This window comes from Delphinus delphis, chromosome 2, assembly GCF_949987515.2.
Source record: "Delphinus delphis chromosome 2, mDelDel1.2, whole genome shotgun sequence".
Taxonomy (NCBI): domain Eukaryota; kingdom Metazoa; phylum Chordata; class Mammalia; order Artiodactyla; family Delphinidae; genus Delphinus; species Delphinus delphis.
The window spans coordinates 122,543,485-122,831,842 of NC_082684.1; the positions used below are offsets into that span (position 1 = coordinate 122,543,485).

A 288,358-nucleotide genomic window follows, 5' to 3' on the forward strand; every position below is an offset into this window, starting at 1 on the left:
ATTAGAAATGAAAAAGGAGAAGTTACAACAGACACTGCAGAAATACAAAGCATCCTAAGAGACTACTACAAACAACTCTATGCCAATAAAATGGACAGCTTGGAAGAAATGGACAAATTCTTAGAAAGGTATAACCTTCAAAGACTGAACCAGGAAGAAATAGAAACTATGAACAGACCAATCACAAGTAATGAAATGGAAACTGTGATTAAAAATCTTACAACAAACAAAAGTCCAGGACCAGATGGCTTCACAGTTGAATTCTATCAAACATTTAGAGAAGAGATAATACCCATCCTTCTCAAACTCTTCCAAAAAATTGCGGAGGAAGGAACACTCCCAAACTCATTCTATGAGGCCACCATCACCCTGATACCAAAACCAGACAAAAATACTACAAAAATAGAAAATTACAGACCAATACCACTGATGAATATAAATGCAAAAGTCCTCAAAAAAATACTAGCAAACAGACTCCAACAACACATTAAAAGGATCAAACACCATGATCAAGTGAGATTTATCCTAGGGATACAAGGATTCTTCAATATATGCAAATCAATCAGTGTGATACACCATATTAACAAATTGAAGAATAAAAGCCATATGATCATCTCAATAGATGCAGAAAAAACTTTTGACAAAATTCAACACCCATTTATGATAAAAATTCTCCAGAAAGTGGGCATAAAGGGAACCTACCTTAATATAATAAAAGCCATATACGATAAACCCACAGCAAACATCATTCTCAGTGGTAAAAAACTGAAAGCATTTCCTCTAAGATCAGGAACAAGACAAGGATGTCTACTCTCACCACTATTATTCAACATAGTTTTGTAAGTCCTAGCTACAGTAATCAGAGAAGAAAAGAAATAAAAGGAATACAAATCAGAAAAGAAGAAGTAAAACTGTCACTGTTTGCAGATGACATGATACTATACATAGAGAATCCTAAAGATGCCACCAGAAAACTACTAGAGCTAATCAATGAATTTGGTAAAATTCAATGAATTTGGCAGGATACAAAATTAATGCACAGAAATCTCTGGCATTCCTGTACACTAATGATGAAAAATCTGAAAGAGAAATTAAGGAAACACTCCCATTTACCATTGCAACAAAAAGAATAAAATACCTAGGAATAAACCTACCTAGGGAGACAAAAGACTTGTATGCAGAAAACTATAAGACACTGGTGAAAGAAATTAAAGATGACATAAACAGATGGAGAAATATACCATGTTCTTGGATTGGCAGAATCAACATTGTGAAAATGACTCTACTACCCAAAGCAATCTATAGATTCAATGCAATCCCTATCAAATTACCAATGGCATTTTTTACGGAACTAGAACAAAAAAATCTTAAAATTTGTATGGAGACACAAAAGACCCCGAATAGCCAAAGCAGTGTTGAGGGGAAAAAACGGAGCTGGAGGAATCAGGATCCCTGACTTCAGACTATACTACAAAGCTACAGTACTCAAGGCAATATGGTACTGGCACAAAAACAGAAACATAGATCAATGGAACAAGATAGAAAGCTCAGAGATAAACCCACACACCTAAGGTCAACTAATCTATGACAACAGAGGCAAGGATATACATTGGAAAAAAGAAAGTCTCTTCAATAAGTGGTGCTGGGAAAACTGGAGAGCCACATGTAAAAGAATGAAATTAGAACACTCTCTAACACCATACACAAAAATAAACTCAAAATGGTTTAAATAAACTCAAAGTGGATTAGAGACCCAAATGTAAGACTGGACACTATAAAACTCTTAGAGGAAAACATAGGAAGAACACTCTTTGACATAAATCACAGCAAGATCTTTTTTGATCCATCTCCTAGAGTAATGGAAATAAACATAAAAATAAACAAATGGGACCTAGTGAAACTTCAAAGCTTTTGCACAGCAAAGGAAACCATAAACAAGAGGAAAAGACAACCGTTAGAATGGGAGAAAATTTTGCAAACAAATCAATGGACAAAGGATTAATCCTCAAAATATATAAACAGCTCATGCAGCTCAATATTAAAAATACAAACAACCCAATCCAAAAATGGGCAGAAGACCTAAATAGACATTTCTCCAAAGAAGACATACAGATGGCCAATAAGCACATGAAAAGCTGCTCAACGTCACCAATTATTAGAGAAATTGAAATCAAAACTACAATGAGGTATCACCTCACACCAGTTAGAATGGGCATCATCAGAAAATCTACAAACAACAAATGCTGGAGAGGGTGTGGAGAAAAGGGAACCCTCCTACACTGTTGGTGGGGATGTAAATTGATACAGCCACTATGGAGAACAGTGTGAAGGTTCCTTAAAAAGCTAACAAATGAATTACCATATGATCCAGCAATCCCACTACTGGGCATATACCCAGAGAAAATCATAATTCAAAAAGGCACATGAGCCCCAATGTTCATTGCAGCACTATTTACAATAGCCAGGTCATGGAAGCAACCTAAATGCCCATCACCAGACGAATGGGTAAAGAAGAAGTGGTACATATATACAATGGAATATTACTCAGCCATAAAAAGGAATGAAATTGGGTCATTTGTTGAGACGTGGATGGGTGTAGAGACTGTCATACAGAGTGAAGTAAGTCAGAAAGAGAAAAAAAATATCGTATATTAACACATATATGTGGAGCCTAGAAAAATGATACAGATGAACTGGTTTGAAGGGCAGAAATTGAGACAGATGTAGAGAACAAACTTATGGACACCAAGATGGGAAGAGGCGGGGGGCATGTGGGGTGGGTGGTGTATTGAATTGGGTGATTGGGATTGACATGTATACACTGATGTGTATAAAATTTATGAGTAATAAGGACCTGCTGTAAAATAAATAAATAAAATTAAATTTAAAAATTAAAAAAAAAACACAAAAAACAAACAAAGCACAAGGAAATGGTGAAGATAATGGCAATGCTGCTGGGCTATTAAAGGAGTTTAATCTTTCTTCTGATTTGAGAAAATGTCTCTATGAAAAGTGGTATCAGCCCTTTTGTGCCTGAAAAAAGGTTAAGTGTCACCACCCTAATTACAATGATGTTCCACTCAGCAGAAAGCAAAAGCTATTGTTCGTCAGGTGATATGCTAGGTTATTAGTTTTCTAAATAAACAGGATTTTATTCAAGTAAAGTAAAAAAAAATATATTGACATAGAGATATTCAGATTTCCTATTCCTCTTGAAGTTAATCACTTCATCTAATCTGTTGACTATATTGGCATAAAGTTATTTGCAATGTTTCTTCATTACTCTTTTAATACCTGGAGGTTGTAGTGATAATGTAATTCCATTTAACTTCTCCTTTTTGTGCTATTTTTGTCATATATTTTAAATTCAGTTGTTATAAAGCTCACAATAAATTGGTATAATGTTTGCTTAAACAATCATTTGCGTTTTAAAAAATATTAACAAATTAAGAATATTATTTGGAAATAGAGTCATTGTAGTGTAATTAACTAAGATGAGGTCATACTGGAGAGGGTGGCCCAAATCCAATATGACTGGTGTCTTTATAAAAAGGGGAAGTTTGGAGACAAACGTGCCCACAAGGGGAACACCATGTAAAGATGAAGGCAGAGATCTACAAGCCAAGAAATGCCAAAGATGGCCAGCAAACCAGCAGCAGCTGGGAGAGAAGCCAGGACTAGATTCTCCCTCACGGCCCTCAGATGGAGCCAACCCTGCTGACCCCTTGATGATGGGCTTTCAGGCTCCAGACTGTGAGATAATACATATCTCATTATGTGAGATAATACATTTCTGCCAGACTGTGAGATAATACATTTCTGTACCCCAGTTTGGCATACTTTTTTACAGCAGCCCCAGCAAACTCATACAGGGATATATTGCTCTACATTTTGTTCACATCCAATAAATGAGATATAACACATATCATTACTACACATATTCTTTTCCAACTTCCCTCTTTCACGCATTAATGTATAGATATCCTTCACCAGCGCATTCAATTCTACCTCATTTTTTAAAAATGGCTACCTAGTATGCATAGTATGAACATACCTTTTCTCTCTTGAAATGTTATTTACCTTTTATATGTTATATGTTAGGCTTTTATAGTACAGAAGTATTCACTTATATAGTTGATCTTGTTCTTTATGGCTTCTGGGTTTTGTTGTTTAGGAAGTTCTTTCCACTCCAACATCTTAAAGATAGTATATATTTCTATGATATTTTTCCTTTATAAAGTTTAAATAGTTAATCCAACTAGAATTTATTTTAATTTATGGTGTGAGATTAGACTTTTTTTCCCTAGTCAAATTTTCCAATATAATATATCGAATAGTTCTTCCTTTCCTCAATTGATTTAAAACTCTACATATATCATAGACTAAATTTCCATAAAAACAGAAATTTGTTACTGGGCTCTATTTTTATACCAGTTATACATTAATTCATGAAAACCAGAAATTATAGCTTTAATTGATGTAAAGTATGATATATCCCTTTTTTTACATTTCAATTTACAGTGTTTGTGTGTCCCACCTTTTAAATATATCATTTGATATATAAATTTTATGTTAGATATGTTTGTTACAAAGTATAATGATATACTTAAATAGTAGTTATCTATTACTGTGAAACAAATTACCCCAAAACTTAGTGGCTTAAAACAACAGCCATCATTTATTATATCCCAGTTTCTGTGGATCAGGAATTCAGGAGAGGTTAGCTGGTGGTTCTGGTATGGGGTCTTTCATGGCCCTGGAGACCTCAGCTCCTCACTGTGTGGATCTCCCATCGGGCGGTGTGAGTGCCCTCCAGCTTAGCAGCTGGCTTCCTCCAGAACAAGTGATCCAAGAGAATGGAGGCAGAAACGGCAATATCTTCTGACCAAGCCTAGAATAACACATTGTCATGTCCTCAGTATCCTCGAACACCAGGAGATGGGGCTCACTGGGGCCCCTGGATACAGCACAGGAAACAGTCCACTCCTAATAACTTACATCTACTAGTGTGTCCTGTCCTCATCACAGCCCCCTGCCTCCCTTTGATATTTATCATTTCACCCTGTTTTTTTTTTAATGTCTGCATTTTCAAAAAGTTTTATTTTGAGATAATTGTAGATTCATATGCAATTGTAAGAAATAATACACGGAGCTCCGCTACACCCTTCACTGAATGTTCTTCAGTGTTAACATCTTGTATAATTATGGTACAATATCACAACCAGAAAATTAACATGAATAAAATTTATTAACTTTATTCAAATTTCACCATGCACTCATGTTTTGCGTGCACTCATGTGTGGGTATGTATGTACACGTGTTTAGTTCTATGCAATTTTGTTTCATGTGTAGATTCATCTTATCACTGCTACTGTCAAGATGCAGAACAGGTCCATCACAAGGACCCCTAGGGATACCCTTTTATAGCCACAGCCACTTCCCTTCTTTTCTCCTCCTAAACCACTGGCAACCACACTGGCTCTCCATCTCTAGTATTTCATCATCTCAAAAATGGAATGGAATCACACAGTATGTAACCCTTTTTTTTGTTGTTGTTTGTTTGGGTTTTTGTTTGTTTGTTTGTTTAGCAGAGAAAGGTTTATTGCAAGGCTCAGCAAGGAGAACGGGGAGATCCTACTCAAAATGCCCAAACTCTAGTATGTAACCTTTTGAGGTTGGCCCTTTTTTTCACTAAGCATAATTCTCTTGAGATCCATCCAAGCTGTTGTGTGCATCAATAGCTCATTCATTTTTTTGCTCAGTGGTTAATTCCATGAAATGGATGTACCATCATTTGTTTATCCGTTTACCTGTTACAGGCATTTGGTTTGTTTCTAATTTCTAGATTTTATGCATAAAGTTGTTGCTGTGAACATTTGTGTACAGGTTTTGTGTGAATGTAAGTTTTAATTTATTGGGGATAAATGCCTAAGAGGGCAATTGCTGAATTGCATGGTAAGCACTAGTTTCGTTTTCTAAGAAATTGGTTTATCACATATAAAATGTGCTGAATAATATTTAGCTCAGTATTACTCATATTTGTGCTGTGTAAGAACAGTGTTGTTCTGTATGTAATCTTCTAGGACTTACTATTTCACTGAACATTAGGCTTCCAAGATTTCTCCACTTTGTTGCATGTACCTGCAGTTTATTCATTTTCATAGCCCCACACATTTTTTACTTTGTGACTGTATTACTGTCCACAGGCAGTGGTGGAACAAGTCACTCCAATTGTGAACAAACACACCATTTACAATGGAAGTGTTCACGGGCAACGTTTCTTTGGGCTGATTCTTAGAGATGGGGGTGCTAAGATTTAAGGACTTTGAATGTTCAACTTTCAGATGAAACACCAAAACACTAACTGAAGTGGGTATACCAATTCATACTTCCACTGGTGAAGTTTAAAAGTTTCTTCTAGAGAGGGTGTGGAGAAAAGGGAACTCTCCTACACTGTTGGTGGGAATGTAAATTGGTGCAGCCACTATGGAGAACAGTGTGGAGGTTCCTTAAAAAACTAAAAATAGAACTACCATATGATCTAGCAACCCCACTCCTGGGCATATAACCAGAGAAAACCATAATTCAAAAAGATACATGCGCCCCAATGTTCATTGCAGCACTATTTACAATAGCCAGTACATGGAAGCAACCTAAATGTCCATCGACAGATGAATGGATAAAGGAGATGTGGTCATATATACAATGGAATATTAGTCATAAAAAGGAATGAAATAATGCTATTTATAGCAACATGGATGGACCTAGAGATTATAATACTAAGTAAAGTAAGTCAGATAGAGACAGACAAATACCATATGATATCACTTACATGTGGTATCTAAAAGAAGATACAAATGAACTTATTTACAAAACAGAAAGACTCACAGAGGAAACAAACTTATGGTTACTAAAGGGAATAGTTGGAGAGGAGAGGAGATAAATTAGAAGTTTGGTATTAGCAGATGCAAACTATTACCTATAAAATGGATAAAAAACAAGGACCTACTATATAGCACAGAGAACTATGTTCAATATCTTGTAATAACTATAAATGGAAAAAAATCTGAAAAAGAATATGTATATACATATATATAACTAAATCACTTTGCTGTACACTTGAAACTAACACAACATTGTAAATTAACTATACTTAAATTTTAAAAATTACTGAGTAAAAAAAAAAAGTTCCATCTAGTCCACATTCTCAAAAGCCTTAAGTATTGTTTGGCTTCTTAATTTTTGTCAATGCAGTATGTTATTAATTTCTTATCTCCAAAATTTTTTTCATATTTATCTCCATTTATTCTTCAGTTACTTATATTCAATTTGTCAAGTTGAAAAAAAATCCAGTTGCAATTAGTTTGGAAAATGCACAAAATCAACAGGTTAATTTGAGAGGTGCACCCAGGGACACGGCATACTTCTATCTTTATTTAGATCTTCCTTTATCACCTCAGTAAAATGTCATCTTCACCAGCCACGTGTTCACATGTTCCTCATCTCTAATATTGGGATAAAAATCCTTCTGCCTCAGGGCAGGATGATGGAGATAAAGGCTATAAAGTGATCAGCACACACCGATCAGGTATTACCTGCTCCCCAAAGGTTAGACATTACTGCTGCTATTGTCGGGGGTTGTTATGCTTATTTGCAAACAGCCCAAACAGATTTTTAATTGCTTTTCATTAGGTATTTTATATTTATTCTAAAAATGAGGCCCGTTGGTTGATTCATTACATTTTCCAATTGGCTTTTGGTTGTATATGAGAAACCTACTGATTGTATGTCTCTATCTTGCCATTGGTGATATTACTAACCATATTACTAACCACTTTCTTGGATACAAGCCATGATGTTGCAAAGAGTGATAACTGTGCCTTTTTCTTTTCCAATATTTATACCTATACATATTACTATAGGGTAAGAAACTATAAATAAACTATAAACGGTTCCTTCACAATTACACGTTCTGATTTTAATGGGGGTTTTGCTAGCCTTGTAGAACAAATTGAGAGGGTCTCAATATCTTTCTATACTATATTATGAATACAATTTAAAACTAAACTATTTGAAGTTTCAGCAGAATTTGTCAAATGTTCTACATTGGGTGCTTTTGGAGGATGGATTTCTGAGGACACTTTCAAGATCTTCCGGGGCTGGTTAATCTATTCAAAATGTTTTCTTAGCAAACCATGCAACCGACAAGAGATTAATTTCCAAAATATACAAACAGCTCATACAGCTCAATATCAAAAAACAAACAAAAGAACCCAATAAAAAATTAGGCAGGGCTTCCCTGTTGGCGCAGTGGTTGAGAGTCCGCCTGCCGATGCAGGGGACACGGGTTTGTGCCCTGGTCCGGGAAGATCCCACATGCCGCGGAGCGGCTAGGCCCGTGAGCCATGGCCGCTGAGCCTGCGCGTCTGGAGCCTGTGCTCCGCAACGGGAGAGGCCACAACAGTGAGAGGCCCGCGTACCACAAAAAAAAAAAAAAAAAAAAAAAAAAATTAGGCAGAAGATCTAGAAAGACATTTCTCCAAAGAAGACATACGGATGGCCAACAGGCACATGAAAAGATGTTCAACATTGCTAGCTATTAGAGAAATGCCAATCAAAACTACAATGAGGTATCACCTCACACCAGTCAGAATACCATCATTAAAAAATCTACAAATAATAAGTGTTGTAGAGAGTGTGGAGAAAAAGGAACCCTCTGGGCTTCCCTGGTGGCGCAGTGGTTAAGAATCTGCCTGCCAATGCAGGGGACACGGGTTCGAGCCCTGGTCGAGGAAGATCCCACATGCCCTGGAGCAACTAAGCCCATGTGCCATGACTACTAAGCCTGCACTCTAGAGTCCGTGAGCCACAACTACTGAGCCTGCGAGCCACAACTACTGAAGCCCACACACCTAGAGCCTGTGCTCCACAGCAAGAGAAGCCACTGCAATGAGAAGCCTGCACACTGCAACGAAGAGTACCCCCTGCTCGGCGTAACTGGAGAAAGCCTGCACGCAACAACAAAGACCCAACACAGCCAAAAATAAATAAATAAATTTTTTTAAAAAAAGGAACCCTCTTACACTGTTGGTGGGAATGTAAATTGATGCAGCCACTATGGAGAGCAGTATGGAGGTTCCTTAAAAAACTAAAAATAAGAGTTACCATATGATCCAGGAATTCCATTTCTGGGCATATATTCGGAGAAAACTCTAATTTGAAAAGATACGTGCATCCCAATGTTCATAGCAGCACTATTTACAATAGTCAAGACATGGAAACAACCTAAATGTCCATAGACAGATGAATGGATAAACAAGATATGGTGTGTGTGTATGTGTATATATATATATATATATATATATACACACACACACACACACACACACACACACACAATGGAATATTACTCAGCCATAAAAAAGAATGAAATAATGCCATTTGTAGCAACAAGTATGAACCTAGAGACTATCATACTAAGTGAAATAAGCCAGACAGAGAAAGACAAATATTATATGTGTGGAATGAAGAAAAATGATACAGATGAACTTATTTACAAAACTCACAGACATAAGAAACAAACTCATGGTTACCAAAGTGGAAGGGGGGAGGGATAAATTAGGAATCCAGGATTAACATATGCACACTACTATATATAAAATAGGTAACCAACAAGGATCTACTGTATACAGGGAACCATACACAACATTTTGTAATAACCTATAAGGGAAAATAATCTGAAACTAATACAACATTGTAAATCAACTATACTTCCATAAAAATAGAAGTTTTCTTATTCTCGAGTCACTTATTCTAGTTTATATTTTCTAATTGTAGAAAGTAGAAAAATAACACTAATATATAAAGGCAGATTATGTTCATTTCATAGATATATTACCACAAATAGTAAGCTACATTTTTTTTTTTGTTCAGAAAACACGCATGAATGGCTGCCTCTCTGAACTTTTGAATGTCTGGCAATGCATTTAATTGCCAGGACAGTTGAATATCAATTTGACTAATGTAGAAATCTGTATTCAAAATCTGCCTCCCGTGGAAGAGTGTTGCAGTTTTTCTATCACGTGAGGAAGGTAAATGTTTATCTGCTGAGTATGTTCCAGAGGCAGCCCTGTGAGGCACTCTCCTGGTACCAGGACGCATGGCAGCAGTGACCAAGCAGCCCCCAAGCCCGGCCTGGTGGAGCTCAGGTCTTGAGCTGCAGAAGAGCGCCCACAAACAGCACATCAGGCGTGAGTCACAGCAGGGAGGGGACAAGCCAGGCTGCTAGGGAGAGGGGCCTGCAGAGTCCTGTCCCAGACTCTGGACTCTGCTCTCTGATGTCTTCCTCCTTCTGGGTCCTGGCCTCATTACCTTTGCTTTTTGTTCACTCTCTGATGCTTCCAAACAGATTTTCTATTAATGTTTTGTCCATTTTTTCTAGATGTCCTCTGAAGTGTTGGTCCAATTTACCTTGTCAACCATTAGCACAGGCATCTGGGAGGGAATTTTCTGGATCCATCCTCCACATTTCTAGCCTCTTCTCTGCTGTTTTCATTTCTTCATCTTTATGCCCTGCATTCTAAAAGATTTCCTTAGTTTACCATCCAGATTACTAATTTTTCCCCTCTATTATTTTTTTAAATTATGATAAAATATACATAAATATAACATTTACCATCTTAGCCATTTATGGTGTACAGTTCAGTGACAGCAAGTACATTCACATTGTGTATTATGTTTTTAAAAACTATGTAACCAGCCCTGCCTTTGCTCCAAAGCTTTTACTATTTTTAATTTATTGTTTCTCATTTGCTTCTTTCTCATGGCAATTCTATACATGGGCTGGACTTTGGGATCTTTTTTAAGGATAATAATGATTTTTAATGTTATTCTGTGTTCTGTGTTGGCTCTGTATTCTCTCAGAGAGGACAAACTTGTGTGGAGTTGTTTTCTTTCTCTCATGTTACTAGTTCTGCTCAAGGATCCGGTGACTCTTGACTGTTTAATAAGTTCATACTTAACAACTGCAGATGTAGACCAGAGTCTAAACCCACCTGCATGTAGAATCACCCACACATAACTGGTCTGGAGCGAGACTTGGGTGTTGGTGTGATCTTGAAGCTCTGCAGGGGTCCCTCATGTGCATCAGGCAGTGAGGGCAACTAGTAGAAATAATGGGCCTGGGGTCTAGAGCAGCACCCTGGTCCTTATAATGCAGGGATGATGGATCTCCTTTCCTCCCCAGATGCCCCAGCACGGCTCGTGCTCCCAGACCTTTTCATATTTGGGACCTTTCCAGGGGGAATATTTGGAAAACACTTTTTAAAAAGCTTCCTTGCCTACTTGACTATATAATGCATTCCCTTATATTCATTAGACTTCTTCACCAACCCACTTTCACCTGCTTTGTATCTCCAGGCATCCCTTTCTATCTTCTGAAGATACCTTCCCCAGTTTCCCAGCACAACTATACAGTTAAATGTATCATCTGTCTTTCACAAGAAATTTAGTTTGGAGAAAAGGAGAACAAATTGTGCACAGGCAAGCATTCTAAAATAGAATGTTTACTTGAGTCTCGGTGAATTTGGCATTTCTGGGATTTGGGACATTATCATGGATCATTAACCAATTAATCTAACCTAATATTCCACAGCTCTATACTTTGATAATTTTTAAATAAATGTTAATTAATTAACATTTATTTAAAATCATATTATTAATGCCAGCATCTGTGCCTTGTTAATAAATGGCCAGCATCTGTGCCTGCTTTTATACATTCCACATTTCAAACTTTCTTATGTCTTTTTTTTTTAAAAATTAGGGGCAGTCACAGAGTAAATATTAAACAAATGTTGTTAGTTTAAAACGTTGAGAATGTGATTGTCACTTAGTCCAGAAGTATTAATTAAGCAAGCATCACACCATCAAAGGGGCTGATTCTTGGTACATGAAAGCTGGACACAGTTTTCAGGACTGCCTCGTCCAATTCTCTACGTTGTTCAGTGAGAACGTCACACCAGGGTCTCTTCTATACACTCTATTTACGCTCTGTCTGTAGGTGCCAGCTTCTCATCACATAGCTCTAAATTACAGGTCTGTTTTGATGTTGCCCAGATCTGTATCTCTGGTGCTGGCCTCTCCTGTGATGTTGAGACCTCACTATCTCACTGCCTACTTGGCATCTGTTTGAGGTCCAACAGGCACCTCACACTTAGCATGGGGTATGCTACCTTTGTGTTTTCTTCCCCAAACTTGTTCTTCCCTTTAAGGGTGGAAAAACTTTTCCTTCTTTCCTCCTAGGTTCTGTGGCTGGTCTGATAGTTAAACTGACATAAGATAAATTAATAGGAGAAAAACACATGTAATTTTTGTACATAAAAAAAGAGACTCAAAGAAGCGACCAAAGCAGGCAGCTTTCAGACCTTTTAGGCAAAGAAACAATGCATTTGTGAAGAATTGATGAGACAAAGGGGTTTGGGCTCAGGGAGTAAACGGTGAAGAAGTAAAAAGGTTTGTGTATATAGCCTTCTCAGTCCTAAAATTCCTTATTTCTTTCTTTCTTTCTTTTTTTTGGCAGCACTGCGCGGCTTGTAGGATCTCAGTTCCCCAACCGTGGATTGAACCCAATCCATGGCTGTGAAAGCCCGGAATCCTAACCACTAGACCACTAGGGAACTCCCCGAAATTCCCTATTTCTGGTGATAAGTATGCTTTCTACCCTCCTGTTACAGGGAGGGTATCTTCACATGGGATATTTATTTCCTGATTTCAGGGGGACAAAGGAGGGTCAAAGTGTCCTTCTTGCACTGGCTGTTTCTCAAGTAACTTTAATTCAAAATAATCAATGTGCCAAAGTGGCATATTTTAGGGTGGCATACTCTGCTCCCCTTCATCCCCAAGTTATTAACTAAACTCTTAAGTGTTACTGTTGATTCACCTCATTTCCTCATTCAAACATCCAACCTGTTGGCCAATCAATTAACTCTACAGTAAGTCCCCTACAAACAAACGTGTTCCACTCCAAGAGCATGTTCGTAAGTCCAATTTGTTCGTTAAGTCCAACAAAGTTAGCCTAGGTACCCAGCTAACACAATCGGCTATATAGTACTGTACTGTAATAGGTTTATAATACTTTTCACACAAATAATACATAAAAAACAAACAAACACAAAAAATAAAGAAAACATTTTTAATCTTACAGTATAGTACCTTGAAAAGTACAGTAGTGCAGTATAACAGCTGGCATACAGGGGCTGGCATCGAGTGAACAGGCAAGAAGAGTTACTTACTGGAGGAGGGAGAGGAGGTGGGAGATGGTAGAGCTGAAGGATCGTCAGCAACAGGAGACGGAGGGCAAGTTGCAATTTCACTCACACCTGAGGCTGATGGCACAGGTTCTGGTTGCTTGCTGTATTCAATTCTATCTACCCTCTTGAAAAAGTGATGTCTGGGTAGTAGCTCTTTTTTTCTCATCATAGATTACATGGTAGCACTGGATTGCATTCTGAACAGCTGCTGCAACCTTCGTGTACTGTTCTACATTCGGGTCCTGTGCCTCAAAAACTAGCAGTGCCTCCTCAAATAAGGAAAATTCCCTCGCCATTTTCTGTGTCACAAATCTCTTCGGTTCTTCAGTTGCTTCTTCTTCCTCTTGTTTCTCTGTGTCCTTTCTCTGGGCCCCCAATTCCATCAGGCCTTCATTAGTAAGCTCCTCATGTTGCACAGCAAGGAGTTCAATGAAGTCGTCCTCTTGCAGACCTAGCTCCAGCTTCTCACTGAGGTTTACTAAGTTGATGAAGACCTCTTTGGACTCCTCATCCACTTTCCCAAATCCATGAAAATCATGAACAAATTGCAGGCAAAGTTCTTCCAAACCCCATTCATGGTGACGGCCATAACCTCACGCCAAGCAAAGTCAATGTTTTTTACGGCCTTGTAGACAGTATAGTCCTTCCAAAATTGTCACAAGGTTGTTCCTGATTCGTCACTCACCTTTACTGCCTGATGAAAAGTGTGACATAAATAATATTTCTTGAAAGTTGCTGTAAGTCGCTGGTGCATAGGTTGGATCAGTGACACAGTATTTGATGACAGATGCACTACTTTGACATTGGGATGAAAGTCGTCCATGAATGGGGGGTGGCCCAGAGCGTTGTCAAGCAGCAAAAGAATGTTGAATGGGACATCCTTCTCCAAGTAATATTTCTCTACCTCCAGCATAAAGTGGTGGAAAAACCAATGTACGCCAGACAGAACTAACTTACATGATTGGACCCGTGAACACATGTTCGCACCTTTGAAAGTTTGCAACTGAAGGTCTGTATGTAAGGGAGATACTGTACCTGGAAGACATACTTCCAATTTTTCTACTGTCTATCCATTGCCTGGGTCTAAGCCACCTCCTATTTAATCCACTGCCTTGCTTGCTCCCACTGGGCTCCAAGTCCATCTTCCATCTTTTAAAAGGGAAAATCAGATTCTTTCATCTCATGCCTTTGCTTGGGGCAGTCCGTGGCTTCCTGTTGCCCTTGGAACGAATCTAGAGAGGCCTGTCCCTTCCAAAAGCAGGTGAAGCCCTGCACACTGGCCTCTGTGCCCCAATCCCACTCCCAGCCACGCTGTCCTCCACCCACATCCTGCTCTTTGACCCCAGACTGACATCTCTGGCTGGGCCTCCCTGCTGAGCTGGGATGTGTGCACCTGTGCACCCCTGCCTCCTGCACCTCAGCTCTTGGGCCCGGTGCCCACCTGCAGCACCCTTCCCCCCACCCCCCTCACTGCCCTCCTGCCTCAGCAACTCAAGTTTTTAGCTAGACATCCTCAACTCCCTTCTTTCTTTCAGACACCACGCCCAGGCCACCAGCAGATTCTGCTTGCTTGAGTAGCCGCTTTCCAGCCTCCACCATGGCCACCCCCGCCTGAACTACCGTCCCCTGTCCAGGGTCACTGCAATGGCTTCTGACGGCCTCTCTCTGCTGCTCTCACTCCTCTGCATTCTATTCACACAACAGCCAATGATCTGTTTCTTTTTATATAAATTTATTTTTATTTATTTATTATTTTTGGCTGTGTTGGGTCTTTGTTGCTGCGCGTGGGCTTTCTCCATCCACTTGCGGTGAGCAGGGGCTACTCTTCATTGCGGTGTGTGGGCTTCTTATTGCGGTGGCTTCTCTTGTTGCGGAGCAGGGGCTCTAGAGAGTATGGGCTTCAGTAGTCGTGGCGCGTGGGCTCAGTAGTTGTGGCTCGCAGGCTCTAGAGCACAGGCTCAGTAGTTGTGGCGCACGGGCTTAGTTACTCCGTGGCATGTGGGATCTTCCCAGATCGGGGATGGAACCCCTGTCCCCTGCATTGGCAGATGGATTTTTTTTTTTTTTTTTGCAGTACACGGGCCTCTCACTGCTGTGGCCTCTCCCGTTGCGGAGCACAGGCTCCGGACGCGCAGGCTCAGTGGCCATGGCTTACGTGCCCAGCCGCTCTGCGGCATGTGGGATTCTCCCGGACCGGGGCACGAACCCGTGTCCCCTGCATCGGCAGGCAGATTCTCAACCACTGCACCACCAGGGAAGCCCCAGCCAATGATCTTTGAAAACTTGAGTCCAGTCACATGAGTCCTCCACCCAAACCCTTCCTAGCCTCCCTTCTCACTCAGCTAAAAGCCAAAATGATCACCGTGATCCTCCAGGCCCTCCAAGAGCCCACCCTGGGGCCCTAGTCACCTAGCCCATCTTCTGGGCCTGGAACCCCACCCTCTCCTGCACTTGGCGTTTCTTCTCCCAGACATCTGTGTAGCTTGTTTCCTTAGCCTCTGCTCAGGGCTGCCTAGGAGAGGCCCACTCCAACAGCCCTAGCTACAGTAAGCCAAGCACACCCCTCCCCGCCGGGTTGCCCGTGCCCCTCCATTTCCTGTGCCCGCCTTGTTGGTATTCCCACAGGAGAACACAGTGTTCCAGAGAGCAGGGACTTAGTGGTGTTCCCAGAGTGTCCTGTTTAGTGGCTGCCTTTGTTATGGGACACTGATTCCAATATGTATGTGTGTGTGAATTCACCAGCTGGTGTCCTACAGTTCATCTCAATTATGACACCATCTACCTGACGAGAGCGTCTGATCCCACAGGGTAACGGCTCAGTCTCACAAGACTGCTCCCACTTCAGGAGACAATCACAGGTTCAGGTTTGTCAGCTGTGTTTCTGGCAATAGATCAACTATAGATTCTGGCTATAGATTGGAGGTTCCCAGAGACCCCCTTTCCTTGAGTTTGACTGATTTGCTAGAGTGGTTCACAGAACTCAGGAAAACATTTTACTTACTAGATTACCAGTTTATCATAATAGGATATAACTCAGGAACACGCAGATGGAAGAGGTGCACAGGGCAAGGTGTGGGGAAAGCACAGAGTATCCATGCCCTTTGTGAGCCCTCAACACTCCCAGAATCTCCACATGATCACCACCCTAGAAGTTCTCCAAACACAGTCCTTTGGGTTTTTATGGAGGCTTCATTACATAAAAGTGATTAAAACCTTTGATTAATGGTAATTGATTCAACCCCCATGATCCCTCCCCTCCCCAAAGGTCAGAGGGTGGAAAATTCCAAACTTCTAATCACTTAGATGGTTCCCTGGCAATCTGCCTCTATCCTTAGGGGTTTTCTAAAAGTCACTTCATTAACATAAACCCAGGTTGGTTGGGGTTGAAAGGGGTTTGTTATGAATATCAAGGCACCTTTATAGCTCTTATCACTTAGGAAATTCCAAGGGATTAGGAGCTCTGTGCCAGAAACCAGAAATGGAGACAAAGACCAAATATATATTTCTTATTATTATAGATCACAATATCACACTGCCTCTTCTACTAGAATGTTAGATCCGTGAGACAACTCTCCCCTGCGGCCCCAGTGCCTATGAATGACGCCAGGCACATGCAGGTGATGAATAAGTATTTGCTGAGTGAGGACAATGAAAAATATTTGCCTGGGGGTCAGCAGCAGGGCCTCCTTAGAACTCAGGGGTCCAGAGGGCCAGCCTGGGAGTCCATCCAAGCCTGGTCCTGGCCCAGGAAGCTAAGAGTCTGAGAGTTTGGCTGACAGAAGACATCCAAACCCAAAACCCCTGCAGAACAGTCTAAGAGAGGCTTACATACCACTACATATATGTCAGAATACAAGTAATTCCATGAGGTTCATGGAGCATGCAGTGTGGAAACCTTCAAGGGCAGATGAACTAGGCCTTAGTGGAAATACTTAATTTGGATTGGTGAAGAGCAGGTGGGGAGAGAGTCCAGGCTTAGGGAGCAGTGTGACTCACAGAACCTTGGAACCTTAGAGCGGAACACAGATGGGAAAGAACAAGGCCTGTTCTGAGAAGGGTAAGGAGACCTCTCCCTTGGGGCTGGTGGGGAGGAGGGCAGGGCAGAGTTAAATTAGCAAGTTGGTGCCTGTTCCCTGAGGGTCTCAAGGGACCTCTGCCTGAGGAGCCAGCCTTTGACTTTGTAAGCAGCAGGGGACTCCTGTAAGCTCCCGGGTAAGAAAATGAATTGAAGTAGTCAAGGAAGTCAAGTAACCCGCTTTGGCCACCTGGGGACTGGCTGTAGCTGGGAGACTGGAAGGCAGGGAGACTCACCAGAGGCCCTGGGGCAACCCTGGGGATACTGTAGGGATGGGAAATGGAGGGAACCAGCAGGCCCTGGGACCTCGCTGGGTTGGGGGATGGAGGAAAATGTGGATCCATGAGTTAGTCCCTGGACACCAGGGAAATTGTGGTCCTTCATGGGCTGTTAACACTCAATTTGGGATGCCACTGGTCCACTGTGAGATCTTATTTCTTTCCCTGAAAATGCAGGCACTTCAGTCAAAATTTTCTCTGACTTGGGCCTTTGATGTATGATGATGTACCATACATCAATATGGTACCCCCAGGAATGGTGGAAGGAAAGAGGCTTGATCAATGACATGGATCATTTTCTTAGTACCTGTCACTCTACCCTCCTCAAGCTGGATTCTAGTAAATATTGTGGTCCATGGCAAGGTTCCCTGTAGAGATGGAGCCCCTGTCCTGGCTGGATGGGGTGTAAGCCAGGGTACGGGAGGTGAGGACCATCCTGAGAGAGTGTCATGGGGAAGAGGTAAGTGATTTGAGCAAAGCCAGGGAAGTGACTTGTCAGCAGGCACACGAGGGAGGAACTCAGGCCAGCAGAGGCTGCTGAGGTGGTCTCTTGGGAGATGATAGTGTCCCAATGCAGTAAGAGAAATGAGGGGCTGGCCTGAAGGAGGAGGAGGAGGTCAACAGCTCCCCAAATCCAGATAGGCAGCACCCAAAAGTGCTCCTCTCACCCAAATTCCCAGCCGTGGTCTCCTGGGCAAGAAATCCCTGCTTCTCGCATCTGTACTTCTAAAGTGGCCAAACTGTCACCGCTGGCTGTAGTACATCTGGGGGCGAGTATTACTGTCCCCACTTGGGACTCCCCATACCTTCTGCCATGCCCAGCCTCTGCCCACCCTTCACACACTGCTCTCTCTGATTCCCTATGAATACTGAGGGGAGCCCTTTGCACCAATAGACACGTCTGCCACACCCTTCTGGGTCCCCCCCTTCCCCTTCCAACAACCATCTTCAATACCCCGTCACCGTTTGGGTCATAGAAGCCACTTCAGAACCAGAGCATACAAGGTATATTTTGGCCCTCAGGGTTTACTAGAGAGGAAAAGAGATAGAAATAAAGCAAACCAAAGCCTGCCTTTGCTTAGCGAAATATTCCTCCCTTCAATTAAGGGGAAAAAAAGAAAAAAGAATCCTATTTAGGGAAGTAAGGAAAGGCAGTGATGATCATAAAAGTTCAAAGTCTAGTTCACCCAAGAAGTGAATCTGAAAGGGCAGGGTAAGGAAGAGTGTAGAGACAATGAAGAATCCTCTCGGGGTCCCAGGAGCAGATGTCCTTGGTAAATAAGACATAAAAATCGTAGCATTGGTTTGGTATGCCCTGATTCATTTGAACTTTGATTCTAGTTTACTCCAGGAGGCTCCCAGCCTCCTGCACGGACTCGGGAAGAGCCCGCCAGCCTAGCGGGGCTGCGGTCCTTTTCTCCCACACTCTGCCGCCTCCTCTCTCCTCCGGTGGTGGACCAAACTGATGCTTCTGGGAAACGAAACTAAGCTGCTCTAAAGTTTCCAGCTCGGCTTTTTGTTTCCCGCTCTCCGCGGTGTCCCACTCTGGGCGCGGCGCGGGGCGGGGCCGGGAGCCGCCAGGGCGGAAAGGGCCGGGAGGGTGCGAGGACAAGGGGTCTCTGTGCGGCGCCCGGCCCCGACGGCGGGCGGGCTGGCTGGCTGGGCTGGGCTGGGCTGGGCGGGGCGGCAGCTAACCGCGTCTCCGTGCGTCCCGCAGGCGGGGAACCCGCGCCGCCGCGCCGGGCCGCCGGCGATGATCACCTAGGACGCTGGCGCGGGCGGGCGCAAGCGGCGGAGGAGCCGGGCGCGGCGATACGCGGCCATGGAGTGGGAGCTGGCGGCGGCTGAGGAGCCCGGGACCCCGGGACGGCGGCGGCGGCGGCGGCGGCGACGGCGGCGGCGCCGGGAGGTCAGGACGCGCACGGTGCGCTCCAATCTGCTGCCGCCCCCGGGCGCCGAAGACCCTTTGGCGAGCGCGGCCAAGGGCGCGCGGCGGCGGCGGCGGTGCGGGGGCGCCCAGCACCTGGCCGACAACCGGCTCAAGACCACCAAGTACACTCTGCTGTCCTTCCTGCCCAAGAACCTGTTCGAGCAGTTCCATCGCCTGGCCAACGTGTACTTCGTCTTCATCGCGCTGCTCAACTTCGTGCCGGCGGTGAACGCCTTTCAGCCCGGCCTGGCACTGGCGCCCGTGCTCTTCATCCTGGCGGTCACGGCCTTCAAGGACCTGTGGGAGGACTACAGCCGTCACCGCTCCGACCAAGAGATCAACCACCTGGGCTGCCTCGTCTTCAGCAGGTGAGCGGAGTGGGCGGGGCGGCGCTGGGTCCGCGCACGGCCGGGGCGCTCCCGGAAACTTGGCGTTGGGCGCGGCGTGAGTGGCACGGGGTGGGGAGCCCCGGAGAGAGCGACTCAACTCTGGGCGGAGGGCCGGGCCTCGAGGGGCCGGGGGCCGAGCCGGGACTCTGCGACTCTGGTCGCGGAGAGCAAGAAACCATAGATGTCGGGGCGCGGGGGTACCCTGTCCTTGATTGTCACTCGGACGCCGCTTCTGAGCCTAGGGATCCCAGGGCTGGAATCCAGAGGCAGCTGGGCGTCCTCATTCCCAGCCGCTCCTGCCTTATAAGTAAAAAGGAGGGAAACCTATTCCCGGGCGCCGCAGCCTGAAGTCCCAGCCTCTATCTTCAGCCAGGCTCCAAGCGCCAGGATGTTGAACGACTTTAACAACCTACACAGGAATGAATGTAAAGCTCGGTCTTAGATAACATTTCGTCTTGGGGCAACAGAGTGAAACTGCCGCCAAGTGCCGACACGCCAGTTAAAAGGGCAGGGGTAGTAACAGCGGCGTTCATCCATTGACGTGAGCTGTGAGCAGGCCACCCAGCTGAGTGCCATCCCATAGTTGACTGTTTAGTTTTTAAAAAATTAACCCCAGTTTCCAGATGGAAAGACTGAGGCTTTGAGGGGTTTTTCAAGCCCTGTCCACAGTTAGTACCAAGGAATGTACTTCTTCTGGGCTCCTCCTGTACCTCCCTAAAGTTTTGGATCCTCAGGCGGGACCTGTCTGGGATGCTTCTGTCTCTTCTCTCTTTACACTCCCCACCCCAAGAGAGGCACTTGGCTGCATACCCATCTTGGAGCTGTGTCTAGTAGTGGAGTCCACCTTAAGGCCGCATCCCTCAGGAAGGCAGATGGTCTTGGCCTCCATCCAGAGCTCAGCCCATCTTTCCCTCCTGTTGTCTTTGCTTGCGTCTCGGTGTAGGGGCTGATATGGGCCTCTGAGGTGAAGGACATTAGCCTTGTTCAGCCACCATTACATGTGAGCGGACTCCAGGAAGCCCCTTGTAACTCTCAGTGGGCCATGGTTATTCCTGCCTCTTAGGATAGTTTAGACGAAGACCATGAATGCGTTTGAGTATCTCTAACCCTCCCAGCAGCACTGATTGTGCCTTATACTTATTTTACAAATGAATAAACAGAAGTTCAGAGAGGTTAAGTAACTTGGCCAAAGCCACACAGCTGCTATGTAGTAGTATTAGAATTTGACCCAGGTCTTCCTGACTTCACAGCTTTTACGATATTCTGGTGCTTGTGCTTCTTAAATTTATGTAAGAATCAGCCTGAGGAGCTTATTAAAAATAACAGTTTAACAACTTGAATCCCAGGCTCATCTGGGATTGGGCCCAGGAATCTGTGTATTTAATTAGCACAGAGGTGATGCTTATATCATGACCCACTTTTGAGTAATGCTGCCTGCTTGCTGTCAAGGGGTACCCATTGTCCAGTCAGCAAGTATGACATCGATAGAAAGGGCTGTGGGGTTTCCTGGCTTCTGTTCCCCAGGCTTCTGAAGCCAAGAAGGGAGGGGGCACCCTTACGCAGATGTCCTCAGGGTCCCCCGTTTCAGCACTCCAATCTGTTCTGCTCACCATGACCCCAGTGGGGCTCCAGGTTTTAGTCTTTACACATGTATCACTTCCTGTTATTACTCAGCTGGTAGCTCCTGTAGCCTCCTTTTTAGGAATACTTAGGCCTCAAGAAACAGTTTATTTTCAGCTGACAAAGTGCTTTCCACCCGTGAAGTCAATTAACCCTTAAAACAACCGTCACCCACAACATGCCCATGAGAAAACTCAGAGTGGAACCCCAAAGCAATCTCTGGACTCCATGACCTCGGAATGCTTCATGGGATTCTGAAACCTTCATCTTGCTCGTGGACCCACCCATCCCCGTTCGCTTCCCCTTCTACCCTGACCTGACCTGGGTTCTCAAAAGCTGGGTACAGTCCTTGGGGGCGAGGCCTCGGGGATAATGGTGCTTTCAGGAGGAGTTCCCCAGAACCTCCCAGTTCCCAAGTCAAATTCCTTGAATGCTTTCCTGGGGAGAGAATTGGCCTTCTTCCTAAGGAGGCTCCGTGGGTGTGAGATGGTGGCAGCTGTGTGTGGAGAGGAGGCCTGTCTGGAGGAGAGCCATCCCTTTTCAGAAGCCAGGTCAAACTTCTCTGGGCCCAGAAAGTCTGGGATGGGTGTTTTCCGGCCTAGGCTTTGAGTCCTGTGGATGTCCGAGCCCTCCCCGTCCTCCGATTGCATTCCACGCTGCATGTGGCTGCCTTGCTGCTGTTGCCCATCGGCTCAAACCAATACCCTGAGCTCTTCCTCACTGAGCCAGACCCAGGCCAGGCTCTGGAGAAGGGAGAGTCTGGGTCTCACCTGGAGCTTACCGTGGGGACTGATTGCACCGTGGGGCATGTCCGTGGGGGTCCTGGGGGGGGCTGCTAGCCCAGAGAGGCAGCTCAGGAGACTCCCTGCAGAGGACACGAGTCCGAGGACCAGGGAGCGTGGCGCACGTGACAGAGTCAGGGCCCCCTGAGACTGCAACCAGGTCTTAACCTGTGCGCAGGGACGTGTACGGCCTTGAAGTCAGGATCTCAGAGAGCTGGCACTGAGGCTGGCCAGAGAAGCCTGGGAAATGACATTTTATGTCAGGCCAGAGTTCGTTCAAGGCCTTTGGTGACTACAGAGGCAGTGGCCCCACAGTGGTGCACAGTCAGGGTCTGTCCTGTGTCATGTCATTGCTCTGGTGGCTGTGAAATGGGGCTTCAGTCAAGTGAATGTAAATGCAGAGTGAGAGCAGACTTTAGTTGTGGAAGCCTGACCTGTTGACAGTGTCTCTGGAGGGTTGCTTCTCTGTGTTCTGACTGGAGCGTGCAGTGCATCAACGATTTGTACCGTTATTTATGTGGTGTGTCCCCATAACGGAGTCCTTGGGTCCCCTCTCTGTGAGAATCCCCCATCAGGCTTGCTGGAAGTGCAGGTTCCCAGGTTCTCCTCCCCCTACCCCTGGGCTGCTGAGCCTCTGGAGGTGGGAGGCTGGTGTCCACATCACGGCTTGGTTTGCATGAACAAACCTGAGCGGAGGTCCTATTTCCACGGCCTGAGCCCACGGTATCATCTCCTGGATTTCAGGCTGTGTTTAGGAAAACCCTCCTGAGCCAGCAGGATAGGAGCGCAGTGGGTGATCCTGGGGGTTCAGGTCCTGCCTGTGGCCCCCATCCTGGGGGAAGGTCAGTCTGAGCATCACTCGGCTGTGGGCTAGTGCGATGGGGGAGGCATGGAAGCCCTTTCTGGTCACGTAGACCTCCCTGGTGTTGGTGACAGTTGGCTGGAGAAGCCACCTCCTTCTGGGCACAGGTGGAAAGAAAGGGGGTGACTGAGTTCTGTCCCCCTTCCCTCCCAATGTGACCTCAGGTTCCTGTTGCTGGGGGGCTTGGAGTTCACTTTAGCTGGCAGGCATCCACCTCCAGTACCAAGCGAGCGTCCAGCTGGGACAGGACCGGTGCCTCCAGAGGCTGGGATGAAGGGGGCAGCGAATGACCACAGGTCCCAAGGCAGGTAGGACTGACAGAGGAGAGGGGACAGGAGTGCAGAGCCAGCCCAGAGAGTGGCGGTTCTGGTGGTGGGAAAGCAGAGCATGGTTATCAGAGGAGGAGCTGGGGGGAAATTTAAGAAGAAACATTCCTGGAAGGGGTTTGCCCAAGAGAGGTGAAGGGCGGAAGCAGGGGTCCAAGCACTCATCCACCTCTTCAACCACAGGGCGGGGGGGTAACACGTTAAAACCAGAAACCTCGCCCCTGCTGCCAGAAATGGAATGAGCCTCAGAGTGGCGCAGCCTGAGGTGGGGGTCCTGCCTGGCTGAGACTCTGCACAAGCCCCCCTGCCTCACTTGCACTCCATTTCCTAACTAGTCAAGTGGGGTACTGGCCCCAGGTCCACGTGCCCCTTCTGGCCCTGATCCTGTGGCCCTGGGAGAGTTTGGCACCCTTGTGCTATGGGCTGCCCGCCCTCTGCCCAAACCCTGCCTGGGTTCTTGTGTAATGTTTTCCCTTTAGCTTCCATACGCTTTGAGATAACTCAAACACAGGCACCTTTCAGTGTCTGACTCTAGGATGATGGAAACAGCAGCGTTTCTGCATGAATTAACCCAAGGTGACTTTTCCCTGAATCTTTTGGGCTTTGGGGGCTCTGTTCTTGGATATGAGTATGGAATCTTGGTGTCTTTCCATCATCTTTTGGGAAAACAGGTAGTCAGGGCGTGCTCTAATGCTTATCTTGGAATTATTCTGATTTTTGTCTCTTCCCTTTCCTTTGATCCTTGCTTTGTTCCCCCCAGCTCATCAGGGTTATCTGTCCAATTTGCTTACCCCGGGCTTCATGATTTGTTTTTTCAGAAGAGCCTGAAATGGGACCTGACAAAGTTCTCCTTTTGTTTCTGTCCATTTATCTTGTCTTGGTCCTCCTTTCCTCCCTTTCCTGGAGAGCCCAGTCTCTTCCTCACCACCAGCAGAAACATTTTGCCCCTGGGAAGCACAGCATCTTTGTCTTATTTGGAGTAATAAAAGATTTGAAGAAGCAGAGGTACCAGCGCAAGACCCAGGGGACAGGGACATATCAGGACAATGCAAGTGTTCTTTAAGCAGGGACATCCCTCTGGTGTGCTAGGTTGGGGGATACTTGAGGAATAATATTTGGACATTGCCATTCACATGGTTTTTGGAAATAATTTTTCTTTTGATACCTTTCATGAGTCATAAATAGGGTCCAGTTATAGAAAAAGAACCTATCTTTCCCTAAAAACTTGCTTGCCTTCAGGAGATAGTCTTGTTCATGGGAAGGTTCTTCTTATACTTGTTAATATGAGCCAAGTGTTTTAGTGCACAGTTCCATCTTAACATCCTGATGGTCCTATTTTCATATCCCCATTTCACAGATGAGGAAACTGAGCTTCAGGGCTTGATAGCTGCCTTAGGGTTCCCTATTAGATGACAGTGCCATGGCTTGAACCCAGAGTCATCCTGCTCCGACTCCATGTTTGTAGTTTGCTTGTACTTGTCATCTCCATCTCCTAGAGCAGTATGCTTCATTTAAAAAAACCCAAAAAACAAAACCTTCAAAATTTTATTTATCTCAGAGTATTTTCTAATTTCCCTGGTGATTTCTTCTTTGACCCATTTTATTTAGGAATGTTTTAATTTCCATATATTGCTGACTTCCCCAAATTTCATTATCGATTTCCAGTTGCATTCTATTTACACAGATAAAGAGCAGTGCACAGATAGGGAACCTCTGTGTCTCCATCACCTAGTTTAACAGTTAGCACCTCATGGCAACATTGTTTATCCATATTGCCCTCACTCCCTCCCCCACTTTTTATTTGGAAGCACATCCCAGACATCAGGACATTTCTTCTGTAATGTTTCAGCATTTATCTTTAGAAAATCAACAACTTTTTAAAAACCTAAACTACAATACCATTATTATAAAGAATTAATATTAATTCCTTAATATTATTAAATACCCAATCAATGTTCAAATTTCCACTTGTCTCATACATGCCATATTTTTTTTTCAATTTGTGTGTTTGAATCAGATCCAGATAAGGTTGCCTCATTGCAGTTGGCTGATCTGTCTTTTAGAGCTCCCATACTCTTGATTTCCTCCTCTAAAATTCCCTTTCTCCCTCTCTCTCTCTCTCTCTTTTTACCCCTTGCAATTTGTTTTATTTATTTTTCCCCTTGCAAAATATATTTGAAGAAACTGAGTTATTTGTCCTGGAGGGTTTTGCATAGCTTGAATATTGCTGATTCCTTTCCTGTGGATCATGTAACATATTTCTTTCTACTGTAATTCCTGTGAAGTGGCAGGTGAGTCTCGATGCTTTATCAGAGTTTCATCAGGTTCAGGTTTGATTTTTTTTTTTTTTTTGATCAAAACCACAAGCGTAGGTGGTGCACTTCCATCGTGAGGAACATAAGCTCCTTGGTCCATCTTTTTATGATGTTAGCAGCCATGATGATCATTGCCTGCATCCATTTATTTGCTAGTGGTTGTGAAATGATGGTGGTCTAATTCTTTCATTTATTATTGGGAATACTTTCATAAAAAAATTCTTCCCCTCATCTACTGCCTGGTTTCCCAGCGGTACAACTCATATAGGAAAGAGAGAGATGCTTGATTTGGATCACTAGCATCTTCCAATTGGAAATAATTGGTTTTCTAAAATGTTTAAACTTTTTATTTTGAAATAATTTTAGACTTTATAGAAAAGTTGCAAAAATAGTATACCCCTAACCAACCTTCCTCTAATTTTAACATTTTACTTAGCTGTACTACAGTTGTCAAAATGAAGAAATTAACATTAGCACAGCACAAACCTATTAAATTAAACTACAGTTTTATTCAGATTGAAATGGTTTTTCCATTAATGCAGTAACAAGTATTGGTCAGTCCTTCGGGTATTGATCCTGTATCCTGCCCCCTTGCTAACTCATTTATTAGACCTAATACTTGTTTTGTGGATTCCTTAGGATTTTCTATATATGATCATGTCTTGCTCCTGATCTAAGGGTGAAAACATTCAGTCTTTGACCATTAAGTGTGATGCTAGCTGTGGCTCTCTTATGGATGCCATTATCAGAGAAAGTTCCTTTCTATTCTTTGTTGATTTTGTTGAGGTTTTTTTTAAATAATTTATTTATATGTTTATTTACTTATTTTTGGCTGTGTTGGGTCTTCGCTGCTGCGCGCAGGCTTTCACTAGTTGTGGCGAGCAGGGGCTATGCTTTATTGCAGTGCACGGGCTTCTCATTGCAGTGGTTTCTCTTTGTTGCGGAGCACGGGCCCTAGAGTGCGCGGGCTTCAGTAGTTGTGGCACATGGACTCAGTAGTTGTGGCTTGCGGGCTCTAGAGCGCAGGCTCAGTAGTTGTGGCACACGAGCTTAGCTGTTCCGCAGCATGTGGGATCTTCCTGGACCAGGGCTTGAACCTGTGTCCCCTGCATTGGCAGGCAGATTCTTAACCACTGCACCACCATGGAAGTCCGAGTTTTTTTTATTTTATTTTATTTTTTAAAATCCAGAAAGAGTATTGGATTTTGTTAAATGCTTTTTCTTCATCTATTGACATGATCATGTGGCTTTTGTCCTTTATTAAATTAATATAATGTGTTACATTGATTTTTCTTTTTTAAAAAAATAAATTTATTTATTTATTTTTTATTTGGGGCTGTGTTGGGTCTTCGTTGATGCATGCAGGCTTTCTCTAGTTGTGGTGAGCAGGGGCTACTCTTCATGGTGGTGCATGGGCTTCTCATTGCAGAGGCTTCTCTTGTTGTGGAGCATGGGCTTTAGGTGCACGGACTTCAGTAGTTGTGGCGTGTGGGCTCAGTAGTTGTGGCTTGCAGGCTCCAGAGCACAGGCTCAGTAGTTGTGGCACACAGGCTTAGTTGCTCCATGGCATGTGGGATCTTCCCGGACCAGGGCTCGAACCCGTGTCCCCTGCATTGGCAGGCAGATTCTTAACCACTGTGCCACCAAGGAAGTCCTGATTTTTCATGTTAAACCAATCTTGCCTTCTTGAGATAAATCCCAAGATTTGTCATGGTGTATAATCCTTTTTATAATTTGCTGGATTCAATTTACTAGAATTTGTTGAAGATTTTTGTATCTGTATTCGTATGGGATATTGGGGTGTGTGTGTGTGTGTGTGTGTGTGTGTGTGTGTGTGTTTGGTTTTGCTGTAAGGAAAATACTATACTGGCCTCGTAGAATGAGATGGGGAGTATTCCTACGATTTTTCTTGGAAGAGTTTGTGAAGAATTGGTATGTATTCTAAACTAGATGTTTGAAAGAATTCACAATTGAAGATATCTTCAGTGTGGGGTTGGGCTTTTCTTTGTGGGGAGTTTAAAAATTACTAGTTCAATCTCTTTACTTGTAGGTTTCCATTAAGATTTTCTATTTCTTTTTGAGTCAGCTGTGGTAGATTTGTATCTTTCTAGGAAATTGTCCGTTTCATCTAAGTTATCTTGTTTGTTGGCGTAGAGTTGTTCATAATATTCCCTTATAATCCTTTACATTTCTGTAAGGTTGGTGGTGATGTATCCTCTTTTATTACTAATTTTAATGATATACGCTTTCTCTCTGTTTTACTTGGTCATTCTAGCTAAAGGTTTTCCAATTTTGTTGATCTTTTCAAAGAACCAACTTTTTTTGTATTGTTTTTTCTCTATTGTTTTTCTATTTTCTACTTCATTAATTTTGCTCTCATCTTTATTATTTCCTTCCTTCTGTTTGAGTTGGGTTAGTTTGCTCTTCTTTTTATAGTTACAGAATTGTCTTTTTTTAAAAATATTTATTTATTTGGTTGCACCAGATCTTAGTTGCGGCAGGTGGGCTCCTTAGTTGTGGCACACAGGCTCCTTAGTTGTGGCAGGCATGTGGGATCTAGTTCCCTGACCAGGGATCCAACCCGGGCCCCCTGCATTGGGAGCATGGAGTCTTAACCACTGCTCCGTGGGGAAGTCCTCAGAATTGTCTTTTAAATATGGATAGGAGAAGAAAACAGTTACTCAAAAATACACTTGTCTTGTTTTCCCCAACTGGTATAGCAGCCTCAGGCAGCTGTGATGTTGAACAATTGCTGCTGATTGTTTTCAATGCCTGTTCTATTTTATAGGGCTTTTCCCACAGAGCGAGGTCCAGATCAGCTCCCATAACAACACTGTTCTGGGGTTGGGACTTTTTGAGGAACTCCAAACTCAGTCTACCTCTTCTGGTGGCATCTAGTCAGCTGGTTTTCACAGGTACTGTGGAGCTAGGGAGAGGGGAATGGGAGTAAGTCAAGTTAAAACACCACCAATCCTACTGTTCTTACTGAGGTTTATCAGGTTTTTTTGTTTGTTTTTTTTAAATAGACTCTCCTCAGACTATGGCAAGCCTTTGTTAATATACAGCACTCTGAAAAAGTTGACTTGGAAATTTTTGCCAGTGTAGAGTTTTTATGCAGGATCAAATTTACAGAGTTCCTTGCTTCACCATTCTGGCAGTCCCACCTCCTGATCAGTTACTTTGTGAAATTTTTCCCTCAGTTAGTGTTGGTCTGTTGTTCCTCATTAAATTGAGATTTTTGGTTTTTGGTGGGAATCCTACTGAAGTGATGCCTTTCTCTGCATGATATCAGGGGGTATACAATGCCAATATATATTACTACTGATGAGGCTAACTTTGATCACATGGTTAGGATGGTGTCTGCTAGTTTCTGCACTATAAACTTATGATTTTTCCTTTGGTAAAAAGCATCTTGGAATCGATACTTTGAGACTGTAGGTATCTTATTTCTCCTTAAATTTTGCCCTCCAACATTAGCATCCATTGACAGGTCTTGTCTGCAGTAATTATTGCAGGAGTGTTCTAATGGTGATCTTCTTTATCCCTCACTTCTGCGTTTATGAGCTAGAATTCTTGGAAGAGCCAGTTTTTCCTTCCTTGTTGATTTATTTACTCAATTATTTATATCAGTTCAGATTATTGCATATTTATTCCAGGGGTTATAGTCAAATACTACTGTAATTTATCTGGTTGCTCACATTGTTCCAGCTTTGGTGATTGGGAGTTCTCTCAGGCTGGATCAGTGTCCCTTTGATGTGCCCCCAGCTTTCCTTTTATAAAATTTTTTAAAAAAATTTCATTTTATTGGAGGATAGTTGATTTGCATTGTTGTGTTAGTTTCAGGTGTATAGCACCCCCAGCCTTTCTTGAGCTGTGCTTATTTTCTGGCTCTGTAAGGTGCTCCAGGCTTATCTTCTGTTTTCCTTTCCCTGGTTCTGGAATCAACCACTTCTCCTAAGGGTATTTAGCGTTTAAAAAATTATTATTATGGCTTTTATAGGTTTATTTACTGTGGAATTCATAGATTTAAATATAATTCATTGGTTTTAGTTAGTTGTAGTTATTATAATTGATGTTCTTTGGTCAGGTTGAGTCCTTTTGACAGAACTGCCCATCATTTCTTTCGGTCCATATGACAAGCTCAGTCTTAGACGTTTTCTACTGTACTTCTCCAACCAAAGATGATTTGTTATTTTTTTCATTTTATTGAGATATAATTAAAATACAGCACTGTGGGACTTCCCTGGTGGCGCAGTGGTTAAGAATCCGCCTGCCAGTGCTGGGGACACGGCTTCGATCCTTGGTCCGGGAAGATCCCACATGCCGTGGAGCAACTGAGCCTCTGCGCCACAACTACTGAGCCTGTGCTCTAGAGCCCGTGAGCCATAACTCCTGAGCCCACATGCTGCAACTATTGAAGCCCATGCGCCTAGAGCCCATGCTCTGCAACAAGAGAAGCCACCGCAATGAGAAGCCGCACACTGCAATGAAGAGTAGCCCCCGCTCACCGCAACTAGAGAAACCCATGTGCAGCCCAAATAAATAGCACTGTGTAAGTTTAAGGTGTACAGCGTAATAACTTGATTTACATATATTGTGAAATGATTACCACATTAAGTTTAGTTAGTATCCATCATCTCATATAGATGCAAAAAAAAAGCAAAAGAAAAAAATATTTTTTCCCTGTGTTAAGAACTTTTAGAATTTACTCTCTTAGCAACTTTCAAATATACCTTACAGCAGTGTTAACTATCGTCGTCATGTTAACACTATATCCACAGTACTTACGTATAACTGGAAGCTTTCACCTTTTGACCACCTTCATCCGTTCCTCCCACCCCCACCTCTGGTAACCACAAGCCTGATCTCTTTTACTGTGAGATTTTTTTTTTTTCAGATTCCACATGTAAGTGAGATCATATAGTATTTGTTTTTCTCTGACTTCTTTCACTTAGCATAATAACCTCAACGTATATTCATGTTGTTGCAAATGGCAGGATTTCATTTTTTATGGCTGAGTAGTATTCCATTGTGTATATGTACCACTTGTTTAGCCATTCATTGGTCAGTGGACACTTAGGTTGTTTCCATTATCTTGGCTATTGTAAATAATGCTGCTGTGAATATAGGGGTGCAGATGTCTCTTTGATATAGTGTTTTCATTTCCTTTCGAGATAGTCCCAAAAGTGGAATTGTTGGATCAAATGGTAGTTCTATTTTTAATTTTTTGAGGAATTAAAAACTTTTAATTTTTTAAATTTTTAATTAAAAAAATTTTTTTTACATACTGTTTTCCACAGTGGCTGTACCAATTTACATTCCAGCTAACAGTGTATAAAGGTTCCTTTTTCTCCACATCCTCACCAACATTTGTTATCACTCTCTCTCTTTTTTTGATAGTAGCCATTCTAACAGGTGTGAGGTGATAAATTTGTGTCTCCCTAATGGTTAGTGATGTTGAGCACCTTTTTGTGTACCTGTTGGCTATTTGTATATCTTCTTTGGGAAAATGTCTATTCAGGTTTTTTGTCCATTTTAGTCGATTAGAGGCCTTATTATTATTATTTTTTGCGGTACACGGGCCTCTCACTGTTGTGGCCTCTCCCGTTGTGGAGCACAGGCTCCGGACGCTCAGGCTCAGCGGCCATGGCTCATGGGCCCAGCGGCTCCACGGCATGTGGGATCTTCCCAGACCGGGGCACGAACCCGTGTCCTCTGCATCGGCAGGCGGACTCTCAACCACTGCGCCACCAGGGAAGCCCTGGCCTTATTATTTTTGACACAATTCTTTGATAGCTTTCAGTGGCCTGAGAAGCCCAATATGTCTGTTCTGTTCTGTTCTGCCATGCTATGGTCTGGCTGGACCTTCATCTGATGGTCATTCATTATGGTGATCAGCTACTCTGTAGGTTTCATCTTTTCTGGAAGGAGTCAGGTGTCTCATCTGTGGGGGCAGTACTGCCTTTAGGTGTGTTTGCAAATATTCAGTTATCACAGTGACTGCCAGCCTTCCTAGGACTTGGTGCTCCTGGACCAGGGTGCTGAATGGTATGTGATGCTCTTGCCTAGTTCTGGTTAGTCCCACCCCATTAAGAACCCCCCTGTCCCCAAGACCAGTCAAGCCCTCATTGAAAAGGACTTTTGGAAGACATTTTAAAGACAAAGCTTATCCACATTTCTGGATTCCTTGACTTGGGAAGATTGAGAGAGGGCTGTGTGTCTGCTAGGGTTCTGCCCTTTACAGTGGGTGGTCCAGCTTCTTGTTGAATTCCCTTAACAAGGCAGCCCATTGTACTCATTTGTACAAGACTTACCTTGCTATATATAACGCACTGAAAGAATTCACAGGAAAAATGGAGAAGCTATTTTGATCTTTGCTTTTTTAGAATACACTTAGCTTGGCTTTCTATGTTTACTTGTTTTGCATTTTCCCAGAGTACAGTTTGTATGCATTGCCTCCGACATACAAGTTGAAGTAGATATACTTTAGCCAAAACAAAGACCTTTGTCTTTTTAAAAATATTTATTTATTTATTTTGACTGCACTGAGCTTAGCTGCAGCATGCGGACTCCTTAGTTGCAGCATGTGAACTCTTAGTTGCTGCATGCATGTGAGATCCAGTTCCCCTGACCAGGGATCGAACCCGGGACCCCTGCATTGGGAGCTCAGAGTCTTACCCACTGGACCACCAGGGAAGTCCCATCAGTGCTTTTCTGATGGAAATTTCTGCTCCTAAAGGACTCTAGTATCTGAGGGGTTAACTGAATGGGAGGAAGCCCAAGCTGTCACCAGGCGCTTTTCACTCCTCTTCTGTCCCGCCCTGTGTTTCTGTGTGCTTCCATGACAGCTAAAGATAAGCAAGTTCAGGAGAGTTCAGTTTTGGTTCCAAGTTCTCTCCTTTGTCAGATGTGACCTTGGGGCTCTTGGCGGCATCTGCCCCATGGGTCAGCTGCAGATGGGGACACGGGCGTGGCGCATGCAGGTGGATCCCACCTGAACTGCCCTGGCTTCGTGTCCCACCAGCCTCCTTCGGGTGGTGCCCAGATGCAGGGTCTTCTCCTGACGGTGAGTGGGCGGAGGAGGGTGCCCCGGGATTACTCAGGGTGTGGCCACCTCCCAGTCTAGTGCTGTTCTCTCCAGCACCCGGGTGGACACACAGATGGGGCCTCTCCCCTTGCCCTTGGCCAAGTTGGAAATCATTTTCATTTCAGTTACAAAATCCATCCATTTTCTCTATCCTGGTCATCTTCAGGACCAGTGGCTCAGGAAATCTGTTGACTCGGAAAGCTCAGAGCGATCTGAGGAAAAAGACACGGCAGGAAGAGAGTGGGTTGTTGGGAGGGAGGCAGCGGTCCTCTTGGGATGCTCTCAGCTTTTGTATCTGAACAAACAAGCCATCTTTAAATGTGTGCAAACGATTTGTTTCATTTAACAGCCTCAGGATACACACAGCATGTATTTATTTTCTAAGAGTACTTGTGTTAAACGGCACGATAGTTTAGTAGATGTGTCTTGTTTCTCATGACTAATTGGTAGCAGCCTAGGCCCTAACATTCCATATTGCAGTTATCACCCTCATTCTTTTATTTTCTTTATTTATTTTGCCGTGACAGACTTTAGTCAAATCAGATGTGTGCAACTGTTCCTGGCATATTGAGACTGGCATTGTAACGTTTTCCACTTACAGTGGTTTTTTGTTTTTTTGTTTTTGGAAAGAAAAAACATTGCTTTTAAGCGGGGTGGAAAGTTTGATTCATTACGTTGAGGTCTGGTTGCTGTGTTGCCTCTTTAACAGGCTTGACGCTAGGCCAGGGCGCCAGGCCCGGGACTCCTTCACATCAGCTGAGCATCAGTGTGGGGCTGAGTCCCAGGGCTGTGGCTGCCCTATGGCAGGGGCGTCTTCCTGGTTCTGTGGGTACTCCCTACTGATCGCCGTAACCACCCTGCTTCTGGCCTTACTTTCTTTTCACCCTCTTTTCTGTCTCATTGATCTTCTGTGACTTAATGGGAATTCCTTCACAGTGCTGCGGGGCTGGAGGAGGGGTGGCTACTGTCTGTTACTCTTGGCTTTGATCCCAATCACTGCATACAGTGACATCTTAAGTCAGTCCCTGCTTCTTCAGGCCCTTGTTTTTTAATTGTGTGTGTTCAGAGGCTTTGACATCAGGGCTTTGCCACCTATGGATGGATGGCTTCTCCCAGGACCAGCCAGTTCCTAGAGGGAGCTGGCCAGTGAGTGTGCCTTTCATATGCAAACCAACCAATCCAGAGCCCACACCCTATACACCCTTTTATCAGGCTGTCACACTCAGGGCCCCTAAACCCTCAGGGCCAGGTAGCAGACAGCTGAGGACAGCCCCTATGTCCCAGAGCCTACTGATACTATTCCAGAGCCTGGTTACCCTGCCTCACCCTGTCCTTCCCACGGAAACCACAGTGAAGTCTCTTGCCCACGTTTTCCCCTCACTCCTCTGCCTCCTGACTGCCGTGGTGCTTCCCACGTGGCCTCTCCTCCTGGGAACTGTGAGAAACAAACTGTCTTTTCACTGGCAGTGTCTCCTGATCTGTTGGCTTCCCCACACCTGAGTAACAGTAACCCTACTGTTAGGGTTAAGATGTGTCTCCACACAGCTACTACCCCAGGCCCTCTTTTTTTTTTTTTTACATCTTTATTGGAGTATAATTGCTTTACAATGGTGTGTTAGTTTCTGCTTCATAACAAAGTGAATCAGTTATACATATACATATGTTCCCATATGTCTTCCCTCTTGCGTCTCCCTCCCTCCCTCCCACCCTCCCACCCTCCCTATCCCACCCCTCCAGGCGGTCACAAAGCAGATCTCCCTGTGCTATGCGGCTGCTTCCCACTAGCTATCTATTTTATGTTTGGTAGTGTATATATGTCCATGCCTCTCTCTCACTTTGTCACAGCTTACCCTTCCCCCTCTCCATATCCTCAAGTCCATTCTCTAGTAGGTCTGTGTCTTTATTCCTGTCTTACCCCTAGGTTCTTCATGACATTTTTTTTTTCTTAAATTCCATATGTATGTGTTAGCATACGGTATTTGTCTTTCTCTTTCCGACTTACTTTGACAGACTCCAGGCTTTCTTTAACTTCCTTGTGTGTCTGACTTCACCTCCTAACTTAGCTACTCCTGCTTCTTCTGCATCTCTCCTGTGGTCTCCCCTCCTCATTGCCACCAGAGCTGTCTTTTTCGGATTATAAATGTTACATCTTTTTCTTTGACTCTTGGAACCTCTTGGTTAATCCCGATGTCATCTGCACCCTGCATGCTGAGCTGCAGCCCTGGACCTCTGTGCACAAGGTCCCGGGCCACCTGCTCTCCGCTGTACTGCACACACCTGTAGCCCCTCCGCCCCAGCACCCTCTCCTCATCCCCAGCCCTTTTCTCCAAGGCCTGGTAACCGCTCCCTCCTGCTGCCATTCATACCTGGAGCAGGAGTCCCTCCTCTGTATCCTGGGCATCTGTGCCCTTCCTCTGCTCCATATGCTCTGTCCTGTCCTGCTCTCTGGGACCAGCCAGTCCTCACTGCCCCTGCTGTGATGCTGTGACAGGGCCTCAGCATCTCTGATCTAATGAGTGAACTAATCCTTGTGATACCTGAATCGTGACACAATGAACGCCTGTTGGTAGAATAACAGCCCCCTAGAGATGCCCACATCCTAATCCCCAGAATCTGTGATTCTGTTAGGCTACATGGTACATGGCAATTAAGGTTGGTTACAGATGTAATTAAGGTTGCTAATCAGCTGGCCTTGAGATGGGGAGATTATTTTGGATTGTTCTGGTGAGCCCTTAGTCTCATCACCAGTCCTTAAAGGTAGAGGATGAGAGGGTAGGGAGATGCAACGTTTGAAGGACTCAACTGGCTGTTGTTGGCTGTGAAGATGGAGGGAGGGTTCCCAACCTGTGGAGTGTGGGTGGCCTCTGGGAGCTGGAAAAGGCAAAGAAACCCTGTCTCCTACACCCTCCAGAAGGAGCACAGCCCTGCTGAGACTTCGGTTTTGTACCCGCGAGACCCGTATCAGACTCCTGACCTCTAGAACTGTAAGATAACACTTTTGTGTTGTTTCAGGCCACTGAGTTGTGATGATTTGTTACAGAAGCCACAGGAAATGAACACATCCCTGTTGATGGGAGGATCTGACAAACAAATACCAAGTTCTTGAACCATAGCCTTTTGTGCGTTCCTATCGATTTATCGAGTTTCAGTTGAAAACATCTGTAGCTGTTTGAAATCAGCTGATGATACCTGAGAATTCTATGTTTGCTGAATGGGGCATGAGGACATGGTAGAGTGGAAAAGAGGTGTTTACTTGTTTTTTCAGTTGAAATATTTAGTGATAAGACATCATACATGTCTCTAGCACTGTATACTTTTCAGAGTTTTTATGAATTTGTGTTGGAAGTTCACAGCCAGCCCTGGAGGTACTGATAAATTCTTCATTGAGCCTCTCAGGAAATGGTGGCCCAGAGAGGGAGGTCCCGGCTCAGAGTGGGTGCACCTGGGGAGTGGGACAGATGGCTCTGGGCTCTGGGATCCCAGGTGACGCTACCCAGGGCCACCAGCCACATGCTGGCCGTGTGCTACCCTACGTGAGTATCCAGGGCCATTTCATCTTGTGTATGGGGCAGATAAGGCTCCAGCTGTTTAATTATTTCAGGCTTTTGAGAAAGTGTCTGAAACCAGATAGTTATCCTGACACATGCCAGGATCCAGAATTTACCAAGGGTTAATGCCCAAGAGCATGTATGCTTTTTAGAAAAGTTTAAATGTTGTAATGGACATTCTTTTTGGTGTAGCTGGTTCATTTGAGCAGTAATCTCCAAACTTTTTTGATCTCACACCCTTCTAAGTCACAAGCACTTGTGTGTGTGCACTCAAGATGGACTTATTTATGTATAAATCATAGACATGTAATGCAATGCATGAATATATAAGTGAATTTAAAAGTAAGGTAAATAGCAATTACAAATAAAAGTGGTGATGTTTTTCTGCACCTCAGTGATGGTGTGATTTTGTGTGTGAGCATTGCCCTGGAGCATCCTCAGTTGGCCTTCTGTTTATCTTCGTTCACTGGAGAGCGTTGCGTGTGTTCAGATGCACAGTCCAGTTCATTCTCCGGATTTCTTTTATTTATCCAGGGCCACTTAGGAACCTTTAAAGAACCTCAGGCACCGCTAATGCCCACTGTTCACAGAGGGATGGTCCTTCCCTGTGTGCCATGAAGTCCGTCTGGTGGTCGTGGCCTGTGAGTTGCTGGATGTCTGGCTATGTCCACTTTCTGGGCACAGATGGCTTGTCAGTTCACACTGGGCAGCCTGAGCCATGCTGCATGGGCACACCGGCCACCTGCCCTCCAGTGTGCTCTTTCCTGTGCTTTACTTTTAAAACCTTTTTATTGTGGTAAAATACACATAACATTTACCAGTTTAACCATTTGTAAGTGTACAGTTCAGTGGCATTAATTACATGCACATTGTTGTGCAACCATCAACATTACCTGCAGAATTTTTTCATCTTCCCAAACTGAAATTATCCCCATTAAACAACAACTCATTCCCGCCTCCTCCAGCCCTGGGCACCCACCAGTCTACTCTCTGTCTCTTTGACCTCACATGAGTGAAATCATACAAATTTGTCCTTTTTTGTCTGACTTATTTCACTTAGCATAATGTCCTCAAGGTTAATCCGTATTGTAGCATGTGTCAGAACTTCCTTCCTTTTTGAGGCTGAATGATATTCAGGGAGTATGTGTAGACCCCATTGTGTTCATTCATTCAGCTGGTGATGGACATTGTTGGGTTGCTTCCATCTTTTGGCTGTTGTGAGTAATGCTGCTGTGAACATGGGTGTACAAGTATTTGCTTGAGTATCTTGTGCTTGACCTTTATGGGGATGTTTTGCATGGGTTTCATTTGGATGCCCTGGTTTCCAGGGGCTGTATCTATGTATCCAGGATGGCACAGTCAGGGTGCATCTAGGCAGCATGAACTACGGGGTCTTTCCCCACCGTTAGCTTTTGTGTGGCTCCCATGAACTAAGGAGGTTGCTTCAGCCCCTTACCTTCATGTGGTGCTGCCAACAGACAGGTCTCCAGGAGCCCGGCTGGTGTATCCGTAACCACATCTGTCCCCCCAGCTACACAGCTGCGGGCTTGGGGGCACTGCTGTCAACTTAGCCTGGGTCAGGTGCTCCCTCATGGTCCTGTTGCCTGGATATCATCCCACCCTTTATCTTTGAGCTTGAGATTCCTTTGGGTCCAGAGACAGCCCTGTTTACTGGCCGCCCAGGCACAGCTGTGGGCTCACTGCAGTGCACGCAGGTGGAGGCACCAGGTGTCACTGTTGCCACATCACTGGGATGACCTCTGATGCCCACACGTGCAGGAGAAAGGGCCCGCTGACTTTGCGGTTCTGCAGGTGTGACTTGATCTTCGCCGCCTTTGGCACCTTTCTCACCTCTGTCATCCTTACTGGTGTTCAGAGTCTCCATCCTTGTTCACGCTTTGATTCCTCACAGTCAGAGCCCAGGGTGTCTTACAGCTCCTGAGAATCTCTGGCCAAGGTCTTGCTTGGTGAGTTCCACCTCATCAGATGGAGGTGCCACCATCTCCCTGCATTTGGGGCTTTCTCCTGGGTCACTTCCACCCTTTTGATGGGGCCCTTGTTCTGGGCTGTGTCCCTTTTGGTCAAATCAGAGGCATGTGGTGACTGGTGATTGGAGGAAGATGGGGAGGGCCCAGTGGACCTAAAATCTGTCACTGAAGACAGGGAGGGGTTGAGATCGTTCTGTGTCCCTGAGGCTGTCACACCATCCATGCCCGAATAGCCTCACCCCTTTTCCACATCTCATTTTACAGTTGGGGCTAGGCCTGTCCCCAGAGGGTGAATCTGCAGGTCTGCAGTGCTGGTGGCTTTGCTGCGGGAGCAGGGCCAATGTGCCTGCCCCATTGCTTGCCTGCAGCCCTGTGGGATGGGCAAGGTGTGGACAGGGAGGGCCCCCTGTTCCCCCCCCTTTCCCGTCAATCAGAGTGCGTGGTGTGTGTGGGGGCATGGTGAGGGGACAGGTGGGGCTGTGCCCATCACTCTCACTGCATGATCGTGAAACCCTTTCTGAAAGAGGCTGGTTTTCAATCTTCTTTTACTAATAAGTGAGTTCTCACTCTACCTACATTTTGAAAGCTTTCAGGAACACAGAAATTGTTTTTAAAGGAAAACTACTTTACTTATTTCCCTTTTGATTACCTGAGAAATTAAAATATCCCTTTAAAAATAGGACATCATAAAAACGAATGTATTAGGAAAGTGGATGTGTAGAAAAATATTTCTTAAGCTTCATTGCACTTGTTCAGGCCCATAAAAGTTCCTTTGATTTGCGTCGTAATTTAACTTGAGGTTGGAGTTTATTAATCCTCCTGTTTGTAGAGGGTCCAGCTGGCCAGAGGTGGGATGTACAGAGAAACTCCAAGATTTGTTATCTCAAGGTCATTTCCACTGAATGGCAAATTCTCTCCCGTTTTGAAAGCATTCAAATTGTAATGTTATGACATACAACCAATGAGAAATAATAAACATGCTATCAAAGTGTATGACAAAGGCATTTTTAATCCCTGTGTGCTTTGTGGCCTGTGTCATTTGTTTCTCACATTTTGGCTCCTTCATATTATTTGGAGTGATAGTAAAGTAAGGTGTCATCTCCACTTGATTTATCTTGAGCAAAAGTTCCTAGTGTGGTGGGCTTTGTCATAGTTTTGGCAGAGGGTGATATTGTTGTTTTAGACAAATACTTCAAAACTATGCTTTAAGGCCATGGGAAAGAGGAGAAAAGTGAAAAGGAGACTCCAGCCCTTTCTGACAGTGTCTGTTGAGTGTTTGTGAATTTAGAGTTTCTGGTATCAACCAGAAACAGCATCCAGAAATTGCTTCTGGAATTAATGGGGTCTGTGGCAGGAGCTGTGGGCTTGGCGTGATTGACTGTGAGAGTTCAAACACTGGGAGTGTCGTGTGGGTGACCCAGCATCTGTCTTTATTTGGGGGATGAGTTCTTCTTGAACATCCTCAAAGGGCTGGGGTGAAATCTGAGTAGATGGAAATCTGCGGGGTCAGGGCTTAGGGAAAGATGTTGAAAGAAGCTGTCTTCATTCATATGTGCCTAAAAGAGCTGATGGTGCACACACGTGTGTGTCTGTGTGCACGTGCACATTTGCTGTCATAAGGGATGCAAGTGTCAACCCGCCACGCGCCCCCCTCCCCCCGCCCCAGAAAGGAGCATGTCTTTTCTGTACCAAATCTAGGCAATGAGTTGGGAACATCAGCTATTCAGTCTATGCAGAGGCAAACTTCAGTCAGTTTCTTAGAGAAGGTATTCTACTCCCTGCCGTTTAATCGCATCTCTGTCTCCTCACGTGGAAGAGTTGCCTTCTGTCTCCAGCTTTCTGTTTTGAAGTTTGACATCCCCAGAGGTGTGGCCCCCTGGAACCCTCTGCACACACTGATGTGGGTTTGAGTGGTGAGGAACGACTTGAGATGCCCCAGCCACACCTCAGGCCGATGAGGGGTGGAGGATGAGCCTTTGCTCCTTGGGTTCACACCTGCTGTCTGGCACCGGGGGTGGGGGAGTGGGGGAGTGGGGAGGTGTATGGAGTGACCCGGGTAGACAGGAGTTTGCACGGTTTTATTTTGTACCTCTGCTCCAACTTTAAATTGTTGGCACCTCCTGTAGCTGTTTAGAACACTAGGTTTTGAAATTCTGGATGGTGGAGGAAGGCAATTTTAATAGTTAAATAAAACTACTTGATAATAGAGTCAGACTTTTAGCTGTAAAAGACACCTTATAAAATCAGAGATGACATTTGTGTTTGAGACCTTAAAGACAGCTGACATTAATCATATATATATATAGATTATGTAAATTCTATTTATCACAATATGAAAAAGATGCATTTCTTATAGAAATATCTCAAAATTACAAGTAAACTGATGTTTTAGTTTCTCGCAGTTTATTGAAACATGGTAGAAAAATTGAAAAACAGAGACTTCTGGTTCCAGAACAAGATGGTGTAGATTCACTTTTCCTAACTCCTCCCCTACAACCAAATCCTGGAAATAATTCAACAGATAACAGTCAAAGAACACTGGAAGTTGAGAGAAGAAGGCAGACTGGCTGGGGACCTGAGAACTTGAAGTATGATAGCACGGTGAATTCTCTGGGTCTCCATTCTACCTCCCATGTACATCCAGCCTGGGCATGGATAGTCCTGTAACCAGAACTGCCAACAAGTATAGACAAAAACAAAAAAGTCTCTGTGGCCAAAGGGGAAGCTCAACAGAGACCTAGGGGAGGCCCATCTCACACAGGGCACCAGCAGGCACTGATGCTCCTGTAGGAGCAGTGTTGGCACAGCTCTGGGTGCCCTGCTCTCCACCCAGTAGCATAAGGAGACCCAGGCCCAGGGGTGTCTGCCCACCCACCCACACCACAGTGGAAGGCAACCCGGGGAGGTGCCTTCCACTCCCTTATCGCATGTACAAAAATCCCAGAGTTAACATCATACTAATGGTGAAAGACTGATGCCTCCCCTCCTAAGAATGAGAAAAGACAAGAATGTTAGCTTCATCACTCTTACTTGATACAGTACTAGAAGTTTTCGCCACTGCGATAAGATACGAAAAAGAAACAAAATGCATACAAGTTGGAAAGAAAAAATAAAACTTAATTTGCAGGAAACATGATTACCTATGAAGAAAATACTAAGGAATCTACCACCAAAACCAAACCAAACCCAAACAGAAACAAAAAAAACTAGTAATCCTAGAGCTAATAAATGAGCTCATTAAGATTATGGCATACAAGATCAACATACATAAATCAATTGCATTTCTATACACTGACCATGGACAAGTGGAAACTGAAAGCATAAACACAATACCATTTATAATTACTCCAAAGAAAATAAAATACTTAGATATAAATTTAATAAAGCTCATACAATATCTGCATGAGGAAAATTACAAAGTGCTGATGAAAGAAATGAAAAGAGATCAGGGTAAATGTGGAGACATACCATGTTCATGGGTTGGAGGAAGCATTGTAACGCATATGTCAGTTATCCCTAAAATTATCTTTAGGTTTAACACAATTCCTATCAAAATCTCAGCGAAGTTTTCATAGACATGGGCAGGCTTATTCTGATATTTATGTGGAAAAGCACAGGTCATAGAATAGCCAAGACAGTTACGAAAAGGAATAAAATGGGAAGAATCACTCTTCCCAATATTAATGCTTGCTGTAGAGCTACAGAATTCCAGATAGTGTGGTATTGGCGAAAGCATAGTCACATATATCAAAGGAACAGAATAGAGAACTCAGAAATAAACCTGCACAAATATGTCCAATTAATTTTTGACAAAGAACCAAAAACAATTCAGTGAAGGAAGGTATAGCCTTTTAAGAAATTGTGTAGGAGCAATTGAATATCTAGAGGCCAAAAAAGAAAAAAAAAAGAAAGAAAGAAAGGAAAAAACCCTAAACCTTACACCTCATACAAAAATTTACTCCAAAAAGATCATAGATTTAAATGTAAAACTACAAAACTTCTAGAAGAAAACATTTCAAAATGTTTTTTCAGGACCTAGGACAAGGCACAGAGTTCTTAGACTTGATACCAAAAGAATCATCTATAAAAGGAGAAGTTGATAAATTGGACCTCATCAAAATTAAAAACATTTGCTGTGGGAAAGACCCTGTTAAAAAGAGAAGACAGATTACAGACTGGGAGAGAATATTTGCAAATCACAAACAAAGTGCTTGTATTCAGAATATATAAAGAACTCTAAAAATTGAACATTAAAAAAACCTAATTTGAAAATGGGCAAGAAATGAGGAGACATTTCACTGGAGAAGATATGCAGGTGGCAGTAAGCACATGGAAAACGTTCAGCATCCTTAGATAATAGAGAAATGCAAATTCAAACCACCAGGAGATATCACTGTACATCTACTAGAATGGCAAGAACAAAAATGGTGATAACACCAAATGTTTCCACAGATGCAGAGAAACTGGATGTCTCAAGTATTGCTTGTGGGATTGTAAAATACACCCACTTTGGGAAATAATCCTTTTAAAACCATAAATAGAATTTCTGTATGAACCCAACTGTACTCTTGGGCATTTACCCCAGAGAAATGAGGATTTATTTTCACACAGAAATCTGTACACGAGTGTACACAGCAGCTTTATTCATAGCAGCCCAAAGCTGGAAACAACCCAGGTGTTCAACTGGTGAATGGTTAAACAAACTGTGGTCCATTCACACCTTGGAATGCTACTCAGCAATAAAATGGAATGAACTGTTGTTACATAACCACTTGGATGGGCCTCAAGGACATTTTACTGAGTGCAAAAAGCTGATTTCACAAGGAAACATGCTGCATGATCCCATTTACGTAGCATTTGTGAAATAACGTAATTATGGAACAGATTAGTGGTTGTCGGGTTAGGGATGGGGAGGGTGGGTGTGGCTACAAAGAGGTAGCATTGAGGGGGTCTTGTATCTTGATGTGGTGTTTATAAGAGGTTACACATGGAAAATCACATAGAAGTGCACATATACATACACAAGTGCACTTAAAGCTGGTGAAATCTGCATAAACTCTGTAGGTTATACCCTTGTCAGTTTCCTTGTTTCAATATCATACTCTGGTTATGCAGAAACGCAGGATGTTAACATGGGGGAGGCTGGCTGAAGGGTGCACGAGCCCTCTACATTTCTTTGCAACTTCCTGTGACTCTATTATTATTTTAAAACAAAAAGTTTAAAAATGATCATTTTGTTATTAAGTACTATAATTATTAAATATGAAAAGGAGACACAGAAATCAATGTTTCTAGGACCCAGACAGTGGGAACGTGAGGCTGCCAGGACCATGGCCTCTGAAGGGGTGCCTGTTCCCTCATGTTGCTCTACCATTGCAGCAAGATGGGGAGAGATGTGCTGCCACTCTTCCCAGGGAGTGGTAGTGTCAGACATTACACGTCCCAGCAGAGATGAAGCGCTTGGGTACCAACATCTCTTATGGGTGCGGGTATAAGCATATATACCTTGTGAATAATTGTAATTAAGGGCAAATAGAAGAATCTGGCTGTTATTCCATACCTGACTTTGAGGTGACTTGGTTCTCTGGTTATAAGGAAAATATAAAACACTCGGGAATATTAGCTTAAATTAATGCCTGGAAATATCCCATATAATTTTATCTTAATAATGTCCTTTTTTAAAAAAATACATTTATTTATTTTTGGCTGCATTGGGTCTTTGCTACTGCACACGGGCTTTCTCTAGTTGTGGCAAGCAGGGACTACTTTTCATTGTGGTGCGTGGGCTTCTCATTGCGGTGGCTTCTCTTGTTGTGGAGCACAGGCTCTATGTGCACGGGTTTCAGTAGTTGTGGCATGTGGGCTCAGTAGTTGTGGCACACAGGCTTAGTTGCTCCATGGCATGTGGGGTCTTCCCGGACCAGGGATCGAACCTGTGTCCCCGGCATTGGCAGGCGGATTCTTAACCACTGCGCTCCCAGGGAAGCCCCCTTAATGTCCTTTTATCTTATTGTTATGAGTAATTCAGATAATGATGTTGGAAGGGATGCACTAATGCACACACCCTGGAGTTACTTATTAACCCTGTCTCAGTCCTGGGAATATCCCAGCCCTTTACCTTTGAGATCAGGATTGTAACTGGATGCTGAGGAATAGCCAGTGTCTTCTAGAAAGAATTGGTCTTGGATGAAAGCATATTGCTATGTCACAGTTGACACCTATGTAAATACACATTTTTAACATATTTACAAGAGATGGATACTGCGTAGAAACACTACACTGCATGGGATGTTCCTAAAATAAACAAGCTTTCAGCCAGAGACATTCACTCCCAGGAAATAAGAACAGGGGCAGGTGTCTTGCAGTCCTGTGGAAAGGTGAGGAAGTTCTCAATAGGAAATGCCTCCGAAAGGACCTTGATTTCTAACTGTAGAGAAAGGCTACTTCTAGAACAACATCTTGGAGACATGCCCGCCCTTTCCCAGTTTGCTCAGGGGAAATAATTTAAAGGAAGTACCACACACAATATCATTAATCAAGAGTCTTAACTCTCAGCGGGACACTTCCCTGAAGAGGCTACAAGGGACTCCATCGCGTTTAAAGCTGCAGAAAATCAAAACCTGATCAGCGTTTGAGTAACAATCTCTGTTGTTGGATTAATAAAATTATTTGGGGGGAAGGGATGGATTAGCAGTTTGGGATTAGCAGATGCAAACTATTATATATAGAATGGATAAACAACAAGGTCCTATTGTATAGCACAGGGAACTATATTCAATATCCTGTGATAAACCATAATGGAAAAGAATATGAAAAATAATGTATATATACATATAACTGAGTCACTTTGCTGTACAGCAGAAATTAACACAACATTGTTAACCAATCATACTTCAATAAAATAAAAAAAAATGTTTGTGCTAGAACGGAGATTGAAGGGGTGGCCTTGAGCACAGAGGCGAGCCCTGAGGCTGTTGTTGGGATGCTCTAAAATCTGGTTCAAGCCAGGGCCGCCTTGGGCTTTCACACTGAGGCTTGGGAAGTTGTCACCCAACCCAGCTGTGGCTCTGCTGGGGATGTGAATTTGTCACAGGCCGTTTGGAATCTCCAGGTCCAGGACCTTTGCTCTGGCTCCTGAAGGAAGCTGAGGCTTGTGCAGGAGCTGAGCTTGCTTGCAGGCATGTGACCTGATGTGAGATGAAGAGTACATTCCGAAGTGTTCGCTAGGCCTCTGAGATTCTTACTGTTGAGTGGTAAGCACTTTGAGTATGTTCGTTTCACATTGAAAAATCAGAGTATCCGAGTTTCTGTTATGTCTGAATCAGGCCAAATGAGAACCTGCCAAACCTCAAGAAAACTGGACCCAGATGGAGTACACACTTCCCGAAAGGGCCTTCACATGGGACCAGCTACATGGGACCAGGATGTAGCGCAAAGATGACCTATATGCTTCTCTGACATGTGCCCACCAGAGTTAAATGCCTGGGCCATTTAGCCTTAGCTATCCGCAGCTTTCTTCTTATTATGTTAATTGGTTATCCACCCCCCAACCCCCACCCAGTAGCATCTTAGTAGTTTTACATATTTTCTTACTCTCAATTACTTAAGGGTAACCATGTGACAAAATAATTCCTATCTAAACCACCATTTCTCTGAAAGTTGAAGGCCATTTCATGTCTAATGAGATTTACTAAAGTTACAAATCTCAGTATGGGACTTCCCTGATGGCGCAGTGGATAAAAATCTGCCTGCCAGTGCAGGGGACACGGGTTCAAGCCCTGGTCCAGGAAGATCCCACATGCCGCGGAGCAACTAAGCCCGTTCACCATAACTACGAGCCTGCGCTCTAGAGCCCGCAAGCCACAACTACTGAAGCCCACGTGCCACGACTACTAAAGCCTGCGTGCCTAGAGCCTGTGCTCCGCAAGAAGAGAAGCCACCTCAGTGAGAAGCCCATGCTCTGCAACGAAGAGTAGCCCCCGCTCGCTGCAACTAGAGAAAGACCGCGTGCAGCAACGAAGACCCAATGCAGCCAAAAATCAATAAATCTATAAATAAATTTATTTTAAAAATCTCAGTATGTCTGACTTTTTAATAAAACAATGAGTCTTACTGCCGTATACATTAATCCATTCAAACTAGCTTTCTTAGCTGTATAGGTGGGGGGTGGGGTGGGGGAAGCCCTCCTGGGGAGACCATATCAGAATCAGCTGGAGAGGTGCTTTTTCCGAGTGTATTTGCTTCCCTAGGTGAATATTTCCTCTTCTCCACTTCCCCTTTACTGCCTTGGTTTGCAGCCATCGCAGGAAAACAAACTTGCTTCCCGCTGGTTTATTCTTTTGCAGGCAGAGTAGAATGAGGTCTCTTAAGGAAGGCTAGTGGCAACTGGAAGGTACCTCTTTTCTGGAAAGCAGCTGGACCTATACTGTTTGAACTCAGAGACCAAAGCAGACCCAGTTTTAACTTGACTAAATGTGGGGTATAACGACAGACACCAGTGTGGTATGTCATAGAAACACTGGAACAACTTCTGCTAAAGTTATGGCTAGAAATCCCTAGCGCAGTGGTTTTCAAAGTGTGGTCCCTGGACCAGCATCATCAGCATCACCTTGGAACTTGTTAGAGGTTCACATTGTAATGCCCTGTCCCCCACCTACTGAATCAGACTCTGGGGTGGGTGCTGTCTTCTGTGTTTGGTACTGCCGCTTGCTGAAGTTGGAGCACAGGCCTGAGAACACTGGTGCCATCAGCTTTCTCCCTCCTCTTGACCTCCACACTGCCCAAGGGCAGTGCCCCCAGCCAGCCTCTTTCTTCTAAGAGCATCATCACCTAGTTTAGCCCTCCCCTGCCCATCTTCCCTCCTGCCGGCTCCCCTTTTAGCCAGGTCTGCTGTGTGTTCCCCCTTCAGTTTGCCCAAAGCCTGCCCCCTATCCTCAGCTGTTTCCTAGGACCCCCCTGCTGAATGGGAGCAGACAGGTAACTTCTACCCAAGTGACTGTGAGTGTGCACAGTTTCTGGTCCTGTACCCATTGGTGCCCATCTGTTTTAGATAATAAGATCTTAGAGCTTAAAGAGCATTGCAGTTTATACCTTTCCTTTTTGTTCCTCAAGTCAGCATCATCATCTACGCGTATGAAGCCCAGTTGCAGATGTTCTGTGGACACAAAGGTGAAACATTGGCCTTTGTCTTTAAGGGGCTTACAGCCGAGTCAGAGGGACAGGTGCTCACAGAGATGGCCTTTCTAGAAGTGTGGTTCTTTGCAAGTGACTTCTGCCCTCACTCTCCTCCTCTGTGAATCAAGGGTGATGATGGTACCCATTTCCTAGGGTTGCTATGGAGACCAGCTCACGTGAGCCAGTACTACAATATATGTAGGACAGTTCCTGGCACATAGTTGGCACTAATTAATTACATAGCTGTCTGAGAGGATAGGGGGGATGGTCAGCCCTGGCTGCACTGCCCAAGATGGCTTCCTGGAGGAAGTGGGGTTTGCGAGGGCCTTGAGGATGTCTTAGTGTTTGAATAGGTAGGCAGGAGTTTAATAAAATGTGTCTGCACTTGGTTGCCTTGTGTTAGTGACGTCTGCAGTAATTCAGCCCACGCCATGAGCCTTAAACGCTTCTTTCTTTGATGTTGGCACTGCCACCTCTGTGGTCAGGGCGTGTTTCTTTTGCCACCACACTTATGGGGTAGTTGGTTCAGACAGCCCTCTGGAAGGAAGTTAGAAAGGGAATAGAATTAGCGAAGAGAAAAGGGTGCAGAAAGAGAGGAAGAAATGAAGGGATCCACTGGGAAATGTGGAGCAGGAATAACATAAGGAGCTGCGGGGGAAGAAAAAGTGGGAAGGGATTGGGAGGGAGGGAGGGCGGGATGCCCAAGACTCCGGGATTGTGTTCCTGCCTTAAAGGCTGCACTGACTCCTGCAGCCCCGGAAGCAGCTGCTGATGTTGGTGACTGAGTACCCATGTCCCTGCCCTGACACAGAGGGGAGCCACTTCTGGGGGTGTTGCCCCTGTGGGGGTTAGGGGGGCCACAGAGCAGGGATTCCTTTTATATTTTTTCTTTTTAAATTTTGACTCCAAAGTGAAAAGAAATGTTTGGTAGCAGTACTCTACTGGCAAGTGACTCTTCAGAAAATAAAATTGAGGATCCTACAGGCAAGTCAGCCTGAACTGGCCTCTAACCGGTCCACCTTGGCTGCTGTGGAAGCAGGTTTCCATTCTCTAGAGACAGGGGTATTCCATTCCGTGAGGTCTTTGGGGAGCGTGGCCAGCATGCACGTGTGCGTTGTGCTCTTTTAATTTCCTCTCTAGGCAGAAGGCTGGTGGTTGCCCGTTTTTGTTTTACTTTTCTGCTTTACATGTAGTACATGAAAGGAGAGTGACTCGGATGCAAAGGATAAGCGCTTGGAAAAAACCTAGAATCCATCTGAAATAGTTCCCATGATCGTAAAACAAAAAATGGAATCTGCCCATCAGCAACCTGGGATGTAAAGATGCCAGTGTGGAATCCCTGTGACGGACCCAGAGTGTCTCCTGTTTTTGTGACGTCTGTGCCCTGCTGAAACAGGGTCTCTGTCAGCATAGGAAGTGGAGCTCAACTCTCCACTGTGGCTTTGGTAGTTTGGACACAAACCGGGTGGCTTAAAACAATGGAAATTTATTCTCTCACAGTTCTGGGGGCCAGAAGCGTGAAATGGAGCTGTTGGCAGGGCCGTGCTCACCCTGAAGGCTCGAGGGAGCCTTGCTTCATGTAGCTCCTGGTGGCTGCTGGCCATCCGTGGTTTTCCTTGGCTTGTAGCTGCATGGCTTCAGCTTTTATCTTCTTCTTACCAGGGCTGTCTTCCCTCTGTGTGAGTCTCTGTTTTCTTTACAAAGGACAGCAGTCCGTGGATTAGCACCCATCCTTTTCCAGTGTGGCCTCATGTTAACTTACAAAGACCCTATTTCCAAATAAGGTTGTGCTCTGAGGTTCTGGGTGGACATGGCTTTTGAGGACACACTGTTCATCACAGTGTAATTGATGTAGTCACTTACTGACACTTGTCTCTGTTGGCAAGGTTTGTTGGTTTTCTGTTTGTAAAGGATTCCATTTAGGTGGTAAATAATGAGTTGTTAAGAGCCGAGGGTGGTGTGGCTCTTTGGAGATCTCTGGCTGTGCTTGTCTTCTGTGTCTTCACCTGATCAGGCAGTGAGGTGGTGCTTTCAGTGCAGGGAGAGTCTGGCTCATGGTCCCTGGCTCCCCATGCCTGGCACAGCGCCTGGCACGTCATATGGCTCAGTTAAGAGATTGTAGATAAATAGAAACTCAGAAAACGCGGTGCATTAATCCATATGGTATTTGGAAAAAATCCTTGAAGACACTCTGATTGCCAAGTATTTTGAGGATGTTGCTGGGTCAGCTTTGCTTTCACATCTCTACACACTGACGTGTGTTTTTAGAGAACTCCCGAAAGTGGTTCCCTCCCGTATTAGGAATTGCCCGCCCATAGCATTCCCCTGGAAAATATTATCAAGGAGATTAACTGTGTCCATGAATAAATGTGACGTTTTTTGGAGGGAGCATAAATACACAGAACACACTGCAGTTACGGTCATGGCCCAACGGCGTGTAATTGCATTGAGTACCTTGTATGGGTGGGTCCCCGCAGCCCAAGCCACACGCAGCTTTGGAATGAGCTGGGCTTCCAGAGGAGGGAGTGGGTGTGGGCAGTGCTTCCAGACGTCCAGACACAGTGGAGGGTGCTGGGTCGGGCCCAGGGTGCAGCCTGTCTGTCGGGGGAGTGGTGGGTGGGTAGGAAGTCTGGCTGCATTTCACTGTGGATTCGTCATGCACCCTAATTACAGTTCTAGCTTCTAGTGATGCGGATGGGCTGTCGGATGCAGGGAGCCTGGCACATGGCGAAGCCATGAAGCTGGAGGAGGGTGGATGCTCCTCTGAGAGCACTGTCAGCTCGGCCAACTGTTTTCTGGTATCTTTTGTGCATCTGAGGAAATGGATTCCTTAGATTTGAAAGTTGACTCCCATAAGCTCTTAGATACTGAAGGTTTCATCAGGTGACAAGCTTCCTAAAGGTAATATTTTAAAAGGGTCTAATAATGAAAACAAAAAGAGGTAATCTTGTAGTGTCATGTTTTCTTGGATGTGGGAAAATTATAGACTTAGAGTTCTGGACCAAGGACCCTCAACCCACAGTGAGAGAAGGGGAGGGGTTCCACAGAACGATGCCCATTAGTAGAACAGAGGTGTGGCATCTGGGGACATATGCTGAGTGAAGTGACAGGGAGGATGGGGCACGGTGCCAGGCGCTGCCTGTGGGCACTGCCTCTCCTGCAGTTAAGCCTCTGATGTGCTTGTGCTGTGGAGGGGGCGGGGCTGTCCTCACTCCCCTTCACTTCATAGATGGATCCTAGCTCCAGATGGTTTTCCCTCCCTGCGTCCCTTACTTGTCACCCCTCCACCTCCACTGACCCAGCTGGCCTCTGCTTCTGCCCCTGCCCCCAGCACGCACCACATACCCTCTACCCAGCAGTGATGCCTTACAACCTAAAGCAGATCTCACAGGCTTCCGCTCAGAAGCCTCCCTGCCTCCCCTCCCACCCGGAGGAAGACCCAAAGCCCTCTCCTGGCCACAGGGGCTCTTTACCAAGCTGGCTGCTGCCTGTCTCCCTCCCTCCTGTCCTCGCCCCCACCACACATCCCACCACCCACCCCACATTGGTCTCCAGGCTGTGCCCACTTCAGGGCCCTGGGCAGCTGCCCTTTCTGGAACCTTCCCCACGCTCCCTGGCTTGTCCCACACAGTGTCATCCACATCTGGGTTCCAGTGTTGTGTCCTCAGGGAGCCCTTCCCTGCATCCTGCTCTGTTTATTCTGGCACCGCTCACCACAGTCCACTGTTGGTTGTTTTGCAGCAACCCCCCCGCCCCCCATTAGAGTGTGAACTCCACAGGAGCAAGAGCTTGGCTGCACACCTGGCCCCTCGAGGGGAGCACACCTGCCTCCTAAACATGCTCAAGGCATACGTACATGAGGTATATTTTAAAGAACAAATAATGTCACAATGCTCATTAACCATTGCCTCACCTATTTAAGACTTTACTGGGGGCCTCGTTTTTACTAATCTTTAAAATGGAGCTGACACTTCCTCCTCAGCATAACGTTAGGTTAAAAGGATGCAAAGTCCTGGTAGCATTGCTCCTTGGATGCTTTCAGGGGTTGCCCTCCTCCTTGGTGACATCACTACCTGCCATGAAGGTACCTGAACTGACACCTTCCCCTCCTTCCAGACAAGGTGTGGCCAAGCTTTGTAAAAATTCCGTTATAAAAAAAGCACTCTGGCTGAGTATTACTCAGCCATAAAAAGAAACGAAATTGAGCTATTTGTAATGAGGTGGATAGACCTAGAGTCTGTCATACAGAGTGAAGTAAGTCAGAAAGAAAAAGACAAATACCGTATGCTAACACATATATATGGAATTTAAGAAAAAAATGTCATGAAGAACCTAGGGGTAAAGCAGGAATAAAGACGCAGACCTCTTAGAGAACGGACTTGAGGTTATGGGGAGGGGGAAGGGTGAGCTGTGACAGGGCGAGAGAGAGTCATGGGCATATACATAGTAACAAACGCAGTAAGGTAGATAGCTAGTGGGAAGCAGCCGCATGGCACAGGGATATTGGCTTGGTGCTTTGTGACAGCCTGGAGGGGTGGGATGGGGAGGGTGGGAGGGAGGGAGACGCAACAGGGAAGACATATGGGAACATATGTTTATGTATGACTGATTCACTTTGTTATAAAGCAGAAACTAACACACCATTGTAAAGCAATTATACCCCAATAAAGATGTTAAAAAAAAAAAAAAAAAAAAAAGCACTCTGGGACTTCTCTCGTGGCACAGTGGTTAAGAATCCACCTGCCAATGCAGGGGACATGGGTTCGAGCCCTCGTCCAGGAAGATCCCACGTGCCCTGGAGCAACTAAGCCCGTGCGCCACAACTACTGAGCCTGTGCTCTAGAGCCTGTGAGCCACAACTACTGAGCCAGCATGCCACAACTACTGAAGCCCGCACGCCTAGAGCCCGTGCTCCGCAACAAGAGAAGCCACCGCCATGAGAAGCCTGTGCACAGCAATGAAGAGTAGCTCCCGCTTGCCACAACTAGAGAAAGCCTGCATGCAGCAGTGAAGACCCAATGCAGCCAAAATATAAATAATGATTTTTTTTTAAAAAAAGCACTCTTTGGACATACTTGTGTTATTGCAAGAAAAATGGGAAAGAAAGGATTACAACTGTCCTCCTCTCCCCTGCTCCCCGTATTGGTTCTCACGAGCACAGTGGAATCACAACATCTGCCACTGTTCCTTCTCCCACACATTTCCAGCATGTGTAAGATGCTGGACATGGCTTCATACACAATGAACAGAAGATTGCTAGGTATCGCCAGCCATAGAAATACCTACCTTTTGAGTGACTGTTCCATTTCTATAAATCTATCCTGAGAAAATAATCTTTAATGCAGTCACAGATTAAAGTGTCCAAAGATAGTTTGTACAACAGCAAAAATAGAACACAACTTAAATGCTGCTAAATTAGCATAATGGTTAGATATTATAGTACATTCATTTCTTGGAATATTAATGTATTTATTAAAGTATATTTAAAAATACTTTTATTGATAATTCCATGGGAGTACTTATAATTGAAAAAAACCAGTACAAATGATACTTAATATAGCATGTTAAATTCCCCTCTGTTTTAGGCCTCTTTTAGCCACATTCTGTAAGCTTTGGTGTGTTGCGTTTTTGTTTGCATTAATCTCAAAGTACTTTCTTTTTAAAAATTGTTTATTTATTTATTTAATGGCTGCGTTGGGTCTTCGTTGCTGCCATGTGGGCTTTCTCTACTTGTGGCAAGGAGGGGCTATTCTTTGTTGCGGTGCATGGGCTTCTCATTGCAGTGGCTTCTCTTGTTGCAGAGCATGGGCTCTAGGTGTGCAGACTTCAGTAGTTGTGGCTCACAGGCTCTAGAGTGCAGGCTTAGTAGTTGTGGCTCACGAGCTTAGCTGCTCCACGGCATGTGGGATCTTCCCGGACCAGGGATCTAACCTGTGTCCCCTGCATTGGCAGGCAGATTCTTAACCACTGCGCCACCAGGGAAGCCCTCAAAGTATTTTCTAATATCCTTTGTGATTTTCCTCTTTGATCCATTGATTATTCAAGAGTCTGTTGTCTAATGTCCACATATGTATGTGTTTTCATGATTAAAAACTCTCACCAAAGTGGATATAGAGGGAGCAGATCTCAATATAATTAAAGCTATTTCTGACAAACCCACAGCTAGCATAATACTCAACAATGAAAAGCTGGAAGCCTTCCTGCTAAAATCTGTAACAATGATGCCCACTCTCACTACTTCTGTTCAGCATAGTATTGGAAGTTCTAGCCACAGTAATCAGCCAAGAAAAAGAAATAAAATGTATCCAAATTGGAAGAGTCATTACATGCAAATGACCTGATACTATATACAGAAAACCCTAAAGACTCCACACAAAAACTGTTAGACTGATAAACAAATTCAGCAAGGTAGCAGGATACAAGATTAACAAACAGAAATCTGTTGTATTTCTTTACACTAATGAAATATCAGAAAGAGGAAGAAAAAAAATCCCTTTTAAAATTATGTCAAACAAAAAATATCTGTGAATAAATCTCATCAAGGAGGTGGAAGACTTATATGCTGAGAACTATAAGATATTGATAAAGGAAAATGAAGATGGTTCAAAGAAATGGAAAGATAGCCCATGCTCTTGGGTTGGAAGAATTAATATTGTTAAAATGGCCATACTAACCAAAGCAATCTACAGATTTAACGCAATCCCTATCAAATTACCCATGACATTTTTCGCAGAACTAGAACAAATAATCCTAAAATTCACATGAAACCACAAAAGACCCAGAATCGCCAAAGCAGTCCCGAGGAAAAAACAAAGCTGGAGGCTTAACCCTCCCAGACTTCAGACAATACTACACTACAAAGCTATGGTAATCAAAACAACATGGTATTGGCACAAAAACAGACATATGGATCAAGGGAACAGAATAGAGAGCCCAGAAATAAACCTACACACCTATGGTCAATTAATCTTCCACAAAGGAGGCAATAATACACAACGGAGAAAAGAACATCAGTCTCTTCATGTAAATCAGTGGAATTAGAACACTCCCTCACTTCTTACACAAAAATAAACTCAAAATGGCTTAAAGACTTAAATATAAGACATGGCACCATAAAACTCCTAGAAGAGAATATAGACCAAACATTTTCTGACATACCAATGTTGTCTGAGGTCTGTCTCCCAAAGCAAAAGAAATAAAAGCAAAAATAAACAAATGGGACCTAGTCAAACTTATAAGCTTTTGCACAGCAAAGGAAGCCATAAACAAAACGAAAAGACAACCGACTGAATGGGAGAAAATATTTTCAAACAATGCGACCAACTGACATGAGCTTAATTTACAAGATATACAAACAACTCATACAACACAATATCAAATAAACAAACAACCCAATCAAAGAATGAGCAGAAGGCCTGAATACACATTTCTCCAAAGAAGACATACAAATGGCCAATGGGCACATGAAAAGTTGCTCAACATCACTAATTATTAGGGAAATGCAACTCAGAACTACAATGCAGTATCACCTCACACCAGTCAGAATGGCCATCATCAAAAAGTCTATAAATAATAAATATTGGAGAGAATGTGGAAAAAAGGGAACCCCCTCCTACATTGTTGGTGGGAATGTAAATTGGTACAGCCAATTTGGAGAACAGTATGGAGGTTCCTTAAAAGAATAAAAATAGATTTACCATATGATTCAGCAATCCCACTCCTGGGCCTATATCCAGAGAAAACTCTAATTTTAAAAGATACATGCACCCCCATGTTTGTAGCAGCACTGTTTACAATAACCAAGATATGGAAACAACCTAAATGTCCATTGACAGATGAATGGATAAAGCAGATGTGGTATATACAATGGAATATTACTCAGCCATAACAAGAATGAAATATGCCACCTGCAGCAACATGAATGGACCTAGAGATTATCATACTAGGCAAGTCAGAGAAAGACAAATATCATATGATATCACTTATATGTGGAATCTAAAATATAATACAAATGAACAGAAACAGACAAAAATACAAAACAGAAACAGATTCACAGACATAGAAAATAAATTTATGGTTACCAAAGGGGAAAGGAGGGGGAAGGATAAATTAGGAGTTTGGGATTAACACATACATACTACTATATATAAAATAGATAAACAACAAGGGCCTACTGTATAGCATAGGGAACTATATTCAATATCTTATAATGACTATAATGGAAAAGAATCTGAAAAAGAATATATGTACATATAAAACTGAATCACTTTTGCTGTATAACTGAAACTAACCCAACATTGTAAATCAATGATACTTCAGTTGAAAAAAGATGAGTGTATTGTTTAATGTCTACATGTGTTTGTGTTCTCCAAGTTTGCATCTGTTATTGATTTCTAAGTTCATTCCATTGTGGTTAGAAAACATAGTTGGTATGATATCCATCCTTTAAACATATAGAGTCTTGTTGTATGACCTGTTCTATGGTCAGTGCTGCAGAGCATCCCATGTGCACTTGGGAAGATGTGTATTCTGTTGTTGGGTGGCATGTTCTGTAGTTGTTTCTTAGGTCTAGTTCATTTATACTATTGTCAAGTCTTCTATTTCTTTACTGATTTTCTGCTAGTTCTATTCATTATTGAAAGTAAGGTATTGGAGTCTCCAACTCTTACTGTTTAATTGTCTGTTTCATCCTTCAGGTCTGTCAGTTTTTCTTCATAAGTTTTGGACCCTGTTGTTAGGTGCATTTATGTTTATAATTATACGACTTCCTGACAGATTAACCCTTTTATCATTATAAAATATCCTTTATCTTTAGTACCAGCTTTTGTTCTAAGTCTATTTTGTCTAATATTAATATAGCTAACCTAACTCCATTTTGAGTACCATTTGTGTGTTACATATTATCTGTGGCTGCTTTGTGCTCCTGTGGCAGAGTTAAGTTAATAGGAAAGAGATCTTATGGCCTGCAAAGCCTAACAAATTTAGTCAGGCCCCCTGAAGAAAAAGTTTGCCAACCTCTGGAATATAATGAAGTAGCTATATTAAATGAATTATTTTTGATAAAGAATTGAAGTTGGAATTGGGAAAGATGTTAGCTTAAAGTTTGCTTATTACCACATGGTTATTTTCAAAGCTCTATTGTCAAGAATAAATTCATCGGAATGTTTGGATTGTGAGCTATGTTATGCCGTGGCAATTTTTTTTTGCTTACCTTATAGAAATTAAGGATAAGTGATAGTTGAATTAATTCAAGCAATGTTTTTTGTGCTCTGAATAAATTTGTGTAGTAACTTCCTTGGAAAAATCTTGTACTTGGAACAGTTGGTCTAGTCACTTTAGTTTAAGCATTTGAAATACAATATTATGAATTTCTGAGTTTAAGAAGTAAGAATGCCTGTGTAAAGGCACTGACCCCACAGGAGGACACCTGGTGGAATTCCTCAAGCTTTCAGGTGACTTTGCCTTTCTGGCCTCTATTCAATGGGTACAATATAACTCTTCTGACAATGCTGTGTGATAATGAGGTTATGTGTGTGAAAATTCCTCATAAACTGTAAGAGTAAACAGTTGTCTGTTACTATTATTATTACTAATATTGTTACTAGTATATAATAGAGATGCAGAAGAGTTTTTTTTTCTGTTGCTAATGCATACCATTAAAGCTAGGTTTTTTAAAAAACTGTTAAGCTCTCCATTCATTTAAAAATATTATAGGCTTTTCCAAACTCAAACCTCAACTTCTTCACTCTTTCTTAAAAAAATTATTTATTTATTTATTTAATTTATTTTTAATTATTTATTTTTGGCTGTGTTGGGTCTTTTTTTTTTTTTTTTTTTTTTTTTTACAGTACGCGGGCCTCTCACTGTTGTGGTCTCTCCCGTTGCAGAGCACAGGTTCCAGATGCGCAGACCCAGCAGCCATGGCTCATGGGCCTATACACTCCGCGGCATGTGGGATCTTCCCAGACCGGGGCACGAACCCATGTCCCCTGCATCGGCAGGTGGACTCTCAACCACTGCGCCACCAGGGAAGCCCTGCATTGGGTCTTTGTTGCTGCGTGTGGTCTTTCTCTAGTTGCGGCGAGCGGGGGCTCCTCTTCATTGCAGTGCGCGGGCTTCTAATTGTGGTGGCTTCTCTTGTTGTAGAGCATGGGCTCTAGGTGCGTGGGCTTCAGTAGTTGTGGCACGGGACTCATTAGTTGTGGCCTGCAGGCTCTAGAGTGCAGGCTCAGTAGTTGTGGCGCACGGGTTTAGTTGCTCCATGGCATGTGAGATCTTCCCGGACCAGGGCTCGAACCTGTGTCCCTTGCATTGGCAGGCAGATTCTTAACCACTGCACCACAAGGGAAATCCCTATTTTATTTATTTATTTTTGGCTGTGTTGGGTCTTCGTTGCTGCGTGTGGCCTTTCTCTAGTTGTGGCGAGCAGGGGCTACTCTTTGTTGCTGTGCGTGGGCTTCAGTAGTTGTGGTCCGTGGGCTTCAGTAGTTGTGATGTACAGGTTGAGTTGCTCCGCAGCATGTGGGATCTTCCCGGACCAGGGCCTGAACCCGTGTCCCCTGCATTGGCAGGCCGATTCTTAACCACTGCGACACCAGTGAAGCCCCTCTTTCACTCTTGAGGTTTGTAAACTTTAAAGTCTACTAGAATATGTAAAAAATGAGTTTCTTTAAATATTTGGTTAACTTCTGAAAGTTTGCACATTGTAGAGGCATCAAGATTTCTTATTTAGGTTAAATGGTTCATAACTTAATGAAGGTGGATTTGCAACTTTAGATAGAAAATCTAGTGTAAGAAAGACCTTGTGTAGGAATCTAGATTTGTTTTTATGTTAGGTTGGAATTAGCAATTCAGTTTACCCGAACAGTTTAACTGTTTACCTGGTAAACAGTTTAACTGTTTACCACAGTTAAACATTCAAACATTGATTCAGCTATGAATTGGCAATACACTGCTTTGTATAGGTATAAAAGGTGACGGGAAATTGTTATATGTAAGATATATGTAAGATATACATATATCTTATATGTAAGATAATTTTCCCTATTGACATTATTTTCTAAGCTGTAGGTTCTGAGAGAGAGAGAACAAGTCTTAATATGCTTATGGAGTTAGACAGACCTGTGTTTTGGCTCCAGCTGTGCTTAGATGCTAGTTATGTGAATTTGGGCATGATGCTTGAAGCCTGTATTTCTCTGTAAAATGGGAGTATTACCTAACTCCTAGCCTTGTTGTGAGATGCATAAAGGCACATTGGGTCCTTGTGATGTTCCTGGTCAGCAGGGGTAGGAGGACAAAGCGTGGGTCAGATGATAAAGTCCAAAAGTTACATAGCCAGGCTAAATTTGCATGTAATACTGAAACAAACATAGATTATGACATAGCATTAATTTTATCATTAATCATTAGTATTTTTAGAAGCTTAGCACCACACAATATATGTTATTTACAAATATGTACATACTTAAATAAATAGCAAATGAATACATAAATACATAATAATACATATTTAATGCATATATACATAAATATTATGTTTCTAAAATGTATACATGTTTACTATAGATCATTTGGAACATGTAGTAATTCAGAAAGAAGTAAATACCAATCATGTGCAACCTTTCCTGTCACTCATAGACTTTTACCGTCCTCATTTACTTATAGTTTTGTATTCCGTGTTTGTTGCCTTGTTATTATGTTTTATGTATCATGAAATATTCTGCAAAAATATGATTTTTAAAGACTACAAAGCTTCTGCTCTAATTATTGTTACCATTTACTTCATTGTTCATGAATTTTTTAACGGGTTATGCATTCCTATACGATTCTTGTGCAATCTTGTTGTTTTTGCTGGACGTATTCCTACAGGGCTCCTGAAATCTGAAAGAAAAAGCCTTTCCAATATATATGCCCCAATTGTCAGTGTCAAAAATAAGCTGGGTGCCAGTTTCAGAGGTCCCCCACCTCACTGACATTGGCCCCCAGCTTATTTTTGGTCTTTGCCTAAAGGCAGACAAAAATGGCATCTTCTTATTTTCAATTTGTGTCTCTTTGATGGTAAGGTTGAACATTATTTCCTTAGTGTTACTAGCTATATGTTTCCTTTTGAATCACCTGTTTTTCCCCAGTTTAAAAAAAATAATTGTTTACTTTTCATTAAATTTATAAGATATATAGACATATACCATCATGTATATTAATTTTTATCTAGCATATATGTTGCAGGTATTTTTCCCACTGAATCATTACTTTCAGTTTTGTTGAGTGTTTTTGACACATAAAAGTTGAAAACTCATATAGTCATATCAATCAATCTTTAGTTTTTTATATGTTTTAACTTATAAAGTTCTTCCAAACCCTGAAATATCAAATAGTCACTTATATTCATTTTTGTTTTCCTTATGATTTTGTTTTAATTTCTCTCAAACATTTTACAGTGTATTTTGTGAGGGTAGAAAGTATGTTTTTCCCTTCATATAATAAATTTTCCAAGAAGAATTTGTTGCATTTTTTTTCCTCACCAATTTAAAATCCTACTTTCATTGTATTCATTTTTTTCGTTTTTTTACTCCAGACCACCAGTCTTACCCTGCATATTCCTTTGCACATTTATAAACATTTTAACATGTGGTGGTGAAAAATCACTCCACTATTTTCTTAGGTATTTTCACCCATTTATTTTTCCATGTAAATATTAGAAATATTTTCAAGCCAATATAAATGGGTTGAAAAAATGTCACCAAAAATGTCCCTGTGGAGTTTTGGTTGGGCTTACTCTGATAGAAGGAGAATCAACATCAATATGGTGTAGCGTGTTTCCATTTAGGGCCATGGTTGTCCTCGTATTAGCCAGGTTTTCCTTTTAAGCTGTTCAGAAAGCACTGCCATTTCCTTCATAAAGATTCTGCACAGTAATTTTTAAATTTATTTCTTTACATTTGTAATTTTTGTGCTATTGTGAATGGTCTGCCTTCCTTGGACAAGCTCCCTCCCCCAGATTTTTGAGCTAGTGATTACAGATGTAGAAGTATGCTGTTCAACTGCATGTGGCTCTTTCATTGAAGTTTTTGATTATGATCATATCATGATAGTTCTATCATACTTATATTCATCTATATGTGAATATATTTATATTTACCACTATATTTACCACTTACACTTACCACTATAGTATGATCTATTCCTTTAGTGTCTTTTGTTTAAAAATATTTGTTTAATATTAATTTACTGTCTTAAAAATTATTTATTAATAAAAAATTATTAATAAATATATTAATGTTTGTCCTATATTTTCCCACATTAAAATTTCATTTGGTTTCAGTTTGCTTTAAATGTATCCCATAATGAACAAACACTTTTATTTTTATATATTGTTTGCATAAAAATAAATTAGCAATGTAAAATTATCCCTAAGGTTCATTTTAATGGAACCTAAGATCAAATAAATAATGGTATAGGTTAATTATGCTTTTTTAGGTGGCTTTTGTGTTTGTAAATTAATCTTCCAATTGTTTCAAGCAAATTCAATGAAAAATCAGTTTACTAGAATATTAAAACTAATTTATAGTGAAAAACAAAAATGAATACATTAGATATTCCATCTAAAGGAATGTACAAGTAGAACTTTATCATCATCGTAGCATTCTACATTTAATTACGAAAAATAACCTTTCAAATTCTTTAGCACCCTTCTTCTAAAGAGCCGTATTTGGTCTTGTTCCCATTTTAGAGATAAGAACTCTGACCCTGGGAAGGTCAAATAATGTGCACCCGCCTGGATTTCCATCTATGAAGAGATGAACTGATAGTTGAACCATGGAGGTGACCAGTGTCCTCCCGGCTATGATCTGGGTGGACTAGAGAGTTTGGAGAAAAGAAAGAGCTGGTAGTGTGTGTGCATTTGGGCAGTTGTTGTTCTTATGAAGTAAATGATTTTATACATCATTTTTAGACACTTTTGTAAGATTAAGTATGTTATGTGAACTTTCATTTCCCAAAATGAATAGTATTTTCATAGTCTTCATGCAATCAAAGTTGGAAATTGATCTATTAAACTGATCTATTTAAATAAGGGTTTACCTTCTAGTGGGTTATGGACTGCATTGTTTGTTAAAAGAGGGAGGGAGAGGGCTTCCCTGGTGGTGCAGTGGTTGAGAGTCCGCCCGCCGATGCAGGGGACACGGGTTCGTGTCCCGGTCCGGGAAGATCCCACATGCCGCGGAGCTGCTAGGCCCGGGAGCCATGGCCGCTGAGCCTGTGCGTCCGGAGCCTGTGCTCTGCAACGGGAGCGGCCACAACAGTGAGAGGCCCGTGTACTGCAATTAAAAAAAAAAAAAAAAAAAAAAAGAGAGAGGGAGAATTGCATTATAAATAGATTACATAGACTAGTAGATTGTAAAATTCGAGCAGAATGTTTTTCCTACAGATGATCAAATTCTAGGGTGGGACCCACACCTTTTGTAGCCCAGAGTAAGCTATAACAGAAATTCTCACACCCATTCTTTTTTTTTTTTTTTTTTTTTTTTTTTTTTGCAGTACGCGGGCCTCTCACTGTTGTGGCTTCTCCCGTTGCGGAGCGCAGGCTCAGCGGCCATGGCTCACGGGCCCAGCCGTTCCGCAGCATGTGGAATCTTCCCAGACCAGGGCACGAACCCGTGTCCCCTGCATCAGCAGATGGACTCTCAACCACTGCACCACAAGGGAAGCCCTCACACCCATTCTTATAGTAGGCTTTTCTACTCTTAATGAGAATAATACTCTAAATGTGGAGATCTTAGATCTTTTTACTTTGCAGATAGGTCACACATCAAAAATTCATACAGATAAGACAAAAAAATCAGTTTTTCTCACTTAAAATTTTTTCGTAATGTCATATTATCTCAGAACTGTGTAGCATAGTATTTGACGTAGCAGGTTAGGGAGAGAAGTAACCAAATCTGTGGCATGGTTGACAGTTACCTTTTAAAGAGATATTAAAAGCATAGCAATATTTTTGAAAATATCAAACCAATGTATACTCTAAAAAAACATATTTTTTAAGAAAATTCTGTAATTCATTTATTTTTACTGTGCCCATCATTAACAGAAATCTGGAATTTTGCCTTACATAAAACCAATTATATTCTTTAGGAACAGAAAGGAGAAATTTTGAGTTCATTTGGTTTTTCATATTTTCCCACTTTTGATTTAAAAGCAAAACCAGAAAAGCAACATAAGATCAGTCATTTTATTCATCATAAGTTTTATTGCCCTGCAAGTTCTGTTCACTAACTTCAAACATTTTAAATTATAAATGTTAACTATTATTGATAATAAAGGAACAGGTATATCTCACTTTTAGAAATATTTTAAGTCTTCCATCATAAGATCCCCTATGATGGAAATTTCTAGTTTAAAAAAGATTTACGTAGTTTTCCTTCTTATCTTAAAATTCCTTCCATAAGACACAATTGTCAGAGTAACCCTCAGATTATCAGCCTAGAATTGGAAAGGCAAAATTTCCTTTCATTTGCAAGAGTTGGAACTGAACTGACCCATCAATTTAAAACACAAGGTAATAATAGCCTGTGTAAAGCAAAATGTATCATCCTAAGAGGGGAAGCTAGTTCCTTGGTAAAGTTAACATTTCCTCAAAAATGGCTAATAAATAAAACCAGTCTTTTGTTTTTAACATTTCCAACGTAATATCATTTTCTTGGAAAAAGCCACGTTTCACATGTGTGGAATCTAATCATTACAATAAGCTTAATAAAGGATGTTTGCAGAATTTATTCCTGAGTTTGGTTTTAGCCCGTGTCCTGTAATAACCAGGAGAGGTGACCTGGTGTGTCGGGTGAGAGTTGGAAGAGGTGAGCTCTAAGCTTCTTTGCTGTCTGCAATGTTAAGACCATCTGCTAATAGATAACAAAGTTGGTGCATTTAAGTTTTCATCTTCTTCCTGCCTGGCCACTCCTGGGAGTGAGAGGAGCTGTTGGGAGGGGCTGAGGGGAGCGTCTGGGAGAAGGGTGTGTCCCCCCGAGGTGTCAGGCTGTGCAGGCACCAAGACCCCATGATGGACGATACTATGCTGCAGAGGCCAGCCTGGCCCCAAGACGTGCCCCTTGTTCCTGTGCAGTTGCAGTGCTGACTGAGTTTCACAACAAAGAAGACATCAAGATTTTTATAAATGTCTTTTTATAAGTCTCTTTTTCTGAACTCTGAAGGCAGAGGTTATTGTGGACCACTGGTTTGAGACCTTGACACTCCCATGGAACAGGCCCGCCATTGACTCTGTAGATACTATTTAACAAGTGTCCAAAGTAGAACCTTGAGATGGTTGCAGAGCCACAATCCTTCCTTTATGCAACGAGAAATCAATGCTGTTATGAAATGAGAAAACAGGCCTAAATGTGCAAGTAGCCGATCTGTGGCTGCAGCTTTCTGGTTCTCCTGTCACCTCCCCTGGGTCCCCTCCCTAGAATGCCACACAGATTTCTCCTGGTTTAGAATATGAGGTTACGTTAATCATTTTGAGTATTGATAATCTCAACTGATCAATAACCTCAACTAATTGGGTTAAGTGAATAGCTATTTGTGTCAATTTTTGTTTTTGTTTTGATGGAGCACAGCTGCTTGTGTTTTATGGAATTTAACTTCTGAGTGCTCAGTGGTTTGATGTCAACTTGGTAGAGGGTGAGGGGGTGGAGAGAGTTCAATTTAATCAAATTGATTTTAGCAAACAGCAAAACATTTAACTGTAATATCTTTTTTTCTTGAAAGGATGTTCTAGCTTCTTGAGAGAACCTTCTTACATACATATTCTTCACAAGCCAAATGGATATTTTGTGTTTGGGAGGTATACACCTTACACAAATAGTGCAGATATTTGTGCATTTTCCTATTAATTTTTGAACATTGGTCCCAGACTCTGACAAACTTCACAATACCAGGTTAATATGGCTGGCTCTGCCTTTATCTTCTGTCTGTCCCCAAAAATGGAAATGCAAAAGAATTTCCTCTTTTTTGTACACAAAATAAGTTCCCAAACCAGAAATAGTTTTAAGGGAAATCCAAAGTGGCCTAATTGAAATTTAAGAAGGCTTATTCATTTATATTTCGAAGTAACAGACTCCCTTCTGCCCAGCTTGAAGATGTGGAAACCTCCGGGATCACAAGGAAACATGTATTTTCCAGAGCAACTTAAAAAAATCGCAGGAAAATGAGGCCCGGGTTGGCATGGGTGGTCCTGAGGAAAAGGGCAAGTGAGGATTTGGACTGCAGACCCAAAGGCGTTGATCTGCAGACGTCATTACTGACACCAGGTGATGGGCATCGTTTCTGGTGCCTGTCATCACTTCTGTGCAAGCAGATTTCCACCTGCTGTGACGTTCCTTCTGCCCGAAGGGTTTCCATTTCCTTTCCCAGAGTACAGGTCTACCCGGGATGAATTCTTTCCATTTTTCTAGGTCTGAAGAAGTCTTTATTTCTTCTTTGTTTTCAAAATATGTTTTCACTGGGTGTAGAATTATAGGTGGACAGTTTTTTCTTTCAATACTTTGAAGGTGTTGCTTCACTGTCTTTTTTGCTTTGGTGTTTCCAATGACAAGTTTATCATTCTTGTCTTTGCTTCTCTGTACGTAATGTATTTTTCCTCTATTTTTATGATTCTCTGTCATTGATTTTTAAGCAGTTTGAATATGATTTGCCTGGGGTGTCGTTTTCTTCTTGTTCTTGTACTTGGGATTTATTGAGTGTTTTGAATCTGTGATTTATAGTTTTCATCAAATTTGGAAAATTTTTGGTCATTATTTCTTCATCCATTTTTCTCTGCTCCCCCACCCACCCCCCGACTCTATTTCAGATGTATTAGCCTACTAGAAGTTGTCCCAGAGCTTACGGATGTTCTTTTTATACCCTCCCATCTTTTTTTTAAATCTATTTTTCATATTGGATAGTTTCTATTTCTGTGTCTTCAAGTTCATTAAATTTTTTCTTTTAAGATGTCTAGTCTGCCGTTAATCTCATCCAGTGGGTTTTTCATCTCAGACTTTGTAGTTTTCAACTCTAGAAGTTTGATTTGGGTCTTTATTTTTTAAATCTCTTCCATATGTCTACTTAACAATTTCATCTTTCCTCTAGTTTCTTGAACACACAGATTACAGTTGTCACAACTATGTTAGTGCCCTACTCATTCTGTCATCTGTTTCATTTCTGCATCTGTTTGTATTGCTTGATTTTTATTTTCTTGATTACCTTTCTTCTTCTTTGCATGCCTGTGGTTTTTTATCACCAGGCCAAGTGTTATGAATTTTACTTTATAAGCTGTTGGACACTTCTGTACACTTTGAACTAAGAAACTTACTACTCTAGCTGGTGACAGCAAACACTATTCCTGGACCACTGGGAAATTCAGAGATCTTTCCTTTGCTTTTTTTCAGGTGGGTCTTTCCCTGGCCTTGGGTTGTTTGCTCAGGGGCCCCTTGGTTGGTCTCCAGAGCAGCTGGCCTCTTTGGGCAGCTCTCCCTTTTTGGCACCCTGCCCCGCAAACTGCAGCGGCCTTGGTCTCCCTGGACCCTCAGCTCTCTCCTCCACCGGCTTGGGGAGACTGAGGGCTCTGCCTGGTTCCCCATCCTGTCTGCAGCCTGAGACCCTTCAGACAATAAAGCAGGGCAAGTGTGGGGCTCACCTCAATTGCTCCACTCTCACAGCTTCCTGCTGTCCAGTGTCTGAAAACCATTTTTTAAAAAATTTATTTACTTATTTATTTTTGGCTGCATTGGGTCTTTGTTGCTGTGCATAGGCTTTCTCTAGTTGTGGTGAGCGGGGGCTACTCTTCGTTGCAGTGGCGGGCTCCTCATTGTTGTGGCTTCTCTTGTTGCGAAGCACGGGCTCTAGGCACGTGGACTTAAGTAGTTGTGGCGCACGGGCTTAGTTGCTCCGTGGCATGTGGGATCTTCCCAGACCAGGGCTTGAACCCGTGTCTCCTGCATTGGCAGATGGATTCTTAACCACTGCACCACCAGGGAAGTCCTGAAAACCATTTTTTAAAATGTATTTTGTCCCAGCTTCTTACTTGTTTCAAAGTGGAGAGTAAATCCTGTATATTCCACTTGGTCAGAAGTGGAAGTTGGCGATCAGTTTTGAAAATGGAATTATACTTTGTCTTTTTTAAAACTCCAACTCAGAGATTAATAGTGTATTTTGCTGCCCTTCCACAGCCAGGTCTCAGAGTAGCGTATTCCCCTGTGTTCAAAGAAAAATAAAGACAGCCTAGTACCCAAAAAATAGCTTGTTTTAATTTAAAGTGGAACAGAATGAGTATTTTTTCCTCACTGTTTAAGTGTGATTGATCGTAGATAAATTAAAGGACTTTGATATCATCAGCAAAACATTCTTGCCAGCCCAGGGACAAATACAAGTGTTCTTGGAAAAGGTTTGTGGGTGTGCTTAGGGCGTCCTTGTTATTTTCCCTCGCTTTGAATGAAAAAAGAAACTTATTTATTTTTATAGTAATGTTTCCTCAAAGTGATTGTGTAGCAGTGGTAGAACATAACACTCTACATTACAAAGCAGAAACAAATCGAGCTTTGTACTCAGCACAGGGCATGATATCCAAAGTACAGAAGTGTTCTTTAACACGGTAAGAATCTGAGTGAGGTTCCTGTTTCCTGACTTATTTTTAAAGTGTGATTGACACTGTGCTTTTTATCAGAGGATAGTCAGAAACTAAGGAAACTGTTTAAAAGACAAACAAACAAAAAAACAACTAACTCCTAGGCGTCAGTTTCTTAGCGGGCCAGGCAGGCACTACAGCTGTCATCTTTGCTCCTGTAAATGTTCGCTATGTCTCCTGATAAATTGTTTCCACTTCAGAGGAGCTGGGTGTGGAGAAACATGGACCAGGCACTGAGCAAGCATCACCATCGCTCCAGGTCCTGCATGATGCCGTGCACTCTGCCGGCTGGCATCTTCCAGCCCGTGCCTCAGTTTCCCCGGCCTCACAGAGTGGAGAGCAGTGGGGCTGCGCCTGGGGAGACACAGTGACTGGCGGAGTGAGCTGTGGTACAGCTGGATTAGGTGTGATGTCGGTCCCCGTGTGTCCGATGACCCGTGTACACTGTCCCTGTGTCCCTGACACTTGTGATGTTTCTGGGTCCCTGAAGCTTTTCCTCCCCACAATCTCACTAGTGCTTTTTAATTTTTTTCTTGTAAATTTTTTTTCTTGTAAACGACCAGGCCCTGCCCTGATCGTTTTGTCTTTCTCCTCTCTCTTCCCTCTCTGTCTTCATCTCCTGTTTCTCTTAGTTTTTTCCTCTCCTTTCTTTTCCCAGCTCTGCTGTATGTCTTGGTGGGATGCTTCCCTCTCTCTGTGGCCAGGAACTGGCCAGTCAGCAAAGTTTGCCTCTGGCCTTCTTCCTCTTAATCACCCAGCTCTGTATCTGTAGAGAGCCTGCAAGAGCCCGAGTGATCCACGTCTGCCTGGGACATCCCGGCAGCTCCCTTCTGGGCTCCTGCAGTGTCCCTGATGCTGGCCTTCCCCGCCTCCTGTGTTCCACCCACACTGACCCCTCTGGGACCTATGCTCACTGGACCCCATTGTCTGGTGGATTAAGGCTGTTAATGGGTTGTAATTAGTGAAGTGAAAAGAAATTTCTGCTAAGGTGGTGTCAGGTCACCTGTGACCCCTGCTGGATGACACATGTCCTCCACCTCATTTAAACACACACTGTTGTCATGGCTAGGAGACTTGTTCTGACTCCAGATCAGGGCAGTTAGTTCTCTGCTTCTGTCAGGCTGTATAGTTAAAGGGAAGGCTGTGCTACACTTGGCTTCTAGGCATAATTATGGTGTGTCTTTGCATACCTCACCTCCCTGGCTTTGCAGATGAATTTCTGGCCACCCAGTGGTCACCCCCTGGATCCCAGTAGTGGTACTTTCTGTGGAAGCCTTTTCCATCAGACCTGGGAGACCTCGTCTCGTAAGTCCTGGCCAGGACTGTTTGCTCTGTTTTCAGACTGTGGTACAAACATTGCTTGTTGTAGGCAGGTAGGAGGTAAAGCCCTATGGACATAGAATCATAGTTTCATCGTATATATTTAAGTTGCAAAACAGTCTGTGTGCCCAGAGCTCTGTGGGCATTGTTACACTTTGAAAAAAAACAAGTATAGATGGGTATTTCCCAGAACATCTTCAGATTTAAAGGAACCCTAAAATATGCAGGTGAGAGGATTGGCTTGCTCTTGAACTGCCTACCAGCAGCTTTGAATTCTAAGCAGTGCAGACACATCAGGCTCAAATCGTCCATTTGGTAATTCATCCACGCCTTCATCCCTGCACCCTGTCTCCTGGCAACCCCGCTGCTGTACTGTCAGGTAACCGCAGACAGGAAAGTTAAGGAAACTTGAACCAGGCCCTTGGGCTTTCGGCAGCAGGTCTTATTAGAAGGTTTGCAGGAGATGAGGAGTTTGGGGATAGTTTTCCTGCTTTGGCCTCCTCATTTCTCAGCCCCCACTCTGTAACACTTACATGGATCACAGGGAGTTCGCATTAAGTGATGGGGAAACTGCCATCAAGCCTTCATCTCTAGTTGAAGACCCTGACTTTGAAAACTAGATTCTACAATGCACATTGTCATTTTTGGAAAAAAAATTCTTGTAATTAATTTCTTATGTCAGGTGGTTTACCATACACGTCCTAGATCTACCTGAAGTGCATATAGTCTGCAGCGTGGGTGACCCCAAGGCAGACCACTTCTGTATCGGCCGCCAGATGGGATCTACCACCCAGTTCTGCGACAGCAGAACTGAGAATACAGGCCATGGGAAAGAGGGCAAAGTATCTTCCATCCCCTTCTTGTTTCTACTTCAGGATTTTTAGCAACAAGTCCTCATGCTTAAATTACCGTGTGCTGTGCTCGCTTCAGCAGCACATATACTAAAATTGGAACGATACAGAGAAGATTAGCATGGCCACTGTGCTAGGATGACACGCAAATTCGTGAAGCGTTCCATACTTTTTGTATAACTGATTCACTTTGTTATAAAGCAGAAACTAACACACCATTGTAAAGCAATTATACTCCAATAAAGATGTTAAAAAAAAAATTACTGTGTGCTGCTAGACCAAAGATGAACGGTGGTCATGGAGACATCTTCCCGCCTCTCGGCGTATCCAGGGTGATGAGCACTGTTCTCAGGCACATGGTGCATCTATGTAACTATGAGTGAGTTTGAGGTTTTCCCAAGAAGGAAAGGAAAATGAGCACAAATAAAAATTTCTGAAAGCAAAAATTTAATTACATGTTACCTTGAAGATAGACTTTACCAAAAAAAAAAAAAAACAGCCATCTTTATATAAATGTGCCCTTTGTTAGCTCACAGCAAATTTGTGGTGAAGTGGATGGAGTTCTTAAGGTTGGTTGCTCATTTGATTTTTCTCGTCTTTAGTTTTAAAAGAAACACCATAATTTTGAGAAAGTCAAAGTGAAATGTGTGTCCTCCATCACTCTGCCATCAGTAATTGTCCCTGGTGCCCTTAGTTCATGGCTCGTCACTCCCACCCTGCTCCCACTAGACTCTTTGTGGGAGGTATGGGCCTTACAGGCTCCCTCCTGTATCCCATCTCTTGGGGATTCCTCCACTGTGACATGTGGCCCCCACCATCCCACACTCAGCTGGGTTCTTTTGGGGGGTGGTCCCACCTCCCTGCCTCCCACCCTCCCATCTGGGGCCTCCCAGGGTGCTCTTACTTAGAGTGCAGACTGTCTCAGTGCTGGAAGCTTCTGCAGGGCTCGGGCTTCAGAGAACACAAGCAGGAATCCTCCCGTGCAGCCATCATGTCTCCCCTCCCCACCATGTGGGCCATCTCCTGTAAGGACCTTATTGCCCACTTGTGGCCTCTCTGCATACCCCCGTCTCACGGCCAGTCAGTGAGCACATCACATCCTCCCAACTGTGACCATCTTCCTGAAACCCAGGAAAGCCTGTGCTGATGTTAGTGCGTGTGGATCCCCCCAGCCTTTAATCCTAAAGCCAAACTCCACCTTCTCCAAGAAACTTCTTCTAAGTTCCCCCAAAGAATAGACAGCATTTGGCATAAAAGTATTATAGATCCAGGCTGGTCACCTGATGGGGGAAAATACTGGCATAAAAATACATGAGTTGTGAATCACTAGTTCCTTATACAAACCGCTTTCTCACCTGGGAAACAGGAGACAAACGGGAGAGTGTTTTGATGAGAGTTGATCGATAAATTGTGCTGAAGTATAGGTATCCCCCACTTTTCGAAAGTTCAGTTTATGCCACTTTGTTTTTACTTTTATTTATTTATTTTTTTGCGTTCACTTTTGCTAACCAAAAGAAATCCAAAGAGGATTTTTGCTTTTATGAAAAAAGGCAAAAAGCAAAAATAGCGTTTGTTTTGCAGCGAGCGGCAATAGAGTCAATGCACACCTCAAAGAGTGACACCACCAAGCTCTTTCTCTGGGAACCACACTCAGCATCTCTGTATCAAGTAGCTTTGAACTGTGTGAGCATCTGTGCTTTATCTAGATTTATTTTTGTGCATCCCTTGCCAGATGTGTTGTAAGGTAATTGCTTCTTCATTTATGCCATTTCAGGTCAGGAAAAGTTTCATAGAAACACTCTGCTTTTGGATAGTGGGGGAAACCTGTCATCCGTTTTTGCTCATTTAACCATTAATTTATGCCTAGCTGCTTCATCCAATATTCCCCTAGCACAGTAAGGCCATAGTGAGACCTTGAAGAAAGCAAATGCAACAGTGAGAACAAACCCTAGAACTGGGAAATAACTTTGCTACCCAGTGGTGACTCATGGTGGTGTTATTTTCATACTGTGAAATGAAGGGCCTTGTTGTGTAGTACAGCATGGGAACCAACAGTTAAATCGGGGGCTGTGTGCTTTCAGCCTGCTGATATATTTGGCACTTGTGAAAGTAAATAGGACACATTTAACTTTCAATATTACTTAAATGGTGATTACTTACTGCCTTTTTTCTTACTGGTATGTTCTACTGTGATCTTCCTCAAAGAAATCATTCAGTCAAATTTTTTTTTTTTTGCAGTATGCGGACCTCTCACAGTTGTGTCCTCTCCCGTTGCGGAGCACAGGCTCCGGACACGCAGGCTCAGCGGCCATGGCTCACGGGCCTAGCCGCTCCGCGGCATGTGGGATCTTCCAGGACTGGGGCACAGACCCATGTCCCCTGCATCGGCAGGCGGACTCTCAACCACTGCACCACCAGGGAAGCCCCAGTCGAACTTTTTACCTTCACTTCCACTATAGTTAGAAAATTTGTGAGGACATCATTTCAGAGTCCCAACTGGCACCAACGAAAGTGTTTTTCTCTTTAAAATATTTGGTTAATTAGGACTTCATTTAAAACCATCACCCTACAAGGAATGTTTGACCATCGCCAGAATCTCAAAGCATTCATCCATTCAGCCAGCAAAGCCAGCTTGACCTGTGGGAGGCCGGGCCACGGGCAGGGTGAGGGGATGGGCGGCCTGAAGGCCAGTGTGCACCCTGTGCGTGTGGCCTGGTGGAGTGGGTGAGGAGGCCTGCGGGCAGGCTGCCTGCCCACCCTCCCTGGTGAAGGTGCTCAGAGCCTGGGCATCTGGTCCCCTTGAGCGTTCAGAGGCGCTCAGCGGAGGAGAGAAGATGGCATTCGGGCTGATTCTTGAAATATGTGAAGATTCCACTGCATGAAGAAATGAGTGAAGGGTGTCTTCCTGATCTCACACCCAAGGTGGCCGTTCTTTGAAAGTCCTGAGCACTTCTCCTTTGCCCGTCTTTTGTTGCTCCTGAAAAGCTGAGCTCCCAGCTGAGGTGGAGGCAGTCTGTGTGATGGAGACATGGGTGCCTTGAAGGGTAGGCTGTGGTCAGAACTGGGCCATTTAGATGCACTGGAGAAAACACATGCCTGCCCTTAATTTCTCCTGCTTTGGGGTCAGGGAGCATTCATGGTGGAGGGAGAGCAGAAGGTGTGTCAGGGCGGCTGTTTCTTCTGTATTAATTACAAGACAATTACGTTTAGCAGTTTGCAGTTGCTTCTTCTCAAAGCAATATAAGGGGCTTTTCTAAGAATTAAGATAAATGTCTTGGGAAGACTATTCGAAATAACTAGCAGATGTGCTTTTCATCTTTGATTCTGAAATACCTTTTCCTCCAGACTCTGGGAATTATGGGAATTTCACGTTTTCTTTTTAGTAAAGGTAGAAACTTGTTTTCATGAAGCAAATTATGAAATGTTTGCCAATTCCTAGAACTAGGTGAGTTTTGGGAAGGAAAATAGTCCAGCCTTCCTTTTTGAACCCATGGATTTAGAATTTCCTTGTGTTCTGCCCCTAGAAGGGACACATAAGCCTCCAACCTGTGGGCCCAGGTGGTGCTAGAGTGGACACAACCCACGGGTGTTGAGCTACAAGACTTCAACTTTTATCTGGAACTTTCTTACATGTTCATGCATTATTTTCCCAGTCAAAATCTGTAAATAGCCAGCTGTTCGAACTCAAACATAGCACAAAAATATGTATTAAGTGTGATGCAGGGGGTGGGCCCACTTTTTGGTGAATGCTACTATTGAAACATTGATTATGATAAAAGACTTTCTGTTTCTTAATGAGGCAGCCTCTCTTTTCCTGGATCTGGACCCTTGTACAGCAGGAGGAACTCAAGGTGGTGAAGCAGGGGTCCTGAGGCCAGTGTGTGCTGGGCCTGGTGGATTCCATCTGCCCTGTGGGTCCTAGGGACTCAACCAGTCATTCTAAACTAGCTGGAGAGGCATCGCTGAGCGGGTATCCAGCAGGGTCCTGTGGGCCTGTGTGTAGATGTGGAGGTTGGTTCTCTCAGAACCTTCTCCCGCATCACCATTAGCTTGCCACACCTGCTGCGTGTGCCTTATAAGATTTCAAAAGAGGGTTTTAACTTTTCCTCCATTCCCACCTTTCTGTTTTCCAAACCCAGGATGTATTACAATTTGAGCAAATCTAAAAAGCCAATACTTAAAATTCCTGATATTTTTATAATATTTTATACTTCTAAAGGAAATACCACATAATATTATTCATTCAGCTGTTTAACAAACATTTATTTGACTCTATATATTTAATATTCAAAGGTGCATGCTGGATAAAATTGGTTTGATTCCCAGGACAGTTCTGAGAGGTGACTCGCCTGTGTCATTAGCCACGTTTTCCAGACAAGATGACTTACGTTCATGTTCCTAGTAGTTAGGTGGCTTATCCAGGCACACTAAGTGGATGCCGGAGGCTGATTGAACATGTCTATCTTTTTAGATCTCAGGCTCTTTCTACTTGACCTCCACGTGTGTCAGTTGTCCTTGATGTGTATATCTGTGTGTACCCATCCATGTGTACGTGTGTGCACCCCCCCACACCTACAGACATACCACACACACTCATGTGCATACACCACACACACACGCCTCCCACTCGCACACATCTTGTGGCAGGGCAGTGTGCAGACAGAGCAGCAGTGTGGGTGGTACTGAGGCGTACTCAAGCCCACGTCTGGCAGATCTGTGGCTCCCAGTCTACGCTCGCAGAAGCCAAGGCCTCTGGAGGTTTGGGAATTGCCCAGCTTGGTCCAGACTGAGTGAGGTTCATTCTTGGGCTTTCTGAATTCACTGTTGGGTTTAGCAGGTGCTGCTGGTGTGTCCACTGTGGGCTATCTTGGCCTTACAAGCAGGATGGCAGCACTTCGGAACCTGAGGGTCACATCCTTATGGAACAGGTGCTAGTGACAAGGGCCCTTGGGAATGGGGACTGGACTTTGCCCGCCAGGGGTTAGAACGTCAGTGGCCAAACCCTGGTTCCCACGGACTAACTAAGGCAGAGCAGCTCGGGCTGCTTGTGTAGGTTCCATCACTCTCTTTAAAGAACTCTCCATGGTGGGTGAGTTGCTCTAGTGATGCAGTCCTTGTGTCTGAGAAGCAGAGAGGAAACTTTCAGATGCCCAGAGGGCATGAGGGCATCACAGGTCCCCTTGCTCCCTGTCGTGTCTCGTCCCTTAGCATGTAGCCCAGCAGAACCAACAGACACTGGATGAATGAATGAGTGAGTGAATGAAAGGAAGAAGGTGCCCAGCAGGTCACGAGTAATCCAGGGGTCCTAGGGGACTGTATGGCAGATGTGCCTGAGGGATGGTAAGTGGGGACCCAGCACAGGCCACAGAGTCACAACCTGACCACCTTCCCACGAACCATTGTCTCCCCTCAGACCCTAGGCTGCAGGGTCAGAGGGGGATGTGTCCCTGTGGCCGGGTCTTGCCTTGTTTCAGGAATCGTCCCCCCTCACTAGGGTCCCTTGGCCATGAGAGCACCAGGTGGGAGCTGACTTCAGGACACATCCCACTGAATATTGGCCACACCCTCCTCACACATAAAATGCACTTTTACCTGATTTCTGCTCATGATTTGTTTTAGGCAGCATAATGGTCCTCCAAAGACGTCCACCTCCTAATCCTCAGAACCTGTGAGTATTTTCATGGAAAAGCACAGTTAAGGTGGCTCATCAGATGACCTTAAGATAAAGAGATTATCTTGGCTTTTCTAGGTGGGCCCATTATAATCCCAGGGATCCTAAGGTGGAAGAAAAAAAATCAGGAGAGAGCCAGACAGATGGAGCTCAGTGAGAGAGGCCTGACGCCACGCTGGCCTTGAAGGTGGAGGAGGGGGCTGGCCTTAGAAACTGGAAAAGGCAGGGAGACGGGTTTGCCCCTGGAGCCCCCAGAAAGGGATGCGGCCCTGCTGACACCTCGATTTTAGCTCAGTGAGGCCAATGTTGGGATTCTGACCCCCAGGACTATAACATGATAAATTTGTGTGGCTTTAAGCTTCGCTCATGGTAATCTGTTACTGCTGCCAGAGGGAGCTGGTCCATAGTCCCAGACTCTGACTCAGTGCATCCACGTGGCCCCAGCTTCAGTGAGGGAGGCCTGTGGGTCTGAGAGAAGCTGCCTCCATATTTCCCAGCCTAGTGGTTTCAGTTTTCAAGGAGGAAAGCCCAGCTCCGCGTTGCGACGTTAAAACAACACGGTCTGTACTGCAGAGACAGGCATATGCAACGTCTCCATGGTGCACTTTGCCCAATTTCTGTTCTGTTCTCAGAAGACAAGCATCCAGTTGGAGAGTTCCCAAGTAAGTCTTGGCCCAAAAGCAACATTTTACTGACTTGAAACAGGAAAATAATTTTTAAAGTCTCCCTGGTGAACAAAGATGGCTTTGTGTGTGGTACTAGCCTGAGTCGGCCACGTGCCCTCCCGTCATGTGGAGCACGTGTTCCCTGTGTTGGTATAAAAATGTGCATGAGATCCTTCCCTTTGGAACACAGGGAGATTCTCAGCCTTTGGCCCAAGGCAAGTGGTACTGCTCGCCAGTAACGGAGATATACTGCCACGTGGCCTCTGTGTTCTGTCAGGCATGTTGGGTTCAGAGATTAGCAAGGAGGGGTCCCCATGGGGGCCCGAGGTGCCCCTCCCACCTGGTGGTGCAAAAGGACAGTAGCCTGGTGAGCAGTAGGTGCAGAAGGGGCAGGGGCAAGGTGCTTTATAGAGCGGAAAGGTGTGATTTCCTTAAAAGCAAGCTGTTCCACGCCAGGTTGAACCATTTTCAAAATGAGCACATTGAGGCCTGATGATTGGGGAACTAAGGGTGAGAGGTGTTGGCTGTCTGGGAGGTGAGTACGAGTCAGCATTCCAAAGCTCCGTGGTGGCACCTTCCCCCAGAGACTCTCACCCAAGACCCCGTCACAGCAGCCCTGAGTACACAGCCAAGCTCATCTCTGCACCCATTCCCTACCCCCACGGTACAAGCATTGTCACTGTTATCCCCACTCTGCAGATGGGGACACAGGCTCAGACACACGCCTGGCAGCCCAGCTTGGAAGTGCTGACCCTGGGGTTGAACCCGGGGCCTGGGGAGCTGCTGTTCTGACTTGAAACAGGAAAATGATTTTTTATTTTCCTCACATCCCAATGTGTAGGACAGTGTGAGGGCAGTACGTGTGGCTGGTTCCCCAAAGCATCTCTGTCCCCCTGGGGTCATGGCACACACTGGACTGCCTTCCCCAGCTGAGGAGAGACTGTCACTCCAAAGAGTTTTCTTTTGTTCAAGTTAGTTACCTAAGAGGAGATACATTTTCCTTTCACCCAGAATGACGCCCCAAACTCTCCTCTGTAAGGGGGACAGCATGAGGATAGTGCTGTCACTAAAGTTATTCAAATACTGGTGTTAGATTAAATGTGTGGACTTTATTTCTATATAAGCACATAGGCTCTGCTGTTGTTGAAATACTAGGAATAAAATAAAACTAAAAAATAAGGTGAGAAATAGATGTTAAAAAAATTAGCCATGTATTGGTATTTGAAATAAAGTGAATTTTATTAGGATGGGTAGGAAGCCTCCCGAATGTTCCAGAGTAGGCTGCCTGACACACTTTCTACGCTACCCTAGATCAGTTTGCATTGTTGGGGGGTCCAGATGAAAGCCCTTTATGGGCGTGTCCAGTGCGGGTGGCAGCCAGAGCAGCCGAATCGGCTTTTGTCACCATGATCTGAGGACTGTTCTCTTGTTGGGTGTTTGTCATCCAGCCCTGGTGGCCCAGGAGACCTGGAAGCTGTCTCACCAGACTGGGATCACATATTGCAGGAAGTAAAAAAGCCTTTTTTCTCCTGCTGATTGGAATCTTCTCGCTGTTCTGTGCTGCCCTCCTTGTACCCTTGGCCTTGCTGCGGGTTGTCCACAGATGCGGGCGGCAGGTCGGCCCCTCTTCATGCCAGTGACCTGCTCAGAGGTGTGTCCTGGGCCTGGGGTGCCTGTCCCAGCTTTCCTGGCAGCAGGGGGATTCCTTGTGCCACTGAGGAGCCTAATATACACAGGTGTGTGTTTTGTGAATTCTTTTCTGAAAGATAACCTTTCCAAGTTACTAAAGTTTCAAGAGCCACTGAAAGAGTGAGAGGCCTTTTCAAGGCGAGTTTGAATTACTGCTGCTGCCATTTCCACCCAGGGGGCATTGTCCTGAGGCCCAGTTGGCCCATCCCAGGGGGCAGCAGGCAAGTTCCAGGCAGAGGACACCTGTCCAGGTCACTTGTGGTTGCAGCCATGCCCAGGATGCCTGCCTGACCACAGGGGCACATCCCCAGTGGAAAGAACCGGAGCGGTCCGAAGAAGGGAGAGTGCTCTCTGATGTCGGCCAGACTCAGCTTGTGCAGGAACAAAGGCTCCCTGGCCAGCTCCCTGCTATGGGAACCCCCGTGTGCTGGCCCTGGCTGTGTGTGCACACAGGGTCATGAGAGAGCTGTGGGTGAAAGTGACTGTGACACTCAGCACCTGTGCTTTGGCTGTGAAACAAACCCTTTTCACAGGTCAAATTTTTCCCAGCGGATTTCATGACACACTACATCAGTTAAGGAATAAAATGTCTCAAGAAATATTTCCAGGCAGTAATTTTAGTGCTGGTACCTACCTGGCAGTCTTTGGGAAAATAAGTATTACTGTTAATAGTGGTAAAGATAATAACATATTGCTAAAACCAAAATCAGGAATCGAATTCAACGGTATTTAGATTGTTAGAGGCATACGCAGAAACCCAAAAACATTAAAAAAATTTTTGTTCCTATTTACAAGCACTTTCAACCCCAAATCACTGAAGTGGATTGAGGGAAGAGTCTGTCTCTCCCTCATCTCAAGAAACTACGTTGAAATCCCAAAGTCGTCATTGTTACGGGTTTAGAATTGGGCCAGGGGTGACCAGTCGGCAGGCCTTCCCGCAGTGGGGCCTGTGTGACAGTCACGTCTATGGCACCCAGGCCTCATGAGGTGGGCTCCGCAGTATGACGGCGATTTGGTGCTGGGATGGTGGGAACCCCTGGCTGATTCAGTTCCTCCGAAGCGGTGTGCTTCTTAACTTTGCACATTTGTGTAGCGACAAAAGATTCTTTGAATGTAACTTACTGTAACCTGCTTGATTCCCCCAAGAAGAAAAAGAAATTTTTTTTTCTAAATAAAGATAGGCGAAAACATCTATAATTTAGCCATTCCCATTTCTTAGCATTTTTGCCCCCAATAATCTAAAATTGGAAAGCATGGGTTACATTCGTAGACGTAGAAGGCCTTCCTTCTATGCGTGTTTTTGGAGCAGCTCTCCTCTCTTCCAGCCGTGAGTCAGGGCATAGGTTTAACCCCCTCTGGTCCTCAGCATCTTCATCCTTAAAGTGGGAGTGGCACGGCACTCCCTCACAGGGCACTGCAAACATGACTGGTGACAGTGACTCTGCGGTGGCCTGTGGGGTCTGGCAGCTGTGGCACAAGGAGAAGGGGACCATCAACAGCATGGCCGAACTCACCATGTCTTTACCCAAGAAGGGGGTTAAGTCAGTTCTGAATTCCAGCATTGTTGACCGTTCTCAGAAAATTATTGGGTGAAATCAGTTTCCTGAGGTTACTGTTGCCGTTACTGCTTTACTGGAGAAAATTGGAATTGGACTCCCAAGCTGTGAATTCCAGAGGTGTCTTACGTCCCCACACAAACTGCTTCAAAAGAAATCATGTCGCCAGAGCATAGTTTGATCCATATTTTAACATCCCTTCCGTTCCAGGGGCTGAATCTTCTGAAGGACAGGGCTTGTTTGACGTCGTTCACCGTGCTTGTCATGACTGAGGGACATTTGCAATAAATCAGTTATGGAGAAATGTTATTGCGGTGAATTTTTTAGAGAACTTTATAGAGAGAATAGGTTGCTTGCGTGATTCCTCATTCTGCTTGGCCAGGAGGAACCCAGCGTGGTATTAGTCAGAGAGTGACCCAAAGGTCAGTGCTTTTCAGTGAGCCTCGGGAAGACTCCTGGTAGTGCAGTGGGAGCAGACCATCACCCCCACCGAGTGGGAAAATCCGTCTACTTCTCTGGCCCTTAGTCCCCTCAGAATGTCAAATGAGAGGAAGGGACCTTGTCATCAATGAAGCCTTCTCACTTTCAAAATTCAGATTCAGAGGAAGCAGGGGGCTCTGGGGAAATGGGGGCCTGAACCTTTCTCCTCTCCAACCTGCATGCTGGAGCAGTGGCCACAGGTCTCTGTACATCTGGACTGACCTTGGTCCATCTGGGTCCGTACAGAGCACTGGCTCAGGCTCCTGCATAGGCCACAGGCACTCGGAGAACAGCACTGGGGTGGGTGCCACAAAGGAGAGTGTCTTGGTGAAAGCCTGGGCCTGCAGAGGGCTGTGGGCCTTCAGTGGGGAAGGTGGCCGTTGGTGCATGCAAGGGTGACCTGACGCTCTGGCCTCCGGGGTGCTTTTCATTTGCCCCTGAGGCTGGGAGAGGCTGCCAGTGGGAGCCCAGATGAACTTCATGCTCACTGCTCTCTTGGGGGCCGCTTCACTTTCCGTAAGGCGGGCACCTGCCATCATTTTAGAAAGCAGAGCTAACCAAACGTGCTAACCAAGAATAGTAACCATTCCTTCAAAGGGGCCTGGCCACCAGGGAAATGAAAATGGTTTAAGCAGAGGGAACTCATGCCCAGAGAAACAGCTGCTGAGGAAGGCTTGGGACCATAAAGAATGACTCACAGTAACTCAGGGAGCAGTGAGCACCCAGAAGGGAAATGGGGAGGATAGTGCTGAAAACAGGAACAAATACTATAAAATACCTAGGAGTGAATTGAACAAGAAGGGCTCAAAACCTGCATGAAGAAAACTGCAGTATCTCTTTGAAGGATGTAAGCCAGCAGGAGGCTTCCTGTGGCTGTGGGTGGGAGAGTGAGTTCTCCAAGAAGAGGGTGCATGTGTTTCTGTGGTTCTGCCTGCAAGGTTCTCTTGGAATTGAATAAAATGGCCTTAGAGTTTATAATGCCCCAGTATAGCCAAGACATTTTTGAAAAGATCAAACAGGAGGGACTTTTCGTACAGTTAGTGGAACCAGGGCTGCAGCATGAAGTTGACTGTGACTCGCAGGGGTGCAGAGGTGGCAGCAGGAAGCACCCCGTGTCACCCAGAGTGCCAGCCGGGGCCCTGCTAGGGGGCTGCCTCCACCCGGGGTTGGGGGCTCCCAGTGATGGGGCTGATCCAGCACACTGTGCAGTGGATCTCAGAGTGTGGACATGGAGAAAGACATGATAAACCCCAAATGCATGATATTATATATGAGAATTTTAGAGTGGGTACTTAAGTTCCGTGGGAAAAGGATTATTTAATAAACAGTGTTTATACAATTGGCTGTCTGGAGGAAACAGCCTTGGACCCTCAGGTTGTACTATATAAAAATGAATATCAGTTCATTTGAATACTAAAAAAGAAAAGAATGCTGCACTCCCCAACAAAAAACAAAGAAGTAAACATCCAGTCTAGGGGCACAGGGGACTTTCTTAGCCAGGCCTAGAAAACTCACACATATTTAACTATAGAAAAATTTAAAACTGTTATATGACAAAAATATACTATAAGCAAACATTAAAAAACATAATTCTTTAGAGAAAAATATTTTCAAGGTAAAATAAATAGGATTAATATTTTTAATATAAAAGCTCTCACAAATTAAGTTGTCCAGAAGGAAGTAAACAATACGATAGGAAAAACAGTGGGAAAATAGGCAGTTTATTCCCAGAAGAACAGGTTAAATGGCCTGGGAGTCAGGCAGGAGCAATAAAAAGGTAAGGTGTCCTGTCTGCCTATCAGGTGGCAAGGAGAGAAAAGAAAGAAGCACTTACTGTTTGCAGAAACAGGGCGGGCAGGTACTCTTAGGTACCAAAGGAGAAGTATGTATTGTTGCAGCCACTTAGGAAAAATTGTTAAAAACACAAGACCTCTCCCAGCTTTAAGGCATTGCCTGAAATGTGAGTCATCCTGCCTGTTTCATGAGAATGTCATACCAACCACTGAATGTAGAAGAAATTAACTTGAAAACTCTAAAAGTGCCCCCAAAGTGTTTTACATGCTTTACAAATGGGCAGTACTATTATTGGGATAAAGAGTCTGATCCCCGCATCCTGATGTCTGGTGAGCTATTTTGAGACGGTCCCATGAAACTCAGAAAAGACTGCTGTAGAAATGATTTGTCCAAAAACAAAAGTTTTATAACTCACCAAGAAGTTTCTAATTGGTCATGTTCCTTTAGGTGTCATTTTGCTGTCACAAGCTAGTACAGCTCCTGGGGAAAATTCCTTTCTTCTGGGTATGCAGTGTGGCCTTGCAGTGAATAATTGTGTGGTCCCAGCATAGTCCAGTGTGGGCTGGCAAAGTCAGCATCCAATCTTCATTCTAAAGAAGACAGAGGCCCTGTAATCCGGGGCGAGTACCGCCAGCATGCTCTGATGTTTAGTATGAGATTCCGAATCCATTAGCGTGTCTCACCGAAGGAGCAGCTGTTTCAGTTTAGGGTGGAAAGGAGACACATTCTGGACGTTATGCAACAGATTTGGGTCTGGTGCCTGCTGCAGATTTTGCCATTTCTGTTTCAGTGCTGAGTTCTCACCCACATAATTTTTAAAATATGTTGTTTCTGTAAAGGTTACTTAATAACCCATGTTCCTGAATGTCCATCCTGGGTGCTCTGAAGTGGTGGTCCTCCACCTGGAGCGACTTTGCCCCCAGAAGGAACTTGGCTGGTAGGATTTGTGGGGAGGGGCTACTGCCCCTCTTGGGTGGGGGCTTGGTGCTGCCCAAGTCCCACAGTGCAGATAGCCCTCTGCAAAAAAAAAACGATCTGGCCCCAACGTTGCTGAGGCTGAGAAACCCTGCTTTAAAGCCATTATCTCTCTCATTCTGGGCTTTTCCCTTCTTTGCCTGTTGTGTAATTGCTAGGGACCAGGGTTCTTGGCCTCCTTAATCAATATAGAAATTGATCATAGAAATTGATCAGAGGCCAGACAAGAAATTCAGGCAAGGCTTTATTGGGACTCCTGCTGCAGCAGGAGGGAGCTAAAACAAGTAACAGATTCCCTTGTTTGCTCCCTGAGGGGAGGGTTGAGCTGATTCCTTATATGGGGTGAGGGTGGAGGTGTGTCCAGGGGTCGGGCCGGAGGGGTGGCTTAGGTGATCTGCCCACCCCCTTGGTGGTGGTGTGTGCAGGGGGCATGCGCAGCACCCTGCTGTTGCTCCTGACCCCCTGTTTTTGTTCCCGGCTCTTCAGAAGTGGCAGTTGGGTTTTTTTGTCTCTTTGTATCTTGTTGTCCAGAATTTGCCCCAACTGTACATACATGCAGTTATTTTTAGTTCATTATAGTTTTGTATTTTGTAGCTAGAGGAGAGGTTTGTCCAGGTGCAGGCATCGCAACGCTGCAGCAAAGGGTCCCAGGTCCCAGGCCTGTCTCATAATGAGTGTATATTAAATTTGGGGTAGTTTCAGAGTCTCTATGGGTCTTTTTAAAATGTTGTGAAAATTGTCCATCTCTGTCTCTCACTCTCTTCATCCCCACATACTCCTTCATTTGTCCACCATCTGAATAATGAATCCATGAAGGGTTTTCTCATCCCTAAGGCATCAGGCCTTGCCACAATGATTATTCCACGAGATTCTTGGATCTCTTGCTGCCACATTCCCATTTAGGGCTTGCCTCTCACTGCATCCTGTTTTCTCATTTGTGCTGTTTGCTTAAAAAAGCTTAAAAAAGTGTTGAGCAGCTCTCCCCTTGCAGGGCCAAAGGAGTACTTCACTCGGGCCATGCTTGGGAGGCCTGAGTCTAGTCGGTTTGCGTGTTTCGTGAGTTCTCTGGGCTTCTCTTTTTCTTAAAAATGTGTTTTGTGGATCTTTCTAGATACTTTATGTTTGACCCTACCTCGATCTTGAACCATTTGGGGGAAAGAACATGAATTCAACTGCATGCATCCCGATATTTCTGGCCAACTTTTTTTCTGTTTAGTAAATGAAGCACTTTACTTGGAGCTTGCCTTTCTTATCCAGGATCCGGATGTTTTACCAACAGGGGATGTGATAAACTGACAGGTAGACCTGAAGCAATTTTATGTTTGGAAAGAGCTTTCTCTTTATAGGGAAAATTGTTCCATGTCAGAGACGTTGTATGGAATGTTGCTAACCATGCGGTCTTATTTTCTCTATGATTCTACACAGCGCTGCCCATACAGGTACCCCATTCACTTAACTGTTCTGAACAATCACACCATCTTTCTAAGTTAAGAAAACAAAATCTCAGCTCTTGCTTTAATTACAAACCACAAATTAAATGTAAAATGTATAATACTTTCAAAACCAGACCTCCCCCAGGGCTTCATGGGCCCCGGAGTCAGACAGATTTGGTCCTCGCTGTGCCCCTTTCTGGGTGTGACTTTGGACAGGTCAGTCTGTCCATCCGTAAGTGAGAATGTAGTGTGAGGACTGTGTGTAAGCACTCTGCATGCTGCCTGCTCCATATGAGGGCTGCACTTAGTGGGGGGACGTACCTACTGTTCTGTTGCTCTGATTATTAAGATGATACTGATGTGTGGGCGCTGACGGGGATTTGGTGTCAGCCTCCAGCTGGCGTGGGCTGAAAGCCTTGTCCCAAGCCGTTAAGCATTCGTGAACCTTGTGCAGGTGGCCCACTCCTGGAAAACATTTCCCCGTCTTTCAAGAGACTGAACTCTCCCTTAGTCAGGCAGGAAATGTGCTAGAGTGGAAAACAGGTCTGGAGGGGGAGGAAGAGGGGCTAGGAGTGTTTGGAAAAGTGACCATTGATCTTAACAGGTGTGCCGTATTCAGGTTTGTGCCACTGAAGTTTGAGGCCCCACAAAAGGAAATAAAAATACAGTGACTGTGAGCTCACATTCCATGACTGTTTGTCCAGATGTGATCACTTGGCAGTGGAAAGTGTGGCCCCTGGACTCCTGCCTGTGGTGGTGAGCGGGCACCACGAGGCCTTGGGCACATCTTCATCCTGGGCTCCCAGCCTCCACTCTCTGCCCCGCCTGCCTGCCCAGCCGCCCCCACCGACTTCCCCTCCTCCGCATTCCCTCCCTCGTTGCCTCTGCCCGAGCTCACGCTGTTTCCGTCTAGCTAGCTCTCTCCCTGGTAATCACCATGACAGTGCCCATGGTCAGCATCCTGTCACCTCCGTGTGTGAACCCTGAGTGCCTATCTTTATCTCTCTTGGTCTTGGAAGCATCTCCCACCCCATACGCCCACCAGCACCTTGGACTCAGAATTGCTCACAACTGGACTCTGTTCCGTCCCACAGCACACCCACTTCTGGGTGAGGTCAGTGGCTCCCACATTCCAGCCACCAGGGCTGGAGACCTGGGCACCCCGTGCCTGACTCATCTAATCATTCATGGAGTCCAGTCACATCGATTGTACAGTCAAACTCCCATGCCTGGTCTTTCTTTTCTGTTTCTGTGTCTGAGTCTCCTGATCTCTTTTGCTGTGTCCTGCCTAAGCTCTGGTTTGGGCACTGCCCTTTTAGCCTCTCCCTAAATTCCACTCTTTAGTATAAGTAGTCTCCTTGGGGTGGGTGGGGTATGGGTTAGGCTAAGATTTTTTTCATCCTTCAAGAGCTAAAGTCAGATGCCCCCTCTTCCAGGAGGCACTCCCTGACTGCCTAATCAAAACAAGTGTTCTTCTCAGCCTTGAATTGTACTTAAAACATAAGTGAGGGAATTGTACTTTCATCTTTAATGCCATGTTTTCAAGTGGATTTGCTCAAACCTTAAAAACCCTCCATCTCTTCTTTCTCTTTCTCATTCTTTCCTGCCCATCCAAACCCAAGACACACTCCTTTGTTGGTCTTGTTGGGGGAGAGACAAGTTTAAGGGAGGGAAAAATCAAGGGAGGTGAGTGAGATGTGCCCTGTTTACCCCTGCACACACGTTGCCAGCACCTGAGCAGGGTGTGGGCATGGTGAATGGTGGGAGGGCTTTGGGGAGTTCCTGTGTGTGGTTGTGAAACTTATATGCAATTGAATTAAAGGGAGCATTTTTGGAACATGAGAAAGTAGATGGTAAAATGTGGCCACGTAAAGTTGTTAGATAATGTAAGGGCCAGAAAATCAAATATGTATCCAAGTTATAAGCATTTCAATCTCTCATTCATTTCCTAAATTACTGAGAAATGGAAGAGGCAAGCATCTCCAACAGCAAGATGCCCTGGGACACTGGTTCCATGCATGTGACATGGGCATTTCATGGATACATTTAGAACTGTGGGCAGCCTGCCTCCTGGTCACTAAACTGGAATGGTCGTGTCACATTACAAGGGAGGAGTCACCTGCTGTGGGTGGAGTCAAAAATGGGTGTGCATCTTCCTCTCCCTCCTTCCTTCTGGCAGGAGGACTCTTACGTTCATGACTCCATAAATCAGGTTGGAGATCAGGGATAGTGACAGCCCAATTATTGTTGGGACTGTCCTTGTACAAGGAGGGGCAGTGGGTCACCAGGGATGTTAAATGGTTTCTCAAATTTGGAATCTGTTGTCACCTTAAAAAATTTTTCTTTTGTTGTTTGGGAAAAAGGTAATCCAAGAACCTAAATGAAAATTTATTTGATAACAACGCACTGAAGATGAAAGTAAAATTCACTCAATTCTGCAATGCCTTTTTTTTTTTTTTAAAAAAAACTTTATCTGTTTGTTTGGTTTTATACCTTGGCCACATCGTGTTACTGAGTCCAAGCTCATAATGCTTGCTGCACGACAGGACAGGCCAGTAAATTGAGAGATGAGTTGCTGGAGCAAGGAGTAGTGACGTTATTTGGAAAGCCAGCAGATCATGAAGGTGATGGACTCCTGCCCCAAAGAACCATCTTGCCTGAGTTAAAATTCAGACTTCTTTTATACTAAAAGGGGAAGTAAAGTCAAACATTTCCTGGTTCTGGTCAGCCTCCAGAGGGGATGTGTTAATTTCTCCTCCCTGTAGTCATTCACAGGTGGGCCTGGTCAGGATGTTTCCTGTGAGCTAAACAAAGGTATTTTAGCTTAAGGCTCATTACCTGGGAGGCACGGTTCCCAGAGATGGGCCATTATGTATAATTTATGCTTAAAGGCAATGTCCCTTTAGTGATTAACTTAAAGCAAAAGCAATAGAATACAGAAGTTAAAGAAACAGATCCAGTATGGAATCAGATTTGTTTTTCCCCCCAGTACAATTGGAGAGATTTATAAATACATTGTTGAAAACCCTTAGCCATTGCAGAGACAGTTTCAACACTGGAGAGGGATCATGAGTGAGGCTGAACTGGTGGGAATTCTGATGCATTTCAAAAAATAAATCATTAACAGAACAGTTCTGAGCAGGAGCCCTTGAACCATTCATGAAGAGCTACATGAAAGTAACATAGTGATCTTCAGGAAGAACCTGCTTTCAACTGCTTAAAATAATTCCTGTAAATTCCATAAGCCAGCTTACCTCCTCTTATTGGAATTGTTTACTTAGTAACTTTAAAAACATAACTAGTGGGCTTCCCTGGTGGCACAGTGGTTGAGAGTCCGCCTGCCGATGCAGGGGACACGGCTTCGTGCCCGGGTCCGGGAAGATCCCACATGCCGCGGAGCGGCTGGGCCCGTGAGCCATGGCCGCTGAGCCTGTGCTCTGCAACAGGAGAAGCCACAACAGTGAGAGGCCCGCGTACGGCAAAAAAAAAACAACCAAAAAACATAACTAGTACAAATAAATAGTTTGTCAGCCTAAACAACTGACCAAAAATGATGAATTAAGGGATCTTAAAATTCTGTTTACTGCTTGTCTTTAAATAAAATTTGTCACTAGTCACTCTAATATTTCCTTATTCCTTCACCCCCCACATTGTGCTGTTTTGCACAAAAAAGGCTCAGATAAGAACTTCAAAGCTCAGCAGGACTAATTATAAATGGTGTTAATTGATTTTCCCAGAAGAGGAAAGCTAATCATTAGAAGCCTCTTTTGGCCTAAGAACAGATCTTGGAAATTATATATTTAACACTCTGGCTTTACAGTTGAGCAAACAACAGACCAAGAGGTGAGGGGTTTGGCGCAGAAAAACTGGTGGCAGTGCTTCCCTAGAAAAGACATGTTTTTGCCTGTGGCCTCCTAAGGGTTCTTCTGAACAGAAGGCGTTTTTATCAGGACCCCTTTCAGCTTGGACCCCTCCCCCACCCCCGCCCCCATCTCAGAAGAATCACACTTTTTTCCACCAATGACCCTTGACCTCTTGGATCAACACTCTGGGGCAGACCTCTCAGGACACCTGAGCAGGGTACTCGGTGATGGCTGATTGCAAGGGCGGTTGTCATTCTCTTGGAGGGTCCATGCTCCATGCTTGTAATATGTATGATGTGGCCCATATTTCAAGACTACACATTTTCAGGTTTCCCCACATTTTAATATGTTATGCATACCTTCTGTTGGGCTCCCACTTTGTGAGGAGAGGGAAGTGTGTTTGGATTTTAACCAGTCTTGCTCTGCATTCTTTTCTATGAGGTAGTCTTTTCTCGGTATGCATATTCTAAAGCTGAGTGGGAGTTTTCCAGTTGCTGTGCCCTGAGAGGACTGAGCTGCCTCTGACTCCTGCTTCTGTGCAGAAGAAGGGAATTGTGCATATTAGTTTTCTACTGCTGTGTGATGAGTTAATATAAACTCAGCAGCTGGAGACAACTCAGATGTGTGCTGTCACAGCTTCAGGGAGCAGGCATGCAGGTGCAGGTTGGCTGGGTGCTCTGCCCTGGGTGTCACCCGCTGCAGTCCAGGCATTGGCCTGGCTGTGGTCTCGTCCTCTTCCAGGCTCATTTAGGTTCTTGGTGGAGTTCAGCTCCGGTGCTGGTAGGCCTGGGGCCCCGTGCTCTTGCTGGCTGATGGCCAGGGCCACTCTCAGCTCCTGGCCCTGTTCATAAGGCCCTTCCATTGCTCTCTACACTTTAGTGTCTGACTTACTGTCTCTGGTTTAGGCCCAGTTTACAGGGCTCCTGTGGCTCTATCAGGCCCACCTGATGATTAGCTCGTAGCCCACTGACTGGTCACCTTCATTACACCTGCAGGAGTGACTCCTCCCACATTCACAGCCCCCACTTTACTTGGGGGCCGGGGGTGGGGCGCTGGCAGGGACTTGCACACCAGGGCTGGGGATCTAGGGGATGTCTCAGAATCCTGCCACCACATGGGGCAGCACCTGTGCTTAGAAGGAATATCTCAGGGGCAAACTACACAGTGCCACTTCCTAAAATTGCTGGAAACAAATGCATAGTGTTGAGGACTGGGTGACTTTAAACCTTGCATCTCAGGTGGATCCCCTGGTCCCTGGAGGAGTACAGGCACCTGCCTGGTGCAAGTTAGAATTCTGGAGTTTGCAGGGAGGCCACAGGTGGCATACACTCCTGAGACTTTTCCTATGGAGAGGAGGGGTCATGTGTCCTGTCCACCCTAGCCTGCATCCACTGTGACCTGAGGAAATAGAAGCCAGTCCTAAATTGTTTACCTGCTGCTTCTAAAATCAGTGTTCTTAGGAGGCCAGTGTTGCCGTATGGTGTTAGTGGGACTTACGTGTTTTCTCTGCGGTGCTTTTCCTGTGCACAGACACGGGGGCATGTGGTACACAAGCCTGTGGAAGTGTCTCCTGGTGTGATGCCCTCTGTCACCTGGTCCTCTGCTGCTCCCCCCCTTCCCATCCCTGCAGGCTGGGAGCCGCCCCTTCCAGCTGGAGTCATGGGAATTGAAGTTATGGGGTGCTAGTCTGCTCTGGCTGCTGTGACAGCACCACAGACTGGGCGGCTTAAACAACAGAAGTTTATTGTCTCACAGTCTGGAGGCAGGATGTCCAAGATCAAGGCATTGACAGGACTGGTGTCTCTGGGGGCCTCTCTCCTTGGCTTGCTGATAGCCGTCTTCTCCCTGTGTCCTCACATGGTCTTCCTCTGTGCACACACATCCCTGGTGTCTCTCCCTCTCCTTATAAGGATCAGGGCCCCACCCTATGACCTCATTTTGACTCAGTCACCTCTTTAAAGACCTTATGTCCAAATACAGTTGCTGAGAAAAGGAGGACAACTTATATCTAATATGTATGTTATATGTAATGTATCTGTTATATATGTATAGACATACACATGTGAAATGTAATATATTATATATAAGTTATATAGTATATGTTACTATATAATGTATATGGTATACATATAATAAAAATAAGAGTAACGCAGGCCAGGCAGGGGTGTTGCCGGGTCAGTGTAGGGTCCACACTCAGTGCTGGAGCTCCCGCTGGAACAGTCAACCGGACTGTGGGGCTTCAATGAGGAATTTTTGTCTGTCTGTCGAGGTGATGAAGGGGTTCTGTGATGCTGTTCTTCCACAAGTGACTCCTGAGTCTGGGTTTTAAGGGTCCTGCTGCTTTAGGAGTTCCTGTGAGCTGCAGGGCCTTTCTCTTTCAGGCATCCTGGAGCTGCTCTGCTGCAGCTCCCTTTGCTTTCCATGGCTGGGACGGGTCTTCCTGCCAGGACGGTCGGTCACCGAGGTCTCCTCATCCATTGCTCTGTGTTTACAGGGGCCTGTGCGGGGGTCTCCTTCGGGCTCAAATGCCTCCATCAAAGTTAACTGTTTTCAATACGTGCTCTGCTGGAGTGGGCAAGCTAATGTTCTAAGATTTCAAGGCAGATGGAAACTGACTTTATTTTTGATGAGTTCTGTAAATGGAATGTAGTCAAGATAAACAACCCAGACAGTGTCACGCCCTGCCTCCTCTGGCCCGGTCATCCCCGCCTCCTGCCTGTCCCCAGGGCCAGTGTAGGACCACCGGTCTCCTGGCAGCTGCTGTCACACTGGGGCCTGTCCAGCTCACTGTCAGCGTGCACTGCCCACCTCAGTGACCGCACAGCAAATTAACTTTTGGAAACTTTCTTCTGGAAAGGACAGGGCCTTTCAAATTCCTCTGTACTTTCTGTGAGAAGCCAACAAAGTGTCCTGATAAGGAAGAAAGACTAAAGAGCTAATGTTGCAATGATAGAAAGTCAAGGTTTGATCTTCAGAAGAGGAAATAGGAACATAGTTAAGTGATGTTTCATTTGTCACTCATCAAGGCTGTCTGTCCACTGGGAAGAAGTCAGACTGTGACAGTGAGCGGGCAGCGCCCTTGGGCCGGAGCCGGGGGACTTGTCACAGCTGGAAAAGGATGCCTCACCTGAACAGCACCCTGGCCTTGCAGGGAGGGTTGGGTCCAGAAGAATACCTTTGTGCTCACATTGGGGGCTTGATTCTATAGCCCCCAGGGGGTGCTATCTAGTGCTTTGGTCTCGCCTTGAATTTATTTTTGAGGACAAAATTGTATCTAATTTATCTTTGTTGGCCCTATAGCGACCAAACTACGGTGTGTCTTGAAACAGAGGAATGCAAGTAAATAGAGGCTTATAGTGGAAGGGGCTACTTCTCTTTTCAGCACCTGGGGCAACTGATGCTAGGAGCCCCTGGAAGTCTGCCGTGGGTTCCCTCAGATCCACAGTGTGGAATAAAATAGAGGTCTGACACTCAGGACTCATCACCCAGCGCTCAGGAGTCAGGTGAGACTCAGACTCGCTGCTGAATTGTTCTCCGGGAGCTCAGGCGAGGAAGTGTGGGGGGCCAGTGAGAAGGTGATGGTGAAAGTGAAGTGTGTTTTAGGGCTTTTTATTTTCCTAACAACATAACCCAGAGGATTTTTTCATGTAGTTTTCTCATGTAGAATGTCATGTTGAGATAAAGTCTTGTTCCTCTGCTTATTTATAAAACTGGACAAAACTGCCTCCAAGGAGCTCTTAAAAATGCCATTTGTAGGATTAATGAGCCCATTTTTCCAGAGTAAAAAAAAAAAAAAATCTAGGGCTTCCCTGGTGGCGCAGTGGTTGAGAGTCTGCCTGCCGATGCAGGGGACACGGGTTTGTGCCCCGGTCCAGGAGGATCCCACATGCTGCGGAGTGGCTAGGCCCGTGAGCCGTGGCCGCTGAGCCTGCACGTCTGGAGCCTGTGCTCCACAACGGGAGAGGCCACAACAGTGAGAGGCCCATGTACCACAAAAAAAAAAAAAAAAAAAAAACAAATCTAAAGCAGAAATCTACCTGTGTTTTCATCCTACTACCTATTAATCAATAGTAACTATCAGGGGTTGAAAGCTGACTGTGGCAGGCACTGTTTTGAGTGATTATCTACTTCATCTTGAGCGTCGTGGAGAGGATACATCTGCTGTGATCTCCATCCTGCAGAAGGTACAGAGGTTCTGCTAGCTGTCTCTATGAATTTGTCTATTGTAGGGACCTCATAAGAGTGAAATCGTACAGTGTTTGTCCTGTTGTGACTGGCTTATTTCACTTAGCATAATGTCCTCTGAGTCCATGTTGTAACATGTGTCAGAATTTCCTTCCTTTTCATGGCTGAATCATATTCCACTGTATGAATATACGACACTTTGCTTATCCAACTATTGTTGGGCATTTGGGTTGTTTCCACTTTTGGGCTATTGGGAGTAATGCTGTTATGAACATGGGTAGGCAAATATACATTAGAGTCCCTGCTTTTAATTCTTTGGGGTATATACCTAGGAGTGGAAAGCATAGCCATTTTAAAGGGGACAATTCAGTGGCATTTAGTGTAACCATCACCACTACCTAGTTCCAGAACATTTTAATCACCCCAAATGGAAACCTGTGCCCAGGAAACAATTTCTCCCCATCCCATCTCCCCTCCCCTCAGGCTCTGGCAGCCACGAATTCACCTTCTATTGCCATGGATTTGCCTGTTCTAGATATTTCATATTACTGGAGTTTCACTATATGTGGCCTTTAGGAATCTTCTTTTAAATGCTTGTTATTATGGAAAATTTCAGCATACCAGAAAGTGGCATGATGTGTTCAATGAGCTGCATGTGCCCATCACCCAGATTTGGCCTCCATCGATCTCCTCCAGACTTGTTAATGGCTGTCTCTTTACCAGGGAAGAAAAGCAGTACGTGAACCGATTCTGGAAAGAAATCCGCGTGGGAGACTTTGTGCGTCTTCGCTGCAACGAGATCATCCCTGCAGACATCCTGCTGCTCTGTTCGAGTGACCCCGACGGGCTGTGCCACATCGAGACGGCCAACCTGGATGGAGAGACCAACCTGAAACGGCGCCAGGTGGTCCGAGGCTTCTCCGAGCTCGTAAGTGACCTGGTGTGTCCAGGGTTCCAGGTACCATGTCCTGTGGTGCTTCCCATGCCGGCCCTCCAGGCCTTCGAGCACCTGCATCCCCTCCATCAGGCCAGGCTGATGGATGGATGGGGGACTGAGGGTCTGAGAGGACCCCAGTCCCCCTAAGCACATAACCGGCCTGTGGCTATGGGAAACAGGACCCAGTTTTATGACTCTGATTTCCACGGCACAATTTGTAGATTTGGAGTCCCTTTAAAGTCACTAGGAACACTTGGGACTGGCTGACTGTCAGCATTTACCCAGCTGTTGCTCTCATTCTAACACAGCAGCAGTAATGACCTGACCCCAGCATGTGGCTCAGGAATTTCTCTCCTCAGGGGTGTTTCTGAGTTCAGTGTCAGGTCTTCTGTGACTGAATTCTGCCTTGGAGGACCATCGACCACAGCTCAGAAATGCTGGCCCTGTGGGGAGCGAGAAGTAGGAAGGGGAGCAGGGTCCCACCACCTATACCCACCGATAGCCTTGTGGCCGGAAAGTTCAGACCCTGTCAGGGGTTTCCAACCTCTGTCCCCCTCCGGGTCTGTGCAGAGGATGCAGGGGTGCCAACGCCAGGGGACAGAAAGGAGCATGAGCCCTCGGGGATCAGGAGGTGTCTGGCAGGGCAGTGGGCTAGCCCACACCTTGTTCTCCTGACACTGAGCTGCCTGTCTCTGTCACTCAGGCGCCTTGCCATCAAGGAAGGAAGGTTTAAGAAGTGCCCGAGGCAGTGAGCTCCTGAGTTTCAGGAAGGCAGCCACTGGGGGGGGGTCTCTTCCTCTGTCACATAATGGGTGTCAGTGTCACACACACTGGGGATTTTCTTCCTCTGTCGTTGGCGCCCTCTCAGTGAGCTTTTACAGGAGAACCAGGACTTAGAATCAGGACTGGGATGGGTCTGGAGCAGTTGGCTTGTTTTATAGCCTGGGGGTGTCCCTGGGGCACTGTCGGCATTTGACATAGGGCATTAGTTGTGCAGGATTGTCGGGGGAGGGGGGCATCCCCGCATCCCTCTATGAGTGTCCATGCCGTTTACCCTTGGTCACTGTGACAGCCGAAGGCACCTCCTACACGCTTGCAAAGGGCCAGATGGCATCCCACACCCTGGGGCTACTGCTGGCCTTGGTGGCAGGACTTTCTGAGCCTGACACTCACCCACCTTCTGCAGAAGGCCCGGACTTCCTCAACAATGTCTGGATTGTTCTGCCCTCGCTTCTGTCCACCACCATGATTTCCTCATTTTCATCTCCTTTTGCGCCAAGAATGTTTTTGTGAGCTGCCTCAAATCTTTCTTGGAACGAGGCAAAGCATACATAAACATTAAAAGTAGTATTTTTTTTAAATGGGATGCTCTTCTCCCGGATCAGGAGAGTTGGTGACAGTGCTTGTTGGGGACCCCTGAGGCCCAGCACTGGCACATTCAGTGAGTTCCAACTTCTGCACTGATTGTGCTCCAGGGTTTGGTAATAAATGTGGGCCAACATTCCCCTGCCGTTTCCCCCCCGGCCACATGTGCATGTGTCCTGAGGTCGCCTCACCCCAAGGCTTCTCCCCCAGAACCCACTGTTCCCAAGCCCTCTCCAGGGCACAGGCGTGGGGACGAGCCCTGAGGTCAGCAGGGATGGGCTTGGATTGGAGGGAGGTGGTGATCGCACAGGCTCCAGCTCCATCCAGGTGGAGCAGCCAGTGTGCGCAGAGGGTGCCTGTAACATAAACGGATGCATCTGTGTATCTAATGGGCGAAACTTCAGACACTGTGGAAAACCTGGCGAAACTGCAGAACCTGCGAGCAGAGTGGATCTGTTTGTGTGGCGGGTGGGGCAAAGCCACGGGGGTGCATCTCCTTGGTCAGCTTTCGGGAAAAACTTCCTTGTTTCCTGTCTTCTAATTTGTTCAGCTGCTGAACCCAGTAATATCTAAAAGCCTCCTCCACCCACTTTTCTCACTGGTGCTTTGTATAAACGCACTGTTCGTAAGATGGATGTTGAAATTCCAGGATCGCTACAGACAGACACATCCTACATCCTGCTGCGTAGTGCCCGTGCATGCCTGAGGAGGTCAATGGAGCTGAGCCGTAACTTAGTCAAAATGGCCAAAATTAAGAACCAAAACCATTTTGATTAAAAAAAAGTTTCTTTATCAGCACCCAAATTCTTCAATATGTATGCACACTTTAGTCCCTATTATTGGTATATTTTTTCACTTTCTGTTTTTTTCTCCCTCTTTCCCTAACGTCCAAAGGCATTTTTCTGGTACCTGAATTCTTGTTCATACATTATTATTCTGAAATGTATGAACTGCCCCATGGAAAATAAAGATAGGAAGTCTCTGGCTTTTAAAAACCTGACAATTGGAAAACCAAGGTTTGGCTGTAACATTACAATGCCAGGAACATTTGAGTTCTATATATTGAAGTGGGGTTTTCACGGGTGGAGTCAGCTGGTGTCTCAGGCAGGTGAAGAGCGGATTCCTGTCCAATGCACATTAACAGTGCCGCGTTGACGAGGGCTCAGTTGGAAGTGCAGGCCCCTAGGAAAACTTAAATTAGAGGTGATTTGCAAAACTAAGGTGAAGAATATGAGAGGACCTTGACATTCATGCAGGGGCTGGGTGTATCTGTCAGGGTCCAGTGAGGAGGCAGAAACCGCAGCTGATTTGGCCAGGGCAAGTTTGATGTAAAGAACTCCTCATGGGGGATTGCACAGTAAAAGTGAAGGGACTCCCCAGAATGTAGAAGAGCTGATAGAGGGAACAGCCAGTGGTCCTGGTGGTAAGATAGTGCCCAGGAAAGAGGCCCCCAAGCCTGAGTCTTGTTCTCATGGCCGAGGGCATGGCTGTCCTTCATGGGATGGCAGAAAAGTTACTGAGGGGCGGGCTGTACCAGTGGGTCAGCCCTCACAGGTGCAGGGGAGCCATACACTGGGAGGTGCTGGGCCTGGGAGCTTGCGAGATGCTGGGACAGGTGCTGCTGGAGCCGGGTGCTGGGGATGCCACCCTCTGTGTGGGGCTCCCACCGCTGCCGTGGATGAAGGCCAGGTGGCGGCTCTCTGGACAGCAGCCCCACGGATCCCAGGCCTGTATATGCGAGGTGTTCAGAGGGCATGCAGAGAGCAGCAGCCTGGGCTGGGTTCCGAGGCTGATCCTCAGGGATCTGGTTTCCCTGAGCTGAGAGCTGGGGAGAGCTTGTGCAGCCTGGGTCCTGGAGAACAAATCCACTGACCCTCCACCTGAAGGCCAGCTCCTCCCTCTAGCACCCTTGGCTGACAAGGCAAGAATGTGGCTCCTCTTCCCACCCTCTCCAGTTTCCAAAGTCATTTATGAAGTGCGTGTTGTTTGCTTGGGGAAGGACGCTAAGAAAGAGGGAAGTGGTCCACACGCTGTAGGGTCTGGTCATTTAAGGCAGTGGGACCAACACCTAGAGGACCCAGGCCTGCTCACCAGCAGACACTTGATACTGAGCAACAAGAAGAATCCCATTAGGGGATTGGGCTTGGAAAGTGGCCTTCCGAGAGGCCTAGGGAGGCTCCCAGAAAGAGGGCTTCAATCGTATTCTGAAGGCTAGGATGGGAGGGTTTGGGTGCCGGGTAGGTGTTTTAGGCAATGATACAGGTCAGATGATGTCTCAGAGGTGGAAACAGGATTGTATGTAAAGAAAAGAGTTAGACAAATTGTACAGAATTGAGGGGCTGGAAACACAGCGAGGTGGGGATGCATGGCTTGCCCAGACTCCTGAGTCCAAGGGGACAAGGCCCCCAGACACCTTCAGCCACCCAGCCATCTTGCCTCTGGAGAAGGAAACATAGATATTGGCACCTCAAAATAAACATTTGATTTAAAAGTTGGGGTCATGGGAGTTCCCTGGCGGTCCAGTGGTTAGGAGTCCGTGCTCTCACTGCCAGGAGCCTGGGTCCAGTCCCTGGTTGGGGAACTGAGATCCCACAAGGCACACAGTGTGACCAAAAAAAAAAAAAAGTTGGGGTGAAATTGGCATTATCCAAGAAATAAGAGGGACGGCAAGGCTGAACACGAGCTGTCACAATAACAACTCACATTTGTTCCGGCGTCCTGGGGGCCAGGCGTTATTATGCCTCTCCCGTTCATAGTGGTTCAAACATTTTAAAATCATATTTTAAAATATAAATTGTGAGGTAATGATGATCATACCCTTTTATAGATGACAAACAGGGAAGTCAGGAGATTCTGCCATGGCCCCCCTCCCCCACCCGTCGAATCAGCGGAGAGCTCGAAGCTTCCAGGTCTGGCAGCTCCTGGGTTGGCAGGATGGGGGTTCTCCAGCTCCCTGTCTTTCCTGTTCATTGGGCATCTGTGTTGCTTCATCCCACGCGTTCATTCAGACCTGCAGCCCTACCCATGCAGCTGCATGTGTTCAGCCTCTATACAGGGAGAAGTTTCTAGCTCATCTGTAACATTCGCACAGTCATTTCTGCAGAATGAGGAGGTCCTTAGGCTGATAATTTTACATAAAGATCTTTTTTTTTTTTACAGAGTCTCACTTTTGTGATTTTTCATTCTTTTAACAAATATTTATTGAGCACCTACGATGCTTTAAATGCCATTCTAGGCACCCATCAAAACAGGTAAACGTCTTTCCCCTCATGGTGTTGTGTGACGTGTGAATAGGTAAATCGGGCAGAGGTGGACTAGGGATACTGCTGAGGATAAAGCAGAAGCAGGGGCCCTAAGCCTCAGGTGGTGTTGGAGTTTCAGAGGGGGTGGGGCCGTCTAGGAGGGGACTTATGTGTGGGTTAATTTCCTGGGAAAAAATGTTCCTCCAGTTTGTCTCTTGGATGGACTTGTGGGATTGTTGCCCACACCCCGGCTACACCCACAGGGCCATCTGCTTCCCACAGTTTGGAGCGGTGATTGTGGGAGCTGCAGGAAGAGCTGAACCCACAAGCCTGCCGAAGCTCGCTCTTCCCAGGCGTGTGTGGGTGTGTGCACACGTGTGTGCATGTGTGCCTGGCGCGTGCTCCCGATGACATTAGTGTGGAAATTTCCTAGGCTGGAAAAAGTCTGAGAAGCACTACTTTAAAAAGAGGTACTTAAGGGCTTCCCTGGTGGCACAGTGGTTGAGAGTCCGCGGGCCAACGCAGGGGACGCGGGTTCGTGCCCCGGTCCGGGAGTATCTCACATGCCGCAGAGAGGCTGGGCCCGTGAGCCATGGCCGCTGAGCCTGCGTGTCCGGAGCCTGTGCTCCACAATCGGAGAGGCCACAACAGTGAGAGGCCCGCGTACCGCAAAAACAAAAAAAAAGATGTACCTAATGTCTAGATTGGCACGGATCCTAAGACAGTGACCTGGCTTTTCTTCCACTTTGCACGTAGATTTTACTAAATTACCACCAGCATTGGGTGCCAGACTCTCTCAGGCAGTGACAAAGCTCAGAGTTTCCTTTATGAGGGAGAGTCAGTCCTCCCCCAAGTTACTTGACAGAATTCAGGGAGTTTAGAAGAATGACTAAAATTCCAAATATGTAGGAGACACAATTAATATTTTTTTGTTTCTACCTACACATGCTCCCAAAATTATCTCTACCACAGGAAAACTAGGGGTGAAAAGTTGGTTTGTAAGATAGTTCTTACACCAAAGTTTCTTTTTCCTTAAGCTGTTGGAGTATTCAAATTAGCTATATTCTCTGCTGTGGGATTGAAGAAGGAAACCATCTGTCATCTAAGTGGAAAACAAAGACAGCTGGCTGGGTGTGTTAATTGGATTGGTCAATATCAAGCCTTGGCAAAAAGATTCATGGTTTTCTTTTACATAATGAAATATAGTCACTAAGCTCATAATTTATACTGTGAGACATTTTTATTCTCATATTTAACAATCATATACTTTTGTTGAAGGATATTAAATAGGTAACAGGAAAGAATATGAGAAAGAAAATTATTTTGAGAATACAATAACTATATTTGGACAAAAAATTTAATTCTAGCCAGTGTGGATATTCAAAGCAATTCAGTTAGGTAGGTAATATAATTATCTGAGACATACCATGTTTTATAATATCAACTGCATTTACTTCGTGGGGAATGTCAATTTGGTTGTATAATAAGATGTTTTGGTTTCCAATCCAGGTGACTTTGCCATGGATTCTTTGCCTTGAACCTGTGGTCTAGGAAAGCAGTGCTTGCAGAGAGTAAAGTACTGTAATCTTAAAGAAAACAACTAAATGCCAGGAAGTTGATAATATTAGGCTCCCCTGAAGTATTAATCCTAAAAGATCTTATTACAATATATAGAAACTTCAACATTTTTTTGTGTGCATTTAACTTCGTGTTTTTTTGTTTGGTTGGAAGTGGTTATTTTCTATTCTAGGAAAAAGACAACTAAAGCAATAAGGTTTTTGTTCTATTCATGGTGGTATACAATGTGAAGTTTTATTTTTATTTTCATTGGAAAAAAAGGAATTTAATCAAATTCCAACTTTTCTAAATGTAGTTAAATTGCATCAGCAACTGCAGAGTTTGAGGCTCTGTGTGTGTGTGTGTGTGTGTGTGTGTGTGTGTGTGTGTGTGTGTGTGTGTTTCTGGAGCAGGCATTTCTCACCAGTAGAAGGAGCTGGCAATGTGAGATCTGTCCAGTTGGCAGTAAGGTCCTCCTCACAAGTGGGTATGGGTGTGTATGTAGACGTGTGGTTGTGTGCATGTGTGTTTGCCCACGTGTGAGTGTATTTGTGTGTGGGTATGCGCATAGGTATGTGTATGTGTGTGAGAGTGTGTGTGTGCAAGTGTATGTCCCAAAGAATAAAGCAAAATGAGCTAAGCGTGCCCAAGTTACCACTTTTGACTATCTTTGAGGAGAGGATAAAGATTCTTTCCTGGGCTAAGACATACTGTTCTAGCAGTATATTGATGTGCAGGAGCTCATTCCTGGGGGACCTGGAATTTTCAGTCTGGTTGTTGAACATCTCCTGTTCACTGCTCACATTAGGCGATGGTGCCCAGGCAGTCCCGTCTCTGCGCAGTGGACTCTGGGGCAGATTGTTCCTTGATGGGGTGTCGTGCCTGGGGCTGTGTCCCTTCCCCTTGTTTTCTGAGCAGAGCCCCCGATGAGAGGAAGGTCCCTGTTCCCACAATATGAGACCAGTCGCCACAGCATTTGAATTTTTTGAGTTATCCTCCTTTTGTTTCTGAATGTTGAGTCTAGTTCCCCATTTTACCAAGAATTACTGGGGAAGTTATATAAAGCTTTCAGCCTGCATGTACTCCTCGAGTGGAAGCCAGTGCTAGGTTCTTGTACTGGTGCGAGTGCTTCTGAGAGTCTGGCCTCCCCACACAACAGAACAAAGCAGGGATCCTTATCCACATCTGCACAGTCATCATGATGTCCTGTGAACCAGTCCTTGTGTTACCTACCAGGGTTCTTGGCCTTCCCCAAGCAATAGAAATTGATCAGAGGCCAGACAAGAAATTCAGGCAAGGCTTTACTGGGGCTCCTGCTGCAGCAGGGAGGAGTGAGAACAAGTAACAGTTTCCCTTGCACACTCCCTGGCGGGAGTGGCGAGCTGGTTCCTTGTATGGGGTGAGGGTGGGGGTGCGTCCAGGGGTCGGACTGGAGGGGTGGCTTAGGAGGTTTGCCCACCCGTTAGGTGGTGCTCTATGCGGGGTGCATGCCCAGTACCCTGCTTTTGCTCCCGACCCCCTGCTTTTGCTCCCGGCTCTTCAACAGTGGCAGTTGGGTGTGTTTTTTGGTCTTTTTGAATCTTGTCCATAATGTGCCCCAACTGTGCATGCACGCAGTTATTTTTAGTCCCTTATAGTTTCTTTGTATTTCGTAGCTCCAGGAGACATTTGTCTAGGTGCAGGCACTGCAGCAAAGAGTCGCAGGTCCCAGGTCCCAGTCTGTCTCACCTGTAAGGGGAAGGGAGCTGTGCTACAGAGCACACTGTTACCTGATGGGTGTGGATGAAACTGTGCTCCTGACATCTGAATTGCGTTTAAACCATATTGAGATACATTCGGGGCTTTTCCAGCAGTGCTGACGAATAATCCATACTGGGGAAGGCACCGGGATTCGACCTAGCAGCCCCGATTGGCATTGTCACCCAGCCGAGGTCAGGCAGAAGTTTGTTGGTTGCCAGTGGAGCCTCTTGCAGTAACAGATGTGTCAGGGCACCTTCCCCTCCAGTGACCAGAGCCAGTGTGTCATAGCCAGTGACCAGAAATCTTCCCCTCCGATCCAGAGAGCAGACACTGAGGTACATCTGCATGGGTTTTTGTAAGTTTAGAATTAGGCCAAAGCTTCAGAATTGTTCTTTGTTGCACACACATACACCTAACCCTAACCCTAACCCTAACAGAAATATCCATGTGTGAGTCTTGTGTCTTTGAGAAAAAAGGAAAAAAATAGTCTCACATACTTGTGACGAGTGACTTTTCAGCACATCTTCCTGCTGTTGGTTAGAAGTGAGCCCTTTCGTTTGGGTGGTAAAGAAGGCTGGCTTCAAAGGACTGCAGATCTAGGTTTGTTTTGGAAGGAACATCAAATGGCTGGTTTGGTCATCCGGCCTTTATCAAGCATTTTAGAGCCTTGACCATCAGGCAGGAAATCTTGTGAGGACAGACTTTGTGAGGTTGACATGAGGACAGACTGAGAGGGGGCGTGTCTCTCTCAGCCCTGGAGACCCTCCTCCAGGGTCGTGAGTGTTGAAACCCTGCTTGGATATTCTGAGTGTTGGTGTGTCAAGGCTAAGGACGGGCAGGGAAGATGTGCCAGGAGGGTCGGGCTCTATAGCCCAGGTGGGACTGTTTGTCCCAAGCACCAGAGATCAGAGGCTCAAGAGCACTTGGATTCAACAAGGTGGGGCCATCTGCCTGTTCTAAGCCATCCTGCACCTCGTGCCCCTTGGGGAGATGGGCATCTTTGTGACAGCTGCCTGCCAACCCCCTGTTGACCCTGTTGACAGGAGACCCTAGGGCTGGCACTGTGCAGAACCCAGAACTGGGGGGGCTCTGTGTTAGTGTTCAGAGAGCTTGTGACCCTTCTGGTGAGAATGAGACTGTCTGCGCCAACCACTCCCCCCTCCGCCCCCGCCTTGGGTAGTGGAACCAGCTGAGACTCACCCAGCACTCACTGTGTGCCAGGCCTCTCTGAGCCTCCCAGGTCACTGCTTCCTCTGATTCTCTTGAGGGAGGTGCTGGGACACCCATGTCATCCAGGTCCCGTGTGACAGATGAGCCCTGACACACAGAGGGACTCAGCCCCTTGGCCTGTCATGGGGCAGAGGGACGGTTGGGACTCAGGGCCACCTCCAGAGATCCCTAGACCATTGCTGTTGAATATACAGGATGAGGAGGGCCGGGCCGGGCTCATCCACAGCCATGGGGGCGGGGGCAGAGCGTGGCCGTCCTTGGGGTGGACAGGGTGAGTCTGGGGTCCCGTGGTCACACTGCCACACCTGGTCTGGCTGGCTTCCTGCCCAGCTTGGAGTATGTGCTTCTGATTCCACCCCTGTGGCTTGAGAGGCATGGGAAATGTTTGCTTTATTCTAAGCAGAAGAAGCCATCTGTTCCACTGATTGCACCTTTCACCAAAAATGTCCACAATTAAAGGCGTTGAGCTGCTGTGGTAGGAGCAGGTGGCCAGGACACCCCTTCCTTCTACTACCCACCCCACAGCTCAGGAGACCCCTCTGACCCTCCCCTCCCCTTGGTCATGGTCACTCCTCCCCAGTGGCTGTCACGGTTCAGTCATTTCCCAGCCACCCCAGCCCAGCACTTGGAGTTACCGCTCCCCCGACCCTCCCTGAGTGCAGAGAGCTGGTCCCAGTCCTGTAGCTTCTGCAGTGCCAGGCCTGGGACCCCGACTGGGAGGCAGCCCCTCATGAGGTGTCACCTCAGCTGGGGACACCCAAGGCCCTTGTCCCGAATACGTGACTCTGAAAGGTCCCTTCATGGAGAGCAATTCCCCTCCCCGCCACAGAGCTCTTCAGAACTGTGAAAGCTGCTGGCAACTAGCCTGGGGCAGTGGTCTCCACAGCTGACATTTGCTGGCACTTAACCACTTAACAGTGCTTTCTAGTATGGTTGACCTAAACCTGCCCTGGGGGGGTACATGGGACCCTCCGGGCTGGGCCCCCCAGCGCTCTGCCTACCTTGGTGTGGGGTGGGCAGGCACTGGGCTGTTCCGAGCTCCCCAGGGTTTCCCCAGGGCTGAGGACAACTGCCTTGAGATAAAAACAGTTGCCTTCCTGTTTTACAAGTAAGGTGGCCCAGGTCCAGAGAGATAAGCGGGCTCGCCCCAGTCCTGCAGCTACAAAGCAGGCATCCTGGCTGCACTGCCCATACCTGCAGCGCCCCTCCAGCTCCTGCGCTCACCCTGCAGAGGTGCGTGAGTCCATCCTTCCTAGGACAGCACCTGACTTGGTTCCTCCTTGCACCTTCCCAGTGTGTCCACGCAGCGTCTTCCCCCCGCAGTTGGCCCTGAGCACTGCTGCAGTGGCTGCTAGAGTCATGTCCAAATGGCAGCTCTCACCTTGGCACTGTGGCTCAGAAGCCTGCAGTGAAGACAGGCACTTTAAAGCATTGTGGTAAAGTTAAGGGACAAGTCCCTAGGCCAGAAAGGGCAGAAAAGAAATTGATGACTGTCCAAATATCTGACTACAGTGCACTGTGTAGCAGAACAGCCCAGTCTAAAGAAACTTCTGATGCCAAGAAGCCAGGGGCAGAATGCATGATACGTGTTTGTCTATATATGTCTCTCTCTATATATATACACACATAGATGTAGTCGATAGGGATGTACATGTACACATGTATCTGTGGGTTCCACTTAAGAGTTGATTAGTGGTTTGAAGTGTTGGCAAAACCCTGGCTAGGTTGTTTCTGGGGCCTTTGGGCTGTGCTTCTCACCGAGCTGTGGTCCTCGTCCCTGGCTTCACTCCAGGAGGCCTGGATGAGCACAGGGTTCTGGGGCTGGAGAGAAGGCTCTGTCTCTGATGGGGGTTGGGGTGCCCCAGCTGATTAGCTGGGGTGATGAGGGACCCTCGGACTGTGGGCAGACGAGATGACCACCTGGACCTCTGGCACGTCCCCGTGAAGGCTGCTGCTCTCAGACAGCAGGGACAGGAAGCAGTTGCCCATGGGCAGTGTGGCCCTGTGAGCACCTGGGTCACTTCTCACAGCAGTGCTGCACTTGGGCTTTTAAATGAGCATGACAGCTGTCACCGTTAGGGGTCTGGCCAAGATGTGGAGGGAAAACTGAGCCCTTGCCGTCTTTGCTCTCTGCCCTCCTTGAGATGGGCAGCCCGGGGTGGGGGGTGGGGGGTACTGCCCCCTCCCCGCCTCACAGGGTGGTGGGATCCAGGTGCTGATGAGGAAACGGGAGGACAGGGAGGCTCGGAAAGGCTCCTTCATTGTTCACAAACTTAGCACTTTGTGTGCTGGGCACTGTGATTAAAACAGAAAACGTCCCTTCCTTTAAGGAACTGCAGGTTAAGTGATCTGAGCTGTTGACTGCAGCAGAGCCGGATGCAAACTGAAGCCTGCCTGAAGCAGCATGGGGGGGCTCGGCCAGCCTCCTGGCTCCCCGGCCACCGCCCAACCCTGCCCTCACTCCCGAAGGGTGGGTGATGCCTGGGCGTGTGGTTGCTCTGTGTGTGTTAGCCCTGCCTGCCCCGTTCCCTCCAAGACTTTCTAAGAAAAACCCAATTATAGTAGAGGCTGGCAGAGCTGGGGAGGCTGACTTGAGGCTGCAGCCCCTCAGTCCACACTGAGTAGAAATAAAGCTGACCTTCCATGGCCTGTGAAGTGGCATGTGGCTTCCTTCCTTCCCAGCTTCCCGACCCACCTCGGTAGTGGCTGGCTCTTCTCACCCCTTCTTCCTGACTCAGAGGAAACCCCTGTTTTAGGAGGGACCACAGTCCCTGACGGGCCTGGGAGGAAGTTGCTGGTAGACAGTTTGGGGTCTGAGAAAGAGACCCCGGGCAGGCTTGGTCACAGTGAACAAGATGGGGGCCACGGAGAGCACTGTGGAGAGCAGATTCTGGGTTCTGCACCTGCTGGCTTGCGACACGAGAGGGTCATATCACCTCTCAGCCTTCAGTTTCAACATCTGCAAGATGGGAGCATTGTCAGAGGTCCTCCTCTCCTGGCAGACCAGAGCTCAGCATGGGTGCCTCTGCCCCTGCCCCTGCCCCCATGACTGTCCTCAAAGGAAAGGTGGGAGCGGCCCCTGTGGGCCTCTCTGTGCAGAAGAGCCTGATAATAAACACAGCAGTGGGAGGCATTGCCCTGAGCTCAGTGAGTCCAGAGTGCCTGGAGAGAGCTGGAGAGTTGGGTGCTAGTGGGGAATTGTGCGGGGTTCTGGGGAGGAGGAGGCTGCAGCATGGAGTACTGGCCTGTGGGTGTGGGACTCTGGGTCTGCAGCTTTAACCTGCCTCCCTGTTGCAAGAACATGGGAGCAGGTAGGACACAACCAGCGCTCTGGGGAGCTGCTCCTTGACCCACTCGCAGGGCAGGGCTACATGCTTCTAAGGGAAAGTCCTGGTTTTTAGAGGGAATCCTTTTGTCACATATTGCAACTGTTGGCACGTATTCCACAGAGGAAGGGAGGATGCTGGCTTGATGTGCCGGGGACTGTTAGATCTCTACTCATAGCCCAGGAGCTCAGCAGACAGGAAGCCCCACCGTGCAGGGCCGACATCATTACCAGTGTCCATGGACCTGCCGGGGCTCTCTGGAGGTGCTTCACCTCAAACCGTAGGATGGTTGTAAAGGCCAGCCTTGCAAAGGGAAAATAATTGAGAAGGAAGCCTTCATTTATGTCCATAAGGCTCCTCACAAGCGTTCACCAGATACACTGCAGAGTTATCCTCTGCAGTTGGCAGGCTGGAGCCGGGAGCTCTTGGCACCCTTGAATTCAAGGGCAGGGTCCATATGATTTCTGGTATCACAGATGGGGCGTCCTTGGTGATGACCCTTGTGTCTCAGCTACCGGAAGTTAAGGATGGCTGAGATAACCAGTTGGGGCATCCTTGGTCCTGGAAGCCCACACTGAACCATGGGTCTTAGACTGAAAAACTATTTTCACGTAATTGCTTGTGTTCTTGTGTTCTTGTCCGGAGGTTGGTGGGTAGAGCAGCAGCATTGCCCTCACCTGGGGCTGGTGATAAATGCTGAGTCCCAGGCCTGCACAGCCCCACAGAGGCAGGATCTCATTTTGATAAGATTATTGTGGGATTCATGTCTGAGAAGTCAAGCGGTGCTGATTTATACCTGGACATACTTAGTTTTCTGTATTTCCTCTGTTTTCCAGACACAAGTAGGATAATAATCAGTTTCTATGTTCTTCTTCTTCTTCTTTTTTTTTTTTTTTTTGCCATACACGGGCCTCACGGGCCCAGCTGCTCCACGGCATGTGGGATCTTCCCGGACCGGGGCACGAGCCCGTGTCCCCTGCATCAGCAGGCGGACTCTCAACCACTGCGCCACCAGGGAAGCCCTATGTTCTTCTTCTTGATGGAGGCAGATATTTCAGTAATTCACTAATTAAGACACTTCTTTTTTTTTTTTTTAAAGTCACAAATATAGATCACCTTCTACAAAAGATGTGCCTTTGAACACCTCTGGATAAAACAAAATTGAATGATATTCTCCCCTAGAAGTAATTTCAGGGATGCTTTGTTTGCACCGCTAGGTTATTCCGTGGGGCAGGAGCAGTGCTTCCTGGGGTGAGTACTGGTACAGCAGGTTCTGGGCCCTGGACTTCATGGACCTGGCAGCCTCTTCCTTCGGTGTTTCCAAGCTAGGGCCACTGTCACCTGGTGTCCTAGGGAAGCCGCTCTGCCCAGCTGAGTGCCACTGCGCGTTAGGGCTACTCCGATTCCCACGCTGGCTCTCCTGTACGCCTGCCCTCCTCCCTTTTGCAGGACTCCTTCTGCCACCACTTCCGAGGGGACACTCTTTCTAACACACCAATGCTTTGGAATGCTGTCCCCAGTGTGCCCCAGGCCTCCTTGCTTGGTGTCCTGGGTCCTCCCCTAGGTGTGCCTACAGCCTCGGGGGCTTCCTCTGCTCCTGGAGTCTGGTTTACTTTCAGATTCTGCCCGTGGGTGAAGTTTCAAATATCACATCCGTCCTCTGAGGCCTCCAGAAGTATTGCAACACAAGACTAAGATATACAACAAGCATTCTTGGCTTTTAAAGTTTAAAATGTAAGGACAAACCACAGGCACATGGCACACCTCTGTGACCGACATGAGTGCACACGTGTCTGTGTATGTGCGTACGTGCACACAGATAGATACACAGAGACCTGCAGTCTTCCCATTATGGGGTGCCTGCCCTGAGAATCGGGATTTTTACCAGCTAGGTCAGCTGAATCTGAAAGGAGCAACCTTTGGCAGAGATCCCCAAGGGTGGAACTGCTTACAGAAACTGTGTTCTTCCCAGCCCCTGCCTGTTTCATACTTACTGCTCTCAGGGCCATGAGACTGGGGAAAATGCCTTACTTAGGTCTCTGGGAGTCCTCAGAAAGGGTAACAGACCCTAAAATGTTGTGGTGCATTGTATTGGGGTTCTCCAGAGAAACAGAACCAATGGGAGAGATGAAGATAGATAGATAGATAGATAGATAGATAGATAGAAGGATATAGTCTCTCTGTATATCTCTTTATATGTCTGTGTATCTATGTCTGTATCTCTATATTTGAGTCAATAGCTATATAAGTCTCTCTCTTTATATATATGTACATATATATGTGTGTGTATATAATGTTTCTTTAGAGGAATATAGAGATATATAGATATTTCTATATATGGGAATCTATGTACATATAGAGAGATTTATTATGGAAACTGGCTTACAGGATTATAGAGACAGAAGTCCCATGATCTGCCATCTGCAAACTGACAGGAAGGACCAGGGAAGCTGATGTGTAGTTCAGTCTGAATCTGAAGGCTTGAGAACCCGGGGAACCTATGGTATGAATCCCAGTCCAAGGGCAGGAGAAAGTGAGGTGAGCTGTCCCAGCTCAACAGTGAGGCAGGAAAAAGGGCGAATTCCTCCTTCCTCCACCTGTTGTTCTGTTCAGGCCCTCAGTGGATTGGAGGATGCCTACCCACTTTGGGGAGGGCATCTGCTTTACCAGGTCCACTGATGCAAATGCTCATCTTGTCCAGAAACACACAGACACACCCAGAAACAATGTCTGATCTGGGCACCTCATGGTCAGTCAAATCGGCACATAAAATTAACCACCACCTGTGTTTACTTGGTATCTTGTGGGGTTTTCCTTGGAGAGAGGATGAACAGTAAAAAGGCAGAGGGAGGCAGTTCTGGAACTTCTGCTTTGGCCGTGACCACCCTTTGAGCGTGGACTCTTCTGCTTCTGACCTTGACTTATGGCTTGAGTGGGAGGACACCATCCCAGGGTCTCGCAAGAGAGCAGAAGTGGGAGGGGATAGAGTTGTGGTGAACAGGTTCAGGAGTCAGTGAGGCTGGGCAAGGGTTGGGGCGGGGAGGAGGCCGCCATAACATGGCCTCGGGACCTTGACCAAGTCACTTCTCTCCCAGACCATCTAGAAATGGGCAGCATTGGACCATGAGGTCTCTGAGGCCCCTCTTGTCCCTGCTCTGTGATTGCCTTTCATGAAAAAGGGCAAGGACACTGCAGTGGTGTGGATGGAGAGATGGCAGGGATTAGTAGGCAGCTATGCCCCGGTCGTGACACATCCAACTCCAGTGCCCGCCAGTGCATTTCCTGTGTGCCAGGCCCCCGAGGTGGCCTCTCAAGTGATCCTCAGTGACCCGAGGGGTTTGTGTATATCACTTCTTCCATTTTACAAAGGCAACAGCTGAGACAAGGAACATGAGGTCTGCTGCTCGGAATGAGATGCATGGTGTGACGTGCTGGACCCTGGCCTTTGGCCGAGGGAGGCTCTCATCTGCCTCAGAATGCTGCATTCAGAGGCCCAGTTTTGTCAAGAATAGAACAGAGGAAAGTAGACTTGGTCAGGGAAGATTTAAGTTAGACGTGGGGCTAGACTCTCCTGCATGAATAAGACAATAGTGTGTTCTACCCTAGTGTGGGGAGTTGGGGGCAGAAGTCCCTGCAGCAGGAGGTCCTGAGCTGCTCAGGAAGCTCTGGGCTCTGTTGCAGTGCTGTCAGCAGCAGCTGTGAGATGAGGGACATGCTCATTGCAGAGGAGGGACGTGGAAGACATTTAACGCAAGGGCCCTGTTGGCTCAGAAGGGTTTGTGCCCAGAGAATGACTGGACATCATGAACTTGGGTACCGTGGATGTGTCAGGAGCCTCCCTCAGGAAGGAGAGCCTCTCTAGGGCTTCCTCTGGGTCCCCGCAGCTCCACTCACCATCTCCTGCTCTGTCTCCTCGGGGAGCTCTGCCTTGGCTGGACCCTCCCCAAGGGGCCTCTTCTTCATTGCCTTGCTTTACCAGTGTAACCATTCACATCTGCTGCCCTGTTAATTCTCACCCCATGAGACAGCATTGCCGTTGCCTCCACTTTACATGAAGGAATTGGAATCCTGGATAGATGCTGTGATTTGCTGGCAGGCACTCAGCTAGTGCAGGAGAGACCTGGGATTCCCATTTGGATTCGTAGACTCTGCCTACGCCTTTTGTCCTCCCAGTGAGATCACCGGTTCCCAAACTAGTTCACGCACCCTAACTGGTAACCAGTGCCTGAGCACTGCAATGTATGCTTGTCAGTTTCCTTCTCAGTTAGATTCTATGTATTGGGTTGAACCATTGCTGTTGTGTGGGTCAAATAATGACTATACTAATACTTTAGGGACCTCATAAAATATAGAGGACAAACATTTCAGGATGAGATTTAAAAGGAGTATCCAAAGCAGTCTGTTCCTCGCTTGCTGCTGTGTGGTGGATCTCATCTGAGGCCAGTGCTAGTGGAGAGCGTGTGCGGGCATTGGTGTCTTCGTCACGGGTGGATCACACACATCTGTGACAAGGGGAGTGATCAGAAGCCTGTGATCGTCTCCCTGGAAAAGAGGGACATGTGTCTGAGTGCCAGGCACCCCCCTCTGCTCCTTCTATTCTGTATTTCTCCTCTGCTTTGATCTAGGTGTACCAGGTTAACTGCCTGAGACTGTATGTGAGTGAACCTGGCAGGGATTAAGTACACTGCACCACTGACTGACTGCCCAGCAGGAGCTGAGAGTTTCCCTCCCTATGCCCTGGAGGACAGACCCACAAGTGCCCCTGCTGCCCCCAGGCGCAGGTGTGCTGAGAGGTGGGGAGGGAGCAGGGAGGAGAATTGCTGTCTGACTTCAGATCGTTGGATAACAAAGGGGATTCTTTCATTTGCTCAGGATTTTCATCCTGACGACGATTAAGGTCAGGAGGAGAACGAGTGTTGCTAGCTAGTTAAGTGTGTAAATCAGTGTGTGTATTAAGTGTGTAAATTAAGTGTGTAAATCAGAGTAAGCAACAGAGGTCACTGCTGTTGACTTGCTTGGCAGAGCAAGTGGGCAGCTGCTGACACCTGTGTTGCCAGGGGCAGAGGAGCGAAGGAGGCGTGCATGAGAGTAGCACACATGGCACAGCTGTTCTCCGTCACCTGGAGCCCCCTTTCTCCACCCCTTCAAGCTGGACACTGACCTTGGGGGCAAGAAGGAGTACATGGAAGGGGATTCTGCCAGGGCCAGCTACATGCCTTCTGGGTGTCCTAGTTTCTTTTTGTTTTTGTTTTGTTTTTGCGGTTCGCGGGCCTCTCACTGCTGTGGCCTCTCCGATTGTGGAGCACAGGCCCCGGACGCGCAGGCTCAGCGGCCATGGCTCATGGGCCCAGCCGCTCTGCGGCATGTGGGATCTTCCTGGACCGGGGCACGAACCCGTGTCCCCTGCATCGGCAGGCGGACTCTCAACCACTGCGCCACCAGGGAAGCCCTATTTTTCATCTCAAACACTGTCATTTTCATCTCTAGATGTTCAGTTTGGGTCTTTTTTTAAATGCCTTTCCTGTCTCTACTTAAATTTTTAATCATAGGAAATCCAGTCATAATTACTATTTCAATGCCCTTTCCTATTAATTCTAACAACTGTCTGTTTTCTGGATCAGTTTCAAAGGATTTATTTATTCTCCTCATTATGGATCTTATTTTCCTGCTGTGTATTTGGATTTTACATTATTGCGTGCTGCCTATTTTCATGTTCCTTTAAATATTCTCGAGCTTTGCTTTGGACTGCAGTTAAGTAACTGAGAACAGTTTGATTTGTTAGGTGTGTCCAAAGCAGTACTCATTTCAAGTTAATTATTCTCCATACCTGAATACCCTACCTGTGCCCATGGATTATGCATTTTCCCATTCTGGCTGATAGGAACAGTTACTGTTCTAGGACCTGTTTGAGCCCAGAGCCCCTCTAACCCTTTTTGAGTGTTTCTCTCCCTGCCACATACAATTCCCTCACAGGTATGCATCTGTCATCCTTGCTGGATACTCACGGGGGAACCTCTACAGATATCTGAGGTTCTCTGTGTACTTTTCTCCTCTCTGGTACTCTGTCCTGCAAACTAACTCCCCTAGTCTTCTTGGACTCCCAGGTCCAGCTTGTCAACTGAGGAAATCAGCCAGTTGGGTTCCCCTCCACAGTCATGGCCTGTAAAGTCTTTCAGTCTGGGCAGTAATCTGGGGCATCTGTAGGACTCAGTTTCTTTGTTTTCCATCTTTCAGGTGTTGTTGTCCGAATGTTCCATGTCTTTGATTTATATATTTTGTATGTTGTTTTCGACTGTAGATTAAGTCCTGTCTCTGTTACTAAATCTTGACCAGTAGCAGAAGTCCTGAACTTTAAATTTAAAAATCTGCCTTTCTCATAGGTATCGTACCTGTCTTTCAGTTCACTCAATGACACATTCCCAGCCTCTTCTCCTGGGCACTTAGTTCTACAAGGGGATTGCCCCTGAGGAGGATGGCTCCGTTACCTGTCTTTTTGTAATTATTTTCGAAGAATTCTTTGTATATTCTTTTATAAAAGCCCTATGCAGATATTTTCTCCCATTTTGTGGCTTGCCTCTTTACCTTTTCTGTGATGTCTTTTGATGAAGGGAAGTTACTAATATTTCTAGAAGACAATGTATTCATCTTTTCCTTTGTGACTAATCTCTCTAGTTTGCTATTTAATAAATCTTTCTTTACCCTGGTATCATGAAGATATTTTCCTGTAACTTTATAAAAGCTTTATTGCTTTACCTTTCACATTTAGGGCCACAGTCCGACTGGAATTGATTTTTGTAGATGACTCCCTTTTCCCATGTGGATGCCCAGTTATCCCAAAATCATTTATTGAAAAGACACCCTTTACCCAGAGCAGCACCACCGTATCGTAGATCAGATGACCATCATGCACAGCTCTGTTTGCAGGCCTCCATGCTCTTCTATCCATTTGTCTGTCCTTAGTTTGTCCTTATACCAGCGTGGTACTGTTTTAATTACGTTGCTTTCTGATAAGTCTTAGTACGTGTTAGAAGTCTTCCTCCCACTTTGCTCTGCTTTTCAAGAGTGTCATTACTATTCCTGGCTATTTGCATTTCCATTTCCATTCTTTTACAGTAAACTTGTTCCCGAACGAATTCCCAAAGAGGTTGGAATTTTGATTGTGATTACATTGAATATATAGATAAATTTGGAGAGATGAGAATCAATATGGTAACAATTTTGAATTCTCTAATTCATAAATACTATATATTTCTTCATTAATTGTGTCTTAATAACACTTTCTAGTTTTCAACATAGAGTCTTTGTACATTCTTGTTAGATTTAATCCTAGCAAAATGATTTGGTTAGCTTGTTATAATGTGTATATAAATGCGATGTGTGTGCATTTACAAAGTAGTAAATGCACTATACATGCATATGTATATATGTATATGTATACAGTCTGTAGAAATACAGTGGTGGATCTGCTATCCAGAAACGTTGCTAATTAATAAGTGGATTTACCTTATTAATTCTAACAAGTTTTCTGAAGATTATTTTAGATTTTTTACACATATAATCATTTCATTTGTTAATGATGATAGCATTTCTACCTTTCCAATTATCATAGTCTTAGTTCCTATTTTTGCCCATTTGCAAAGGCAAGGACCTCCAATACAGTCTTCAATAAAAGTGATGATATCAGACATTCTTTCTCTGATATGAACCTTAAAGGGAAAAATTAGAACATTTCACTATTATATATATTTCAGTATGATATTGCTGAATACCATTTACAGATTAAGGATATTCCCTCTTATTTTTATTCTGTTAAGAAACGTTATCATGAATGGATGTCGAATTGTATAAAATGCATTTTCTGCTTCAAGTGAGCTGATTGTATGATTTTTCTCCTTTTGTGCTAATGTGGCTAATTACACTGATTTTTTCTTCTTTTTGAATTTTATTTTATTTATTTTTTTATACAGCAGGTTCTTAGTTATCCATTTTATACATATTAGTGTATATATGTCAATCCCAATCTCCCAATTCATCACACACACACAACCCCCTGCCACTTTCTCCCCTTGGTGTCTATATGTTTGTTCTCTGCATATGTCTCAATTTCTGCCCTGCAAACCGGTTCATCTGTACCATTTTTCTAGATTATACATATATGCGTTAATATACGATATTTGTTTTTCTCTTTCTGACTTACTTCACTCTGTATGACAGTCTCTAGATCCATCCACATCTCTACAAATGACCCTATTTCATTCCTTTTTATGGCTAAATAATATTCCATTGTATATATGTACCATATCTTCTCTATCCATTATCTGTTGATGGGCATTTAGGTTGCTTCCATGACCTGGATATTGTAAATAGTGCTGCAATGAACATTGGGGTCCATGTATCTTTTTGAATTATGTTTTTTTCTGGGTATATACCCAGTAGTGGATTTGCTGGGCATATGGTAATTCTATTTTTAGTATTTTAAGGAACCTCCATACTGTTCTCCATAGTGGGTGTATCAATTTACATTCCCACCAACAGTGCAAAAGGATTCCCTTTTCTCCATACCCTCTCCAGCATTTCTTGTTTGTAGATTTTCTGAAGATGCCCATTCTGACTGGTGTGAGGTGATACCTCATTGTAGTTTTGATTTGCATTTCTCTAATAATTAGCGATGTTGAGCAGCTTTTCATGTGCTTCTTGGCCATCTGTATGTCTTCTTTGGAGAAATGTCTATTTAGGTCTTCTGCGCATTTTGGGATTGGGTTGTTTGTTTTTTTTAATATTGAGCTGCATGAGCTGTTTATATATTTTGGAGATTAATCCTTTGTCTGTTGATTCGTTTGCAAATATTTTCTCCTGTTCTGAGGGTTGTCTTTCCGTCTTTTTTGTAGTTTCCTTTGCTGTGCAAAAACTTTTAAGTTTCATTAGGTACCATTTGTTTATTTTTGTTTTTATTTCCATTACTCTAAGAGGTAGATCAAAAAAGATCTTGCTGTGATTTATATCCAAGAGTGTTCTTCCTATGTTTTCCTCTAAGAGTTTTATAGTGTCCAGTCTTAGATTTAGGTCTCTAATCCATTTTGAGTGTATTTTTGTTTATGGTGTTAGGAAGTGTTCTAATTTCATTTTTTACATGTAGCTATCCAGTTATCCCAGCAGCACTTATTGAAGAGACTGTCTTTTCTCCATTATATATCCTTGCCTCCTTTGTTATAGATAGTTGACCACAAGTGTATGGGTTTATCTCTGGGCTTTCTATCCTGTTCCATTGATCTATATTTCTGTTTTTGTGCCAGTACCATATTGTCTTGATTACTGTAGCTTTGTAATATAGTCTGAAGTCCAGGAGCCTGATTCCTCCAGCTCTGTTTTTTTCCCTCAAGACCGTTTTGGCTATTTGGGGTCTTTTGTGTCTCCATACAAATTTTAAGCTTTTTGTTCTAGTTCTGTAAAAAATGCCATTGGTAATTTGATAGGGATTACATTGAATCTGTAGATTGCTTTGGGTAGTATAGTCATTTTCACAGTATTGATTCTTCTAATACAAGAACATGGTATATCTCTCCATCTGTTTGTATCATTTTTAAGTTCTTTCATCAGCATCTTATAGTTTTCTGCATATAGGTGTTTTGTCTCCCTAGATAGATTTATTCCTAGGTATTTTATTCTTTTTGTTGTAATGGTAAATAGTGTTTCCTAAATTTCTCTTTCAGATTTTTCATCATTAGTGTATAGGACTGCAAGAGATTTCTGTGCATTAATTTTGTATCCTGCAACTTTACCAAATTCATTGATTAGCTCTAGTAGTTTTCAGGTGGCATCTTTAGGATTCTCTATGTATAGTATAATGTCATCTGCAAACAGTGACAGTTTTACTTCTTCTTTTCCAATTTGTATTCCTTTTATTTCTTTTTCTTCTCTGATTGTCGTGGCTAGGACTTACAAAGCTATGTTGAATAATAGTGGTGAGAGTGGACATCCTTGTCTTTTTCCTGATCTTAGAGGAAATGCTTTCAGTTTTTCACCACTGAGAATGATGTTTGCTGTGGGTTTTTCATATATGGCCTTTATTATGTTGAGGTAGGTTCCCTCTATGCATACTTTCTGGAGAGTTTTTATCATAAATGGGTGTTGAATTTTGTCAAAAGCTTTTTCTGCATCTATTGAGATGATCATATGGTTTTTATTCTTCAACTTGTTAATATGGTGTATCACATTGATTTATTTGCATATATTGAAGAATCCTTGCATCTCTGGGATAAATCCCACTTGACCATGGTTTATGATCCTTTTAATATGTTGTTGGTTTCTGTTTGCTAGTATTTTGTTACGATTTTTACATCTATATTCATCAGTGATATTGGTCTGTAATTTTCTTTTTTTGTAGTATCTTTGTCTGGTTTTGGTATCAGGGTGATGGTGGCCTCATAGAATGAGTTTGGCTGTGTTCCTTCCTCTGCAATTTTTTGAAAGAGTTTGAGAAGGATGGGTGTTAGCTCTTCTCTAAATGTTTGATAGAATTTTCCTGTGAAGTCATTGGGCCCTGGGCTTTTGTTTGTTGGAAGATTTTTAATCACAGTTTCAGTTTCATTACTTGTGATTGGTCTGTTCATATTTTCTATTTCTTCCTGGTTCAATCGTGGAAGGTTATACCTTTCTAATGATTTGTCTATCCCTTCCAGGTTGTCCATTTTATTGGCATAGAGTTGCATGTAGTAGTCTCTTAGGATGCTTTATATTTCTGCAGTGTCTGTTGTAACTTCTTTTTTATTATTATTATTTTTAAACAGGATATTTTTATTTTTTAAATTTATTTATTTTAGTTTTGGCTGTGTTGGATCTTCATTGCTGTTCGCAGATTTTCTATTGTTGTGGCGAGCGAGGGCTACTCTTTGTTGGAGTTCACAGGCTTCTCATTATGGTGGCCTCTCCCGTTGTGGAGCTTGGGCTCTAGGCATGAAGTATGTGTGGCGCACATGCTCAGTAGTTGTGGCGTACAGCCTTAGTTGCTCCACTGCATGTGGGATCTTCCCGGACCAGGGCTTGAACCCACGTCCCCTGCATTGACAGGCAGATTCCCAACCACTGTGCCACCAGGGACACCCTGTAACTTCTTTTTCATTTCTAATTTTAATGATCTGAGTCCTCTCGCTCTTTTTCTTGATGAGTCTGGCTAGTGGTTTATCAATTTTGTTTATCTTCTCAAAGAACCGGCTTTTAGTTTTATTGATCTTTGCTATTGTTTTCTTTGTTTCTATTTCATTTATTTCTGCTCTGATCTTTCTGACTTCTTTCCTTCTACTAACTTTGTGTTTTGTTTGTTCTTTCTCCAGTTCTTTTAGGTGTAAGGTTAGATTGTTTATTTGAGATGTTTGTTGTTTTTGAGGTAGGATTGTATTGCTATTAAATTCCCTCTTAGAACTGCTTTTGCTGCATCCCTTGGGTTTTGGGTCATCATGTTTTCATTGTTATTTGTCTTTAGGTATTTTTTGATTTCCTCTTTGATTTCTTCAGTGATCTCTTGGTTATTTAATAATGTATTGTTTAGCCTCCATGTTTTTGTGTTTTTTATGTTTTTTTTCCCTGTAATTCATTTCTAAGCAGAAAAGATGCTTAATATGCATCTAATCTAAAGCAGAAAAGATGCTTAATATGATTTCAATTTTCTTAAATTTAATAAAGCTTAATTTATGACCCAAAATGTGATCTATCCTGGAGACTGTTCCATGAGCACTTGAGAAGAAAGTGTAATCTGCTGGTTTTGGATGGAATGTCCTGTAAATATCAATTAAATCTATCTGGTCTATTGTGTCACTTAAAGCTTGTGTTTCCTTATTAATTTTCTGTTTGGATGATCTGTCCATTGGTGTAAGTGAGGTGTTAAAGTTCCCCACTATTATTGTGTTACTGTCGATTTCCTCTTTTATAGCTGTTAGCAGTTGTGTTATGTATTGAGGTGCTTCTGTGTTGGGTGTATATATATTTATAATTGTTATATCTTCTTGGATTGATCCTTTGATTATTTTGTAGTGTCCTGCCTTGTCTCTTGTAACATTCTGTATTTTAAAGTCTACTTTATCTGATATGAGTATTGCTACTCCAGCTTTCTTTTTTTTTTTTTTTTTGCAGTACGTGGGCCTCTCCCATTGCGGAGCACAGGCTCTGGACGTGCAGGCTCATCGGCCATGGCTCATGGGCCTAGCTGCTCTGCGGCATGTGGGATCTTCCCAGACCGGGGCATGAACCCGCGTCCCCTGCATCGACAGGCAGACTCTCAACCACTGCGCCACCAGGGAAGCCCCCAGCTTTCTTTTGATTTCCATTTGCATGGAATATCTTTTTCCATCCCCTCACTTTCAGTCCGTATGTGTCCGTATGTCTGAAGTGGGTCTTTGTAGACAGCATATATATGGATCTTGTTTTCGTATCCATTAAGCCAGCCTGTGTCTTTTGGTTGGAGCATTTAATCCATTCATGTTTAAGGTAATTATTGATATGTATGTTCCTATTATTATTTTCTTAATTGTGTTTGGTTTGTTTTTGTAAATCCTTTTCTTCTCTTGTGTTTCCCACTTAGAGAAGTTCCTTTAGCGTTTTTTGTAGAGCTGGTTTGGTGGTGCTGAATTCTCTTAGCTTTTGCTTGTCTGTAAACCTTTTGATTTCTCCATTGAATCTGAATGAGATGCTTGCTGGGTAGAGTGATCTTGGTTGTAGGTTCTTCCCTTTCATCACTTTAAGTATATCATGCCACTCCCTTCTGGCTTGTAGAGTTGCTTCTGAGAAATCAGCTGTTAGCCTTCTGGGAGTTCCCTTTATGTTATTTGTCGTTTTTCCCTTGCTGCTTTCAATAATTTTTCTATGTCTTTAATTTTTGCCAATTTGAATACTGTGTATTTCGGCATGTTTCTCCTTGGGTTTATCCTGTATGGGACTCTGCACTTCCTGGACTTGGGTGGCTATTTCATTTCCCATATTAGGGAAGTTTTCAACTATAATCTCTTCAAATATTTTCTTGGATCCTTTCTCTCTCTCTTCTCCTTATGGTACCCCTATAATGCAAATGTTGTTGCATTTAATGTTGTCTCAGAGGTCTCTTAGGCTGTCTTCATTTCTTTTCATTTTTTTTTTCTTTATTCTGTCCCGCAGCAGTGAATTCCACCATTCTGTCTTCCAGGTCACTTATCTGTTCTTCTGCCTCAGTTATTCTGCTGTTGATTCCTTCCAGTGTGTTTTCATTTTTCATTTCAGTTATTGTGTATTTATCTCTGTTTGTTTGTTCTTTAATTCTTCTAGATCTTTTTTAAACATTTCTTGCATCATCTCGATCTTTGCCTCCATTCTTTTTCCAAGGTTCTGGATCATATTCACTATCATTATTCTGAATTCTTTTTGTGAAAGGTTGCCTATCTCCACTTCATTTAGTTCTTTTTGTGGGGTTTTTTCTTGTTCCTTCATGTGTTACATTAGCCCTCTGCCTTTTCATCTTGTCTGTCTTTCTGTGAATGTGGTTTTTGTTCCACAGGCTGCAGGATTGTAGTTCTTCGTGCTTCTGCTGTCTGCCCTCTGGTGGATTAGTTTATCTAAAAGGCTTGTGTAAGTTTCCTGATGGGAGGGACTGGTGGTGGGTAGAGCTGGCTGTTGCTCTAGTGGGCAGAGCTCAGTAAAACTATAATCTGCTTGTCTGCTGATGGGTGGCACTGGGTTTCCTTCCTGTTGGTTGTTTGGCCTGAGGCAGCCCAACACTGAAGCCTTCCTGGGCTCTTTGGTGGGGCTAATGGTGGACTCTGGGAGCGCTCACGCCAAGGAGTACTTCCCAGAACTTCTGCTGCCAGTGTCCTTGTCCTCACGGTGAGACAGAGCCACCCCCCGCCTCTGGAGGCGACCCTCCAATAATAGCAGGTAGGTCTGGTTCAGTCTCCTGTGTGGTCACTCGACCTTCCCCTGGGTCCCACTGTACACATCACTTTGTGTGTGCCCTCCAAGAGTGGAGCCTCTGTTTCCCCCAGTCCTGTCAAAGTACTGTAATGAAATCCCACTATCCTTCAAAGTCTGATTCTCTAGAAATTCCTCCTCCCGTTGCCGGACCCCCAGGTTGGGAAGCCTGACGTGGGGCTCAGAACCTTCACTCCAGTGGGTGGACTTCTGTGGTATAAGTGTTCTCCAATGTGTGAGTCACCCACCCAGCAGTTATGGGGTTTGGTTTTCTTGTGATTGCACCCCTCCTACCATCTCATTGTGGCTTCTCCTTTGTCTTTGGACGTGTTTTATCTTTTTTGGTGAGTTCCAGTGTCTTCCTGTTGATGATTGTTCAGCAGTTAGTTGTGATTCCGATGCTCTTGCAAGAGGGAGTGAGAGCATGTCCTTCTACTCTGCCATCATGAACCAATCTCTGATTTTTTTCTAATACCATACCAACCTTGAATGTTTGGACTACAACCACTTTCCTAATGTATTATCTTTTAATATATACTGTTGGGCTTAGTTTGCTAATGTTTTATTAAGAATATTTGCATAGTAAGATAGGCTTGTAATTTTCTGTTTTCATAATGTGTTTGTTGGGTTTCAGTATCAAGTTGATGTTGGCTTCAGAAAATAAGTTGGAAAGTGTCCTTATCGCTGAACAGTTTTCATCAGTGAGTGTTATTACTTCCTCAGATTTTGCTAAAATTCACTAGTGAAATCATCTGAATCTGAAGTTTTCTTTGTGGAAGATTTAAATATCTTTCAATTCATTAATGTGTAAATAACTAGAATGTTTATTTTTCTACTATAAATTTTAGTATTTTGTATTTCTCTAATAATCTGTTCTTTTCATTTAAGTTTCAAACTTATTGGCATACAGTTATTCATATAATACCTTTAAACTTTTTGATGCCTGTAGGATCTATAGTGAAAACCTCTTTTTTATTCCTGTTATTTGTAATTTATACTCATTCTTTTCAAGCTTAGTCTTTCTGGGGTGGGTTAGTTATGATATTTGTACTTTTATTTTTTTCTATTATGTTTAATATAGCCTTCATTTAACTTTCTTTAGATTTCATTTACTGTTTTCTAATTTTTGAGGTGGATGCTTATCTTGTTATTTCAGCTTTTAATACTTTTAATATATGCGAATAGGCTCTTAATTTCCCTGAAAGGAAGCCATATCCCACAAGTTTTGATACATAGTGCATTTAATAATATTTAGGTAAATACATGTCTTAATTTCTCTTGTGACTTTTTTCTTTGACCAATTGATTATTTAGAATTATATTCCATAATTTCAAAGCAAGAAGTCTTTTAAAAAATCTTTTTATTATGTATTCTGGTTTATTTGAATTCTATGTTCACTTTTTTGAGATTTGTTACTTGCTTTATGGCTCAGAAAGTGGTTAATGTTTGTGAATTTTGTGTCTGCACTTGAAAAGGATGTATTCTACAGTTGTTGAGTGCAGTGTTTTATATTTATTTATTTATTTATTGGCTGTGTTGGGTCTTCATTATGGTGTTCAGACTTCTCTTGTTGCAGAGCATGGGCTCTAGGTGCGAGGGCTTCAGTAGTTGTGGCACGTGGGCTTAGTTGCTCCATGGCATGTGGGATCTTCCTGGACCAGGGATCGAACCCATGTCCCCTGCATTGGCAGGCAGATTCTTAACCACTGAGCCACCAGGAAAGTCTGAGTGCAGTGTTTTATATATATACATATATACCTATTCAGTTAAGTTTGTTAATAGTGCTGTTCAAATTTTCTGTACCTTCTGGGTTTTTGACTGTCCTGTCAAATACTGAGAAAGGATTGTTAAAATCCCTCTATTAGGATTGTGGCTTTGTTTTGAAGTTATGTTATTTAGAGTTATTTTTATTTTCTTATGGATTGAACTTTTTATCATCTTGAGTTAACCCTTTTTATATGTAGATATGCTTTTTGATTCAAAATCACCTAGTCTAAGATTAATACAGGTACACTAGCTTTCTTTTTGTTACTCTTTGTCAGATATATTTTTCATCCTTTCACATTGTTTTCCGGTATCTGTATTTTTCTTACAAATACCATATTGTTGAGTATTTAATAAAATTCATTCTGACAATCTTTATGTTTTCCCTAAAAGATTTTACATGATTCACTTTTTTTTTGAATCAGCTATACATATACATATATCCCCATATATGATTCACTTTTAATGTTACTGTTGGGAAGTATATTTGAGTGTGAAGATTCCATCTTTTATTTGTTCTGCCTGGACCATTTTCCCTTTTTCCTCCATTTTCACCTGCTTTTAGATTAATTGAGAGGTTTGTTTATTTATTTATTTATTTATTTTTGCCATGCCACATGGCTTGCAGAATCTTAGTTCTCTGACCAGGGATCGAACCTGGGCCCTTGACAGTGAAAGCTCTGAGTCCTAACCACTGGACAGACAGGGAATTCCCAACTGAGCATTTTATTTTTCTTTCTCCAGCTGGGTTGGAAGTTATACATTCCTTTACTCTTATATTAGTGGTTGTATTAGAGATTACAGCATGCATCTTTGACTTAACAGTATTTAATAAATATGAATTGATTTTTATCCTTTCCCTGGACAATGCAAGGACTTTTTCTTTTAACATCTTTTTATTCTCTCTTAACTTACATGCTCTTATAGGTATGTGTTATAATTATAACTGTTTATAAATCCCCTGAGACATCATTATTATTGTTTAATACAGTCACCATGTATTCACATTTGCCCTCACATTTACCTTTTTGCTGCTCTTCATTCTTTCCTGCATCTGAACCAGGACCATTTTTCCTTCTCTTTGAAGAGCACTATTTAGATTTTCTTTAGTTCTAGTCTGCCAGTGACACTCTCAGTTTCCTTTTAAGATTTTATCTTCTTTGGTCTTTAGCATTTTAGTGTCGTGTGCCTAGGTATAATCTTCCTTTACCTATTTAAGGTTTATGGATCTGTGGTTTGGTGCTTTTAATCGGATTTACTAAATTCTCAGCTATTATTTCTTCAAATATTCCTCCTGCATAATTCATTCCCTCCTTCCCAATGACAAATATGTCAGCCTTTCCCCCTCTCTCCTCTGTGTCTCTTACCCTGTCTTCTGTTAGCTTTCAACTTCTAGTCTCCCAATGCCTTATTCTATTTTTTTCTAACTTTTCTTCTAGTGTAATAATTTTCTCTTCAGCTTTACCAAATCTTCCATTGAACCAGTAATCAAGCTTGTAATTTTTTTTTTCAGGTCTAGTTCGTTTTTTGTTTGTTTAACTTTTATTGAAATATAGTTGATTTACAATGTTGAGTTAGTTTCAGGTATACAGCAAAGAGATTCAGTTATACATACATATATATATATACATATATATATATATATATATACACACACATATATTCTTTTTAGATTCTTTTCCATTATAGGTTATTACATGATATTGAGTATAGTTCCCTGTCCCTGTCCTTGTTGGTTATCTATTTTATATATAGTAGTGTGTATATTTTAATCCCAAACTCCTAATTTGTCCCCCCGTTTCCCCTTTGGTAACCATAAGTTTGTTTTCTTTGTCTGTGAGTCTCTTTCTGTTTTGTAAACAAGTTCATTTGTATCATTTTTTTAGATTCCACTTATAAGTGGTATCATGTAGTATTTGTCCTTCTGTCTGACTTACTTCACTTAGTATGATAATCTCCAGGTCCCTCCACGTTGCTGCAAATGGCATTATTTCATTCTTTGTAATATTCCATTGTATGTATATACCACATCTGCTTTATCCATTCATCTGTTGATGGACACTTAGGTTGCTTCCATGTCTTGGCTATTGTAAATAGAGTTGCTGTGAACATTGGGGCGCATGTATCTTTTTGAATTATGGCTTTCTCCAGATATATACCCAGGAGTGGGATTGCTGGATCATCTGGTAACTATTTTTAGTCTTTTAAGGAACCTCCAAACTGTTTTCCATAGTAGCTCCACCAATTTACATTCCCACCCACAGTGTAGGAGGGTTCCCTTTTCTCCACATCCTCTCCAGCATTTATTATTTGTAGGCTTTTGATGATGGCCATTCTGGCTGGTATGAGGTGTTCATTTGTTTAAATCTGTTAGGTCATTTTTTATAGTTTCTAGCTCTTCTAAGTGTCAGTCTGGTCAATCTTATCTTTAGCTTCAGGATCATCGCAAGCATGGTAATTTAAAGTCCCTATAAGCCTGATCCTATTCTTATTTTTGTTGGTTCTTATTGTATGATACCTTATCTTGTGTTGTGCTTGGTTATCTCTGAGTATGTGTCTGACATTGTACTTGGAAATTTATTTCTTATAAATAATTTGAGGACTAGGATTATATGTTTTTTTTTTTAATTAAGTGAGGACTTTGTTTTGTTCATTATCTGGGAGTTCCCGCAATCTGGAATGACCTTAATCCAGTGCCAGTTCGTGATATTTTCTGGGCCACCCAGTTGACCCTAAGCTGAGGAGCAGTTTGCACAAAGGCTCACTCTTACTTCTGGTTCACTGCCAGGCCCCAGTGAGTTCTATGGTAGCAGAATAATAGCCCCTCACTTTCGCCCATGTCTTAATCCCCTGGACCGGGGAATATGTTGTGTTACATGACGAGGGGAAATTAAAGTTGAAAATGGAATTAAGGTGGTTAATCAGCTGTCCCTGAGGTGGGGATAATATCACTAATTATCCTGAACTATTGAGGCAGTCTCCTAGTAATTACAGGGGCCCTGAGAAGTGAAAGAGGAGGCAGGATAGTGAATGTCAGATGCAGTGCGAGAAAGACTCCATCTCCAGGTGCTGACTTTGAAAATGGAAGGAAGCTGTGAGTGAAGGAATGGGAAGGGCCTCGAGAAGCTGGAAGAGGCAAAGCAGTGGATTTTCTCCTAGAGCCTTCAGAAGGAACACAGCAACATAGCCCTCTAGATACCTTGGTTGCTCAGTGAGGCCCCTTTCCAACTTTTTACCTCCAGACCTGGAAGATAGCACATGTGTTACAGCAGAGGGAGGAAACTGGCTCAGGTCCTGCACTCACCACTGGTCTCATTAGCTCCACTCGTTTCTCTACTATCTCTTTTAGAGACCAGAGACTCCCTGAAGGAAAAAGAGGCCCCAAAGATCAGTCCCAACTCTCCAGATTTTTGTCTTTTCTAGATTTGATTCTACTTCACCTTCTTGTTAAATCTCTGATACCTTTGGGCAGTCGTTTTTAATATTTTGTCCAGTGTTTCTATTTGCCCCCAGCTGGACGTTTGGTCCAAATTGCCTATCTTTCAAGCTGGGCATTTTTTTTCTCTCTCTTGAATTCCAATGAGTGAACTAGTCTGGTTGCGCTTTAGAATTCTACTTTCCTGCTGCCCTTTTGGTCATTTCCCAGGTTAGTGAAGGGCTCCTTAGCTGACCTCTTTTTGTATCCTCCATCCTGATTTTCTTCTAACACCAGCAGTATGACTCTCTCCTACATGGTTACCCTTGGGAGCTGCCCTCAGAATCCACTTGGTTATAAATGCACCCAGGTTTCAGTTCCCTTCAAGCCACCTTGTGAGAGGTGGGTGCCTTTTTTTCCAGTTGGGCTGTCTGCTCAGTGATCTCCAAAACGGGACAGGTTCACACCCGCTGCCCGGTCTGTGCCTACACATCACACATCACCTTTGGTGATGAAAGAGGGACTGGAGGCCTGTGGTTGGTGTGAATGAAAAATATCACCTGCTATATCAGTAAAAAAAAAGGATGTTGCAGCCATCAAGCCATCACCTTAGGGACAGTGAGCCCTGAGGGAACTCAGGATGGAAACACTGTTTGCCTTTAAGCCGCTCTCACCCTCACCCCAACAGCCTGCCTGAAGAAACTCAGGATGAGAAAGCACAGGCTACTTGGCCCCAGATAGCTGAGATGCATGTCAAAGGAATGCTTTCAGTGAGCCCAGACTCTTGCATCTTTCCCATACAGAGAAAAGCATCAAATTCCTTAACTTGATATATCTGGTTTTCTTTAATCAACAGTAATCTTTTGATGTTCCGACTACCTGGTCTTTTGTTGCAAAAACTACTATATATCTTGGCCACCCCACCCCACCTCTTCAGAATGGTTCTTCAGTGTTATCTGAGATGCTGTGTCCTGGTCGTGAGGTCCTCAGAATGTACGCGGAATAAAACACAATTCTGAACTTTTAGGTTGTGCATTTTTTTTCAGTTGACATTGGGAAGCAGACAGGCTGGCCTGTCACCTGGCAGAGCAGAGCAGATCAGCAGCGCCGATCCAGACGTGTTTTATGCAGTGGCACCGTGTTGGATTAAGTACAGATTCTTTAAGAGGTCTATTTTAAAGAATGGCCCTCATTTAGGTTTCGAAGTTGGTTTTCTGTAAAAACAACTCTATTGCTTAACTGTCTGAAAGCATAGCCAGCCCTTAGATACTCTTTACACTTTTGATTTTTTTTAAAAAAAGGCACCTCTGCTGGCAGTCACAGCCTACAGAGGCAGCATGGAGCATTTGTAGTGAGAGGGAAAGAAAGCCTTTTAATTTTGAGAATTCAGGCTCAAACCCAGCACTCTGAGCCTTTGTACTTGGCCACCATCTAAACTAAAGCTTTGAGGCTTTTTGACTGTGAACCAGCAAGGAGACAAGGGAACAAAGGAGGAAAAGGTAGGGAAGGAAGGGAGGGCTGGCTTGTGCATTTTTAAGTCAGATTTAACAAATGAAAGCCTGGCTTTCTACCTTCACACAAAGGGAAGTCTAGTGCAGGTACTTGTGGCAGGAAAATTTGCAATTGGAAAAAGAAGGCCTCAGCCCAGACACCCCTCGATCAGGTCTCTATCAGCTGTCAAAGACGCTGATGTTCAGAAGCCTCCTGTGAGGCCCGCTGAGGCCCTGATGCCTGTCTGCTGTCCCTGTCAGCTTTGTTTCCCTGGAGACACTGATGGATCAGGAGCCGGTGTGGCACTCAGAAAAATCGCCACATTCTGGACTGCCTGCCATCCAGGGCCCTGTCACCAGCTGCTGTGCCAGCCTCCTTATGCACTTATGAATCTAGGATGTGTTAAATGATAGTCAAACTCCTGCAGTTGTAGATTAGTTACTTAAATGTGTTTTGTGATAATTTCTATTCTATTTCTGTTTGTATTGGGCATAAACTCCCAGCGTTACACTGAACTATGAAACCAATTGGAGAGAAGATTCTTTGGTTGAAGACTCCTTATACATTTGGCTTCTCCTGCCCCCCAGGACCAGAGTGCCTTTGGTTTCATTCAGGTTTTTAGTTATTTAATAAAAACTGATTTATCAGGGGACACCCTGCCATGAGCCAGGGGACACCGTGGTAGACGATTTCTTTCCCATTTCAGGGTAACTGACTGAAAATATTGATTTGGCAATCTAATCTTTGCAGTAAATCATTCGTTCATTCCCTCATTCAGTATTGGGCCGTCTGCCCTCTTTTGAATGCCCACAGCACTGACAGACGTGTAGTAAATACAAATTGTACTAAAAATGGAAAATAAGAGTTGGGATAGTTATTCCATGCATTTGGGTTAAATGTTTTGCCTAAATTAATGCAAGTATTGTTCACCCATCGTCAATAAATAAGCAGCCAAATTAGAGGCTATGAAGAAATCATTTGATATTGCTACCCTCACACTTGTTAAAGAGGGACTGTGCTTTCTGGAACACAGAGAGGCCCTACCGGGCCCCCTGGCAGTCCCATCTGCCTTAGCATCAGGTGAGGGGTGTCTGGTAATCAAGGGGTCCAGGCCTCCAAGGGCTCAGCACGGAGCTCTGGGTCTATTCGGGAGCTTGTGGTACATGAGATCCTTGAGGAATAAGCATCTGTCACCCCTGGGTCATGTGTGCACCAGACCCTGTGCTGGTCTTGAGGAAACAGAAGTCCTGTGCTCAGAGAATCTGAGGTCCAGGGAAGGAGCAATGTGTGTGGGGGCCATGCAAGCACGGAGTAGCAGTACCCGCCTGCCCAACCTAAGGCAGGGGGCTGTCTACATCCTGCAGTGCAGGGGGCGGTTAGCCAGGTGGAGTCAGGCGGGAGGGCAAAGTACGTCATGTGGAAAGGTGTGGGCCTCTCCAGGGCCCCTGAGTGCAGGAACGGGTGCCAGGAGGGATGGGGGCAGCCAACAGGGTCACCTCGGGGCCCCCTGGGCAGAGCCTGGCTGCTGCATGGAGGTGCAGATCTCATTCTGTAGTGCAGCAGCCGAAGTAGGGTGATCAGCCTTCAAAGGCTACTGTGGGGCAGTGATGTTGAGGCTGGAGGTGGAGGGGAACCCTGAGTCCCTTGTGTGGAGGAGATCGTGGCAGACCACAGGACACAAAGGGTGTTTTCGGGATGGGGGTCCCAGAGGCAGAGAATAGAAGGAGCTCATGTGTGCCCAGGTCTGGCCGCTGGTGCAGGAGGTGGTATTGCCAGGCTCTGTGGGTCCTCTCACCAGCCTCCTCTGGGACCCAGAGACCAAGACAACACAGCCTCACTCTGAAGTCTCCACAGGGAGATCCAGGTGAGGTTCCTGCTGGCGGCACCTGCTTGTCCCATCGGCAAAGCAATGTAAACTGGTTTATGTAACATTTTAATTTTTTAAATTATTTTTTAATTTTTAAAATTTATTTATTTATTTATTTTTTGCTGCAGTGGCTCTTTGTTGCTGTGTGGGCTTTCTCTAGTCGCGGCAAGCGGGGCCTACTCTTCGTTGCAGTGCGGGGGCTTCTCGTTGCGGTGGCTTCTCTTCTTGCGGAGGACGGGCTCTAGGTGTGTGGGCTTCAGTAGTTGTGGCATGTGGGCTCAGTAGTTGTGGCTCGCGGGCTCAGTAGTTGTGGCTTGCGGGCTCTAGAGCGCAGGCTCAGTAGTTGTGGCACACAGGCTTAGTTGCTCCGCAGCATGTGGGATCTTCCTGGACCAGGGCTTGAACCCTTGTCCCCTGTATTGGCAGGCTGATTCTTAACCACTGCACCACCAGGGTAACTTTTTTTTACCACCAGGGTAACACCACCTATGTAACTTTTTTATGATAAAAAATAATGTCTCTTCTTTAATGGACTATAAATGGCCTTTTTCAGACATCGCTGCTTCTGTTATAGGATGGAGGGAGTCCACTTCTGCTTTTACAGAGTATTTATTAGTCATTCATTTAATGCAGTGGTCCTCAACCCCCAGGCCGTGGACCGGTAATGGTCCAAAGCCTGAACCATCCCCCACCCAACCCCACCCTACCCCCATCCGTGGAAAAATTATCTTCCACAAAACCAGTCCCTGGTGCCAAAAGGGTTGGGGACCACTAATTTAATGCAAATGTGAAACACAAGATTGATAACAGAATTTTGCACAGCAAAGGAAACCATAAACAAGATGAAAAGACAACCCTCAGAATGGGAGAAAATATTTGCAAATGAAGCAACAGACAAAAGATTAATCTCCAAAATATACAAACAGCTCGTGGAACTCAATATCAAAAAAACAAACAACCCAATTAAAAAATGGGTGGAAGACCTAAATAGACATTTCACCAAAGAAGACATACAGATGGTCAAGAGGCACATGAAAAGATTCTCAACATCACTAATTATTAGAGAAATGCACATCAAAACTGCAATGAGGTATATCACCTCACACCGGTCAGAATGGCCATCATCAAAAAATCTACAAGCTATAAATGCCGGACAGGGTGTGGAGAAAAGGGAACCCTCATACACTGTTGGTGGGAATGTAAATTGATACAACCACTATGGAAAACAGTTTGGAGGTTCCTTAAAAAACTAAAAATAGAACTACCATAGGACGCAGCAATCCCACTACTGGGCATATACCCTGAGAAAACCATAATTCAAAAGGACACATGTACCCCAGTGTTCATTGCAGCAATATTTACAATAGCCAGGACATGGAAACAACCTAAATGTCCATTGACAGGTGAATGGATAAAGAAGTTGTGGTACATACATACAATGGAATATTACTCAGCCATGAAAAGGAACGTAACTGGGTCATTTGTAGAGATGTAGATGGACCTAGAGACTGTCATACAGAGTGAAGTAAGTCAGAAAAAGAAAAACAAATATCGTATATTAACGCATATATGTGGAATCTAGAAAAATGGTACAGATGAACCTATTTGTAAGGCAGGAATAGAGACGTAGATGTAGAGCACAGACATGTGGACACAGGAGGGGAAGGAGAGGGTGGGATGAATTGGGAGATCAGGATTGATGTACATACACTCCCATGTGTAAAATAGATACCTAGTGGGAACATGCTATAAAGCACAGGAAGGTCAGCTTGGTGCTTTGTGATGACCTAAGGGGATGGGATGGGGGGGTGGGAGGGAGGTCCATGAGGAAGGGGATATAGGTATACATATAACTGATTGACTTCACTGTACAGCAGAAACTAACACAACATTGTAAAGCAATTATACTCCAATTTTAAAAAAGAAAAAGAATCTTCCTGGTGAATCAAACATTCATTCAGCAACTGGTCTGGGCACTGCATTCGATACCAGACTCCCCTGTGTGGTTAAACCAGGGACATGGCACCTGCGCAGGTAGCTGTTCTACCTGAGGGGGTGCCAAGTGTCAGGAGGATGTGGGAGCTGGGCATCTTTGGAGGGAAGAAGGAGGAACCACAATCTGGGGTGACTTGGCCCACAAGGTTGTCAACTGCCACAGTTTCTAGAGAAATACAAGTTCAAAGGCAGGGGCCAGGGCTCTCCCCTGTGTCACCACCCTGCCTCTTCTTTCCCACCTACCTAATGAGGTCAAATCACTTCATCCAAAGAAGCTTGAGAAATGTTTGCAGCAGAAACCATGTGCATTTTATTGCCAGTAAGGTGCTTGTTTGGACATGTAGGCTCTGCAGTGAATGATGTCAGCTGCACTTGGCCCAAGATGCTGGGTGTGCTGTGGCCAAGCTGCGGAGAGAGTGGGCGGCATGGCTGAAGGCCTGCTGGTGTGACGGTATCCTCGTGGATCATGCTGCTTCTGCAGCACCTTCCAGTACCAAGGCCATTGCAGGCGGTGGGGTGGGGGTGGTTAGAATCACCTCTGCATTCATGGAACTGTGAATTCACAGAGCTCCGGAGATCTTGGAGAGCCAAGTCTAAATGCCAAGAGGTCTGCACTTCTTAATCAGAAGAACTAGGAGTAAATCCCAGGGCTCCTGATTTTTTTACTCCGGTTTTCAGTGAACTGTGCTAACTACATCCAGGGGCATTGCTGAAGATGGGAAGGGGGTACATTTAATTGACGTATGTTTTTGAAAACATTCAAACTTTGACATGTTTGTTTCTTTGGTAATTTCTGTGGAATCAGTTCTACACTTTCTGGCTTATACATATGTTATCTTTTCTCGTTAATGCAAGATAGTCTTGGTGAGGTCGGCGGCTGAGCTGGATGTCTGAGAGGCCAAGGAGCTTCCCTCACTTGCTCCAAGGTCTCTTGACCTTGGACATGGTCCTTAATTACCCCACATTAAAGGTAGTTTGAAAACCAACCTCATTGTGGTGCTGTGAGTGGTGGTGAACACCACTTAGCACAATGCCTGGCAGTAGGTGACCTATAAAACATTGTAGCTGTAATTGATGATTATGATATAGATAATGGTACAGAGGTGCCCTTGGGTGAGTTAAGCATGAGGCTGTCTGTATTTGTGCTGAAATTCCTGGATCTCTGAGCTAGGTGCTACTTGATGATTCATCTATTTCTTCACAGTCAATTGTCAATGATTGTTTATATTTGCTTTCTTTAAACTTTTTTTTGTGGTAAAATACACATAACAACAAAAGTTACAATTTTAACCCTTTTTTGTTGTTTTTTTTTTTTAGATAGAGTCTCTTTATTGCTTTGAACTTTTCTTTTCTTTTCTTTTCTTTTCTTTTCTTTTCCTTTTTTGGCACGCTGTGCGACTTGCAGGATCTTAGTTCCCTGGCTAGGGATTGAACCTGGGCCCTCGCCAGTGAAAGCACAGAGAGAAAGTGTGGAGTCCTAACCACTGGACCACCAGGGAATTCCCCATTTTAACTTTTTTTTAAATGTACAGTTCTGTGACATTAAGTACATTCACATTCTTGTGCAACAGTCACCACCGTCCATCTCCAGAACTGTTTCATCTTCCCCAACTTTTTGTCTGCTTTTTCAAAAAATGGAGTTAGCATGCTTGGAATGGAAGGATAGACTGGACCTTCTGTCCATGCTCCGGTACCAGGTCAACAGAAGGTTGGCTGTTGGATGACTTGGGCACTACCTTGAGGCCAGTTTGGCATGAAGGAGATGGGTAGATGATTGGATGGAGTGATGAATAAATATATTTCTTAAATGAGGTTATTAAGAAATTGCCAATTACTTTGGAAACAATCAAGATAAGCAGAATTTTCTCATCCAAAAGGTATGCTCTGGACATGAAACCCTTTTTAAATGGGAAACTCAGAGATGGTCTCTGTATTAGTTTGTTAAGGCTAAGAGTGGCCCAAACAACAAATTTATTTCCTCACAGTGCTGGAGGCTGCAGAGTCCAAGATCAGGGTGTCCACAGGACTGCTCTCTTTGAAGCCCCTCTCCTTGGCTTGTAGATGGGTGTCTCTTCCCTTTTTCTTTTCACAGTCTTCCCTCAGTTTGTGTCTGTGTCCAAATTCCCTCTTCTTATAAGTACACCAAGCAGATTGTATGAGGGCTAACCTTGATGATCACATTTTACCTTAATTATCTTTGAAAAGACCCTATGTCCAAATACAGTCACATTCTGAGGTACTGGGGGTTAGGACTTCAACGTATGGATTCTGGGGGTGGCGTAAGGAGACACAGTTTAACCCATAACAGTCTCTAAAAATCCCTCCAGCTCTAAAAATCCTCCCCAATTCCAGACAAAGCAGAGGAGGCCAGGCATCCCATGCCCTGGGGATGCACATTCCCCAAGGCACATGGTTATTAGTAGAACATTACAAATGCAGCTCTGAAGCCCCAGAGACAGAATGTTCTACCGTTTCTGAGCCATGCACATTACATTTTTCTTAGAGAGAAAGAATCATAAACAGAGACAGAGTATTTTAAGTCTACCCTCCCTGTCTGCCAAGAATAACCCTGGTGTGCTGCAGAACTCCCTCCCTTCATGGCCGTCCTGGGCACTGTATCTGCAGATGTCTGCTCTGGAAAAGTCAGCCAACTGGCTTCAAGAGAAGCACAAGGCTTGAAATAAACACTGCTTCTCCAAGCATAGCCTTACTCTGGAACAGAGCCAGAGGCCATTTCAGTCCACGGAGAGAGGGGCCGATGGCTAATGAAACTTCAGGAAGAGCCTTTTAAAATGGCACTTTCCTTTCAGCTGTTGAATTGAACTACTACTATGTAGTGAGTTCTTTTAATGTACATGCTATACGGGAAAACAGTCAGGACAGACTTTTGAGTCATTGCCTTTACAGCCGTATCCTGTCCCAGGGAGGGCATTGTTTTGCTGGAGTAATAGTTATCTGGGTGGGTATCAACAATGTTTATTCCTTTGATTTTTAACCAGTTGCACTTCTTTTTTTTTGTTTGCGGTACGCGGGCCTGTCACTGTTGTGACCTCTCCTGTTGTGGAGCACAGGCTCTGGACGCGCAGGCTCAGCGGTCAGGGCCCACGGGCCCAGCCGCTCTGCGGCATGTGGGATCTTCTCGGACCGGGGCACGAACCCGTGTCCCCTGCATCGGCAGGCGGACTCTCAACCACTGCGCCACCAGGGAAGCCCCAGTTGCACTTTTTTTGTGACGCCATGCTTGCGTGAGGAAAGACAAGTCCTTTTTTTTTTTTTTTTACCACGTGTGACACTCATGGAGAAAAGAGAGTGGCCAGCCTGATCAAAGCAAGCTGATTTTTAAAAACCCATAAATGTACTCAGTTATTTACACTAAAGACATATTCCCGGTATTTCTCTCTTCCCTCCCTACCACCCCCCTCCTCTCGCCCCTTCCCTCTCCCCACTCCTCATTTCTCCACGCGAGCCAGGCCTTGCTTCATCTATCAGTGCCAAATTCTAAGTGAAGGACTTTCTTTGTGGTGAGCTGTCATTTTTTTCATCAAGCAGAATAATAAAGAAATTGGTGGCTGACACATTGATTATTTAACTGTTTTTCCCCAAATATCTGTGAAGAATTTTTAGCACACATTGAGGAAGTGATATTTTTATTCTAAGTTCCTATTTTCCAGATGGAATCTGCTTCTCTAAATCTGTATATAAAGTTGGAAGGTGCTGGTCTGTCTCAAGAAACTCACTCATCCCTTCCCGTCACTAGTGGCTTCCCTCTTATACCATATGTGCTTAATTTGCATTAGAGCTACAGTTCTATGGGCTCACTGTCATTCACTGTAAAAACAAAGATGCACAGGCCAAGTGCTCTGTGTGTGGTGTGTGTGTGTGAGAGAGAGAGAGACTCTGCACAAGTTACAAGGCAGAGTCCTTCTTCATGGAATGTTCCTGCTGTGGGTGGGAGACAGAGAAGCAAGTGCCTTTTAGATGGACAGGCTGAGCTCAGATCTCTCTAATGTGTATGTGCTATTATTTTAGGTCTCCGAATTCAATCCTTTGACGTTCACCAGCGTAATCGAGTGTGAGAAGCCCAACAACGACCTGACTAGGTTTCGTGGGTGCATGTGAGTATCAGACCTCTGCCTGGGCTTCCCCTTCTGTTTGACAGACTACATGTACATATGCGGTCAACCCTTGAGCCACAAGGGTTGGGGGATGCCAACCCCCACCCAGCTGAAAATTCACATGGTCAGTGTCAATGGGGGATTGGTTCCGGGACCTGCCAGGGATACCAGAATCCCTGGATGCTCAAGCTCCATAGTCTGCCCTCTTGATGTGCAATTCTGCATCCACGGATTCAGCCAATCTCGGATGGTGTAGTACTGTGTTTATTGAAAAAAACCTGTGAATAAATGGAACTGCGCAGCTCAAACCCGTGTTGTTCAATGGTCCACTTTGTATAGTATAGTACAGTACTATATATATATATTCTTTGCCACTTGGTGCAGCCTTTGAGGAATGTTGCCCTGCACCTGAGCTCATGGGGCTGCTTGGTAAGAGCCTGTCAGCAGTAGAAGTTTGTCAGATCCCCTCCCTCTAGCAGCCAGAGAAGGTGGGGACGTGGGAAACAAGGTTGACTACATGTGGCCCCATAAATGTAAGCACAGGCCCCAGGCAGGAGGAGCCTGCCTGGAAGTTCATTCCTTCATTCATGCACTCAGCCATTGAACAAGTATTTGCTGAGCACCTACTGTGTGCTAGGCTCTTTTCAAGGCTCTGGGGATAACACAGTGAACTGAATAGAAAAGAAATTTCTGCCTTCATGTTTATTTCACTCTAGTTAGAGAGACAGTAAACAAAATAAGAAGTCCTAGAACATGTTAACTTGTCCAGCTCCTTGCTCCAAAACAGAGACAAGAAAGGTAGATGAATGACATTGGATTGGCCATCTGTTGGTCCTTGTTGAAGCTGGGCTGGGGGTACATGGGAAGTATGGATGGTATCTCTGCTTCTGTGAATAGTTGGAAATTACCGTAATCGTGTTAATAGTTGTGCACGACTTGGCTGGGCAGTGTGGGGAAAAGGGAGGAGGGAGAGAACAGGGTGTAGCGTGGAGTTGTGGAGCTGCCTGCTGGGGGCAGTGGGGGTGCCCCCCCACAGAGGGAGCCAGCTGTGTGGGCATGAGCCTGGGGGCCACAGGTGTGACCTGGAGAATTGGGGCCTCCCACGGCCGTCCGGCTCTGAGGGCCATCTGACCAGGATGCTGCTTAGCGGTCCAGGTACAGCGTGGGTGCCTAGGACACACAGGTAACACAGGTGCTCTGCTCCTGGAGGGGCTCCACTGCTGAGAGCTTTTGGTGTGAGGTCAAGTCTTCTGCTTTGCTGACATGTCCGGCAATGTTTCCTTTGCCCAGCACGCGACAGGCTTCCCATCATGTTGCGGGGCAGGGGGAGAGTCAGTGAATGAAAAGTGTGAACAGCGAAGGGCCAGATACTGCCTGTCACCTGCTGAAATTGCGGATACTTGTCTGAGGATCGACTAGAACTTGAAAGTGTTAGATCACCCCTTAAAGGAACCAGTTAAAGGAGAGTAAAAACTCATTAGAAAAATACTAAAATGTCATCTGTAAAATTTGGGGGAAGATACTCAGCCGTCCGTCCGAAACTGGTCTGCTGTGGGTTTCTCAGGCCCTGTGGCCCTCCTGGGCTTCTCACACGTGGCACCGTCCTCTGCACCACCCCAAATCTCCTGGGTCAGGCGGGCAGAACAGAGCAGATGCTGGATCCACAGACCCTGAAATGACTACTGTGAAGGAGGTGGAGGCAGCCTCTAGGGAGAATGTTCTGTGGACATTCTTGCTGATGGGGTAATTTTTTGGTACCAACTCTCCCAAAGGAAAAAGCTAGACCTCCTTCTCCTGACTATACCCTGGCCTGTGCTCTCCTGCTCTGTGGGGCCTCTGGAGCCCTGTTCTCAGACCACTCCTCACACTCTTGTTGCCTGCCCAAGACTTGGATTAGCGCTGCAGGGGGTTTAGCCCCAAGTCAGCAGCTCTTGGTCCTGCCCTTGGGAGCTACCTCTGTGTTAAACAAGGGTATTGACCAAGTCTGGCTTAGTGCTGAGGCTGGCAGACTCTGGAGCCCACGCTTTCCAGCAAGATAGCTCTGGCGAACTACTGAACATTACTCATCTGTATAATGGGGAGAATCCAGGAGCCCCCTTGTGTCATGGGTGCAAAGCTTTGTCAATTTAATACATGGAAAGCTTTCAGAAGGGTGGGTGCTTAATAAACATTGGCCACTATTATGGTCATTGCTGCTGTTGTTAACATTTCTTTGACTATATTACTATATAGTAATATATTATTACTATCATACTATAGAGCAGGGAGAGAGACAGGTCAGGAGGGAGGCAAAGGCGAGAACTCAAATGTTCCCTGGGGAGGGGGATACAGTGGAAGAGGAGGCTGGGAGGATGGTTTGTCTACTATGTATGGATCATGGGGAGCTATAGGTGGAGGAGAGATGGGGTTTGGGATTCACTGCATTTGAGGAGCTGGCGAGTGCATTCGGTGGAGTGACAGAAAAAAATCTATGTGATAGGAATTCAGGGGAGTAGGTGCTAAAGACACAGGTTTGGGGAACCTCTGTCTAGAGGTTGTGTTTGAGGACGGAGAGACACCAGACCAACATGGGACAGAAGGCAAGAGAGAAAAGGAATGAAGACAAAGCAATCCCAACAGGCAGGAGCAGGATCCCTTGGGGATGTGGTTCCAAAGGCAACGCCCAGTGGAGGAGGCCCAGAGGGACATTTAGGAAGGAGGTCTGCCAGATGCTGGACTCCACAGGAACCTGGGAAAAGGGAGGGCCGCACTGTCGGAGTAGAGCCCAGATTATAGGAGATGGAAGAGGAATTGTACTTTCAACCACTCTTTCTAGAAATGTGACTTGAAAAGGAGGGACAGGGCCAGAGATGAAAACCTCCAAAAAAGAAGAAGGACACTTGTTAGGAAGAGAGAAGATAACAGAAGGCCAGGCTGGAGATCTCCGTGGGGACCTCCATGCAAAGGGATTCAGTGATCCGGGAAAGGGGTGTCCCTTGGCCCCTCGCCCACCTGCAGCCCCTGCATTGCCTCCAAGCTGGCCCTCAGCTGACTTGGTGCCCCAGCTGCCTCTTTCTTGGGAAGACGGCCTCAAGTGGATAGCATTGTGCCTATGGCCAGCTAGGCTGACTTGGCCGCTCAGAGAGATGCTGCCAGCAAGTGTTCCCAGCATGCATCCTTCTCACTGGCACGTTGCCCAAGAAAGGCAAGAAGGGCAACTCTCCCCAGGTGAAACCTCTTCCCGCTCTGGTTCAACCTTGTCATGCTTTCTCTTACTTTTCCCAGCAAGCCATCCTGCCCTGAGGCTCATGCTATAGAGCCCGGCCAGTTCAGGCCTCTGAGTGCCTAAACCTCCATGCGTTTGTGACTTGCTCTCTCTACTAGGTGATATTTGGGATTTGCTACAAGAATGTCAGGGTGCAGACAGGCCCCTCTCCCAGCTAGGCCTGTCCAGCCAGGAGCTCTGGAGTTTGGGTGTTGGTGGCAGTGTGTTAAAAGCTCTTCCCTCCGTGACTCGGGCTGAAGTCTCCAGGAAGAGTGCTGAGGGGAGGAGAGGGAAGGGCAGGTGAGCAGAGCCTCTGGGAGAGGCCTGGTCACCCCAGGTCCTGAGTCCTGCCTCTAGGCAGAAGGAAGGAAGGAGTCCCCAGCCCCGCTACTGGTCCTGATGCTCAGGGGTGGGGCTAACCTGGGTGGTAGAGCTGAGATTTAGACCCAGGGGGTAGACCAGCTGCTGAGCCAGTTCCCTGGTTTGCTGGCTCTCACTGTCTGCTCCTGGTGGCTTTCCTTCAGCCTAAACTCAGCTGCCGCCCTGTAGCCTCACTCACACTGGAGAACCCAGGACTATAGGCCACTGGACAGGCCATCAGATTTCACTCTTATTTGGACCAGTCCATCCAAACTGGAAACCTTAGCTGTTTGCAGCTGGAGAACTAAGCTTGCTTGGGGTCGTACCAAGAAGTCCCAAGCCTTAGGAAAGTTATCCTGTGTTTCCAAGCCCCGGCTTCCTCCTAATTCTGGAGAGAACAGTGGCTGACATTGAATGGAGTGAAAGACACAATGTGAATCAGAGCACTTCGTGCAAGAGGGTGGTGTCAGCCATGGTGTTTGGTCCCATTGGTGTGAAATGTCCACAGTAAGAATATCTTGAGAGGCAAAAAGTGGATTCGTGGTTTGCCACGGTTGGGGGGTGGGATGGGAATGGGGAGTGACTGCCAGTGGGTACAGGGTTTCTTTCTGATGAAAACATTCTCAAATTAGCTGATGGGGAGCACTGCACAAGGCTGTGAATATAAAAAACCCTGAACTGTACACCTTAAATGGGTGAGTTGCATGGTATATGAAATACAGCTCAAGCTGTTAAAATAAGAGTGTCAGGTGCATCATTATTCAAGTGCACTTTAATGCCCACTAGTTTTTAATGCAATTCCTGTAGTTAAGCACTTATGAAATTGTCAGAGACAGGAGCTGGAAATAACATTGTTCCCCACCTCTTCAGCTGCCCTGGGCCCTGGCAGCCCAGAGAGCCGCTGTGGATGGGGGCTCTGGCTGCTCAGGGCACCCTGCTTAGCTCGCTCAGCAACTCCAGGGCAGGACGATGTAGGCTTTGAAGCCACCAGTCAATCAAACATTTTCACTTACTCCTAAAGAATAAATAAAGCAAAGAGATTGGTTGGTTTCATCATCTGATGTGAAATTCCATTTCGAGCTATAAAGCCAGGCTCCATTTCTTATCCTAAGTCCTCCATGGAGCAGGTTCTGGGGTCCCTCCCCGTGGGCCACAGAGCCTGCTTGACCACATGAGGCTTCAGGACACTGGCTGCCATCCAGAGCCCAGGGTGTGCTTGTTGGGGCATCACCCCTGCCCCATCCCGGCAGATGGCATGCTCCAAGACTGTGGTCACCTCAGGACACCCTGGCAGTTCCCCCAGCCCCCCAGCCCAGCATCTGGATGGAGCTCTGTGTGGGTTTATATCCAAAATGTCCTCACTCCCAAGGACCAGGCTTTGAGACGAATTGTAACTGCATCAGCCAGACTCTAAAATCAGAATATTTTCATTTTACCTTAGCACCTTTAACTGATATTTACATCTCAAGAAAATCTAACATTGGCACAAAACACAGTCGGGTCATTTCTGTACTTACATAGATAAACAGAAACCTGAGCAACTATTATTTTAAAGAAAATGATGCCTAGGACTCGGCAGTAGAGAAGGGGTTATCTCTCCTTCCATCCTTTCTACCTGTGTCAGTCGGATCCCTTCTGGAAACAGATCAGATGCTCAAATTTGAATGTGTGGGGCTATTAGCCAAGGGTCCATTTCTGCAGGAGGGGCTAGGGCTTAAGGCAGCCACAAGGGTTAGGAGCAGCTGAGCTGTGGTCACCGTGAGGCCCAGTGGTCCCGGGGGGGTGAGGGGAGTGGCCCCGGGGGACTCATGTCCAGGGGCCGCCTGGGAGGCTCACCACCTTGGTTGAGGGACACAACCAACCCAGCACTCTCTCCTAGGAGGAGCCGAGACACACTCCCATCCTCCCTCGCCTCTGTCCACGCCTCTGGTTTCCTTCCGACATCCCTGTGGGCTGGACCACCCCAAAGCTAAGGGCCAGGCAGCCTCAGCATTTGCCAGGGACTGGGGTGGGCATGGGGTGCAAGATGGAAGAATATGCGAGGAGCCCGTCTTTACAAGCAGAGAGAGGGAAGCACAAAATATCGCAGAGTCTCCTGGCTGTGGGGTCTGGGGAGCTTAGTGTTAGCAAAGCATCTTCCTGAGGGCTGTAAAATGTGAGCCCAGGGTAGCAGGCCAAGCTCCCCAAGGCAGGACGCGCTGGGCCAACAGGCAGCGTGGGTAGCAGGATGTGCAGCATGGGTGGCCGGGGCCGAGAGCCTGCACAGGATGGGCCCGCCCAGGGCGCAGAGTGGCCGTGTGTGCCAGAGGAAGTCAGAGATCCTGCAGGATGCTCCCAGGAGAACTCAGCGCTCAAACCTGCACCCTGAAACATCGGTCGGTGCCTGGGTGAGAAATGGACAGGAAGGGCCAAGGCTGGTGGCATCCAAGCCACAAGGGGTGCGTCGAAGGCTGCAGTAGGGAAATTTGGAAGCCTGAATTAGGGCAGTGATGCACAGAGAGTGTGAGAAGAAGGTGGATTAAAGAAATAGCCAGTGAGTAGCGGATTCAAGATGGCGGAGGAGTAGGAGGATGTGGAGTTCATCTCTCTCTACAGATGCGTCAGGAATACACCTATAGATGCAACAGTTTTCACAGAACACCTGCGGAGAACTAGCAGAAGACCTTGGATACCAGAAAGGACTATAAAGGTCCCTGCATAACTGTGTAGGATAGAAAAAAAGAAGGGAGAAGGAGGAGGAGAGGAAGCTGGATGGGACCTGCATCCCGGGGTGGGGGAGCTGAAGCAGAGGAGAGATTCCCGAATTCGGGGAAACCCCCACTCCAACGGGGAAGCCCCATCTCTGACGGGGAATTCAATTGGGACAGAAGGGATGCATTTGAGGCTGTTGGAAGAGGGTGAAGTGGCCAATCTGTGGCAGACGGGACAGAGTGATAAATAGACAGTGTGTACATCCGTTCATGGGTGTGCAGGGGGGCTGGGAGCTGGTGTGTGGGGATTGGAGAACAGACCCAGAGCGAGAACTCCTGTTGGCTGTGGGGCGATGGACTGAAGGGATGGAATGGAGGAAATCCACAGCAGGAAATGCCTACGGAGGAAGACCGGACTGCCATGGAAACAGGGCACTTCTGCTGAGTCACACGCAGGGGAAGGAGCCACTGTTGTAGCCTCTCTCTCCCCACACGACAGAGCCTGCCGACGACAATAAAAGAAGCACACTCAGAGCTGGCCCTCACGTGCCTGTAGCTGGGCACCAGAAAAAGCCCTCACTATGGCCATATCTCTTGCACCCGTGGCTGCTGGCTTTTTTGTGCATTTGGCGCTGCCAGGGCTCTGTGATCCAAGTCGTCATACCACCTCTTTGCCTGCTCCTCACAGCGACTGACCCAAGAGCTCGAAGGCAGCCTCAGGACTGGACTACTGTGGATGGACCTCACACAGAGGTGGGGATAAAACCAAAGCTGAACCCCAGGGACAGGGTGGCTAAGGAAAAAGGTCAAAAATTTTTCTATCAGCTGTACAAGCTGAAGATTAAATCCCCACGAAGCTAGGTAGTCCCTGCGTCTGTGGAATACCTGAGTAGGCATTGAGTGTTCCCACAAATGAAACGGTCTAGCTCTGGCAGCTATGGACTTTGGGGACAGCACATGCAGGAATCAGGCCAGATCAGAGTCTGAGTGGTCCCCAGAGCACCCACAGCAGGTCCAGAGACCAGCCCAGAGGCAGAGGAGAGGCTCTTGGGGAGGCGGAGGTGGGCTGTGGTTCATGGTATGTGCAAGGACATTTACAGCGGAGACCCCAGGGAAACATAATTATTATTATTAATTCTATTTGTTTTGATTCATTCTGTCGTTGGTTCTAGCTTTTGTTGTTGTTGGGGTTTTTTTTTTGTTTTTTTTTTTTTCTTTCTCTTTTTGTTTGGTGGTGGTGGTTTAGTTTTTTTTGGTTTCTTGGGATCTGCATGTTTTATAACGTTTATTTTTTTATTTATTTTTACTTTGCTTTTCTTTGGTTCTGTGTTCTTTTCCCTTATTTTTTCTTCTTTTTCTTTAATATATTTTTTCTTTCTTTTTTAAAAATATATTTCCATTTCTACTTTGCTTTTCTGTTGTCCTGTGATTTTTCCTTTTTTATTTTATTTTATCCTATTTTTTTAAATCCTATTTTTTTAAATCATTTTAATCAGTTTTTTCTGTTTCCTTGCTTTATTCTTCAGTAGGCACATTGCTTTGGTTTTGTTTTTAGGTTATGTGTTTCTGTTGGTTCTAATCCTAATTGTTTGATTTCGTTTTTGAGTTCTTCTATTTGTCTGGTTATTCTCTTGCTTTTTGTTTTATTTGGCTCTGTTTTTGTTTTTTTTACATATGTGTTTCCTTGTCTCTGTTTTTGTTTGATTGATTTTGTTTTTACCATTTCTCTGGGGTTTTGTTTGTCATTTTTAGAATATATTTTCTATTTTCTTTTTTTAAAATTTCTGTTTCTATGTTGCCTTTCATTTGTTCTTTCTCCTTTCTCTTTTTTTTTTTTTTTATCATTTTCATTGGTTTGTTTCTTTGCTTCATTCTTCCGTTGGCACTCTGCTTTGATTTTGTTTTTTGGTTTTGTGTTTTTGTCAGCTTTCTTCTTAATTGGTGGATTTCATTCTTGGGTTCTTTTGTTTGTCTGGTTGTTCTCTTGCTTTTTGATTTATATGGTTCTGTTTTTGTTTCTTTTGTGTGTGTTTCCTTGTTTCTGTTTTTTTTTATTTTACTTTTTACCATTTGGGGTTTTGTTAGTCTTTTTTTTTCTTTTTTGATCACCTTTATTGCTGGGATGAGCAACTTGTGGGGTTTGGTCCCTTGACCAGAAATCAGGCCTGAGACTCTGGTGGGGGGAGCACCAAGTCCAGGATGCTGGACCACTAAAGAATTCCCAGCCCCAGGGAAGACTAATCACCGAGAGCTCTCCTGGAGGCCTCTATCTGAATCCAGACCCGGCTCCACCCAACAGCCAGCAGCTCCCAGTGCAGGACGCCTCACACCAAACAACAAACAAGACAGGAACACAAACCCACCTATTAGCACACAGACTACCTAAAGTCATGCTAAGGTCACAGACACTCTGAAACACACCACCTGACACGGCCCTGCTCATCAGAGGAAAATGACTCAGCTCCACCCACCAGAATGTAGGCACCAACTCCTCCCATCAGGAAGCCTACACAAGACACTGGACCAATGCCACCAATGGGGGCAGAGAACAGAAGCAAGAGGAACTATGACCCTGCAGCCTAGGGAAAGGAGAGGATCAAATACTGTAAATTAGACAAAATGAGAAGACAGAGAAATATCTTACAGGCAAAGGAGAAGATAAAAACCCACAAGACCAAATAAATGAAGAGGAAATAGGCAAACTACCTGAAAAAGAATTCAGAGTAATGATACTAAAGATGATCCAAAATCTTGGAAATAGAGAAAATACAAGAAATGTTTAACAATGACCTAGAAGAACTAAAGATCAAACAAACAGTAATGAACAATACAATAACTGAAATTTAAAATACAGTAGAAGGAATCTATAGCAGAATAATTGAGGCAGAAGAACGGATAAGTGAGCTGGAAGACAGAGAGTGGAAATAACTGTTGCAGAGCCGAATAAAGAAAAAAGAATGAAAAAAATGGAGGACAGTCTCAGAGACCTCTGGGACAACATTAAGTGCACCAACATTCGAATTATAGGCATCCCAGAAGAAGAGGAAAAAAGAAACGGGCTGAGAAAATATTTAAAGAGATTGTAGTTGAAGACGTCCCCCAAATGGGAAAGGAAACAGTCAATCAAGTCCAGGAAGCGGAGAGAGTCCCATACAGGATAAACCCAAGGAGAAACATGCCAAGACATATATTAATCAAAGTAACAAAAGTTAAACACAAAGAAAATTATTAAAAACAGCAAGGGAAAAGCAAAAAATAACATAAAGGGAATCTGCATAAGGTTAACAGCTGATCTTTCAGCAGAAACTCTACAGGCCAGAAGAGAGTGGCACAATACATTTAAAGTGATGAAAGGGAAAAACATACATCAAGCTTTAAATGACACATTAGACTAGATGGACTGAATTGATATTTATGGGACATTGCATCCAGAAACAATAGAATATGCTTTCTACTCAAGTGCACATGGAACATTCTCCAGGATAAATCACATCTTGGATCACAAATCAAGCCTCAGTAAACTTAAGAAAACTGAAATCATATCAAGTATCTTTCCCAGCCACAATGCTATGAGACTAGATATCAGTTACAAGAAAAAAACTGTAAAAAGTACAAACACATGGAGGCTAAACAATATGCTACTAAATAACCAAGAGATCCCTGAAGAAATCAAAGAGTAAATCAAAAATACCTAGAAACAAATGACAATGAAAACACGACCCAAAATCTATGGGGTGCAGCAAAAGCAGTTCTAAGAGGGAAGTTTATAGCAATATAATTCTACCTCAAGAAACAAGAAACATCTCAAATAAACAACCTAACCTTATACCTAAAGAAATTAGAAAAGGAAGAACAAAAAAACCCCAAAGTTAGCACAAGGAAAGAAATCAAAAAGATCAGATCAGAAAGAAATGAAAAAGAAATGAGGGAAACAATAGCAAAGATCAATAAAACTAAATGCTGGTTCTTTGAGAAGGTAAAGAAAATTGATAAACCATTAGCCAGACTCATCAGGAAAAAAAGGGAGAAGACTCAAATCAAAAGAGTAAGAAATGAAAAAGAATTTACACCTGACACTGCAGAAATACAAAGGATCATGAGAGACTACTACAGGCAACTATATGTCAATAAAATGGACAACCTGGAAGAAATGGACAGATTCTTAGAAAGGCACAACTTGCCAAGACTGAACCAGGAAGAAATAGAAAACGTGAACAGAACAATCACAAGCACTGAAATTGAAACTGTGATTAAAACTCTTCTGACAAACAAAAGCCCAGGGCCCGATGGCTTCACAGGAGAATTCTATCAAACATTTAGAGAAGTGTTAACACTATCCTTCTCAAACTCTTACAATATAGCAGAGGGAGGGACACTCCCAAACTCATTCTATGAGACCACCATCACCCTGATAACAAAACTAGACAAACATATCAAAAAAAAGAAAATTACAGGCCAATATCACAGATGAACATCCTCAACAAAATACTAGCAAACAGAATCCAACAGTACATTAAAAGGATCATACACCATGATCAAGTGGTGTTTATCCCAGGAATGCAAGGATTGTTCAATATATGCAAATCAATCAATGTGATGCACCATATTAACAAACTGAAAGATAAAAACCATGTGATCATCTCAATAGATGCAGAAAAAGCTTTTGACAAAATTCAATACCCATTAATGATAAAAACTCTCCAGAAGGTGGGCATAGAGGGAACCTACCTCAGCATAATAAAGGCCATATACAACAAACCCACAGCCAACATCATTCTCAATGGTGAAAAACTGAAACTATTTCCTCTAAGATCAGGAAGAAGACAAGGATGTCCACTCTCACCACTATTATTCAACATAGTTTTGGAAGTTTTACCCACAGCAATCAGAGAAGAAAAAGAAATAAAAGGAATCCAAATCAGAAAAGAAGTAAAACTGTCACTGTTTGCAGATGACATGATACTATACATAGAGAATCCTAAAGATGCTACCAGAAAGCTACTAGAGCTAATCAATGAATTTGGTAAAGTAGCAGGATACAAAATTAATGCACAGAAATCTCTTGCATTCCTCTATAATAATGATGAAAAATCTGAAAGTGAAATTAAGAAAACACTCCTATTTACCATTGCAACAAAAAGAATAAAATATCTAGGAATAAACCTACCTAAGGAGGCAAAAGACCTGTATGCAGAAAATTATAAGACACTGATGAAGGAAATTAAAGATGATACAAATAGATGGAGAGATATACCATGTTCTTGGATTGGAAGAATCAACATTGTGAAAATGACTATACTACCCAAAGCAATCTACAGATTCAATGCAATCCCTATCAAACTACCACTGACATTTTTCACAGAACTAGAACAAGCAATTTTACAATTTGTATGGAAACACAAAAGACCCCGAATAGCCAAAGCAATCTTGAGAAAGAAAAACTGAGCTGCAGGGATCAGGCTCCCAGACTTCAGACTATATTACAAAGCTACAGTAATCAAGACAGTATGGTACTGGCACAAAAACAGAAATATAGATCAATGGAACAGGATAGAGAGCCCAGAGATAAACCCATACACATATGGTCACCATATCTTTGACAAAAGAGGCAAGAATATACAATGGAGAAAAGATAGCCTCTTCAATAAGTGATGCCAGGAAAACTGGACAGTTACATGTAAAAGAGTGAAATTAGAACACTTCCTAACACCATACATAAAAATAGACTCAAAATGGATTAAAGACCTAAATGTAAGGCCAGACACTATAAAACTCTTTGAAGAAAACATAGGCACAACACTCTATGACATAAATCACAGCAAGACCTTTTTGACCCACCTCCTAGAGTAATGGAAATAAAATAAAAAATAAGCAAATGGGACCTAATGAAACTTAAAAGCTTTTGCACAGCAAAGGAAACCATAAACAAGATAAAAAGACAACCCCTAGAAAAGGAGACAATATTTGCAAATGAAGCAACTGACAAAAGATTAAGCTCCAAAATATAAAAGCAGCTCATGCAGGTCATTATCAAAATAACAAACATCCCAATGCAAAAATGGGTGGCAGACCTAAACAGACATTTCTCCAAAGAAGACATACAAATTGCCAACAAACACATGAAAAGATGCTCAACATCACTAATCATTAGAAAAATGAAAATCAAAACTACAAAGAGGTATCACCAGTCAGAATGGCCATTATCAAAAAATCTACAAACAATAAATGCTGGAGAGGGTGTGGAGGAAAGGGAACCCTTCTGCACTGCTGGTGGGAATGCAAATTGATACAGTCACTATGGAGAACAGTATGGAGGTTCCTTAAACTGAAAATAGAACTACCATATGACCCAGCAATCCCACTACTCGGTATATTCCCTGAGAAAACCATAATTCAAAAAGAGTCATGTACCACAATATTCATTGCAGCTGTGTTTACAATAGTCAGGACATGGAAGCAACCTAAGTGTCCATCGACAGATGAATGGATAAAGAAGATGTTGCACATATATACAATGGAATATTACTCAGCCCTAAAAAGGAACGGAATTGAGTTATTTGTAATGACATGGATGGACTTAGAGTGTCATACAGAGAGAAGTAAGTCAGAAAGTGAAAAAGAAATACCGGATGCTAATGCACAGATATGGAATATAAAAAACGGTACTGATGAGCCTAGTGCCAGGGCAGGAATAAAGACGTAGATGTGGAGAATGATCTTGAGGGCATGGAGGGGAAGGGGAAGCTGAGACAAAGTGAGAGAGTAGCATTGACATATATACACTACCAAATATAAATGGCTAGTGGGAAGCTGCTGCATAGCACGGGGAGATCAGCTCGATGCTTTGTGATGAGCTAGAGGGGTTGGATAGGGAGGGTGGGAAGGAGGCTCAACAGGGAGGGGATATGGGGATATGTGTATCCATATAGCTTACTCACTTTGTTGTACAGTAGAAACTAATACAACATTGTAAAGCAAATGTACTCCAATAAAGATACCAAAAAATAAAAAGGAATAGCTAGCGAAGGGGGCAAAATCGAAAACTGATGTCTGTGTGGATATAAAAATAAGGAGGGGAGTCAACAATGGCAGCAAGGGTGCTGGCCCATGTGTGACCAGTCAGTGGTGGAGCTTCGGCCAGCAATGGAGCAGAGAAGAGACCCAGGTCTGGGTGCTAGAGGTGATGTGACCTAGGGAGGGGCGGCTGCAGGTTGCTGTCCAAGGTCCCCCTTCTCTTGCATCACAACCATGGCACCTTGCACCTGTGTCTGGACATATGGTTGATTCTCCCCAGCACCTCCGAGTGCTGGGACTTAGAAGGACAGAACTGACATGTAAGCCCATCAGGAGACACAGCCTCTCTTGAGAAAGAACAGCCAGGCAGGAGTTTATTAGCTGAGCCCTGTCACGTCCTGCATGTGGTATTTCCCAGGGCACTTTTGGACAGTTTCTATTTAGAAGAGATTGTTTGGATGAGTCAAACAATGGGGACTTGAACTAAAGGAGCTCTTGTACGTGGCTCAGATTAAATGTTAAGGGATGTATCCGTTTGCTTGGGCTGACACAGACCCTGCAGCTTAAACAACAGAAATGCATTGTCTCACAGTTCTGGAGGGTGGAAGCAAGATCCAGGTGTCAGCAGGACTGGTGTCTCCTGAGGCCCCTCTCCTTAGCTTGCAGACAGCCGCCTTCTCCCTGTGCCCTCACATCATCTTAACCTCTGTGTTTGTCCGTCTCTGTGTCCAAATATTTTCTAACAGAGACAGCAGTCATATGGGGTTAGGGCCCATCCATATGACCTTATTTTAACTTAATTACCTCTTTAAAGACCTAACTCCAAATGCAGTCACATTCTGAGATACGGGGGTTAGGACATCAACATATGAATTCTAGGGGGGACACATGTCAAGCCATAAGACAGAGGTAGGTGCTGAGGGCAGTGTGATGGGCTCATATTCTCTTGCACGTCTTCCTGGAGTCAAGCCTCATGCCTGCTGTGTCCTGGGCCTATTCGCCCTTAGCAGGGACTTTCCCCCTTAGGAGACCAAGGCAGCACTTGCACTGCCAAGCACCTTTAGGGTGACGCCGTTCTCCAGCCTTCCTCCCCTTCTGATGCAGGGAGACTCACTCAGAGCACAGCCCCCATTGCCATTTGTATGCCGCTGGGGGCCTTAAACAGGCGGATACACCTGCTGTGATCAGTTCTGGTCTGGCTTGGTCTGATTAGAAAGCACAGTAGTTACTGAAAGGTGTAGGTCACATCAAAGGAAGCTTAATGTAATACCTTTTCTTGTTTCTGTTGAGTTCATCTCTTCTTCTGAATAAGCATGACTGGTTTGATTTAGATGGTTCATCCTTGACTGCTGTCCCGAGAAATGGTTTCCATGTGCGGCTGTTGCGGAGAGAACCGTGGCGGTGGGCATTCTCTCACTCCTGACTCGGGAGCTGGGTTTTGTGTGTAACGTCTCATGCACTCGGGCCTCTTGACGCTTTAGCTGGCACTGAGGTTTCCAGTCTTGAATCTCTTTTTAAAGCAGAACTTTATTCTGGAATTGCCGCAAGGTGGGGGGGAGGGAGAGAGCATCACACAGTGTTGATTGGCCCTCCTCCTGCACGTTCCTTTGCATGAGTTCTGCAGAAGAACCAGTGCCATGTTGGTAAATAACAGGCTTGCAGGAAATGCGTCCCCCCAGCATGGTGTTTTGGGCTTTTCTTTATTGTTTAGCTTCTTTTCTTCACCATAAAATATATTGATTTCCCTGGTTGTGAAGAATACAGATTGTGTCTTAGGTTGAGAGGCAGCCCCATCCCTCATGCAGGTGACCAGGGTCCAGAAGTGGCAGGAAGTGCTGTTTTCCTGGAACCCTTAACGGCTTCTTCTGACCTTGTACCTCTCCAAACTAGCTCTGCTCGCTGGTCAGTGGGCACTGCTAGGAGCTGGTGGGAGGGGCGACACCTGCAGGGATCCTTGGTGACTTCAGAGAAGGAGTTTGGGCTGTGGGTGTGTGTGGGAGGGCTGGGGAGAGCTGTCCACATAGGGTGTGAGAAGGTGGCTTCTTGGAAGGCCCTCCTCTTGGAAGGCAGGTGGCACTGCCTGATTGATGTAGGTTAGGCAGGGCCCCTGCTCTAGTTCTGAAAGCCTCCAGGGCCTCCCCTTGTGACCTATTCGTCAGGCTCCCAGGACCTCATCCACCCCAGTGTGGCCCTGGCACACTCCTGACCAACAGGGGTGAGGGTGCGGCTGCCATTAGTAGGTCAAGAGGATGAGTTTGAAAAGCAGTTGCTTAAACGTGGGATATTCTCTGAATCTAAATAGCAGTGAAACCAAATGTATAAAATTGTATCATGGAGTTTACCACATTTCAAATTTAACATGCTAATATTTCTAATAATTGTGTGACTTTTAATAAGAAAAACAGAATGTAGGAAATATTGCTGAAATCAATATGATCCCCTTTTCTAGAGAAATATTTGTACCCTTGTGACAACATGAGGTACTGGTGAGGAGAAGTGTTCTCTGTGATGATCAGGACATGGGCAGAGATCACCTGGCAGGGCCTTCCTGGGCCAGCTTTCCAACCCGGTCCCCCAGTTCCCGACTCTGCCCTCTCTAGCTGTGGCCAGACCTTGTGGCATGAAGCCTACAATGGTCCTGGTACCAATTCTGACGTGTGGGTTTTTCCCACACCAAGCTGGGTGTCCCACAGTCTAACTCAATTCTGATGCTATCTACCTGGGGAGAGCGTCAGATCCCACAGGTGACAGGCTCAGTCCTGTGTGTCAGGAACAGCCGGTCTCGAAGACCAAATGTTAGAACAAAAGATGTTCCTAGTGCTCTGATCACTTAGGAAATTACGAGAATTTTAGGAGCTCTGTGCCAGGAACTGGAGTCAAAGACTAAATGTTAGAACAAAAGATTATCCTAGGACTTCTATTTACAAAGGTGTCAGGAGCCCTGTGTCAGGAACCGGGGGCAGAGATAAAATCATATATTTCTTATTTCACAAAGCCCGTGGGCAAAGTAAACGAACAAACATCAGGCTCTGGAGGGGCTTCTAGAAGCCCAGTTACTGGTGAGTGCCAGCCCCATCTCAGCTCTTGCAAAGGTCCACTGAGACCCTCCACCCCTCCCCTCCCCAGCCCCGGGTCTAGGCCTTCCTTCCCAGAGCGGTGCTGCTTGAGCTGTGAGGCCATGTAAGCACCCACGTGACACATGCCAACTGTTCCATGACAGCATACACAACAACGGGAAAAAGGCTGGGCTCTACAAAGAAAACCTGCTGCTTCGAGGCTGCACCATCCGAAACACAGAAGCCGTCGTGGGCATCGTCATCTACGCAGGTAGGTGCTGCGTGTCATGTGCTGTCTGTGATGGCATTGGCTCAGCATGGTGGGCTGGCTATTCCTGGACATTGCTCCTGGTTGTTTTGGTTTTTTCCTGATTATCAAAGTAGCATAAACCCATTGTAGAGAACCAGGAAAATAGATGGACGCAAAATGTCTAATAATATCTGGACCAGAAGTGTTCTTAGCATGTTAGCCTATTTCTTTCTGTGCATTTCCCCGTGGTGGTTACATAGTTGAGATTAATTGTAGAGCCTACTTTTCTGACTGAACTTATCCCATATGGATCATTGGATGGCAGCACCCTTTTCCAATCCATGGAGTCAGCGTAGCCCGTCCCTTTCCTGCTGGGCACTGACTCACCGCCTCCCCCGCAGGACATGAGACCAAGGCTCTGCTGAACAACAGCGGGCCCCGCTACAAGCGCAGCCGGCTGGAGAGGCAGATGAACTGCGACGTGCTCTGGTGTGTCCTCCTCCTCGTTTGTATGTCTCTCTTTTCAGCGGTCGGTAAGTCTCCTCAGAGGTCACGATGAGTGGGCACTGCTGGACGGCTGCCGGGGGCCCCGGCTGGGCTGTCTCTGTCTCCTTCTGACCCAGTGCTCTAATTAACACACATTTGTCACTGGCTTGGACTCAGGGGATGTTTGCATTGGCAAGGCCACGTTGAGACGTTTCGATGAATGAGCTCCGCAAACTAGTGTTTTTCGAATTGGCATCTTCTGGGGTGGAAGAACGGCTTAATCATGCCTCCTGTAATGATTCCAATGGAAAGAGTGATACTAACCTGGTGATAACAGGAATCAGAGCAGTAGAAGCACAAATGCTACTATTAGGGACTCTGTGAGAAGAGGGAAAACATTATTTGGGTCCCAAGAAGGGGCTAGCAGTTAGGCTGTGTGCAGCCTGGCGCCCCCAGCTTCTGGTGGCCTCCAAACCGGCATGCTGCTTTGGGAGTGCCTGGCAGGGAAGCGCGTGGACCTCCAGGTAAACGACCTTCACCGTGTCCCGCTCAGCTGCCATCACACACCAGACAGGTGTGACATGGTCTTGGAACTCAGTGGTAAAAGGCACTGGTATACGGGGCATGAAAAGGGCTCTGTCATCATTTAGGTGTGGGGCTCAGTTGAAATAACGTGTGTTGCTGTTGGCTTTTCAGAGTCTGTGAGATGTGAATTTTGAATCTCTAAGCAGGGACAATTACAAGCAGTATTCAGAGCCTATCGAGACTGGTGTTTAGTGAGGCATTGGGAAATTCCTTTCTGGGATTTCTCGTTGGCAGCTACCAGCACACGTCCAATTCCTGTGTTATGACCAGTGGTGCTATTCAGTACCAACGATGGGAAAGGCTGGGGTTGAGGCAGAGTCCAAGTCCCGGGGCCTTCCTTCCAGTGCTCTGATTGTAGTGCCAACAATACCGTGGGCTTTTGCTTTCTTAGGTGGCCAGGTGGGCTCATAAAACCCGATGTACTTGTGTCAGGTGAATGACGTTCCTCTTTGAACTTTGCTACAGGACATGGACTATGGGTGCAGCGCTATCAAGAGAAGAAATCATTATTTGATGTCCCTGAGTCTGACGGCACCTCTTTATCCCCAGTCACAGCTGCAGTTTATTCGTTTTTGACAATGATAATAGTTCTGCAGGTAACAGTACTAAGTTCCATATGACAATTGCTTTACTTTTCTGATGAGAACTTTGAGTCATCATAGTCTGCTAAGAACTTCCCACAAATTCTGCACCTGGGAGGAGCACAGGTTCATCTGACAAATGTGTTACCTTTTGTTTTCCCACCCGACTTATCTAAAGGATCTTTTCTTGGGTGCTTTTCAAGTTAAAATTCTCCTTTTCTATTCTTAAGATTTTTAGGCTCTGAGGGGTCGGTTTTTCCATCATTGGTTCTGTTTTGTTTTTCCACTCAATTACTTCTTTTTTTTTTAAATTAATTTTTATTGGAGTGTAGTTGCTTTACAATGTTGTGTTAGTTTCTACTGTACAGCAAAGTGAATCAGCTATACATATACATATATCCACTCTTTTTTGGATTTCCTTCCCAGTTTCTACTGTACACCAAAGTGAATTGGCTCTACGTATACATATATCCACTCTTTTTTGCATTTCTTTCCCATTTAGGTCACTACAGAGCATTGACTAGAGTTCCCTGTGCTATACAGTAGGTTCTCATTAGTTATGTATTTTATATATAGTATCGGTAGTATGTATATGTCAATCCCAGTCTCCCAATTCATCCCACCCCCCCTCCACTCAATTACTTCTTAAAAAAACCTACATTTTTTTCTTAACATCTTCATTGGAGTATAATTGCTTTACAATGGTGTGTTAGTTTCTGCTTTATTAACAAAGTGAATCAGTTACACATATACATATATCCCCATATCTCTTCCCTCTTGCGTCTCCCTCCCTCCCACTCTCCCTATCCTGCTCATCTAGGTGGTCACAAAGCACCGAGCTGATCTCCCTGTGCTATGCGGCTGCTTCCCACTAGCTATCTATTTTACGTTTGGTAGTGTATATATGTCCATGCCACTCTCTCACTTTGTGCCAGCTTACCCTTCCCCCTCCCCGTATCCTCAAGTCCATTCTCTATTAAGTTTGCGTCTTTATTCCTGTCTTAAACCTACATTTTTATTTCAGAATAATTTTAAGGTTTACAGACAAGTTTCAAAAAATAGTACAGAGAGTTCCCATGTGTCCCTCACCCAGTGTGTCTTAATGTGAGCGTATTACATTTCTCTGGTACATTGTCAAAACTGAGAAACCGGGCTTCCCTGGTGGCGCAGTGGTTGAGAGTCCGCCTGCTAATGCAGGGGACACGGATCCGTGCCCCGGTCCGGGAAGATCCCACATGCCGCGGAGCGGCTGGGCCCGTGAGCCATGGCCGCTGAGCCTGTGCGTCCGGAGCCTGTGCTCCGCAGCGGGAGAGGCCACAACAGTGAGAGGCCCGTGTACCGCAAAAAAGAAAAAAAAAAACCTGAGAAACCAACTTTGGTACTTTGTCTCAAACAAAACTCCAGAAGTCATTCGGATTCTACTAATCTTTCCACTGATGTGCTTTTTCTGTTCCTGGAGTCAACTTAGGATATCACATTGCATTTTGCAGCATTGGTTATTATTATTATTATTAGTTCCCATGCTTCCTGAACAATTCCCCATCACTAACTGAGAATTTATGCCCCCAAAAGCCTGTGAGAGTGGAGAGGGGCAGTGAGCATCTCTGTCACCCTCCTTAGGGACACAGTGAACAGAAGATATTGGCTTAGCCTTTGCCTGGAAGGGGCATTCTGCTGTCTTATATCACATGTACTTGAGTTCGTCCTGTAGTAGGTGTTGCATTAACATATACTTAAGTTACCCAGAGAACCCAGTTAGTCTGGATGTGATATTCTGAGCCCATAAGTATCAGTTCAATACTGTTACTCCAGAGATAAAGAAAAAATTAAGCATTGATTTCATGAAGGTTATTCTTGAATTGTCAAAGCATAACCGTGACTGTTCTTCTCAAAGCCTCTCCCCTCTGCTCTGTATTGTACAAAATCACAGAGATTGTCCTTCAGCACAGAACCAGCCACTGAAAAGACTATCTCTTCTGAGCTGTGGGGTTGTGTCTGCGGGACAGGCAGCTCCTGTCACTGGGAGCCCCGGGACAGCCTGGGTGTGAGGTGACTTTGCTTATGAGGACTCTGACTGTGCCATGTGTTTTGTGTTTCTCTTTTCTCTTTTTCCTCTCCTAGCTTCTCTCAAGCACAACTTAGTAATATGAAAACGCTTGCTTCTATACAAGCCATGGTTTCCATACTTCCAGACACGATAGTGGATTTCCGCTCTGCAGTGGCACCGTAGGCTGTCCTAGTTTAAACTCTTTGCCAATATCCTAATACTCTAACAATACTGACTCTAAGCCAACTTGTTTAAGCTCTGAAAGGTACAGTATAGTCCCTACTTACTTGGGGTTGTAGTTATTTGTCATTTAGATTGGACTAAATCCGCAGTTCTCGGGTCTTCACGGTCATTCATTCTATGTGCCTTGTGTCTCCTAGGTTTTGATCCCAATTTCCTTGTACGTTTCCATTGAAATTGTTAAAGTATGCCAAGTGTACTTCATTAACCAGGATATAGAGTTGTATGATGAGGAGACAGACTCACAGCTGCAGTGCCGAGCCCTGAACATCACGGAAGACCTAGGGCAGATACAGTATATCTTCTCCGATAAAACTGGCACTTTAACTGAGAATAAGATGGTTTTCCGAAGATGCACTGTGTCTGGCATAGAATATTCTCATGATGCAAATGGTGAGTCTGGGGATGGGGGCTCCCAATCTGGGCAGGACCAGAGAGCTGCTGTATCAGAGTTGCATGCCCATGTGCCTGTGTGTGCGTGCGTGTACACATACACACACACACACAGCTTCAGGGGTTGATGATTTTTGAGGAAGAATAAAACAGAAAGGCTGGCAGAGCAACTCTGGACCAGCATCTATAGAAAAGGCCCCTCCTTATTGCTGATGGCGCCCTGCTTCCTGCACTATCTGCTGTGGTGGGCATCTGCTTAAACACTCATTTTCTGCCAGACAAGCAGAACCAAAGAGGGCAACCTTGAGGAACTCACCTCAGAGGCACCCGGTCTCTGTCACACCAAGAGGCAAAGAGATGTTTCCTTTGTCACGCATCAGTCTCCTTGTTATCAGCTGCAAATTCTCAGCAGGGCACTGGGCAGTTCATGCTGCTTTCTTTCCTCTGGAATATGACCTCCCAGAGGGAAGTGTCACCTCACTTTGGAATTTAGGTAGTCCCTCCTCCCACCTCTCCTTTTCTCATCCTTGGCTGCCTCCCTCTGTCCCCTCTGAGCACATAGGGGAGCCATCTGCCTCCTAAGTCGAGAGGTGCCTGGAGCCAGCTGCCCACCCAAAACAGGAGGGGGTTCCTGTACCACAGAAGTGTCTGGGGCCATCGTACCTCTGAGAGAGAGGGCACCTGCTCTGCAAACAGGACTCCCCTTCTTTCGTGGAACAGCATCTGAGAACATCAAAGAAACCTTGCCACAGAAACAGAAGCAAGTACAGAACAGGGGGACAACATGGGGGCATCAATAGGAAGCTGTTCTTTAGGGGCATTTGGTGGGAAAGATCTGCTGGAAGCACGAGATTTTTGTGAGTTTTATAAAACCAAGAATTATCATGATATCCACTATATCCTCCATGATAAAATGAATCATATTAACAGAAGGCATAGGAATGTGTCCAATTTGTTTAATGTTTTATTTGCCACTCAAAAAAACCGGTCAGGAACAGTGTCCCATCTGCCCACCTGCCTCCCTCTCTGGCTCCTCCCTTCCCTGACTCCCCGGGCTTGTGCAGAAGAGCTTGGGGGCCTGAAAGCAGACCTCATCCTGCTTATAAATGAGTCAGAGGACCAGGTCTGAAGTCGGCCTTTGAACTGGAACTGAGGCTCTGGGGGCAGAATCCCAAGTAAGATTACAGAAGGATTTTCACAGTTGTCAGATGCTTACCATAAAACCAAAGGGGTCCATCGCCCCCAGAAGACACAGGAAAGCATTGCTGGGGAAGGTGGAAACAGCCAGGTGTCTCTGCAGCATGTTTTAAAGAAGAGCTGTGATCAGTGACTGACGGGCCCCTGGGCGGGCACCCTTCGCAGCTGCTCGCATGGTCCGACCTCTCAGATCTGTTAGTAAAACGAATTCAGGTGGGTTTGACTCTGAGTACTGAGCCCAGCTCACGTGTACCTGAACCGGCTGCACAGACCATGGGCGTGTCCCTCTCTATTTCGTGTCCTGGTGACGGTGCAGGGCCAGGGCCAAGCATCACCTGCTCCTTGTCTCCGTCTTCCCCAAAGAGCCCGAGGGCATCGCTGAGGCCGCTGCTGTCTGGTCACAGAGCACAGACGCACCAGCAGCGGCCTGAGGGATGGCCGCTTTCAGGCTAACATCTCATCACTGCTGTGGGAGGGTGGGCGGGCAGATGTGCCCTTGGGAGGCTGACACCGTGCTCATAATGTCCAAGCCTAGGAGCTAGACAGGCCCAGTCCAGGCTTTGCCCTTCCTTGCCATCCACTCACCACCTCACTGCCAGGGGGAAAAGGGGGCAGGTGCAGGAGTTTTCTCCTGGAATTAGGAGCTCCCTGAGGTGGAGTCCTGGGGTTGGCAGTTACCCGGCCTGGTGGCCATGGACAGGTGACTTCCCTTTCCGTATCTCTAAAGAAAAGTCTTCCCAAAGAAGATGCTGAGTTCAAGGCCTGGCCCACAGGACAGACCACACCATGGCATGCCCAGACGGGGGGCCCTTCTCTTAGCCCCTCACACGGGCCACCTCCTGTTAGGATGCCTTGTGTTGCCACCCAGCACCGGGCCTGCCCTGGAAGTTCTTAAGAGTTGCTTGTTTGGAGCGAGTGGTCCCTATGAATAGTCTCCTGTTGCTCACATATGCTGGAAGAAGCTGAACTAACTGGGCAAAGCCAGGAACACGTGTTGAGAGCCCTTGTTAGCAAGAACAGCAGCGTGGGTGCACTTCTGTGATTCACTGAGAGCCCTGGAGGCCTCAGGGACTGTCGCTCCACGGTGCCCCCTAAGAGCCAGGCACAGCATCACAATCACCGTCTTCTTCAGTGGAGCTCTGCTTGCTGGGTCTGAACACTGGCAGCATTCTTCCACGCTGTACAACCCCAGGAGGATGTGAGCCTCCCTGCTGCTAAGTGCTTCATCCCCACCTGACGTTGAGCAAGGAGCCCTCTCAGGAGAGCACCGTCAACACAGCCTGAGAACCGTTATTTCTGCTTGACTGCAAGGCAGATACTCAATGCGTGATCTGTCCTGACAGCCCCAGTAAGCTGGTGGCCCTGTGACCCTGGCATGAAGGTCAAAGCCTGGAACCCAGCTACTCTGTGGGCCTCCCAGCCACCTGCCCACCCACCCCATTCACATGGGGGCTCCCCCTGAACAGAGGGGCTGTATGTGGACCCATCTCCACCCACATCTGACTTTTTGTGGGATGGGGTGGCCCCTTTGCCATCACGGGCGGGACCTGAGCTTTGGCATCCCGTGGGCCTGGGTACCATCTCAACCCCCTGCCCCTGCATCCCATGACCTTAACAGATGAGGCTCAGTCTTCTCATCTGTGACGTGGGGTTGAGAACATAAGCCCCATCGGGTCCACTGAAGGTGCATGTAAATGAGAACATCCCCCATCCCTCAGTGGAAACCCCTGTCAAACATGGCCTCGCCATCAGAGAACGAGGGTGGTGAGGGCCCAGGGTGCCCTGCTGGATGCCTTGTGGAACCTAGACCCTTCAGTATCACACACAGCCTCCCCACGATGTCACTTAGTTCCCCTCCCCCACAGCCCGGCGTCTGGCCAGGTACCAGGAAGCAGACTCGGAGGAGGAGGAGGTGGTGCCCAGAGGGGGCTCACTGCCCCAGCGCAGCAGCACCGGGAGCCACCAAAGCATCCGAGTCGTGCATCGGAGCCAGAGCACCAGGTCACACCGGCGCACCAGCAGCCGTGCCGAGGCCAAGAGGGCCAGCATGCTGTCCAAGCACACAGCCTTCAGCAGCCCCATGGTGAGTCCTGCAGCCCTCCTTCCCGCTGTCACCTCCCCCAGTCACCAAAAGTGTCTGTTCTTCACTGGGGAGTTACCTCTGTTCAGTTAGGGGATGTTTTTCTGTCCAGTGCCTTCTTCCCACACTGCTGTATCTTTTCCAAAACACTGATTAGGTCCCCTTACCAGGCGGGGACTGCCGATGACCCAGCCAAGTGGGTGACGGGGAGGAAGTCTGTCCTGCCCTATGAAATGTGTAAAACATCAGGGCAAGATGACAACTGTGCAAAAGCAAAGTCAGATTAAAAAAAAGAAATTTAATTAGATGAACCCAAATCCATCCTTTGCCTTGTCAACCGCCCAAACATTTATGGACCATTCTCATCCGGCAGGGAAATTTCCAGAAGTACGTGAGTGACAACCTCTAAAAGATCCTTTCACTTCTAAAATTTTTGAAGACCAGAGAGGGAGAATCCGTTTTGTTCATGTATGGTGGCCTCATTCTTTTATGTCCTTCGAAACCCATATAGAAGGTGCCATTTGAATAGAGGTCATCTAGACTTGTGGTCACTGATTGTTGTTGGGTTTACATGGGGCACGTGGGCGGGGAGCTGTCACCCGAGCAGCAGGGAGGCTGTGTTGGAGAAGGTTTTCCTGACATCAATTTCACAATCAATACGGGTTAAGAGTATTTGAAATGTTCCAACTTCTGACCTAGGAAGTTAGTGATTCAGTGAAAGATTTCTGTGCATAGAAGCTTATCAGTGTGTTATTTACATCAATAAAACAGCGAAAAAATGTACCCAGTGATAAAGGAATGGTCAAATAAATTATGGTGTGTCTGTTTTTATGCTGTTAAAAATTATGTTTTCAAATGGCTCTTAAAGGCCTGGTAAAGTTGAGGCAATATAATGTTTTTGGGGAAATGGAAACTGCCAATTTATGTATAAAATATTTTGATTAAAAATGTACATGTATAGAAAAAAGACGAAGGAAAGGCAGAGAAGCATGTTTTTTAAAAAGTATATATTACTGTAAGGTGGTGTGATAGAGATCTGTTACATTTTCCCTATTATTCTCTTATTTTTCCAAATCTTTCTGAGTAAGATATGTTAATTTTATAATAATATATATTCTTGGAGGTATTATTTTATAAAAAGAACATGTGTACCTTCTTATGTATAAGAATATATGCATTTCATATGTTAGCTGTATATTCTTATACAATCAAGATTATACATAATTTGTAATTATAAAATGACGTGTGTACATATGAGGTGAAGGTCTGTTTACAGCTTCTAGTAAAATCAAGGTGCCTTACATAGTCAAGCACTAAAAAGGACACTTGGCAGGTCACTGGGTCAGACTGACCCTTCGGCCCTTGTGTTCTTCCCAGGAGAAGGACATAACGCCCGACCCGAAGCTGCTGGAGAAGGTGAGCGAGTGTGACAGGTGCCTGGCCTTTGCAAGGCACCAGGAGCACCCATTGGCCCACCTCTCGCCTGAGCTGTCTGACATTTTCGACTTCTTCATTGCACTCACCATCTGCAACACAGTGGTGGTGACATCCCCGGATCAGCCACGACAAAAGGCAAGTTCTGGAGCATCGTACTGTGAGCCCGCAGAGCCCCTGCCCCTAGGTGTGGCCCCACTGGTGTCAGTCTTCCTGAGAGGGAGCATGCTTCCCTGTCTTGCAGGAGCCCGGTCACTCAGCACCACTCTCAGGTTTCAGGGGGTGTGCTGGGGGCTTCAGACGGGGCAGGCCAGCTCAGTAGCTCTGTGGTGACATCCTCAGACTGCAGTGGGCAGGTGCTAGGACTGTGGCGAAGAGGGAGAGGGCAGCCAGCCAGAGACAGCTACTGAGCCCAGGATGAGAGGGGCACAGAGCATACAGGCGTGGCCCAAGGTGGGCAGTGGCAAGAGGGTGGCTGCCCTCCATGCTGACCAGAGCCTCAGGGTCCTAGATTCTTACATGAGAGGGGACAGGATGGGCTGGGGCCCAGACTCTGGTAGGAGCCGCCTGGACTTGCATCCTGACGACACTATAAGCTGGTCCCCTCCTGTGTCTTTGGCACCTTGTCTGGGATGTGGGGGCGGTGGTGGGATTCAGCGAAAGGTCTCAGAGTAGAGTTTGGCACATAGTAAATGTATTTGATGTTAATAAAGGCCTTTAACATTGGCGTTCAGGAAGTGGTTGAGAATCAGTGGGAAGTTACTTTGGGTGGTAGAAACATAGCAACACCAAGTTGGGTTTTGTTTGGGTTAACATCAAGGTTCTCTCCAAAGAGAGTAAGGTTTTATATGTGAAAGGAACCTCTATAACTCAAGCGCTCCTCCGGGTGGACCAGGTGGTATTGCAGGGGGTGGGGTGCACCTAAGCATGGCTGTGCGTCATGCAGCTAGGCAACTTTAAGTGGATACAAATGAAGGTGTTCTAGGGCTGATGCACACTATAGGTCTGTACCCTGTCACCCCCACTCTCCCAGACTCCTTCCCCTCCTCCTGGGCCTTCCAGCAGGTTCTGCTGGTGAAGCCATTGTTGTGATGGAGGGTGAACAAGGGGCCCCTGCCCTCTCTGCGGCAGCAACATATCTGGCAGCAATGTGACCCCCCTGTACTCTTTGCTCATACCCCACTGGCTTTTGGAGGCCCCAGTGGGCCTGGCGGATCCCAGGTGGACGGGCTCTGACACTCAGAGAGCACAGGCTTGTGCCATCAGCCCTGGGTGGAGGCTGCTTCCTTTTGCAGTTCAGCTCTCAGCAGCCTTGGCATCCCTCGTCTGGCCTCTGGGTTCTTCCACCACCCTGTTCAGTCCCTCTGGAATACTTCCCTGAAGAGGGGTCTGGTTTCTAGGTTAGACCCTACCTGACTGACCCTAGGCATTGTTGCAATTACTGAATAAGCGAGAGAGACCCCGACATGACTGAGGTGTGTGCCCATGGTCACACATGGAGTGAGTTCCAGGTAGGGAGCAGAATCCTCAGACTGCACATGAACATGTCTCTGGATGCATTTCTGTGCCCACCTGTGGGTGGGTGCCACCTTCAAGGGCATTTGGAGCTAGCAGGAGCTCTGGCATGGCTGTCCGAATCTCCCACTTGGATATGTAGCAATATTTAAAGTCAGTAGAAGACCAAAGAAAAAGCACCTTCATCAAAATTGGTCCCATGTGCCTTGTTTTACCAAATGCCTGACGTTTCTGGAGGCTCTTACTACAATTCACAACTTCAGACCCATGGACAAAATTGCAAAGATTAAGGGGTAACTGTAATTCAGTGGTTTGATTGTTTCAACATTTGCTCTAAATCCATTATCTAGCAGAAAATTAAAATAGGTATATTGTATCATCATTAGCATACAGCACTCATTTAAATAATGTGTTGCTTTGTTGCTCCATATTGAGCTTTTTGAAACTTTAACAATTTTATACATGTTGTTTTGTTGTTTTCAGTCCTCTTTAGAAAATACACAATTTATTGTGATTTTTTAAACATTTGTTTAAGGATTTGGAGCCTGAATTTGCCTATGTATTTCATTTGTTTCGAAAGATTCTTTTGGGTTTGGGAAATTTTGTGTAAATTTAAGTTTTTTATGGACATAATTCAAAAGAATGTATAAATTGGTCTTTTGTTAAATGTTTTTTTTTAATTGAAAAAAAAAAAATCCAGGGTTCATGCCAGGCAGTGGCAGGCCCACTCCTGGGAAGTTTCTGTAAAGCCATGGGCCACTGCAGTGAGGGGACAGTCCCAAAGCCTTGGGAACCACAGGCCACCCAATGCCCTGAGTCCATCCCGGGCCTTGGTCATTGCTACCCTACAGTCACATCCTGAAAGAGTGAATATGGCAGAACCTGTGTTGAGGTGAAGAGGAAGAGGCCAAGGGATAGTCTCAAGGAAGAAATGCTGACTCTGGTTGCAATTTTCAGTGGGAAATGGGAAATCCGTATTCAGGCCCCCCTGGGGAAGTGGAGGGCGGCCCTAAGGGAGTCAGGGTGAGGGCTCTTGGGAGACACCTAACCTGTCTTCCGACTACTTCCCTGGCAGGTGAGGGTGCGCTTCGAGCTGAAGTCCCCGGTGAAGACGATAGAAGATTTCCTCCGGAGGTTCACGCCCAGCCGCCTGGCCTCGGGCTGCAGCAGCATTGGGAGCATGGCCACCAACAAGTCGGTGCACAAGTCCAGCCTCTTGTCCACGCTGGCCAACAACGGCACGTTGTTCCGGCTGGAGGAGAGGCTGCGCCCGCCGGCCCCAGGCCTTGCCAGCAATGGCTACAGCAGCGGGGCAGACGGCTGGGCACCTGAGTGCTCAGCACAGGAGCCTGAGCCCGAGCGGGAGCTGCGCTACGAGGCCGAGAGCCCCGACGAGGCAGCTCTCGTCTACGCCGCCCGCGCCTACAGCTGCGCGCTCGTGGACCGACTGCACGACCAGGTGTCGGTAGAGCTGCCCCACCTGGGCAGGCTTACCTTCGAGCTCCTGCACACGCTGGGCTTCGACTCCATCCGCAAGAGGATGTCAGTGGTGATCCGGCACCCACTCACGGACGAGATCAACGTCTACACCAAGGGGGCCGACTCGGTGGTCATGGACCTCCTGCTGCCCTGCTCCACAGGTACCCTGCTCCCCTCCACTAGCAGCTGCCCACTGCAGGGAGCAGTCCTGAGAAACCAGCCCCTCCCTCCAGTGGAGCTTTGCCTCTCTGGGTGGGCTTTTCCTTGTCTGAAGGGTTTGGACTAGAATTGGGGGGAGGGCCCAGTGGATGGAGGGCTTCAGTGCCTGAACCCACCTCAGAAGAATGGGGTTGGGGATTAATGGGGGTGAGGCCTAGCATCAGGTTTAAATCTGGGCAATGCAGGTTAAGAGCTTTTAGATTAGAAGTCCCAGAAGGTTCCTTTCTGCCCTGTGATCGCTTGGACCTTGGGCACCTATGAGGCCCAAGCCATGGTTTTTAGCCCATTTATGGAGTGTTCTCAGGCCACAGCGAGGGCCCAGGTAGTGGGGGCTGCTGGCCTCTGGCCATCTTACAGCCAAGAACCTCCATCGTGGTCTCTTTTGCACTTGACTTCCATGTAACTTTCGGGTTGAAAAAGAGGGGTTCATATACCACTGGTGTAGAGGGTGAAACTTTGTTTAGCAGAAAGACTTGTACCTCTTTCCAGATACAAATGCTTCTGGGACTTGGAAGGGGGAGGGCCTGGGTCCCCACTAGTAAACCTAGTCACCCCTCCCTCTGTGCCCAGAGGACAAAAGAGGTCACATCTGACCTCCAAGGGGGAGAAGCGGGGTAGATGGCAGATGGCAGATGGGAGAGGGACCACTGCCTGACCCCCACAGCCTCCCTCTCTTCTATATCCTGGAAACAGCTCTGGGTACCACCTGTGGGAAATCCTTACGCTGGATATGCCCTTCTGGGGCTCTGGAACGGAGCTAGGGGTTACCACTTTGCTTCCCACGGTCCTCTCGCCGTGACCTCAGTGCCTCAGAACAGGACTCCAGCTCCAGTTAAGGGAAAGTGCACTGGTGGATCTCTGCAGACAAATCCATTTTCCTGTCACAGAGCTATCGCCTCCCAAAGGCAGCTGAGCGAATTGCAAATGCGTCTTTGAAAGCGGTTTGCATGGCCTTTCTTGAGGGTGACCTACTCCAGGGCAGGGTTTGCCTTCCTACCCGTGTGTTGGTTCTAGGGTGGATGTAGAATCCAATTTACAGGCTGATTTTGCATTCCAAGGGCCTCCTTCATTCTGAAATTTGATTTTGCATCCATGCAAAAGAAAAACAGATAGGTATGGCAATTATCTGAGAAGATTTTATTCTACTGCAAAAATATCACCTTTATCCTATTCCACAGCCTTGTATTAAAGATAGTTTAATGGACCGCTGTGTTTCAGACTTTACTACATACAGTGGGTCATGGATAAGGTGAAAAGACTGGACCAGCTCTAGCAAGCAAGGGTGGGATGGGATGGCAGGAGAGGCTTACACCCACCCCAGAGAGAGGGCAGGGAGCCTGCTGAGCTGTTGCAAGGGACACGAGAGCAACCAAGAAGGCTGCAGCAGTGGCCACGCTTGTACTTGGCTGGCAGTGCACTTTTTTTTTTTTTTTTTGGCAGTGCACTTTTAAAAATGAGTAGAAAGCCTCAAATTTCTAGACGAAGCACAAACAAATAAAACTTCTATCACTCAGAGTCAGCTTCAAGGTCAAGGGGTGAAGGGAGCCCTTATGCAAGCTGGGGAGCTTCCCAGACCCCTCCACCTGGTCCTGGGAGGAATTAACTACAGGTGAGAAAGAACAAAGCCATGGAACAGACAGGTTCAAAGCACAACATTGCCCAAACCGTGACATTGAAGGGGGCACCTTAAAAATAAGCAGTTTGTGTAGATCTCTGCCTTCCTCTGGGAATTTCCAAGCAGTGTGCACTTCAAATAAGTTTGAATCGGTCAGAGCTACATGTAGACACCAGGCAATTTAAGATTCAGGATGTTCAGAGCCCCCCGTGGTTTACCAAGAAAGAGGATGGCTCTGGGGTAATCCTGAAGTTATCCACCAGTGACACCCTGACATTGTACATAAATCATTCAACTTTCACTTTGGAGGTGGGGTGGGCAGGGTATGGAGCAGAGCAGGCTTGCAGATGGCCAAGCTGCTCTACCTGTGTGCAGGCGATAAAGTGAGGAGGGCACATGAGTGTCCAACATCTTTCTTCAAAGAGTTCACAACACTTTTACCAAAAAGGGCACGAGAAGGTTAAGCTGGTGGTGGATGGGGAATGTGTTGTATTTTTAGGATGTGGCTATGTCTTGCCTGCCCTGCCACTAGCTTGTGTGGGGTCAAGTAGAAAGCAGGGACTCTACCCCACCCATTACCTTACAGACCTTACAGACCTTCAAATCCCAAGTCTACATTTATGGGCTGGGGTCACCCTGGACAAGTCACTCCTCCTGTGCCTCAGTTTCCCATCTGTACAAAGGAAATCAGGCTTCTGACCTCACAAGAAGCCCCTGTCAAAGCTCCTAGCACAGTGCTTGGTGTGTTATAGGCATAAAGCATAAGCTGGGTCCCTTTCCCTTCTCTCTGGTTTCTTTTCCTTAAGATTCACTTGCCTGAGGTTCAGTCCAGTGCCATTCTGTGTGGTTTCCCTTCCTTCCTTCCTTCCTTCGTTGGGTCTTCATTGCTGCATGTGGGCTTTTCCTAGTTATGGTGAGCAGGGTCTACTCTTTGTTGTGGTGTGCAGGCCTCTCATTGCGGTAGCTTCTCCCATTGTGGAGCACGGGCCCCAGGCCCACAACCTTCAGTAGTTGTGCCACATGGGCTCAGTAGTTGTGGCTTGCGGGCTCCAGAGTGCAGGTTCAGTAGTTGTGGTGCATGGGCTTAGTTGCTCCGCGGCATGTGGGATCCTCCCAGACCAGGGCTCGAACCCGTGTCCCGTGCACTGGCATGCAGATTCTCAACCACTGCGCCACCAGGGAAGTCCCTGTGTGGTCTTTAAGACACAAAACTTGTGATGGCTCCATCCTCCTCCAAGGGCAAGGATAGAGGGGGAGGGATGGGCAAGATGTGGCGGTCACGGCTTCTCTCCCTGCTGGGCTGGGTGGGCTCCGTCCTGCACAGAAACATGTCAGTGTGGTCTGTGACCGCACCCTTGTCCAGGGCACCCTGCGTCCCCAGTGGCCCACCCTGCCTTCTCTCACTCATTAGTTTTGTTTGGACCAGTGTGGTTAAGGGCAGCATCACAGCCCCTGCATCCCGCTCCTGCTCTGGAATGCAGCCTTCCCCTCCCCCTCTGGACAACTCAAGTACTTTATTACTGTTAATTCCAGAGTCCCTCAGCTAGACATGTCTTTGCTCAAAGAACAGTCAGAATCTGGAATAATGTTATCACAATACCAGGAGTAAATGGTAGTCAAAATTAAGATGACTTTCAGTGTCATCTTTTCAGGAAATTTAAATTCCTATAGCACAATAATCTAGGGCAGTGTTTCCCAACTCTCTCTCTCTTTTTTTCATTATTGCCCCCTTAAGGAGTCTTTTTAGATATTTTTTTTCTAATGGCCCTTCCATGACATTTTAATGCCACAGATATGCTGTATATTTGTTTATGTACTGTACATGTATCTGTGCTTTATGCGTAATAAGATTTTTTGCCTCCAAGGGACCAGTCTTCGGTCTGTTGGGGGCACTGTCTTCTCCATGAAGAGCACAGATCTAGAAGATTAAGAGTGTTTCGTGTGTCAAGGAGCTGACCTGGTTAGTAGACAGCCTTCCCCAGACCAGGGGCCTCACCACTGGAAAGTAGGGTTGCCAGATTTAGCAAAGAAAATATATTGACTGTCTAGTTAAAATTTAATCTCAGATAAACGACAAATAATGTTTTTAGTAAAAGTATGTCCTATGTGCTATTTGGGCATCTTATATTCTTATTTTTTGGAAGGTGTAAATCATTTCTCACCTTTATTCTTTTTAAAAAAATTTATTTTATTGATGTATAAGTTGATTTACAATGTTGTGTTAATTTCTGATGCACAGCAAAGTGCTTGTTATAGTTCCCTGTGCTATACAGTAGGACCTTGTTATTTATCCATTCTATATATCTTTGCATCTGCTAGTCCCAAAACACCCAATCCATACCTCCTCTACCCCTCACCCCCTTGGCAACCACAAATCTGTTCTCTCTCTGTGAGTCTGTTTCTGTTTCATAGATAAGTTCATTTGTGCCATATTTTAGTTTCCATATATGTGATATCATATGGTATTTGTCTTTCTCTGTCCAACTTATTTCACTTAGTACGATAATCTCTAGGTCCGTCCATGTTGCTGCAAATGGCATTATTTCTTTTTTTATGGCTGAATAGTATTCCATTGTGTACATATGTATCACAGCTTCTTCATCCATTCCTCTGTTGATGGACACTTAGGTTGCTTCCATGTCTTGGCTATTGTGAATAGTGCTACAGTGAACATTGGGGTGCATGTATCTTTTTGGATTATAGTTTTCTCCAGATATTTGGGCATCTTATATTCTGTCTGGCAACATGACTGGTGTAGGAGGATAGAAACTGCACTTTTAAGTATGACTTTTCCTAAACGGGAAGTTTATGTGCCTCCATTTACACCCACCTCCTGGACGAAAAGATGCCAGATCACTCTTAATGAGGTTTTGTTTATGTGAGATTCTCATTTCAACAAGGGATATTAGAAATAGTCAAAAATGTTATGAGGTTCTTTTTAAAATAACATCTAACTTTTGCTTTAAGTTTTATATTGAACATGTATACTACTGACAAGTAATGAAGCAAGAGGTGGGCTAAATCTACTGATGCAGATGTTTTCTGGGCGCCCTTTCTGGAGGCTGTTGGAGTAAATCACAGTGATGTGACAGGGCGCCTATGACATTCCTGCTTAATGAATTGCAACAAAATTCCTGCTAGCATTCCAACTGCAGCCAGCTACAGTGAGGCAGAATGGGGAGGGCCACATCGTCCTCACTGGCTCTGAAACACATTCACTCCTAACATACTTTTATCACACGAAAACGAAAGTGCCTTCTGCCTTCTCACTAACAATTATTGACCCAAGAACATGGTGGAGTTACGAAGGTGTGTGTCACTTTGCCATGGATTCCACAGTGGTGAGGCTCAGAGTCAGCACTTCTGCAGTCTGGTAATAAACAGCAAGTCTGTTCCACATCTGTGTCTACAGAAAACAGAAAAGGGTGGATGTTTGGAAAAATCTTACTAGCTGATAGCTAATTTCTTAGTTGTTTTGTGTGTGTGTGTGTGTGTGTGTGTGTGTGTGTGTGTGTGGTTAAAAAAAACCCACAGTATAAATTTACCATCTTAACCAGTTTTAAGTGTACAGTTCAGTAGTGTTGAGTATATTCACATTGGTCTGCAGCAGATCTCCAGAAATTTTCATCTTGCAAAACTGAAGCTCTGTACAAATCCTTTCTCCCCTCCCCCCAGCCCCTGGCAGCCATCATCCTACTTTCTGGCTCTCTGAGTATGATTACTTTAGAGACCTGAAAATGTGGCTGTTTTCTCTCCCTGGGTGAGAAGAGTACCCAGCTAGAACCTCTGATGGCGCTGAGCTCTCAGCTGCAGAAACTGCATATATGCAAACTCATTTCAACGGGCCAGGTGTCCTGGGAGTCCAGGCCATTTCACTGGGCTCTGTTGTTCTCACTCATCCTTGTTTCTGCTCTTACTCCAACTTAGATGACGCCAGAGGAAGGCATCAAAAGAAGATCTGGAGCAAGACTCAGAACTACCTCAACCTGTACGCTGTGGAGGGCCTGCGCACCTTGTGCATCGCCAAGAGGGTGAGTAGGCGTGGCTTCGCGGAAGGAGCGGGGCCGGCCACGGGGCTCGGCCTGGGTGCTCATCAGCGGCTCTCACCCAGGTTCTGAGTAAGGAAGAGTATGCCTGTTGGCTGCAGAGCCACTTGGAAGCGGAATCCGCCCTGGACAACCGCGAGGAGCTCCTGTTTCAGTCTGCCATTCGCCTGGAGAGGAATCTGCATCTGTTGGGTAATTACGCTCTCCAGCGGGCGGGTGCCACGGGGCCGGGTGGAGTTTGCAGCATCCTGCAAACCATTCCCTTTTCCACAGGATAAGACCTTAACTGTTTGAGAACACAGCTATGAGTCCCTGAGCTGTCCCTCCTCTGCCTGTCTTTGCAGGCACTCCTTTCTTTCTTTCTTTCAGAGTCTAGGAGCCCTGGCTCAGTTGTCCAGTCCTGGCTCTGCCACTTACTGGCCATGTGAGCCTGGGCACTTGTATCTCAGTTTCCTTATCTGCCAAGTGGAGGTAATAGTTCTGTGAGGGTGAGCAGAGGGGATGCAGCAAAGCACTGAGCAAGGTGCAGGCACTAGGTCCAGCCCCACGTAGCTGCACGGTGAAGGTGATGAAGCTAGTGTTACTGCTTCCATACCTGTGTGGCCTGGCTGGCATCTTCTGCACAGACTCTCTGCTGATTGGGACCACAGAAATGGCAAACACAGTAATCAGCCTTCTTCCTGCAAGCCAGTTCTTAAACATGTACCATCCCCTACAACCTGGAATGTTTATGGTTCAAATGATGAAGCCAAGCTGGAGAGTGGGAGAACCCCCACCTCAGTGGTCACCACTGCTTCATCCATGGGCACCGTGGATGATTTGTATTTGAGAAATGTGAAGTCAGCTTTTATATTTTTAATATCCCATACCAAATACCCCTTTTTAAAACCTTTTCATTTAGGTTCTTACATTAAGTAACATCAGAGAGCCACAGGGCAAGGATTGTCATTCCCACCGTGTTCTTGAAATTTTCTTTTCCATAATGTTCTGGCCAAGAACCTAAATTCAAAAGACAACATTCTGCTGATTCTCCCCAGCGTTCTTGCTGGTTTCTCCAAATGTCATCTGAAACTTTCCAGTTGGTGAGATTTTTCCCCTCCATTGAAAGCTACCTGACATCTGAGTGCAGTGAAGTAAGGTAGCACTACCTTGAACCCCACTAACTACCCTGGTTATGATACTCAAAATGCCAGGTTCTCCCAAGGATCAGGTTGTAAGGAAGGTGACATTTATTCAAAGTCACATAAATTATATTACAAACAAGCTACCTTGGAGAGCTGAAAGGAGATACTAGGCTTCCAGATCATTTTAAAAGGACTGTTCCTCAGATTGCCTCTTTATTCTCAGCCATAGTTCACGCTGAGACAGACATGCTTTCCATAACTATATTTCTAAGTTCATTAATACCCTGTGTTTGATTCAAACATGCACATTATATAGGTGAGGGGCAGTCAATTAGGAGTCCATTACTTTGACCAATAAGCTCCTGAAATAAAGAGGGTATGTTTTCAAGGTGTTAGGTTTTCCCTGAAAAGAGGCAGACTTCCTCTGGATGGGAATTTATCTACAAGGTCTTCCTTGCTTTCTTTCTTGGTGGACACTTGACAAGGAGCCCTGGATGAGTGGCCAGAGTACAAGGATGGGAGATAGAAGGCCTTTCTGCAGAAAATCCCCATCTAGTGAAGAGCGGGTAGTGGTTGAGTTGTACACAAAGCACTGCATTGTAGGAAGTGCTATCCTAGAGCAGACATGTAGCTCAGAGGTTTGAATCAGAGACATACCGTAAGGGGAATGCTGGCCCTTCCCTGGCTAACTCACTTCCCTCACCCTGCTTTCCACACCTGTGTTGTGGGGATCATTGTAGTTCTCACATCTTAGGGAAGCTGTGAAAACTTTTTCTGGCATATAGGAATCCATCAAGGTTAGCTATGATTATGATTATTCCACAATCATTATTATTAAGTATGAATAAGACACTATGAACACGCAGAGGTGGCAAGATCATCCCTTCCTCTTTCCCCCACATCAGGGAATCTATTCTAGCAGAAGTGACACTTAGGATGCACTGAGAGATGTCGACTCTGTTGGCTGGTGAAGATAAGGAGCCAGGGATGCACACTCTATTCTAATGTTAGAGCCACAGAGCTGGGGAAGGGGAGATGGGCCAGGAGGGTGGTCAGGGCCATGCTCACCATGAGCAAGCAGCATAAAGTGGTTCCATTCCTAAGCAGACCTTGAACCCCACACCCCTGCCTGGTCCTTCCTGGGAGGACTTAATGGTTCAGAGCAGAGGAAATCTTGGGTGCAATGTCCCCTCCTCCTTTCTGGGTCCTTCCCAAGTTACCACTTAACCTTCTGGTGCATTCATCAAGTGTGGGGTAGGCCCAGGTCCAACACCCCACACAGGCTGCATGAGATGGAAGAGAGAAGACAACCAATTGCCCCTGAGGGGGGCTTCTGGGGAGTTGGTGACACTGTTTCCTGAGCTCAGGGCTGACTACACAGCTGTGTGATTTGTGAAAGTGCATCAAAGGGTATACTTAAGAAATGTGCACTTTTTGTACGTGTGTTCTACCTTGACTCCTTCCTCCCCGCACCTGCCACCTCACCCATTCAAGGCAGAGAAAAGGAAATGGTGTCTCTCTTAGTCATTTCAGGCTGCTTGAACAAAACTTCCATAGACAAGGTGACTTAAACAGCAGACATTTATTTCTCAACAGTTCTGGAAGCTGGAAGTCTCAGGTCAAAGTGCTGGCCAGTTTGGTTCCTGATAAGGGCTGTCTTCCTGGTTTGCAGACGGCTGCCTTCCTTCTGCATCCTTGCACAGCGGCGAGAAGTCGTCTCCCTTGTGTCTTTTGCTGTGAGGGCACAAATCCCATTCATGAGGGTTCCACCTTCATGACCTAATCACCTCCCAAAGGCCCCACCTCCTAATGCCACTACCTTGGGGGTTAGGGCATCAACCTATGAATTTTTAGGGGGGACACAAACATTCAGTCTATAACGGCATCCCAGCACAGGGAGCAGCATGCATAAAAGAGAAAGACAAGGCTGACAAGGAGGCCTCAGGCAATGCTGCACGTCTAGAAGGAAGGTGAGACCATCTCACCAAGTTGGAAATGGAGGGGAAAAACAGGCTGGCCTAGAGGACACTTTTCTGCATTGAGTAGTATATTTTTCCCAATATACTGAGACCTGCATGGGAAAATCTGCCCCTTAATCATTATTTTTGTGGAAAAAACATTCAGGATAATGTTGCTGATCGACAGCTAATGGTAAGCATTGTTGAGAGCAAGCACTGTGGGTGTCATTCACCAGAAGCTATCTGTGGATGGATACGTTTTTTTTTTGCGGTACGCGGGCCTCTCCCGTTGCAGAGTACAGGCTCCGGACTCGCAGGCTCAGCGGCCATGGCCCATGGGCCCAGCTGCTCCGCAGCATGTGGGACCTTCCCAGACCGGGGCACGAACCCGCGTCCCCTGCATCGGCAGGCGGACTCTCAACCACTGCGCCACCAGGGAAGCCCTAGGATGGATAAGTTTTAAAACTTTTCATCCCTCAGAATATGGTCACTCCCACCATCTCCCCACAAGCTTCGTTTCCAAGCTATCTGTAAAGTTAAAAGTTGTCTGCATGTTAGAAAGCATTGGAGGTGCTCTGTTGTACGTCCAGAGAATTATGTTCATTGCCTCCCAGGTATCCCTACCATGTGGAATCGAGAGCTAGTGAAGGTGCCCCCATGTCCTGAATGAGGAATCACCCGAGTGCTTCCAGATAAGATGGACCACAGCAGGGCCCAATCTGCAGGGTGGGGCCAGCACCTCTGCTGTGTTGGAGTGAGGCATTCATGCCGGTCAGGGTCGGGGCCCATGAGCAGGGGGCTTACCCACACTGTTGTACCTTTGACCAGGTGCCACTGGGATTGAAGACCGCCTGCAGGACGGAGTCCCTGAAACCATTGCTAAATTGCGTCAAGCAGGCCTGCAGATTTGGGTTCTCACTGGTGACAAACAGGAAACAGCCATTAACATTGCTTACGCCTGCAAACTGCTGGACCACGACGAGGAAGTCATCACCCTGAACGCCGAATCCCAGGTGGGTGGATGTCGGGGAGACCCGCTCTGCCTGGCCAGCCTCACACCCCACCAGCCCCAGAGCAGAGCAGGAAAGAATGCCTTCCATTTCTGGCAGCCGCTGTGAGGCGGGCCTTTGCCCTCTGCTCTGTTTGCACCTGTGTTGTGTTTCTGGCAATCAGAACGTGCTTGTCATAGTCTTGGAAGATGTGGGATTTGCTGGGATTTCTTAGGAACACGCATCTGAGCTTTATAAAGCAAAGTTCAACCCGCTTTTTCCTGAGATACTTTCCAGCCAGCAGTATCAGAGAGTGTTTTTCATGAGGTCACATGGAGCCAGGGCAGCAGTCCATTCTGCCTTGGTGTCCTCAGGATGGCATGTGTTGTCTCACGGATGCCCCAGTGGCATGTGGGTTTTCATTTGTCACATTTATTGACTGAAATCCCCAAGTGTGGAGGGTGGATCTCTTCCCATAGGCCCTGGCCGGGGCTCTGATTCCTCGAGGACTGACTCTCCCTTGGAACATCTCCTCCAGCAGATGACAAAGTCTAACTTTTATGGATCATGCTCTAGGTGTCACACTTAAGATGTGCCTAATCACAAGGATTTCTCCTTTATTTTCTTCTAAAACTTTTATAGTTTAGCATCTCAGCTTTAAACACAATCTTTTTTGTGTAGAATTTTGTCTAAGGTGTGAGGTTTACATCAAACTGCATTTTTCTGCATTATTCAGGCACCGTTTGTGGACAGTCTTTTTTCCACTGAATTGTCTTTACACCTTTGTTGAAAATCAATTGGTCCTATTTGTGTGGGTCTATTTCTAGACTTTTATTCTGTTCCATTGATCTGTGTGTCTGTCCCTTCACCAATACCATGCTGTCCTGTGGGTTTTTAAATGTCTTAAAATAGGCAGTGTTTTGTTTAATTTCCAACTGTTTGGAGTTTTCCTATTTTCTTTCTGTTACTGATTTCTATTTGAAACCTATTTTATTGATTTCTATCCATTATCGTCATAGAATATGCTTTTTATGATTTTAATTCTTTCATATTAATTTTTTTAATGACCCAGGGTATGGTCTATCTTGGTGAATGTTCATATGCATATGAAAAGGATGTGTGTTCTGCCGTGTTGTTGCCTGGTATATCAATTAGATCCAGTTGAGAGATGGTATGGTTCAGTTTTTCTATAATAGGGGTCAGCAAACTGTGGCCTATGGGTCAAATCCAACCTACCACCTGCTTCTGTAGAGTTTTATTTGAACACAGCCTTCCCCATGTTTTTATATACAATCTTTGGCTGTTTTCATGCTATAATGGCAGTTTTGAGTAGTTGCCACAGAGACTGAATGATCTGAAAAGCCTGAGATAATTTACTCTGGCCCCAAATAGCTACTCCAGCTATTTTGATTTCTGTTTGCATGGCATACCTTGTTTGATCCTTTAGTTTTTAATCTACCTGTAGCATTACATTTGAAATGAGGTGAGGTTTTTTGTTTGTTTATGTTTTTTTTGGTAGATAGGTCATGTTTTCATATATTCAGACAGTCCCTTTTAATTGGTATGCTTAGATCATTTACATTTATTATAATTATCAATATGTTTGGATTCAAGTCTACTATTTTATCTTTTGTTTTCTTATTATTCTCTGTTTTTTGTTCCTCCATTCCTTTTTCTACCTTCTTTTGGGTTATTTGAACATTTTTTAGTATTTCATTTTAATTTGTCTCTTATGTTTCGACATCACTTAGCTTTTTTAGTGTATTTTCTAGGATTGCACTATGCATACTTAAGTTGTCACAGTCTACTTAGAATCAGTGGGATGAAGAAATCTTACCACTCCACTTGCCCCTTACTCTTCCCCCTAACATTGATAGTGTCATATATTACAACTGCATAAATTGAAATCCTCATCAGATATTATATTTTTTGCTTTCAATCTAAAAGCATATTTTAAAGAAATCAAGAGGAAAAGAATGGTCCATTATATTTAGTTAAAATAAATTATATTTACATAAATTAAATTTTATTTACAACTTCTGTTGCTCTTCTTCCATTTCTGTTGTTTCAGGTTTCCTGTGGCACAATTTCCCTTCTCTAGGAAGAACTTCCTTTATCTAATTTTTAGAGTAGGTCCACTGGTGGCAAATGCTCTTGCTTTTCTTCATCAGATAATGTCTTTATTTTACTGTGGTACCTAGTGAGAAATCAACAGTCATTTGAATCATTATTACCCCATAGCTAATGAATCATTTATATCTGGCTGCTTTCCTATGTTTTTCTTTGTCTATAATTTTAAGTAGTTTCATTACAATGTGTTTGGGCATGGATTTCTTTTGATTTAAAATCTGGGATTTGCTAAGATTCTTTAATCTGTGGGGTTATGTCTTTCACCAGATTTGGTAAGTTTTCAGCCATTATTTCATCAGATACTTTTTCTGCACTGCACTTTCTCCTCTTCTTCTGTAAGACTGATGACATGAATATTGGGTCTTTTGTTATTTTCTCAAGGGTCCCACAGGTGCTCTTCAGTTTTCAATTTTTTTTTCTTTCTTATTCAAATTGGATAATTTCTCTTGATCTGTCTTTGAGGTCACTGACTTTTTCTTCTGTTATCTCCATTCCTCTATTGAGCCCATTTAGTGTTTTTCTAAAAATAAACTTTTTATATAGAATGGTTTTAGATTTACAAAAAAATTGTGAAGATAGTACTGTTTCACCTATACATAATTTTGCCTATTATTAACATCTTTACAATTTTTAATATGGTATTGATATACAGTTACTTACTAAAATCTGTGCTGTATTCAGATTGCCTTAATTTTTACCTAATGTCCTTTCTGTTTTCCAGAATCTCATTGAGGACCCACATTACGTTTTCTTTAAATCAATTTATTTATTTGGCTGCATCGGGTCTTAGTTGCAGCACACAGGCTCTTCATTGCAGCACGCAGGCTTCTCTCTGGTTGTGGTGCTTGGGCTCTAGAGTGTGCGGGCTCAGTAGTTGCAGCACACAGGCTCTTCATTGCAGCACATAGGCTTCTCTCTGGTTGTGGTGCTTGGGCTCTAGAGTGTGCGGGCTCAGTAGTTGCAGCACGCAGGCTCTCTAGTTGTGGCGCGTGGGCTCTAGAGCGCATGGGCCAGTAGTTGTGGTGCATGGGCTTAGTTGCCCCACGGCATGTGGGATGTTAGTTCTCTGACCAGGGATCGATCCCACGTCCCCTGCATTGGAAGGAGGATTCTTAACCACTGGACCACCACCAGGGTAGTCCCCAGGATCCACATTACATTCAGTCGTCATGTCTCCTTAGGCTCTTACTGGCTATAACAGTTTCTCAAACTTTCTTCATTTTTGATGACCTTGACAGTTTTGAGGATAGATACATTCAGGTGTTTCGTAGAATGTCTTTATGTGGGAATTTGTCTGATATCTTTCTCATGATTAAAGTTATGAGTTTTGGGGAAGAAGACCACAGACAAAGGGCCATTTTCATCATTTCATCACATCATATCAAGAGTACATTCTATTAACATGACGTATCACTGTGGATGTTAATTTTGTCAGGTTTCTCCCCCATAAACTAATTCTCACACTGTCCTCTCTGGAAGGAAGTCACTGTGCACAGCTCACACTTAGAGAGTGTGGATGTTATAATCCCCCTCACTGAGCACAGAGAAATTATGTAAATTATTTATGTAATCCAATGATGGACACATAAGTAGAATCCAGTGAGCTTTTCATTTTCGTTAATGTGTTTTGGGTGTTCTAAAATTTTTATTTGATTCCTCTTTATATCTTCTGTTTTTTGCTGAGACTTCCTTTCTATTCATTTTTAGAATTTTTTCTTACTTCTTGGAACACTTTTATAATGGCTGCTTCAGAGTCGTTGTCAAGTAATTCCAGTATGTGTGTCATCTTGACATTGGCTTCTGTTGATTGTCTTTTACCACAGGCACTGAGAATTTCCTAGCTCTTTATATGCTGATAAATTTGGAGTTATGTTGTGGGTATTTTGAATGGCACTCTGGTCATTTTAAATTTGGAGTATGTGGATTTTTTTTAAGGCAGGATATCAGTCCTCTTGGGTGCAGCCTGCAGGCTCTGAACAGCCTTGGGGTGTTGATTTCAATGTGAGTCTTGTTTGGCCTTTGCCAAGCTGTTAGAATCTGTCTCACATTTTTGCCAAGCTACCCCCTCCTGACAATTTTTCCAGTACTTTCTGATTCTCTGGGACTCCCTCTGGCATGAAAGCTGGGGTTTGAGTTACCTTGATCTGCTTTGTACTTCTGCACCGACTTCCAGGGCCAAGTGGTGGCAGGACAGACAGAAAGGAGGGCAGCCGTTGCCTTGCTGTCCCAGGGCCACAGATGCTCTGATAGGAAGGAAGGACCACCTCCCTCAGAGTCCCCAGCAACAGATGGCTGTGCTACCACTGTTGTTCCTACTGCTGCCCACAGAGCAAAATTGCCTGGGGCTGGGTTCAAGAGAATAGAGGAAAAAATAAATAAAAATGGGGTTTCCTCCATTTTCTCTAAACATTGGAAGTTCTCTTTTCCTCTCCTCAAGCCAGAAGTAGAGGGCTTCTAGAGCTGGAGCTTTCTCTGTCCCTGCCTCGGTGCCCACCTCCAGCTTCCGTGACACCTGGGTCCAGGTGAGGGCCTGCCAGAGTGACAGTGGAAACCTTGCAGTTCAGTGTGTTTAGAATGCCAGTCTTCTTCCCCAGCCTGACAGCTGCTGTTTACTCTGAGTACTCAAAGTGGTTCTATGAATCTGTCCAGGTGCCACAGCTGCACCTGTAGGGGAGGCAGGGCATGCTTGCTCCATCCTACCTTGTCAGTGCCTTGTACTAGGACCAGGGCATCCATGGTATTCCTGCAATGAGGTCCCGCATTCTCTGCAAGGCCTTCCTGGTCACCACCACTCCCAGCCCTGCCTGGAAGCAAGTCTGCCCCTCTCTGTATCCAGGGACATGTTGCACATGCTTGTCAGTGACTTGCTGTGGTCATGGGAGGGTGTGTGTGTGTGTGTGTCCGGCTGCCTGCCCATCACTCAGGGCCAACAGCTGCATCTTCTTGGTCTTCTTTTCTCCAGTCTCACTCACTTTCCTCGATATAAAAGGTCCTCAGTTAAGTGCTTGTCGGACACACCTGGATTCCCACAGTGCATTGTAGGAAGCTGCTCACTAACCTGTGGGCTACTGTCCATCCGTGGCCATCCGTGGAGGACCAGGAACCACTTGAGTTTCCTGGAGTGTGTTCGTTCTTGGAAACACTTTTCCTTCCTACGCCTCTGTCCCCTGACCTTGCAGGTTCCCCAGGAAGTTTCCCTATTCTTTCTGGAACTCAGATACAGCTTTGGAAGGGCACTGCCAATTCCAACCCTCAGTAATTAGGCTTTTTTTTAAACTTCATTTTCCTGAGCTTAGGGAGACACTGAGTACTCTTCTTTCAGAGCTAATCACAACAGAAGCTTTTGTTGGTACCTCACTAGGAAACAAGAAGGGCTGAGTAAGGGCCTCTGAGGACCATGGGGAAGTGCCTGGAAAGCTCCCATAGCCTAACTAGCCAGCAGCTAGCCAGTCTGGCCAGGCCTCCCAAAGTGAAAATGCTTTGTCCTAACCTCTACACAGTATAATGGAATCAAGTAGAGTCTTATAGGAACCCTAAACCAACTCAGATCCTTTCATGTTGAAAGTCATCTACTTCTACTGACTTCCCAGGCCCAGGAGAGCCACCTCCTGGGCAGAGCCTGCAGCCTGGGTCCCTGGAGATTCTCAGATGTGTTGTGTGGGTAGCCTGGTCTGTGATGCGGCCGAGTGACCTGCACCATCCTCTCGTGTCCATTTCAGGAGGCGTGCGCAGCCCTGCTGGACCAGTGCCTACACTATGTGCAGTCCAGGAGCCCCCACAGTGCTGCCGACAAGACCGCTGGTGGCATGAGCGTGGGCTTCTCCCCACTCTGCCCGCCCTCTGCAGCTGCCATGTCTGGCCCCAGCCCCAGCCTTGTGATCGATGGGAGAAGTCTGGCCTACGCCCTCGAGAAAAACCTGGAGGACAAATTCCTCTTCCTTGCTAAGCAGTGCCGGTCTGTCCTTTGTTGTCGCTCGACTCCCCTGCAGAAGAGCATGGTGGTGAAGCTGGTCAGGAGCAAGCTCAAGGCCATGACTCTGGCCATAGGCAAGTATCCAGGCCGAACAGCCCCCACCTCTGCAGCTGCTTCCTGTCAAAGCATCTTGAATTTCCTGCCCCTTCTACGCTATGCCATAGGATGGGAAAACGCTTCCTTGCTCTTTTTTCTATTTATAAAATCACACCTGGTACAATGAAACAGGCAGCCTGTTCCAAATATAAAGCTTGGATTTGAAAGCCACAAAATGTACTAGCAACAGATATAGCTACATATTAGGAAGTCAGTAATTCAATGGTGGTTGAAGAAGATGGAGCTTATTACTGTCTCCTGGGTGACAGAAGACTACTGTCCAGCAGCCTCGGCCACAGTGGAGCCCAGCACACTAAGCACGACCCCAGGCCAACTTAGGAAGAAGGCCCTTTACAGGTGCTTCTGATGGCCGTGAGCCGCCTGGAGTCCAAGGCTTCATCATGCTGCACGACCCAGCGACTCCATGGTGATCAGAATTCCCATCGCTTCTTGTCTGCTGAACTTTGTTTCAAGACAAGCATCTACCCTCCTAAGGTCTGAATAGTTGCTAAATTTTGTGTCATTTCCTTAAGGACTGTGCATCTAATGGTGGTTTTTCCTTGCAGACTGTTGGTCTGGAGAGCCTTCTCGGCCCCTCTTCCGTGCTGTATGGTGCTCACCTGTCTCCCCCAGGGGAGTGTCCCCACGTCTGATACAGGTCCAGCCTCCAGTGAGGTTCAGGGACTTGGCAGCGCCACCTGCTGGTGAGGGATGGGAGAGACTGCAGGTAGCCCAGGAAAAGAGATGATATGATCCCCGGGATCCCCCGATATCGATATCAAACAGTTTGTTTTCCCTGCATATAGAATGAACACCGGGGTGAGAGTTGGCTCTGAAATAAAGCATCCTCACCAATCAGTAATAGTTACTGTATTTTCTACAAAAGGTCTGTGACAGCCCCTCCTTGATGACGTAGGGATTGCAGCCCTGTCATACAGGACACCTCATCAGGATAGTTGAGGCCGGTGTTGAGCCCAGTCCTTAGCATGGTCGTCATGGAGACGGCCCTGCACATCCCCAGGGCCATGGTATCTGCTAAGGGGAGTGAGTGTGTGTTCATCTGTGGCCCCTTGGTTCAGGCTAAGACAGGCAGCTCTTCTGTGGCCCCTCCTCAGGAAGGCTGTCTCAGGACCACCTTTGCCCTCATGTGCCTGGAGAGGCCTTTAGGGCTCTCTGAGCAAGTGTTGGAGGGAGAAGCTGAGGAGTCTGCAGGCTGGGTCTGCACCCTTACCGATAACTTTGCTCCTGTGTAACATGAGGACAGTGCCCCCCAGTGGGGCTGGTGTAAGACCTGAATGATAAAGCACATTTTCACTGCCTGGTCAGTGCCTGCTCAGCCACTGAATCACTGATGTGTGGCATTCATTTAGGAAAACAGAGGTAGAGCTTGGCTGGTTAGAAAGAAAAGAAAAAAACAAAATAGAAACTCAAAAGGGAAAGGGAAAGTAAGGACCAATCAACTTTAGTTCATTTCTTTCTATGAATTAAAGCATGGATGTGACCTAGTCCTGGGCATCCAGCAGCTAATAATCCAGAGAACATCATTGTCTACATATCTCATTTTGAATGGGACGTTCTGGAAAAAACTGCAGAGGTTATTGCTTCACAGAATTTCGATTTGACAAATATTGACTCATCACCCGTGTGTTGGGCCCAGTGCAATAAAGAACAGAGGAATCACAAGGGAGAGATGTCCTATAGCCATGGTCTGAGATACTCTGACTTTATGTATCTACACTTTTTGCATATTTGAAATTTGGGAGGTACTCGGTGATGTGGGCCCTTCTGCTGCCTTGTTCCAAGAACGGTCACTATCACTGAATGACAGTGACTTTAAGTCTGCTTGCCTTTCACTAAAGGTGTCCAGAGCTCTGACCTATACCCTATATTCCTACACATTTTCTGTGACTGAATAAGTAGACGGTCTCCTTTATCACATGCTCAAAGAGCCCAAGGGTGGGCGCAGTAGCTAATGAGTTAGCTGAACACTGATGTACAAAAAGAGCTCCACAGTTTGTTTGGGCAGAGTTTAACCTCCTTCGTTCAGTTTAGAAAACCACTCACCTGAGTATGAATTGGAGTAGCCTTGACTGACATGTGACAAAGTCTGGAGTGGTTCAGGAAACAGCAATGAAGGTGGTGGTCATATCTCTCCCTGTGCTGGATGCCACGTGAAGGGCTCTATTGGTGTATGAGCCAGTAGCTTGGAACGTGTACTAACTAGAAAGGGACACGCTGGCCACCGCTTGGAAATACCTCCTGGTGTGGCTGGTGGGTGCAAGCCTCCCACTAGGCTCTTTCTGGCTGCATAACTTGGCTCCCCGAAGGCAGACTCTGCACTGCCTCTTCCTCACTCCTCCCCAGGACCCTTCACAGGACCCAGCTTACCGAGAACCCATGAAGATCCATCAAGCTGATTTGATTCTGTGCATCTCAACTCAAATGATTCTTCCTGCCCGTGCTGTTTCTAGGAGATGGAGCCAATGACGTCAGCATGATCCAGGTGGCAGACGTGGGCGTGGGACTCTCAGGCCAGGAGGGCATGCAGGTAAAGACCAAAGGGGCTGTCCTGGGTGACCAAGGGGTCCTCACACTGTGAGCTGTGCTGGCCTTCTTGTGGGCTCTGTGCCGCAGAGCTAAAGGGTTGGACTTCAGTACAACTGGTGCTCTCCTTCTGCTAAGCCAGTGGTAGGAGACCAGCTCTTCATGTTTATGAAGCCATGTGCAGTGAATGTGTCTATTAGTGTATTTCTGTGAAAAGGTGGGATGGAGCGAGGCATGGTGAGTCATCGCCTTTTCTCTGGCTGTCAGTGGTTCGTCCCTCAAAGGCATTTTTTACTGCTCCTGAACATTAGTGATACCATTTGAAGAATGGACTTTGCTGTAGGACTGTTGTATCCTGGTGTCACTATAAAGGTGGAGTGCTGCCATCCTTGCTCATGTGAAAATTTATTTCTGCATTTTTCATTTGCCACTGTGTTGGTTCTTGACATGTGATCCAGACGATGAACAAATGAGTTCATTAAAAATGTACTTCTTGGGCTTCCTTGGTGGTGCAGTGGTTGAGAGTCTGCCTGCCGATGCAGGGGACGCGGGTTTGTGCCCCGGTCCTGGAGGATCCCACATGCCGCGGAGCAGCTGGGCCCGTGAGCCATGGCCACTGGGCCTGCGCGTCCGGAGCCTGTGCTCCGCAACGGGAGAGACCACAACAGTAAGAGGTCTGCGTGCCGCAAAAAAAAAAAAAAAAAAAAAAAAAAAAGTACTTCTTAGGACTTCCCTGGCAGTCCAGTGGTTAAGATTTCGCCTTCCAACGCAGGGGGTGTGGGTTCGATCCCTGGTCGGGGAGCTAAGATCACACATGGCTCATGGCCAAAAAAACCAAAAACAAAACAGAAGCAATATTGTAACAAATTCAATAAAGACTTTTAAAAAAATGGTCCACATCAAAAAAACAAATCTAAAACGAAAAAGATGTACTTCTTTTGGATGTAACATTACAAAAATTGCCGACATTTGATTAACTTTGAGTCACAGTGTTTTTTAACTTGGTGGAGACTTTCAGGAACAATCTATCCAGTTGTCTTCTTTTAAAAATCAGCATGTTGGTCACTGGTCATTGGTCGATCTCATTGATGCATTCAGTCAGTAATTAGCTATTGAACTCTCATGTGCCATGCTTGTGCAGGCTTGTTGATTTTCTCACTTGACACTGAAATCGCAGCAAAATGGAAAGTCCTGAGCCAGAAGCACGGTCGCTCCATCTTGGGCCCATCCTCAGCATCTTCTTACTCTCCTACTGCCCGTCCTCTGACTTGTGTTACCTTATTGTACATTTTCCTTCCTCCATGAAATTGAAAATAGAGCCCAGCTTGGACTCATCCGTGCCTCTTCATGGTGCCATGTACATGCGGGAAGCTCAAAACACATCTGTTGAATGAATGAACAAAATAGTTAATTCCTTCTGATTTTTTCAGCATTGCCTCCTTTGCATTCATTTCCTAGAGTGAAAAGCTACCCAGGGCAGTGCTTGTAAACCACATATGCAGAGAAATGCACCCAGTGAATCCACTTTGTATCAGAGTCTCTAAGGTTGAGCATGTGGGTGAGGAGGGCCGTGAGCTGCCCCCACTGCATGGCCTCAGGGCAGGAGCCAGAGGGGTCTATGAGCCATGAAAGAGGTGTGGGGATCAGCCAAGCTGTATTGAGACTTGGCTTTGAGTGGACGTGACTTCTGCGTGGGGTGTTACTGGATGCTTCTGTATTGTTTAAAGCTATACTTCTTTTTTAAGGGCACATTATGTAAGATGGCAGTAAGACTGGACACCTTTTCTTACTGCTCTAAGGGCTCAGGTTACCCAGGGGAATGTGGCCCTGTTTGCATGTTAGTCAGTCTGATAAGCAAAGGGACATTGTGCAGAGCTCTCTGGGAGATGCACTTTGTGGGGCGCTGTGGCCACAGGGACCCAAGGAGTCCAAGCTGCATCCCTGAGGAAGAGTGAGGGTGATTGCAGCTCCCCAGCTCAGCCAAGGTGGGAAGGGTGTCCAGGGCAGAGAGACAGAGGGAACCAAGGAGATTCTGTAGCTCTTAGGTGCTCAGTCTTTGTAGAGTCTTCTGGTCAACGATGTTTGTTGAGTGCCCCATGGGCCAAGCACTGACTGGGAACTAGGGCTGCAGGGTGATCACAACATCTACCGTCCTAGCTCTCATGGGATGTTCAGAAAGTCCAGAGAGGGAAGACAGAGAAGTATTTTAAACTTACACCAGTAGTCATAATTGTAGTGAGTGCTGTGAAAGAGAAAACTAGTTTCCCTGTTGAGGATGTGATGGGAGGCTCTAACCCAGCTGGGAGCATTGGGGAGGCTTCCTTGATGGAGGAACAAGCAGTGTGTTTGGGGTGTGGAGGTGGAAAGTTGTGGCCAAAGGCTGGAGAAGCAGGTAAGGCCTGGAAGGAAGGATCTATCTGCAGTTTTCAAGAGTCGGGGCTGCTTCTCAAAGACCCCCTGGGCCTCTCCTTAACTCTGTTTAACAACCCTTTGAGTTTTTAGACTGACTCCATTGAGGACAGGGACCCTGTGTGATGGTGTCTGTCTCCAAGTCTATGCCTGGCAACTGGAGGGTCTTAATACATGATTTTTGAGGGGATGAATCATGGAATAAATGAAGGAAGGTAGAAAAGATGCACAAAACCCTTGACTCCTACATGTTGACAGGAAGAGGAGTAAAGACATTATTTGCTTTCAGATCCTTGTGTTTGGGTTCAGAAAGCAGACATTCTAAGGCTTCATTCTTTTCTGTCATGCACAACGATGTTATTCTGTTGCACAGATGGGACAACATCATCACCTACTCTTTTCCAGGTGTTGTTTAAGGAAGTCCATAAAATTTGAAAAGCAGACTTAACATTTTTGTGTGGAATAACCCTCAAAGATAAGCAGAAATGTATGGAAAAGAAAGCATGGAAAAGAAAAAGCAAAAACTTTAAAAATCCATCATTACATATATTTGAAATCTTAAGTGAGTCCTCTAGGGTGATATCCCTAAACTAGAGTGTTGTTTAGATTGGATTTTTCTTAAATGCAGGCATTCATCAGGGAGACAGTGGTACAGCCAGCTCAGACTGGATTTCTCCGTCCATTTTGTGCCTTGTGTTTGGGGGGAGATGAGACAGACATTAGGCGCAGTGAAGGGGCACCAGTAACGGGAACTCTCTCCCTTTCAAGGCAGTGATGGCCAGCGACTTTGCGGTGCCCAAATTCCGATACCTCGAGAGGCTCTTGATCGTTCATGGACACTGGTGCTATTCCCGACTTGCCAACATGGTGCTGTACTTCTTCTACAAAAACACAGTACGTATTTGGTGCCAGAGTCAAGGATTTTTGATGTGAAAGGCCTGAGATTCACAGGACCATCACCTGAACATGGCCGGAGGGCTACCCCACAGCCTCCCATTGGTCCCACCCTCCTTGACCTTTGTGGATTTTCCCCAGGCCTGGCCTGGCGTTGTACCCTGCAGGCTCAGAAGTCTTAACTCACCTGCACCTCTGAGGATAGAAACAGGTAGATCCAAGGAGAACATCCACTTGGAGCTTTATAATAAGAAGTAGAGTGACCATGAGGTCCAGGGGTTTGCATGAGATCATCAGCCAGTGAGTGGCTGAGGCTACATTCAGCCCCCATCCATCTGACTCCAGCTTCCAAGCCCTTGACCACTCTGTCCCTTGGTCTCTAAGGAGTGGTCTGCCGAGGTGCCCACAGACAGCAGTGCTCTGATTGGTGCTCTCTCCAGAGCAGGCAGGGGATCAGAAGATAAGCAGGAGTGTGATTGGCAGTCCTGGGTCAGCATGCGAGGACTCAGCCAGGCTTTGATCCTGATACTGAGCAGTCTTCGAGAAGCCTTTCCTCGTTCCCCTGGCCGACATGAATATACATACTCCTATGGCTGCATTGTTGCTTCTGTATTTGTCAACAATAGGCATCGTCACATTTTACCATAGTTTTCTATTCAGGGTACTTCCACACTAGACATTGACGCTCTACTACAACTTACTACACTCTACTACAACACCTAGTCCACTGCACCGTCTCAATAAATATGCAAATAAAATAATTTCACTTGTAAATCCAAGATTAACATGGACTGTCCAGGGACTTCCCTGGTGGTGCAGTGGTTAAGAATCCACCTGCCAATGCAAAGGACACGGGTTCGAGCCCTGGTCTGGGAAGATCCTACATGCTGCTGAGCAACTAAGCCCGTGTGCCACAGCTACTGAGCCTGTGCTGTAGAGCCTGCGAGCCACAACTACTGGAGCCCGCGTGCCACAACTACTGAAACCCACACGCCTAGAGCCCATGTTCTGCAACAAGAGAAGCCACCTCAATGAGAAGTCTGTGCACTGCAACGAAGAGTAGCCCCTGCTCACCACAACTAGAGAAAGCCTGCACGCAGCAACAAAGACCCAATGCACCCCCAACATTAATTAATTTTTTCTAAAAAGAAAAGATTGTTCAGAACCAGTGAATGAAGCATGTGAAGTGATAAAAATTTGATTGTGACCTAAACTGATTTCATAGAAAATTGTTTATTCAGATACAAATGGGCTTTGATATAGCAATTATGGCATTGAAGCTTTGGGGTCCAGATTTAATAAAGTAGAAACAATCGGTAAAAAAATGCGCCCACCCTGGGCCAGTGGGAAGGGGATGCCAGCAGGCACCCTCTCTGGCCAGCTCAGTCTGTAGTTGACCCTTCAGTTAGGGCATTCCCAGACCTGGCTGGCTCAGGACAATTCTGTCTCTCCAGGGACTCTGATCCAGGGCCCTGGTCCATTCCCTGTTGACCCGAACATTTAAATCTTTCTGTATGGCAGCCATAGTCCTCCAGGCTGGACCACATGGCCATTTCAAGACCCTACCCTACTTGTAAGTGAGGTATAGACGTTCTGCTGAGAAGTTGCTGGATTGCTACTTGTCCGTCTTGCCTCTGATAGCTTGTGGTTGAATGTACAAACAAGGAGACAAAGTAAATAAACTCTTGGGGTAACTGACTCTGCCGAGTAGTCCCATAAACCTACCCTGCTGAAATCCACAGCTCCAAAGTCAAGATCATCCTGTAGTCTTCTGAAACAAAATCAAATAAATTAAAAGTTTTATTTGTTTATTTCTAATTCCATTTTAAATCTCCATGTTCACTCTGAACTACCATCAGGACAGCTCTTGTGCATGTTCTTATAGTTTGTTCCAGACGCTTAGACCCACCTTTCTTTTCCCATCTCCCACCTCCTCACTCTCACCCATTATTCTGAAATGTCTTATAGCAAATTAATACAGATATTCAGGACCAATCATGGCATGTCTAATTTTATAAGTTGGGTCTTGGAAATAAATTGAGATTGGGTTCTGCCTGGGACTCAATCCACACAAGGATGTGCCGTGCTGTCCCTGTCCTTGTCAGATCACTCCCTTTTTTCTGACTGCATGGCATTGCTTCCCTAGCACCCCCCCTCCCCACCAAGCACACAGTTGCAAACCTGGAGGGTCCCAGCTCCCAAGGGTGTAGGAGGGTGCTTTGAGTAAAGGTGAGCGGGGCTGGGCAGGGTGGAATCCTAGCCCCGTTTCTTTAGTTCATTAGCTGTGCAATCTGGAGCGAGTTATTTGCCTTCTGTGGATTTTGTTTTCTTTATCTGAAAACAAAACAAAATGGAACACGTGAATTGAACTCTGCTCTCTGTAATTCCTAATGAAAAGTTCTCAGATTGAGGGGATGGCATTCAATATTTCAGTTGCAGACGAGGCCCAGAGTGGCCGCCTGCAATGGTCACTGGCTCCTGCCTGCCACGGTGAATCTGTCCTCACGGAGGGGACAAGGAAGGAGAAGGGGTCCCTGTTTTTATTCTGTATAAGATGCAAGGCCTCTGTTAACAAGTACTTAATCTACTTGAGAAATTCGAGGATAATCACTCTGCCTCCCAAAGTGAGAAATTCATTAGTTTTAGGAATAAGTTGGCCTTCCTTCCAGTAAGGAGCAGAGAAGAAAACTTTCCATAGCAACAGTGGTTTGGGGAGAAGGCTTTTGGGTACTGCAGTAAAAAAAAAAAAAAAAGTCTCAGGTATCTAAGTACTTTTCCTCCTCTTTGTCTGACTCCACTTGCTCACTGATGAGTCATTAGGCTGTGCCTGAGGAGGTGGCAGAAAGAAAAGCAGGCGTGGGTGTGAAAAAGGGAAGAAAGTCAATGAAAAAGCCAAGTTTGTCAGTTTTCAGGGTGGAGGGGAAAAGTTGCATTAAGTCATAGATTAAAACAAGTCCTGGAGGATCTGTGTCATTAGAGATGATATCAGTGTAGACTATCATTTTTTCTGATCTTTGGAACAAGCCATTTTCAGGTCAGGAAACCCGAGCTCAGAGAGGTTAAGTGACTGTGTCAAGGTCAGAAATGTGCACAGCGGCAGCTCCAGAGCCCACACCCAGGCCGTTGTATGCGGTGCACAGCAGAGAATGTTCTTCCACCATGGCTCCTCCAGGCCACGAGTGGTTGAACAAGTTGGGTTTGTTACTCATACAATGACCATAGTCCAGTCGTTTGACATCTTGGACCTCAGTTTACTTTCCTCTAAATGAGGTGAGCACACTGGCCCTGCTTGAGCCTCAAACAAAGGAAATAGCCGTCCTGCCGACAGTAACGACCACAAAGCACTGATGAGCATCTCAGCGTGCAGGAAGCTCTTGTGAGTACTTGAAGGTGCATTAGTCATTAATCTTCACCACAACCCCACAGCTACGTACCATTGGTGTGCCTATTTCACGGACAAGGTCACTGAGGCAGACAGGGGCTAAATGGTCTGTGCCAGGTTGCACAGCTAATAAGTGTAGGAATGCTTTGCAATTGCTAACCTTCCATGCGCTCCATAAAACATCAGGCCATGGATGTTCAGTGATCAAGTAATAGTGGGAAGAGGTCCACCCAGCTCCTACTGCGCATGGGAGGAGGCTTTTCCACCTCTCTGGACCTCACTTTCCTGTTCAGCATAGCTGTAGGGACCAGCGATAATGCCTGTAGCTCACTCACCAACAGAGTGCCCAGCAGATACCAGGGCTCAGTCAAGGCAGTGATGTTGGTGTCACCATCAACTTTACCGCCATGCTTGTGTGTGTCCTCCCCTCCATGCGAGTCAATAATTGCACACTGTTCCTCATTAAAAGAGGGAGGCAGGATCCAGGGTGTAGCCCAGGTAGGTTTGGTTTAGTGCCACAGAGAGGAGCACAAGGAAAGAAGCCTCATGATGGGTGAGGTATCCAGCCAGCCCTCTTGAGAGGGGAGCCACCCTAGACCCTGCCAGACCTTTGTTTTGTTTTCTCTTATGATCTGTGGCATTTGGGCCCAAGACTCCATCCCTCCAAGGGCTGTTGGTGAGAATTCCCAGCTTCCAATGCTGGTCTTTGATGCTCGAGGGATCGAGGAGGGAGGAGAAGGGGGAGGGAGAGACAGAGGGCACCAAAGTGAGGACTGTCTTTGGAGACAATTTCTGCCTATAAATTCAGTCTTTACAGTCAGACTCTGCAAAGCCCTCAGCTCCCTTGGACAAGATTCTGCAGGGCAGCTGAGAATTGCTTGTTCCCACTCTTCCCTTGATCGCAGATGTTCGTGGGCCTCCTGTTTTGGTTCCAGTTTTACTGTGGCTTCTCTGCATCCGCCATGATTGACCAGTGGTATCTGATCTTCTTTAATCTGCTCTTCTCATCGCTTCCCCAGCTTGTGACTGGGGTGCTGGACAAGGACGTGCCGGCTGACGTGCTGCTGACCAAGCCACAGCTCTACAAGAGCGGCCAGAACATGGAGGTGAAGCTCCCTTTCCCCCCACCCCATCTCCTGGCCCTCCACGCTCCACATCCAGCTCCTGGAAAGTTCAGGTCCCCACACCTGCCTTTAAATGGACACCCTGGGCAGACAGAGAAAAACAAATATCATATGATATCACTCATGTAGAGTCCAATTTTAAAAAATGATATAAATGCACTTATTTACAAAACAGAAACAGACTCTCAGATTTCGAAGACAAACTTATAGTTACCAAAGGGGAAACATTGGCGGGGAGTGATAAATTAGGAGCTTGGGATTAACATACACACACTACCATATATAAAATAGAGAACCAACAAGGACCTACTGTATAGCACAGGGAACTCTACTCAATATTCTGTAATAACCTATATGGGTAAAGAATCTGAAAAAGAATATATATACGTATAAGTAAATCACTTTGCTGTACACCTGAAACTAACACAACATCATACATCAACTGTACTCCAATAAAATTTTAAAAATAAAATAAAATCTTCCAAGAAAAAAATGGACACTGTGGAACAAACAATTAAAATTCTAGAATCTGACCAGTGGGAGGAAAACAAAGAATTCTGTCTCTTGACTGCAATGCATTTATTTAAGTAGAGAGTTGATTGGTTGTGGTGATGGTATCGGGGTGTATGTATGTGCCCAAACCCATCGAAATGTATACATTTAAAGTGTGTGGTTTTTGTATATCAATTTACATAAAGCTTTTTGAAAAAAAAAAAAAAGAAGATTTTTTAAAAAGTATACTGAGGTGAAAACTGTCTTTACATCAGGAGTCTCCAGGAGCCCAAGGAAAGCCCGTTTGGAATCCAAGTCACGTGGGATGACTGCAGGCAGAGCAGAGATTTTTCTAAAACACCCCCAAAGAAATGTGATTTCCTTTGAATGGGGATTAATGGGAAAATAAACCCTTAGGGAAACCCTGAGAAGAACAAGTGAACACAAACAGATGATGTAAAATACATGTTTACATCAATACATCACATAGATTGACGTGCTAATTACCAGCTGTTCCTAGCTGGCCATTAAAGAAAGCCCTGTGAGTGCTTCTCTTGGGCTGGTTGGAATTATTATACGAGTGCCCAGGGAACAGATCCCCGCATATCCCACAATGGTCTCTCATTCGGAACTGATTTACTGAAGAGTGGACTTCCCCACAGGCAGCCTGGGGTAGGTAGGGGCTGCTTAGGGTCAGGTAGATGAAGAGGGCCTCCGCTTGTCACCTGTCACCTGGGGGAACTCTTGCATTCAGCCAGGCCTCACGTCCTAGGTGGCCACAGGGAGTTTGTCCTGGGGACAAACCAGAAGGGCCTGGCTTTCGTAAGTGCTCAGTAAACGCTCATCCTGCCTGCTCTGCGTGTCCTGCGTCCTGAGTCCTGCGGGCCAGTGCTGGCACCAGCAGCTCAGAACTCCGCAGTGCCAGATACAGATTGGGGCATCCAGATAAGGAAGACTTGATTAGTCTGTTTCAAAGTCATTTTTTGCCCATGGTAGACAGCTTTTTGATTTTAACATTAGGAAACACCCATGATCTAATTTTAAAATAACTCACTATTAAGAAATATTCTAGCGGGTCCACCAACGGAGGGAAGCAAAGCCCTGACAAAGTAGATGGCTCAGGTTGGGGCACATGCCGGAATTTCATGCACTAGTCCCTATCTAGGGAAATTCCTTATGGGATTTAGAAAGCATTTTCATCTTTCTGCTGTTGACTGAGAATGCTGTAGCAGGCCTTGTGGGCACAAATGCTCACAGTGACTTACTCAGCCCCATGTGCCCCTGTAGGCCTTTCTGTAGTGTTTTTTCGCCAGCCCTCCACACTCCAGGATCTCCCTCTCCAAAGTCCTGAATTAGCAGGTGTCCCTGGGGTGCTTGACTTGTGCCTTCCTGGCCCCCGTAGGTGACGGAAAACCATTTGAAGAGATGAGGCCTTTCCTGTAATCTCCGTGCTTGTTTTTGTGTCTCAGGAATATCGGCCTCGTACGTTCTGGTTGAACATGGCTGATGCTGCCTTCCAGAGCCTGGTGTGTTTTTTCATTCCCTACCTGGTAAGTTGGCACCCGGCCCAGCCTTTCCCACCAGCTTTATCTGGCGACACACAGACACAGGACCTCGCTGTCTTTCAGGCCTACCACGACTCAGACACAGACATGTTCACCTGGGGGACCCCCATCACCGCCATCGCGCTGTTCACCTTCCTCCTGCACCTGGGTATAGAAACCAAGACCTGGGTGAGAGTTGTGGGCCTGAACAAGAAGGGGGCTGGTCTGCGATCTGCTTACTTCCGTGCACATTCTGTGAGATTGAGCAGAGATTTGAGTTGGGGGCTGGGGGGGACTGCAAAGCTGGCCTCACTGTGATGAGAACAAAAGCAGATGCACAGGCCGGCCATGCACACGTAAGCCCAGGGTGTGGGAGCAGCACTTATCCCGGGCAGTGCTGGGCTCCTGCCTGCCTGAGCCCCTCCACCCCAGCTCTCCTTCCCCGTCCTTCCCTTGGCACCTGACTTCCATCTCCCCACTTGTGTTCAGGCCGGCCCACCAGTTCTCAAGGCTCCATGCCCCACCGACCACCCTGTTCCCACTACGCCCTCTTACATCCTCCACTTGCAGAGGACCAGTGCATTTTTGTTGAGATAAAAGCCATTTCTTTTTCCCCCTCAGACCTGGCTCAACTGGATGGCTTGTGGCTTCAGTATACTTTTATTTTTCACCGTGGCTTTGATTTATAATGCTTCCTGTGCAATGTGCTACCCTCCATCCAACCCCTATTGGACCATGCAGACATTAATGGGCGACCCTGTGTTTTACTTCATTTGTCTCATAGCACCCGTCGCCGCGCTGCTGCCCAGGTGGGTATCAGGGACAGTGGCCTTTGGGTCCCACGTGGGCTCTGACAGCATTCTCCTTTGTTGTGTTCCTGTACCATTCAAGTCTCAGAAGCTCAAAGGCCCCACTGCAGCAATAGCTGACTGTGTTCTATATGTTCTTTCCAGATTGTTTTTCAAAGCCCTGCAGAGGAGCCTTTTCCCCACCCAACTGCAGCTGGGACGCCAGTTGGTTAGAAGGTCCCCCAGGAAACTCAGGGCTCCCAAAGAGACCTTTGCTCAGGGACACCTCCCAGGAGAACCGAGGACGGAACCGTCAGAACAGAGGAGCATCAGTGCCTCGGGGTCCTTCTCCCAGGACTGTAGCTCGCAGGTGTTTTGGCATGCACAGCAGTCGTCCTGCTCTCCAGAGGCCAGCGGGGAGCCCAGCGTGGTGGACATGGGCATGTCTCTGAGGGAGGACACCCTGCTGGAAGGGCTGGGCAGCCAGACCCCAGGGTCCTCCTCACCAAGGGAGGTGATCCCGGAAGGCTGTCCAGGGGACTCCAAGATGAAACCCACAAGTGCCAGCAGAGCAGCTGCCCTGTCGTCCATCTTCAGCCTGCCCAGCCTCAGCTCACTCAACTGGATTTCCTCCCTCTCCCTGGTCAGCGGGCTGGGAAGTGTCCTACAGTTCTCCCGAAGTGGTTTACAGATGGACAGGCGGGACGGCGAGTTCCTACCCAGCCCCCCGCAGCCAGACCAGGACCTGCGAGGCTTGAGTGGGCAGACCACGGACTACTTCTAGGACCTCCTTCCAGGGACTACAACTGGTGGTGGCAGTGGTGAAAACCTCAAAATGCTTTTTTTATAACATAGATGTTAATATTATTTATGTTTATTATTTGCACAGAAGAGTTCTAGTGAGATGTATTTTATATATTTCCAAGGCTAACACAGGAAATGAAAGGTACCAAAAAAGAAAGTTTATTTTTTAAAATTTCTAACTAGGGTATATTGAAAAGAAAAATAAGAGCTTTATCATATATAAAAGTTTAAAGAAGAGCGACACTTGAGAGGTGGGTTTAGATTTATTTTTTCATCTCATTTTATAAGAAAATGCAGTCTGATCGGTTTTCTTCAACATGTGTGATGTTTGCTTTCCCCTAGTGGAAATGCGTGTGAACACAGTGAACCCTGGGCGGGTGTGGACGATGTGAGGGGAGGTGACAGGCACGCACACGGCCCCAGCAGAGATCCCCACTGTCTGTCTCTCAATCCCACCACTGGGAGGGTGGACTCTGCTTCACCAGGAAAGGGAAAGTGAGAACTCTGGGGAAACACACATACACACACACACACACACACACACACACACGAAATTCATTCCAACATTCTACTCTATGCAGGCATTTGGTAAAGACCACCTGTAGGTATTATAGTTCCTATGTAGGGTCTCACCTGTTAAAATCATAACAAGCAATAAACAACCTTCACTTTGCAAAGAGAACGTTTCGGGTTGCCACTGTTGTGTGGTATTATTAATGCGTGACCTAATGTTACCGAATGCAAGTTCATGTGCTTGGTGCACAGTGAGGCCAAACAAACCAAAACATCAGAGTTTGGATCAGAGAAAAGCTCATTGCAGGGCTAAGCAAGAATGGGTAGCGCGTGCTCAAAAATACCCCAAACTCCCCAAAGGGTTTCAACAAAGCATTTTTAAAGGCCAGGTGAGAGAGGGACATTCCAGGGTCTGTGATCAGCTGTGCACAATTCTCTGATGGTGATCAATCTTTAGGGCTCACGATCATCAAGCATTAATTTCTTCCTTCTGGTGGTGGTACCAGCATCTGGAAAACTGAGGAAATATGCATCAGATACTATCATCTAGGTACTTCAGAGAGGAGCTATAGCAGAGAATATGGGGGAGGTGTCTGTCCTGGGAAGACCCCGCAGGGTCCTGCTCGGTTACACTGACAGAACATATTCTGAGTACTCCAGGGCACTTCCTCATGGCAAATTCTTTTAGACCCTGTGGAGGAAACAGCTGGGTGACATGCAAGCTGCACATTGGGACACTGTGACATGGGCTACACCAGCTCCCTGCACCAAGAGGCTGGGCTCTTTAGGTTTTTGTCTTATGAGTCATTACTTCTGTCTCTAAACAGAGAAAAAGAGAAGGAAAAGATTTATAAGAATCCAAGGCAGTTGTATAGCATTTACTCTTCAGAACCCTCTCTTTGACTTTGCCAGCCATTGTGAGTTGCCTGCTTGCTCAGCCTGGGGATGTGAAGTGAGCAGGGTGTGCTCCTGCTTAGGACTCCTGTGGCTGCCTGTCCCCGGAGCAGCGATGTGCAGAGGTTGGAGGATCTCAGGACTAAGAAGTTTCTGAGCACAGCATGCCAGTAATAATGGCTGGTTACCCAGCCTGTGTGGCTCATTGCATGTGACAGAAGATGCACCTCATCTGGTCAGATGGAAAGGGACGGCAGGCCTCATGTCTGCAAGGCCAGAGAGAAGGTGGGCTCCAGGGCAATTGAACATGCAACTCAGACCTGGGCTTTCCCCTTTCTCCCTGCACTCAGCTTTCTGGGATCAGCTTGATCCCAAGGCTGGCTCTGTTCTTGGTAATGACATGACTGGAACCATCCCAGGACATGTGCTCACATCATGCTCCAGAGGAGAGAGAGGGTGTCACTCTCCACATCCTGAGCAGAGTCTTGGTTTCCTTGACCTCATGTAGTTGCAGGATAGCCTTAAACCAGTTACTGGAAAATTGTGAGAATGTCCTGACGGGCTCCAGGTTGGAGCTGAGAAAGGTCCGCTTCCCTCCAAGTAACTGGGCTGCATGAGTGGATACTCAGGAATATCTGGGTCCTGTTAGTGGGGCAAGAGAGAAGAAGGAGTGGAGGGGCTTCAGCAGCCAGCAATGCCCAGGACTGAAAGTGGTGCTGTCCTAGCCCACCCCCTCCCGCCATGCCTGAGATTACCTCATGTTTTCTTGGAGCAACACATATGAAAAGAATTTCCCTGGGAAGATACACAGCTCTATCCTGAATTATCCTGAATTAAGGTAATGGTTGTTAGTACAAAGTACAAGAAGAACTAGACACCTATTTACCTGAGTATCTGAGAATTCAAAATGCCCCAGCTTCCAGATTTTCCTGCACTCACAATCTACCTTCTTTCCAAAGACATCTTTCTTCCATAGATACTTTCTCTTGGGAAATGGAATGATCCAGGAAGTGGCTTTGTGAATATGCCTACCAAGGCCATTTCAGAGAAAAAAGCATCATAAAGGGCATTGGCAGTTAGCTGCCCAAAGGATGAAGAATATTTATAGAAGCCTACAATAATATTATCACACGCAGCTAAGTTTGATCTCAAATGAACATACTACAGAGATGAACTCCATGATTATCTCAAAAGAACCCTGGGAAGTACATGTCACGTCACTCAATCCTAATTACAAATCCAAAATAAAGAAGACTGCCTCTGCTCTTGGTGACAAAATGGATGGACTAAGTATATGACATTATACAAAACCAATTTTAAGTTCTTGGAGGTGAGATCTGTGTCCTCTTCACCTTATACCCTTGGCAGTAGCATAGAACCTAGCTCTTAGAATGCACTCAGGAAATGTGTGGTGACCCCAAGAACTAATGTTTATGCTGAAACACTAAAGGCATTCCTGTTAGAATCAGAAATAAAGGAAAGTTGCTTGTTATAACCCAGTATTATTTAATATTTTTTGGAACTTCTGGGTAATGCAATAAGACATGAACTTTTAAAAAGAATGAATATTGGAATTAGAGACCAAATTTATCATTACTTACACATATTGAAACCGTGCACCTCAGATGGGACTTGAACCCGTGGGCCAGACTCAAACCCAGCCAAAACCCGGGTTGGGACTTGAACCCACTGTCTTTTAATTGAAATCACACACCTGATCTCAGGACTTAGTGAAGCTCAGGTTTTTTATGTCTCATGGCAAAAAGAATTCAGTGAGAGACAAAGTGATAGGTAAGAAGTGGATTTATTTAGAGAGAAACACTCCACAGATGGAGTGTGGGCCATCTCAGAAGGCGAGAGGCCCCGAAATATGTGGTGGTTAGTTTTTATGGGCTGGGTAATTTCATAGGCTAATGAGTGGGAGGATTAGTCTAACATTTTGGGGAAGGGACAGGGATTTCCAGGAATTGGGCCACCGTCCACTTTTTGACCTTTTATGGTCAGCCTGGAAACTGTCATGGCATTGGTGGGTGTGTCATTTAGTTAATGTATTATGATGAGCATATAATGAGGCTCAAGGTCTAGTGGAAGTCAAATCTTCTGCCATCTTGGACCTAGTTGTTTCTAACCAGTTAATGTCCTCGATGGCTATGCCATTCTTTTAAATGTTGTACCCTGCCCCCTTTCCTCCTCTTTCATTCCCCAGAGATTTTACTCCTATATTCTTCTGGGAAGTAGAGGGGCAACGGTCCATCTCTGTAACTGCTTCAAGTCTGAGTAGGGGGATCGATCCTGCCTGTCAGGGAGTAAAAATCTCTAGATGCTTGATCTAGGGACCCCAGGGACAGGACAGCTCCTTGTTTTAAGTTGGTATGGGCTGGAATCCTCGCACAGCCATCATCTTGATATGGAACTGTTGTGACTGTTTCCTTAGCCTTCCTATGAATCTTCTTGATGATGAAGTACTTTTTGTAACAGCATCAGAGTACAAAAATAGCCATCTATAAATGACAAAACACTTAAAAGGCATGATTAAACCTCTGATTACAGTGTAATTGATAAAGAAACTTGGTTACAATAACCAGAATTAGGAATGATTACATTTAACTTAACATACCAAATAATCTTAGGTAAGTATTTTTCTTTGAGATGCCTCAGGGGCCCTCTAAAGCATCCCAAAGTTAGCTGTAAATCAAAAGAACTAATTAAAATTTCATCTTTGGTGAGTTTGTCAAAAAGTTTTAAAATACTTGGTCAAATACCATCATAGGTCACTGTGAGACAATACTTATTCCTTAACCAAAGTTAAAAGAGGTCTCAAAAGCAAAAACAGGTCACTTAAAGGCAAAGAAATTTACATAATCTGTTATCAAAAGCAGCATTTCAAGAAAACTTTGCAGGGAGAAACCAAATCCAGTCTTGCCTCAGCCTACTCCCAACAAAATCCATTTGCCCAACTAAATTTAATCCTATCTTAGAAAATCCTGATCATGCACAACTCTTTTCAGTATTTTTTTTTATTCCTCACACCTTCTTTCATTGAAGACATACATCTTACTTGCCTTAAAAGTTTTTTTCACATCGAGTTAATTTTCTTACTGACAAATTTGCAATAGGAATAACATAAACTTGACCTTCAGTAAACCTAGGTACAACAGAAGAAGTATTATACTTAACATTGATGACTCTAAAGACGTGTCTATATTAATCAAACCAACAAGCTTAAGCTAGCTTTAATACCAGATATCCGTTCAGTACTGAATATTTCCCAGATCATGTGAACCTGAAATTCATTTGGCTGGTTTTCTTCACATTTATGAGTATTTATATAAGCACTTAATTTTAAAAGCCAATTAAATAGAGCTGTTTTATGAATTTTGGCAGTACCATACATCTATAACACATATATAGATAGGTACAAACAAAAACCTCATAGCTCCTGTCTCAAAATTTCAGCCATGAGTCAGGTACAAATATGTAAAACCCATCATTTACAGAAGAGATTGGATTCAAATTGGGCTTCTGGCAGATGAAACAAATCAAGGTCACCTGTCTAGATGGCGAAACTCTTTTTACTAATGTTTACAGAAAAGACACTTAGGATTTCTATTTATCCTTGACAAGTCATGTTCTAAATTACCCCCTTTTTCAAAATTTGTATTTTAAAAGATGGTGGAGATAAGTGTTCCTGGAGAAGACCAGGTAGAACATTTGTATCTTTGAGAAGGCACAGGCAATTTCCTCCTAGGATGACTTTTGTTCCCTTAAGGCCAGAAAAATTAATTTTTTCTTCTTTTCTTTTTTTTTTAAAAGTTATTTATCTATTTTTGGCTGTGTTGGGTCTTCGTTTCTGTGCGAGGGCTTTCTCCAGTTGCGGCAAGTGGGGGCCACTCTTCATCGCGGTGCGCGGGCCTCTCACTATCGCGGCCTCTCTCATTGCGGAGCACAGGCTCCAGACGCGCAGGCTCAGTAGTTGTGGCTCACGGGCTTAGTTGCTCCGTGGCGTGTGGGATCTTCCCAGACCAGGGCTCAAACCCATGTCCCCTGCATTGGCAGGCAGATTCCCAACCACTGCACCACCAGGGAAGCCCCTCTTTTCTTTTTTTCCCTCGAACAACTGGGTGGTCACCTCAATGATATCAAATGACTGATACATTCATTCACCTATGTTGTAATGTTTTACTTTCCCTCATTTAGCTTAGGGAAAAGGGCTTCCCCAGAAAATTTTTATCAGGCTCCAAATGTCAGCTATGGTTAGTCTAGTTCGATTAGTGACCTCCCATTTTGTAATGTATTCACAGACACTTTTGAGGATCTTCCCTGGTTTAAGAAATTTGTGCCTTATATTCAGACACTCTGTAACCCTTTTTAACTTAATAATCACCAGCTGGAAATCTTTGGCCAAGCCCGGAACCTCAATATTCCATACTCCAGGGTCTACTAAGTCTTCTATTTTAGCTCCAGATTCAATCTGTTACTTTTCTGCTTTCTGTTAGTATCATATGGTGGTGAAGGTGTTTCCCTTGCCCCTCAAGAAACAGAGTGGCCCCTAACATAGTTAATAAATCTCTTCCCATTAAAGAGATGAGACTATCAGGCACAAAGAGAAAGGAATGTAGAAACAGCTGGCCACTGATGTTGCATAAAAGGGGTTCCAGGAAACTGTGCCACTGCCTCATCTCTGACACCCCCATTACATACTCCTTATGATTGCTAAGGTTTCCAATCCTTTGGGTTAAGACTGAAAAGGTTGCACCAGCAACTATAAGAAATTTTATAAAGTGGCCCACCATATCAGTGACCACCCGAGGCTCGACATTAGCTATATAGATGGTATCTCTAGGCAGAGACACCTTTGGCCTTGGCCCGCTTCAGTCTTCTGATTGTAAAACCATCAATGGCCGAGGGGCCCCCCATCACTCTCTGGCATCTGGGGCATTCCCTCTTCCAATGTCCTGGCTATTTGCAAAGGGTGTAATGATTGCAATCCTCATTCTAGTGCCCTGTTTGTCCACACAGGGTACATTGGTCCTGTCTGGGTGCCCGTGGGCCTAATAGTCTGCCAGGGCCAGATTGGCCCCGAAAAGCTGGCTTCCCTTTTGGTGGTCTCTGAGCAGACAAAGCCACTGCCAGCATTTGGGTCTTTTGCATATTTTGCTGGGTGCATTCATTCAGCCTTCTCAGCCATCTCCCTATTATTGAAAACTTAATAAGCCAACTGAAGCAAATCATTCATTGGAGTCTGAGAACCAGCAGTTGCCTTCTGAATTTTGTGCCTGCTGTCTGGGGCAGACTGGGCTATGAAACTCAGAACCAAAAGGACCTGTCCCTCGGGGGAGGAGGGATCTATGTTCATATACTTCCTAAAAGCTTCCTTTAGTCTCCCTTGGAAGACTGCAGGATTTTTGTCCTGTCCCTGTTGGATCTCTTTTACCTTTTCATAATTAACAGGTTTTACTGTAAGTTTCTTCATGCCCTCTATTAAACAGGTAATCATATGGTCTTGTCTATCTCTTATCAATAGAATTTACCTGGTAATTCCATTGTGGGTCTACCTCAAGAATGGCACTGTTCCCCACCCAGTGTACTGCATGGTCCTATAGGGTGGGTCAGTTAAAATGTCCTCTGTGTTCTTCCTAGAGTTATCCCTCTGAGCTACACATTCCTTAAATTCCTTTGGGTTTCACTGTCTAAATACAAGGCCGTGAAAATTTGAACATACAGAATCTCACTCCATTTTCATTTTCTTCTACAGTATAAACCTAACTGCAATATAGTATCATAACTCAGGGACCCATTTAGTGGCCACTTTTCTTGGCTTTCTAACTAATATTGTGGCCAAACCTGATTATATAATGTAATATGTTTTTTCCTTTTTAATTCCTGTTGTCTGAATTTTTTTTTTTTTTGCAGTACTCGGGCCTCTCACCGTTGTGGCTTCTCCCGTTGCAGAGCACAGGCTTTGGACACGCAGGCTCAGCGGCCATGGCTCATGGGCCCAGCCACTCCGCGGCACGTGGCATCTTCCCGGACTGGGGCATGAACCCGTGTCCCCTGCATTGGCAGGCGGACTCTCAACCACTGCGCCACCAGGGAAGCCCCTGTTGTCTGATTTTTTTCCCCCAATCCCAGAGGATATGATCCAGAGGGGTATTGGTCAGGATTGATGTGGCTTGACCCATTTCAGACCCAAGGCTGAGGTGAGGTCTTTAATTTCCATGCTATCCAAAAGTTCCCCTCTTATGTCAAAATCCACCACGCAATTTGGTCAAGATTTGCACTTATGATTTTAGGTGCTATCCCTTCCAAGGTAGCCTCCAAACCAGGTGTTAGTGCCCAAAAAGTTGCCACAAAGGAATGGTACAGAAGGTGTCCCCCACAGTGTTGATGATGAGTGAGAGTTGGCCTAGCTGCAAGTTGGGAATAAATGGTCAGCACTTGTCAATAAAAAGTACATCTTGGCAGCCACACACGTCTTCTGGGGTTAAGAAAAGAAAAAAAGAAATGAAACAGGAATGAACATAGAATGTAAGAGAAAAACCAGAGTCAAGGAGAAGAGTATAGATTACCAAATCCTGCAGTAATAATTCTGTCCTGGACCTGCTGTTGGATGTGCCTAAGCATAGCCATTCCACACCATCTTTCTATAGCAAACCATGCCAATTGCCATTATTCCTCTGGTCTGGACCTAGATTCCTGATCAGAGCCCTGAAGCATTCGGGGTTGACCAGCCCATCAAAAATGGGCAGACATTGGCAGAGCATACTCCCCAGTACACCTGGATCATGGAATCCCACAAGCCCGTCTACGACCAAGACCTAACTCTCAACATTTTCTTACCTTATCACTGTCCCTTCATGGTTGCCAACTGAAACTATGCACTTCAGATGGGACTTGAACCCACGGGCTGGAACTTGAACATGGCCAGAACACATATTGGGACTTGAACCCACTGTCTTTTAACTGAAAAATCACACACCTGGCCTCAGGAGTTACTGAAGCTAAGGTTCTTTATGTCTCATGGCAGAAAGAATTCAGTGAGAGACAAAGTGATAGGTAAGAAGTGGATTTATTTAGAGAGATACACATTCCATAGACAGAATGTGGTCAGTATCAAAAGGTAAAAATGGCCCTGGGAGAAACACACTCCACAGACAGAGTGAGAGCCATCTCAGAAGGTGAGAGGTCCTGAAATATGAAGTGGTTAGGTTTTATGGGCTGGGTAATTTCATAGGCTAATGGTGGGAGGATTATTCCAACTATTTGGGGGAAGGGGAAGGGATTTCCAGGAACTGGGCCACTGCCCACTTTTTGGCCTTTTATGGTCGGCCTCGGAACTGTCATGGCATTAGTGGGTGTGTCATTTAGCATGCTAACATATCACAATAAGCAGTTAATGAGGCTCAAGATCTACTGGAAGTCGCGAATCCTTTGCCGTGTTGGATCTAGTTGGTTCTAACCAGTTTTTGTCATGTCCTATGGCTATGTCATTCTTTTAAAGTTGTGTTCTGCCCCCCTCCCTCCTGTTTCATTATGGTTGTATACCCCAAATTCAAATGAATAAACTAGAAGGTTTTTCAGGACTAACAAGAGGAAGCAATAAATGGACTAACTACAAGGGAAAAAAACTAGTTTTTCTATAGAGCATGATGGGGAAAAGGAAAAGTTCTCATTCACCAATACAACACCAGCACTAACAAAAATTTAAAAACCTAAGAATACTCTAAATAAGTATAAAGACAACCTACCAGAGTTTAGGAAGACGTTAACCAAAGTCTTAACTATAAAGACTTGCCTCATTTCTAGGTTAGAAAATTAAGTATTGGGGACTTCCCTGGTGCTGCAGTGGTTAAAACTCCACAATTCCACTGCAGGGGTCACAGGTTCCATCCCTGGTCCTGGTTGGAGAACTAAGATCCCACATGCCACGTGACATGGCCAATTAAAAAAAATAAGAAAGAAAGAAAACTAAGTATTGCAAAGGTACTGCATTCCAAACACAATTTCTATAGCCTTTAAAAATGTTTAGTTCTTTTTTGTTTCTTTTCCTTGTTTAGGTATTTTTGAAATTAATAGAATGGATCTAGAGTTTATCTGGCAAGATATACAGGCAAAAATATCAAAGTATATTCTAAAAAGTAAAAGTAATGGAGAGACCAAATAGTAAAATATAAAGCGCTGATACTTAAAATAGTGTAGTAATAATTCAGAAAAAGGTACATAAACAGAACTGACTAGAAATGTATCTGACTAGAAATGAACTGACAGAAATGAAAGAAATGTATCCTGTTACATACAAGAACTTAACGTATAAGGTTTAAGAAAGGATCAAGAATCAATGAGGAAGAGAAATAGTTACTAAAAATCTCATTGGTAACTGGTCAAGAGTGTAGAAAAATAACTTATTCTTATGTCCATATCAGTAAATTCCAAATAAATTAAAAATTGTAAGAGATCAAAACATGGTAAAATTAGAAGAAACTGAAATCAACTATCCTCAAACTGCTGAAGAGAGAGCCCTTAGGCACATGTGGCGGGTCCTGAGGTTTGCCTGCCCTTTGGCTTGGGGCATTCCCCAGCCTCCTTTTCCCACAGCCCCTCTGAACCTGAGCAGAGCCCCACACAGCTCCTTTCCCAGCCTTCTTGGTTTCTCATTTGCACATTTTGGACTTGCCCACACTGTTCAATATTATAATCCGGAACCTGGACTGTCCAGGATGCTGCTCCTACAAACATCACTTAGGCTCACTTTGATATTGTTATTTATAATTAGACAGGTCCTGTTCCTAGCACTGAGCTCCTAAAACTCTTGGAATTTCCTGTGAAGAGAGCAGTAAGATGTTTTTTGTTATGCTAGTGAAATGGTTTTTAGAAAGCACATAAGGATGGGGGCAGGTTGACTGTGAAACCAACTAAGTGATTAGAGGGTCTGAACTTTCAGTCCCACCCCCTGACCTCTGGGGAGGGGAGAGAGGCTGGAGATTGAGTTCAATCACCAATAGCTAGTGATTTAATCATGCCTAGGTAATGTAGCCTCTGTATAAACCCAAAAGGACTGGATGGGGGTGGGGGTTCAGAGAACTTCCAGGCTGGGAGAGTGGCACACTTGGAGGGGACATGGAGACTCCATGTCTGTTCCCCATACCTCACCCTGTGCATCTTTTCCACCTGGCTGTTCTGAGTTATATCCTTTTATAATATCTAATGAGTAAACTGGTTTCCTGTGTCCTGCAAACCACTTTAGCAAATTAATGGAACTCATAGAGGGGGTCAGGGGAACTTCTGATTTATAGCCAGTCAGATGCACAGGTGACAACCTGGACTTGGAATTGGTATCTGAAGTCTGAGACTGAGCCCTAAATCTGTGGAATCTGATGCTATCACTGGGTAGTGTCAGATTTGAGTTGAGTGTAGGATATCTAGCTGATGACAGAGAATTACTTGGCAGTATGGGGAAACCCACCCATTGGAATTGGTGTCAGAATCCTACTCACACACCAATACTCCCATGAAGCATGAGGGATCATGTCTATGACCACACCCAGTCCCTGGGACCCCAACAGTCAGCCCAGAGCAGGGGCTTTGTTTAGGAAATCTAACAGGAGGGATGGCATTCCCAGAGAGAAATGATAGGAAAAAACCCAAAAAAGAACTCGGTCAATTGGACTAAAAGATATTTCAACATTTGTGTATTAAATATAATCAAAATTGAAAGATCAACCCCATTGAGAAAAACCGTAATAACTAGGAAAAGAAGAACTTTATGAGACAAATGACTGCTATGAATCAATAAAACAAATATCGAGATGCTATTTGACCAAAGACTGATGAGTTGACCACTCATATTTTTGAGTGGGAACAATCCTGGAAAGAAACTTGGCAAGGTACAACAAAATACCTTGAACATACTTAATCTCTTTACCTAATAATTTCAATTTGGTGATTAAATCTAAAGAAAATAATCCATTATTTGCATTTTATTTGCATTTTATTGAATAGATATTCATTACCTGTCATATTTAGTGGTGAAAATTTGGAAACAATTAGAGTGATATCAATGGGAGTATGACTAAATGATTCTGGGAACATTTGAGATTTCAAATATTCCAAAAACAATGTTTATGAACTATAAGGGAAAATGTATATGAAACAGTGATGTTAAAAAAGCAGGATTAAAACTATGTATGTAAAAAATAAAACTTGGATTGATAAAGACTATAAGAGTGATTTCTCATTATTTCCTAAATTTCTGCAACTTGCTTATTTACCTAAATTCTATTTAGTAATAACTTATAATAACTTCATGAGGCCCTCTTTATGGTGTGATTGAGTGTTTATGTACCATATCGATTCTGCCACACCCTATAGCAATGGTTCCCAATTTGGAAATAGAGCTAGAGGAAAATCAAGTTATTTCCTATATTTTAAAAACTCTACTAGAAATTGTATTCTTCCCAGGAATAAAGCTGCAAAGTCAAATGTCATGTTAAATATATTTACTTTTGACTTGAATTTATACCAGACTACTATCTATGGATTTTATTCATTATGATGGAAAAACAAAATTGTCATTTTTAAAAGCCAGCTTTTATTTTTAAAGTGATAGATTTTAAAACAAGTGGTCCATTGAGGGAAACGTAATAAAATAAGTTCTTTATAATGGAAAGTTTAGAAACCATTTACTATATGTTTAATTACATGTGATCAAGTGCCAAGTACAAAGCCTAGCACAGATTATGTTCTAAATACATATCAGCTGAACTGAGACACAAGCACCATCACACAGTATATGCAGGCCTTGGGGTTAATCAAACCCCAAGCCCTTGGGGCAATCAAAACTGCACTAAGGAATTGTCTAGTTTAATTGACACCCTTTGGACCTGCATTCACTGGACCTTTTGGATTTGTATTTCCATCTCCTTTTTGGGGGGGGCGGGATTCTAATCACTGAAAAACAGCATGGTGTAGTGGTGGAAACTAAATACAGTGTCTCATAATTGGAATTATGGTCTTGGCTCAGCAGGAGTAATAGTAAATCCACAAATGTTACCTCCTCTTTGGAATCCTTTTCCTAGTTGGAACATTAGTCCAAGTAAACAATTAATGTAGTGCTGTTAGTTCTAGAATTCTACTCTTTTAGGATAGGTCATCTTATGTTAAAAAAAAAGAGACAATTTGAACTGCTGTCATGGATTCTGTGATGTGTTGCCTACACCCCAGGTCCTCTCAGGACAGTAACACTTACTCCTTAGCTCCTGACAGTGTTGGTACCAACAGCTCTCTGCTAAGTCTCTCTCTAGAAATTGCCCTCAGCTAAAGAGACTTCCTTCCCAGGCTCACATTCCCTTCCTGATTTCAACCTGCATCTTGGTTTATGTGATGGTACAAAGGCCTGGCCTCTTGCCTCAATTCTGAACAGCACGGAAGGGTCAACCCAGCTCCAAAGCTCCTGTGGGACAAGCCAAAACCTTTGTTATGACCCAATCACAGTTCAATGATTCACTCTGCCCAATCCTGTTTCCTTCATGTTCCAACAAATGAAGTTCTGAGACCATTTCCCAAGAGACTTCCTCAGTCTCAGAGGATCCTCATTTCAAATAGCTCCCAAATCAAGAACAAATTCTTCTTGACCTGACTTTGCCTTTACAAACTATGCTTGAGCCTCTGGTGTACTCCAGTTCTCATGATAACACCTTGTTGTCTCTCTACCTTGGAGATGGAAGTCCCTAGTTTTATGCTTACTTTGTGTTGAACTTCCTTGGCACTATGATCATATTTTTCTAACTGGAAATCAGAATCCCCACTCTGGCAGTCCATAAAACAATACAGTGTTTGAAATGGGAGTTCTAGAGAAATGCATGGATCTATATTTCATTAAAAATGAAAATAATTATGATACAAGAAGTACAGCTTTAAAAATACAGAAAATAAATTTAAAGATTAAAAATTATTAGGATCATACCCCTCTTCCCACAAGGTAAGGGGAAGAAAGGAACAACAACAGATGGACATTTGTTTGCTATTTAGTAAACAAATAGCAAGATCGTAGACTTGAACCAATCATATTGATAATTACATTAAATGTAAGTAAACTAAAAACTTCAATTAAAAGACAAAGATTTTCAGACTAGATAAAAAAAAATAAGATCCAACTATATGCATTTGAAGTATAAAGACACAGACAGGTTGAAAATACCAATATGGAAAAAGGAGTAACAAAAAAAGAAAGGTGATGTAATTGGAGCAATAGCAGATACATAGACTTTGAGACATAAAGAGGGACAATTAATGATAAAATGTCAGTTTCTTGGGAGGACATAACAATCCTGAATGGTGTGCACCTAATAACAGAACTTCAGAATACGTGCCACAAAAATTGACGGAAGGGAGAAATAGAAAAAAATCACAAATATAGCTTGATCCTCTCTCAGAAATTAATAGAACAGGTAGAGAAAAAAAGTAGTTGTAGAAGTTAGAAGATCATAAGCAGCTTGTTTCTGTACTTGTGACTGTGAATTGAGTACAAAATAGTGGCCCAACTGTAAATCTGCAGAGGCCACAAGTCCCATAGATAGAGCACCTCCACTTCCACTAGAAGTGGATTAGACCAAGCAAGGCAAAGGAGGAGCTGGGGGTGGGGTTGTGGACAGTGAACAGAGACAGGGACAGGGAAGGTCCTGGAGTCCCTGACTCTTATTGGCTAGGGAGGCAGGCCCTCCCTCTCACCTGGCTCTGCCCTGGACTTTCCCTTTGTCTGTGCCTCCAAGGAGGGAGGGTTCCATGGCCTCCTTCCTGAGCCCCTCACACATTTGCCAGCTCCAGCACTGTGACTCAGTTTCATCTCATCCTGCATTTCTTGCATCTCCACTGAATAATCTCCATACTGGGACTTGTTCTCAAGTCCTTTCCTTAAGTGTTCACTCTGCCACCACAGAGAAACCCATCTGGGATTGGGGCCCATTCATAGATTATGAAATCAACTTTGTATCCACCAGCTACTTTTCTTTTCTTTAATGAAAGAAAAGTTGGGTCAACTTGGGTCATCTGAGCAAGCCACAAGGAAAACAGGGCTTCCTCACCTCCCTCCCAATCTCTGGACTTTGATCTTACTCAGAATGAACACTGCCTCCAGGATGGCCGCCTCTGCCCTGCCCAGAGATGACCTCTCTGTCATGTGGACTGTTACACAAGTCCTTAGTGTCTCTTCCAGAAGGACCTGCATGTTATGAGTCCTTTTTGATCTCAACCCTGCAGTTTTAACATAATCGCAAGCTGGTTTCTTTCTTTTGTTTGTACATAAAAGCACTAAAACACTTTTGAACAATTTGATCTTAGTTTATATCTAACTTGAAGCAAATGTTTTGGAAAAATGACAAAGTGTTTTCAAGACGCTTATAATGGTATTTCTTTCCTCCTGTCCTCATTAATAAAAACAAAGCTGGAGACCTTCACTGGAAAGTTTATGACACAGTTCAGACACTGGCTGGCATAAGGAAAACCTTAACCAAGCCCGGTCCTGCTCAGCACGTGGCGGCCCTCCCACCCTGCCAGGAAGGCAGCTCCCTGCCTTACAAGTTACATGAGCCGTGTTCCCATCCCACACACACTGAGTTAGGATAGTTTAGTCACCTCAACTCAGGGTGGATTTCAGGTGACTGGTTTTCTTTATAATTAGGATTTTAACTTTCTTCAGTTTTTTGATTTGTTTTTGCTTTAATTTTGCCTTGTACTACTATTCCATGTATGTGTTTATATGTCAAGTCTTTAAAAATCAACATTTAGGTAAACTGAGGTTAAGAAGCATCTGTCATCCTCAGTTCTTCCTTAAACCGGCGCACAAGGCCTAGATTGCTCACTGGATTGAACCCCTTCCTGGTTCTTACCGGTTCTCACCCTTTTTGGAGGGAGGGTGGGGTCAACCCTAGCTAAGGGGGAGGCCGAGAAAAGAGCTGTGCTCAGGAAGAGAAGAGTCATCCTCTGCTCTGCCTTCTGTACATCCAGTGAGGCTGCATTCTATGACACCCCAGGTCAATTAGTCTTTTACCTCAGAAATTAATATTTCCTAGCCTGTAATTTAATTATTTTAGAAGAGGTTTCTTTTTAGTTTTAAAAATTTTTGACTCTGCATCGTGCCTTTCAAAACTAAATGACAAAAAAATAACAAGTGACACAAGATACGCTGGTCATGCTGGCTCCAGCATATAATCTACATACAGAGAAATGCAAAAATGTTGTAGGCTGTCAGGGTGGATCCATTACACTGTTGGGATGAAGCCAAGAATTTTAAGAAGAACTGGCCAGAAACATGGCTACATAATAAAACAGAAGAGGGGTTCATGGTTAGCATGACCAATTGGAGCTCGTGGGTCTTTACTGTAAATAGAAGTCCATATGCTGGGTGGGCAGCCGAGGTAGGTAGAGGAGTTGTAGCAGATCCGTTCTCTTCCTGAATTCCATTTTGTACCTAAGGTCAGGGCATGTGGCCTGGGTACTCACTCCTGGGCTTTTTTAGGTGTAAGTGGCTGTGTAGCTGAAATTCAGCCTCTGTACACCAGTACTGAATTGAATCTCGGAGACAGAGTTTTGCGTGAAGTAGGAAAGAATATCTTTATTGCTGTGCCAGGCAAAGGGGGTCACAGTGGGTTAATGCCCTCAAAACTGTATGTCCCGGGCTTCCCTGGTGGCGCAGTTGTTGAGAGTCCCCCTGCCAATGCAGGGGACATGGGTTCGTGCCCCAGTCCGGGAAGATCCCACATGCCGTGGAGCGGCTGGGCCCATGAGCCATGGCCACTGAGCCTGCGCGTCCGGAGCCTGTGCTCTGCAATGGGAGAGGCCACAACAGGGAGAGGCCTGCGTACCGCAAAAAAAACAAAAACAATAACAAAACTGTATGTCCCGACCTGGGGGGAGTAGTGAGAAATTTTATAGTAATGATTCAAAGAGCAGGGCATGATCAGCTCATGGACAGTCTTTTGGCTGGTTGGTGGTGAGGTAAGTGGGAGTCAGCTTCATCAACCTCCTGTTTCCAGCCTGTCTGGGGTCTGTGTGCTTGTGGGCAGCATACTTCTTCCACCTGGGGGGGGGGGTTCAGTATCTGCAAGACAGCTCAAAGGTATTGTTATGTACATCCCTTGAGGGGAACCAGGACCCTGACCCAAGGTTGTACTACTGTTTCTTGACTGCTCCTCCCTTGTCTCTGCATCCCCTCCCTTACCTGATTAGCAACAGTTTGAACCTGCCCCTTGGAATGCAAGGAAGGTTATGGAGGCTGAATGAAGCTTGTTTCCTGTAATCAAGAAATGGGGGACACAGAAAGGCTTTTGCACCCAGGATCCCCACATGGTCCTGCTCTGTTTCAGCTGCAGGGGTTTCTCTGTTTGGAAAATGTTCTGGAGTCCTGACCCACATCAGGAACAGCTTCCGGTCCTGGTGCACCTGTCACTTCCAGCCCCAGCAGCCCAGGGGGGACAGCGGGCAAGCCTCCTCTTCCCTCTCTGGCTCAACTGATGGGTCAGGGGCCATGAAGCTCTGGTCCATGTGCAGCAACTCAACAGCTTCAACGGAAAGTGTCCGAGGCCGGGGACGTGCACAGAGGCTTGTCATGTGTTCTTTCCATCCCTTTAAGGAGAGTGATTGTCAGGGGCATGGCATTGCTGTCTCTCATCACACTGCTTGGGCCAAGGAAGCAGGGCTGCTGGAGCTGTGAAATACCAGTCAAATTCATGTCCAAGATGCCCACGTGGCTGTCACACCAACACCCACAGCTGCCTCCCTTGGCATCTGCACATACAGGTGATCCCAGGACTGCCCCAACCAGATAAAGAAGTAGGCTGCCAAGAAAGAGTTGAGGCTCCCAAAGGAAACGGTGCATTTCACCGTTAAGCACACACACAGAGAAGCACTGCTGCCTACTTCCCTTCTTCATTTTTTTTCTTTTTTGAATAACATTGTATATATTTTTACAATTATTATTTTAAATTAGAGCATACTTGATTACCAGTGTTGTGTTAGTTTCATATGTACAGCAAAGTGATTCAGTTATACAGGTACAAGTAAATACAAGGAAAAGGGATCTCAGTATTTTAAGTACTCACTATTCTTGAGACTTTTAAATGTGGCGACCTCAAAATGAGCCAAGGCAGACTAGGATGGCATGACAAACCTCTCTGGGTAACAGTCTAAAGGGACAGAGCAGGCTGTTGGAAACCCACCAGCAGAAGTCCCACCTGGTTGAAGAACCACCCCTTCTGGTGCTTAGAAGGCACCGTGGTCCTTGTTCTGTGAGCCGGGTTCTCAAAGTCTTGTGTGAACTAGGTCTGAGGAAGCAAGAGTTGCTTGAAAACGAATAGGGTATTCAGTGCAGAAGGAGAGCTGATTCCTCCAGCTCTGTTTTTCGTTCTCAAGATTCCTTTGGCTATTCGGGGTCTTTTGTGTTTCCATACAAATTGTGAAATTTTTTGTTCTAGTTCTATGAAAAATGCCAGTGGTAGTTTGACAGGGATTGCATTGAATCTGTAGATTGGTTTGGGTAGTAGAGTCATTTTCACAATGTTGATTCTTCCAATCCAAGAACATGGTATATCTCTCCATCTATTTGTATCATCTTTAATTTCTTTCATCAGTGTCTTACACTTTTCTGCATACAAGTCTTTTGTCTCCTTAGGTAGGTGTATTCCTAGATATTTTATTCCTTTTGTTGCAATGGTAAATGGGAGTGTTTTCTTCATTTCACTTTCAGATTTTTCATCAATAGTGTATAGGAACGCCAGAGATTTCTGTGCATTAATTTTGTATCCTGCTACTTTACCAAATTCATTGATTAGCTCTAGTAGTTTTCTGGTAGCATCTTTAGGATTCTCTATGTATAGTATCATGTCATATGCAAACAGTGACAGTTTTACTTCTTCTTTTCCGATTTGGATTCCTTTTATTTCCTTTTCTTCTCTGATTGCTGTGGCTAAAACTTCCAAAACTATGTTGAATAAGAGTGGTGAGAGTGGGCAACCTTGTCTTTTTCCTGACCTTAGTGGAAATGCTTTCAGTTTTTCGCCATTGAGGACGATGTTGGCTGTGGGTTTGTCATATATGGCTTTTATTATGTTGAGGAAAGTTCCCTCTATGCCTACTTTCTGGAGGGTTTTTATCATAAATCGGTGTTGAATTTTGTCAAAAGCTTTCTCTGCATCTATTGAGATGACCATACGGGTTTTCTCCTTCAATTTGTTAATATGGTGTATCACACTGATTGATTTGCGTATATTGAAGAATCCTTGCATTCCTGGAATAAACCCTACTTGATCGTGGTGTATGACCCTTTTAATATGCTGTTGGATTCTGTTTGCTAGTATTTTGTTGAGGATTTTTGCATCTATGTTCATCAGTGATATTGGCCTGTAGTTTTCTTTCGTTGTGACACTCTTGTCTGATTTTGGTATCAGGGTGAAGGTGGCCTCGTAGAATGAGTTTGGGAGTGTTCCTCCCTCTGCTATATCTTGGAAGAGTTTGAGAAGGATGGGTGTTAGCTCTTCTCTAAATGTTTGGAGAATTTGCCTGTGAAACCATCTGGTCCTGGGCTTTTGTTTGTTGGAAGATTTTTAATCACAGTTTCAATTTCAGTGCTTGTGATTGGTCTGTTCATATTTTCTATTTCTTCCTGATTCAGTCTTGCCAGGTTGTGCAATTCTAAGAATTTGTCCATTTCTTCCAGATTGTCCATTTTATTGGCATAGAGTTGCTTGTAGTAATCTCTTATGATCTTTTGTATTTCTGCAGTGTCATTTGTTACTTCTCCTTTTTCATTTCTAATTCTATTGATTTGAGTTTTCTCCCTTTTTTTCGTGATGAGTCTGGCTAATGGTTTATCAATTTTGTTTATCTTCTCAAAGAACAAGCTTTTCGTTTTATTGATCTTTGTTCTCGTTACCTTCATTTATTTTTCATTTATTTCTGATCTGATCTTTATGATTTATTTCCTTCTGCTAACTTTGGGGGTTTTTTTGTTCTTCTTTCTCTAATTGCTTTAGGTGCAAGGTTAGGTTGCTTATTCGAGATGTTTCCTGTTTCTTAAGGTAGGATTGTATTGCTATAAACTTCCCTCTTAAAACTGCTTTTGCTGCATCCCATAGGTTTTGGGTCATCGTGTCTCCACTGTCATTTGCTTCTAGGTACTTTTTGATTTCTTCAGTGATCACTTCATTATTAAGTAATGTATTGTTTAGCCTCCATGTGTTTGTATTTTTTACAGATCTTTTCCTGTAATTGATATCTACTCTCATAGCGTTGTGGTTGGAAAAGATACTTGATACAATTTCAATTTTCTTAAATTTACCAAGGCTAGATTTGTCATCCAAGATATGGTCTATCCTGGAGAATGTTCCATGAGCACTTGAGAGAAATATGTATTCTATTGTTTTTGGATGGAATGTCCTATCAATTAAGTCCATCTTGTTTAATGTATCATTTAAAGCTTCTGTTTCCTTATTTATTTTCATTTTGGATGATCTGTCATTGGTGAAAGTGGGGTGTTAAAGTCCCCTACTATGATTGTGTTACTGTTGATTTCCCCTTTTATGACTGTTAGTATTTGCCTTATCTATTGAGGTGCTCCTATGTTGGGTGCATAAATATTTACAATTGTTATATCTTCTTCTTGGATGGATCCCTTGATCATTATGTAGTGTCCTTCTTTGTCTCTTGTAATAGTCTTTATTTTTAAGTCTATTTTGTCTGATATGAGAATTGCTACTCCAGCTTTCTTCTGATTTCCATTTGCATGGTATATCTTTTTCCATCCCGTCACTTTCAGTCTGCATGTGTCCCTAGGTCTGAAGTGGGTCTCTTGTAGACAGCATATATATGGGTCTTGTTTTTGTATCCATTCAGCCAGTCTGTGTCTTTTGGTGGGAGTATTTAATCCATTTACATTTAAAGTAATTATCGATATGTATGTTCCTATTCCCATTTTCTTAATTGTTTTCTGTTCGTTATTGTAGGTCTTTTCCTTCTCTTGTGTTTCTTGCCTAGAGAAGTTCCTTTAGCATTTGTTGTAAAGTTGGTTTTGTGGTGCTGAACTCTCTCAGCTTTTGCTTGTCTGTAAAGGTTTTAATTTCTCCATCAAATTTGAATGAGATCCTTGCTGGGTAGAGTAATCTTGGTTGTAGGTTTCTCTCCTTCATCACTTTAAATATTTCCTGCCAGTCCCTTCTGGCTTGCAGAGTTTCTGCTGAAAGATCAGCTGTTAACCTTATGGGGATGCCTTTGTGCGTTATTTGTTGTTTTTCCCTTGCTGCTTTTAATATGTTTTCTTTGTATTTAATTTTTGATAGTTTGATTAATATGTTTCTTCGCATGTTTCTCCTTAGATTTATCCTGTATGGGACTCTCTGTGCTTCCTGGACTTGATTAACTATTTCCTTTACCATATTAGGGAAGTTTTCAACTATAATCTCTTCAAATATTTTCTCAGTCCCTTTCTTTTTCTCTTCTTCTTCTGGGAACCCTTATAATTCGAATGTTGGTGCTTTTAATGTTGTCCCAGAGGTCTCTGAGACTGTCCTCAGTTCTTTTCATTCTTTTTTCTTTATTCTGCTCTGCAGTAGTTTTTTCCACTATTTTATCTTCCAGGTCACTTATCTGTTCTTCTGCCTCAGTTATTCTTCTATTGATCTCATCTAGAGTATTTTTAATTTCACTTATTGTGTTGTTCATCATTGCTTGTTTCCTCTTTAGTTCTTCTAGGTCCTTGTTAAATATTTCTTGCATTTTCTCTATTCTATTTTCAAGATTTTGGATCATCTTTACTATCATTATTCTGAATTGTTTTTCAGATAGACTGCCTATTTCCCCTTCATTTGTTAGGTCTGGTGGGTTTTTTCCTTGCTCCTTCATCTGCTGTGTGCTTTTCTGTCTTTTCATTTTGCTTATCTTACTGTGTTTGGGGTCTCCTTTTCACAGGCTGCAGGTTCGTAGTTCCTGCTGTTTTTGGTGTCTGTCCCCAGTGTCTAAGGTTGGTTCAGTGGGTTGTGTAGGTTTCCTGGTGGAGGGGACTAGTGCCTGTGTTCTGGTGGATGAGGCTGGATCTTGTCTTTCTGGTGGGCAGGTCCACATCTGGTGGTGAGTTTTGGGGTGTCTTTAGCCTTATTATGATTTTAGGCAGCCTCTCTGCTAATGGATGGGGCTGTGTTCCTATCTTTCTAGTTGTTTGGCATAGGGTGTCCAGCACTGTAGCTTGCTGGTCATTGAGTGAAGCTGGGTCTTGGTGTTGAGATGGAGATCTCTGGGAGATTTTTGCCATTTGATATTACTTGGAGCTGGGAGGTTTCTTGTGGACCAGTGTCCTGAATTTGGCTCTCCCACCTCCAGCCCTGATGCCTGGCTGGAGCACCAAAAGCCTGTCCTCCACACATCTCAGAATAAAAGGGAGAAAAAAAAGAAAGAAAGAAAGAAAGAAAGAAAGAAAGAAAGAAAGAAAGAAAGAAAGAAAGAAAGAAAGAAAGAAAGAAGATAAAATAAAATAAAGTTATTAAAATAGAAGATAATTATCAAGAAAAAAAACTTTTAAAAGTAAAAAAAAAAAAAAAAGAAAAGAAAAGAACAGAAAAACCCCGACGGTCAGAACCTTTGGACAAATGGTGAAAGCAAAGCTATACAGACAAAATCTCACACAGAAGCATACACATACACACTCACGAAAAGGGGAAAAGGGGAAAAAATAATATATCTTGCTCTCAAAGTCCACCTCCTCAATTTGGGATGATTCATTGTCTATTCAGGTATTCCACAGATGCAGGATACATCAAATTGATTGTGGAGGTTAATCCGCTGCTTGTGAGGCTGCTGGGAGAAATTTCCCTTTCTCTTCTTTGTTCGCACAGCTCTCGGGGTTTAGCTTTGGATTTGGCCCCGCCTGTGCGTGTAGGTCACTGGACGGCGTCTGTTCTTCGCTCAGACAGGACAGCGTTAAATGAGCAGTTACTTTGGTCGCTCTGGCTCACTCAGGCCGGCGGGAGGGAGGGGTACGGATGCCGGGCGAGTCTGCAGCGGCAGAGGCCAGCGTGACTTTGCACCAGACTGAGGTGCACCGTGCGTTCTCCCGGGGAAGTTGTCCCTGGATCCCGGGACCCTGGCAGTGGCGGGCTGCACTGGCTCCCGGGAGGGGTGGTGTAGATAGTGACCTGTGCTTGCACACAGGCTTCTTGGTGGCGGCAGCAGCAGCCTTAGCGTCTCATGCCCGTCTCTGGGGTCTGCGCTGATAGCTGCGGCCCGCGCCCGTCTCTGGGTCTTCTTTAAGCAGCACTCTTAATCCCCTCTCCTCACGCACCAGGAAACGAAGAGGCAAGAAAAAGTCCCTTGTCTCTTCGGCAGCTCCAGACTTCTCCCGGACTCCCTCCCGGCTAGCCATGGTGCCCTAACCCCTTCAGGCTGTGTTCACGCTGCCAACCTCAGTCCTCTCTCGGCATCCGACCGAAGTCCAAGCCTCAGCTCCCAGCCCTCCCCGTCCCGGTGGCGGAGCAGACAAGCCTCTTGGGCTGGTGAGTGCTGGTCGGCACCTATCCTCTGTGCGAGAATCTCTCTGCTTTGCCCTCCGCACCCCTGTTGCTGTGCTCTCCTCCGTGGCTCTGAAGCTTCCCCCTCTGCCACCTGCAGTCTCCGCCCGTGAAAGGGCTTCTAGTGTGTGGAAACCTTTCCTCCTTTACAGCTCCCTCCCACTGGTGCAGGTCCTGTCCCTATTATTTTGTCTCTGTTTTTCCTTTTTTCTTTTGCCCTACCCAGGTACGTGGGGAGTTTCTTGCCTTTTGGGAGGTCTGAGGTCTTCTGCCAGCGTTCAGTCGGTGTTCTATAGGAGCAGTTCCACGTGTAGATATATTTCTGATGTATCTGTGGGGAGGAAGGTGATCTCCACGTCTTAACTCTTCCACCATCCTCTCCAACCCGTATGGCCTTTATTATGTTGAAGTAGGTTCCTTCTATGCCCACTTTCTGGAGAGTTTTTTATCATAAATTGGCTTTGAATTTTGTCAAAAGCTTTTTCTGCATCTATTGAGATGATCATATGGTTTTTATTCTTCAGTTTGTTAATATGGTGTATCACATTGATTAATTGGCATATATTGAAGAATCCTTGCATCTCTGGGATAAATACCACTTGATCATGGTGTGTGATCGTTTTAATGTGTTGTTGGAGTCTGTTTGTTAGTATTTTGTTGAGGATTTTTGCATCTATATTCATCAGTGATATTGGTGAATTTGTAATTTTCTTTTCTGTAGTATCTTTGTCTGGTTTTGGTATCAGGGTGATGGTGGCCTCATACAATGAATTTGGGAGTGTTCCTTCCTCTGCAATTTTTTGGAAGAGTTTGAGAAGGATGGGTGTTAGCCCTTCTCTAAATGTTCGACAGAATTCACCTGTGAAGCCATCTGGTCCTGGACGTTTGTTTGTTGGAAGATTTTTAATCACAGTTTCCATTTCATTACTTGTGATTGGTCTGTTCATATTTTCTATTTCTTCCTGGTTCAGTCTGGGAAGGTTATACCTTTCTACGAATTTGTCCATTTCTTCCAGGTTGTCCATTTTATTGGCATATAGTTGCTTGTAGTAGTCTCTTGGGATGATTTGTATTTCTGCCATGTTTGTTGTAATTTCTCCTTTTTCATTCTAATTTTATTGATTTGAGTCCTCTCCCTCTTTTTCTTGATGAGTCTGGCTAATGGTTTATCAATTTTGTTTATCTTCTCAAAGAACCAGCTTTTAGTTTTATTGATCTTTGCTATTGTTTTCTTTGTTTCTATTTCATTTATTTCTGCTCTGATCTTTATGATTTCTTTCATTCTGCTAACTTTGGGTTTTGTTTGTTCTTCTTTCTCTAGTTCCTGCAGGTGTAAGGTTAGTTTGTTTATTTGAGATTTTTCTTGTTTCTTGAGGTAGGCTTGTACAGCTATAAACTTCCCTCTTAGAACTGCTTTTGCTGCATTCCATAGGTTTTGGATCATCGTGTTTTCATTGTCATTTGTCTCTAGGAATTTTTTGATTTCCTCTTTGATTTCTTCAGTGATCTCTTGGTTATTTAGTAATGTATTGTTTAGCCCCCATATGTTTGTGTTTTTTACCTTTATTTCCCTGTAATTGATTTCTATTCTCATAGCGTTGTGGTCAGAAAAGATGTCTGATATGATTTCAATTTTCTTAAATTTACTGAGGCTTGATTTGTGACCCAGGATGTGATCTATCCTGGAGAATGTTCCATGCGCACTTTAGAAGAAAGTGTAATCTGCTGTTTTTGGATGGAATGTCCTATAAATATCAATTAAATCTATCTGGTCTGTTGTGTCATTTAAAGCTTGTTTCCTTTTTAATTTTTTGTTTGGATGATCTGTCCATTGGTGTAAGTGAGGTGTTAAAGTTCCCTATTATTATTGTGTTACTGCTGATATCCTGTTTTAGAGCTGTTAGCAGTTGCCTTATGTATTGAGGTGCTCCTATGTTTGGTGCATATATATTTATAGTTGTTATATCTTCTTCTTGGATTGATCCCTTGGTCATTACGTAGTGTTCTTCCATGTCTCTTGTATTATTCTTTTTGTTAAAGTCTATTTTATCTGATATGAGTATTGCTACTCCAGCTTTCTTTTGATTTCCATTTGCATGGAGTATCTTTTTCCATCCCCTCACTTTCAGGCTGTATGCATCCCTAGGTCTGAAGTGGGTCTCTTATAGACAGCATGTATATGGATCTTGTTTTTGTTCCATTCAACAAGCCTGTGTCTTTTGTTTGGAGTATTTAATCCATTCAGGTTTAAGGTTATAATCGATATATAGGTTCCTATTACCATTTTCTGAGCTGTTCTGGGTTTGTTTTTGTGGGCCCTTTTCTTGTCTTGTGTTTCCCACTAGAGAAGTTTCTTTAGTATTTGTTGTAGAGCTGGTTTGGTGGTGCTGAATTCTCTTAGCTTTTGGATGAGCACCATTTTTTGATTCTGGAGAAATTAAATTTATTATTCTTGTGTGTGTGTACTCTCCAAGGTATATTTGCCTACCCAGTGGTTACATGCTAGTCTTCTAGGTTATTCCTAGAAGCTTTATAATTTTGGATTTTGTGTTTAAGTCTATGATCTATCTTGAATTAGCTTTTGTATGTGGCATGAGGTAAGGCTTTTACCCCAGGGAATGGAGTGGGCATGGGTGAAATGATCAATGCCTCAGCCCAGCTAAAGTTCTGGTAATTCTTGTGGTGGAACAAAGTGCCATTTACCACCATCTCTCCAAGTCTGCTAAATGTAGTTGGCACTTGTTGTCTCTCAGAATCTTAGATTAGTTTTGTACTAATGACATACATATATTTCTAGCAAGACAGAAGCCATTTGGCATCATATCTACCACAAAATCACTGGCTTAACACAAGAAACATTAGGATTGTATAGACCAGTGCTTTAATTTTACAGAAGTCAAAAATCCAGAAATGGCAAAAGTAAAGCCATGAAATCAATAGTATTTACTAAGAGTTTATTGTACTTATAAAAACAGTTCACTGGGAGCTTCCAAATTCAAACTGATATGAAGCTCAGGGCCATGAAGTTACAAGTTGGCTTATAAAGTAAAAATGAGGATTGGTTATTACAATGGGGGTTTCCAGATAGCAGGAGATTGGTTAAAAGTGATTATCTCATACCATTTTTAGGAAGATGACAAGTTTCTTTTTAAATTGTCAGAGCCATTTACCAGAAATAACCTAATTAAGTTTTTTGCTTTTGTTCATAAAATAAGCTAGATTTAGTTTTACTTACATGGCTTAAATGACTTTGTCTGCTGAGATAGTTCTCACGTCTGCTCTCCATTTTGTATTTAATTTTAACATAAAGGAGAGATTAAAGTTCAGAGAGGTTAAGTGCCTTGTCTGAAGTCACACAGCTTTGCAAATGGTGGAATCAGGTCTAGACTACAAAACTGTGAGGAATAAATTTCTATTGCTTAAACCACCAAGATTATGGCATTTTGTTTTGGAAGCCCAAGCAGACTAAGATACTAGGTCATATCAAATTGGCTTCCAATTTATATCAATACATCCACCAGAAGAATCCTTACCTTTTTTAAGAGACATTTTTCAGCGAAAAATATGGTCTTTTTGATAGTGTTCCCATTCTCCTATCTTGATTGGCAGTTTTTCTGGTCTGGGGTGGTGGGTCTTCCCTCCCTCACCTGATCCCCATGACAAGGCCTGGAGGACCCCTTGCCTGGTTCTCTCTGGGGTAGCCTCCAGGGAAAGCACTGTCAAACTCTGCTGGTCATGACTGACATGTGTTTTATTTGTCTCAGGGGCTCTCACACAATACCTTTATGAACCCAATAAAAGCAACAATTCCTGTTGCTGAGAAAACACACATATGCACACAGCTTTCATTTAATTTCACAAGATCCATAGCCCTTCCAGCCCTACCCCAACTGAATAAGCTGTATTGAGTCTCGAGTAGAAGCCTGTGTGAGCATTTGGCCCCGACTAAAGCTGGGGCTACATTGCAAAGTAAATGATGAATAATAAGCTCTTATGCACTTTTAACAGAGAAGAAATGATGGCAAGATGCAGAGTGGCAGTAGGTTTCAACAGCAGAGCAATCTTTGAAGTATGTTCATTTATTCCATAAAAAGTTACATCCCAGCTCCATGAACCAGGCACTGTGCCTGGAGACAGAGCAGGCTGTGATCAACACAGAAATGGAAGCAAGTGTGTTTCTTTAAGGAGGAGGACACCAGGAAGGCAGGTCCTGGAGGTTCCATCTGCATTGTCTGGCAGTGGGAGAGGTGCTGAGAATGGTGAAGGGTCCTTGGAACCTAACAAGTTAGCCTGCTACTGTTTATAGGAGCTGAAAGACGACTTCTCCGTCAGAGAAAAAGGACCTCATCACTCATGGCAACTGTTCCCTTTGTCCCTAAAGTCCCATGGGGGTGATGTGATAGGCCCAGGAGGATGCTGCCCACATGGTGGGTCTATATCATCTGAGGAACTCTGAACTTAGGAACCTCCCAATCTTATAAGGGGGGTGCTAACAAACTTGCTCAAATTGCATCATTATCCTCTCTTGGTCAGGAAACGAATCTACCCTCTGCCCCAAAGAGAGACACTATCTCTACTTCCCAAAGCTGTTTGCTATACAGACATCTTTGGAGTGATAGCTCAGAACAAAAGGTGATGTAAGATGTGCAGAAATACATGAAAAATTATCTCCTATCAAAAGGGGATGGCATTATGGTTCCCGGACGTAGACAAGGAAACTAGGGTGCAGAGAAGTTAAGCTCTTATGTGGGAACACACATTGATGGGCCCTGGGCTTGAAGTGGGTCATTAGCCTCCGGAATACAGAGTCTGCCCACTGTACCAGTAAGATTGGGCTGGTTTGGAGTTAAGCGTGGAGAATTTCCCTGGGAGAAGAGGGGTGGTGGGGAGAGAAGGCACTGAGGCAGACAGAGCATGTTATTAGCCATTGCATCAGGAAGTAGGTGAGGTGGTGAGCTGCAGCCGGGACAGTGGGGACAGGGAGGTGGGGGGAGGGCAGTGGTGGAGGCAGGCGGGAAGCTGGGCCAGCATAGCATGTAGAGGGCTAGACTTGATCTACTGCACAAGGAGCAGGCAGGGAAAGTTGTGCATACACAGCCCTTCACAAGCAGGTGTTCCATGGCAGCCATCTGGATCCTACTCCATCCCAGGAAGGTAAAGGTGGAAAATAAGAGAGGTCAACTTTGTTAAAAAGGTGTTATATTTCAGATCACCTTTGAGATATAGGCAAGGAAACACATCTCCTGTCTTGCATCTCTAGTACACAGAGATGAAGGGATCTGAGAGAAACTTCCAGAAACTAGAAGGAACTCTAGAAGCTAGACAGAATCCCAGAGGGGAGGGGTAACTCATTTGACATCAATTGTCTGCTGCAGATGATGGACACGACTTCTCCTGGGTACCACACTGGTTGAATTAAAGTGATGAATAAACAAGTAAGTCCTCATACAAGATTATTGAAATTGAGGAGAATGAAATCCAGACACTTTTTTTTGAGTGTGGGAAACAGAGAGAACTTCACAGGAATAAACCCACAAAAGCAGTGGGTTAAGACCCATCCTTGGCTGCAGGCTCAGAAGGTCTCTTTGCTTCCTTCTTTCTCTCTTTCTCAGGACCACTGGCCAGTGCAGCCTCAGAGGACTGGGTGACAGGATGAGCTAGGTCGCTGGAAGGGAGACTTGACCAGTGGATAATGGAGAGGGTGAAGCTCAGGACAGTTCTCCAAAAGTCCACCCCTGTCATGGGTCCATCTCAATGCTTCAGGAGGAGGTCCACTGGCCAAATGGAAGAGGCGCTGAGAACTATAGTGTCTTCATGGTGAAGTGTGGACAGCATGTGGCATCTTCCTTGATTTACCATCCATAACTTTCCATATGATCATCGCACTCTGGTCCTGGTTTACAGATCTATTTTCTCTAGGACTTGCATTGGATTGGAAGGAAAAAGCAGGGATTGATAAACATCTCTGTATTCCTTCTTGGGCTGGTGTGGATGAACACATGTGTATCAAGCAAAAGATATTACTCCCGGCTCTCTGGCCTTTTCTGGGTGGGCCTTCTCTCTTCTCTGAAGACCCTTCTTCTCTCCCCAACACCAGCAGCCTCGGAAGTCTGCGGCTCTCTTCTCCTTTTGCAAACAACTTCCTAGGAAACAACTTCACTTGAGTCATGAATACTTTGATGTAGGTATTAGCAGATCTGTGACCTCTCAGAGGTGTTTTCCATTGAAAACCTTATTGCTCATGGTGGACTGTGTTGTTCATTGGTAGCTGACATCATCTGGGGAGGGATGGAGAAATGGTTTAGGACAGGAGCCCGTTTCCTGAGAGGCACGGTAAAAGAATAAATCCTTTGAGTCCTTGCTTTGTTCCTGCAAATGGTGTGATTTTGTGTGTTACTTAACACAGATGTCATGACATATTCCCATCCATAAATCAGAAATAATTATATCTTTATCTGTTCAGGAGGATTTTGTAAGGATGAAATGAAATAATTTGGAGATGGAATGCTTTGTGTGACTCACACAGAAACTGCTACCAAATCCACTCACCTATCAATCTATCTGTCCCTCTTTCTTCTTGTGTGTATGTGTATCCATCCATCCATCCATCCATCCGACTCTCCGTCTCCCTACTTACCCATCCACTTAGCCCTCACCGTCAGGCAGACAGCAGACCCCAGACTGTGGGGTGACATATCAGTTGTCCAATGGCATAACCTGCCACCCATGGTCAGAGGAGTTGCTAAAAGTGGGGACAGTATGATTAATAAACTGCTTGACAGGTTTCAAGGAAAAAGCTGCCTCAATAGTTATCAGAACTGGGATGTTTTAGTGGCTCTGGGGGATTCGCTGATGCATCACTTTTCAGTGTGATCGCTTGTCCACAAATCCAGTTGATTGTGTTTTCTCTAGGTGCCTCCAGGGGGGAAATACAACTGCTGATGGCTTGGTTGAAGAGTTCACTCTCGATTGTGGAAGGAGTAGGAGGTTTATGTGTAGAGGCAAGGGCAACGATTCTGTACCTGATGTTGAATTTGGGAGAACCACTGCCAAAGAGGCCTTAATAGATGACAAATCCACAGGCACATTAAAAAATCACCATATATCACAACTTTTCTGTAATACTTTCAGAATTTATGCTAAAAAATTAATCCTCCAAGAGAGCACTTATTTAGGAGAAAAGTTGGTTAATTGTCCCCATCCATGTGACAGTGACATTGCTGCAGGGACCAGAAGCCTAAGGCTCTCCTTTCCTTGCTCTTTCTCTGTCCATACCGCTCTCCTTCCTGTGTGGAGTAAGCTTCTTTTCTATGCACACCTGGCCCCGGCAGAGCTTTGTGTTGTTCCTTGGATCCAGGTGCTTCTCTCTGACTCTTCCCACAGGAGGAAAAACGCATTCCTTCCAGAGCCCACCTCTTGCCCTATTTCATTTGCTGAACTGTCCTGTATGATCTTGTGTCCTGTCAAGGGCTCGATCAGAGGGCTTCCGCACCAGGTAAGGTCAGATGCTGCCCTGGAAACAAGTGATTCTCACTCAGTCCTGATTGCCTGTCACAATCACCTGGGAGCTTAAAAATATCCACCAGCCCAGGTGCCCTGCAAACTCTGGGTGGGGCCTAGTGAGTTCCAGAAGCCCTGTCCTTGTTCAACTCTTCCATCTTTGCACTCAGCAAACCCTGGTTTCTGTCAACAAGACAAGCATGTCCACCATGAAAACGGGGTCGTATTCATTTTTTTTTTGTCAAGTTAAGCAGAAAAAAAAAATAAAGCTAGTGTATAGAATTTTCTCGAATTTAAAATTTCTCCTGTAAGTTTTCTTAAAACTTCAAGGTCTAATACTGCTTATGTGAATTAAAATATAGCCAAATATATTGTGTATGATTTAGCCTGCATTGTGTTTTATTATTTTACATGAAATATAAAAATTCTTCATGGGGCTTCCCTGGTGGCGCAGTGGTTGAGAGTCCGCCTGCCGATGCAGGAGACACGGGTTCGTGCCCCGGTCCGGGAAGATCCCACATGCCGCGGAGCGGCTGTGCCCATGAGCCATGGACGCTGAGCCTGCGCGTCCGGAGCCTGTGCTCCGCAACGGGAGAGGCCACAGCAGTGAGAGGCCCGCGTGCCACAAAAAACAAAAACAAACAAACAAAAATTCTTCATGATGTTAGGACAGAACCCCATGTGCTTTGTCAGTGGAACACATTTGGAATGATGCTGACACTTGCTTCTGGAATGGGATATTCGTCAATGTCCTCTAAAGAAATAGAGCCAATAGGTTGGAGGAGGGATGGGGAGGGAGAAAGAGAAATCTGCAGTGAGCCAGCAGGCTAGAGACCCAGGGAGGGGTTGATACTGCAGCTCAAGTCCAAAGGCCATCTGAAGGCTAAACTCCTTCTGGTTCAAGGAAGGCCAGCCTGTTCTTTCTTGAGGCTTCAGCTGATTGGATGAGGCCCACCTACATTACAGAGGGTCATCTGCTTTACTCAAAGCCTACTGATTTAAATGTTAACCTCATCCAAATAGACATCTTCACAGAAACATCTAGACTGGTGTTTTGAACAAATATCTGGGTATCGTGGCCCAACCAAGTTGACACATAAAATTAACCATCACAGATGGAACATGCATGTACATCATACATTACACGCTGAGCAACTGTCTTTGAGGAGGGCAAGAAGCGGGAGGGTGTGGCAAGCTGCCATCTAAGCTGTGGAGCCCATGAGAGATCAGCGGAGCCAGGAAGGTGCTGTGGGTGGGGGTGGGGGTGGGGCGGAAAGAAAGGAGGGCCGCAGCATTGCCTTGGAGGGGGTATTCAGATACACCAAAAGGCTGCCTTCCCACCCACAGAAGGTGGGCTGTGATGTGCCTCCCAGGAGAGTAAAGGCATCTCCCTCCAGAGAGGGGCCCATCAGCAGGTGTCCTCATGCATCCGTGGGTGGTGTTACTGTTATTTTCATCCCCAACTCACAGGTGAAGTTGCTAAAGTCCAAAGTGAACCCACCATCCAGGTGCACACAGGGACCATGTGAGGAGCCAGAACTATGCCCAGGTCTGCCTGCTCCAAAATCAGAGATACTTTCCCACTTCACCATTCAGCCTCACTCCACATGACAGTGAAAAGAGCCCTAAGAACTCGAGTTTGACATGATCGAGACCTTGGAAGGAGGAAGTAACGAGCTGCAGTCTTTTCTCATTCAGCACTGGTAGCTCAGCAAAGGAAAGGAAATCTGGCTCTCCAAGCCTGAGACAAAGGCACCCACTTCCATGCTTGTTCAACTTAAGAGGATGTTCATTTTTCCTTTATTACCTAATAGATTGTGGCCTCAGTGAGAAGCATCTGATTCATCCATACTTGATGACTCCCCATTACTGGAATTTCTCCAGCAATAGTTTCCCTTTCTCACAGAGGACCATTTCTTGTTCTCCGGGTCTGGATACTTGATTGCCCTGAGTGAGCACGTGCTTGGAAAGGACACGTGTGGTGGCAGCAAACTGAGGGGATGCTTCCTGGAGACTCAGGGAAATGGGAGCTGTGTGTCCCAGGAAGAGCAGCTTCTCTGCAACCCCTAATTGCCAGGGGAAGACCAGGAAATGCCCTTGGCTTTGAAGGGCCAGCCTCTCTTGTGTCTGCTCAGGGACTCTGTGGAGTTAGCAGGCCTAGTGTTGCCCTTGACACCCACAAACCTGCACAGGGAGAGGGAAATAGTCCACTCAGTTTGGCACTTTAAAAACTGACAAGGCTCTGGGTCAAGATGGCAGAGTGGGAAGATGCAGATTTCGCATCCTAGTCCTCACAGTTAGGGCACCTACCAGGCACTGGTGGGGACATCGTACACCTGAAGGGATGGGAGGAATCCCCAAGTGACCAGGTAGGACACCAGGTTGGGGGAAAGAAAGAGGGGAGGAAAAGTGGAGGTGGGACAGGACCAGTACCCCTGGGGGAGGAGAGGGGTTTCCATGCTTGAAAGGGTCCACCCACAGGGCAGGGATCAGCGGGGATGGGGAGAGACCTTTGGGGGATCAAGGGATCAGAGGGGAATGAGGCTAGAGTCTCCCTTGCCTCCTCAAGCTCCAGCAAGCCTGCTGGGGTCCTGGGGCTAAACCTCAGCCCTCTGGGGCCCCCTTGGTCTGTGCTGAGCCTAAGTCCAGCCCCCATACCCCCAGGGCCTTTTCCGGATGCAGGGGTCTAGAGCCTATGGTCCACCCCCTCCCAAGCCCCATCCCACCTAAGCCCCACCCCAGACTAAGCCCAACCCCCCCAAGGCCCTTTCTGGACTTCTTTTTCATTTTTTTTTCTTTGCTGCTGTGGTTCTTTTGTGTGTGTGTGTGTGTGTGTGTGTGTGTGTGTGTGTTTGTGGTATGCGGGCCTCTCACTGTTGTGGCCTCTCCCGTTGCGGAGCACAGGTTCCGGACACGCAGGCTCAGCGGCCATGGCTCATGGGCCCAGCCGCTCCGCGGCATGCGGGATCTTCCCGGACTGGGCCACAAACCCGTGTCCCCTGCATCAGCAGGCGGACTCTCAACCACTGCGCCACCAGGGAAGCCCTGCTGCTGTGGTTCTGTTTTGCCTTGTTTTTGTTCCATTTATATTTTTTCTAATATATTTTTTATTTTTCTAACTTAATTTAATTTTATTTTATTTCATTGTTGTTGTTCTGTCTTTTTCTTGTTTTTCCACACTGTGTGGCTTGTGGGATCCTGATTCCCAGGCTGGGGGTTGGCCTGAGCTCCTGTGGTGGGAGCACCAAGTCCAAACCCTGGACTAACAGAGAACCTCAGACCCCAGGGAATATTAATTGCCGTGAGGTCTCCTAGAGGTCCTCATCTCAACACCAAGATCTGGCTCTACCCAAATGCCTGCAAACTCCAGTATTGGATGCCTCAGGCCAAACAACCAGTAAGACAGGAACACAGTCCCACCCAACAAAAAATATTAGAAGACAAAAAAATATGTTATAGTTGAAGGAGCAAGGCAAAAACCCACAAGACCAAATAAATGAAGAGGAAATAGGCAACCTACCTGAAAAAGAATTCAGAGTAACGATAGTAAAGATGATACCAAATCTCGGAAATAGTATGGAGGCAAAGATCGAGAAAATACAAGAAATGTTTAACAAGGACCTAGAAGAACTAAAGAACAAACAGTGATGAACAACACAGTAACTGAAAGGAAAAATACACTAGAAGGAATCAATAGCAGAATAACTGAGACAGAAGAACGAATAAGAGAGCTGGAAGACAGAATGGTGGAAATAACTGCTGAGGAGCAGAATAAAGAAAAAAGAGTGAAAAGGAATGAGGACAGTCTCAGAGACCTCTGGACAACATTAAATGCACCAACATTTGAATTACAGGGGTCCCAGAAGAAAAAGAGAAAGAGAAAGTGTCTGAGAAAATAAGAGATTATCGTTGAAATCTTCCCTAACAGGGGAAAGCAAATATCCACCCAAGTCTGGGAAGCACAGAGAGTCTCACACAGGATAAACCATAAGAGAAACACGCCAAGACACATGTTAATTAAATTAACAAAAATTAAATTCAAAGAAAAAAATTTTTACAGCAGCAAGGGAAAAGCAACAAATAATATACAAGGGAATCCCCATAAGATTATCAGCTGATTTTTCAGCAGAAACTCTGCAGGCCAGAAGGGAGTGGCAGGATATATTTAAAGGAATGAAAGAGAAAAACCTACAACCAAGATCTACCCAGCAAGGATCTCATTCAGTTTCGATGGAGAAACCAAAAGCTTTACAGACAAGCAAAAACTAAGAGAATTCAGCACCACCAAACCAGCTTTACAGCAAATGCTAAAGGAACTTCTCTAGGAGGGAAGCACAAGGAAGAAAAAGACCCACAAAAACAAACCCCAAACAATTAAGAAGATGGTAATAGGAACATACTTATCGATAATTACCTTGAATGTAAATGGATTAAATGTTCCACCCAAAGACACAGACTGGCTGATGGATGCAAAAACAAAGTCCATATATATGCTGTCTACAAGAGACCCACTTCAGACCTGGGGACACATACAGCCTGAAAGTGAGGGGATGGAAAAAGATATACCATGCAAATGGAAAGCAAAAGAAAGCTGGAATAGCAATACTCATATCAGATAAAATAGACTTTAAAATAAAGACTGTTACAAGAGATAAGAAAGGACACTACATATTGATCAAGGGATCAATCCAAGAAGAAGATATAACAATTATAAATATTTATGCATCCAACATAGGAGCACCTCAATACATAAGGCAAATGCTAACAGCCATAAAAGGGAAATCAACAGTAACACAATAATAGTGGGGGACTTTAACACCCCACTTATACCAATGGACAGATCATCCAGACAGACAATAAATAAAGAAACACAGCTTTAAATGACACAATAGATCAGATAGATTTAATTGATATTTATAGAACATTCCACCCGAAAGCAGAAGAATACACTTTCTTCTCAAGTGCACATGGAATATTCTCCAGGATAGATCACATCTTGGGTCACAAATCAAGCCTCAGAAAATTTAAGAAAATTGAAATCATATCATGTATCTTTTTGGACAACTACGCTCTGAGATTAGAAATTAATTACAGGGAAAAGTCTGTAAAAAACACAAACACATAGAGGCTAAACAGTATGCTATTAGATAACCAAGAGATCAGTGAAGAAATCAAAGAGGTAATTAAAAAATGCATAGAAACAAATGACAACGAAAACACAACAACCCAAAACCTATGGGATGCAGCGAAAGCAGTTTTAAGAGGGAAGTTTATAACAATTAAAGCTCACCTCAGGAAATAAGAAAAATCTCAAATAAACAACCTAACCTTACAGGTAAAGCAACTAAAGAAAGAAGAAGAGGAAAAACAAAAAAAACCCACAAAGTTAGTAGGAGAAGAGAAATCATAAAGATCAGGGCATACATAAATGAAATAAAAATGAAGAAAACAATAGTAAAGATCAATAAAACTAAACGTTGGTTCTTTGAGAAGATAAACAAAATTGATAAACCATTAGCCAGAGTCATCAAGAAAAAAAAAGGGAGAGGATTCAAATCAATAAAATTAGAAATGAAAAAGGAGAAATTACAACTGACACCACAGAAATACAAAGGAACATAATAGACTACTACATGCAACTATATGCCAATAAAATGGACAATCTGGAAGAAATGGACAAATTCTTGAAAGGTACAACTTTCCAAGACTGAACCAGGAAGAATTAGAAAATATAAACAGACCACTCACAAGTAATGAAACTGAAACTGTAATTAAAAATCTTCCAGCAAATAAACGTCCAGGACCAGATGGCTTCACAGGTGAATTTTATCAAACATTTAGAGACGAGCTAACACCTATCCTTCTCAAACTCTTCCAAAAAATTACAAAAGGAGGAATATTCCCAAACTTGTTCTATGAGGCCACCATCACCCAGATACCCAAACCAGACAAAGATACCACACAAAAAAGAGAAAATTACAGACCAATATCACTGATGAACATAGACACAAAGATCCTCAACACAATTCTAGCAAACAGAATCCAACAACATATTAAAAGGATCATACACCATGATCAAGTGGGATTTGTCCCAGGGATGCAAGGATTCTTCAATATATGCAGATCAATCAATGTGATACACCATATTAACAAATTAAAGAATAAAAACCATATGATCATCTCAATAGATGCAGAAAAAGCTTTTGACAAAATTCAACACCCATTTATGATAAAAACTCTCCAGAAAGTGGGCATAGAGGGAACCTACCTCAACATAATAAAATCCATATATGAAAAACCCACAGCAAACATCATTCTCAGCAGTGAAAACCTGAAAGCATTTTCTCTAAGATCAGGAAAAAGACAAGGATGTCCACTCTCGCCACTATTATTCAGCATAGTTTTGGAAGTCCTAGCCACGGCAATGAGAGGAGAAAAAGAATTAAAGGTAATACAAATCGGAAAAGAAGGAGTAAAACTGTCACTGTTGGCAGATGACATGATACTATATGTCGAGAATCCTAAGGATGCTACCAGAAAACTACTAGAGCTAATTAATGAATTTGGTAAAGTAGCAGTATACAAAATTAATGCACAGAAATCTCTTGCATTCCTATACACTAAGGATGAAAAATCTGAAAAAGAAATTAAGGAAACACTCTCATTTACCATTGCAATAAAAAGAATAAAATACCTAGGAATAAACCTACCTAAGGAGGCAAAATAACTGTACTCAGAAAACTATAAAATGCTGATGAAAGAAATCAAAGATGACATAAACAGATGGAGAGATATACCAAGATCTTGGACTGGAAGAATCAACATTGTGAAAATGACTATACTACCCAAAGCAATCTATATATTCAATGTAATCTCTATCAAATTACCAATGGCATTTTTCACAGAACTAGAACAAACAGTTTTACAATTTGTATGGAAACACAGAAGACCCTGAATAGGCAAAGCAATCTGGAGAAAGAAAAACTGAGATGGAGGAATCAGACTTCCTGACTTCAGACTATACTACGAAGCTACAGTAATCAAGACAGTATGGCACTGGCACAAAAACAGAAATATAGATCAATGGAACAGGTTAGAAAGCCCAGAGATAAACCCATGCACATATGGTCACCTTATCTTTGATAAAGGAGGCAAGAATATACAGTGGAGAAAAGACAGCCTCTTCAATAAGTGGTGCTGGGAAAACTGGATAGCTACATGTAAAAGAATCAAATTAAAACACTCCCTAACACCATACACAAAAATAAACTCAAAATGTATTAAAGACCTAAATGTAACACCAGACACTATAAAACTCTTAAAGGAAAACCCAAGAAAAACACACTTTAACATAAATCACAGCAAGATCTTTTTTGACCCTCCTCCTAGAGTAATGAAAATAAAATAAAAAATAAACAAATGGGACCTAATTAAACTTAAAATCTTTTGCACAGCAAAGGAAACTGTGAACAAGACAACCCCCAAAATGGGAGAAAATATTTGCAAATGAAGCAACTGTCAAAGGATTAATCTCCAAAATACACAAACAGCTCATGCAACTTAATATCAAAAAAAAAAACCTAATCAAAAAATGCATGGAAGACAAAAATAGATATTTCTCCAAAGAAGACATACAGATGGCCAAGAGGCACATGAAAAGATGCTCAACATCACTAATTATTAGAGAAATGCAAATCAAAACTACAATGAGGTATCACCTCACAGCAGTCAGAATGGCCATCATGAAAAAGATCTATAAACTATAAATGTTGGAGAAGGTGTGGAGAAAAGGGAACCCTCTTGCACTGTTGGTGGGAAGGTAAATTGATACAGCCACTATGGAGAACAGTATGGACATTCATTAAAAAACTAAAAATAGAACTACCATATGACCCAGCAATCCCACTACTGGGCATATACCCTGAGAAAACCATAATTCAAAAAGACATTTGTACCCCAATGTTCAATGCAGCACTATTTACACTAGCCAGGACATGGAAACAAGGTAAATGTCCATCGAAAGATGAATGAATAAAGAAGATGTGGTACATGTATATAATGGAATATTACTCAGCCACAAATAAGAATGAAATTGGGTCATTTGTAGAGATGTGGATTGACCTAGAGTCTGTCATACAGAGTGAGGTAAGTCAGAAAGAGAAAAACAAATATCGTATATTAACGCATATATGTGGAATCTAGAAAGATGGTACACATGAACTGATTTGCAGGGCAGAAATAGAGACACAGATGTAGAGAACAAATGTATGGACATCAAGGGGCAAAAGTGGTGGGGGCGGTGGGGGGATGAACTGGGAGATTGGGATTGAAATATATACACTAATACATATAAAATTGGTAACTAATAAGAACCTACTGTACAAAAAATAAATTAAATTAAATTTTTTTTAAATCAAGAAAAAAAAAGTAATGAAGCTGGGTCCGTGTAGAGATGTGGATGGATCTAGAGTCTGTCACACAGAGTGAAGCAAGTCAGAAAGAGAAAAACAAACATTGCATATTAATGCACATAGGTGGAATCTAGAAAAAATAGTACAGATGAACCAATTTGCAGGGCAGGAATAGAGACACAGACACAGAGAATGGACATGTGGACACAGGGGAGAAAGGGGAGGGTGAGATGAAATGGGAGATTAGGATTGACTTATATACACTATCATGTGTAAAATAGATAGCTAGTGGGAACTTGCTGTATAGCACAGGGAGCTTAGCTCGGTGCTCTGTGATGTCATAGGTGGGAGGGATGGGGGGAGGATGGAGTGGGAGGGAGGTCCAAGAGGGACGGAATATATGTATACATATAGCTGATTTACTTCATCGTACAGCAGAAACTAACACAACATTTTAAAGCAACTATACTCCAATTAAAAAAAAAAGAAAGTTCCTGACTTTGGCTGCCCCAGGGATTTGGATGTAACTGGGGGGGGGGGGGTGCAGCCTGGTCAGTGGGGTTCTAGGTGCAGTCCACTTTGAAGAGTGCTGATCTGCACCAGGGGCTGTCGCATGGTGCATCGCATGGACTGCAGCATCACCCTGCCAAGAGCTTGTCAGCCACACAGAACCCCACGTCCACCCAAACCCGCTGAATCAGTACCTGCATTTCTACAGGTGATGAGTTTGCATGTGGAGTTTGAGAAATGCAGCTCTAACGTGGAGCAATCCTGTTGCTTCTCCAGAAACAGGCGGTAATGAGGTGGAGCTCAACTCAGGTGCACAAGTAGATTTCAGAAAGTCAGGGAGTACAGCAACACAGTCAAGCCTCTTCCTTCCTCTGCCTGTGCCCTGGAGCCTCAATCTTGCAGCCGGCTTCCTCCTGCCATAGGGAGAGCCACGGCCCCGGGATGGGGACTGTGACACCCGCAGGTGCTCAGGCAGAGTCTGGGACAGGCACAAGCTCTGGGATGCCCCCAACAGCCCCATCCTCTCCCTCAGCCCTTCCCGTGCTTTGGGTGTAGGAAACATTTTCATTAGTTTGTAAACTGTCATACATATTAAATACATATTTCTAAATATGTTGACATAACTCACCTCTCCAATCATTATCCAGATGTGATGATTAAATGACCACTGCAGTGGTGCTTCAAACAGGGGTGTTCTTAGAGGGCTTAGGTGAAGATAAGACGGAAAGGTGGGGTCAGGAACGGCTGTTGGCTGTGTTGTATTGTGATTTTGTTGGTTTAGGAGGTGACACTGGTGGAGAAGAGGGTTATGTACTGGCTGCAGGCGTGTGATCCTGGGGCCGGCTGGGCACCCACTCCGCTGGGCCTCAGCTCAGAGGGCCGACACTGAGCGGACCCTGCCCTAGCCTCCTCCCTGCCCTGAGGCTGTGAGTCTGCCTTCTTGAAACCACTAGAAGGAGAACCAGGGATTCTCAGAGCAGCCAGCATTGGGGCAGCACTGGCTGCTGGCCATGATGTCTGCAGCCCTGTGGACAGGATGGCAGTTCAGTCCCCAAAGGCCATGGTCCTGCGGGGAACTCTTCTCAGGCAGAGGACAGTACCTGTGGCTCTGTGAGCCTGAAGCTCAGCCCCTCTCAGGGGACAAGTTAACCTGGAGGAGGACAAACAGGACTTTCAAAAAGAGGACAATACTCCAAGGACCCCACAACCACACCTGCTTTCTAGTCCAGGAACACTGGACTGGGGTCACAGGAAAGAGGCAGCAAGTACCTTTCTCCACGGCCCTGTGGTCTGGTTGATGGGATGAGGCCATTCAGGGACTCAGGACTCAGCTGCAGATGCCAGCCTCCCCAGGCAGCACTGCTGCTCTCAAACACAGGAGACCAGGAGGCCTGCCCACATCTGGCTAGGGGCTCAGGGGCCAAGAAGGATGTGCAAGAAGAAAGGCTGTCAGCCCTGGGATCTGTCTCCACCCTCCCCGTGGCCACCTTCTAGGATGTCAGGCAGTCTGCGTTTGCGGGAGACTCAACCCCACCCACCTGTGGGAGGAGAATGCAGGCTTTCTGGATCTCCAAAGGAAAAAAAAAAGCATGTTTTAGTATACCCACTGTCTTGACCATGCCCTGTCTTACACGCACACACAACCACATGGCCACGTGTGCTCACCCACGCCCACATTTACACACTCACCACGAATCACCCAGATCACTACTTTGAGAAATCATGTGTCATCCCATCCACACACACTTCCTGAGGCCCCCTGTGGCAGCCAGACAGTGAACGGCACTCTTGGAAGAAGGCAAAGACAATGGCTCGGGTCTCTAGAGGTCCTGCACTCACCCTGTATCAGACCATGGAAACTGGGTCCTTTGTGCATGGAAGCTGAGGGCTCTAGTTAAGGGAGGGGTTCTGGCCCTAAAGGGCTCCCAGCTTGGCCATAGCAGCTCAGCTGCCTTAACTGACACAAGCTGACAGAGAGAGAGAGAGAGAGAGAGAGAGAGAGAGAGAGAGAGAGAGAGCGAGAGAGAGAAAATGCAGAGCAAGACCCTTCAGCCATCTAGAAGCTCCCTCAGGCCCTGCTCAGAGAGAGGGTGCTGAGTGCTGGGACAGAGCTGGGCTGGGCTGCTTCCTGGGGGGTCCCAGTACTCAGCTTTGAAAAAGGTGACTCCTGGGTCAGGTTCAGTGGTGGACAAATTCTGAAAACAGCAGCCACTCAACTCCCCTGGCTCTTCAAGGGGGGCACGGGGTGTACTCATCAGGAATGTAAAAGATAAATACCTGTCAGATTCCTATTGCAAAAACAAACAAATAAAATCCATGCAACTTCTTTGCTAGAGTCAGTCTCCCTGGATGACTCACGGGAGGCCCAACTACAAAGTCACAAACACGAAAATGTGGGAGCAGCCAGAACTGTGAGCAATCAGACTCCTGCCCCTTTCACAGGCTCTCCTGAAGTCCCTCCCTTGGGCAGCCCTGCCCTCCAAACCATTCTTCTCAGCTTGACACTTAAAATGTAGATTTAGGGAAATTCTTGGTCACTTAAAAAAATCTCCTGCTGCCTTTTTGGTTGACCCCAAATGCAAAACCTATCAGATATATCAAGGGCACCAGTGTGACCACACAGTCTGCTGCCCCATTGGTTCCCTGCGTGATTGTGGACATATAGCTTGTCCTGCTCCTGGACTGCAAAGCTCATGCTTCATCTCCAGGCCCCCGCCTAGTGTGTACGCTCATGTGAAGCAGGGGCTCATAGAATGCTCCCAGGTGATGAGCATCAGCATAGCAGATATGCTGCTCTGCATTTTTCCAACAGAGCTGCCCTTTAATCAGGATCTCACTATTGGCCCAGTTTAGAATTTTTCTAAAAGGAGTTTTGCCCTCATGGAAACTCAGAAATTTAGGTTTTACCTATTCTTGAGCTTTTGAACTAAAAAGAAAAAAAAAATCAAGGAAGGATATTGTCTTTTGCATTGGAGCACCAGGCACTGTTACATCGACACTATTATGGACCAGAAAAGCTAAAATAAGCTCACTGCAAACCTTCTAATCTATTTATAAGGCCCTCCCTGCCTGCCTGGTTGTCACTTCCTATTATTACAAAGTTATCTTTGGTCTCAGTTTGTATAATACCAAGAACTGCCCACCCACAGTTATTGAGTTCCTGATATTGTCCCAGCAGTGACTTTTATGAACTGTGCTGAGGGATTCAGCCTTCCAGAGGAGTGCAGATTTAAAAGGAACTGGAGACACAAAGGGAGGGTGACATCACAGGCCTTTTCTTTGTTCAGAGCTGCCGGGAGGGGAGGGAAGAGCTGCCCCCATTCCCTGCCCACCTGGAGGGCAGGCTCTGTCTCCACTCCGGGTCCCTGAACTTTCTCTCATCCCTCCCACCAGCCTCAGTGCTGTGAGGCCAGTCCTGGTGGGTTTTTACAAAGGAGGAAGAGGCCCCAAGTGCAACCCTGGCCTATTTCCCCCGAAACAGACAGGCCTGGGGAGAAGTCCCTGGACCCACCATTTCTCCACGCCCCTCCCTTCAGTTGACAGGCAGAGTGCCAAGGCCAAAGCTGTCCCCAGGGTCCTGGAGGTCACACCCGGTCAGGTGGTCTCCTCTCTTCCTCCACCTGCCTGGTGAGTCCCCTCTGAGTCTGAGCCATCTGAGTTGAGGACTGCAGGCCACGCACGGCCCATGGGTCAGTGTCTCCATCACCTCTGGCCTCCATTCCCTCATCCATATTTTCTCTCCCTTCCTCTCCCCAGTCCTAGTTTTCTTCTGATATTTTATGGAAAGTCTTATACTTTTCACTTTGCATTTAATAAGTTTTTTCCCCCTCCTTTCAGTAGCACTATTTAATTTTATCATCACAGAAACATCATCTGTGAGGTAACATGAAAGCAGGGACCCTTACCCCCATTTCACAGACTGGGGCACCTAAAACCAGCAAAGAAGGCAAACGTACTAAGTCCACACAGTGAGGAAGAGCCTGGGCTCTTTCTTCTAAATCAGGGAAGGAACTATAGGCTGCAGATCTCAGGAGCCCCAGAGTTTCAGGGGACTTCACACTGGTGACAGTCCCTCCTCAGCCTGCACTGCTGTTGTCATGAACATAATGCCCATTCACTCTGAATTCATAGTAGCTTGGTTGTTTTCTATTTTCTCAATTGGCAGGTAATGAAAGAAATATCACCGTCTAGAGGAAGTGCACAAAATTTTTTCTCTTTTCATTCAAAAGACCTCCTTATAAAGGGTTAAGAATCACAGAGAAGGGCCAGATACCATCACCATTTCCCAAAGTGGGGTGGACATTCTGCTGCTGGTGCACAAGATAATTTTCAGGGCTACACCGACATTTTTTATTTAAATGTGTTAGCCTCCCGTTGTGACAGTAGCATTAAATTTTTTTGGAGAATATTCAAGTAGAAAAGTATTGATAGGTTGATGTAAAGAAAAGGCTTGTAGGTAACTGGCTCATTGGTTCTGGGGACGTGCTAATTGCAGGAGTGAAGGATGTTTGTCCAACCCAACACTGTACTGAGCTAGGCAGTCAGGATATTGAAAAGAGAATCACTGGTGAAATGAATCCATTACCAACCATCAGGAGTGAGGTTTCCTGTGCACAGGTATCCATGTGAGGTGAGGACAACCATCAGGTGGCTGAGAAGGTCCCTGCCCTGTAATTCTTGCAGCCTTTCCAAGAAGGCCTCCATGAGGACAATGCAACAAAGAGAAGCCCTGGGACGGTTCTGCCAATTATTCCTCTCCCCCCAGGGATGCCTGCCCTGTGCCCTGGGATCCCCCTGCTCCCACAGGCCAGAACTGGCCCAGGGCCTGCAAGCCCCTGGGGCTGCCTTCCCCAGTGGTTGCAAGCTGCTCACCCCCACGTCCCCACGTGAGGGCCACATCAAGGGAAAACTCTCTTTCTCCTCAAGGACATGCCATTTTCACCATTATCAGGCTTCAAAATCCAAAATTCATTCTCGGAGTTTTGATCACTGTAAGTGATTCACTTTTCCTTACATTGGAAGAGTTGTAGTCTTCTGAGTGATTCAGAGTTTGAATGCAGATCTCCAACAGTGGTTCCAGTGGATTTCATTCATGTGGACAACTTGATGAGGCTTGGGCCAGAGGAAGGATTAAAGCAGACAGAAACAATAAAAGCAGCTCTGCCTGTACAGCTCCACAGACCTCGGCCTGCACAGGTGCAGGTGCAAAGAGTTACAAAGGTCCAGCCCAAAGTAGAGAGCTGGAAGGACCAACCTGGCAAAAACCTGTGCCCTGTGGTTACAGAACACAGCCCAGAGACGCAGCAAGTGGGCCGGGGGAAGAGATGCACAAACTCCCCAACAGAAGATTCTTTTGCTGCCGGCTGGGTTTCCAGGTAGACTGTGGCAGGCTTGCAGTTTGAAAAAACAGGCTTGTTTTTAAAAATTCTTCCTTTCTGTTTTGTAAGAATAAAACTATGAGGTAGAGCTTTGTTATGAGTTGAATTGCTCACCCCCCACTCCCCAATTTATGTACTGAAGTCCTACTGCCAGTACCTGAGAATCAAGTCTCCAGTGACCCAGGGTGATTAGTGAACATGAGGTCATACTTGAGTAGGTGGGCCCCTCACCCAATATGACTGTTGACCTTATGAAAAGAATACCATGTGAAGAGAAAGAGACAACACACGCAAAGGGAAGAAGATGGAGAGAGGCACAGGGAGAAGGCAGCTGTGGGCAAGCCAAGGCCTCAGAAGGAGCCAACCCTGCATGCACCTTGATCTTAGACTCCCAGCCTCCAGAACTGTGAGACAATATCTTTCTGTTGTTTAAGCCTCCCCATCCATGCTACTTTGTTATGGCAGCTCCTAGGCAACAAATATATGCTCCATGTAAATTCTTTATGCTACATATGAAGAAAAAAATTTTTTAATTTAAAACAGAAAACAAGTACAATAAAAAAAAATTTGCCTTTCCCACAGTGACCTAGGATCCATTTCTATCATATAATCTAAAATTAAAATAAATTTCATTCCAAAACACCTCTTGATTGAGAAGCTTTATTCTGGTTGATGCTGTGCAAAAATGGATTAGACACAACCTCTCTTTCGAGAGTTTATTCAGGTATAATTGGCGTACAATAAGCCTCATGCATATAAAGTATACAATTTATAAACTGTGAAAGCTTCAGCACAACCAGGACAGTGAACAGATCCATCTCTTCCAGAAGTTTCTTCTATTGCCTCTGTAATCCTATTCCTGTCCCCTTCCTTCCTTCTCTCCCTACCCCTCCATCCCCAGGAAACCAGTGATCTGCTTTCTATCTTTGGTAAAATTTTATATAAATGGAATCACAGCATGTCATTTAAAAAATTTACTTTGCTTCTTTTGGCATAATTATCTTGAGATGTTTTTCTCCCATGTGGTTGCATGTATCAATAATTCATTCCTGTTTATTGCTGAGTAGTAGTCTATTGTGTGGCTATGACTGTGTTTATTCATTCACTTCCTGATGGGCGTTTAGATTGTTTCCAGTTTTCAGTTATTACAAATGTGCTGCTGTGAACATTTGTGTGTAAGTCTTTGCGTGGACATACACTTTCTTTTCTCATGGGTAAATACCTAAGAGTGGAATTGCTGGATCATATGGTAGGCGTATGTTTAACTTTTTAGGAGATTGCCAGATGGCCTTCCAAAGTGCTATACCCTGTTATGCGCCTAACAGAGGTGCACGAGTGTTCCAGTTGCTCCACACCCTCGCCCATGCTTGCAGGGTCAGGCTTTCTTATCTACTTTGTTCTCATACATGTGCAGTGGTGTCTCACTGCATGGCCTGGAGGCTTTGGCGTGAGCCATGTCCCGGAACCTTGTAACACAGAGACCCTGTAGAACCAGGGTCACAGGGTAAATGACTGATCTGCCTTTGCTAACTCATGAGGGAATAATGAAGATGATACTAAAAAATCTGATTAGCCATTTGATTCCTTTCCTTCTGACACACAAAATAAATTCCAGGTGGATTAGACGTGCATTTAAAAAACATCTCAGGATAAACAACAATGTCCTACTGTATAGCACAAGGAACTATATTCAATATCTTGTGACAAACCATAATGGAAAAGAATATGAAAAAGAATATTATATATATATATATAAAACTGAGTCACTTTGCTATACAGCAGAAATTAACACAACATTGTAAGTCAACTATACTTCAATAAATTTTTTAAAAAATTTAAAAAAAATCTCAGGTAAAAAGTACTATTGTTTGTTTCATAGCAAAAATACATGAATGCATAAAGAGAACCTAACTAAATATGCAAATGTGTGATGCTGCAATCCACACTACCTGCTCCATCTGCTCCCAGGCTCCTCCAGCCTCTCCTCTAGGCCTAAGGCATGAGCCGGACTCCAGTCACACAGGGCTGCTGACCATCCCTGGGGACACTGAGCCCTTCCACACGTCAGCAGCTTTGCCCATGTGTCTCTGCCAAGAAATGCTTCCCCCTATTATCCACTAGGCAAACTCCTCCTCACTCTGTAGGACCCACAGTGAGTAGATACCTCGTCCCTGTGAACCAGCAACTGCCTGCACAGTTGGACTCTCCCACCTATGTGTTATTACAGCACCCGTCATGTCGCTTGAAATGAGCAGGTTACAGGTTTGCCTCCATGCACCTGTGAGTCCCTCTTGGGTGAGGACTTTGTGCTTGGGGGACTGTGTTCCCAGTACACAGCAGAGAGCAGGTACCAAGCAACGTGTGCCTAGTGAAAGGAGTAAGCATGTGCATCTGTTTAAAACATACACGACGTTGCAGTGGGTAGTCATCTAACTCTGAGTTTAGCTCACAGTCAGCCCTCACAGGAGCCTCCCTGGAGCTCCTCGCTGGGCTCTCCCAGCTCCACCTCCCCTCAGCAAATCCATGGGTTGCTGTTGCGGATCCGGGGCCCTTGATTGATCCTTCAATACGTGTGCCTCCCTGGAGTCAGCGGCATTGCTGTTTAGCCTTTGTACTTTAATTAAACACTACATAATCCCATGAAATATGAGTGGGAAAAGAGAGTGGTTGTTTCTACAAAAAACAAGTTAAAAGCTTTGGAGAGACTCAATAATGGTAAATCATGGAAAAAAAAGATGATGTTCCATTATGTGTGCATGGGGAAACTCTTTACAGATGGGCAGGGGAGTAAAAATCCATAAGAATCTGCATTTAGAGTCTTGTGCAAATGTCTTAGTTTCTCACATCACTTTAAATAAGTTGAAACTGGTGTATATATACTGGTGTATATATAGAAAATGCATTATGGCTGTGTGTGCTTTGGAGAGGGAATGCGGATTGGAAATCACCAAATCAGATGATCAGCACATACATCTACGTATTTAGGCTTCAAGTTAAAATAAAATGTTATAGATAGACATACATATATATACATACACGTACGCGTATACACACTCATATACATACGTATATACATATATTTGTGTGGGCATGCATGTACACACACACACATGATTTTCTACTTTAAGTGATTTTGGCTATTCACTTACCACCTACTGATCTCATAGGCGTTAGATAAGAGAGCTCCTACTGGGCTTCCCTGGTGGCGCAGTGGTTGAGAGTCCGCCTGCCGATGCAGGGGACACGGGTTCGTGCCCCGGTCCGGGAAGATCCCACATGCCGCCGAGTGGCTGGGCCCGTGAGCCATGGCCGCTGAGCCTGTGCGTCTGGAGCCTGTGCTCCGCAACGGGAGAGGCCACAGCAGCGAGAGGCCCGCGTACAGCAAAAAAAAAAAAAAAAAAGAGAGAGAGCTCCTACTAAATACATAATTAAGTATGTGTGTATATGTGTATAGATTTTAAACATTTGTTTTCTATACATTAAACATCTGTGTAAATATATTTTATATATTGAATACTTTTTTGCATATAGATACATAGTATATAAACTGAACATTTGTTTTTGGTTTTTTTTTAATTTTTATTTTATATTGGAGTATAGTTGATAAACAATGTTGTATTAGTTTCAGGTGTACAGCAAAGTGATTCAGTTATACATATACATGTATCTATTCTTTTTCAACATTTGGTTTTGTGATTTGAATTTCCTCTATCCTTGGCCTTTAAGCATTTCTAGGACAGATGGTTGTCACGACTGGCTTCCCAGGAAGCCAACTCTGAGGTAGAGTTGGATGTTTATTAGGGAAAACCTTTGGGATCATCACCTGTGGAAGGCAGGACAGGAAGCAGGATCAGGGAGAAAAGGAGTTAGATAAGAAGGAGCGCAGCTGACTTGGCTGGCCCTAGGGGCTCTGGGGTTATAATGGTCAGAGTTGTCCTACCTGGATGGAAATGGTAAGACCTGGATCTGCCACAGGATGTGGGCCGCCCCAGGGAAGGAGGTCACCCCGGGTGGGAGGCGCTCCTGCCAAGGGGCTGAATGCTGAAGGCTGACTGCCCACTTCTCCCCCGAGGCCAGGCAGCGAGCCCTCCAAGGAAGGGACTCTCGGCAGCGCGGCCCAGTATCCACAGCAGGGGTGGTTGGCTTTGCTCTAGAACGAGTTTCCTCTATCACATGGAAGAGATTCTAAAGTACCTACAGGAGCATCTGGTTAGAAAACCTAGACTTTTACTTATTTTCATGGCATTTCTCCTTTCCTTCACCTCAAAATGCCACATAGGACAGATCCAGCCCCCCACAGGTGAGCACACTATAGGGTGCTGTGAATAACTTCCTTCTTACAAAGGGGTTGAGGAATATTTGGACCAAAGGCTCAGCAGTCCCTGTTCACCAGAAACTAGAGCACACACAATGACCCACACATAAGCACATACGTTTGGCATCGCAAAGTGGCTGTGCCCTGCTAATGACACACAGGTTCTTAAAGGGGCTAGGAGGAGGTAAATTCTAGTCTTCTAGCTCCCCATCTTACTCAAGGATTCCATGAGTCCACAGTCTTAGAGATGGGTGGCTGCTCTGCTGTTAGGTGGGAGACAAAAACACAACGGCAGTGACAACAGGTTACCAACAATGTCGAAAGCCTGGGTGGGAATCCTGGTTGCGTGGGACAAGTTTCTTTACCTCTCTGAGCCTTTCTTTCTATTTCCCAGCTCTACACAGTGAACAGTGAAATCATATGTATTAAAGTGCTTGTTGCTCAAGGCCTGGTGAGACCCAACTTTAGAAAAGTAGTAGCTGCATTACCAGCTATCACTCTGTGCTCAAATACGCTCAAATACATAAATACGTGTGCACAGAAAACTAAAGTAAACACTGGTATTACTGGATTGGGAGATATAGGTGAATTTTTTTCTATAAGTTGTTTTCCATGAATTTTTTAAAGTAAAGAGATACTACATTTGTATTCAGAAAGAAAAATAATTTTAAAAATAAAATTAATTGGGCTTCCCTGGTGGCACAGTGGTTGAAATCCACCTGCCGATGCAGGGGACGCGGGTTCATGCCCCGGTCTGGGAAGATCCCACATGCCGTGGAGCAGCTGGGTCCGTGAGCCATGGCCGCTGGGCCTGCACGTCCGGAGCCTGTGCTCCGCAGTGGGAGAGGCCACAGCAGTGAGAGGCCCGCGTACTGCAAAAAAAAAAAAAAAAAAAAAAATTAGTTAATGTTAAAAATCATACTATTTTCTACAGTGGGTGAAGTCAACAGAATAGTCAATTTTGTGGCCTGATTGCCCCACCTCAGGAGGGAGACAGTATCAAGAAGGCAAACTTTTACCAGGAGATCCCAGAGAGGCTGGATTACTTAACTTAGCTCTGGAACAGTGGTTGACATGTTGTAGAAGACAAGTTAACAACGTTTTTGGCCCCAAGTCATCAGGTAAACACACTTTTCCCCCAACTCATATATAAACTCCAGCACCCAATTACTTCTCCCTTAATAAAGATCAAATAAAAATTATTCAAAGAATGGTACCACTTACCCATCATGGAGGAGGTCTGTCTGCTGCTGCCACTGGGATAGTCTGGCCCCAGGAGAGCTCTCCTGGTCATCTTGTGACCTCAGCTGCACTCCCGGCTACTTCCTAAGAGGAATAATGGGTGTTCAGATGGGGCTGCCCAGTTGTGTTGGGAACTCCTGGTGACCCTGCGGTAATGAGGATCATGAGGTCTCATACCCCCAAATTTGGACAAACTTGCCTTGAAGACCACCTCTGTGCTGTGCACATGCAACTTTGCAAACTGCATTCTGTAGCTTGGATTGGAAGCAGTAGACTCTGACCCAGGGTGAGGTTGCCCTCAGCAACCTTCTTCATAAGGCAATCCATAATGTCCCCACCTTCTTCATAAGGCAATCCATAACCACATCACCTTGCCTTTCCTTCTTTTTCTCTTTTAAAAATTTGTGTTCATTTTTCTCCTTTCCAATTTTCCTTATTTTTCTTTTTATTTAACAAAACATACTTCTTGTAAAAAGTGATCCAGCAAAAAAAAAAAAACATAAAGCAAAAGTTAATGGGTCACCACCATCCAATGCCCTCCCCATTTCATCCTGAATTTGAAGGTTTGCTCATAGTTGTCGTGTCATCCCCAGGAATCAGAATACAACCACCTAGGCCAACACATTTTTATTTAATTAATTAACATTTTGTTCCTAGTTATGATGATGAAGCTCTGTTAATTTCCAGTCATTCAGACAGAGAGGGAATCATCATCATGGCAGCATCCCCCCATGGGTTAAGGTCTAGTCACCCACCCTCTGTGTTTCAGATTTGTGCCACTCGGGACATCTTGAATGACACTCATTCTGAAGTGGAATAGAAACTCTGTACCGAGCCATGGAGGGCAGTCTGGGGAGGGCCGGGCACACCCCTTTGCTCAGTAACTGTTCACAGATGCAGGTCCTGAGTCTGTGGGGATGGCAAAGCCCTTGCCCTTGGTGTCCTCGTTCATATTTATGAATGTCTCCTCTGGAAATAGTTTTCTCTGGAACTTCAGCATTGTAAGTTAGAAGAGTTTTCTTAAAGTCATATCACCTTCAGGAGGGAAAGAAGGAAATAAAGAGAACTAAAGTGTGCCCAGACTGTGCTTATCTCAAACCATCATAACCTTTAGAATCTCATGTCTCCCCCTGCCCTGCCCTACCCTGGAGACCTCATCTCACTGCTTAGTAAATTAAACAGGCATGAAAGATGGCTGATGTTGTTAGCCTGCAACTTGCCCCTCAGTCACTGCTGGGCATGGCTGTGGTGGCTCAGATCCACCATCCTGCTGTGCAGGCAATTTCTAGAGTCATCGTCTCCTTGGGCTGGAAGATAGCAGGCCTTCATGGCATCAGCCATGAGCCTGAGGCCACAGAGGTGACCTAATGATCCAGAGTGCCTGACAGGTAGTGGGGATCTGGCACAAGACCACAGGCAACACAGAGCGACATGACACTTACACTCACTCATCCCTACCCTGCACGATCCCTCAGCTGTGGGTCCATACCCAGAGCTCCACTTCCTTCTCCCCATGCTGCTGCTCCAGGTTTCCCTTGCCAGCCTCCCATCCATGTCCTCTTTAGAGTGAGGCCCTCCTTCTTCTTGTTTGTCCTCTTCCCAGAGATCGGAGCCCCTCTTTACCATTCAAGGCAGCAACAAGGACAACAGCATTCAACACAATATTCACGTCAAGAGGAACACTTCTCTGTTTGTGAAACCACATCAACCTAGAGCTTCATAGCTCAGGGCTGAGCTGGTGGTAATGAGATGGAAGAGCTGAGGGCCTTAGCCATCCCTCCTCATACCACCTGGAAAGCAGGGACCGGCACTTACTTGCCTTGAGGTGCAGAGCCTGGTGCCTTATCCAGGATCCATGAGCAGCAGAAATAAATGCAGTTGGCACCCTGTTATTCAATCTTTGCTCTTATCCCCCTCCTGGATTGTTTCCAATCATTGCCGAGTTTCTGTTGGCCTGAAAATCTGCCCCACATGTCCAGGTACTGAGGTGGTCTTGCCTACGATGACACGTGATCCAAGTTTCTACCAGCCTGCTCCCCATCAGTCACCAAAAACAATAAATCTGTGATTGTGCCAAGAGCTGTTCTGGTTGAAGTCTCTGTAACGGCACAGTCTCTGTCTTTCAGGACTTGTTGGTCTAGCAACTGGAGAAACCAGAGATAGCCATGGAGTCCCCAAGCTCTAGCTAAGCATGCTCTTGCTGAGGACAAGTGGATGGTGTAGAGAACTTGTGAGTGAGGGGTGCGGCAGAGGGGCCAGCGATGAAGGGTGTCAGGAAAGAGGATGGCCAGGTTGCAAGGAGCAGAAGGCAGGCAGCAGAAGTCAGGATGAAAGAAGGGAGGGCATGTCCTGGGACACAGCAAATGACTTCCCCCAGGCCTGTCCAGGGTCACCCATGTGCCCTGAAGCCATGGTTTTGTGCTTCCTTGATTAAGTCCCTGACAAATAGTTGGCTCTCAAAAACATTTGTTGGATTCAATTCTAACCAAAGTAAAAGTGAGAGAAGATTTTTGCAAGATAATCACAGCAAAGCAGATGACAAATGGTGAGCATATGGAAATGAGGGTCCTGCTGAATCGTGCATTTCCCCTGTGAGCGCAAATGTAAACCCATGGAAGCAACCCAAGTGTCCATGGACAGATGAATGGATAAAGAAGATGTGGTACATATATACAATGGAATATTACTCAGCCATAGAAAAGAATGAAATATTGCCATTTGCAGCAACATGGATAGACCTAGAGATTATCATACTAAGTGAAGTAAGTCAGACAAAGACAAATATGATACTTAAAAGTGGAATCTAAAAAATAACACAAACTTATTTACAAAACAGAAACAGACTCACAGATATAGAAAACAAACTATGGTTACCAAAGGGGAAAGTGGGGAGGGGAGGGATAAATTAGGAGTTTGGAATTAACAAAGACATTAATAGATACACACTACTATATAAAAAATAACAAGGTCCTACTGTATAACACAGGGAACTATATTCAATATCTTGTAATAATCAATAATAGAAAAGAATCTGAAGAATATATATATGTATAACTGAATCACTTTTCTGTACACCTGACACTAACACAACATAGTAAATCAACTGTAGTTTAATTTTAAAAAAGTTTAAAAAAAGATGTAAACCCAGACTCCAGAGGCCTTCTGCTATGCCTTTCACAGCAAAACCCTCAGCGAGCCCCCACCCAGCACCTTCAGTCTGAAAGACCATCTTGCCCCCTCCTCAGGCCTTGACATTGTCCGTTTTTTCACTTTGCCTGCTGTGAGTTAGCAGACTCTTGTTTCCCAATGTATATACCTGTGCCTGCTTGCCCAAGGTGGTTCACATAGAACCTGTAATTGTCAGGATCCTGCAAGACTGTTTCCCCGGAAACAGCTTCAAGAAGCATCCAGGTGTGAAAGGAAACATTTCCACTTGCAGCAGCACCTTCCAAGGAGACATTCAAACTCCACACCGTCTTCCATCACAGCTGGTCCCAGCTGTGAACCGTGAACTTCCCCTCAGCACAAAGGACTCGCCCCAACACTGTGCTAAGAGTCCTAACCAAACTTGCGCCTGGCTCCAGCCCTCACTGGGCCAGTCCCTGAAGGTGACCTCAGCCTCTGTGTTGAGTCTTTGCCCAAGAAAACACAATGCTGCCAAACTGCAAAATGTCCATCATCCCAACCCACATTGCCAAACCACTTTCAGTAATTCTTCACTTATCCTTTCTGCAATTTTCCATCTCCTCAGAGCCCCCAGTCTCCTTTTTGGTTCCCCAACTTTCCACTTCCCACAACCCCTTTTTGTTCCTTCTTGGTCCTCCCATTAGGTCTTGGCTGGTGTTGAGCTCAGTTTATACTGAAGTCTCTCTCCACTATAGCAAGAGTCTGAAAAAATCCCTCTTGCTGCCTTTATCAAGTTTCCAGAGCTGTTTCTCTTTGACACAACCAGCCAAATCTGGGCAGACAGACCCTCCTGGGTACTAAATGAATATGCTTCCTGACCAATGAACCATGACACTTGGTGCAATCAATCAGTTAATCCACCGTGCCAGCCTCAGTCCTCATTAACATAACCACAATAAAACTGCTTTCCTGAAACATAAACACTACTGACTATTTCCTCTTAGAACCACAGGTGAGCTGACTCCCTCCCTGGTGTGGGCGCCCTTGCCTGCCAAGTAAACGACCCCAGTTCTCACCACCTGTGCCGATAGGAGGAGGTCAGGCCCCCCCAGTTCATGATCAAAAACCAGAGATCTACACCAAACTTCAAAGCACACCACTCAGAACTGCCATTGACCGAATTCCTATGTGTGTACCACACTGCAGGCTATTCACACATCAACTATTTTTGTTTGATCCTGCAAGACCCCCACTTTACCAACGAGGAAACCAAAGGGTCAGGTCATGGGCAGGCCAAGCTCAAAGTTATGTGTTCCTGATTCCAAACACATGACCAGGAATACTGTCCAGTCGGCCATGAATTCAAGGGAGTGGACATTTGAATAAGAGAGCTTTACCAGATGCACCACAAGGCTTGAAGCAGAAGGTAGGAGCAACTTGAAGAATGAGGCCACTCCGGCCAGGGCTGGCTCCCAGAGACGAGAGGCTCCTGGGTCAGCAGAATGGAACAGGAAGCTTGTCTGCCCCAATAGCTGGTGAAAGGGTCTGCTGCCGACACACAAGCCAGGATGGAGAGAAACCAGCTACAGAGAGGGTGGGACCTCTAGGATCTGGACAGCATCCTCAGGGTGGTCCCAGTGCAGCCCAAAGCCAGAGAAAGACTCTCAGGTCCTAGATACGGAAGTATCTCTTTCACACCTGAGCACAGGGCAGAACTCATGGGGGCTGGCAGTGCCTTCGAGGGGGAACTGGCTCACATGGCTAATGGGCACTAGTCTGCGCTTTCAGGGATGATTTTCAAATCAAAGCTAAGTAGGTTCAGGAAAATGCCAAGAATAGAGTGTCAGCTCAGATTGTGACTTGTTTCCACTTGAGATGGACCTTACAGCCTGGATTTCCAAATCCTCGAATTTCTGCAAGGAAGAGGCTGGTGCTGCCTGAGCAGGGCCCTGGTCTTGAGACTGGAGTGCAGAGAAGCAGTCAGAGTATCTGGGGCTGGATTGGGGGCCCCCACCTGATACAAAGGAAAGAGCAAATTTGGAGGAGGAGAATTGTAAAACCATGTAGGAAGGCCAAGTTCTCAAATCTCAGAAAAGTGTACGAGCTAAATGTCCATTGACAGATGAATGGATAAAGAAGATGTGGTGTATATATATATATATGGAATGAAATATCACTCAGCCATAAAAAAGAATGATATAATGACATTTGCAGCAGTGTGGATGGACCTAGAGATTATCATACTAAGTGAAATAAGTCAGACAAAGAAAGACAAATATCATATGACATCAATTATAGGTGGACTCTTAAAAAAATGATACAAATGAACTTATATACAAAACAGAAACAGACAAAACTCACAGAGAGTTATATACAAAACTCACAGATAAAGAAAACAAACTTATGGTTACCAAAGGAGAAGGGTGGGTGGGAGGAATAAATTAGGAATTTGGGAATAACATATACACGCTACTTTATATAAAATAGATAAACAACAAGGACCTACTGTGTAGCACAGGGAACTCTACTTAATATTCTGTAATAACCTAAATGGGAAAAGAATTCGAACAAGAATAGGTATATGTATATGTATAACTCAATCACTTTGTTGTACACCTGAAACTCACACAACATTGTAAATCAACTATACTCTGATAAAAAAATTAATTTATTTAAAAATATCAGAAGAGTGTAGGTTGGTGGACGTATATAAGCCCAAGGCATGTATCTAACGCAGGGGTGAAGCCCAGAGCCTGGAGTATGAAGTGAGGCAAAGTAAGTGAACCATCAGGAAAGAGGTGTGTGTTGTGGTGTGTGTAGAGGGCTGCGGAAGCACAGTGGAAAGAGGTGAGGCTACTGAGCAGATGACTGGAACATCTACTGATGTTCTAAGTACAGTGGGTTGGCTGGTGCGCAGGTGGCTTGTGCGTGTGAATGAGCACATGAGTGTGCATATGAGTTTGTATGAATGTGTATGTACATGTGGGTGTGAGTGAGTGTGAGCATGTGTGATTTGTGTATGGGTCACAAGGAGAGGTATGGAGTCTGGCCTGAATTAAAGAGCTAGGATTTGAAGATCTGTGCCACTTTGGGCAATTTAAGACCCTTCACGTTAGGACAGCTCACAAATCCTTACAGCTGGATTACCTTCATCTTTACATGCCTCCTTCTCAGAATTAGAAAGTCGTATGCACAAACACAACATCTAATTTGTGGTCGTCACTTTCCAAGATGCTCCCCCAGCCCACAAGTATCCTTGCCTCCCAGTGTTCACGTCCTGTGTAGTCTCTGCTCATACTGAAGGGCTGACCTGTGTGACCCATCAAATACAGCAGAAGTGGCGATGTGTAACATCCATAAAAGACATTGTGGCTTCCACCTCAGCCTCAGGAATCACTTGCTCTGGGGAAGCTGGCACCATGCCAGGAGGACACTCAAGGCCTGTGGAGTGGCCTTGAAGAGGGGCAATAAGGTTTCCTGCCAATGGTTAGCACCAACCTCCAGCCATGTGAGTGGTCAGCTTGGAAGCAGCCCTCTGGCCCCAGTCAAGCCTTCAGATGACTCCAGCCCTGGCCCACACCTGACTGCAACTTCATGAGAGACGCTGAGCCAGAACCACTCAGCCAAACCAACCCCAGATTCCTGAACCACAGACATTGTGAGATAATAAATGTATATTGCTGTGTTAAGCCACTAAACTTGGGCTGATTTTTTATGAAGCAATAGATAACTAATACAGTAGTATACAAACATGGATAAAAGGAGGATCTTTGGGAAATTTGTGTTTTGCAGGATAGACTATTCAACACACAATAAAATAGTGCCATTTATCTTGTATATGGGTGACTACCTTTTGATGGTGCCTCTCTAAGGATTGTCAAAGGATAAGAGATAGAAGGGGGATATTAATGGGAATTCTGTATTCAAGGGTCATCTCATTTAGTTCATATTTTTTCTTTCAGGTCAGCAAAATTTTATAAATCACTTGAAAATATTAACATCACTGCAATTGCATTTTAAAATCACTTATCTGAAACTATGCATGTTTATATATATGCATAGTTTTTGAACAATGCTGGCACCCAGTGGAAGTCCAGTGGTGTGGCAAGGTTCTTGTGCCCTGGAAGCCCTCCTGGAAACTTCCGGGAAGACCTTGAGAGAGGGTGGGTGAGGGTAGAGCCAGAAAAACATGACTCCATGCTTGTGAATACCACATAGAGCATCCCTGGCATGCTGCATGCTGCCCACCTCAAAGCATGTGTGGAGTGTTTGTTCTGTAAGGGAGACTCAAAAGAATCGAAATTGTTACAAGTAGACTGGGCTTCCCATGTCAGTAGTGAGAGCCTGGAGTAAAATCTGTTCTGATTAAAATGTGTCCCCTTTGCTCTCATGGGGAGAGCAAGAACAGCACTTGTTATCTGGTGTCCCTTATGTGACAGTCAGCAACCCCCTTCAGTAAGAATTAGAATGTGAAGGCTCAGTGCCATCTTGGTGCTCGATGGGTTCTCTGGTTCCAGACATGAGGGGTGTGCCTTGCACCTTTGTCCTGGGAATGACTTGTACCTTGGCTGCTCAGTGACTCAGTGCTGGTAGGAGGGCTGCCTTGAGCTAAGGACAAAGGTGCCAACTCCTCTCATCTCACTTGATAAGGCCAACCCCTTCATGCCCTGGGACTGTGTTGGGAATGTCCTGACATTCAGAAAAGAGTTATGACAAGAGATAGATCTCTATGGCCTACGTCCATCATGGCACAACAGGTCCATCCACATTCGATATAGGCTGCTGCTTCACTTTGGCTACACCCCTTGAAGTTCAAGGGTCTCACAAGGCTAACAGAATTCCCCCAGGTGTCTACAATACAAATTCCAAAAGGTGATGAAATGATGAAAGGGTATTTATTTTGGGATATCCTGATATTAGCAAAAAAATTTTGATTGTTGACTTCAGTACTTCTAAAACTAGTAACTTAACATTTTCCTTAAAAATGTCAACAAACTTTCAAAAATCACTGCAGTTTCCTGGCCTGTCTGAGCTACAGTAAGCTCCAAGGTGGGCCAAGGAGATGCACATCAAAGCTGTCTATTGGCTTGTCAAGATTTATCTGATCTAAACAAAGTCACAGAGAAGACATCCCTGCCAGGAGTCTCAGTGTAGAGAGGCGTGTCTTTGATGGATTCTGTGAGAGAGGCCCTGATTCAAGCTTTTGAGTGCAAGTATTGTTTTGGGGAAGTGATGCAGGAAAGACTGCTGGGGGGTGGGGAAGTCAAAAGGGAGGGAAGACAGCCAGCAGGATTGGGGGTGGGGGAGAAGTGGGGTATCATCAAGCAAATAACCATCCCACTGGAGCTCATCCCACTGGGGGTCTCTACCCACAATGGAGAAGACATCTCAAAGTTATTCGAACCAAGGGACAAGGAAGAATTGTAAATTATTACCATAAATTTTAATGTTCATCTTTATACTATGCAGTGTCAGGTTTAAATGCAAATATCAGCATTTAACTCATGCAGAATCATCAAAATTATACAATGTGTATTTGGTAGTTCACAATACATTTATATCTCTTACCAGAATGGTGGCCGCACAAAACTAACTCATCTGGTTTTATTTCTCTATAGGTGTCCTTTCCCCCCCACCCCCTGCCCCTCCCACCGGCTACCTTTGGCTCACTGGAGAGTAAAGACAGCCTGAAGGGAAAGGTGGGTTGGTCTATCTTTCCCTTTCCTTCTGTCTCTTCACTGTTGGCATAATTGATTGGCTAATACGGGGAAGTAGCAAGAGTAAGAAAGGATGTGATAGGGTTTGTTCCCTAGTTGTTTCCGAATCTTCTCTCTGCATGTGAAACAAGTTCTGGTGTGATCAGAAAGTGTGGCCTCTTGGGGCTGTTTGCACCCCTTTACTCAGTCATGAATGTGACACACTTACCTTGTGCTTGCTTTCTCCCGGCATCCTGGGTCCCTAAATTCTGGCTTGTGGGACATTGGGAATGCTCTGTGGGAACTGGGGAGGCAAGGAACGATAGTGGGGGCCACATACATCGTGAGAATCTCCTTTGCTCACACACATGACCCAAGCCTCATTGCCTTCACTTACAAAATACTAGCCCAAGGATAGAACAACTAGAGTTTCATGACAAGGACAGCAGAGCATTAACTTGGCACAGGGCCCTTCTCAGTGTGGGGTCCCCTGGGAGGCTGGTCCTGGCTGGGATATTTATCCATCACAGCCCACATGTGGTATGTTCATGCCAAGCCAGGTAGGGAAACTGAGTGAAAGCCTTGGGCAGAGATGCAGGTGTTGACCACCTTCATTTAGTGTGTACAGGTGGGTGCCGGAGTAGATGGCGGGTGCTTATCAGTCTCCAAAGACATCTCTGAGATTTAAACAGAAGAGCATTGTACTTCAGGGTTTGCTGAGCACTCTGGACTCACCATTCCCTGTAATGTAAATGAAAGTCAGGAGATTTGTCACCAGGGATTTTTTTTCTATGTCAGTCCCATCAAAATGAAGGTCACACATGTTTCCCTCACCAACTGACCCCTTCCTACATTTTTAAAAAATTGAGGTATAGTTTATTTGCAATATAATATTAGTTTCAGGTATACAGCATAGTGATTCACAATTTTTAAAGATTATACCCCATTTATAGCTATTATAAAATATTGGCTATATTCGCTGTGCTCTACGTCACATCCTTGTACCTGGTTTATTTTATACATAGTAGTTTGCACCCATGTTTTCGTTTTGCAGCCTGTTGTGTATGTTTGAGATTGTCACTGGCTGACAGCCGCTTGTGAGGTGCCTGCAGCACTTGGCTGGGTAGAAGAGAGACAGGGGATAACCTCTGTGTGAAGGAATACAGAAGCAGAGGAGCAGATGGAAGCTGGAGAGGACAGAGCCTGCTGGGTTCCCAGAATCTACCCATCTAAATTGGAAAGTAGAGCCTACATGGGGAGGAATGGAGGTGGCTGGAGAATGTTCTCTCTGTTCTAATTCCAAGGGCTGGAGAGGCGTTGGTGAATTGGGCTGACTGCAGAGAAAGTGTAAATGTTGATAGCTTCTGGGTAAGCAATTTGGCAACATGTATTTAGAATTTTAATAATGTTTATACCCTCTGCCCTGGAATTACACTCTTAGGAACTTATTCTAATACACATTTATTGAAATATCATTTACCTTAGAAAAAATGTGCATAGTTCAATAATGAAAAAATCTTCCAAATTTCCAGATGAAGGAATTCTGTGCAGCTAAAAGATTATTATGCTTTGGAATAATAATTATAAACCTGGCAAAGAGTTTAAAATTAGACTGAAATACATCCCCATTTGTCCATTAGAGTCCAGGTCTATGCATGTGACACTGGGAGAATCACTATGGGTGTGCCTTTCACTGTCACTCCACCATAACATAGTGACGGCACAGAGCTGGCCATGGCACATTACATGCTGATTTAACTGGGACTCTCTGGGAAACTGGCTCTGATTGCAGCATCTGCCAATTTCCATGGTGTAAATACTCCCACTGTGGCCTATTTCAAGCTAAAACAGGAGGTCCCTGAAGGCAGATTTGGGCTGAAATGAGCAGAGTCGCTCTCCTGAGCCAACCAAGCAGACTCAGCCCACCTCTGGGGAAAAGTGACACTGTGTGGTGGGAATTCCACAAGGACAAGGGTGGCTGGCTTTGTTTGCGTGGTTGGAAGTAGTTTTCTGCTCTTCTCTGTGTGTGGTGAGGGAGTCTGACACCCACTGGGCACCACCTCTAGAGAGGGCGACTCCTGCATTTGTGGCAGGTGGGGGTTGAAGGGTCCTGTTGCTCTTTGAGGAGGGGGAGACTCTGAGCTCTGGTCTCCCTGCCTGCCCATCAGGGGCTCCCCTCCCCACCATGAGCCCCACCTCAGGGCAAGAGGACTAGCTCTGATCTCTGGCCTTGCTTCTAGCCCTCTAGCCTTCCAAGGATAAGAACGGGAAATAGCAGGGACAGACTGACTTGTTAGGAGGCTTTAACAGTATACAGAAGAGGAAACGAGGGCCTAACGGAGAGGAAGGGCAAGAACTTCCAGAGGAGGGGGAAGCTGCAGGAAGCACTGGATGTTCCTGTGCCCTGTCCTGATGTATGGAAGTGAGGGTGGGGACGGCCAGGTCTGGGAGCCTAGTTTATTTTGACAAACTAGTTTATTTTGACAAACTTCACCATCCAACATTTTCAAGGGATGCAGCCACACCATGAATGTGGATTAAGAGGAACCCAATGCCAGCTGGTGGAAACTCCATGAAGAGAGTGGTCACGTGCCTTTCCTCATCTGTCATCACCACTGGCTCCAGCCTCAGAGCTACAGTCACAAAGCCCATCGCCAGCAGGGCCCCACAGCCTCAGCCATGAGCAGGGCGCACCTGGATGGGGATCCTTCTCAGGGCGACCAAAGTGTCTGAAGTTATTTCCAAACTCAGATTATAGTTTCATACTGTTATGGTCTGAATTTTATTGCTCCCCAAAATCATATGTGAAATCCTAACACTCAAAGATGATAGTATTAGGAGGTGAGGCCTTTGGGATGTGATTAAGCCAGGAGGATGGAGACTTCAGGAATGGGACCGGACTTTTATAAAAGACTAGAGAGATGTCTCTTCCATCATGTGAGGACACAGCGAGAAGGTGCAAGCTATGAACCAGGACACAGACCCTCAGCAGAAGGAGATCCTACTCATACTTTGATCTTGGACTCTCAGCCTCCAGAACTGTGAGAAATAAATTTCTGTTGTTTATAAGTCATCCATTCTGTGGCATTTTCTATAAAGCTCAAACAGACTAAGACACATACATTCATTCCTTCATGAAATATTTATTAAGCACCTACTATGTGCTAGGCCCAGGTATAGGCACTCGGGGTATACCAGTGAACAGCAGCAACAAAAAATACATAAAAATCCCCACCTTTGAGGATCTATTTCTTACAAGGAGAAGACAGACGGTCAATGATGTGGTGTGTTGCACGTGCTCAGTGCTTGAGAAATAATAGAGCAAGGCAAGGGGGATGGGAGTACAGTCTGCCCTCGGTATCCACAGGTTCCTGTTTGCAGATTCAACCAAACTTGGGTCAAAAATATCCTAAAAAAGAAAAATTCCAGAGAGTTCCAAAAAGCAAAACTTGAATATGCCACATGCATCAACTATTTACATGTCATTTACATTATATATGCAACTATTTACATGGCATTTACATTGTATCAGGTATTATAAGTAATCTAGAGATGATTTATGGTATACGGTAGGATGTGCACAGATTATAAGAAATACCACACCATTTTATAAAAGGAGCTTGAGCATCCATGGATTTTACTATCTTTGGGGGTGGCAGCATGGCGGAGAGGGTTCTGGAACCAGTTTCCTGTGGATACTAAGGAACAACTGTACTTGATGGGCACCAGGGAGGAGAGCTGAAACTCTCCCTTAATTCTGGTGCATTTCCCATCAGTCAACCACATAATTTAGTGAACTGATGTGTTGGTCTAATCAACTTCCAGCACAGAGTCCACTGGGTCCTGTCTAATCCCATGTTCACCCTCCTTTGTCTGCATCCGAATCTCACTGCTTTGGAAATCAAGTCCTCTCTAAGGGAGTTACCGGAATGTCCCAATGACACAGGTCGCTAAGTCACTGTGAGATATACTCCCTTCATTTGTGAAGGAGACAGAAATCCTGATCCCCAAGGAGCTATGCTTGTGGGGGAAAGACGCAAACTGTCCCAAACAAGGGAATAAGGGGCTAAGGACAGCAGAAGGTTCTGGAGTGGGTAGGAGGGTGTGGGCAGGGGAGGAAAGTCAAGAGAAGTGCTAGAGGGGAAGATGAGTGGTCATCAGGTGGACAAGGGAGAGAAGGACCTTCCAGCAGAGGAAACACTTGAACCCTTTCTCCGTTTTTGTCTGACCATCCCCAGACGGCCAGGTCTCCATTTACCTTACCCACCCCCTCCTTAGTCCCTACAGGATGAGGACACAGCCAGTGCTAGGTAAATACTTACTGTGAGGAAGAAGAGAAGAAAAAAACACAAGGAAAGACCCTTCAGCTGGGACAGTGGCTCGTCTAATAGACCTGAGGTGGAGAAACCAAGGGAAGAGGTGAAATTAGAAGTTATGGGAGGCAGATGCAAAGAGCCTGATGTGACATAATAAAGAGTCTGGGCTTCCTCCTGAAGGGGTGATGGGGAATCTTAGAGTATTTTAAGAAAGAGAGAACACATGATTGGCATTACATATTAGAAAGATTGTTCTGGAAGCGGTAAGCCAGATGGATGTGGGGCAGGGAAAGGGGTTGGAGGGTTGGACAAGGGATGAGGCTGTAGACCAGTTTAGAAAACTGGGGAGAGCTGGAACAGGGTGGGAACATTGAGTAGGGTGGCCAGGCGAAGCAGGCAGTGGTGGGAGGAGGGCAGGGCAGAAAGAATGCACGTCAGACTGCTTAAAGATGCACCGTGTTTCTTCAAGAATCAAGATTGCACTTTGAAAATATTTTTCATCCATTCTAATTGGCACTCCCCCAGTTACATTTTTTTCAGTTTAGAAATTTGTGGTAAAGGAAAACACCAGCTTAGCATGTGCAAAAAGACCCCAACAACAGTGATAGGACTGCGTTACTTCAATCCCCGCAAAATTGCAGAGACCCTCAGTCCTGCACCCTCCCTCCCAGGCACTGCCCACAGGAGGGTCTCCGCCCTGTTCTGATAATGCTGTAAGCTCAGTCCCCTATAGATTTTAAAGACAGGGCTCTGGGTTAGCGTCTCCTCCCATTCAGACTTGGAGTGAAAGGACAGTGAGAGTAACCCCACGTTTCCACACTCCAAATTCTTTTTTTTGTTGTTCTGAGTTTCAGGTCTTAACTTGCTTGTGAGCTTCACTTCTCTTGCTCAGATTGAAGCAAGAGAAGTTCATCTTTATGTCAGCAAACAGATTCTTCAGGAGGCCAGAAAACAAACCTGGACTTGACTACCTAGCAAGGGGTCTGTGGCTTATGCCAACTACACGATTGTAACTTGGTGATGAATTTTCCTTCCAAATTTTTATTATGAAAAATTTAAACATAAAGAAGATTTGAAAGAATACTACAGTGAATATTAATATATCCACCAACAATATTCAATATTCCATATTTTGTCATGTGTACTTCTCTACCTAACCTATCTGCACTTTTTTTTGAGCCATTAGAAAGTATGTTACCTTTACCTTTACCTCTTCAGCATGCATCTCCCAGAAAAAAGAAATTCTCCTCTGTGACTATAATAGCATAATCACATTTAACCTCAATTCTCTAATATCCTTTAATATCCTCTCTATATTAGCATTTCCCAGTTGTCTCCAAAATGGTTTTTATAGCTCAATTTTTAAAAAATGTAGATACAACCAAGATTCACATGTTGCATTTTGCATTTAGTGGTTGCATCTTCTTAGTCCTTTTTTTTTTTTTTTTGTACTCATGTAGTTTATTTTTATTTTTTTTTTAACATCTTTATTGGAGTATAATTGCTTTACAATGGTATGTTAGTTTCAGCTTCACAACAAAATGAATCAGTTATATATATACATATGTTCCCATATCTCTTCCCGCTTGCGTCTCCCTCCCTCCCACCCTCCCTATCCCACCCCTCCAGGCGGTCACAAAGCACCGAGCTGATCTCCCTGTGCTATGCGGCTGCTTCCCACTAGCTATCTACCTTACGTTTGGTAGTGTATATATGTCCATGCCTCTTTATCGCTTTGTCACCGTTTACCCTTCCCCCTCCCCATAGCCTCAAGTCCATTCTCTAGTAAGTCTGTGTCTTTATTCCTGTTTCACCCCTAGGTTTTTCATGACATTTTTTTTCTTAGATTCCATATATATGTGTTAGCATACGGTATTTGTCTCTCTCTTTCTGACTTACTTCACTCTGTATGACAGACTCTAGGTCTATCCACCTCATTACAAATAGCTCAATTTCGTCTCTTTTTATGGCTGAGTAATATTCCATTGTATATATGTGCCACATCTTCTTTATCCATTCATCCGATGATGGACACTTAGGTTGTTTCCATCTCTGGGCTATTGTAAATAGAGCTGCAATGAACATTTTGGTACATGACTCTTTTTGAATTATGGTTTTCTCAGGGTATATGCCCAGTAGTGGGATTGCTGGGTCATATGGTAGTTCTATTTGTAGCTTTTTAAGGAACCTCCATACTGTTCTCCACAGTGGCTGTATCAATTTACATTCCCACCAACAGTGTAAGAGGGTTCCCTTTTCTCCACACCCTCTCCAGCATTTATTGTTTCTAGATTTTTTGATGATGGCCATTCTGACTGGTGTGAGATGATATCTCATTGTAGTTTTGATTTGCATTTCTCTCATGATTAGTGATGTTGAGCATTCTTTCATGTGTTTGTTGGCACTCTGTATATCTTCTTTGGAGAAATGTCTATGTAGGTCTTCTGCCCATTTTTGGATTGGGTTGTTTGTTTTTTTGTTATTAAGCTGCATGAGCTGCTTATAAATTTTGGAGATCAATCCTTTGTCAGTTGCTTCATTTGCAAATATTTTCTCCCATTCTGAGGGTTGTCTTTTGGTCTTCTTTATGGTTTCCTTTGCTGCGCAAAAGCTTTTAAGTTTCATTAGGTCCCATTTGTTTACTCTTGTTTTTATTTCCATTTCTCTAGGAGGTGGGTCAAAAAGGACCTTGCTGTGATTTATGTCATAGAGTGTTCTGCCTATGTTTTCCTCTAAGAGTTTGATAGTTTCTGGCCTTACATTTAGGTCTTTAATCCATTTTGAGCTTATTTTTGTGTATGGTGTTAGGGAGTGATCTAATTTCATACTTTTACATGTAGCTGTCCAGTTTTCCCAGCACCACTTATTGAATAGGCTGTCCTTTCTCCACTGTACATTTCTGCCTCCTTTGTCAAAGATAAGGTGACCATATGTGCGTGGGTTTATCTCTGGGCTTTCTATTCTGTTCCATTGATCTATCTTTCTGTTTTTGTGCCAGTACCATACCGTCTTGATAACTGTAGCTTTGTAGTATAGTCTGAAGTCTGGGAGCCTGATTCCTCCAGTTCCTTCTTTCGTTCTCAAGATTGCTTTGGCTATTCGGGGTCTTTTGTGTTTCCATACAAATTGCAAAATTTTTTGTTCTAGTTCTGTGAAAAATGTCAGTGGTAGTCTGATAGGGATTCTTAGTCCTTTTTGATCATGACGTTTTGAAGAGACCAGGACAATTGCCTCGTGAAATGTCCACATTCTGGATTTGAGGGTGATATCATTTGTGGCAACATTTGATGCTCCTCTCTAAACTAGAAGTCAAAACAAAAGCTTCCTTTAGATTTAGTGTAAACATTTTCATCAAGAATACTTTAACTTGACTAAAATATTTCCCAAGTTTTCAAACCATACCAAATTGGGTTTGATAGCTCCAAGAATACAACGAGGTCATGTTGTAGCCATGTGGAAGTGTCTTCCTCACTCCTCTGACTGTGTCTGGGTGTCAGAGCTATGATAAGTTACTGCACTGAACAATCCATGAACATCACCACTGTTAATCAGGCTGCAGATATGGATTCAAAGATGCTTTTGAATCAAAATAACCCTGGAGCTTCAGTTTAGCACTTTGGTTCATTGAGTTTTCTTTAACAAGAAACCCTAAATGGAAGACTTTTTCAGACCTCTCCTTTTCACTTTCTTTCTACATTGATACCTTCTAAGGTTAGTTGAAGAAGTAAAATAAAAGTCAATACAAAACTCACTCTTTTCTTCTGATGTTGCAATAAATACTATAGGCAAATGAAAATTAATTTCCTCCAAACTATAAAAAATAAACCAATTAGGAGAAGAGAGTTTCAGCAGTGACATATTAAACTGGTTGGTAACTGTGGCAAAATGATATAGTAGTTCTTTCAAGATGATGCAAATAAGCCTCATGCTGTGTACATGGGCAATTCTACAGATGAGTGTAACCCAGGGTGACTGCAGGCAGCCTAAAAACCTCACATCTAGGTCTTTCCCTTCCAGAGCAAACTCTAGCACTGTAGGTAGAGCATGGTTGAATGTGTATAAATCCAAATTAATTATAACTTTTTATTGTGGTAAAATATACATAACATAAAATTTAGCATTTTAACCATTTTTAAGTATACAGTTTAGTGGCATTAAGTACACTCACATTGTTGTGTACCTGTCACCAACATGCATCTGTCTTCCAACTCTTCAGCTTCGCAAACTGAAACTCTGTACCCATTAAACTACAACTCCCATTCTCCCCTCACTCCCTGGCCTGTGGCAACCACCATTCTGCTTTCTGTCTCTACGATTTTGATTCATTTAGATACTTCATAAAAGTGAAATTATACAATATTTGTCCTTTTGTGACTGCCTAATTTCACTTAGCATAAAGTTCTCAGGGTTCATCCATGTTGTAGCATGTGTCATTCTATTTTAAGGCTGAATACTATTCCACAGTAGGTATAGACCATATTTTGTTTATCCATTTATCTTTCAATGAACTTTTGAATTATTTCCTTTTGGTTATTGTGAATAATGCTGCTATGAACTTAAATGTATAAATGTCTGAGTCCATGCTTTTAACTCTTTTGGGTATATACCCAGAAGTGGAATTGATGGATTATATGGGTAATTCTATGTTTTGTTTTAATTTATTGAGAATAACCATAACTTTTAAGTGTGGCAAATAAAAATATGGTGAAAGTTCCTTATATAATACTAAAGAAATCACAAGGACAATTTACACATTTCAGTTAAGGTCACCTTTTCCTCAGGTAAATAGAACCTATGAAGCAGCTTCTTGCTCTCAGTTTCCAAGACCATCATCTCAGTGAACAGTGCATAATCCTCATTAAGACCCATGTAAACACTTTCAAAGTGGGCCAACCTGCAGGCAATAGTCCAGGCAGATGGACAGTGAATTATAAGAACCAATAGAATAGATGACAAAAACATTCATCAAAGCTTCCAGATCCAGCAAGGTACAAATTCCAGAGATGTTATTAATAGGAAGAAAGGAGGTAAATTTTAGACACTGGTCCAGATATGCTAACTCAGGAAGAAATCATTCTGGCTTTGAGGCTGTAGAACGCAGCTCTCTTTGTTGTACTAGCCATCCTTTTTTTAATCAAGGCAACAGAGAACACAGCATGTCAGAAACTGGGCCAGTCTCCTTTTTTTCAATTCTTTTTTTGGTTTTCATTCCTTTCCAAAGTCAGACTAGAAGTCTGAGGAGAATTTACTCTTTGATGTTGGTAATAAAATGGTTTCTGAAGAAGAAGAGACTGAAATCTGAAAAAGGGAAAAAGCAACAAAGAAAACAAAAGGAATGGAGGTGAACAAGCAGCTAATGAACAGATGGATAGCTTTACATACATGTATATATATCTTCTTATCTGGAATCAGTGGGTTCCGTTGCCAGTAGACACTTTGAAAGCTGTCATTGAACTCTGGAGCAGGAAGGTAGGGAACCATCATTCAGTCCTCCGAATGATGTGGGGGAGGTCCTGGAGCCCAGGGACAGGACAGGGAAGGCCAGCAGCCTGTCTCTGCAAATAGGAGATGAATTATTCACTCTGGAAACTAGAGCCATCCAGACACTCGGCTCCCCCAGCTCAGGACCCAATCTGAGAATCTGAGGTTGTGATGTTCTCCAGACAGAGTGCTTGGGGAGCTGTTGGTCCACATACCATCCCGATAGAACACTGATTCTCCATGGACAGCAGAAATCACCAAGCTGGCCCTGGGTGACTGAGAAGAAGGACTACAAACAGAAGTCACTTCAGCATGAGAGGGTTTTCATCGTGAGGTGAGATTAGATCACAAACACTAGCATGGCTTTCCTCTGCTGTTTTAATTTCCATTCCATTGTCCACCACATGGACAACAGCTAGAGTCGTACAGAGGAGCTGCTGTTCACACAGATGCTGCACCACCCACAGACCCCTTCACATGCCACCCTTTCTGTCATATGGAATCAGCAACAGAGACCAGATGGGACCCTGTGTCTCTTTTCAACAAAATTAGACACACTTCTGCCTAACTGCTCCTAGTCTTCTGGACTACTGGCCTACAATGTTCCCATTCAGCCTTGGGGACCATCATAGCATGGAAATTCAGATATAGAGAATCAGGCTAAGTGTCTGAAGTGTCTGCTCCTGGGGTCCACTGTGCCCAGGATGCTGGTGGGGACGGATGTGGCTCGAGTCAGTTCTGTTCTCATCGTGCTTTCTCCCCGCTCAATGACTACTGATGACACTCCCTTCAGCTCTCCTGGGAGACAACTGTCTACACTGTGGGGCTCATGCCTCTCACCTCTTTCTTGTCCCTGCCACAAATGAACTGGACAAAGGGCCCTTCTGCAGCAGTAATTCATCTGACTTTTTTTTTTTTTTTTTTTTTTGCGGTACACGGGCCTCTCACTGTTGTGGCCTCTCCCGTTGTGGAGCACAGACTCCGGATGCGCAGGCCCAGCAGCCATGGCTCATGGGCCCAGCCACTCCGTGGCATGTGGGATCTTCCCAGACTGGGGCATGAACCCGTGTCCCCTGCATTGGCAGGCAGACTCTCAACCACTGCACCACCAGGGAAGCCCCATCTGACTTTTTAAATCAAGTGTTACAGCATCTCCTGAAAAGGGCCTTAGTGTAGAAAATGGGGTGCATAATTGGGCTCATGATAATTGCATTCATAGTCCATGTAAATTGTTCTTGATGTTGTCTCAGTGACCATTCAGATCACAGTGTAACACTGGGCTCCTTACCAAGCTCAGGCTTAGAAGTAGGTGATCTCTGGTTTGTACATTCTTTCATTTATCTGTTCATTCCCTCACATCTCTATTTGAGAGATGATGGGTAGGCTCTGGGACTATACCTTACTTCTGCAGTCTCCCTCTCAGCTTGGGATAATGATATTTGGGTTTATTGGAAGTTTTTCTTTAAAAAGATCTACAGTATCTCCCTACAAATCATGGTCCATTAAACTGTAACTGCTTTTGGAACATCCCAAGGCACACATAGAAGCTTTATCTTCCAAGATGTTTAAGCTTATGTTATTGGAAAGAATATTATATACACAAAGGGGGGAAATGTTAATGCTAATATGATATTTTGGTTCAGTATCCATAAGTCAAAACTGACATTGATAGCCCAAATTATCATGAATGTTTCTTTTTAATTTTTTTCCCCAACTATGAAAGTAACAAATGGTTCCAGTAATGGCAGACTGAGCAATTCAGACCAGCTCTTGCTCTAGGAAAAACTAAACTACCTGGATGATGCTAAAATATATCATCTTAAGAGCATCCAAGCATTGACATATATACACTAACTAATATGTATAAAATAGATAACAAATGAGAACCTGCTGCATAGACAGGGAACTTCACTTCACTGTACAGTAGAAACTAATACAACATTGTAAAACAACTATACCCCAATAAAAATATAAAAATGAAAAATAAAATAAAATTGCATAACTGTATACCAATGGGAAGGTCTTATAAATATAGATATAATATTCATCTAATATAAATATAAGCCACTACATCTTATGAAATATTTAAAAGTCTGCAAGTTTAAAATCTCTATGTGTGTGTGTGTGTATGTATATATATATATATATATATATATATATATATATACATGCATACGTATATTAACATAGCTGGAGACAAAAAAAAAATGTTGCCTGCCACTCCAGTAAACAACGAATGTTGCCCAGCCACCAAGCCATTAGCCACTGTAGCCATCCCCAACGGTAGGCCCTGAGGGAAATTCAGGATGAAGAAAAACAGGACACAGTGAGAAGGCACCAGCAATGAATCAAGAAGAGAACCTTCAGGTGACTATTCTGGCGACTTGATCTTGGACTTCCTGCCTCCAGAATTATGAGAAATAAATTTCTGCTTTTTATAAGCTAAAAATAAATAAATAAATAAATAAATAAATAAAAGCATCCAAGAGCTAACAAGAGAGTAAAGAACCATTAGACCACACTTTAAAAGAAGACAAAAACCAGAAAAAGTAAGCCAAAGGCTCAGAGCTATTTTGCCCTGGGGATTTTCTCTATAAACAAAGAAACAGCAGGAAAACTGATTTTAGGTCAGAAGGAATTAAAGGCAAACCTCCAGGCCTCCTAAAATAAGGCTGCAAATAGACTGTGCTGATGGGGAGTTAGGACTCCAAAGGCCAACACTCTCTGGGTGAGAGTGAAGTGGACATAAATGAGCCTGTGCCTAGAATTGCAGCCTGGCTTTGAGTTGTTTGTGTGACCCAAGGAGCCTCAGGCTTTGAACTTGGATTTAAGGAGTCCTAGCTGAGTGGTGCACCCATATTCTTATGCATAAATACTTTGCCACTATTAAAAGGGATTCTGCTGGAGAGTGAACTCCAGGAAATATTGTTAAGGGAAAAAGAAACATGGAAAAAATTTGTAACATTGTAGCATGCCTTCATTTATCTGGTCAGGGTAGGGGTAATATATATATATGTATGTGTGTATGTATATGTGAGCTTATATCTTTAAACACAAAATAAACAATAGATTGGTTCAAAATGGTGGAGTAGAAGGACATGCACTCACTCCCTCTTGTGAGAGCACAAGAATCAAAACTAACTGCTGAACAGTCATCTACAGGAAGACACTGGAACTCACCAAAAAAGATATCCCACATCCAAAGACAAGGAGAAGCCACAGTGAGATGGTAGGAGGGGCACAATCGCAATAAAATCAAATCCCATAACTGCTGGGTGGGTGATTCACACACTGGAGAACACTTAGACCACAGAAGTCCACCCACTGGAGTGAAGGTTCTGAGCCCCATGTCAGGCTTCCCAACCTGGGGGCCTGGCAATGGGAGGAGGAATTCCTAGAGAATCAGACTTTGAAGGCTAGCGGGATTTGATTGCAGGACTTTGGCAGGACTGGGGGAAACAGAGACTCCACTCTTGGAGGGCACACACAAAATAGTGTGCACATTGGGACCCAGGGGAAGGAGCAGTGACCCCATAGGAGACTGAACCAGACCTACCAGCTAGTGTTGGAAGGTCTCCCCCAGAGGCGGGGGGGTGGCTGTGGTTCACGGTGAGGACAAGGACACTGGCAGCAGAAGTTCTGGGAAGTACTCCTTGGTGTGAGCCCTTCCAGAGTCAACCATTAGCCCCACCAAAGAGCCTGGGTAGGCTCCAGTGTTGGGTTGCCTCAAGCCAAACAACTTGAGGGAAGGGAACTCAGCCCCACCCATTAACAGACAGGATTAAAGTTTTACTGAGCTCTTCCCACCAGAGCAACAGCCAGCTCCACCCACCACCAGTCCCTCCCATCAGGAAGCTTGCACAAACCTGTTAGATAGCCTCATCCACCAGAGGGCAGACAGCAGAAACAAGAAGAACTACAATCCTGCAGCCTGTGGAACAAAACCACATTCACAGAAAGATAGACAAGTTGAAAAGGCAGAGGGCTATGTACCAGATGAAGGAACAAGATAAAACCACAGAAAAACAACTAAATGAAATGAAGATAGGCAACCTTCCAGAAAAAGAATTCAAAATAATGATAGTGAAGATGATCCAGGACCTCAGAAAAAGAATGGAGGCAAAGATTGAGAAGATGCAAGGAATGTTTAACAAAGACCTAGAAGGATTAAAGAACAAACAAACAGAGATGAACAATACAATAACTGAAATGAAAAATACACTAGAAGGAATCAATAGCAGAATAACTGAGGCAGAAGAATAGATAAGTGACCTGGAAGACAGAATGGTGGAATTCACTGCTGCGGAACAGAATAAAGAAAAAAAAATGAAAAGAAATGAAGACAGCCTAAGAGACCTCTGGGAAAACATTAAACGTGACAACATTCACATTATGGGGTCCCAGAAGGAAAAGAGAGAGAGAAAGGGCCTGAGAAAATATTTGAAGAGAGTATAGTCAAAAACTTCCCTAACATGGGAAAGGAAATAGCCACCCAAGTCCAGGAAGCGCAGAGAGTCCCATACAGGATAAACCTAAGGAGAAACATGCCAAGACACATAGTAATCAAAGTGGCAAAAATTAAAGACAAAGAAAAATTATTAAAAGCAGCAAGGGAAAAATGATAAATACAAGGGAACTCCCATAAGGTTAACAGCTGATTTCTCAGCAGAAACTCTACAAACCAGAAGAGAGTGGCATGACATATTTAAAGTGATGAAAGGGAAGAAGCTACAACCAAGATTACTCTACCTGGCAAGGATCTCATTCAGATTCAATGGAGAAATCAAAAGGTTTACAGACAAGCAAAAGCTAAGAGAATTCAGCTCAACCAAACCAGCTTTACAACAAATGCTAAAGGAACTTCTCTAAGTGGGAAACAAAGGAGAAGAAAAGGACCTACAAAACAATTAAGAAAATAGTAATAGGAACATACACATTGATAATTACCTTAAATATGAATGGATTAAATACTCCAACCAAAAGACACAGGCTCACTGAATGGATACAAAAATAAGACCCATATATATGCTGTCTACAAGAGAGCCACTTCAGACCTAAGGACACATTCAGACTGAAAGTGAGGGGATGAAAAAAGATATTCCATGCAAATGGAAATCAAAAGAAAGCTGGAGTAGCAATACTCATATCAGATAAAATAGACTTTAAAATAAAGAATAATACAAGAGACATGGAAGAATACTACATAATGATCAAGGGATCAATCCAAGAAGAAAATATAACAATTATAAATATATATGCACCCAACATAGGAGCACCTCAATACATAAAGCAACTGCTAACAGCTCTAAAACAGGAAATATACAGTAACACAATAGTAGTGGGGCACTTTAGCACCTCTCTGACACCAATGGACAGATCATCCAAACAGAAAATTAATCAGGAAACAAGCTTTAAATGACACAATACACCAGATAGATTTGATTGATATTTATAGGACATTCCATCCAAAAAAAACAAATTACACTTTCTTCTCAAGTGTGCATGGAACATTCTCCAGGATAGATCACATCTTGGGTCACAAATCAAGACTCAGTAAATTTAAGAAAATTGAAATCATATCAAGCATCTTTTCTGACTACAGCGTGATGAGATTAGAAATCAATTACAGGGAAAAAAAAACGTAAAAAAACACAAACACATGGAGGCTAAACAATATACTACTAAATAACCAAGAGATCACTGAAGAAATCAAAGAGGAAATCAAAAAATATCTAGAGACAAATAGCAATGAAAACACAATGATCCAAAACCTATGGGATACAGCAAAAGCTGTTCTAATAGGGAAGTTTATAGCAATACAAGCTTACTGCAAGAAACAAGAAAAATCTCAAGTAAACAATTTAACCTTACACCTAAAGGAGCTACAGAAAGAAGAACAAACAAAACCCAAAGTTAGCAGAAGGAAAAAGCAAATTCAACATTCATTCATGATTAAAATTCCCCAGCAAATAAGAGGCAGAAATGAATTTACTTAACCTGATAAAAAGTCTATTAAATATTATATCTTATTAAATACATATTAAATATAAATATATTAAATATTGTATTTGTTGATGATACATTGAAAGCTTTATCTTTGAAATTAAGAATAAAATAAGGGTGCTTTCTATCACCACTTTTTTTTTTTGGTCACGCTGCAGGGCTTGTGAGATCTTTGTTCCCCCACCAGGGATTGAACCTGGGCTATGGCAGTGAAAGCACCAAGTCCTAACGACTGGACCACCAGGGAATTCCCCTATATCACCACTCTTATTCTGCATTTTATTGAAGATGCTAGACAACAAGACAAATATATCAAAGATATAAAAACTAAATAGATAAAACTTTATTATTCACAGAGTATATGATTGTGTATGGGAAAATCTGTAAACAAAATATTACAGTTTGTAAAAGAGTTTGTCAGGATTGTCGTATTTTAAGTAAAGATATAACAATCAATTGTTTTCTATATATCAGCAACAAATATTTATAAAATGTTTTTCAAAATATATAATTAGCAACACATCTAAAATAGCAGGAACCTAGTAATAAATTTAGTGAATTACATTGTAAAATACTATGAGAAATTACAAAATTTTATTGAGAGACATCAAAGACTATTAAGATAATAGAGAAATACCATCTTTATGAATTGGAAGACAGACTGTTATAAAGGTCTCAGTTCTCCCCAAACTAACTTATAGATTAAATGCAAACCCAGTCAAAGTCCCCAAGGGGATTTTGTGGAATTTAACAAGTTGATTCTAAAATATGTATTCATCTGCAAAATGCCAAGACCTTTAAAGACCCTCTGGAAAAATAAATGCAAGTTGGGTTTATTATAAACTTACTCTAAAGCCATAATAATTAAGATGGTGTCGTATCAGTACAGAGATAGAAAAAAGGCCAAAGGGCCCCCCAAACTGATCAGAGTTGTGCAGATGACCAAACAGTTTGACAACTTTCTGGCCCCTCTCTAGTCTAGATTATTTCTTCTTTTACCCCCAGTGCAAGTTCTTGAAATTGACCATTACCAGGGACAGAGGCAAGACTGCCTCCTTCCTCCTTCCTGGTCCTTATGTGAACCTGAATGACTCTTGGATTCCCTCTTTGTCACACAAAGCTCTCTGTGAACTGGCTCTACTCTTTCCACTCTCTCCTTCAACCTCATGCAGAGTACAGCCAACTGAGAGTCCCCTCAGTGGGGAAGACATCTTCAATTGCCCACCATCAGTCAATTTTCCCATTCATTTCTTCCTTGCTGCCTTAGCCCACATTCTACCAGAGATGATAAAAGTACCAAGTCTTTACTTCCCCACCCCCTGCAGCCAGAACATGGGCATGAGATCCAACCCTAGTCCACAGAATCTGAATAGAAATGTGATGGAAGGATTTTCCATCCCCGCCCCACACACACATGCTCACACACCACTCCAGTATCTCTCTTCTTGGACAGGATATGGCAGTGTCTACCTTTGAATTTGTAGCTGAACCAACCCTAGAACAATCTACTTGCAGAATTCTTATTGTGAGTTAATGTACAATTCAGATCTTTGCAGAACATAGATCACCCTCAAAGGGTTCATTGAAGAGTTTCATAAAGGGGCTGGTGACAGATGTGTGGGTAGAATGAAAGGAACTGGAAAAGGTTGTTGAAACATCCAGAAACTGACAACAGTAGGTAGCCACTATGACTCTAAGTCTGCAAGGACAGGGAGTGGGTGGTTACTGGACCTTGATGAGAGGATGAGGCTGGGAATAGAGTAACTGAGATACTTTCAAAACCACAGCCCAGTGTGAAAAGGGTGGAACTAATACTGCAACCTCTCTCTCCTGGTGCCATCTGATCTCCTGCCAATGCCTCCCACTAGCTGAAACCCAAAGGGGGCCCAGGTGATGGAGCTCAGCTTTCCAGGGCACAAAGAAGTGCAGTGAATGGACCTGGAAGGGTAATCAGAGAATAGCCAACACTTAAAGCAAACCCCTCTCCATCAGGCCACTTTTAGTGAGTCTTGTATTACTTTTGATTAAAGCATCCTGAATGATGAATTACCCTTTTCCACCTCTGTACTTCTGGAAAGGTTGTTTTGATCTCTCCCTAAAAGGTTCCTGCCACCCCTGAAAGCCCCCCATCAACCTTTGGGACTAGGCTCATATGTTGCTTCCACAACTAAATCTTTCCCACCCCTGCAGGGCTGTTACTCCATTCTCTGTGTTTTTCAAACTTTTAATTTTGAAATAATGGTAAACTCACAGAACCTTGCAAAGAAGGCAGAGTAGTCCTATGTATGCTTCACTCAATTTCCCTTCCGGGTTATATCTTACATAATTATAGTACACTATCAAAACCAGTAATTTGACACTGGACAATGTGAGTGTACAGTTCTGTCATTTTACACAGATAGATTTGTGTGATCCTCATCACAAGAACTTTCTTTACCACAAACATTTCTCTGAGTTACCCTTGAGCAGTCACACATTCTCACCCATTCCCCAATCATCCCTCACCTCTGGAAACCACTAACCTATTTTCTCCATCTTAATACTTTTGTCATTTCAATGAGGTTATACAAATGGAGTCATAAAATGTAATGTTTTGAGGGTTTTTTTTTTATCACTTAGCAAAATGCCCTTGATATCCATCAAAGTTTGTGTATTCACTCCATGGTATAGATGACTCATAAACCACAGTTTGTTTAACCATTCACCTATTGAGGGATATTTTTGTTGTTTCCAGGTTTACGAATAAAGCTGCTCTTAGCAATCACCTACAGGTTTTTGTGCTGACATAAGTTTTCATTATGAGCATAATTGCTGAATTGTATGGTGAGTTTATGCTTAGTTTTTTAAGAAACTGACAACCTATTTTCTAGAGTAACTGTACCATCTTACATTCTCAACTAGTAATATATGAGAGATTCAGTTTCTCCACACCCCCTGCAGCATTTGGTATTGTCGCTGTTTTTTATTTTACTTGTTTTAATAAATGTATGATGATATCTCATCATCATCTTAATTTGCATTTCTCCAACGATTAGTGGTATCATGGTATTGAACATCTTTTCATGTGCTTATCTGCCATATATAAATTCTCTTGAGTGAAATGTCTGTTCATGTCTTTTGCCCATTTTCACATTCTAATTGTATTGTTTGCTTTTTAAAAAATTCTCACCTTTGAGAATTACTTATATATGCTAGAGATGATTACTTTGTCAGATATTCAGTTTGCAAATATTTTCTCTCTGTCTATAGTTTTCATTCTCTTATCAGAGTCTTTTGAAGAACAAAAGATTTAAAATTTGATAAAGTCCAATTTATCAATTACTCCCTTTTATGGATTGTGCTTTCAAGTCATCTCTAAGAACTCCTCACTTAGACCCAGGTTTCAAAGATTTTCTACTATGTTATCTTCTTAAAGTTATATAGTTTTGCAATTTACACTACATCAATTATCCTTTTTTTAATTAATTTTTGTCTAATGTGTAGGGTTTAGGTAAAAGTTTATTGTTTTGACTATAAATATCCAATTGTTTCAGGACCATTTGAAAAGACTATTCTTCCTTTGAATTTTTTTTTTAACCTTGTCAAAAGTGAGTAGCCAACTTTTGGGGGACTCTTTCTGGGTTTTCTATTCTGTTCCAATAATCTATGTGTCCATCACTTTGCCAATACCACACTGTCTTGATTAGTGTAGCTAATATTGGGTTAAGTGATTTCTCTCACTTTACTCTTGTTTTTCAAACTTGTGTGTGTATATATATATATATATATATATATATATATACTATCGTGTTGAGATTTTAATAGGAGTTGCACTAAACCTGTTTATCAATTTGGAAAGAAGACATCTCTACTATATTGAATCTTCTAATCCATGAACACAAAATATTTCTCCAATTATTTAGACGGTCCACTTACAAAAATGCACAACGTGAGAGTTTCGAGTTAAGTTTTGTTTGGGACAAAATGAGGACTGCAGCATGGGAGACAGCATTCCAGATAGCTCTGAGGAACTGCTCCAAAGAGGTAGCGGGTCAATATGTATGTGATTTTGGTGAAGGGGGAATACATGCAATCAAGCACATATTTTTGCAGAAGGTGTTGTGAGGGTTAATGCTAGTCACAAGGAGCAGACTTCACCATGAAGGAATTTAGTGCTTTGCTAGCGGGGATGCAAGAAATGGGCTCATAAATTCAGCTCCTGAAAATATCTAACTATCTGAAGACCTGTTCTGCTAGTTTTTCTCAGAGCACCTAGTGCCTCATTCCTGATCTCCACCCTGAATTCCTTTCTGGGAATGTTGAAGGCACTTGGCTTAATCCTAGTAGAGGTAGATGGCAAGTGCCCATGGCAAACGTGAATTTGTAGTTGGCAAGATCTTCTTTGATTTCTTTCATCGGTATTTCATGGTTTTCAACATACTAGTCCTGTACATGGTTTGTTAGATTTATACCTAAGTATTTCAGATTTCCTCCTTCTGTCTTCTGTGGACAAAGAATGTCAGTAAACAAAGGATATTGTGGCCATCAAGCCATCAGCCACTGCAGCCACCCCCAACTGTGCACCCTGAGGGGACTCAGGATGGGAAAGCCCAGGATACTGGCCCTATATAGCTAAGGTGCATATCAAAGGAATGATTTCAATGAGCCCAGACTCTTGCATCTTCCCCTACATAGAAAAGTGCTAAATTCATTAACTTGAGATGTCTGGTTTTCTTTAACAGTAATCTTTTGATATTCTGACTACCTGGTTTTTGTTGCAAAACTCCTGTATATCCTGGCTCCTCCCTTACCTCTTTGGAGCCAGACCCTCAGAGCGATCTAAGAGGCTGCCTCCTGGGCTTGAAGTCCTCAGAAAGTCTGCCAAATAAAACATAATTCTCAACTTCTGGTTGTGCTTTTTCTTTTCAGTTGCCGCTTCTTTCAAGATTTTGTCTTTGGTTTTCTGATGTCTGAATATGACATGCTCTGTCTGGTGTAGTTGTTTTAATATTTGTACTGCTTGATGCTCCCTGAGCTTCTTGAATCTATGGTTTGGTGTCTATCATTAATTTTAGAAAAATCTCAGACATTATTACTTCAAATATTTTCCTGCTTTTCTCTCCTTCTGCCTCTGGTATTACAATTATGCCTATGTTATACCTTTAGGAATTGTCCTGTAGTTCTTGAATATTGTGGGTTTTTTTCTTTGCACTTTAGTTTGGAAGTTTCTATTGGCATATCATAAGTTTACCAATTCTTTCTTCAGCCATGGCCAGTCTACTGATGAGTCCAAAGACATTCATCATTTCTATTACAGTGTTTTTGATTCCTGACATTTCCTTTTGAGCTTTTCTTAGAATTTCCATCATTCTGCCTATATTACTCATCTGTTCTTGCATATTTCTACTTCCCCCTTTTTATTAATCATAGTTATTTTAAACTCTTCATCTGATAGTTCCAATATCTATGTCATAGTCTTGTTTTGATGCTTGCTTCGTCTCTTCAGACTATTTTTTCTTGCTGTTATCATGCTCTGTAATTTGTTGACTTTATTGGGAAATGGTACCTGAGGTAAATAGGCCTTAAGTGTGAAGTTTGATGTTAATCTGGCCAGGAAGTTGGTGTTGTTTTATGTTTGCTGTAGCTGTAGGAGCATCAAATTCCTTGTTTTGTTTCCCTTGTCTTTGGGCTTCTCCTTAGATGGAGGCTATGTCTTGTGGCTCCTTCAGTTGTAATCCACTGATATTATGCTACAGCCCTGTTGATGTGGTGATCAGGTGTGGGAAAGGAAAAGCATTCTATAGTCTTATGATTAAATCTCAGTCTTTTAGTGGGTCTGTGTCCCCAGGTTATGACTTTCACAATTGTTTCTTACCTTTTCTCCTCCCTTGGGTGAAACAAGAAGGCTCTGGTAAAGACTTTCCCCATAAAGAGTAGGTATTTGTTATGAAGAATGCTCTGGGCATATTTCATAATTTTTTTTTTTGCACAACCTGCCAAAGACATGAGGGATTTGCCTTGGCTTTTCACAGTGAGAAGCTGGTGGGGTTCCTAAAGATTAAAACCCATAAATGTTTGGGGTCCACCAAGCCTATAACCCCAGGAATCTCTTTAACTCTCACACTAGTCCATATTCTGCCTTCAGCAATTCATCAAAATTACCGTTTAAGTGTTCCTTTCGGTAGCTTCTGCTACAGGTAAGCTGATCTCCATGTGACTCCTTGTAGTCATCTACCTCTCCAGATATCAGGGTTGTTGTTTGCCCTGTGACCCCAGTTCTCTAATGAGTCCAAGATAACTCATTGATTTTCAGTTTCTTCAGGTTTTTTCTTGTTTAAGAAGGGAGTGAGGACATTCAAATCAATTTTTTAATCCCCCTTGAAGCATTCTTTTTGATCCATAGTGCATTATTTAGCTTCTGAGTATATGGAGATTTTCCTGTTATCTTTCTGCCACTGATTTCTACTTTGTTTCCATTATGGTCAGAAAACATACACTGTGTGATCAATTCTTATAAATTTATTAAGTTGTTTTATCACACAGACTAAGACAACCTACTTGCTTATCTTTGTACAAGTTCTGATCTATCTTGGTATATGTTCTGGAAGCTCTTGGAAAGAATGTATTTTCTGCTATTGTTTAATTCAATGTTCTATAAATGTTAACTAGATTGTAATTGTTTGTTCAGTTCTTATATATCTTTTCTGATTATTTTTCTGGCTGTTTTGTCAGCTGTTGAGAAAGTAATGTTGAAATCTCCAATGTAAATGTGGATTTGTGAACCTCTCAGTTTTATCACTTGTTGCTTCGTATATTTTGCAGCTCTGTTGTTTGATATATATATATATTTAGAATTGCTATGTATTCTTGGTGGATTAATCCTTTTATGTAATGTCCATCTCTGTCCTTAATTTTCTTTGCTCTGAAGTCTAATTTATTTGATATTAATATAGCCTTTCCTGATTTAAAAAAATGTATTAGCAAGGTATGTTTTTCCACCTTTTTCCTTTCACTTTGCCTATATAATTATATTTGAAGTGAGCATAAGGGAGTGGATAAAGTTACTGGGTAAGAAGTCTGGATGCAGGCAGTCCCAAGATTCTGTCTGAAGAATCATTCTAACCGCAGACTTAGTTCTGTAGGTCCATAAAGTCACCAATTGTATGGGACCCTTTAATCTGTCACACGTTGGGCACACCTTTCTCTTCATCATCTTAGTTGACTGCTGTTTCAAGCACCTACATCTTTACAGAAAGCATCCAAAGCAGAAAGCAAGGGGCAGTGGGAAAATCTTTCTTTCTCTCCATATTCATAACTATTATCAAGTAGGAAAAAATTCCCAATGTGCTCATCACATTCCCCTTCATGTCTCATTGACCAAAATAGGGTCACATGCACACCTCAGGCCACTCACTAATGGAGGGGATGCCAGTCCTCCAAGACTTCCAAGACTGCTATTCTGGCAAACACCAGTCGTTACCCACCCAGTGAAGTGAGGCAGATGCTGTCAGAACAACAGTGAACTTCTTCAGAACACAAGGAAAAGAGGAAGAAACATTAAAAGGGAGATTTCATCGGGCAGCTGAGATGTTCAATTCTTCTGTAGAGGCGGGAAGGCTAGCACCCAAGAAAAATTACCTGAGGAAATTCATGAGAGTTCTAGATTAAAATCCATCTTAGGGATGCATATTTGTCAGGACAAGGTAAATTTAATGAGGAAAAATGAATGTTCTAAAGGGGAAAAAAATAAAAGAGGAAAAAACAGAGCCAAAGACTGAAACTTGGGATGATTTCCACTGTAAAGAGATGAAAAAGAAATGGTGGTATCAGCAAAGAATGCAAAGAGGAAGGCAGACCACCAATATGGAATCTTGACAGGGAGGTCTTGAAAGAAGGATTTCAGGTGCAGGCAGTACATGGTGTCAAGTGCTGCAAGAAAGGTGTGAGTGTTCATATCAGGAAGTCTCCTTCAAGAGTAAAACTCAGCTACATAGTGAGAAGAAATCTCAATGCAGAGGGCTGAGGAGGGCATGAGTATTTATGACAGAGTGCAGTAAGTATAACCCAGATGCCAGAATTTTGAACAATGAATAAATGTGAAGAAAGAAGAGGCTAACTTGGGAAATGACAAGGTCAAATAACGACTTTTAGGGAAAAGGAAGATGACACACAGTTGAAGGCAAATGCAGAAAAGTTAGTGGAGAGAATAAAATTCTGCCCTGGAGAAGGAGAGACTTGGTTATTCAGAATAACCCTTCTGCTAAGCCAGATGAGAAAGCTGAAAGAAGTAAACCAGCAATACCTGGAAGTACAGACAGAAGTGAAGCAACAGCATTCTGAAACAACAACCTTTGTTTTCTCAGAATTGTAATGGAGAAGATTACATGTCCTCAGTGGAATAGGTGAGATCTGGAACTCAAGGAAGATGAAGAAGGAGCAAGTGCTAAGGGAAGTGGGGTCCAGAACCAATAAGACATGCTTGCAGGGTAGACAGGAAACACGGTGTAATTTATATTCCATGAGTTGAAGGGCTTTGTGGATTCCTATAATCACGCTAGTTTTGGGCTGGTAATAGATGCATATAAGTCAAAAAATCAAGGAAATAGTGGTAGACAGAAATTTTTGTGGGTGTTATCTAAATTGTATTTATTCCTGAAAATATTTTCAACATGACTTTTCAGAAGCCACAAGTTTGAATGTAAAAAATAGTAATGCATTCTTAACCCCACCCCAAAACTCCAAATGATTTCCCCAAATATGACTAAAACACATTTTAACACATACATAACAATTCATCATGCATTTCTGCAAAATGCATGGCATTTAAAAGACCAAGTAGTAAATAAACTAACACTTAGAGACTCACTAATGGGTATGCTTGTGAGTACTGTGTATTAATCCTGTCTGTATAAAATATAGATTACATTTACTTCTTACACAAGCGTGTAAAGTAAATAAATAGTGAAGTAGCATATTAAAGATATACAATGAATGCAATAACACCTGGCAGAAAAACATAACAAAGAAAACAATTTTTTTTAATGGGCTACTTCCTGATTTCCTAATCCATTTCTAAAGTAGCTGGTATGAGATATCCTCCTGTTTTAAATAACTATAAAATCTAGACAAAATATATAAACAAAATATATAAAACAACTGGACACTGGATAGTAGTCTTGGACATCAGTCAGTGCAAAACTTTCAAAAGTCTTTGAAAGAAGGAGAGCACAAGAAATGAGCCTACATTCACCTGTAGTACCCTGAATTCATCTTCTAAATGGAGGCACAGAGAAATGGAACTGAGGCAGAGAGCAACAGTCTCAGTGGGTGACAGAATCTTTGAGCTTTGAAGGCAGTGGGATGGTGGGAGAGGGTACTGAAAAAGAGGGCACTTCTGAGAAAGTACACCCAAAAATCTCAGCCAATGCATCTTTGGCTTCTTGTCCTAATTTGAAGCTGCACAGGTACAGGGTGAGACTCCAGGATACCTGTCAGAGAACAGTTGTTGCAAAAGAGCATGTGAAGCAGAGATTTCAGAGATCCTACAGTGCTGGAGAGACATGGGAATTCCATCTCAGCCAGTGTTGAGATACTTTGGTGAAAACACTGGACATTCAGTACAGACTCCAGAAACGCCATGCTTAAGAGTAAGAACTATGTCTGAGGAATAAGAACTATGCTCCAGGACTAAAACAAAACTGAAATACATCAACTTAACAAAGCCTAAAACTAAGCCTTAATAGGAGCCACACATCAAGAAATAAATAGTCAATGAAGAGACACATTCATATTGGGTCTTCACAGACAGAACTCATTCATGTTGGAATAAATAGAAAGGATGTCAAGATAACTGTGATTAATATGTTAAATAAAATAGAATTAAAGATTGGAAACTGATGAAAAGACATATTTCAAAAGAGAATTCAAATCTACATAAAAGAACTAAATGAACATTCTAGGACTTCAAAATATAATATCTGATGTTAAGAACTTATTAAATAGCTTTAATAGCATAGTGGACATGACAGAATACAGCATTAGTATATACAAAGATATGTTAGTAAAAATATCCAAACTGAAATAGAAAGAAAAAAGATTAAAAAATAAAACAGTATGAAAGATGTAGGATGCATTCAAAAGGTCTGAAATAGGCATAATCAGGGTACCAGAAAGAGAAAAGAGAGAGAATGAGACAGAAGCAAAATTGGAAGAAACAATGGCTGAGAACTTTCCAAATTTGATTATACACATTAACTCACAAATTTAAGAATCACAGAGGACCCCAAACAGGATTAATACAACACACACACATGTGCAAATATCCATAAGCATGCTATAGTCAGAAATACTGAAAAAGAGAAAGAGAAAATCTTAAAACACCATGAAAAAAAGACATTATCATTGGGAAAAAAGTAACAATAGAAGCAAGAGACATCAGAATATAATCTTTAAAACATTGTAAGAAAAAAAACCTATCAGCCTAGAATTCCATAACCAGTGTAAATATTCTTCAAAAATAAAGATGAAATAATGATGTTACTAACAAATGAAAGCTATGAGAATATATCTCCAGCAGACCTACACTTCAAGAAATACTAAAGAAAGTTCTTCATGCTGAAGGAAATTGATCTCAGATGGAAAAATAGAAGTTTAAGAAGTGAACAGCATTGGAAAGGGTAAATATATGTATAAATATAAAAGACTATTATGTTTAAAGAACAATAAAAAGCATATTTTGTAAAGTTTGTAATCTATGTAAAAATAAATCACACAACAACAATAGAAAACAATAGAAAGGAGGAGATGGTAAATAGAGTTAAATTGTTGCATGGTTGTTTTATTGTTGAGAAGTGTTAAAATGCTAATTTAAGGTAGACCATAATAAGGATGAATTTTGTAATTTCTAGTAAACAAAAAGAGACTGATACTAAAATGTATTACAAAATGCTAGTAGATAAAACAGAATATTAAAAAAAAAACAAAACACTTGCTTAATGTATACAATGGAAGGCAGGAAAGGAGGAAAAAGGAAATAAATGTCAGAACAAATAAAAGATAAATAGTAAAGTGATAAGCCTAACATATAATATTATATTAAATATGAATTGAATAAATACACCAATTAAAATACAAAGACAGATTTTTTTAGAAGCCCAAACTATATGTTATTTACAATAAAAGTATTATAAACTTACAGAAATAAAATTACAGGATGAAAATAAAAGACCAAAAAGATATACTAATTAAGTGAAATCTAGCATGGCAAAATTAATATTAATTAAACTAAACTCTAAAGTAAGAGACATTGTGAGAGATAAATGGTGACATTTCATAATGGTAAAGGGTCAAATCAAAAGAAAGTCATAACAATCTAATATCATAGTTTCAAATATGTGAAGCAAAAATTGACAAAACTAAAGAGAGAGAGATGAACCCACATCAGAGTTGATATGTTAACTTTCTTCTCTCAGTAACTGATGAAACATACAGATAAAATAAAAGTAGTCTGCCTTTTTCCCCAGCCACCCCTGTCATTGCCCAGTGGGCTCATGAGCAAAGTAGGCAGAATAACAGACCTGGAGGTTGTACGTGAGCTCAGCAACATGGACTTCCCCTCAACAAGGCTGGCCTGGCTATGGCCACTGCTGAGAGCCCAATCTGCCAGCAGTAGAGAGCAACACTAAATCACCAGTATGGCACCATTTCCCATGGTGACCAGCCAGCTACCTGAAAGAGGTGGTATTTTGTTCTCACTGGAATAGACACTTATTCTGGATACAGATTTCCTCCCCTATGTGCAATGCTTCTGTCAAAACTACCATCCATGGAGTTACAAAATGCCTTATTCACCATTATGGTATCCCACACAGCATTGCTTCTGATTCTGGAACCCACTTCATAGCAAAATAGTGCAGCAATGGCCCATGCTCATGGAATTCACTAGTCTTGCCATGTTCCCCATCATCCTAAAGCGGCTAGCTTGATAGAACTGTGGAATGGTCTTTTGAAGATTACAGCGTCAGCTAGGTGACAACACCTTGCAGGGCTGGGGCAAGGTTCTCTAGGAAGCTATATATGCTCTGAATCCGTATATAGTGTTACTTCCCACATAGTCAGAATTCATAGGTCCAGGAATCAAGGGGTAGAAATGAGATTGACACCACCCACTATTACCTCTAGTGACCCACTAGCAAAATTTTTGTTGCCTGTTCCCATGACTTTATATGCTCTGTTTGCCTAAAATCTTAGTTCCAAAAAGAGAAATGCTTCCACCCGGATACACAGCAATTATTTCATTGAACTTGGAGTTAAGATGGCCACTGAACCACTCCAGGTTCCTCATGCTTCTGAATCAACAAGAAGGAAGTTACGGTGCTGGCTGGGGTGATTGATCTTGACTACCAAGAGGAAATTAGACTACTAATCTACAATGGAGGTAGAGAAGAGAATGTTCCTTGGGGCATCTCATGCCCTGTGGTTAAGGTCAATGTAAAACTACAGCCACCCAATTCAGGCAGGCCTATTAATGGCCCAGACACTTCAGGAATTGAGGTTTGGGTCATCTCTCCAGCTGAAAAAAACATTATCATGTGAGGTAGTCGCTGAGGGCAAAGAATGAGTAGTGGAAGAAATACCAGCTACAACCACCTGACCAGTTACCAAAATGAGGTCTTTAATTGTCATGAGTTTTTCTTCCTTATTTTGTTCTGAATATGTTTGTCTGGGTGTGTATGTGTGTATAGCAAATATCTTTGACTTCTTCCCTCTCTTATTTCCTTGTCATGTAACATAAGATATGTTGACTTTATATCAGAATATTTAAGTATTGTTGACTTTACATGATAGTATTTAAATTATAAGATATCAAGAAGAGTAGTAAGCATCACCCAAGGACTTTGTGTCCTCTTCTGGGGAAAAGGCATTTTTGGTTGTATGTAGGATAGCTTTATAGTATTAGGCAGAGTATGACCTTGTTATTTTCTTTATCTGGAGATTAAGTATTGTTTAAGGAGATGCATATGGGTGCCAAATTGACAGGGTGGACTTGTGATTTTATGTGTCAACTTAGATGCACCACAGTACTCAGATATTTGATCAAATATCTGGATGTTTCTGTGAAGGTGTTTTCGGGATGATATTGACAATTAAATTGGTGGCCTTTGAGTAAAACAGATTATACTCTGTAACATGAGTGGGCTTCATCCGATCAGTTGAAAGCCTTAATAGAACAAAGACTAACTTCTTCTGAGCAGGAAGAATTTCTGCCAGATGATTGTCTTTGGACTTAAATTGCAACCACTCCCCTCCCTGGGTCTGTAGCCTGCTGGCTAACCCTGCAGACTTTGGACTTACCAAGCTTCACAATTTCATGAGTCAATTCCTTAAAATAAATATCTTTCTCTATATGTGTATATATACATATATATCTATATATATATACATCCTGTTGGTTCTGTTTCTCTGGAGAATCTTGACTAATACACTAGAAAATCTCACCGAAAGAAATGAAAAAAGACTGAAATAAATGGAGAGATATTCTATGTTCGTAAGATTGAAAAGCTCACATTGTTAGTATGTCAATTCTTCCCATATTGCCTGATGAATTCAAATAAATCTACCAGTTTTTTTTAAATGAAGAAAATTGACAAGCTAATTCAAAAATATATGTGGAAATGCAAAGGACCTAGAAGGAACAGAACACTTAAAGAAGAAAAGCAAAGTTCAAGAATTTCAAGACTTACTTTAAAGCTACAGTAATTTAGACAGAGTGGTATTGGAGGGAGGATGGACAAAGAGAAAAGTATAACAGATACACAGTCCAAAAATAGACACCCACATGATTTATGTCAAAGGCGCTGCTGCTAGTCAGTCAGAAACAGATGGTCTTTCTAATAAATAAAGCAATTGGCTATCTGTCTGAGAAAAAAATAAACCTGAACTCTTATCTCACACTCTAAACAAAAATTAATTTAAGATGGATCATATATCTCAGCGTGCAAGCTAAAAAAAAAATCAAGATTTTAGGAGAAAACATAGAATGTCTTCATGATGTTATGATAGGATAAGACTCTTTAAAAACAGGATATAGAAAGCACTAACCACAAAAGAAAAATATGGTAATTTGGACTCCTAAAATGAAGACCTTTGTTCAACAAAGTACATCATTAAGAAAATGAAAAGTCAATACACAAACTGGAACAATATATTTGCAATAAATAAATATGACAAAAGACTCCTCTAGAATATATAAATAATGCCTACAAATAAATAATAAAAATATAAACAACTCAAATAAAAATGAACAAAAGACTTGAACCTGCAATTTACAAAGGATATCCAAATGCCCAATAATCATATAAATTAATGTTCATCATCATTATTCATCAATGAAATGCAAAGTCTGGCAATACCAATATTGGTGAGGACTTGAGAAAAGTTACACTTTCATACTTTGGTGGAGAGTAAACTGCCTCTCAATAACTTTTGAAAATTTTGCAAATACCTATTAAAACTTGACATTGCCTACCTCAAAACTCAGAAATTGCCCCTCTATATATATACCCAAGATATATAAATGCCCCTCTATACATATATCCAAGAGAAAAGACATGTACAAGAATACCTATAGTACTTTTATTATAATAACAAAAGGCTAAGAGTAACCCAAATATACATTAAAGAATAAATAGAGATATTTATAATGGAAAATTGCACCACAGTAAAGAACACATTGTTGATACATGTAACTAGGTGGATAAATCTCAAAAAGAAATATGCTGAGTAAAAGAAGCCAAACACAAAAACAAGTATATCTGAATAATTCCATTTATGTGAAGCTCAGGAACAGGCAAAACTAATCTCTGGTAATAGAAGTCAGAATAGTGGTTACCTGGGAGGTAGATGGTATTGACTGGGAAAGGTCAGGAAGGAAGCTTCCAAGTGATGGAAGATTCTTATCTCCTGATCCATATAGTGGTTACATGTATGCATATGTAAAAAATTCACCCAGCTGTCAACATCTGTGCAATTTACTACATATAATTTATACTTTAATAGAAAGTAAAAACTGAATTGCTTTCTGTATTAGTTTTCTGTTGCTGCTATAATAAATTACCACACAATTGCTGGCTTGAAACAATAGAACATTTTTATCTTTTAGTTCTGTAGTCTAGAAGTCTGACAGGGGTCTCATTGGACTGAAATCAGCAGACTGTATTCCTCTGGAGGTTCTAAGGAAAAGTCCATGTCCTTGCCTTCGCCAGTTTCCTGAAGCCACCTGCATTCCTTGGCTCGTGGCCTCTTCCTTCATCTTCAAAGCCAGCCACATTACCTCTCTCTGACCCTGCCTTCCAAAGGCATACCTCTCTCTAACTACAGCCAGGAAAATGTCTCCACTTTTAAGGACACATGTGATAGAGTGGGCCCACCTGGACAGCAGGATAATCTCCCCATCTCAAGGCCCACAACCTTAATCACATCTGCAAAATCCCTTTTGACATTGAGGGTACCATATACACAGTTTCCAGGAATTAGGGCATGGCATCTTTAAGGGACCATTACTCATCAACCACACTTTATTCCTTAATTGAAAAGTTGCTTGAGTAACGTTTGACGGCAAGAGGAAGGAGACGGATCTGTGGTCTCTGATAAGCTGGAAGGTGAAGGTGGTCAAGAGAGTGGGTTGTAAAGGAGAGTATACAGTAGTAAAGGCCTGAGGGTATGCATGTTTGAATTCAGGGAATTGGTGGGCTGTCTGCTTTTCTTGGCACTTAAGACTCCAAGAGATGGCCTTGAACCCTAGTCTGAAGCCATAAGCAAAGCATCAGATTAAAAAAGAACAGCCCTCAAATAGGTCCTGTTGTATTCCTTTTTCTTTCATTGTACAGCTGCTGGTAACACAAGGCTGTAATTTAACTTCATTTGTGAATGTGATGTTTTTATCATGATCACACTGATGTGCCACAACAATCATTTTGTCTGTACCATTTAATATTTCTTTTAAATATTTGGCATCCAGTATTTGTGACTTCTTCTCCTCTTTTTGCCCTTCCTTACCATTTCCTACTTTTATTCTAATGCTTCTTAGGCTCACTTACTTTCTTCATAAACTTTGCCACTAAGGTAGAAGACATTTTAAGCTCATAAAGTGGGGAAGGTGATAGCAGTAATGCATAGTAGCATATTTAAACAAGCTTGAGACACCATCCTGATGGAAGAACAGCTGAGATATCCAACAGATCACTCCATTTCTTCACACCTGTTCTCAAACTAAACTCAGTTTTGTTGACAGATTCATTTTATAGGAATTTCAAAATGGATAGTAAGTTTTGGGGAAAAGAAAATTTGCAATCCATTATATAAAATATACAGACAGGAAGGGTACAATTAAAAAGAGATAACCTAAGGAAGGACTAAAACTGAAATAGTACAATTGGTATCTAGGTATTCATGGTAATATTCTAAAAACAAGTATCTTCCAATTTATGCCATCAGTTAAGTGGGTTTAATATTTTTACATGAATCTTTCATGTTTGCTATCTTCACACTACTCCTTATTCCTCTCATACTTACATCACCAGTCCCATAAAAATAAGTATCATTAATAAGACTTTATGATACTGCACTTGATTTATATGCTACTCCTTGAAAAACTGCCCAACTTAACTTTTTTTTCTTCTTTTCTTAATGGACTCAAAATAGCTTTTGTTTTTCAAAGGTCCATTCTTTACTGTGAATTCAGTTCTCTGTTTCATTGATATTGAGAAAAATGAAACCTCTACTATGCTGCAGGGGAGTCAGGGAGACACATAGGTTAAATACTAACTGGACAATTAGTGACCCTGCAAGTGACTCAGCCTCCACCCTAATCCTTACCTTCTTCCACTCTCTCCCACATCCCCATCCCTAGACCCAGGGGCTGACTTTGATTAATCTAACACAGTTAGTGTAATTCCATGCTCTAGTCTTGCCCCATGGTTAACGCTTTACCTAAGTCTATGGCATTCCCTGAATAATAAGCTCTGTTCAGGAACTGGGCCAACGTGATGGGAGGAGAGTTGTTGGGGACCTTCTTGATGGTGGGATTAAAGGTCTGGTACTGCAGTAGGCATTATGACACTGTTGAGTCCTGAATTAAACCCATTCTCAAAACTGTACCAGCCAGGATGGGCAAGAATACATGGTCAGCCTAAACCACTATTTCAGTGCTGATTTGCAAAAGTTTGTTTCTCATGTGCACATTCAGCTGTGGGCCTCTAGGACACCATCCTTTAGTGCTGGTTCGGTATTCCCAGCTGCTTTGATCTTGTGGAACCCTCATATCAACACAAGAGAACATAGTGACTCACACACTTCTGTTCCCCCAGAGGAAAGCACACATCATGTTTGCTGTCCGTAATGTGACATGCCCAACGTCAAGAGGTCACATGCCTGAAAAGGAGATTTTGAGAAGTTCTAGTAGTGTCGATCATTCTACTTTATCTACAGATTGTCACTCAAGACAATACTTCCATTTATGGTTTAGGTAGCTAGAATTTGAATTTATGTTTTTAATTTCAACCAAAAGTATCTAACATCCTAACTGAAGCAATTGCTACCATTTTCATTCAAAGAGTGAGGAAATTTCTCAATATGCCGAGGGTTCAGCTGCGCATCCATTTCTGGCTTCTCAGCAGGGAGAAAAATACAACTACATGGGATTGGCAACAGCCACAAGCCAGCTTGGTCTTCAGGTGACAGTGACAAGTTTCAAACAGAAGGCTGGCATCCAGAAATGTACAGCGTTGGCCATGAAATCATGAAGATATTCCAAAGTATTCTGAGACAGGTCTTGCTGGCACCCATGTTCTGAGGCCTGTTTTAAATAAGAGTCCTGGCAGCAGGCCCCTGAGCCTCAGGAATATATCCTGGTTCCTCCAACCAGTCACTCACCCATCTCCCTGAATGCAGTCATATCTGGGTGTTCTCTGCAGTTCAGTTATTCTTCAAACTATCCTTTGTGCGAGCAGCCAAGTAATCTAACTTTCTAAATAAGGATTTAAAGGTGCCCCTCCTGATGAAGGTAAAATGTCTGTAGGCTTGAGTGTCTCTGCTGTCCTCAAAGGCACCTGGACGTGTCGTCAGCCTTCTACATGTGCATGCAGGTGTTCAGTTCTTTCCAAGGGCCCAAGGGCAATGACTTTCTGTCCAAGTGGCACACTATCTTCACAATGCTGCCAAGAAAATATGCAACAGGGAGCTTGCAAAAGCACCTTTTGGACTTCTCCCATATGTCTTTTTTCCCACCTAACTTCAGAAATACAGATATGCACGTGCAAACGTGGCTTGAAAGGAGCAAGATTCTGTGATGTGTTCTCCAGATGATATATCAAGTAATGGATATGTAGTAGAATTTAGGACCATGGAAATGACTCCTATGTCTCCAACACTGCTCATTTAATTCCCTGCAAGCTCAGCTGTCCGCACACTGGCACTGTCTCATGCGTGTTGCCCTTATGTTCCCCTTAGTCTGGACAGCCCTCCAGGACACTGATTGGGGATGAGCTTGCAAACTTCAGCTTCCTCTGTAGAGCTGACAGCTCACTTAGGAACACACAGGGCACTGCCTTAGGAGCTTTCATGGGTCCTTCTGGAATTCCTCCCTGCATCTTAATTCCTTTACATCGTTACAAGTTGAAATCACCATTAGATCAAAGGGAGCCATTTCCATGTCAAAAAGTATCAGTCTGCCTTTTGTCTCTTTAGGTTAAAGTTCAAGTCTCTGCCAAGATGCTCAGTCTCTCTTGACACCCACAGGGGAAGTGATGACCCAATTTCAGATCTACGGATTTTTCACTCCCAATGCCTCCCACCCCACAATATTATCTCAGAAACTTCCTGTAAATTGTAACTGACTCTAAATTTTTTAAATTCAGTTTTTAAAAATTCCATGGGTTGCAAGTTGGCAAAAGAACAAAACCATAAAATTTGGGACAGTCTTTGCTGTCCTGAATGTGTGAATTTTTGGCAGGTAGTAGAGTACCTTCCTTGATTTGGGATTCATCACATGCACAGTCTATTTGTCCACTTTTCAAGTGATTTCAAGGAGAAAATGCAGCCACTTCAAGAAAAAGAAGGAGGTCACAAACCTAAAATGATGATGTGGAAAGCACAAATTGATGAAGCACCGTCAGAGTTTCTTGCCATAATTATACTAGTGTGGAAAGGGAAGATCCTTTAACTGCAAACAATTCCTAACTCTTTTTAAAAAATAAAGTAAAGTGAGGCCCAGAAAAGTAGAGATTTAAAAAAAATAAGCTTGCATTTTCTCTCTCACACACACACACACACACACACACACACGAGTGATTAATTCCTATCAGGAGCATCATACCAGGGATGGTGCCAGCATATCACCCCATTGCACAGTCTGGGGAAACTCCTTTCCCAGTGAGAATCTGGGCTAGGAAGAGATTGACGAAGACTATGACAAGCAGGGGTAAGAATCGCCCCCTCCAAGCTCCTGGAGCCAAAAGATTGCTCATCACAAACAGCTGGGCTGGAGTATGGGAGTTGAAAGTGTAGCCCGACCGGTGTTGCCACCCTCAGGACAATTGATACCTTTGTGTGTTCTTAGACACCCAAGCTATGCCGGGCACTGCTGAGTCTTACCCCTTATGGGCCAGCAGTTTAGCTGGGATAGTCAGACCATAAACCACTTAACAAGTGATTATGTAAAATGTCAGGAAATGACAGCTCGCTCTGCCCAGCACACACACCCTCTAATTGCATGGCTTTTGCTGCCATTCATCCTCTCTGCTCAGACCTTGGCCTGCTCCTCAGAGGTCTTCCCTGGATGCCTGACTTCAGTGAAATGTCATGACTATTACAACATAGGGACAATATGCAATAAAGCTAGTCACCAGAGGACTTCACCTGCTCCCAGCGCTCACAGCCAGTCTAGGATGGGAGAAGCAGAGCCCTGGGGGTGGCTCCTGGTACTGAGGAATAGGCAAGCTTCCTCCTTCTTTCTCCGTTTCACGAAGACCAGTTTTTGCTCCATGGACTGCCACAGAAAGAGCTCAGCAAGAACTCTTGCACGCACTGCGAGGAGCTCATGGCTCTTAGGGCAACGGAGAGGCCAGCAGCCATGCACTCGGCTGGCAAACACTGGATGAAAAGTGTAAGAAGAAAGTCCAGGCCTCCACAGTTTACTTGCTCAATCCACTTGGGTCAATTTGCTTATATTTTAGCATTATGCACATGCAGTTTCTGATGTCTCCTACTTATCTGCCTTTATATTAACCGTTTTAGAAGAAATTAAAAGAAGGTCTTTTAAAAATTAAATTGGTTCTGTGATTAATAAACATTTAATTCATTGTGGTTAAACTACAAACAGGAGACATGAAGCTGAGTCAGCTGGTGTCACCTAGAAAACATGCTGTCCTTTGGGCTTCTCTTCATGGCTAAAGTTCCAGTTGATTGTCAGCTCCACCTGTGCCAAATTAGTGGGGCTCTGCCAGGTTAGTGGGGAGAGTCCTGAAAGAAACCACAGTGCCAGCCTAAGAGTGACCAGTGAAAGAAACCTGACTAGCCACTTCCTGCCAGGAGGTTGCTGACCCCAGGGGAGGAGGAGTGTGAAAGAGGGTTTGCCACATCTCTGGTGTGGACACAGCTACAGTCCCAGAAATGTGAATGATCCATTCAAGGAGTGCAGTTGTCCTTTCTTGGCTGGCATCTGTGTCCCTGAGTTCATTCCGTCATCGCAGAGATGAAACAGTGATAAGTAACTAACAGTGTATATTGGCAATTTCTAAGTTAATAGATGTTATTCTTCAGATCAGTTTTAAGTTCACAGTATAATTGAGGGGAAGATACAAAGATTTCTCGTATGCCCCCTAC

At 44.2% G+C, this 288,358-nt stretch overlaps 1 protein-coding gene and 1 non-coding gene across 2 annotated transcripts; both read left to right on the plus strand.

Moving 5' to 3' along the window:
- Positions 1-19,260: 19,260 nt before the first annotated feature.
- ATP10A (ATPase phospholipid transporting 10A (putative)) lies at positions 19,261-193,241 on the plus strand. Its single transcript, XM_060003655.1, is given in 22 exon segments — positions 19,261-19,958; positions 92,538-92,742; positions 133,702-133,787; positions 150,316-150,422; positions 150,803-150,934; positions 151,938-152,068; positions 154,481-154,733; positions 157,796-158,013; positions 159,388-159,582; positions 162,035-162,599; positions 168,200-168,303; positions 168,384-168,510; positions 172,229-172,413; positions 178,239-178,566; positions 181,060-181,136; positions 184,310-184,435; positions 188,723-188,923; positions 190,903-190,983; positions 191,062-191,166; positions 191,599-191,786; positions 191,931-192,445; positions 192,448-193,241. Coding segments are annotated over 22 exon segments (4,548 nt in total). The 5' UTR covers positions 19,261-19,482; the 3' UTR covers positions 192,591-193,241.
- LOC132421500 (U6 spliceosomal RNA) lies at positions 69,570-69,676 on the plus strand. The gene has a single exon (XR_009518744.1). It is a non-coding gene; the product is annotated as a U6 spliceosomal RNA (small nuclear RNA).
- Positions 193,242-288,358: the final 95,117 nt, after the last annotated feature.